The 227,706-nt window shown below is 37.0% G+C and overlaps 8 protein-coding genes and 3 long non-coding RNA genes across 12 annotated transcripts; all 11 read right to left on the bottom strand.

Annotated features, from left to right (window-relative positions):
- Window positions 1-19,787: 19,787 nt before the first annotated feature.
- On the bottom strand, window positions 19,788-34,503 carry LOC139122818 (uncharacterized). The gene is made up of 16 exons (XM_070688581.1): window positions 34,335-34,503; window positions 33,614-33,780; window positions 32,920-33,034; window positions 32,107-32,243; window positions 31,231-31,401; window positions 30,652-30,757; window positions 29,927-30,238; window positions 29,266-29,430; window positions 28,095-28,359; window positions 27,810-27,944; window positions 27,338-27,418; window positions 26,776-26,960; window positions 26,303-26,412; window positions 25,158-25,317; window positions 24,378-24,514; window positions 19,788-23,769 (listed from the first exon to the last, which is right to left on the bottom strand). Exons 1-16 carry the CDS (start codon window positions 34,500-34,502, stop codon window positions 21,588-21,590), a joined length of 4,596 nt encoding a protein of 1,531 aa, XP_070544682.1. The 5' UTR covers window position 34,503; the 3' UTR covers window positions 19,788-21,587.
- A 368-nt stretch (window positions 34,504-34,871) lies between these two features.
- LOC139123364 (cadherin-23-like) lies at window positions 34,872-46,959 on the bottom strand. The gene is made up of 20 exons (XM_070689514.1): window positions 46,951-46,959; window positions 46,286-46,522; window positions 45,816-45,891; window positions 45,250-45,594; window positions 44,501-44,761; window positions 43,991-44,230; window positions 41,918-42,231; window positions 41,326-41,439; window positions 40,386-40,578; window positions 39,932-40,203; window positions 39,198-39,368; window positions 38,892-39,005; window positions 38,527-38,656; window positions 37,922-38,158; window positions 37,609-37,668; window positions 37,308-37,408; window positions 36,848-37,012; window positions 35,923-36,081; window positions 35,247-35,411; window positions 34,872-34,943 (listed from the first exon to the last, which is right to left on the bottom strand). The coding sequence occupies exons 1-20, from the start codon at window positions 46,957-46,959 to the stop codon at window positions 34,872-34,874; spliced, it is 3,435 nt and encodes a 1,144-aa protein (XP_070545615.1).
- Window positions 46,960-46,996: 37 nt separating this feature from the next.
- Window positions 46,997-49,225, bottom strand: LOC139122817 (uncharacterized). The gene is made up of 4 exons (XR_011549537.1): window positions 49,076-49,225; window positions 48,166-48,330; window positions 47,661-47,728; window positions 46,997-47,220 (listed from the first exon to the last, which is right to left on the bottom strand). It is a non-coding gene; the product is annotated as an uncharacterized lncRNA (long non-coding RNA).
- A 521-nt stretch (window positions 49,226-49,746) lies between these two features.
- LOC139123362 (mucin-2-like) lies at window positions 49,747-51,777 on the bottom strand. Its single transcript, XM_070689513.1, has one exon. It carries the CDS (start codon window positions 51,775-51,777, stop codon window positions 49,747-49,749), a length of 2,031 nt encoding a protein of 676 aa, XP_070545614.1.
- Window positions 51,778-60,140: 8,363 nt separating this feature from the next.
- On the bottom strand, window positions 60,141-61,743 carry LOC139122363 (uncharacterized). Its single transcript, XR_011549433.1, has 3 exons — window positions 61,633-61,743; window positions 61,090-61,165; window positions 60,141-60,251 (listed from the first exon to the last, which is right to left on the bottom strand). It is a non-coding gene; the product is annotated as an uncharacterized lncRNA (long non-coding RNA).
- A 6,600-nt stretch (window positions 61,744-68,343) lies between these two features.
- On the bottom strand, window positions 68,344-76,735 carry LOC139123188 (uncharacterized). The gene is made up of 3 exons (XR_011549617.1): window positions 76,645-76,735; window positions 70,450-70,595; window positions 68,344-68,423 (listed from the first exon to the last, which is right to left on the bottom strand). It is a non-coding gene; the product is annotated as an uncharacterized lncRNA (long non-coding RNA).
- Window positions 76,736-79,686: 2,951 nt separating this feature from the next.
- On the bottom strand, window positions 79,687-142,406 carry LOC139122813 (cadherin-related family member 1-like). The gene is made up of 14 exons (XM_070688576.1): window positions 142,326-142,406; window positions 139,068-139,151; window positions 138,544-138,651; window positions 137,515-137,660; window positions 136,023-136,076; window positions 135,396-135,485; window positions 134,978-135,073; window positions 134,613-134,735; window positions 134,349-134,480; window positions 84,800-84,875; window positions 84,132-84,256; window positions 83,705-83,899; window positions 80,984-81,148; window positions 79,687-80,157 (listed from the first exon to the last, which is right to left on the bottom strand). The coding sequence occupies exons 2-14, from the start codon at window positions 139,108-139,110 to the stop codon at window positions 79,966-79,968; spliced, it is 1,545 nt and encodes a 514-aa protein (XP_070544677.1). The 5' UTR covers window positions 139,111-139,151; window positions 142,326-142,406; the 3' UTR covers window positions 79,687-79,965.
- Window positions 142,407-143,907: 1,501 nt separating this feature from the next.
- On the bottom strand, window positions 143,908-170,099 carry LOC139122816 (cadherin-related family member 1-like). The gene is made up of 14 exons (XM_070688580.1): window positions 170,007-170,099; window positions 164,989-165,069; window positions 164,466-164,573; window positions 163,074-163,219; window positions 156,099-156,152; window positions 151,948-152,037; window positions 151,294-151,389; window positions 150,928-151,050; window positions 150,665-150,796; window positions 150,480-150,555; window positions 149,802-149,926; window positions 149,375-149,569; window positions 146,582-146,746; window positions 143,908-145,257 (listed from the first exon to the last, which is right to left on the bottom strand). The coding sequence occupies exons 2-14, from the start codon at window positions 165,029-165,031 to the stop codon at window positions 145,156-145,158; spliced, it is 1,455 nt and encodes a 484-aa protein (XP_070544681.1). The 5' UTR covers window positions 165,032-165,069; window positions 170,007-170,099; the 3' UTR covers window positions 143,908-145,155.
- Window positions 170,100-171,460: 1,361 nt separating this feature from the next.
- On the bottom strand, window positions 171,461-184,724 carry LOC139122815 (cadherin-related family member 1-like). Its single transcript, XM_070688579.1, has 14 exons — window positions 184,596-184,724; window positions 182,063-182,143; window positions 181,578-181,685; window positions 180,223-180,368; window positions 179,361-179,414; window positions 177,812-177,901; window positions 176,237-176,332; window positions 175,873-175,995; window positions 175,610-175,741; window positions 175,427-175,502; window positions 174,760-174,884; window positions 174,333-174,527; window positions 172,536-172,700; window positions 171,461-171,767 (listed from the first exon to the last, which is right to left on the bottom strand). The coding sequence occupies exons 2-14, from the start codon at window positions 182,103-182,105 to the stop codon at window positions 171,645-171,647; spliced, it is 1,476 nt and encodes a 491-aa protein (XP_070544680.1). The 5' UTR covers window positions 182,106-182,143; window positions 184,596-184,724; the 3' UTR covers window positions 171,461-171,644.
- A 3,325-nt stretch (window positions 184,725-188,049) lies between these two features.
- LOC139122814 (cadherin-related family member 1-like) lies at window positions 188,050-199,080 on the bottom strand. Of its 2 annotated transcripts, none has more exons than XM_070688577.1 (14): window positions 198,984-199,080; window positions 196,954-197,045; window positions 196,582-196,686; window positions 195,885-196,030; window positions 195,531-195,584; window positions 194,040-194,135; window positions 193,646-193,741; window positions 193,033-193,155; window positions 190,943-191,074; window positions 190,765-190,840; window positions 190,375-190,499; window positions 189,535-189,729; window positions 188,579-188,743; window positions 188,050-188,271 (listed from the first exon to the last, which is right to left on the bottom strand). In XM_070688577.1, the coding sequence occupies exons 2-14, from the start codon at window positions 196,997-196,999 to the stop codon at window positions 188,149-188,151; spliced, it is 1,482 nt and encodes a 493-aa protein (XP_070544678.1). In that variant the 5' UTR covers window positions 197,000-197,045; window positions 198,984-199,080; the 3' UTR covers window positions 188,050-188,148. The 2 variants fall into 2 exon arrangements, with proteins under 2 accessions (XP_070544678.1, XP_070544679.1); XM_070688578.1 differs by lacking the exon at window positions 198,984-199,080 and adding an exon at window positions 197,451-197,605.
- Window positions 199,081-199,842: 762 nt separating this feature from the next.
- Window positions 199,843-227,073, bottom strand: LOC139123361 (MAM and LDL-receptor class A domain-containing protein 1-like). Its single transcript, XM_070689512.1, has 10 exons — window positions 227,037-227,073; window positions 222,255-222,407; window positions 220,575-220,831; window positions 219,853-220,084; window positions 219,616-219,727; window positions 218,802-218,955; window positions 218,094-218,145; window positions 217,495-217,638; window positions 200,412-200,505; window positions 199,843-199,975 (listed from the first exon to the last, which is right to left on the bottom strand). The coding sequence occupies exons 1-10, from the start codon at window positions 227,071-227,073 to the stop codon at window positions 199,843-199,845; spliced, it is 1,368 nt and encodes a 455-aa protein (XP_070545613.1).
- Between the last annotated feature and the right edge of the window lie 633 nt (window positions 227,074-227,706).

The following is a 227,706-nucleotide window of genomic DNA, read 5'->3' as shown; positions in this document are numbered from 1 at the left end:
GATTAGTGGGAACAAACATTCTGTACGAACTAAGAATGTCTCATAGGAACCTCGAAAAGAGTCACTGGTTACTTCTAATTAGTGATAAACGCTTACTGTGTCCATTGACCTTCGCTCTCACCGAATATATTCAGCGAGGTATCTATAGTTTCAATTTGTAGTTTACTCTTTGCAAAAATGCATTTACATATTCTTCAGAGGATGTTATAGGTAATAGCTTGAAGAATTTTTTCAAATACTGTTAGCTAAGTGATATTGTGTCGTATTGTAGTGAGGACTGTAAGATACTTACGATGACATCGATATCAAATCTGTAGAAACCCGTTCTTTCAAAATCTAGGTAACCGCTCGTCACAACTTCGGCATAGTATGCAAACGAGTCTCGGTAATGATTCAAATTGAAAAGTCCTTTACTTTCCTGATGTTGCAAAAAAGACAACAGATAACGGATAACAGATAACAGGCGAAGAACAAATTTATTAACATTACTGATCCTTTCCAAATATAAATAAAGTGATGCAGTTTTGTGTCCTCGAACTCTGTAACGCACACCATCAATCTGACGTAATGAAATCCACAAAAAAGATTTAAGCGAAGCAAGAAGACCCCACATTCCTACATCCCCTTATTCATGGTAGTTAATTCATCGTATATTTAACTGTGTTCAGGATGGGTCTAGTAGGTAGTTGATGTGACTTTGCTTACTCACTCAACGAAGCATTGTAAGTAAGCCCTGTGTCAGTAAGAGTGTACGAAATTTGGCAAAACTGTTTGGCACGGTCAGTGAGTCGTCAATGAGACCATTGATGATGGATGTACATGAGACCGAGGTTGAAATTTTCACATGCAATTTTTCTTTGTTTACGAAAAAAATGCCAATCACGTATGCTACTTAGTTTAATTAGTTTAACCTTTTCAATGTAGTCTGAGTGTTGGCCATGTCAGTTTGAGGTGCAATCGTTTTAGCGGTAGAGTAAGTCTAGTTCGATCGTCCATTGCTGTTCTTTGCTGTGCTGTTTATACAGGCCCGCAACTTGGACCAAAAACAAGGCAAATATACAACAAAACTCACCTCGTTATGATGTATTGAGAAATTTAACTGACCCCATTCACCGCTGTCCTCATCATACGCTGAAATTTCGAGTACTTTTGTCCCTATTGGCACATTCTGAATCAGAGAAAGAAAGATTAGGAGGAAGAAAGTAGGAAAGAAAGAAGGAAAGTTATTGGCTGAATGCAGTATTTGCTCGTATTTCAATCAATAATATCAACTGCTGCTAATGTGACCTAGACCCATTTAAAACCAATTCGAATGAACATTCGACCATCTGTGAACCAAAACTAAGATATAAAAAGGGCTTTATTTTCACAATTGAGTGACCTGGACGTTATTTAACTGTACAGTCTCTTCCTCTATATCTTTTCAATGTTTCGCAGGAGATCTTCTCTATGTAATGATTACGTACACATTCGCATTAAATAATTTACAAAGGCCACTTTCTAACATACATTTCGTCTATACGCCGTCTTACACATTCTGATTTGAAAGAGAGCAATTATTGAAATTTATGTTTTGTACTATTATTATTTCTGATTTTTCACAATTACAATAACTTATTTGTTGCTCACCTCACAAATGCGTGCTGTGCCTGGAGGCCTTTGGAATTCAGGGGGGTCATTGGCATCTATTACGTATATGGTTATCGGTTCCAACACCTCAGGACAAAAACAAATAGTGTTGACAGTCATCTTACAAATTTTGTACATCCATAAATCAGCAGGCTAGCTAGATTGAATCCCACTTATCTATTAGAATGTTTATTTATTGGCTTCGGAAACTTTGGGTTTCGTAATTGTCACTAAATGACAATGCAGAGAGCACTATGTCCACGAGGTCTGCAAAATAATGTTATATGCGTGTAAAGATGACCTGATTGCTGTTGTCATTTACTAGTAATTGAACCTGGTAAATTACTTATTTACCTCAAATAATACTGATTATTGGACCAGTTTGGATATCTTATCAAGTTAAGGTGAAGGTGCATGTTGCCAACAGAGTTTTTTTCAAGGATTATTCTCATTTCAGATGACAAGAAAATCCCCTCATACTATATTTTTCAGACAGCAGAGAATCTTAAGTTTTATTATGGTAGCAGTAGTTTACTAGAAGAATGAAGGGGTGTATGTTGTTTGCAAAAACTTCAATTTGTTTGAATGATAAAATTTATTTAAGTCAAACTTTAAACTATTTTCTGAAAGGGACTATTTCACTTAAAACAGGATAAAAGCAGGAAAAAAACGAATATTTTATTTTGCATTATCTCTCCTCATTCTAAAATGGCATGGGTTCAAAGACTAATACCCAAAAAAGTGATCAAAAACATGATTAGCAAACATAAAATGCCTCTTATTAAAGTGTAAGAATTTTATTGCCAAACAAAATAGTCATTTTTTAATATTGAATTTTAAGAACATAATGTGAAAATTTAAGCACATTTGACCCAGCTAAAGTGGAATTAAATTCTTTGGAAATCTTGAAAGTGAGAAAAAAAGCCGGGGTATCGAATGGATTGCATACATTTGCATAAATTATACTTCTGTAACATGCGGTTTACGACTGCTTGACAAGTTAAATGATGTGGACCCAACCAATATTTTAATCTTTGATTGACAAATTAACTAAAGTTACATGCATATTGCAAAAAAGGTGATTTTTGAGCAAAATCCAATATGTTGGGTGTAGCGCCCCCTTATATCAGTTGTCGTTTTAGAAAGCACTAGGAAACTTACAGGATCATTAAAGTGATCATTAAAATCCATGTGATGCTTATGTTCGGTAAAATCTGTTGGATAAAATAAAAAATGCGATAATATAAAGTACAATAAGATCACAAAGACAGCTTTTTTTACGGCAATGAGTACTGGGACCGATTTTACTGATATGACCATGGTTTTGAAGGATTATAGCGTCATCGTCAAAACTCATGTGCAACTCATATATATATATATATATATATATATATATATATATATATATATATATATATATATATATATATATATATATATATATATATGTAACCCCGTTATGAAGTAAGTCACGTGATTTGATCTTCCATCCCATCTGACAGTTAAGTAATCAGAGGAATTCCTTGATTGCCGTTATCTCCCACGATGCACTGCAAGCAGACAGATACTGCCTGGAGTGGTGTGGTTGTGCGGGCAGAGACTCGGTCTAAGGGAATTAGTTCTTCTTGCCAGTAACCAAACGACGTGGTGTGGTCTTTTTGCATGGCTTATGAACTTCTAGGTAGGTTTTCACATTTGTTGCAATACTGGATTTGTTACGTGTTTTCATGGTGTATTTTTTGAAGTTTGAGACCACACCCTTTGTGAGGCAGATTGGAGAGGCCATGTGCTTTCCCAATTGACTGTGAGCTATTCTGAATCTCAAGCTTCCACAGTAATAGATTGATTTGTTTTGTAGTTTTGTACTCTTTGTTTTGATTCCTGAATACCAATAGTTCAACAGAAAATGAACTTGTTCACCTTGACATAAAGTGACTAGAATGGCATTGCCATGCCATGGATTAAGATCCAGTTGATATCACGATCTGCTGACTCAAAGAGCTTATGTAACTTGTAAGTGCTCTTCTCTTTTGCATGGCTTATGAACTTCTAGTTTCCGACATACCAACCCATTGACGAAAGCGTTGGACTGTTAATGAGTTAATCCCAAAGGAGAACTGTCTGGAGGACGTTTTGTGTGAATCAGTTTCCCACCCGAACTGGAAGAGGTTACATCACGGAATTCGTAACCGTAGCAACAGGATCGACGTGGACTCTGAACCCTGAACAATTCTGGAGAGTGTCTATTGAGTGAACACTGTAATTGATATGAACTTGGATAGGGGCGTGTCCAGAGTTTCTGCATGTTTAAACAGTATTGCCGGCTAATCATTGTAGACTTTTTATCATCATTAGTGTGTAGTGAAATAAACCTCAACGTTAAACTGCAACGCAAATTGTACGATAATCATTCTTTCCTTTGTTTGTTGATTGTGTAATATGAACTTGGGTCGGGTTTAATTGACTGGCTAAATTTAAAGTCAGTTTGAATGAGGAGCATGTCTGGGATGGTGGAAGAGTGAGTTATTATCGTACAGTTTGTTGCAGCTTGTTTTCACATTAATGTCTTGGAACTGGAGATTTTTAAAAAGATGGGAAGGACCAACCACGTCGTCAGTCGTCACATCACCAGCAGGATGGGTGATACCACTCATGGAACAGGTGTGTCAATGCCTTGTTTGACTGTTAGTTTTATATAGTGTAGATGGAGGGAGTATTGGGATGAAGAGAATAACTGCAATGGAGGATCACATATGACATGTGATTCCTGAGGGGAACCGGGTAATTAAACTGACCTTAAATTTAGGCAGTCCATTAAACCGACCTAAGTTCATATACACAATCAACAAACCAGGAAAGAATGATTATCGTACAATTTGCGTTGCAGTTTATATTGGGGTTTATTTCACTACACACTAATGATGATAAAAAGTCTACAATGATTAGCCGGCAATACTGTTTAAACATACAGAAACTCTAGACACGCCCCTATCCAAGTTCATATCAATTACAGTGTTCACTCAATAGACACTCTCCAGAATTGTTCAGGGTTCAGAGTCCACGTCGATCCTGTTGCTACGGTTACGAATTCCGTGATGTAACCTCTTCCAGTTCGGGTGGGAAACTGATTCACACAAAACGTCCTCCAGACAGTTCTCCTTTGGGATTAACTCATTAGCAGTCCAAACGCTTCCGTCAATGGGTTGGTATGTCGGGAAACTAGAAGTTCATAAGCCATGCAAAAAGAGAAGAGCACTTACAAGTTACATAAGCTCTTTGAGTCAGCAGATCGTGATATCAACTGGATCTTAATCCATGGCATGGCAATGCAATTCTAGTCACTTTATGTCAAGGTGAACAAGTTCATTTTCTGTTGAACTAGTACAAAACTACTAAACAAATCAATCTATTACTGTGGAAGCTTGAGATTCAGAATGGCTCACAGTCCAATTGGGAAAGCACATGGCCCTCAAACTACTTCTCACAATGGGTGTGGTCTCAAACTTCAAAAAATACACCATGAAAACACGTTACAAATCCAGTATTGCAACAAATGTGAAAACCTACCTAGAAGTTCATAAGCCATGCAAAAAGACCAACCACGTCGTCTTGGTTACTGGCAAGAAGAACTAATTCCCATAGACCGAGTCTCTGCCAGCACAACCACACCACTCCACGCAGTATCTGTCTGCTCGCAGTGCATTGTGGGAGATAACGGCAATCAAGGAATTCCATCTGATTACTTAACTGTCAGATGGGATGGAAGATAAAATCACGTGTGACTTACTTCGTAACCGGGGTTACACATATATATTCGCTGAGTCTATATGAAGGTCCGTTTGTTGGTTACGCCCGTTAACTTCAGACTGAATTTTGGATATCCCAGAAGGCGCTCAAGTGTACGAACATTTCTGCAAATGTCCATAGATTCAGTGAATGCGATTCTAATATAAACTATTGAGGTGGAATGGAAATATAAACCTTTTGGCGACCGGGGAAGTCTCATTGCCTTTAATATGGACATGTCATCTCTAATACTTTTAGGCTAGGATCTGTACCACTACGAAGGAATAAAAATATGGTTCCATGTTTGTATCTTATTATACGATAAATTGCATGTTTCATTCGTCGGGCAGGGAAAATGATTGACGTCCTAAAAGTTGGTTTTACAAGCGATGAATGTCGCCCGCGCACTATGCGCCAATCTGCAGCACCGTGAACAGTAATCATTCACTGGACTCGTTGAAAATATTCACAACGGTTAACCCGACATCCGCCATATGATATTGATGACTATGAAGATATAAATATTAAAGTAAATTAAATTTGTTTAAAAAAAATGCGTCATCACGTTGTTTGAAGATCGGAGCTGACTTAGTTCCGGTACAACAAAATTGATGACATGCACAGTTGAGTTGACTTGGTATAGAACGACGCGAGTGTGATAAGACAAACTTGGCTTGTTCATTTGATAAGATGAAATAAAACAACATAACCAGAAATACAAAATATCAGTGTGATGACTCAAGTTTTCCCAACTTACCTCAAATCAAAGTTTCCACTAAGGTGAACGTCCGCGTAAGTGCAGCTTTGATCAAAGATGCCGAGTTCGAAACTATGTTCGCACGATGGAGTTATGTCGACATATACACAGTCATCGTCAGGATCGTCAAAGAGCAAACGATAGTCATAAACATGATAGATGTCTAGAAGATTCAAAAGTAGACATAAAGTAAATAAAACGTAAGACTTCGGTAGATTAATGCACTAAGACGACCAGCTTTGTGAAGAATAAAGCAGAAAAAGTGAAAGAAAAGCTTCAGTGACTCAGGAAGTCTGGTCACATTTCATTTTTTATCAAATATAGATACTGAATGCAAGAGCAGAAGATTATCCTCAAATGCCGATTAACAGAAATGTTATCATGCCGAGATTTGCGAATTTCCATAAAGTAGCGGAATGTCATTTACATACTATTCGTCCATTGTAGCATCGTTGCTTGAGTTAGTTTTGTAGTTTTGCCTTGAAGAAATTTAGTTAAAGTTTTTATGTAATAACACAACACTTCACGTGCCTTCTGAAAATCTTTCACCATCCATGTTATAGTATCTTGACGTGTTACCTATTTGCCGGAAATACGGTGGCAGGTTCGCTCCGACTATTAAAATATAAATATTTTAATTCATACATATGACGGGTTTTAAAAAGCAATAGTTACAGGCAACAGTTCCATAGATAAGAATGTAACATTGGTTGAGTTATAGGACATGGGAAAACATTTAAGTGAAGTCATTATATTCGAATAAAATATGACAAGTGTTCAAAGGTACAAAAAACAACTTCCAGACATTTATGTCTCGAACATCAAAGAATTGATAGGACAGGCACCGTTGAGTTAGATGTCGAATCATCTGTAGTCATTATCTTTAGTTCATATCAGATATTTAACACTTGACACAGAATTAAGAGGCAATTATCAGTATCACCTGTTCCTGTTTGATATGAGGATGAATGATGTCATTTGTGTTGGGCCAGATATAGAACGAAAGGCATGGGTACTTGATAGTAATTATATTTCACTCTTGTCGTAATACTCAGGAATAGATTACTTTTTTACAAGAGCACGCAATCCTCACTTTGAAAAACTCCTAAGTGGAGAACTGTGCACTACATTTCAATAATGGCGCCGCAATATGACACCACATGTCACTTAACTAATAGAGAAGCTGTAAATGAAATAAAAAACACACCAAAAATCTTGTTATCCAATCCGGTCAGATCTAAGTAGACCATGATCACCAATACCGAAGTCACAGTCGTGTGGTTGCAGTATTTCGCCATGACCGCTCGTTGAAATCTCGGAACGGGAAGAGAAACTCCAGAAACACCTCAACCAGCTGTAAAGATAAGAACAGCTTTTATCTCTCTTAGACTTCTAAAAATATCCATCGCTAGTTATCAAATAAAAAACTGAACTGAAGAAAGAATAGTTATAATATACAGTGGATTTCAACTAGGCACCGCAACTCAGCGTATGAGACGGACGCATTTCACGTACAAAACAAACGGTAAGCTTGGGTATCACGACACATTTCAAAGCCACCGACACCTTGATTAATTACAGTAAACCAGCATGGGACAGCCGCTCTGTCTAGACTGAGAGATACATCTGACCTACAATGTAACTGTTTTTACGGTTTCGGCTGCAAGCTAAAATGAATTGAAATATCGCATATGTTGCTGCTAAGACAAGTCGAAATACCAGATATTTTGCTGCACAAACACCTCACATTGCAAAACGAATAAACAAAATACATACCTCTTATCATACTTTTTTAATATTTATTTTATGAACACGAATAAAGTGAAATAGTGGTGACCATGAGTAAATGGAGTAACATGTACTTCGACTTCCGCTTTGGAATCGGTGAAATAAAGTCAACATATCTTTAGTCGACGAAAAAAACCAAAGCCGCTTACAGATGACGACTTTGTCTGTATTTCGCACGAGAAAATCTACTGTGCACTACTTCACGGAAAGAAGTTTAGAATACGAAATCAACGGATAATTGAACAAGGTAACCCTGATGTAAGGTCGCAAAACGAGAAAGCAGTTGAAATATATTTCGAAGCAAATTTTTCTTTCTCAAATTTCTGATATGTTGTAGTCTACTAAAAGTTAAAAGAAAAACAAGAACAGCAAAATATTGCATTGCCTTACGGAATGAATATTTGGACAATTACTCGCCATTACTATTGAAATGGAGGAGGTGGAGATGGCGGGCGCGATGGTTGTTCAGTCGGCAAAGGAGGCTGAGTGTTAATGTCATCACATGCCGGATGAGAAAATGGATACGAGTGTAAGGTTGATTCAGAGCCATACTATAGTATCGCCCATAATTCGCCACGTACGCATAGGGATGCATTTGTGCGAACATACATGTAGACTGGTGGTAAGGCAATACATTCTGTTCATAGTACATGCTAGGTTGATAGTACGGCCGGGTCTGTCGTGAAACATTGCAAAGTTGCACGCTCTCTACTGAATGGAGTTGCGTCGTTTTTTACCAAACCCTTGTTTACATTCGCTGCGGTAATGACATCTGTGCCAGCACATGTTCAATTGGTGTACCGGGTGATTTTGACGTCTGCTAGCTTGGAAAAGTATTCCTTGCGATTCAAGTAATTTCTGTACACTGTTAGTGTGCTTTGGTCGTTTTTTCTCCTGTCTGCTTGCGGCTGCCTGGATTATCTCTGGCCAAACTTCGCGTATAGTCTCGATGTTTTCTGGAATTTTACCATTGTGAATACGCACGAAGAATGTATTTACGATCACTTGTCCATGTTGTCTGATACGACCATTGAGGAGATATTTATCTGGATTGTTGTTGATAAGAAATGGCCGAACTTTACTTTCGAACGAGTTACATATGAGTTAGCTGTGGGTCCATAGCTGTGGTGTTTTCAGACGGGATTCCCGCCTTTTACGGGCTGGTTTTTGACTTTTACGATAACCCCGCCACCACAGCGATGGGAAACTGCGTAGAATAGCGTCCACCTTACGCCCGACAGCACCCTTGTCGCAACTTTGTTCGGCGATATTTCGAAAAATTTCCATCCAAATTACAAATTGCCGACACTCATCGACAACTTGGTTATTAGGGACTCACCACGACCAGAAATCCATTTAAAATTCACTGAAATATCACCTTTTTCCTAGCTTTAACCGACATGACTTACCGGAGACCGCCATTTTGCTATCGTAAAACTGTTGACCAACCAGTTCGAAATAGACGTAAGGGGAGAACCTTTGATTTTTGGGGGGGTATGGAGGAAATGGGTATGGGAGCAAATTTTTTTTTCCTGTCACAGTGACAGCAATTTTTTTTTCTACTGTCAGAGCTGCATCATTTTTTTTTTTCAAATTGAGTAGCAATGCAATTTTTTTTTTTTTTTTCTTTGTCATCAAGTTTGTGATGCGTTGTATATAAGGGAGCCGTCATTATTTACGCCTGAAACTCAGAAATTTCAGTGACACCCCCCCCCGTCACCATGATGAATTTGAGTAACTCCCCTCTCTAACTCTGAAATTTTGACTGATCCCTTCCCACTTAGAAAAGTTAAATACAAATACATGTATTTGTAAAATTTACAAAATACAGCAATTTAACAGTAAAGACCTTTCAAATCCTGATGTACTCTGCTAGACTATCATCAGTTATCTCATGATGGTTCAAAAAAGGTGAACCCGTCAAATGAAATTGCAAGTCACAATAAAATAAAGATATAGAAGCTCACGCAGTATCTAACCATATAGTATATTGTTTAATTTGGATGGGTATTATGACAAGGTTTTCACTAGGATATCTGACCGGGCAGAATTTTAAAGTATAGGGAGAGAACACGTGAGAAGCTTAGGGGGAAAGTGTCACAGGGGCTTTCCCCTATCTTGCATGGAAAGTTTAAGATATTGATGTGTGCAATGGTGCAGTCTGGTGCGATCTGAGAGGTGTTTTTTAATTTTTTTACTAAGTGAAACTGTTAGAACACCCCAAGGGGGAGAGCACAAGAGGGGGTTTCCCCCTCTCGTATTGGAAATTTTGGGAAATTGATGTGTTTAATGGTGCAATCTGAGAGGAGTTTCAGGTTATTTTGCATTTGGTAAAACTGTTTGAAAATGACATTGAACACTGCAATATTTTTTTACATTTTATGCATGATCAGTGTTTGTGTCACAATATTCAACAACCAAACAATGACAATACAATTTGTGAAAAACAGTTCTGTTTGCCAGAGACTTAAGATAAATAAATACACAGGAACGGAAAATTTGTGACCTTCTTGTGTCATTTCTCCAGCTGCCACTTCTAATGAAAAGCATGAATATGGTATGTTTAACTGTCAAAATGGTCATTGAACTGAGGTAAATGAAAACATGTTTCTGTGATAATAAAGGATGAATTCACAACAGTTCAGTTTTGTCCTAGATCCTGTGAAAATTTTGAGAAATTGATGTGCGCCACGGTGCAGTGTAGTGCAATCCGATAGGTATTTTAAATTTGTCTTTTACCAGTAACACTGTTAGAAGAGCCAAGGGGGGGGAGAGCACGAGAGGGGGTGCCCCCCTCTCGCATTGAAAATTTTGAGAAATGGATGTGTGCAATGGTGCAATCTGAGATGTGTTTCAATTTATTTCGCCAAAATAAATTGAGTAACCCGTCCCCCTTCTTCCTCTCCACATTTTGAGTAACGCCCCCTGAAGTTTTCAATGTTTTTAGTGACCCTCTCCCTTGTATTTCATTACATTTGTTGTTCCTCAATTTTTCATTGTCAACTTGTACATCTTCCTAATATATTTATATTGAGAGAATACTATATTGATTTTAACACTAGTTTATTGACTCCTGTCTTGTGTTTTAAAATTTTCACAATTTACAGAAGTCAAAAAGTCCCCTTTAGATAGTGCCTATGCCATCGAGATATTGCAACAGAAATCCTGAAATATGATTTCTTGGGTCAGGAAAGGGAAGGAAAACATTGAGTGCACTGAGGTGTAAGTAGACCTATGTAGTGCATGCTTATATCATAAGTGCTGGGAAAAAAACATAAGAATTGCTTGTGGTAAAAACATTTGCGCCGCCTATGGCGGCGCGCCGGCAAAGAATACATGAGAATAGGGTTTCCAAATTTTGCTAATTTCTGGTGCATTGTGACAATTTTTTTTTCACTTCTGTCTGTTATGACAATTTTTTTTCTCAGGCCATGGCAGGATCAATTTTTTTTTCTTCTATCTCACCTGGCGACAAATTTTTTTTTCTCAAAATCCTCCATACCCCCCCCGAAATCAAATGGTGTTCCCTAAGCTTATTCGGGCCCAGCGTGTTTCATTCCTTTCAAGGTTAAAGTTGCGTATTAACGTTTCATTCCACAGAGTTGAGAGCAGAAGCAAACGTAGCCCGTTGAATTATGGTCACTTTAATCATGTTCAAAAAATAAACGTTTTGAAGTATGTTACGGTGTGTGTGTTTTGTGCAATTTCTGTAATTTTGAGGTGCATTGCAGCAAAATGTGAGGCCTTATGTTTTTACAGTTTCAGCTAAGAGTTTTCTCAATAGAAACTAATAGTTTCTATTGAAAAAACTCTTAGCTGAAACTGTAAAAACAGTTACATTGTAGGTCAGATGTATCTCTCAGTCTAGACAGAGCGGCTGTCCCATGCTGGTTTACCGTAATTAATCAAGGTGTCGGTGGCTTTGAAATGTGTCGTGATACAAAGTTTACCGTTTGTTTTGTACGTGAAATGCGTCCGTCTCATACGCTGAGTTGCGGTGCCTAGTTGAAATCCACTGTAGATAAAATATATGTTTTCACACTGAACTTCTGTGTATTTACTTCAGTGTCACGCACTAGATCGTTCTTTTGCAGTGATAACTCGAGGTTATGGTGACTATCGACGGTTTTAAACGGGCTCGGTCACCACCGGCCGTCATTCTGTAACAAGCGTGACCTATAGATGACCTCTATTTCAAGCAATATCCCGCCATATTCATATCTGTCAAATATCAACTCATTTCTGTACTGCGTCATCAAAAAACACTTTGCATTTCGAAGAAAACAAACCCATTTCTCCTTATAAAGCCATTTTCAAGAATAATAGAACCCCACTCCCTATAATGAACTGAGGTGTAATGTCCTACCACTGGCAGAATTGAGAAATTTCTGTAACGAGTGTAAAGGCAGACTTTCCCCTACGAGTGTAAGACATTTCATCTCAGTCTTACAGGGTGTGGAGTACGATTTGTCAGTAATGGCTTTCTTTGATTTATATCATTCCCTTTCTAAAAGCCGTCCACATCAAATCACATTTGCGCTATACGTAACGTGTTTATACTAAGATGAAAGTTGTATTCTCAGTGCTCTATTGCAGCACACAGTGTTGATAGTTTGGCGATGTATTAGTAAAATAATCACATGGCATCGAGCTTTGGTCAATCTTCATACATATTTGTTACAATGTCATCTCCCGCACTACAGTTACGGTTTAAGTATGCGACGGCCCTATATTACGCGCGGATTGGGTGAGGAGATAGCCAAGGACCAATGAGCATTTGTTTTACGAAAATATATTTCGCTGGCGAGACAATACACAGTGTAAGAACTGGGGAAATGTGTGTATAGTTTAAAGATAATGTCCCAGTTGGAATAGGAAGCGAATTGTCGTAATATTTTCCCAGCACAAATGAAATATTTTCCTATTTATCCCACGATACTTTTCTATATGCGCTTGAAAGAAAAAAAATTGTTCTGGGCATAATGCCAAAAACGGTGCGATACTTTATGTTTCAATCGGCGACGTATATATCGTCAAGTGAAGCACCAACCGCCACCGTGGCGTGAAATGCATCATGCGACCGGTAATGTAACTATTTTCAACAGTTATACAGGGTTGCGTTTAAGATAGAAAGAAAGCATCAATGTCAGTCACTTGAACATGTAACATACACAATTTACTAATTTAGAGTAGAGAGGTCTAGTTACACGTAATTACGCTTTCGTCTGATGGCGCGCGGTGGCGTACGTCTATCTCCTCTAGCTTATACCTCTTTCTATCCTCGAATGAAATCGGCCTATTTTCTTTGATACAGTTATTGATGAAATTTGAAGAAATTTTGTCGCGGTGTCGGATAAAAAGTGAAATGGGACTGCAACATTTCGTTCATGTCGTAAAATCATACCGAGTACTTCTCGTACTAGAAACACTCCACGTAATTTATGACAACGTGTAAAAGTGTCGTTTGACGTTCCGAATGTCTATGCTACACGTACGGGACGCCTGGTTGTCACGTGACAAACACGCTACTCGTACGGATGCGACGTAATTACTAGAGATGTATAGGAGTGACGTGATGACTCTCAGTGTTAGTCGTCTGTGTGTGTTAATGACTAACGGACAGAAGAAAGGACAAAAAAAAGAATAAAAAATAATATAAATTACAGCACGATTAACGTGATTTTACATACCAGACAAGAGATAAGAAATGAACGCACATTTATTGACGTGAGCCATTGTTATGGTATTTACGGTAATTCCAATATAAACCTGGAAGTCATTTCAAATTGCATATCGATGTTTTCTATATAAAAATACACATATTGCTGGGCAAACAGGGGAAGTTACTGTCACTTAACGTCACCATATCAGGTAATTGTCCGTCCATGGGTCTCACGGTATACTATGACAGCGGTAAAAGCTGATAAGACAAGGCTCATTACAATCTTATCACAATTAATATACTCAGCGAAAACGCTTCCGTTTTTAAATCATTTTAGATGCCTTCCATCGATCAAAGTATTCCCAGTTTCAAGTGACAGCAGGCATCAGAAATGGAGTAATACTGAAGATAATATATTCAGTATTACTCCATTTCTGATTAAAAAAGATATTAACATTTAGGTCGATATGAGAACGATGTGTTTTGGGCGGTAGGGTATATAAGCCCAGAAAAATTTGCGAAAATCTCTTTCAAACGTGAAACACAAAACCATTGTCTATTTGCGACCATCATCACAACCCCCAAAGGTAAAATAGTCCATATGTATTGTGACCGCGCCAGAACAGCGAACTTGGAAACCTACAGCATCGTCGCTGCGGAAGTGCACTCATACAGTTGGCATTCCACTGCAGTGTTCCCTAGCAGACCTGGGTTCTATTATTTACTTTATGAAACCAGAAATCAGGAACAGAAACAGGAATCAATAACCAGGCAATAATTGTCTTTTCCTGATGTGAAACTCATACCCTATTCACATAGGAACCTTGTAAACATAGCAATCAGGTACCAAATATTTCTGCTACAAACAATTTCTCATCGGAAGGTAAACAGAGTACAACATTTTAGTAATAGCCCAATAGATTAGAATTTCACCTCGATATAACCTGGAACTTGACAATTCTTCCTTTACAGTGCGTATCACTTCAGTTTCGCTTCTCCCCATTTGTTTTAACAAACAATAATTTTTTTCCTACGAATTCATCGGCGAGTTAATTTGCAGAGTGAGAATAACGGCATGTTTTGACCTCTGCGAACCTAAAGCTACTGCAACTGTTGTTGAAACTGTCAGGCAAGGCAGGTGACATCGCGAAAGGATCGAATTGTGTCCGAAAACAGATAGGCAGTAGGATTATTATTTGTACTATTCTCTGGTACTGTTTTAATAAGTGATTTCACCCCACCCCTCGTGAAAATAGAAGGCTAAACACTACGGTGGTTAATTACGACGTCAAACCCATCATGAAATGTCTTCTTACCACATGTACCCGTTTTCAGCTTTTATAAATTGAAATGTTGTCGCAGAATTAAATCATGCTGATGCTTTATAAGATGGAATGTTAAAACCATGATTAATTAAATATACTTTTCTATCAATAAAACAAATTAAACATTGACTCTTTAACATAATGGATCATATCAGGGAAACTGAACTGGAATATATTATCTTTTTTTGTAATACTAAAATTGTGTTGTAAAACCATTTAAAACAGCTTGTCCTGTGTAACAAGGTATTCCGCCATCCTTTGTAGAAGTTTGTGAGCATTTTAAATCGATGGAGAGCCGTTGAAACACGTGATCTTTACCGATGTCCAAGTACAAAAGTAGAATCGGAAACTACGTTTTGATAATTGAAATAGCATGCAATATATAGCTATTATAGTTACAGGGTTCCAAAGAGTGACCGAGAAGTGATCTGAAGAGCAGACAAAGCAGATTTTGCAATGGTCCTTTCAATTCCTCTTTTCGATTATAAGCACCTGTACAGTAGAACTGCTATCAGTAGAAAAACTTATAAAAGTCTATTTGACTTGTTATCCCATATAAAGCCGGAGCCTGATCGCCTGTAGAGAAATTGTCACATTAACTATTGAACTTCTTGCTACTAAATTTTGCCGAAAATATGAACACAATTTCAAATATTTGTAAAATTTTTAAAGCTTATTAGAAAGCTATTATTGAGACATTTTCCTGTGAGCGTTTTTAACGTTGATTATCTGTGAAGTAAAGAATGAACTTAGTAGCCCAAAGTTGTATGTTAAGTGTCTTTGAAATACTTTCTGGTTGAATTGCTTGACGGCATTAAGGTAGATCGCGCCTCGGGGACAGATATTCGGACTGCCAAACTTTTACGATTCTTTTCTGATCTACCACTTGTGGGGGCTCATTTTGAAGCTCTTGAAGAAAGAAAAAGTTTCACAGCTACGTTTTTCAACAATCGAACATTTTATTTTTTCTCCATGGAGTTAACACAGGGATGGCGGCCATTTTAAATGTTGGGTGATTGGTTTCTCTAATTTTAAACTTTGCACGATGATCACTGATTTTTATTCTCGATTTTGAAAGAGAACGGTCGAAAAATTCCTTAAGGAAAGTTTGAGCAGAAATTTAAGTCTATCACTTTCGAGGCGCATACCACCTTAATAAGTTATATAAATAATGCTCAATATCAGGCTCAATTTTGTTCTGCAGTGATTATGCTGCGAGGGGTAGCGAGGGATAGCGGAAATGCGCAGAGTACTCCTAAGAATTTTAAACTAACATGGAACTTTTTTCAGTTGAAAGTTGATGGACTTTAGGTTTAGTTTTACATAGATCTAGTAGTGAGACTTAGAAAAATGACCAATTATGCGGCATAAAAGCGCTCTTTGCCAAATCTAATAGTCTAATAAAATAATCGAAATATCCTTTACTCTCGCTGTGTGAATATACCATAAAGATCGACTAACAATAACGACTTTAATCATAAACCGTCGTGTAATGCAGCTTCCATGATGTATCATTGAATTTGAGAGACGCGTATCGCACATCAATATGGAAATAGGTAGCTTGATAAAAGTTCAGGGGTGGAAGTTTTTCTAAAAATCTGTTCTTATAAAATTTAGCCTGAAGATAACAAGACAGCGAAGGCTATTTGATTATTACAAGGAGGAAAATTTACTCAAAGTGTTTCGCTACCTTCAACTATTGTCGCTATCTAAAAACTAATTTGCAAGTAAAAATCGAGTCTAATTTTGAGCACTTGAAAGACATATTGCTAACTGTCAAAATGACGACAGTGTCAAAATAAGTTGTAGCCACTACAAGTGTCCAGATTTTATCCTAGTAAACGTTTTTAAGCAGTAATTTGAAATAACATTCAGTCTATGCAAGCATTGGAATAGTAGTATAGTGAACGAATGTTGCAGTCATAGTGTAATGATGCACTGAAAATACGTACGCCTTCATAAGTGAAACATAGGAGTATTGCCATCATAATAATAAATAAACAAAGACTTAAGACTTAAGAACTCAGGTCGATCATTTTTTCAATATCTAAAAGGCAATTACTAAAATCACTGGCTTTATGAATGACAGACACAACTGTGTTTCATCTCATTTATATTCACCGAAAATCCAAGAACAACACTTTTACTATTCTAATAACAAGAATTTACATTTAATCATGTGTAACTGAAGATAACTATAGCGTTTGCCGTTTTTACGCCAAATTGACGTTCTTTCTGCTCAATCTAAGGTACCCAAGTTTTACCACATGTAGAAGTATTATTCAAATACATCCTCAGAGTGTGTTGCATTCCTCCTGTGTATCTTGGAGGATTTAAATTGAATTTTGTTACAAACAAAAAGCACCTGGGTTACGTTTTAAATAATGTTTTCAGAGATGATGAGGACCTGTGACATTGAGCGCCAAATGAGAACATTTTACTTTATGTAGCAGCTTACATGCTCTTGAGAAAATTTTCTCTGTGTACTTTTAATGTCAAGTGCGTTCATTTCGAGTTAAATACTCTGTAAATGTTATGAGAAAATTGAAGGTCGCTTACAATAATGCTCCTCGTCTCTTACTGGGGTACGAGAAACGATTTAGTGCCAGTTCCATGTTCGCATCAAACAGAATTGATGACTTCGATGCTTTGCTTAGAAAGCAAATTTATGGTTTAAGACAGCGACTAATGAAATGTAGCAGCACAATTATGCGACAAATGTGTGAGTCTCTGTGTTTCACATCTGAGATCATGAAATTATGGAACAACTTTTTTTTTTGTTTAATGATGACAAATGTATTCATTTCATCCATCATTTTCTCATATAGTAACTTCTTTTTAAGCAATTTTTGGTAATGATAATATGGACGGCAAAGTCCGAAATAAAGGCTTAATAATAAATAATAATATGAGGGAAAGTAAATTTCTGCGAAATGAATCGGATTTCCTTTCGTAAAATATGAAATTTTGAAACTTTTCATCGCAATTATGCGACAATGTCTGTGTCGCGTTATTCATCTAGCGCAGATGATGAGTTCGTAAGACGGAAAGATATTTGTCACTTTATCTTATATTTAACGATGATGGATGGTTGATACTGCTATTTCAGTGCAAACGGCGTCCGGAAGAGCGACGGTCTATCGTCATAATATTGTCAAAATTCAAAAGGAGCCTGAAACTGAATCTCAGCTGATTAAACTTTCTTTGCCTTCACTTCTTCTTTTCGGATAGGCAACTCTTCAGTGGGGCAGTTATCACAAGAAGATGTTGTGTTCATAGATTCCATAAGTTTTCTCCCCATTTGGCGCCAAATTTCATGATCGTTAATGCAAAAGGTTTCTATTCACTTAAACGAGAACGTGAACGTGAAGTAGTGTGTCGATTAAAACGCCCTTGAAAGACTGTAGATATTTACAGGGTCGGATGGCTTAGCTTTGAGCAAAGGTGTGATTTTACGTGATCACAGAGACCAAATGTACAGAGTGACAAATTAGTAACGCAGTCGTATGCCATATGCAAGTTTCCTCAACGTTGGGCTACAAAACAAAACCGAGCTCTTATACAAGTGATTAAGTGATAAGTGTCTTTGGCTGACATTGGACCCCAAAGAAATGACCTTAAATATTTGCCCACCCCACACATCCCTTACATCTTGCAAACCAACACTACTGTCTTCTAAATAAGCTTATCTGAAAACGTATTTGATTTCGCACACCGTATCTCTATATCTTTCTCTGCTGTTTATCTCAATGTATTCCTGACCCCATTCTTTATCGAAATATTTGATAGATCTGTCCCCCTCAACGCTATCTTTAGCTGCACATGTTTGCTCATTGTGAACGATTAGAAGATAAAATACACGGCATTTTGAATTCCATACGGAAGCCTGGTACTCACCTCAGAGTTTCGACAGAAATGTTGATCTAGTAACCTTGCTCACGGTAGCTTGGTCTTCGTCCGCAGACTAAGGTGGAATGGAAATAAATATATACTCCCGAAAATCTAAATAAATCTGTCGTTAAACCATAAAGCAGGAGTCAACAGAACCTGATGTTTTCATTTGTCAAAACGTATCACATGCACAACTATGACAGGTGGGCTGGCTATTGCATTGGTGACGGTTTATTGCTTCGTCGAAACTCTCTCCCCGTGATGTGGAAGTGAGAAATGTTGAAATACTTTTATGACGTTTCAGGTAGAAGTAACCATTCAGTTCGATGTTTTCAATGTCTTGCAAGTTGTACAATACACCGGTACACCCGGAAGTGGCATATTTGTAATAAACTCTGTATGATCGAAACCACAATGAAGTGAGCGGGTAAACAACCCTGAATTCTCGGAATTCGCAGAAAAAATACGAGGCGTAGATACAGTGTTTATCAAACACCAAGCTATGTCGGTCGACGAGCGTTTACATCAGGTTTCAGTGTTTCTGATGCGGTTCATTGCAGACATAAATTGTGCTGTACAACCGTGGTCTAAAAACAATATTAGTTCAAAGCTTGTGCAACCAAGAATGGTCTGAAAAAAAAGAAATTGTGCATTGTATAGAAAATAAAGTGAAGTACATATCTGGAACTTCTTTTTCAGTCACATATCGCCCCTTACCGTGCACATCAGCAACATTCCTATACCTCACATTATTGGCCGGACCGTGCAGCAATAAAATCGCGAACGTGAGGACACTTCCCATAAGTACATGTAGCTTTGTGAACGTCATTAGCACATTTAGATAACATTCCATTTGAAAATTACAAACTGATTTGTAAAACCTTGTTAAGTAACTTGTACCGACTTATCAATGTAAGAAATGTAGCGGAACAAATGCCATTCAATATGGTTTTCATATTAACATAAATTTATTCTGCGATGGAATCAAATATAGCTGAAAAGCAGCTATTTTACATGACATTTTTATTTGCATATCGTTTTGTATTACTCTGATATGTCACTTAACATACCATGACTTGCAGTTTGTATCTGAACTTTTACAAATTTTGTGATTTATGTCTCATTGTCTTTGATTTCTGTTAGCTTAAGTCACAGAAATTCACCGCTGAATAATTGAGATTTAATCTCGTTAACAATCAGGAAGAGTAAAGTGAGTTATCAAAACATTACGTCAACTTTCGTTGTATCCATATATTCAATATGTTAATCTATAGTTACCATAGAGAAGTCACATGATTGTACTTTGTTGTCTTCTTCTTACCGTGAAAGGAGTATTTCATATGTGCGATCTAGAACTTTAAGGCAAAAACCTCCAGCTGTAAATGTTATATATTGACGATTGAAACAATTTTCTGAATACTATGACGAGTTTGAAAATACTTTTTAACTATTTTGCAATTGTTTTTGTACAGAAACGGGCATATTATCATTCTTCGGGTGTCTTTAAAGTGATGCAATATAAAATAAGGAAAAAGTAAGAAAAAGCTTGTAAATTCCCTTCCGTTTAAAGAAATAACCAAGAAATAACAAAGGATGATATTGTTTTTTGTACTATATTGATAGCAAAATCAACAAGACTACCTGTTCAAAGTCAGCTTGTATACTTTACTACGTCTGACTATTCAAATCCGTCATTTTATGTTAAATTACACAAGATAGTGTATTTTACATAGACAGAATTGTCCGTTTACTCTTACAAAAGTGTTTTATAATTCACAGTGTGCGGTTCCATTTCGCCACAATTGTCAACTGTCAAGAAGGACAACGTTGGAATGGGTTCATTTGACATCCAGTTCGTAATACTATGTACATTTAATGAAACATTCTTGTTAACTGGATTGCTAAGTAATGTAACTTAAAGCGATAAGACAGGTTCATTTTGTATGCAGCCGTAGTATTGACATCGAAATCGTTGACATGAGAAATCGAGTTTTGGTTCCTACCTTATAAAAGAAATTCGAGGAACAAGTGGGACGTATCTGCTATCTGTACGAGTTAGGCAGCCGGAAAGTGGCATGACGAGTCGGATATTGTAAGTTAAATGACAGAGGTAGAAGATACCATTACGAAGATGATGTTACACAGGGCGTCCTACTGCATTGAAAAAATGCAATCGCACACCATCTTTAATCTACAATAACTTTGTTTTTTTTGCCGTTTAGATTATAAAACATCCTTCCTGCATGTTTGAAATACTTGTCCTATCCACGCGTATATTGAATATGGTAAATAATTTTACTAGATTATTGAACAACACTTTCCAAACGTTAGGATGTAGCCTACTCTTTTATTGGCATGGGTGAGTAAGAGCCGTCGATCTGGAGTTTGAATTCCCATAGAAAGATAAATAAATTGCCAGGGGGCAATGTTCAATGCTTGGATAGATATATAGCATTCATCCAGGGATTATTTTTCCCTGATATGACATTATTTAGCTTTTTAAATACCACGACTAAAAAAGTTGGGCGACCATCTGCGGCGTTGCCATTCTGTATTTTACATTCGAAACATTTGAACTGTAAATATTAATCCGATGAATAGTCCGCGCAGTTTTTTTTTAATTTTATTATTATTATTATTATCATCTGTTTATCATCGAATTGAATCCAGCCAATGTCAGGGACTCCTAAAGCAGAATGAAAGCATGTACGTGTTTTGAAGGTTGTTATGCAGAAGGAATGTTTCAACTTTAAGCCATAAACTCGCTATTCTCTCCCATTACAAAGTATCTTTCTTCGTCATCTGCTTCTGTGTCACAACTGTCAGTATCACTTGTCACATAGTCATTCTCTCTTATCTTTCTTAAGTGATCCTGTTGTAGCAACATTTTTTCCATAGTCCCTTGTTCTCCATACGGTGCTCTTGCATCGGACCTTTCAAGTAAATCATAATCATCTGTTTCTTCCTCTGATGTCTCGATTTCTTCTGTTTCTGTCATTCCCAGATAGTTCTCAGTTCCCATGTAACTTTCAGTCACCCCATCTGTCCCCGTTGCATGTATCATCCCATCGTCTTCTTCGTCGAAGATCAACAAGTCAGTACTTCTTGACAGCTTTGAATACTCATTGTCTCTGTTATATTCCCTGTGTCCAGGAGTTGCTACTTGTTGTTCCATGTCTCGACGATCTTTTCCAAGAGACGAATAGTATTGAGATTCTGGCTCGGTAGAATTTCTATCTGAGGGGTTGGTTTCGATGTACCGTCCGCTTTCTTGTTCAAATGGCATGTAGTCTTGACTTCTTGATGGTATGACATCATTTGTCCCGGGAGCCCTGTAGTCTAATTGTGCTGATTGGCCACCTGTCGGGTATGTATCCATGTAGCCATCATCTCCCGGTACAACGTGTCTATCTTGCTCATTTGTCCCGGGAGCCCTGTAGTCTAATTGTGCTGATTGGCCACCTGTCGGGTATGTATCCATGTAGCCATCATCTCCCGGTACAACGTGTCTATCTTGCTCATTTGTCCCGGGAGCCCTGTAGTCTAATTGTGCTGATTGTCCACCTGTCGGGTATGTATCCATGTAGCCATCATCTCCCGGTACAACGTGTCTATCTTGCTCATTTGTCCCGGGAGCCCTGTAGTCTAATTGTGCTGATTGGCCACCTGTCGGGTATGTATCCATGTAGCCATCATCTCCCGGTACAACGTGTCTATCTTGCTCATCTGATTCAAATTTTGCCATTTGCTGTCTTCCAAGAGGCATGTAGCTGTGACTGGTAGATGATGTTGGTTGGTCAAGCTCCGGAAATGTGTCCATGTAACCATCTGCCCCTCCTTGGAACACATGAGAATTTGCTTCCATTTGTACCTTATGCTCCCTTCCCAAAGTCATTTGCTCTCCTTCAAGAGCCATGTACCTTTGGTTGTCTGATGTGGGTGCATGACCACCTGTTGGGAATGTTTCCATGTAACCATCAGCCACTCCTTGTAACATGTGTGCTTCTTGTTGCCCTTTTGCCCCGTGCATTTCATTTCCTCCAAGTGCCATGTAGCTATGAGTGCCTGGTGATGTCACGTCTTCATTTGCGTGGAGTGTATCCATATATCCGTCAGTCATCCTTCGTGACAAGTGTCGTTTTTGTCCTATGCTCACAACATGTGCATCCCTTGATTGTAGCTTTGTGTACCGATCACCCGCTGCCTTAGTACCTGTTTGCTCCAGTCCGTACTTCACATCCGATGTACCAGTTTCGTGGCTGTCTTTAGCTCCTGTCATCATGTAGCCATCTCGTGGAAGCGTTCTCATATATGTATTTCCTCTACCTGGTAGAACATATCTAGCGTCGACCCGTACTGATGTAAATTCATCGGCACCCACTTTTGTCATGTAGCCATCATCGCCTACACTTGACATGCATTTGTCTGTGCGTCCTGATGCCGTGTATTTGCTGTTTCTCCCTGTTATTGCGGCCCTTTTCTTCGCTTCGATGTCGATAAATCCACCTGGGTCAGTCATCGCCAACTTTGTGTACTCACCACCAAACTCGGTATGCTGAAATTCGCTGTTGAAATTGCCATGATCGTCATGCATCAGTAACGTCTCACACTCCATGTTGGCATCAAAGCTGTTTGATGCATTAGCTTGTCTGACTTTCAGGTATGAAGCTTGTTCCTCCAAAGGCATCTCTTTCATCTCGATCCACTCATCGCCAGATGAAAATTCATCCTCGTCGGATGAAAAATCATCATCCTCATCCCTTTGTCGATTAGGGATCAGTTGAAGGTAGGACTTTGTAAAGATGTCGTCACTTGCAGGGTCATCCAAGTGTTCATCATTTAGCAAGATTTCATCCAGGTCTTCAACTAACTCGGCAAATGTTGGACGATACTCTGGGCTGGTACACCAGCAGCGTCGCATAACATTGTACCTGATAAAACATGGCAAATAAACGAGTAGATTACAATTTTTCATATGCTTTCCCATATACTCGAGATATTGAAGGTGCTCTAATTCGAGATCTTTGATATGGAACAGTGATGACAAAATATGACAAAATATGGATAACTGATTTCTTATTAAATATTAAGCTATGTTTTCCTGACCAAGGGCCTGACATTGCATTGGTCAAACTACAGAACTTTAGGTAAAGCAAAACAAACTTCCATCTGTCAGCTTTAGAGTGTTTTACCAATTGTGTTTTTACAGACATAACTCGTGATGGAAACCTGATCACGACTTAAATGAGCAGCATCTGGATATATAGCATATATATGAGTCAAATATTTCGGAAAGTGTACAAAATACAAAGGGCACATATAAACAAGTGACGAATGGCTCGGATTCCCTTGTGAAAGAGCACTACTGTAGAAGGAAGTCAATGCAATGTTGCGGCAAGTAAGAAAAGTATAATTTAATGGTTACTCGAAACGCTCCATTCTTTATCCTTGGCTTTTAGACACAAACATTTGGCACGACTGCCGTGGGGTAAAGCCACAACAGTTGCCTATTCATAATGTGATGGGATTTTTCACTTACAATTTTGTCGATAAATATCTTGGCATTGGAAGCCTGTTTCCTCTCTTAAGATGCCTCATGAGGTCTAGATTGTCAATGCCAGCATATGGCGTTGCTCCTCGCGTCATCACTTCCCATAGCAGAACTCCAAAAGACCACTGAAAACAACAACTATATCGTTACTACTTTCATCAAAAGTTGATTCTCACAATCCAAACTTAACCAGTATGGAGAAGAAATATTCCGATGTTGTATTCTGTACCTTCGCCTGGTCGTCGAGTGTTATGGCACGCAGCTTGTCAACTGCTTCAAATTAATGTTGGTACGGAAGTCGAAATGGTGCTGAAAAATTTTGCTCTACCAAACCAGCATAATATTACCTTCTGTATATTTGTCAAAGTTACAGGCCATATAATCAAGTCAATTCTCAATTGGATATTCTAACTCACAATGCACAGCATCTAGTCACCGAGCGGAGACATCTAAGTGAAAACGGTTCGGCTGAATCCCTATCCTAACACCCTGATCCTGCTGACTGCGACTTTTCCAAACGCTTAAGAGTTCACGAACCACTCGCACTTACATACTTGTTACTTTAAATCGCACAAAAACTTAAATCAAAGCAATGAATATATCACTAAACTGGGCTTCAAATAGGCTCAAGGACAATTCTGTCAACCAGGAGTGCTATCCACCCAAGGTAGAAAATCGGGTAAAGTCTTTATAGGATTTGGACTCAAACCTACAGCACATAGTCAGTATGCTTATCATTTCGAAAGATGAAATCACATTAACACTTACAACATCGCTCTTGGCGTCGAAGTGTTGGGTAGTCAAGCACTCTGGTGCCATCCACTTGACTGGAAGAGCTCGTTTATTTTCGCTCACGTAATATTCTTTCTCGTAAATGTCTCGAGATAAACCGAAATCTGCGACTTTAACCACCATTTGACCATCGACCCTGTGGATGGGGAGGAATAAAACCAAAGGTTAAAGAAGTATTCAGAATACATTTTATGAAATAGCGCCGTGTTATCAATGCAACGATTCACAGGCATACTACAAAAAAAACAGGAAAAACAAAAAACAAAATACACTTTGCTAATCTTCCGGATGCGAGCTTGTACTCGTATTTAGAAGTTATATAGAACTGCTACTAAATTGAATGCATTATTCTGATGTTATTGATTAATACTCGGCTGGTGCTACACTGTGGTACAATTAATCACTATCATAGGGTTATATGTTTACATGTATTCACAAGTAAGGCTGAATGTGCCTTTTGACGGGTATTCAGACTCGCAAATTTTTACAATACCATTTTGCTTTACCACTTTCAGAAACTCATTTTGAAGCTCACAATGTAAGTTATCACTGGCTTATTTTTGTGAATATTTAAAATTTATTTTTTTCCTCACAGAGTTAACACAGGATTACCCCTGATTGTTATTCTTGGTTTTGAAAGAGAATGGTTTAAGGTAGTATGTGTCTCGAAAGTGAAAGACTTAAACGTTTGCTCAATCTTTCCTTAAGGAATCTTTCAACCATTCTCTTTCAAATCATGAATAAAAATCGGGGGTCACCGTAAAAATTTCGGTACTAGAGAAACAAATAACCCAAAATTTACCTATATCTAAAATTCAAAATGGCCGCCATCCCTGTGTTAACTCTATGGAGAAAAAATAAATTTCCGAATTTTGAAAAACTAAGCCGGTGAAAAGTTTTCTTACACCAAGAGCTTTAAATGAGCCCCCACCCCAACAAGTGGTATATCAGAAAAGAATTGTAAAAGTTTGAGAGTCCGCATATCTGTCCCAGAGGCGCGTTCTACCTTAAAGTTACAAGACATGAACTCTCTTAAAGGTACCCAGTGTGTGGCATTGTCCTATGATTGAATGAAAATCGTGTGGGAATGTGGTACAGTGTTAACTCTAAGGTCAACTCACATGCAATTTCTCGCAGCTAGATCTCTGTGAACGAACTTCTTCCCGCCAAGGTAGTCCATTCCCCGAGCAACTTGTAGTCCGAAGTCAATGAGTACGGCTTGCTTGAAATGCTGAGAGAAAATTAAATATATGAAACGTATAAGATAGGTTTTAATATTTAGTGTTATCTGGTAACTTCATCACCAGAACCAAAGAGATTTCGGTATGATTTGAAACCAGGTTTAGAATTTTGCTATGAAATCGCCTTTACAATTGGCCTTGTAAATATCACAATATTAAATGTCATCAACTTCTCCTGAAGTCAGTCAAGCTTTCATGCTGTACGACTTTGTTATCCAGGTCACTAACATTTGCGGAATATATGGCTTGTTTACAACTTGTATATGAGTGTACCAACGAGAGACAACCAATAACTGAGAAAGGGAACATCCCAAAGACTACGAGTAAATATGAATGCTACTTCAGATACTTACGTGTTCTGTATTTAAAATGTATGTTCTCAAATCACCATTTGCCATATAAGGGATAATAATATAAGGGCTGCCATGAATGTCGATGTAGATACCAATTAAAGTGAGAACATTATGGTGCTGAAAATCCTTCATTATGGTGCCCTCTAACAGGAAGTCGTTGATATCGCTCTGGGATGGTGAATATTCTGTTTATCGTAAAAAAGAAATGATGTATAATGCCGTTATGGTTTTTCATGTAAATATTTGTATCTAGTCGGTCTTGGTACTTTGGAATCATGTCAACATCACAATTATTCGAAAGAGACGAGACAAACAAATCGTTTCCGAGTATATCCCATTCGTCAACATCTAATGTCCCATCACTTTGATGAAAAAACTCTCACAAAACCATAACTTCCATAAGCAGTCATTGCATGCAAATGTGCATTATTGTTAACTTGTCTGATGTAGGGATGAATTTCCTTCTTATAACAGATTTTTAACTAATTTTACCAGCACATTTGGATCCGATAAGCGGACAGTGGATATCCTACAACGCTGGAAACAAAGTATCAATCCTTACTTTGCAATACTTTAACGGCAACCCCAGTCGTACAGCCACTTTTGTCGGTTAGGTCACCAAGATATACCTTCCCAAAATGTCCTGAAAGTGGGAGAACACAGATTGCATACCTCATTCGCAAAACAAATAAATGTTGTGCAACATGTTATAAAATAAATTGCTGCACGATTCCACTATTTTAATATAATAATGCCAATTTCGTCAACACTTCGTGTTTATGTTTGATGAAATATCATGCTGACTGTTGAACTCACGAGTTGCTAGAGTACTGTCAGATGTCGTTAATGTGAAAGAACAAGACGTCATTATTTTGTTGCGTTGTCTTCACTTACCATCTTCTCTTGTCCCTTATATTTCTGTTTCTTGTTGTAATTATTTACTTCTCAACTCATCTGACTCAGAGCTGGAATTGATTGTTGGTCACTAAAGTGTGTAATTTCTTTCACAAAACTTAAAAGTATACAGATCATACCTGATCCCAATTCTTTGCCAACCGTCATCTTCATGCCGCTAGTTTCGTGGTCGATCAGTACACTTTCTACGTCCCCTTTCATTTCTTCATGCAACGAATCTAACAACATTCTTCGTGCACTTTCGCCACTCTCAACTACTCGACAAAAATCCAAAATTGAACGTTGTAAACAAATAAATACTGACGAAACTTCAATGTTCAGTTGAGACACTTATTTGGTTGCAACACTTTCCTTTACATTATACGGCTACTGAGTAAGGTTTACAAAGTGTATGAAGAGTTTACCTGATTGATACAGATAGTTATTCCTAAACTCTTCGCTGTCTTCCTCTCTCCCGAAAACCAAGAAGGTCTCGACTGCTCTATTCTTCCTCGCTCTCTCCTCGTCCAATCGCCTTTTATAGCGATAAATACTGACCATCACCAGTACGGCTATTAGGACGGTGCCTAGGCAGGCTGTTACGATAACTACGACCATGATCCACCAAGCTAGTTCATTAAAGACATATTTGACGTGCCCGATGAATTCTGTTCTTGTATCACTGATAATCTGCATATAGAATTCATCGAAATATATTTACTGACAGTTACATATCGGTTTTCCAAGATTTACTATCGAGTTTAGTGTGTGTTTTATGATGAATGCAAGAAAGCCTTATTTGCCACATGCTTATTAAGCTATTACACTACTATTTGTGGAAATCAGATAAGATGCTTATATTTCTAAATGAGAAAGAGATGCTACAGCCAAGGCTTCCTTCGATGGGTTAAACTAGTTAATTATTCAAGAAACATCGTAATAATTATGTATCTTTACGCTTGTCAATACTCTCTTCTAGAGTGGTATGAAATGATAAAAGCTTTTTTCATTCGTTTGGCACAAGGTATCTTTGTGTCTGAAAAAAAAACATTTACACTTGTTTTAAGATGGACTACATCATCTTTAAGCAACAGTTTTAGTTTTGTCTTTAGGATCTTATTAAATATTAGAAAACCTGAATGATATAAGCAGATCAATGAATATTAATACTACCATTGATGCTACTATATTTAAAACAACACGAGTACATAACAAGAACATAATAATAATGACATTAATGTTAATACCAGACGTTCAAAGAAAAATGATAGTTGATGCATTATTTGGTGACACTTTGTCCGTAAATATTTCTAACACAGAAAAGAGTTACACGTTAAAATATTTAACATAAACAAAGGTAACAATTCAAACAAAAATCCGATTGCAAATTTATTACTGGGTTCCACTACTCTACCAAATTGCTTGTCAAAGCAATATTATCTGTGTTCGATAAAGTAAGCTATATTATGCTCGGTGTCCGAATATTTTCCCTATGCTCTGTTTGTTACATTTCGTTTTCTGCCATCGGATAATTTCATCGCCAGTAAACTTCAATAATGTAACTGTAAACAATAAGTTCACACTGTATATACATACAACGATAATCTCCGGGTAATCGCTTGTCCTGTTGAGCGAAGGTGGCTGAGTTCGTGGCGCTCTGCAGATCAGTTCATCGTAAAATAGGGAGATGACGTAACAGTTGTCATGACCAACTAGCACGGTGAGGTCCACGATAGTGTTTCCACAACTGAGTCGTTGGCCCTGTAGCAAAATACACCACAACTTACAATGTTTGTTAAATAGGGACTTCTGGTATTGAAAACATCACCCGAACACTTAGGTCGATGGACTACGCCTTGCAATTGAAATGCTTGAATTTTTGCTCAAACTTCCTCGACGAAACTTTCAACCATAATCTCTTCACAAAAGAAGAAGAAAAATCAGGGGTCACCGCGCAAAGTTTTGTAACAGAGAAACAAATTACAAGTATTTGCAATTCAAAATGGCCATCTCCAACGTGCCAATTCCATTGCGGAAAAATGAATTTTCAATTTTCACAAATCTAGGAGAGTAGCGACTTTACTTACTCAAAGTGCTTCAAAATGAATCCCAACAAGCGACAGACAAGGAAAGAATTGTAAAAATTTGAGAGTTTGAATATCTGTCCCCAATGAGCATTCTACCTTTAAAAAGTTTCTACTCGTTACTTTTAATGAATAGATTTAGGTTTAAAACAAATAAGACGTAAGTTTCTGACCGTGATGGTCAAATATTCTGATTCGTCTGGGTTGTGAATCCGTAGTCCTGTATTTGTGTCATATTCTGGATTTAGCGTGATGTTCATTTGGCTGTACTCCGGTAACGTTGAACTCAGATTGGTCCACGTTTCCACACCATCCATTATAAAACCGATATAGAAGTGGATCTCGTTTCCGTAGGGATCACGAACGATTATGGAATCTTCGCAGCTTTGACCTGTCTCCCGTCTCTGCCGATGATATTCCGTGTATTCAACAGGAATCTCCGCAGACGGGCATGTCATATGTGTTTCATTATGTACGGTGCAATTCTGTGAAACATGAAGACAATTTTCAAAACTGATTAGTCTAAAAAAGGCTTGACATGAACACTCGCTCGCTGAGAGGTAACTGCCAACATTTAATGCAACTATTTGTGTCCTAATGCTTTTCCATCGTTTCCGTCCATCAAATGGCATTTTTTTAAAAATTGGCATCTTCTGACCTACTGATTAATATTTGTCATAGGTTTAATGCATACCAGTATGCCACGACCTCCTAAATAAGGATTTTATGCATGTAACACTGAGTTATCGAAATTTAAATATTCAAATATGAATAAAATGCAATGATCCTGGCATAATCGTGCAGCATGTCGGTACGTGGCAAGGCCGAGTGTATACTTAAAAAACAGTTCATGGTTCACGGTTCATAGAACTGTATTTGAAGAAAAAGTGAAACTCACAGTAATCAGTATTTCGTAGATGGTCGCACTGACAACCGTTGTCGTCATTTGCGGTTCTGCTATCGTGTGTAAATTTGTTCCCGTGATAACTTGAGTGCTGCCACCTCTAATGAAACAACAAATTTAAAATGTCATAACAGTTATTGTTGTTGTTCTTGATGTTGATGATGGTGATAATGATTGTGGTGACAATGTCATCTTCCATGGATGCCTTCAATAACAATATTCATATAAATGAGCACGTGAACGAGCCATTATGAATCTTTCTTTGTTACTTTGCTGGTGTTTGCATGTGCAAGCTTCCCGGACTCAATGTCTTCAACACTGTCTGTCATCACAAATGGATTGAACACCATGATAGCATGAACGAGTTGCCAAAGAGCTAAGTGTTCACAAGGTCATTTAAGTGTTGAATATATATATATATATATATATATATATATATATATATATATATATATATATATATATATATATATATATATATATATATATATATATATATATATATATTATATATATAAAACTTTGGTGCATATACGATGTGTACGGAAATGTAATACTGGGATAATTTCTTACTCAACGGTGGCCCTAAGCGGTTCAACCACCTCTATTACGGGGTCGTCCATGTACTCAAATTCGTCTTCACTGTACCGTACCGCTTGGTCGAATTCAACTTTCAGAACCGAAGTAAATAATTTTTCGGCGCGGACATTAGTACATACAATCGCTTCGTCGGTTATCCTCTCCCTACAACAAATATAGTTTTAGAGAGATATGATTTATCATTTTATCAAGCGTGAAAAATATATTTTGGTTAAGAATATTCAACTAGTACTCTCTTTAATAGCATGCACCTCGCAATCAAACGACTAATCTTTAGCAATCAGGGATAAAAGTCAGGAGTCATGGAGTAAAATTAGGTAGAGATACTAAAGACCTAATATGTCCTGACAGTTGAAAATTTAAAAAATGACAGCATCCTTGTGTCAGCTCTGTGGGGAAAATTAAATTTCAGGGTTTTTTTTGTCAAAAACTAAGCCGGTGAAAACTTTATTTGTTCCTTGACTTTCATATAAGCTCTACAAGTGGTAGACCAAAACAGTATTGGGAAAGTTTGAGAATCTGAATATGTGTGTGAATTCTCAAAGTATAACATGATGTAAATATCTACATTATCAGTGGAATTCGTGAACTGAGCAGTGTGCAATATACAAGGAGCTCAAAAGATCATGTTGCACCGAGACATAATATTCGTGTTTACCTACACATGACAGACACGGAATTGACTTGGCATCATTACCCGCAAAAGGCTTCAAGTCGTCGGAGATCCTTAAAGATAATTATTCGTTTTCTTCCATATATATGCTTGAGGTACTTTTATTTCAAGAATTACGTAGTGTGTGTATATGAACAAAACTACAATTACTGACATAGATATAAGTGGGCAATCACCTTTCTACTTCACATGGCAAATGGTCGATGTGTACATCAATGACACTACCGGCATCAAGGTCCTTTCCCTCGATAGTAATTGTAGTTCCACCAGACTGGGGTCCAATCTTTGGCTCAAAGTCAGTAATTGTTGGATCCTACATAAAAGGTATTTAAAGATTAACTATCATTATACTTGAACCTATAGACATCAGTAGCATACACTTATGGTTATCTAAGCGTAGATTAAAATATTGATGCAAACGAAACTCTCATTTGGTACTAGAAACGTAATATTGATTGCAAACGACGTTTTCCAATTACCATGGTGTTATTGGTCGACTAACGGATATAACAAATTAAGCTACCTCGGTGGATCTGGAAGATACCTGCCGCTGGCATGTAGTTTTATCGTGATCGTGACTATCAAGTCTAATGTGATTTGCCCTCTCTTCAAAATGATCGTCTCTTGACAAGAAAAAATATCCAATAGATATTGATTTAACCCTTTGGGTGCTGTAATTTTTCCCACCAAAATTTCTGTGCAATATTTTACCAATTTTTCTGAATTTTTCTGTAATTTTTGTTGTTGATAATTTTGGATTAAATGGACATCACATTTCATTAGCTACAGTTTTTCACCAAAATTTTGGCAACAATCAGAAGAAGAAATTGACTGGAGCGCGCACATTTTATGAAGGTAACAAAATTGACATTGACGCTCAAAGGGTTAATGAGAGGCTAGATGGCCATGGCTGTATATTAAACACAGGATGAAATAGAATAAAAAAGATGAGTTGCAATCATTGTAAATCAGAGTAATGAGTAACCCACCTTGTAGTAGAAGTCGGTCGCTGACAGAAGAAAACGGTCACCAACTTCAGTCATTGTATCGACTCTAACGACACCAGATCTTGTTGAATCTATCCTTAGTGTTACGCACTGTATCCTGCACAAAAATAGAGATCTATACAAATGCCTTGGCTAAAACATCGTCAGACAAGAAGAAAGTCGATTGAATCGCCTATAATTATTGTCTACTTGTTGATATGAGCAGAAATAAGCATTGCTGGAAGTCTTTGATGAAAGTCTTGCACCAGCGACTTTATTGATTGCATTATATACATGTAATACAGTCTTATTTCTCCAATTTTTATTATTGCTGCGTTTTCCTAATTTTCCTACACCTGTTTTCGACAGTTTCTTCTAATTTAAAGATCCCGTCCCCCTTAATTAACAGAAACGATGATTTAGGCTTAGTTACTTAAATTTCAAGAAGTGCTATCCCGAATAGTTGTTCCGACCCTTTTTCATATTTTGTTTCGAAAACGCCTCAAAATAATCCATAAACAGTCCAACATGGCAGTGTGTCTAAGTCTTTTACCTCATCAGTTACCGTGTTTCTGTTGTTTTACGTCAATAGTAAACAATATATTTCTTGCTATAAAATACCAGTGTTGAAAATATATTCCGCGTAAAATAATTAGGTTCTAGCATGTGACTACAATCTTTTCCTGTTTAATCCTACCATATTGTGCCATTCGTAGACATATCGACCCATTCGCTGCAAGGAACTCCTGCCAGGGTTATGTTCAGCACTGTGATATTTTCGAAGTCTGAGCAGTTTTTCACGCAGTCGTCGAATGAAACGTCAACTGTTGTGTTTCCCTCGATGGGTGATGAACTAGGCATGATCTGGGATAACAAGTAAGACATTACGGCAACTTGCAAGTATATGCACGTCGAGAGAAATCATTTGGTCATGGATTTTTTGTTTCTTTCGTCGATGCCATCCTTTTATGTCCACCAGTTTAATTTATAAGACCGTCAAATTAAAATCCTTCGGACGGGGAGAGCCTAGTTACTCGCAACAATATGTTTTGTGCCGACGAGAGTAAACGCGATACCAGGAGTGTTACAATAGAGAACATCAACGGCCTTACCATAGAGCAAACTTTAGAAAATATTTTGTTTATTTTTCTGTATTTCTATCTACAACTTGACATTATGTGATCTTATAGTTTTTATCATACCATCAATACCGTTTTCGTTATTCTTGTAAGCAGAGTCTAAAACCCTGGTTCAGAAAGACAATTTTATTTTTGCATGATAGTGGCAGAACTTCGACGTCGACTGTAGTACTAATGGTTGCGTCGGCATCCGTTGAGGCTCAGGGGTATAACACAAAGTGAGAAGAACTCTAGCATTATTTCTGTTAATATGGTAATGAGATTGAATGGTATACTTACAAACATATCGACGGTGATTATGGTGTCTATGACGTATACAGTTACGTTGGCATATCCTATCAGACCGCCGCCGTCGGTGGCAGTCGCAACAAGATCGTAGACTTCCTTGGTTTCCCATTCGAAGTGCGCATCTTCAGCAACTGTCATAGTACCAAATTGTGGATCCATGTCAAAACTGAATATCAACGAATAGGGAAATATATTAAAAATAGTTTATCTCCGGCATACACATAAGTCAATGTTCATGTTTTGTGGTCAACGTACGCAACTTTTACAAATTAAATTGACTTGCGATCATAAATTCGACCGTATGGTGCATTACGGTTATCGAAACAAACTGGAACCAAAGGGCTGCTTGATTCAATGCGCAATATCTAATGATTTAACTGTACGGCACAATACAGTGCCCTGTCAGGTCCAAAATTGAGACTCTGACTTTTTTAGATATAGCCACATTTCAACATAATTATCAAAGTCATGATTACTTTCATTTTCAAGAGACTAACATTAAACAGTATATTTTAAGTTGTAGAACACCTACTTTTCTGACCCTTCTCCCATGAGGCCGTACGTTATCGTGCCATATTCCCCGGAATCCAAGTCAGAGGCCTGTAGCAAAACGAAGACAATTATTTTATTCTGATTCAAAGAAACGGTAATGAAGGCTCTTACCCGATGTGTTCCATATCACATTATGCAAGCTCCAAGCCTGGAGCTTTTTTCCCATGATTCAAATTATATGGGCAACTTCCTGTACTATTTTAATCGGATTTTCTAAAGAATTGCGCGTTATAAATGGCGAAAATAGCTTTCCGGGATAAGTGACCACAAAGCTAACACATATGTAAAAATCATCATTGGTGAACTTCCCCTTTAATGAACTGAGCTCATTTTGACTTTGTGCAAACTCACCGTTACCAAGAGCACAAAATCTCCCTCTTGCGCATGCTCAACGACGTCGCCAACATATTCGGTTTGGTTGAATATTGGACAATTGTCATTTAAATCCTCTAATAATATAGTCAGCTTGCAGTTATCCAAAAAGTTTTCCTCCGTGCGAATTTCTTCTGCAAGAAGCTGGGACAAAAGGAATACCAAATGTGAGAGATATCAACAGCAATAGAACTCATAGAACAGGCAGAATACTTCCGCGTCGGTTCACTTTTCATATGAATAAAAGTTAGTTTTCTGAACAAGTATGCGTTAACAGATTTTATAAATTTTGTTCACATGATCCAATGTTCAAGTGAAATTTGTGAAGGATGTTGTAATTTCATCCTGACTGCTTCTTTATTGTGAAGCCAAAATTCTTTTTTTCTTGTAGAGTTAAACGTGGAAATGATAACTATATTTGATTTATAACATCGTTAGGGCGTTCTCACTTCATCATGTCTCTTGTGCTTAATTCACGATTGTGTAAAAGAAGAGTTTAAAACTTCTTCGAGAAAAAAATTAACAAACGTTTAGCCTTTTAGTTTTTGGATATGTACACATTGCCGAGGCACGTACTTGCAGGATAACTCGCCATCACTGTAATAACGTTAACGTATTTTGCTGTTTGGCTTTAACGACGAATGGCCTCACTTACCTCAATAAAGAAATAATGTCTCTCTTCGTAATCAAGGTAGGTTGAATTCAGGACCCTGAGAATGATTAAACTTGCAACATTCTTCACGACTTCCGGTAACGCCTCGAAAACGTATCCACCTTGCTCCAAGACCGTCAGTGAAAAGGTGCCATTTTCCAGCTACGTACATTGGAATTTATTAATAAGTTGAAGTTGAACTAATACGTCACGATAACATGAAGTCTCTCAATAACAACTTCTGACGCGCATTATTGCAAAATTTACGAATAACTTTACAGCAATTTCTAGTGATTTTTACTGAATGTATTTAATTTGCCTAACATTCGAAGAGGGTAGAATATTGATAGAAGCTGACAGGCGGTAGTCTGTAGTTGGTCGATTTGTTCGTTTTATGAATTCACAAGACTATACCGCATTTGCATCGTTAAAATTATGGACATTACTTAAGGACTGTGTCAGCTGACTAGCTGCATATTGCATTGTACTTTAAATAACCTACAATCACTCGACATTCCCTGTTCTGTAAACTTTTTCTTTGGTTACAAACTGTTATTTCGGTAATTCTAAAATTAGAATCAGATAAAGTGTCAATAATACTGTATAATCAGACATAATTCAAAGATCATTTTGATATAAAAATTGTGAGTGGTGATTAACGTGCGCAATTATTCCGTGGAGAATGCATAAAAGTACCATCTCGCGGAAATCTTTGTTATCCAACTCTCTCAAAATCGTCAATCTGAAAAATTTGGTCAGTCACTGTGTCTAAAATTAATGATACTGGTCTGTGACAGTGTCGGTAACACAAATTACCGTCAAACGAAAACATTTTTCATAAGTATTAGCCTCTCGAACTATATTATATAATGTCAAGCAGTGTGGTGAGAAAGAACAACATGCGCAAACGTGTACACCAAACACTCACATCATCCGGGTCCTCGGCGATTAGGTTGTCGACTGGAAAATCACTTCCCTCTGGTGAATTCTCTGGTATGAGTACAGTTCCCGCCGAATCAATTTCTGCTGCTTCTTGTGATACCGCTCGTATGCGTATATTGTGTTTGGCAGCATTGCTGTCATAGCTACCCTCCTGAGAAAAGTACAATAGGACATTGACTGAGAGATATATAAAAAGTTTACTCGCAAAACTGTAATCAAAGGCGTGGTCTTCAGGACGTCGCGAAAATGATTACAAAGCTTTATACGAGCATGCATTTGACCATAAGGTCTACATATTATTCGGCAACTCATGTATTTCAAATCAGACAACTTAGCCGACTTATTCATATCATCTACTCAAATTTCTGTTTGATTGTTATTGTCGTTCGACATGTTCATAACTTCGAGTGTATGACAGATATTGGCAAAAAAACTTCGAAACTGACCATCATGAAAAGCGTCGGGTGGCTCGTGTGCCCCTCTTCATCGACTTTGGACAAGAAATACACGTCATTCCAGTTTTGCAGTCCGCCAGCATGGAACATATCTGAGAAGAATAGTAACGGTATGTCAAATAGTGTGTTAGGTTGCAAAAGGAATATTCAAATAAATTTAAGATACTAGCAGCATTACTTCAGTGGAGATGGTTGCATAAATTGTGCTAGTTAAAATAACAAAAGATCTTGCAGTTTCTCGTGAGTTTGAACAGTCCTGAGACGTGTGACGGACAAAGGTATATTTGTTTACCTTGGTTTATGTCAATATCCCGTCTTCTTCTCGACGCCTCAGGTCGTGTTTGTGACGATTCTATAAAATTGAAAACACATTTTCAGAAAGAATGGAGCATATTCAAACCCACTTTAGTTTTTTTTATTAATCAAGATGAACCCTTTACTGTAACAGTTCTTAAGGCTTTACTTACTCCTCTATTCTGTGAAAAATCCCTCGTGAATAGACCGAGTTTTATTACCTTAAAGTATACACCAAAATTTATAATCACTCACGCTCACAAATTGGCACTACACACATTTTTCAGACCATACAGCACATGCGCACTTACCATTGTAGCAGAAACTAGGTGGGCTATCGTTTATGTCATCGATGTAAACCTTCACCAAATTCAAACTTGTATCATCAAAATCAAAATCAGTCCCGCCTGCTGGATCAGTCCAGTCTTCATCGTCATCCGCTTTCACTATCAATTCATAAAGATGTATTTCTTCTCGATCAAGGTGGTCCTTAACGGTCAGCTCTCTAGTGTACTTGTCCAAGTTAAATTGGTCATCATCGTCCCCTCCTGTGTGAAATAAGAGGTGTTTATGATGCTACTAGCTGCATATTAAAGGTATACAGTCACCTGTAATCTAAATATGCCCATATATGGCCAAAGGGGCGTTACTTGGCATTCAAAATGCCCATGTGAGGGCGCTGGTTTTAAAAAGCGGCCACCCTCTTAAAATCTGTGATTCGTTAGATTTTCTTTTCCCATTGTAACTGTTGCAAAATTAGAACAGGTGACTGTATACCTTTAAATATCAGGTATCGCTATATATACCATCAATATTCTCAATTTTTTCTTTAGTTTATAAAACACTCAAATTTAAGAATTCTGAAGTCAAATGAACTTGTGATTTTTATGTCATCTGAAGGCGGGCCGAAGCTTACCGATAAGAAAGTAGTAGTTTACAGCGTTTGATCCGATGTCAGCGTCTGATGCTTCGGTCACCGTTCCGACGAGTGTTCCAAATTCTGCCTCTTCGCTGACGTGAAAGACGTCACTCTGCGGTGACCCGTCCTATCGGCGAATAAAGCAGATTTGACGTGAATGCGAAAGAATTCCATTGCAAAGAAAGTTCTCTATGACGAAAACCTTACTCTAGGTCTGACGGAATCATAACTACTGTACTATACATGGTGATTTATGCATTTGAGCAACGCCTCTTCATGATGTCAACGGGATAGCTGATAAAAGTGTGGATAAGATCCATTCATCTTCGTCAATTTACTACTGAATTTAAAGTGTGTCTTACCTCATTCCGAGGAAAAACGGGCGGGTTGTCGTTGATGTCATCGACCAGGACAGTGATCAACAACTCCGTAGACATCTGCATCGGTGTTCCGTTGTCATGGGCAATCACAGAAAACTATGGAGACGAGATAAGTCAGAAATGAGATTTAACACTTGGAGGCATAATGAGTTTAAAGTTTGATAGTTTCGTACTCTTCAAAATACATACAACTGCCAATGTTAATGCCAGTTTTCATGCAAAAAAATCACGATTCACCTCAAAATTCATTTCGTATGATTCAGCACACGAAAAAAGTTTAACACTTGCCATGTATGACGGAATAACTTCTCTGTCGGTCACGTGACTGATAGTAACATTGCCCGAATTAGGATCTATATCAAAGTAATCTCTACTCTGACTCAGCAGGTAATTCACCCGTGCATTTTCACCTAGGTCGTCATCTGTTGCATGAACTTGACAAATGAAGCCAGTGTAATCCTTTAAGAAATAAAAAGAGAGAAAGATAAATATTTTGTGTCAATGTGTCAGTTAGTCAGATCATGCCTGTCCAGCAAATTTTAACCACTACATAATTTCCGTTTTCACAAAAAAGACATCTCCAAACAACGCTACCTCGGCGCGATCTATTGATTCATTAGAGTTCTTTACCATAGGGCAAGCAATATAAAAGAAAAATAATCCATAGGATATCGTTCTGTTCTCGTACTACTGTTGAGCTATTTGCAATTAAGGTACTTAGCGCCTTAAAAATGAAAGACTTATGACTCAAACTTTTGCTGAAACTTTCAACCATTCTCTTTCAAAATCAAGAGTAAAGTCGGGGGTCACCCTGCAAAGTTTGGTACTAGAGAAACAAATTAGAAAATAGGATTTATTTACTGATGTCTGAAATTCAATATTGCTGCTATCGCTGTGTTATCTCTTTGATGGAAATTAAATGTTTACAAATGGTAGCAACTGGCTCGTTACACCGCCGTAATAGCACTGGCAAGGAGAGTTTAAGCTCTTCAAGTATTCCAGACGATTTTACTCTTTCCTACCTCCGTTATGTTAACATACTGACTGAAATTCGAGGATATAGGCTGCTCGACACCATCAGCATCAACAACATATTGGAACTCTGGAGCATTGACGTTCGTATCTTGTACTGTCACAATCAGCGGCACACTAGACGATAGCGAAGGCGTTCCTTGATCGGTGGCTATGAGCTCCAAGAAGTATACGCCCTGTCGATCGAGTAGTGTTGCACTGCTAACGTACACTTCTCCAGTATTTTTCGTTTCGTGTTCAACTGTAGTTATTGAAAATAATTCTGAAAAAAAGAGTAGGAAACTATATAAAATACGGTACATCATGAACAGGTCTCTACCTCTTTACCAAAGCTCCGAACGTTTATCTTTTGACGTTTTGGCAGAAATGACCATGTTCGAAGGTGAAAAAATATGTGCTCACACTGAGATTACCCCTTACAATGTCTTTTGGCGAATTTCTTACCATCACCGCTCTCGGTATCGTTTCTCTCGCCAATACTGTACTCAACAAAACCATTTTCATCAGCGTCAGGGTCTTCAGCAGTAACTATGGCGATGACCTTTCCAGTGGGTTCATCCTCCCTCACCTCAATGCTATAATTGGATTCTGTAAACATTGGTGTGTTGTCATTTACATCGAGGACCGATATGTGTAGCTACAGAAAACAAAATCATAAGGAGCAGAAAGAGGTTTACCAATCGGAAAAAGGTTTACAACCTCCACTTGTTATGGATGCAGCATTGAATTGAAAACGCAATCTGATTGGCTCCTGCAAAGCGATATTTCAAGGTGATCTTCCATAGCAGTTGGAAAATATAATGAAGCGACGCCGACTATCAATTAACGAGAACAAAACAAAGAAACGGAGATCAAAACAAAACGAGAACAAGAAAAACATCAAAGGTGGAAAAGTCGCCATCTCTATTCTCATTTTAATCAGATTGTAACACACTAATCATTTCAAATTTACCTCGAGGGTCACATCAATTAATTACTGATGATTTTCCCCATCAAAATTTTAGTGCAACATGTTACCAATTTATATAATTTTTTCTGTAATTATTTGGACTAGTTTTGACCAAATGGACATCACATTTCATCTACAGTTTTTAAACAAAATTTTGGCAAAATTCTGAAAAAAATGAGCGGGCTACCATATATTTTATAAAGGCAACAAAAATTGATTTAATCCACCAAAGGGTAATGACATTCTGAGCTTGTCGAATGATCAAATAGATTCATGTAAGAGTAAATGCACAATTTACTCTGCGAAAGACTGTTAGGCGATTTTTACAGCCTAATGCATAATGGACGAGCAATTCTCATTGTTATATTTTTATGGTGCATGATTTAATTTTCGAAAAGAATTGCGCAGAAAATGGTTAATGATGTTTCGACTTACCGAGCTAAAGGTTCTGAGCTGTGGTACATCACCCGGGTTGTCTTCAGCTTGAATCGTCAAATCATATTCGGCCGTGTATTCACGGTCTAATGCTGCGATCAAATGAACGGCGCCCTACATACCACGCGAAGAAAGAGACAGACGAAGAGAGAGAGACACTTAAACGGAGATTTAGTCAGTTCAAAAGATGGACACACAAATGAGCACACACACAGACTGGCAAAGAGATCTACATTAGTATTACTGATTAAACGTGAACCGTTCTATGCAGCCATGCGAAATAAATATGACTGATAAACGTAGACATCTTTCTTTTGCAATACATTTCTAACTGCTTTTACCAAAACTGATAACATGAAAACTTTGAAGCAGTGAATCAGATCATAAATCGCCGTTTGCATGATTTCGGTTTTGTATGCTCTGTCATTTTTATTTCTTTTTCAACTTTCTGTAGTCAACATTCTGAATAGTGATACTCTCGCAGTCTGACGTACGTTCTCGCATGGAGAACTTCCGTTTTTCCGCCATGTGCAAAGTGCGTGCTCTCAAAGTTCACAGGTTCTTTTCATAAATAGAGTAATATGATCCCTACCGTGTGGTTATTGATTGTAAACCTTCCTTCCGAATTGCCCGCTATTATACTATACTCAATCTCAGCATTGTTTCCATCATCAATGTCTTCAGCAGATACGGTGTACAACGAGGAACCTATTGTAGCGTCCTCATAGACGGAAAGATCGTTTGGCAAGTTCAAAAATTCGGGTTCATTATCATTGATATCAACCAGTCGGAAGACGACCGGTATGTCATTATGCAATGCTGGAAACCCTTTGTCCTCTGCTCGAACAGTGATGTTGAACTGATCAGACTCTTCTCTGTCCAAAGTGCCGTAAAATTTTATGTCACCTGTAATGAGAATTAATATTCATAACAGAAAGCTTGAAATCTTATGGCATTGGGCCCTTTTCAATATAAACAAGGTAAAGCAATACGCAAAGCATGCGACAAAACCGGTGAAGATTTACACTCTTGTTTCTCTTATAATAACGTTACCGACAATTTATCATTAAAACAATACCTATCACAGAGACGAGCAGAACACTTCATGCATTTCTGATAATGCAAAGACAAGTGTTATATATCAATGACAGGTGTCATATTGATATTGCATTGACAGGTGTCATATCATCAATAAATCAATTATTACAGGTGTCATATTTGTTCCGCATTGACAGCTGTCATATTATAGGAATAACGGACGACGCGCTGACCATAACGTTTATTTATGGGCAAGGGCGAGAGGAAAGCCAAAAATTAACGGGCGAGGCTTGCCTGCGCCCATAAATAAACGTTAATGGTCATCGCGGAGTCTGTTATTTCAATTATATTATCAACGAACCCCGAAAAACCGTCAAAATTTACGAAAATTTCCCGTTCGAACGACAACGGGGCCCCAGACACTGTCAGTGAGTAGTGCGCGCGCTGCAAAAATTTTGCAAATCCGGAGATTTTTTTGAAAAAAGCGTCTAAACTTGGCCCACAAGGCTCCATTTTATTTTGTAGTTGATTATGATCTTTGTACAAATCACAATTTTCGTTTTAGCTGTAAAGTTAGTATGTTTACCATATTATTCATATTCACGGGCATGAAAACAAACCATTACTGTGTAGTTGTGGTCAGTCACGTGGTTCAGCTCCACCAATGAAAATGCGACGGACAGAGCATGGTAATACAATGTTCGTTCGGGAAAGGTGTGATGGGGAGCGGAAATATTAACATTAGGTGATGTTGCTCTACCTACTGTGACAGCGCAAGATTGAACAGAAGCTATAACATCTTCTTGTCATAAGATTGATACTCATCATTAAAAAAACGATACCGGAGAATTATGGATGATTTAAGCTTATTTGCTTATTTGTAATTGAAGGCATTCAAGACAATGTTGAAAGTTCGTGATGTTGCCAGTACAGTTGACAGACTTGCTTTTGTTTAAATCATTATTATTGCCTTATAGCAGTTGAGACTCTCGGCAATGCTTTGTGCAATAAAACAGAGTCAGCGATGCTAATAGTGATAGGCTAAAACACATTTTACCAGGCCCCAGGGTCAATATTGATACATGATACCGAAGCAAGAATAAAAATCAGGGGTCATCGTGCAAAATTTGGTACTAGAGAGACAAATTACCTAAGATTCCCCGATATTTGAAATTCAAAATGGCCGCCATCCTAGTTTTAACACAATGGGGGAAAATAAAATTCTCGCTTTTCGAAAAACTAAGACGGCAAAATCTTTTCTTTCATCAAGAGCTTTAAAATGAGTTGCCACAAGTGGTAGATCAGAAGAGAATTGATAAAATTTGAAAGCCCGAATATCTGCCCCCGAGGCGCTTTCTACCTTACAGCAAAGCCTACGGTCTTACACGCTTGAGCGAGAACGAAGCACGGGTGTTTGATGTAAATATATCATTTTATCGACCTGAGCATCTGGAATTTGATTCCACACGGAACTTATATTCGCTTCAGTTGGGCTATATCAAACACTTTGATAACTGTAAAAGAAAATTTCGATTTAAAATCGGAAAGTAATCTACCATTTGATATAAATTTAAACATGTGTAGTGAGTTGGTCCTACTATGATAGTCAAAATCAAACTCGCCATACCTGTATGTCTGTCTATTTCTATGCCCTGCGGGTTAAATGGGTCCGTCAAGACGCTGAATTCGAAGTCTCCGTTTGTGCCCTTGTCGGGGTCGGATGCTTTGACGCAAGAGTAGGTTTGAATTTCTGGGTATTCCTCAAGTATTTCGGCATAGTAAACGTCACCTCCAAAATCACAAAAATCTGAATCTTTGAAGACTGGTGTGTTGTCGTTGACGTCCATAACTTTGATGCGTAGCACAGCTGTAATGCATTGAAGAGAGTGGCACCATTACAGACTGGTGATGATGTTGGAGTCATCCTTGTCTGATTTAAGCAAGCTATTCCAGAAACCTGATATCATCAAGCTGGTATACTAGACTAGTATTTACTCTTTCGAAAGCAATTTATTTTCGCATTCGGTATAAAAAATTAACCATGAGCAATGAAAAAGTCATCTTTAGAATATTTAGAATATTTCACTTCAAAACAATTAATTTACATAAAAGTATCATAAAGTGATTTGAGCATTACCTTGGTCCGTGCTTGAATCATTGCTTGTCATAGATGAAACAGTGACGTAAACATTAAAAAACTCGACCTCTTCTCTGTCCAGAGGCTCGTTCAAGTGAACATCCCCGGTTAACCCATCTATTGTAAACTGATCGGTGAAATCACTTGAATCTGTAACATTTTCATCGCGTTCATTGAACGCATGCACGCCAACTATGTCGTAGATGAAATTACCAGTAAGGGTTGTACCCATTGTAGTTATGTAGTAACCTGGTGGCGCATCTGTATTAAGGCATTAAGAAGAAATTCGGAAAATTATGAATCTAATACCTTTTATCCAATGCAAGATGCAAGGTACATGAATATTCAACATGACAAGGAATCATTAGCATAAAATTTTAATACCGAAACAATGCTTATCCATAAAATTTGCATAAATGACTATTAATCCATCTCGTATCTTGCACTAATAAGAGCCTTTTAAGTAAATTTGAAGACTTCCAGGGCAAACGAATGAATTTTATGTAAATGTACAGCAAAATTCTGTGAGTTGAAAGATTTGCATTTCATTATGCGGTGAGTAGTTTATACATGTTTTGCCATCTATTGTGGTGCGTTTTGTCCATATATTTTTGCATCCTTATTTTCAATAAAAGAATTTGATCACATATGTACGTGAATCCACGAATAACTGCAGATTACAGATGGATAATATTGCAATTTCTGCTTATATATTTTTATAATTTTTTGGGAAACCAAACGAAACTTACCTTCAGTGATGATTTCAAAGACATCCTGCGCGCGAAATTCCGGTGGTTTATCCAATGTACTACGCACGTGTACGATCACCGTACAGTGGCTGTCAAGTCTTGGATTACCACGATCCGAGGCACGTAATGTCATGTTGTAGAAATTTCCATAAAGCTCCACGTCCATGTTGTCGACGTTCAACGCAATTGTAATATTACTATAGCTGTTGTTGTGTTTGCCGTATGTCGGGGATAAGCTGAACTTGTCATTCCCACCACTGACAATACTGTAATCTACACAGCTATCGTATCGAAATGGGCCGTATGGTGAATCATCGTCGAAGGCTGCTACAGTGATGACATAGTCTAAAAAGACAGTCATATATGGTTGTGCTCAATGAAGTGAACTCTGCAGTTCTCAATCGGTCAATCCATCAAACAATCAATTAATCAGCCTAACATACACACAAGATATATGCATAGATGCAAAGATACAAAGATATACAGATACATACATACATACATACATACATACATACATACTGGTATAAATGCAAAAAAATCAGTACATCTCATATTTTACGTACCTCCTCCTTTGAAGTCGTCAGAAATCTCTGCAGAGTACTCAGATTGTAGGAAGTATGGATCGTTGTCATTGACTCCCTGGAAGATAAAAATTAGGCCTTCTTAAACGTGTAATTTCCCGGAAAATTCAAAGAAAATGACAGTTTTGTAGAGAATGATCCTAAGCAGGTGTCGGCGAATCTAATATTTCATTGAGAAGCTAACTTGGATACTGCTTTACATCAAAAGAGACCATCTGCGATGAAATGCCCGCGTACTATACCGAGACTTGAAAGCGCTTTTGACAACAATATCGGCCGTACGAAGTATTTGCGCTGTTTATTTTTACCGAATCATACCTTTATTAATCAACGTAATGTTCATGTAAATCAAACTTGCCTTTTCTCTGGTTTACTTTATGTTTGACTAAGAATAAAAAGTAAGCTTAATAAGGAAATTACAAGTAAATCTCTGCAAGGAAGTACAGTTTTACCTGTACATAAACGTATACTGGTGTTGTACTGTTCAAAGGAGGGTGTCCGTAGTCTTTTGCCATGACGGTCAACTCGTATTTTCCTCCGTAAGACGGATGTAGGGTGTCGTAATCTAATGGACTAGTAACATCGATCACTCCCATCATACTGTCTATTTCGAACGCATCAACCCATGGAAATACATCAATAATCGAGTAGTGTATCTGTCCATTGCTGCCATCATCAACATCAGACGCCTGGCAAGATAAATGCAGGTAGTAAGAATAATTAACAGCGAGCTACGAACAAACTTAGGGACAGAATATATACAAAATAGGTGAACAATTCACTCTACGAGTCACTTTTTTATAGTCGTACGTGGCATTATATTGAAAAATTTTTTATAGAAATTACTTCACTTCACTGCCCTAGGTTTACAGTGACATTGACTTTCCCTAGATGATGAGTAGGTCATCAAATCTGTCAAACTGGATACAGAAATAATGTTATCACAAAATCATCATCACCATCACTACCAAAATTACTTAGGGTCGTATTTTATATGGTCTTCGAATCTTTTAATTAGTCATATTCACCGTTCAATTTTAGAATCAATTGTAAACAGCTGGTCCGTTCCAAAGCTTAAGGACATTCGACTTGGTTTTATAGATTCAAGTGATTTTACCTCAAACATTGTGAAATTGCAAAACTTACTTCGACCACGACAACTGTGACGTCGACTTCATTTTCCGGGACAAAGCCTTCATATTCCTCAGCCGTGAATGTCGGACTATTGTCATTGATATCATCTAAGTATATAGCTAATTCTGCGATCCCTGTTCTTCCGCCTCCATCAGTTGCTGCTACCGTCACTGTATGCAAATCCGTTGTTTCCCGATCCAAGTTGTAACTGTTATACACAGTCACATTTCCAGTCCATGGATCAATTGCAAGCCTTAAAGACGTAAAGGCAAACACGAAAGTGACAAATGTTTTGAATTAGATTCTTTTTACTGCAAATGCAGACACATTTATCACAGAGGCGTGTTTAACTTGTCAGCTGTTATATTTTAACGTTAAAACCATATAAATTGAGGAATTCTCTGTCAGCAAATTGTGATCACCATATATGTATGAAAGATGCAAAAACAGTTCTTGATCTCTCACACCATTCCTTGAATATTCAGGCGCTGATGTAATGAGTGTGTGGACTTAGATAAGATTTATTTATTACGAAAGCACAAACATAACTAAAATAGATTCGTTTCTGTGTAAGTTTAAAACACGATAGAGTACCTTATGTTCGAGGTTCGCTGAGATATTGACATTTGTTGGCAATGTCCGATTCAAGATATATAAAGATTGCTTGAAAAAAAACATAATTTTGAAACTCACAAGTTATGAGGATCTCCTGTCAGTGAATATGTCACTTCACCGTAGTCACCAGAATCTATGTCAGTTGCCTGTAAGTATAAGTTAAAATAAGACATTGAAATCATAGATACATACATGCATACATAGATACATACATAGGTGTATACATACATAGATGCATGCATAGATAGATAGATAGATAGATAGATAGATAGATAGATAGATAGATAGATAGATAGATAGATAGATAGAAAGACAGATGACAGATAGATGATAGATGACAATAGATAGATAAATAGATAGATAGATAGATAGATAGACAGACAGACAAATAGATTGACAGATATATAGGTAGGTAGGTAGGTAGGTAGGTACATACGTACATACATACATACATACATACATACATACATACATACATACATACATACATACATACATACATACATACATACATACATACATACATACATACATACATACATACATACATACATACATACATGTGTAAAAAATCTTTTCTTACATTTAACGTTATAATGCTCGTTCCATTCGGCGAATGCTCTTCCAAACTTGCCTCATAATAATCATAGTCAAATGTCGGCGAGTTATCATTCACGTCGATCAAATGTACGTTTACATAAGCAGTGTTGTTAAACTCCTCGTAAGTATCCGTCTCCTTGGCTAGAATCTGACAGAGGAATTGAATACGTGTTACTAATGACCCTACTCAATCTGCAACGCAGCAAGATTATGCTGAGAAGTTTTAAGATTCCCGACTGTCGGTGCAATTGACAGACCGAGTGCATTATCCGTTTCTTGGTTTGCTTTGCACGTAACAATTATTTTAATGGTATAGCGCTTCAAGTCCACACCGTTGTGCAGTTCCCTCCGCAGATTAACAGCATGGGGTATAGGTATATACCGGGCTAATGTACTGCCTATTGGAATACATTGACAAACTGATTGGCGGAAACTCACTGCTGTTATTGAATTTCTAAACAGCCAATGAAGTAGCGGATAGCCATAGTTTCAGACTCCTTAAGTTGCTGTAAATAACAACAACCAACAAATGAAATATAACTAACCATTCGGTTAGTCGTTTCACTGAAATTGTCACTATTGAATAATTGTGTTGAAGACTACTATGGTATAGGGACGAGGTAACAACTGAGGAAACTTGGAACGATGCTATGATGTAGCTGGACTGACGTTTCCGTCGTTTCATGTCTTTGTGTCCCAACACCATACAGTTGTTCTTCCAAAGAAAAAACAAATCTGAATCCCTTTTTGGTTTTCCCTATTCAACGATTAGGGAAAGAACTAAGGTGTAGCAATCCATTTTATAGTATTACTACCTTCCATTTAAATATAACAAAAGATCATAACGCTAAGAAGTGATATGAGACTATCAGTTGATCATCTCGCATACTTACCCATAAGTCGAAATCTTGTCTTCGTTCGTAATCAAGTAGGGTTGGATTGGTTACTTTGATGATAACGGATGTCCTTTTTATCGCAAACTGTGGAGTTACCTCGAAAGCAAATCTAGCTTCGTCGTCGCCAATAATGCTCAGTTCAAATCGAGCATTATCTTCCTGAATCATGAAAAACAGATGTTTTATTTAATATATATATATATATATATATATATATATATATATATATATATATAATATATATATATATATATATATTATATATATTCGAAACGCTTGACTAAGGCATTTGATTCATTCATGATTGCATTCATCAAAAATCCTTCTATGGGTGGGACGGAGGGGAGCTAGGCCGAAAACGATGAAATGTGTAGATTTTTCTGATTTACTTCTTTTTCAAATGCAGCAAATTCTTCAAATATCATTCGAAATTAAGACTTATATGAACGGTCACTTCACATCGAATAGAACAAAGTGATTTGAATCTTAAAATGCTTGTCAAGAATCTTGGTAGGAGGATTCTACGGGAATCGCTGAACTATATATTGGCTTCCCACGACAATGATGCAGTGAAATATATGTAACAAGGTGTGATAGAAAATTCATATTTAAATAGTTTAGTTCTGAAGGCGAGTTTGACATATTACGCTATTTTGTCTAATGTTATCTTACAAACTCACCAGATCCAAATCGGTCACTGTTATGTCAGTCACATCGACGACAGCGTTGATTGGTGCATTTTCACGAATATAACCAACATACCAGTAGCTTGAGAATTCGGGATATTCATCATTGACATCCAAAACTGTAACACCAACCGAAGTGTTCGATTGCATCCCTTCGACCATTTGTTGTCTCTCCGTAGTTGTCTCCCACGTAATCGGTCTCTGAGTAGTATTTGCTTTCGTAGTTTGTCTAAAATGTGGCGTCGTCATTGGTCTCTGAGAGGAATGTGTTTCATTGTGTTTTCTATCCGTAGTAACTTTCAACGTTGGCGTCGGTCTCTTTGTGGCGTTTGCTGTTGTAGATTCTCTATCCGTAATTACTTTAATCGTTGGCGTCGGTCGCTGTGTGTTATTTGCTTTCGTAGTGTCTCTGTCCGTAGTTTCTTCATACATTGGCGATGTCGTCGGTCTCTCCGTAGAATATACTTTCGTAGTGTCTCTGGCAGTAGTCACAATAAATGGTGGAGTTGTCGTCAGTCTTTTCGTGGAATGCACTTCCGTAGAATCTCTATTCGTAGTTTCTTCGTACACTGGCGATGTCGTCGGTCTCTCCGTGGAATGTGCTTTCGTAGTGTCTCTAACAGTAGTCACAATGAACGGAGGAGTTGTCGTCAGTCTCTTCGTGGAATGTACTTCCGTAGAATTTCTATCCGTAGTTTCTTCGTAATGTGGCGTTGTTGTAGTGTCTCTATCCGTAGTTTCCTCATAATGTGGCGTTGTTGTAGTGTCTCTGTCCGTAGTTTCCTCATAATGTGGCGTTGTTGTAGTGTCTCTGTCCGTAGTTTCTTCATACATTGGCGTTGTCGTAGTGTCTCTATCTGTCGTTTCCTCATAATGTGGCGTTGTTGTAGTGTCTCTATCTGTCGTTACCTCATAATGTGGCGTTGTTGTAGTGTCTCTATCCGTAGTTCTTTCATAATGTTGCGTTGTTGTAGTGTCTCTATCTGTCGTTTCTTCATAATGTGGCGTTGTTGTAGTGTCTCTATCCGTAGTTCTTTCATAATGTGGCGTTGTTGTAGTGTCTCTATCTGTCGTTTCTTCATAATTTGACGTTGTCGTAGTGTCTCTATCTGTCGTTTCCTCATAATGTGGCGTTGTTGTAGTGTCTCTGTCCGTAGTTTCTTCATAATGTGGCGTTGTTGTAGTGTCTCTATCCGTAGTTTCCTCATAATGTGGCGTTGTTGTAGTGTCTCTATCCGTAGTTTCCTCATGATGTGGCGTTGATGTAGTGTCTCTGTCCGTAGTTTCTTCATACATTGGCGATGTCGTCGGTCTCTCCGTAGAATATACTTTCGTAGTGTCTCTGGCAGTAGTCACAATAAATGGTGGAGTTGTCGTCAGTCTTTTCGTGGAATGCACTTCCGTAGAATCTCTATTCGTAGTTTCTTCGTACACTGGCGATGTCGTCGGTCTCTCCGTGGAATGTGCTTTCGTAGTGTCTCTAACAGTAGTCACAATGAACGGAGGAGTTGTCGTCAGTCTCTTCGTGGAATGTACTTCCGTAGAATCTCTATTCGTAGTTTCTTCATACAGTGGCGATGTCGTCGGTCTGTCCGTGGAATGTGCTTTCGTAGTGTCTCTAACAGTACTCACTATGAACGGGGGAGTTGTCGTCGGTCTCTTCGTGGAATGTATTTCCGTAGAATTTCTATCCGTAGTTTCTTCGTACATTGATGTTGTCGTAGTGTCTATATCTGTCGTTTCTTCATAATGTGGTGTTGCTGTAGTGTCTCTATCTGTCGTTTCCTCATAATGTGGCGTTGTTGTAGTGTCTCTATCTGTCGTTTCTTCATAATGTGGTGTTGCTGTAGTGTCTCTATCTGTCGTTTCCTCATAATGTGGCGTTGTCGTAGTGTCCCTACCCGTAGTTTCTTCATGATACGTCGTCGGTCTATCCGATGTATGTGATTCTGTAGCGTTACTAATCAGTGTTGAACTCGGAGTCACAGCTATGATGCTTTCGATATTCACCATTGAATCACATGAGTCATCTGTTGTATTTGTTGTAACTTCCTTTGCCTACAATGTCGTATATATATATATATATATATATATATATATATATATATATAAATATATATATATATATATATATATATATATATATATATATATATATATATGGCAGCCAATTACTTTCCATTGAACTTTTAATCTCAACACGCTAGACTTTAGTCACTGAAATTTTCGCTGGCAGCACTACAACCTTCGTCAGCAGAATAACCCAATCTAAATGTCGTGACCTTTCAGATATGTGACAAAAGTACCAAAAGTTAATGACCCGATTTTGATGTCACGTGTCCAAAAGGTCATGACATTGAGATCGGGTTATTCTGCAGACGAAGGTTATATTGCTGTATCCGAAAATTTCAGTGCCTAAAATCCAGCGGTTTGAGATCAAAAGTTCAATTGACAATTATTTATATATATATATATATATATATATATATATATATATATATATATATATATATATATATATATATATATATATATATATATCTCGAAGTATACAGATGTCCTCGTGGGAAATTACAGTGCTCAATGCAAAAGCAGAGCGTTATAAATAAACAGATTACTTCAAGTACAAAGTAATCAATAGATTTCATTACTTTGTACTTGAAGTAATCTGTTTATTTATAGATAGATAGATAGATAGATAGATAGATAGATAGATAGATAGATAGATAGATGTGTGTAAGTGTCTGTGTGTCTGTGTGTGTGTGTGTGTGTCTGTCTGTCTGTCTGTGTGTGCAGTGGCTTGGTGTTCATTCAGGCAATAAATAGTGCTCAATGCGTTTCCTCCGGGCATGGGTATTGCTAGGCATGGAACTTGTTGTGGTTACTCTACAGTCTGTTCTAGTCTAGTCGGAAGGTAGGGTTCCCATGCACCCCATGGATGTATTTTTTTAACCTACATTTTTGTAATCCTTAGGGTCTATATTTAATGAATTTTGATGTTCCAAAATCAAATCGTGTCCCATGGGGTTCATTTGGCGCCATCTTTGCCGCCATCTTGGCCGCCATCTTGGATTTCAAAATGGGGTAGGGGTCACGTATCTACCGCTCGACGGAAACAGAAACAATAAAATACTATAAACGTTACATTTTTAGAAAGCTAAGATCATGGCCTTTTCATTGATATATAACTTAATAGGGATTAATTAATATTCGAACGTCGATTAGACTTTATAATCGGCCATTGGCCGTAAATCGTAAAATTTGCTAAATTTCACACCCAATAATTAAGTTCCCGTTCCTCCAAACAATTTTTCATAAGGTATTTATATATTTTTTGGAAGAACTCAGTGCAATAAACAAGAAAAACAAGATAAAAGATGTGTCTTGAGATTTAGTGGGTGCATGAGCTTGTTTTCTTATTACGCGGTATGCCACATATCCGTGTGTAACATAAGGGGTAGGGGTAATGTTTCCCTTTCTGTTTCGAATCATGAATGATGAAACCATAAAAATGTTACATTTTTTGAAAGTGCTGCATCAGATCTTTCTAAAAATATATAGATTTATGGGGGAAAATTGCATATTTAAAAGTTACAAAGCTTAAACCTTTCGGTTTGTGTCGATTTTAAGTGATTTTTTAAGAACGAAATTACAACATATGGGGTAGGGGTAATGTTTCCCTTTCTGCCTCGAACATGAATTACGAAACCATATAATATTACACTGTTTCAAAGCTCTGAAATGGGCCTTTCCAAACATGTATAGTTTTATTGGGAAAAGTCCATATTTTAAAGTTACAAAGCTTATGCCTTTCAGCTTGTGTCAATTTTAAGTGATTTTTTAAGAACGAAATTACAACATATGGGGTAGGGGTAATGTTTCCCTTTCTGCCTTGAACCATGAATTATGAAACCATATAAATGTTATACTGTTTGAAAGCTCTGAAATGGCCTTTCCAAACATGTATAGTTTCATTGGGAAAAGTCCATATTTTGTAGTTACAAAGCTTAAACCTTTCAGTTTGTGTCAATTTTTAGTCATTTTTAAGAACGAAATTACAACATATGGGGTAGGGGTAATGTTTCCCTTTCTGCCTCGAACCATGAATTACGAAACCATATAAATATTACACTGTTTCAAAGCTCTGAAATGGGCCTTTCCAAACATGTATAGTTTCATTGGGAAAAGTCCATATTTTAAAGTTACAAAGCTTATGCCTTTCAGCTTGTGTCAATTTTAAGTGATTTTTTAAGAACGAAATTACAACATATGGGGTAGGGGTAATGTTTCCCGTTCTGCCTTGAACCATGAATTATGAAACCATATAAATGTTATACTGTTTGAAAGCTCTGAAATGGGCCTTTCCAAACATGTATAGTTTCATTGGGAAAAGTCCATATTTGTAGTTACAAAGCTTAACCTTTCAGTTTGTGTCAATTTTAGTCATTTTAAGAACGAAATTACAACATATGGGGTAGGGGTAATGTTTCCCTTTCTGCCTCGAATTATGAATTATGAAACCATATAAATGTTATACTGTTTGAAAGCTCTGAAATGGGCCTTTCCAAACATGTATAGTTTAATTGGGAAAAGTCCATATTTTAAAGTTACAAAGCTTATGCCTTTCAGTTTGTGTCATTTTAAGTGATTTTTTGAACAAAATTATAATATAAAGGTTGGGGTAATGTTTCCCGTTCTGCCTTGAACCATGAATTGTGAAACCATATAAATGTTATACTGTTTGAAAGCTCTGAAATGGGCCTTTCCAAACATGTATAGTTTCATTGGGGAAAGTTGCATATTTGAAAGTTACAAAGCTTACGCCGTGCAGTTTGTGTCAATTTTAAGTGATTTTTTGAACAATATGCACAAAACAGTTAGTCCGTTGGCCAGGTATCGAAATCATCCTCTCTAAGGCATTTACCCACTATGATTTTCTGTTAGCTAGTATTCTCAGCTGTCATAATCTGCTTATTTTCCATTTAACTGATGGTGTGTGAGAGTGTAACGACTTGTTTGTGAAGGGCTGTCACGCCCTCAGTAGTAAAATAGGAATGGGTTAGGGGTAACATATTTACCGCTAGTCGGAAACAAAAACAAAAAAGTACCATAAGCAATACATTCTTAGAAAGCTCAGATAATCCCCTTACCATTGGTATACAACTAAATGGGGATAATCGATATTCAAACATCGATTAGATTTTATATCGGACATGAAATGTAAATTGTAAAATTTGCTTAATTTCAAACCCAATAATTAAGTTCATGTTCCTCCAAACAATTTTTACAAGGTATTTATATATCATTTGAAAGAACTTAATGCAATAGAGAAGTAAAAAACATTAAAAGAGTGTATCTTCTTGAGACTTATGGGTGCGTCGATTGTTTACCTAATATATGGTATGCCGTACATCCCTCTATAATATACATTTAAGGGATAGGGGTATGGGTAATGTTTCCTCTCCTACCAACGCAGCGAATAAGGAAGCCACATAAATATCATATCTCTTAAACACTATAACGCAGTTGTTTTTCCAACAAGATATGGCTTGATGGGGTAAACTCAAAAATTATGCAGTGACAATGCCTAAACTCAAAAGTTTGTGTTACTTTACTGACATTTACTTGTTAAAAGGAACATAGAAAAATACTCTATAGGCATTAAATAGCACTAAAAAGCTAAAATGGTGGTTAATAAAAGACGTTTTACTTATTTCAATAACTCAAATTAGGGAAAGAAAGTTAACAGCTATAATATGTCAAAAATTATATATTCCAAACCCACAAACACTAAATTGGATGTCATAGTCGTCATGCAAAGTTGATATGACAGCAGCAACAATCAATCCCTTTTCTTTAATTGTATCGCGAGAGATATATAAGCAATAAAGCACCACTTTGAAAGGATACCACACGGTTTCGACCGGTAAACAACATATACGCACGAACTTCAGTCGTGTGTATAAGGAGTGAAATGGTCAAAACAGAGCTCGAGTGGTGTACCCAACTTATAGGGGTTGTTTATCGCTATATTATATCAGTATATTGAAACTTGTGATGAAAATACAAACAATGTGAAAGAAACCCACTTTGGAGATAGGAATGGTCAACTTTACAGTATATCGTAAATACATGCACAGTCGAGTGACCGTCTGGGCAAATCAGAGCTCACTATTAATAGTGTTACTTTTTAATACCACACGGGAACACGAGAGAATCTTTTATCGCTGAAAACCATCACCATTAATCCACAATATAGCTTCTCCATAATAAGATAAGATGGATCGACAACACTTTACCTTCCTTACCAGAAAACAAGAGATCATAACCAATTTTTCGAAATTATTTTACAACGCAGAACACTATATACTCACAATGAGGATTACATTTTCGACTAGGTACTAAAATTCAATAGCAAAATAATTCTGGAACTAAAACCCGAAAAGCCAATGTCACAGAACGCATTCAAATTACGCAACTAAATAGTAAACAGAAGGCGAACAAACACTCTCTACACAAAGCAATAAGAAGGCGAGACAAACCTCAGAAAATGACTAAAAGGCTTATATTCCCATTGACACCTCAATGTTTAAAATGCCTTGTGAGTGAATCTATCATTAGTTTCTTATCATGGATGACATTTAACCAATGTTAGACCCTGACGTCTTTGAAGCAAAGACCCTACAAACGGACGTTTTAGGGTCAATGCTTGAAGATACCATTCCCACCAGCATGATCGAATCAGAGAGACTAGATTGATCTAACTTTCGAGTTAGATCAGCCACCAGCAGCTGAGAAAAAAAAGTCAACATAATCATCAGAGTCAAGCGAGCTAGACAACGGCTTCACACATTATACTCCACAGAGAGGACATTCTTACACAATTCAAAAAAAGCGTTCAAAAGCTTCGTTAAAGGCATTGTTCGCGATCCCAGGGACGGGCATGGCTGGTTGCGTGGCAAATGCAAAATGTTAGTCATGCTGAATCAAGGTGTAATCAAGTAATAGCTTATTTATAGATTGGGAAAATCCTAATCCTGATAGTAATGATGGAATATAAACTTTGTTAAAAGTTGAGAAAATTTGCCACTTCTTTGATTTGTATGTTTACATTCCATGTTGTACTAGCCTGTACTATAAATGAACAGTCAATACATCCGGCAAGTATTCTGTGCTGTTCTTTTATAGTTAGGTCCCCGCAATCCGAGATAAGTCTTTCTATAGTGTCAACCATTCTCTTCGATTACTGTAATCTACTCCAATAAATTCCCATTTAACTCATTTGTATGATTACAGGGAAGCCTAAGCCTATCTCTTACAATCTAAGATTTGAGATATTTGACAACAATATGTATGCAATTTTCATATTTTTCATAGGCCTAAATACACACAGAAGAAAGTCATACTCAATGTTTTGTCCAATTGAAAGTCAAATTTTCACCGAAACAAGTAGAGGTGGCCATCTGTAAGCCAAACGAGAATTAATATTAGCAAAGATGGATATTAATTAAGCCTTTCCCATTTCCGATCCCAGTTACTCATACAACGGGGTATAAGCGAAAGCCAAGAGTATCGAATGTGTTGAAACCTAAGTGGCCCCTATTCAGTACCACGTAGCCTACAGGTACACCTTAAAGAATACTTACCAGGCAAAATACCGAGTGTTGAATTCCTTCAAAAGTGGCAACACCTGGAAAGACACTGCGGCAACCAATTTATCACCCTGATCTCTAACTATTTACCTCTACACCCAATAAAGCACCGGGACTCAATACAGTTGTACATCACAACTTAAGAGAGCGATCGAAGACACTCGCTTCACAGAACGCAGGATGGAAGGCTGCAAAGACGATTCTTCAAATAGGCAAAAAAGAGGCTAAAAACAACACAAACATTCATAGCAACGACGACAGGTCGGTTTTCTTCCTATACTACGGTACAAAACCAAACCAAAGGGTCTTTCAAAGGCCACCGCACTTCCCTTAAAGCCCGGCTCGAAATGGACTGGGATCATGATTAGTGCCAAGTTTGGTTGGGCGTTTTGGGGCATGGCTCTGCATAATGAGTCTGTTGGTAACGGTTGCGATCGTTCGCATTATCTGCGGATCTGTTTGCTCTCAGATCACGCTCAGGCTCGGACTAATATAGATACGTACAGCCTTCGTTTCAAGGTTCGTTTCAGTCATGCCATGGCAAATACTCGAAATAAAAAGAAAGGAAAACTATCAACTTAATCAAACAAGAGTTTGCTTGAATGAATTTACCGAAGTTTCAGGCCATATCAACGTTCGTTATGTGAATGATTCAGCTGCTGACCGCCATGTACATACGGAATATTGGCGCCATCTAAAGTCGAATAATTATCAAAAAAGTAAAAAGCTTATATCTGGGCTTTCTAAGAATGTATTGTTTATGGTACTTTTTTGTTTTTGTTTCCGACTAGCGGTAAATATGTTACCCCTAACCCATTCCTATTTTACTACTGAGGGCGTGACAGCCCTTCACAAACAAGTCGTTACACTCTCACACACCATCAGTTCAATGGAAAATAAGCAGATTATGACAGCTGAGAATACTAGCTAACAGAAAATCATAGTAGGTAAAATGCCTTAGAGGGGATGATTTCGATACCTGGCCAACGGACTAACTGTTTTGTGCATATTGTTCAAAAAATCACTTAAAATTGACACAAACTGCACGGCTTAAGCTTTGTAACTTTCAAATATGCAATTTTCCCCAATAAAACTATACATGTTTGGAAAGGCCCGTTTCAGAGCTTTCAAACAGTATAACATTTATATGGTTTCATAATTCATGGTTCAAGGCAGAACGGGAAACATTACCCCTACCCCTTATATTATAATTTTGTTCAAAAATCACTTAAAATTGACACAAACTGAAAGGCTTAAGCTTTGTAACTTTCAAATATGCAACTTTCCCCAATAAAACTATACATGTTTGGAAAGGTCCGTTTCAGAGCTTTCAAACAGTATAACATTTATATGGTTTCATAATTCATGGTTCAAGGCAGAACGGGAAACATTACCCCTACCCCTTATATTATAATTTTGTTTAAAAAATCACTTAAAATTGACACAAACTGAAAGGATAAGCTTTGTAACTTTAAAATATGGACTTTTCCCAATAAAACTATACATGTTTGGAAAGGCCAATTTCAGAGCTTTAAACAGTATAACATTTATATGGTTTCATAATTCATGGCTCGAGGCAGAAAGGGAAACATTACCCCTACCCCATATGTTGTAATTTCGTCCTTAAAAAATCACTTAAAATTTACACAAACTGAAAGGCATAAGCTTTGTAACTTTAAAATATGGGCTTTTCCCAATAAAACTATACATTTTTGGAAAGGCCCATTTCAGAGCTTTCAAACAGTGTAACATTTATATGGTTTCGTAATTCATGGCTCGAGGCAGAAAGGGAAACATTACCCCTACCCCATATGTTGTAATTTCGTTCTTAAAAAATCACTTAAAATCGACACAAACCGAAAGGTTTAAGCTTTGTAACTTTTAAATATGCAATTTTTCCCCATAAATCTATATATTTTTAGAAAGGTCTGATGCAGCACTTTCAAAAAATGTAACATTTTTATGGTTTCATCATTCATGATTCGAAACAGAAAGGGAAACATTACCCCTACCCCTTATGTTACACACGGATATGTGGCATACCGCGTAATAAGAAAACAAGCTCATGCAACCACTAAATCTCAAGACACATACTTTTAATCTTGTTTTTCTTGTTTATTGCACTGAGTTCTTCCAAAAAATATATAAATACCTTATGAAAAATTGTTTGGAGGAACGGGAACTTAATTATTGGGTGTGAAATTTAGCAAATTTTACGATTTACGGCCAATGGCCGTTATAAAGTCTAATCGACGTTCGAATATTAATTAATCCCTATTAAGTTATATATCAATGAAAAGGCCATGATCTTGGCTTTCTAAAAATGTAACGTTTATAGTATTTTATTGTTTCTGTTTCCGTCGAGCGGTAGATACGTGACCCCTACCCCATCGTTGAAATCCAAGATGGCGGCCAAGATGGCGGCAAAGATGGCGCCAAATGAACCCTATGGGACACGATTGATTTTGGGAACATCAAAATTCATTAAATATAGACCCTAAGGATTACAAAAATGTAGGTTAAAAAATACATCCATGGGGTGCATGGGAACCCTACCTTCCGACCCTACAGTCTGTTCCCTGCACTTGGCGATCATCAGGATGTTGGCGGGTTTTGCTACATATAGGGTCAGGTGTATATGCGAACTGGTCGGAACATACATCCTTCCATCACTCATCCTAAGCTATGTGCGTGGATATGAGTATTATTGTCAACTTACCATGATTATAATATTGAAAATATCGCTTTCTAACGCTTCCCGGTCAATTTCTTTAACAGTATATATGATTCCTTGTCCAGGGTAAATGCTATCAACCCAAAACGAGGAATTGGAATCTGCGAATGTAAACCAAGTTTTTCCTTTCATTTACTAAAATATCTTCAGGTGATATCAGCAACACCAAAAGAGTTTAATTGCAAAATAGCGTGTGATATCTCTAAGGGTGATAAAAATGACTAGGCTTACTGTAACTTCCGTTTAAACGTGGCAAGCTCCAACAATACTCTTCGACACCCTAAAATCAATCGCTCTTTATGAGTCAATCTTGATTGATAATTCAGTATTATTCATCAATGTGTTTATTTAATTTTTGGCTGAACTCCACCGAAACCCTTTCTGGCCTAAACCTCCTTAAATAGGGGTAGCTATTTTAAGTTACAAGAAAGTCAGGCCAGAAAGGGTCTGGGAATAGAGGAGGTTTTATCGTTGTTGTATTGAAAGTAATGCACATCAATTAAAGGCGAATTTTGAATTTCCCCTCAAACATCAAATTCTTCTGCTGTATGCTCAAACACAAACAGTTAACGTTTACGAGCAATTTAGAATTTTGAAACCAATTTTAAGCGTTAATTTTAAGCTTGAAATTTCGGGTGTTCTTCGAAGTGACTGCACAATAGGCAACACTGGAATGTTCGAGTTTTAAAATATTAAACTCTGCAGACACAATAAAATGATGTCAACCTGTAAAAAAACAATTGATAGGGTTGCACAGTTTGAGGTGTGTCCGTTCGAGGTCCATTCTGCGCCGACAGCCGATTACCTTGTATGTTATTCTTTGTTCCTCAAACCTCGCGTTTGCGAGTGAAGAAGTTATGGACACAAGACAACACAAGTAAGATTCGTATACTTTACTGGGCGTAGAATGTGAGAGGTATTAGAGTTAAATAGGCTTACCTTCAATGGAGAATATCACTACGTCATTTACACCTCTGTCACCGTCAATTGCATGCACCTCAAGAACAGATGTATTCTGAATACGTAAAATAACCCAAGTTACAAACATCGAAAAAAATATACTAAGATTTAGATTTAAAGGACGTTCAATGTCGTCAGGACAGTGCTTAGGTGACCACGTAATATATATATATATATATATATATATATATATTATATATATAATATTATATATATATATATATATATATATATACACTTTTCATTCATCAATGTATTATATATATATATATATATATATATATATATATATATATATATATATATATATATTATATATATATATATATATGGAAGCAAAAAGATGGAAGATGAAAATAAACAGAATATCCAAATTTGTGACGGTTTTTGAGGGTGGTTTACGATGCGTCTCGGTAAATTGTCTCGTTAAAACAATAGCATGAGCCTACCTCACGATACTACTTTCAGTCACTCTAATAACATACCAATACATTACGTTTTGAACATCTTCAAGTCACTTACCGCTGGGAGGTTTTCTTGTACAGAGTCAACATATGGTTGATACAGAAAAATTGGTGGCATATCGCGAGCATCTTTAACATGTATATATACTGTTGAACTGGTCATCAAACCTCCATAATCCTGTACGAGCAAGTTTGAAAAGGTTGTGATTCAAACAGGGCGTTCTGAATGTCACCTCCAACTTAATCCTTGTCTCTTCAGACTGAGTTTTCTAAGGTAAAATGATGATAGAAGGTACATGCCCCCTAGTACTTGCTCTATCGCCTGGATACCTTTTACATTACATATTCATGTGGATGATTTTGAGATGTATTTTTGGTTGAGAATTGTGCCTAAACATGTAGAATGTGATTTCAAATTTATCGACCACACCTATCAAGAGGCTGTATAATACTTACGGTGACAACCACGTCAAAGCTATGGGTTTGTCTTGTTTCGTAATCAAGCGGGCCCCACGTGATTACCTCTCCATATGAATCATAAGAAACAATATCGAAGATTTCTTCAGTTTCCTGTCATAAAAATAGAGATAAAATATTTTGATTTTGGTCGACATACTTAGATTGATTTCCCACGCCTCTACAACATAATACGGTAATGAGTTTCTGTCACCTGGGTCAACAGATTTTGTATTAGTAAATTCTGCTCGAAGTCGTTCAGCGGCTGACCCTCGAATCCCCAGCTTTATCTTATCTTTTGCTGTAGCCACACGTGCTACTTCCATTAACAATGAAGAATAAGTACCGTCTTTACATTGAGGTCACTCAACATTATATAAATATTGAATGGCCATGAGGCTAATAGCATTAATTTGTTGCCAGAGGGTCTGACAGTCGCCCCAAAATAGTCTGATTCAAGAGGTTGTCGAGACTGTTTTTGGAGACTCTCGGGCCATGGACATGCTATTTCCTAAATATGGCGAGTCAATATGTGTTTTTGTAACACACCCATCCAATTTTCTCGCCGAAAATCGAGAAGTTTCTCAACAATCACACTCGTCGCCATCTTTTTTAACCCGTTCTAGAATGTGGGTATGCATAGACGCACTTTCAAATTCAACAGTTGTTCCAAACTGTTAATCCATTTTCAATTTACCTTTAACAACTTACCTTTAGCAAAAGACACAATTTTGTTCCGAGACAAACACTGTAGGTAGCGAATGTTTACTGTAATAGTTGACATATTAGTGAGGCGGAAAATTGTTAAATCTGATGGAAAATTGGCGCGGAAATTGTAGCTGCCACAACAGGGTAAGGATTATAAGGGTCTGCGTACAGCTGGTGGAGTTCTGGTCGCGAATATGATCAGGTACTAGGCAATTAATTAATGATGTCTATGATTGGATTACAGAAAAGCATGCCGATTTGTCGATGCTGGAAGCTAATCAATGTATCAAGTACAATATCAAAAGAAACTTCTTCTCGAATCACCAAAATAGCACAAGGTTACCTCTTAATGTGCCTTTGTCGTTTCATAGAGGACATCTTTATTAATGCTTCTAGGGTCAGTGGCAAACCTTATTCGCGAGATGAGCGCAGCCAGTGGTAGGACGGAGCAGAAAACTAAACTGCCACGGAGAGCGATAAAACAAAATGAACATTCGCCTAGATCGTTACACAACAAACTTACCTCGTCATAATGTTGCAATGAGTAATCGAAGCGACCCCATTCCCCGGAGTCGACATCAGATGCCTTCACAATAAATATGCTTGTTCCGATTGGCACATTCTAATAAATGTAAGCGTATTTAGATAAATTAGTGAATAATAAACAAATGGACGAACGTACCTACCTACCTACCTACGTACATACGATCGCACGCACGCAAGCACGCACGCACGCACGCATGTACGTACGTATGTATGTATGTATGTATGTATGTATGTATCTATGTATCTATGTATCTATCTATCTATCTATCTATCTGTCTATCTGTCTATCTATCTATCTATGTAATTACAATATTTTTTGTAACTTAGACTACCCTCTTAAAATAACATTTCATCATAATAATTATAATAATAATAATAACAATAATATAATAATAATAATAATAATAATAATAAACTAAACTAAACTACTACTACTACTACTACTACTACTACTACTACTACTACTACTACTACTACTACTACTACTACTACTGATAATTAATATAAGTATTATATAGAAATAATAACGTGAATAATAATAGGTTCAATTTCCGTGAAAATTTCACCATAAGTGTATTTTGGGTCGAAAAGACCAAATATGATATCGATTTCACTGCCCCATGTTTCCATGGTAACCATTTTAGGGGTTGAAAATTTCAGTTTTTCTAATATCCCATGAAAAGTTACTTTGATTGATATGAAAATTATCCAGTGGGGGAGTTCGGGTCAGAGAACAGAAAAACCAAACTTATCTTAATGTTTCGAGTTACCATGGTAACTATTTTGGGATTGAAAATGTTACTTTTTCCCTAATTCCTATTAAAGAACTATTGATTGATGTAAAAAATCATAATAAGGGTTTTTCTTGTTAGCACACCAAAAAAAATCACACTCATTTTAATGTGATATGTTTCCGTGGTAACCATTTAAGAGTAAAAATTACCAGTTTTTCAAAGATTCCACCTAAAATCCAGTAACCAACAGAATATGTTATATCAAAGGGATATTTTGGGTTAGAAAGACCAAATATCCAGTGTAAAAATCCAGTAATCAACAGAAATATTATACCAAAGGGTTATATTGGGTTAGAAAGACAAAACATGATATCCATTTTTACTGCCCTGTGTTTCCATAGTAACCTATTTGCGTTTTAAAATTTCAAAATTTTTCCAAATTCCATTAAAAGTAATCCCAGTTACTATGCGAATGCTCTCCTAAGTGTATTTATCACAGCATGAACTCCATGTTCATTTTTGTTTCATGTTGCCATGGTAACCATTTAGGTAACCACAGGTTTTTTATTTAAAGCCATGCATATTTTAGATCAGGGGTATCTTTTTTCGTTAACCAGACAAGAAAAGGCTATATTTTTACGAGATTCTGCCCATAAGTGAATTTTCTAGTCTTTTGATGTGTATACTTGCACACCTTTAATACCTAAGGAAACAGGTATAATGGACGACAGTGGGACTCAAAAGTTTTTTACCTATTAACCAACCCGTTTCACTCTCAGAGTTGTATGCAAATTTTAAAAGTCGCCATGACAACCTGACAACAACATGGCCTTTTCAGCACTGAGACATACTGTAGCAGGGCTAAAAATTGGCCATGGCCCTTATGCCAGGAGGAGGCATAATTTCTGTGTCATTGTGATTGATACATTATTATCAAAATGCAACGAGAATGCGTTTTTATTGGCCATCGTTTCCTGTGCCTGTCATTCAAGTACGTCAGTTCAGATATTTAAACTCTGTCGCAAAGTTCCACGCACGGCCGGTCGTCTTCGTAATTTCCAGAACAAAGTCACATTATGTGCCCAGCTGGGTTTGACTGCATTTATCTACCTCGTCCCAAAGTGACGGACGGATCTTTCAACCTTTCAGCTTGGTGAAAAACGCATTTATTGATTCGCCAAAGGCCTGTGGATTCGCTTATTTTTGCACAAGTGCTACACGGACATAGGAAAAAGTTCGACTCATCCTAGCCCTCTCGATTGTTGAATACAATCACGGTCCATGATCAGAGTTCTCGAATCAAAAACTGAAGCCGTGCTCGAATACAAATGTCTTCTCATTAAATTACATCATTACAAGAGTTAGCATTCCAAATCTGTCACCCAGTTGTTTTCAAAGTTTGAAGAAGGGCGGCATTTCCATCTGAATGATTGAACGACGTGAAACACAAAATTCCATCGCATATTATCCGGCAATATGTACACTGTACAGTAGAAATACTGTATCAGCTCCAGGTACGTATAACTATAAGCTTATACTCCACAAAATGGCCACAGGCGGCGTGAACTTTCTGAAAGGATTTCCTAAATGTCCTACTTGTTACCTTAGAGACTCACATGTGATGTCCTGAAAAGTATTCTCTGCAGTAATTCCAGTTTCTGTCAACATGCAAAGCTGAACGACATGATTATAGCACGAGACGTAGTGTACAGACTACACATTCACTCGCACGTTCACTCAATTGCGCATGCTCATATTGGCAGACTACACTGGCAAAAGAGTGCGCATGCGTAAAGTTATATTTGTAGCACAGATCTCGCGGAAACTCATGCCTTTGCTCTATTTCCATCCCAAAACTTCCTTGATTGCTTACATTTACTAGTAATGCACATGAACAAAATAAAACCAACAACGTCAGCATAGGGAGAGGGTTTATGGTTTTCGCCACAACTACAAATGCCACGCTGAAGATACGTTTACAAGGCCAATTACACTGGCATAGACTCTCCACAGTCGCTGTGCCTTGTTTTGTGCATGCCCACGACTGCCACGATGGGCCTGCATTCGAAGGCTACGCTGTGCAGCTCAGCAGCTGTGAGCATGCGCTGCCAGACACAGCGACTGTCAGTTTTTGCAAGTATATGAATATTCATAAGGGTAGTGATGTCAAAAGGAACACCTAACTGGGCGGAGAGAATATACGTACGACAATTAGAAGTCACCCCTATTGACAAAATTAAAATAAACAACACCTCTTTTTCAGAATTCCCACAGCTTCAATGAACTGTTATTAGATTTCTATATAATACTTATAGCCCCTAAACTTGTAATTGTAATAATTATAATATTATAATAATAATAATAAGATAGCAGCATGTAGGTAGTAGTGTATGTGTATTTAATAACAATTAACGAGCGGGTTGAAATGAGAGGTTTCATAAATTTTGAGCAGATTGCCTCGAGTGCAACATTCGCTTTACACCAAACTTACATCATAATAGAAAATGATCTCATGTTTTGTACAACCATAATGATGACTTTTGACATTATTCTTCTTACGGGTGTACAATATCTTTTTTATTTAGCAATGACACCTGTCATAAAAGTAGACAATAATCATATCCTGAGACAACCTAAATCTTAAAGTTTGTAATGGAGGAGTTTTTATGTCCGAAAGTTCGCCATAAGCTTAGGCAGTGCGATCTCCTTGTGTGCGTAAGCATGACAAAAACAGACGTCGTAGGATATGGCATAACGTACAAACACGTAAATTATTTATACTCTTTAAAAAACCTTGTATATGTATACAGTTCATAAATAATTGTATGTAACTTTCTGATTATTTCCCTTTGCTGTTATATGAAATTCTGTTGAAACACAACAAGTCTTCGCGATGTACCTCACAAACGTCCATAGCATCTGGAATCTTCACAAAATTGGGAGGTTCGTTGGAGTCCGACACATATATTGTTACCGGGTCATACACCTGCGAACAAAATGCCGACGCAAGGTTACGAAAATTTATAAAAAGTCCTAAGTCGAAAAAAATCAAACATGCTTTTCAATGAATTCGTGGATTTATCATTTGGCGTCTTGAAAAAAACTTAATGTAAATACGCCTGGACGACAAGTAAGTAACTAAGTAATTTCATGCCCATTGAAAGATATATGTTTGACGCGTTTCACAAATAGGCTTTAAAATGATAAAAGCTTACCGTTTCATTAAAGTCTGAGAGTATCCAAGTTAGTTGGACGATTGATGAAGTCTGTATTAGAGTCAGAATAAAATAAAAGTATGGCGAGACAAATAAAATTATATGTGTTGAGGTACAATAAAACAAACGAAAAAATAACTTTTGTGAAAATTTCATACTCACTTCGTAATCAAGCTTTCTTTTAAGTAGAACTTCTGCATGATTACAGGATTGGTCGTCGATGTAAAAGTATTCTTCACATGAAATACTAAAATCAATACAGTCACCGTCAGGGTCGTAGGCTAACAAAATGTAGGTAAAATCTTTATATTCGTCGTCTGGTGATTAAAGGAAAAATACAAAACCAGTGAAACAAAAATTATGGTTGACCAAAGTTAAGGAAATCCTCGCGATAGAACGGTAAAGTTAAGCTCTTGGAAAACTATGTTTGTGAGCAACAGAAGCACCAATCCTATCTCTATCAACTTAGATCAATATTCTCATAACTGGAGACAGAGATACCGAGCGATAAGATCACGAATTTATCATTGGAAATGATGGTAAAATCTTAGACGTGTTGGAGTCAGTTAGATTAACAATACTACCCTGGAAAGTGATCTTGATAAGTGTCATTTCTTCACTTAAAATTACATTATCTTAATGTCACGGCACTTCGCTCAGTGCTATAGAATAGAAGTAATTAGATGTTGTCATTGTTTGGTATGTATTTTTTTTGACAATACCTCTCTGTCGATTTAACATAATGCTTCCCCTCAAAAGTTATTTATATGACATGTTATTTATATGACATGTTATTATAACCTGTATATTTGTTTTTGATTTTTATCCCATACATAATCAGATAAGATACTTTGCTGACCGATGGCTTGTTGATTTGTGTGCAAAACTGAGAAAACACACTTGGTTGACGGTATCATTTATATGACAACGCTCTTCCCTGGACCCTGACAAATAAATCGAGCGGAAAATGAAAATACTCCTTTACATTGTGTTATTTAACTATTTTTAAACCATTTGGAAGGATAGGTTTCAGGAAGATTTGAGGACGCTAAACAAATATTTTTTTTAAGGTAGCCTTATCAGAAAGACAAGCACAGACTTACAGCTTCCCTCGAAAATCTCTTCGCCGTCCATATTGTAGTAACTGCTATTATCTTTTGGTACGAAATAAGGTGGTTGGTTGGCTTCCGCTATGTGGAGATAAATGTTTATATAGGGATGTTAGCAGTTGTCACAACTTTGCCTTCAGTTAGGAGTAAAACATCTTTTGATTTGTTATTTTAGACAACAATGACATAATAACTATGCCCTCTAGATCTATGTCAGTTTGTGAATGTAATTTACAGTCAATGAAGAAGTCAATCCCAAATCTCACAACATGAATACCAAATGATTCCGGGGAAACCACCTACGATTATTCCTGATATTGAATACATAAAGGTCTAAGAGTGGCCTTGTAATATTTAATAATTATTACAGAGATACTTAAACGCACAGTTTTCCTCACAAAACAATCATTTGCAGCTAAACCAGCATTTGGTATGTTACCATGCGACAAAATGTGCAAGTATCTACGATTACAACACGATGCGTCACGTCATGTCACGTCACCAGCTGTGTTTGAACCTGAAATCAAAAAATACCGTCAAGGACAGTGTGCTCACATTTGGTTTGAAATGTGTCCATTTGAGAAATATTTAAACCAGGAAAAACAAGAATGTCAAAAGCAAATAAGGTCTCCAACTTAGGTACTGGAGTTCATCTTTAGGAACATGCATATCAACTTCTATAGCAATGGGACAAGCAGATCCTAAATACATAAGCAAATGTCAACAACAAAAAATAGACAGAGAAGGCTTGATAAAAAGAAAAGGTGGGAGCGGGTAAAAAAATGTACAAGGGATCTGGTAAAAAAGTAATGCTACCTCATCAATCTTCTAGACCCTAGCCCCTCCTGAATATCAAATGTTCCATCCCTTGGTATTACATAACGCCAGATGACAGGAAATGTATTTAAAACCTTGGGGAGTTTTACTTAATTGGATGAGTGTTATCATTCTAATGTAAACAGCACTTAAGTTAGTTACAGATAGTGAAATGCCTCCCACTGTGGGCGGTGATTACGACATCTGGAATTATCCTGGATCCAAATTTGTCATCAGTTCTTGTATGTCTTACATAGAAAAGTTGCAAAATTGGTCCGCAATGAAAAAATTCACCTCAACTTTGTTTTCTGGATCAAAATTTCCTACAAATTGATACCAAATATGATAAAAATTATGTTCACAGCCTTCAAACTGTCTCACAACATATCCTGGGTTGGTGTAGGTCATTTAAGGTCACAAACTGAGAAAATTACCTAAAATATACAAATTTCGGGTTTCCCAACACTTTGTCTAATAACATCCCCCGGGACTTTATACCAAATTACAAAGCTATCAAACAAGTAATTTTGAGAACAAGTTTTCTTGACCAAAAATGACAATATTGTCTTAAAAATACAAATTTGTATATTTCAGGACAATTTCCACATATCTAACTATTGTCATCTCTGTACGTCTGTATACCACATATAAAAGCTGTCTGTCCAGGGGTTTTAAAAAGAAAATACTTTTTAAGATTTTTTGACCAAAAATGACAAAATCGCTCCAAAATAGTATTTTCCCAATTTTGTCATAATTTCAACAAATTAGAAGAGTAACACCCTCGCAAAGATCCAACCCAAATTTGAGAGCCATTGGGCTGGCGGTTTCAGAGAAGAAGAATTTTTACTGAAAATGACAAAAATCACCAAAAAATTCAGCAAAAATACAAATTAATGATATCTTCACAATATTTGTAAAACTGTATAAGGTTCACCTAAGGTACTTACACACAAATTTTCAGAGCAATCAAAAGAGCAGTTCTTGAGTTATTAATTCTTGACCATTTTCACATTTTGTAAGCTCATTTGCATAATTTTGGCAATGCAGACTTCATTTGAACAAAATCCCATCTATAACCCAGGATGCATCAACACACCAATACCAAGCTGAAACTTGCAGCGGTTTGCATGTTTTTGATGTTGACGGACATACTGTACATACATACATACATACATACATACATACATACATACATACATACATACATACACACATACATACAGACGCCATCGACTTCAGCTTATACGATAAACTCACATTGGTATAACCAAATGTGAGCTAAAAAACGAACCGAAAATGTTGTTGTCCAATCCACCTGACGTCAAATAGGCCACGACTACCATCACGAAAGATGCCGCGTTGTGTAGGCAGTATTTCGCCATAACCGCTTGTTGAAATCGTTGAAGGAGAACAGAAACCCCAGCGACAGCTTATCTTCTGTGGAGATAAGAACAGCTTTTATAGCAGGTGAAGTTGTAAAAATATTCACCGTATCATCTCATTTCTAAGGAAGAATGGGGAATCAAAAGCACATGTTGTTGATATCAATGACATAAGTGTTGACAGGTAATATTCCCACATATTTAATTTTTCGACGTTAAGAGAGTGTGTCACAACTCGGCCGGGGATTGCATGGCGGGAATATTGTAATATAGAAAAATAATGATCAACAAATTTGATTAACAGAAGCATTTGGTGAAAAGAGGAAAACACAGAGACATATAATATATTTGAATTGGTTTGATACCTGTAATGTATACACAACATGAACTTAAATATGATAGTAAGGATTATTATTACACATGTACGTATTGTCGTAATCCATGTTGCACGTGAAAAAATAAAACCCGTATTTATATTTTTACAAGCTGATATGCAAATTAGCAACAACAAAACAAAACAAACAGCAATCACTGTTTCTTTATTATATAAAGGTGATCTCTGGCATTTGTGTCCTCCTTTTTGCACTCGAGACCATGGAGTTCTGTCATATTACTGAAAGAGTCCACTTTTTGTAGTCTGTGAAGTTATTATGCAACCAAGCGATCTAAGACTCACAAGCGACAGATGGGGCTGCGTTTTACCTGTAATGGAAGTGAAGCGTAGAAATTGCGTTGTAACAGAGATTGAAGTGTTCAAGTAATTCAAATTTATGGAAGATACAATTTTAATGGACGAATAAAAGCTCTTGACATAGCTCCTACCATTTACAAAAGAGTTACATTAGATTCAACGTAAAGCTTTTACCAGTGACATTCACATTCACCGAACTATTCTTATAAGATATGCCATACATAAATTGTTTGAATACAGAAAATTAAGATGTCGATACAATGTCTGCAACACGATGATAATCAATAATAATTTGCATCCATGGAGCACTCCAAAATCATTTACTCATGCCCTTTGTTCCGAACAAATACAGCTTCCTTAAGACAAGGGGGGAGATTTTAACCCTGTACCCTTCAGATATCTCCTAACCCTGTCCTTAACGCCAGCACTAACCGGCGAAAAGGACCCGCCCGGGAGGTAAATATCCGGGGGATGGGGGTAACCATAGACCCTCGAGAAAAACTTCTACGGTCTACGGCGTAACCGTCCCCGAAACCCTCCTTGTTTGGTGAACTTATCGAAAATCTTACTGAGCAATTTTATGAAAAGTGAACGAGATTTAAATCATAAATATAGGGAAATGAAGATTTTAATAATGTCTTAAACACAATCGGCAAACAAAATCTTTCATAGATATTAATCATACATCTGCAATCAGAAACAAAATAGATTTTTGCTGACGTTAAAAGCCCTACAGAACGCCTGTTCCGTTCTTTTGACCGTTTCTAGGCGCGGTGACTATTACGGGTGCCACATCGCATTCTCTATCGGCTGGTTCCGAGAAACCCATTGGATGACTGCCAGGAGCTATCTCGCGCTCTCGTACATGCAGTTGCAAAGGATTTTGAAAACGAGTCTCGAGCCGCGCTAGCGCGCCATAATGGCAGTGGAAATCGGGAGAATTGCTGTAATATTACATGAAAATGGTCAATAATTGGCCCATTTAATGTCCCGGTTACTGATAGGAGATATACAACAATAGTGTTTTCCAGAACCGGAGACTAGGTACTCAGGCTTTAGCGCCTCGCCATTTCACTTCATATCGGGCGATACGCAGCGCTTATGTCTCCGATCACACGTTGCAGGTTTGTTGATGGTAGTCTTATTGCGTCGTACTTCTAAGGTGTCTTTTGCCTGCCATATGAGAAACTTAATTAGTTGTTAAAAATCCTAGTTGTCCGTTCGTCGCAAATGTTTGAAAAGCGCTCTGTAACCACATATTGGTAAGCACTTAACACGATTGGAACTAATTTTGGATAATTGGAACTTCATATTTTTCAAATTTCTCAATAGTGTTAGGTGCAATGTAGCTGAATGTTGCAATATAACAAATTACTCATAAAAACAAGTTTATAACTTAAAAGGAAAGCAGATGAGCTTACATTTGCAGATTACACTGAAATCAGTTCACCATCCAATTATCCCGAATAAGTTCCAATCATGTTACTTTGACATGTTGCATTTGATTTCTAACCATCTTATTGAAGAAAAAGATGCAAATAGATAAAATCATCTATCCGTGTTTAACCGTGTTGACTGGGATAATACAGTTTCTGCTAACTGAAAAACAGTACGACCGTAAGATAAAATGCGCCCCTAACGAACAATTTTAACTTTTACTCAATCTTCCCAAAGACTTTTCAAGATAAGAGCTATTTTTGAGAGGGCGATATTTTGAAAAAATACCAAAAACCATTGTGCTTTTGTTTATATCGTGAATTTCGACAACTGCTGTACGAGGCATCAAAACACTGTTACATGTTAAGTATTCTGACGATACTTTAGGGTTACTTTTAACATTTCTGGTATATTTCGTCAAAGCAGTGTTACTCAAAAATTCATCTCCCACAATAAACCTCTCATATCGCGTCCAAAACTCCAGTCTCTTGGTAGAATCACATTTATTAACTCAGAAGCGAAGCGCGATTGAACCTATCTGAAAATGTTTCCTAAAATGAATTCTTCATACCCGAAACTACCAAAGTTCCAATTGGCAACAACTTAAAAAACGGATGCGTATGTGAAGCTAATTATAGGAACTGCCTTTTTCGGTCGAGCATAAGAAATTTGGGCCCAGGTCTATTATGTCTGCAAACTTTGCGTTATCTCTAGTTTTTAAATATAGAAAATTGTTAACAGAAAAATTCTTTACTTGATTGAATGCATCGAGCACAGTTTCACAACATGAGAATTTCAACAAGTACGTCAACATATTGTTTCTGTTCCCAATTTTAAATGTTCTCGGGTATTGTGTATAGAAGCCCGGACAAACACATACTCGAACGTCAGAAAATGGCAGAGTTCCAGGTGTACTTCAGTAGCAAAGGCGTTGTCGTTTTGTGTTCATACAGGCAAGATCAAGACATGGTTATGATGACATTTCTGCCTTTCATTCAAAGACATGTTCATTATATTTATGCCCTGAAAAGCATTGGAACTTGAATGTTGGTTATTAGTGTCCCAAAAAGTCGATAAAGAAACACTGGAATGTCTGAGCACTTCAGATCTAGAATCACTTCCGTCCCCGTGCTTTATGGCTTGTGTCACGAATTGTGACCATCGTCAAGTATTGTACACAGTGGACCATCATAGTTTGAAAACTGTATAAATCGACCTTTGATGTCCTTTGTGTACCATCCAACGTCAGTTTTTTAAATCGACATATTTCGATGATATCACGAGATTTTACGTCAACCGAAATTGCACATCAAACAGGCGGGTCCAATTACCTCGTGTAAAATCATACCATCACAAGTAAAATATGAATTTACTTTAATGTACTATCTACCAGAGAAAAGGCTTGTGACATCATCCACTGTAGTGAAAGAGTAGCCTGTTATAAAAAGTGTTCACGGTTATGTGAGTGTATTTCAGATTAGGTATGGCTATCATTTTTAGCAAGGTGTGGTTTCAATATCCTGGTGTAAATATTTTACAAACACTTATCTTAAATCTGAAACTAGCAAAGATCTCTGTCAACAACAAAAAAACCTGCGGCGGAATATAGAATCAATTTAAAGATTTTTCAAGTTAATTTTTAAACATTTGGTTCGAAATGCTTTTTAATGAAATTGGCTATCTTTTTTTAAATTGATCGGAAGTTTGTTGATTATTGATCTTTAATTGATCAAGTGCAGACTTTAAGGTAAACTTATATGACGTTTGCATCATACGAAGTTAATTGGTGTTTCGGTTTTTTTATTATTAAACAGTTTCACAAATATGGAATATAGCAGTCGGGCTTACAGTTGAATACTTAAACTAGAAAGGATTTGTTAGCACAGTCTATGCCATGGGTGCACTGTCGCTGTGATGGTGCTGTGATTCTGTATTTCTTGCCTCTGACGCAGACGAGACCAATTATTAGCTTCGTGAACAAATCGTAATTTTTTCGTGTCAACACAATGTTGATATCGCAACTGTTTTTAACATTTGAATCATTTGAACCATATTATCGCGAAAAAATACTTTGCTATCGATATCTCAGAACAAAAATAGTGAGGGCTGCTACAAAATTTTCCGACAACGCCCATTTGAGTCGTAAGCTTAATGCAACAGACAGCACAGCACGATGAGATGACGGACAGAATATATGTGATATTTATAAAGCTCCGCCACCGATCAAAATTGGAACTTAAGTTGATTTCTTAAATATCAAAACACGAGATTTTTCTATAGAGCTCTTGTTTTATTCCATCTATATTCGCTGAAGTTCATAAAAAAATTGAGCTTAACTCGTTTTTTTGTCAGTAATTCTTAACCTTTTCAGTGTACCTTTGTCTTATAATATTGATAAGGTAACTTTGACATCAAGTAACGCGCAAAGCGTCAGCGCAGAAATATTGCAAAACCATAGTCTTGCTTTCTTTATAATCAATCCCGACTGAAAATGATTTTTTATTACAAAAAAATTGCACACCTGTTAAGCCTCATGTTTTGACAACAATATAAAAATTGAATCATTAACTAAATTTCAATACAAAATTCAACTTAGGTTGAATCAGCATTTGTACTAACGACTAATCTGAGATTTCAGGAATGTAACAAAGCGGCATAATTATTATTACATGGAGGTAAACTCAACAATGTTTGAAAAGATCTGTGTTATCGAATTCGAAGAAGCGCCTTTCAAATGGATTGTTTTGCTGGGCAGATTAAACATCCAGCTCTACAAAGATCAGATGACAACGGAAGATATTGTTTTTTGTGGAGCAACTTGAAACAAATTCGGTTGGATGAAAGAGCTTTATCTATCATTCAAGGAGGTTTGTACATCAATTCAGGCGATTTCAGTTCTGTTTTTATATTTTCAATCATCTTTTATCAGTGGACGTATCACTGTGGATTATTTACTCAGACAATGGAATAGTCTGGTTCTCGTTTTTTGTTGATAGCACAGTCGTATATATGGTGACATCTAACCAGCCGTTTCTATGAAATTGTCATGAGTTTTTTAACATGTTGATGTGCCACTGTAAAATACATTACATGTAAAAAGCTGTAGCGGAAAGCGACAGCTGTTCGCAACTGTCCTCCCTTCCTGCCCCCTCCTACTTTGATTTTCCCCATAACAAAACTTCTTAATATACTTTCCTCCTACAGCGTAACTTGCCATATGCTATCTCCCACTAGAAAACCCCTACAAACAACCAAATTCAACTCCTTGTCCGTCCACTGGACGCCATTCCAGGTTCCCACATGGTGAAAGAATATAATTTCCCCGACTGAAAGTGATAACGAGTATGCGCTTGGGCTTCTTCTTTATCGGCTGTTATAAGAAATACCCTCGCTAAGATCAGAAATTGCTTGAGAGCAAGTATTTCGTGGACAGATTTCATGGCTGCTGCTATAATATTATACGTGCCTGAGAACTAGAAACAAATGCTCGAATTTTTAAATATAATTTTTTCTCGGAGGATACAAATACTTCAGGCGAAATGAAAGACGCACCTATACGCTTGAACAATTATTGCACATGGCGTGATCGCAGGGGCTAGCCCTCTAATAAGCAAATTTCGTCGATACCATTATGGAAGTTCAACGTCGAAGATGGCTGCAAGAACTGGGCTCCGATGCCACTTTTTATTGAGTTCGCGCTTCCTCAGAACCCGATATAGAAAACCTGTCTTCTCTCATATCATGCGTAACCCATGCCCCTGTCTGTTTATAGTATATCTCTGCCTCGCAGTACACTTGTCGGTCTTTACCTTAATATGTGTCTTGATTTGTCTGTTTCTGCAAATATTCAACCCAAAAGAAATATATACAAATCACGATGTCAAACTCTTTCTAAAATCTAAATCACTATTATCTTCTCCCTATTCCTTTGTCTAAAACAATGTCGTATGAATTCATATGAAAAACGAGCACTCACCTTGAGGTTTCGGCAGAAAACGCTAATCTACTGACTCTCCTTCACACTGTCATGGTCATCGAGGGCAGGTTGAGCTAGAAGTGACTCATTCTCGACACTGGATAATAGAACTAAAACTGACGTTTAAGCCGTGAATACGGATGGAGAAGGAGTCAACAAACTGGTTTTTCATTTGTCGAAGATTGTCACGTGCACAACACTGTCAACAGTGAGATGTAGTCTTTGCATATCACCGGGGCAATGTTGACGTTTTCGACTGAATAAACTTCAACCGGTGCGGAAGTGGCAGTTTACTTTATGTCGAAACTAAAATGATGTATTCTGATAAGATCCTGGATCCGTGAAATTCCAACGTAAAACAGGCGCAAAGCATGTCAGTTACCGAAACGACGTATTAAGGGCTTGAAACGTACAGGCAAGGTCTGCAAAACCACACGCATTTAATAAAGATTTTATCAAGTACCTTATGCACGCCGTAATTACCCGCATATCTATATTTTCATTTAAATTTCATGGCTCTAGGGTTTAAAATACAAGATAACCAAACTTTATCATTTCAGAGCCCGGAACAACAAAATTCGTAACTAGCGTAACTCATGGTGTGAAAGAAATTGATTTCTCGTTGACTTTAAGAACTTAATATTGCTACGGCTTTCAGTAATATTGTATATTATATATATATATATATATATATATATATATATATATATATATACACACACACACACACACACACACACACACACACACACACACACAAACACACACACACACACACACACCAAAACTTGTTTGTATCTTCTCAGCGGGGTAAAGTGCTCGATGCAGGGATGCAGAGCAATATTATATTAATGATGAGAACACTAAAAGTACGTTTGGTACCTATTACTCGAGTTTTACGTATTCCCGCGACTCTCAGATAGGTAGATTTTATTGTCTGAAATTTGCTTCAAGTGCTTACAAGATATAATTATCAAGTTGGGTCAAATCATTTATTGTGGCTGGTCGAATTGAAATTTTAAAAATAACATTTGTTTTCGTGTCGGCACTTAGACTTACTCAGAAAACAAGCGTTCTGAGTTGTTCTCCCAATTTTTCACGATGCCATTATTATTTTGCGTCCAAATATGCTATGTTGACACAAACGAAACATTGATTCAAAGAAATGAGGAAGTCGACGTAGACTTGAAAACGGCTTATATTTTACATTATATGTCAAACGTATCACAGCATTCTAAACGAATGGCATTGAGAGTAATAGCTGTGGTACTGTTGAAGTTCTCGTATCGTTGGTGCCTGTCCTGCTAGGATATGTGCGTGGAGAGGATGAATACGGTTAATAGGACAATCGTACACACGTGATTTAAAATTATGTGTTATGAAATGAAATCCATCCGAATAAATAGCATTATATTTGGTTTGCAAGAATTTTCGTTAATTTCTGGTGGGCTATTTCAGCATTTCACGATATTTTACGAGATTGTGCACGGCAATGATGCAAAGTTTGTTGTAACACGACAAAGTGTGCATCATCGCTTTCAACGTGGAAACCCATCGGCCATAGGATATCAAAATCTCTCGTTATGTCATAATATATGAAAATTCAGTTTACTCAGCAATCAACACATTTATAACACTAAAAAACTGATTCGCAAGATCTATTCGTATGCTAAGAAAATAGAAAAGGGTAGTGGTTTGAAAAAGTGACGTCAGAGTGTATTTTTAAAGTGAATTTACCATGGAAATATTTTCTGAAAAATGCCCTGTCATATGACCATGTGCAGAGTGTCCTCGACTGCTTTCAAACATTTTTTAACGTGATTGATTAGGGACGAGCTTCTAAAATAAGAGCCATATTATGTATCCCGATAACGTAGAATAATAATGATTACTCATGGAAATAAAAGTGTTAATTACAATGTCACTCGGTATTTTAAAAACGTTTTTGCCTCGGTTTGAAAAAAACAGTCATCACTATGACATGGCTTTGGAGAACTCGCCCTGTCGGTTCCTTAGCTAGCAGGATAGCAGAGATCAACCAAAGTACAGACTTGCAGATGATTAATACGAATTTTTATTTCCTTGATAACTCTTCATATAGATATGTCCGTTCATAATAATAAAAAGGCCAGTCTTTCGACATTACGATTAAATTGTATGAAACCTTAGTATAATTTCAATAGAAGATTATACCTTAAAATTACCCTAAGCTTAAGATAAAATAATACATCTGCGGTGATAAATTCAAAACAATTATTGAAGTGATCATACGAGATTACATTTACATATCACAATTCGTGATGGTATTGTGATGTTGGCTAATCAAGTAACGTCTCAGAACATTGCCGTTAAATATCACAATAAGATGAAAACAGGCTTGTAAAACAATTTGTCTTCGCGTTTATGCAAATCAGCTTGAAGCTGATATTCTTGTGTTTTTATTATGAATTCGCATTTGATGATTCGTCAACGATATGCTGTCAACGACCGCCTGGTTATATGAAAGTTTACGTAAGATTTTGAGAAAGGATGAGTTAGCATTTGTAACACTGACATTTTGCCACCAAGCACGTTCGAATGTATGGTAATTTCCAAAAACAGACTTATGGGCGCAGCATCGGTTCACTGGCATTACCCAACATCGTTGACATTACATTTCACAATCTTAAAAAAATAAGTCATGGAACTTCCAAAATACATTTCTGTAAACGTGTTTAGAGAAACTACGTTAGCACAGAAGGAATGGTTCTATTTTGTTACAAACATATGTGAATTACACAAAACGTTCAAATTTATTCAGAAATATCGCCTACACAATACCGTACTTTGACATTGTTATTTTTAAGGTAAAAGATACACAAATTGGGAGTACACTGACTTTCTAGTAGGAAGTGCGCAATCAGTGGCAACTTCGCAAATTTCAAATATCTATCAAGAAACTAATACAACTCAGAAAAGCCTGCATCTATATATATATATATATATATATATATATATATATATATATATATATATATATACATATACATACAGTGTGTCTGAGTCTGTGTGTCTGTGTCTGTGTCTGTGTGTAAACATGACTATTATCTGATTAAACAGGGCAATACCAATCACAACCAAACACGGATGGTACAGATTCTAATACGATACTTCTCACATTTCGTTCAGAAGAACCAATTGATTCACGTTCAATGATTCGTTTATACATACAAATAACCGGGATAATATACTTAATAAAGATTCACATATTCAGAGTTTCACAATCCTCTTCAAATCGACCATAAATTAACCAAATTTGTACACAAAAGGTCCGAGAGAGTATCACCCGACAAAATCCCACAACAGTGCCAAACACATAAAAACAAAAACTTCAAAGCAAACTGAAGGATTCACACGCGAATTACCGCTGACACAGCGTGGATCTTGAGAGGGTCGTTCTACTTTATCAACGTTGACGGTTACGTCTGCAGTGCTCTTGAACTTCTCATCGGTAGAGGTTTCTTCTGCCAAGATCTGTGGAAAGAAGAATCAACGTCCAAATTATACGTATTATTCCAAATTTTTCATTTGTAATGGAATACGTCATCCAAATAAATAAATACACTACTCGATATGATTTGCGAGCTTAGTCACTGTCACTGAACCTTCCAAATGAATGGCATGAATTTATGCATTAATTGGTTTTCCAATGTAACAGAGTAGTTCACCACTTGTTCGCTCCGAGTCTGCTCGGGGTTCGCTGAACCTTACATCAAACCGTGCCTGCAGGTTAACTGTACTATTAAACTGAACAAATTGCAGATTTTTTTAGATCAGCTCAGTGCAAAGAGTTTTACGTATGCCTCCAGCGTGCTTGTTGCCGTTCCATATCACAATGAATGCACAGTGCAACTCCTTGTTGATTAGTGCATTTAACAAATTAATTCAAACTTTCTGGTGGTGAGTTCCTGTTGAATCGATAACTGCATCGGAAGTTGATCATGAAGTCTAAGTTGGTCATGTTTTATTGCGGTGTCATAACAACGTATTACCGCGTGTCTCACTATTCCAGATTTGGTCAATAAAATTGTCCTATTCCACTGATCAATATGACACAATGATGTCAGAGAATGCATGGCTTTTATGTCCAAATGTTCAATATTTTTAGCCGGCTATACCGTATCGCGGTTCATCTGTAACGCAAGTTATTCAATATCGGTAAGTACCTGATTCTGTGGGTGAAAATAATTTTAACGCCTAACCTAAGCTTGTAATCAACAAAATAGGCAGAATAGTATACACACCATACAACATACAAGTGTACATATAAAATGCGTTCTATCACATTCAATAAACTAACCTTGAAGTGAAAGCTTTGGTGTTTTGAATAGTCCAACAACAACTCATTTCGCACCCTTATAACCACATACGCTTTATTGAGAGCAGTTTCAGGTGAGAGATAAAATGCTTGATCAGCAATGCCACCCTCTTCAAGTATTTGAATTCGGAAGCGACCATTATCAAACTGAAACAGAATCCAGCAAACAGTACATGTATTCTTTGATACTCTGGACGTATGAAAGAATTTAATTGCAGCTTTTAAAGTCCATCAACAGAACTGCGGTCCGTACTGATTATTTCACTATTACTAATATTTATTATGTTTGTGAATCTGCTATCAGAACTATTTGCCTATACTTCCACAATACATGGTAAATATTGGCAAGGAGCAATTTTGGTAAATTATAGAACCAACTTATCGAAAACGTCATAACGTTTCACTTTGAAATTATAAGGTAGAAGGCTTCCCATATGTAGGATATAATGTTACCAAATTCCATTTATTTCTATGCAGAAATGCAAGAACATGCCATTGCAGTATTGTCATTAGTTATGACGTGCACACAAGACTTGATACGAGAAGCAATTTCAAAACATGGATTCAAAGAGTGGTATCACATGTTACATTTATGTAAATGGTATTGTTATTCCTATTGCTACAAAAGGAACCGTGGAAAAGCTGACACAGCCATTAATTCTCAGCGCTTTCATCATTATGTATTTGCCTTGCTTTATAATCAACCCCCTTCTTTCCCTCACAATCTGAAGGTAGTGTGTAAATGGCCGTTTTAGATCTTCCTTTTAGGAAAATGGCAACTTTTTGGACACGTCTTTAATCAGCTCCCAACATGTTTGAAGGCTGACACTTGTCATTTTCTATGTGAGCTGCATGTAAGGCTTTATTTATACTTATATCAAAACGTTAGATACAACATAGTTTTCCTCATCATATTTCTTGTCAAATTTATCGCCAATTGTCCCTTAGAAAACAAATGTCGTCTGCGGGATTCCTCAGGGTGATAGTTGCTGTTTAAATATCCACAGTTCGGCATTTTTCAATCGAAGTGAAAGTACAGAGGGATACTTTAGGTTTTTTATATTTTATATTCATTTTTGATATATAAGATATATGAAATACATAACTAGTGGTTTGCCATGTCAATTTCACCATTGTACAAATTTATTTATGCTCTTGTTTTACTGAAAGTATATGACGCATTTGTACATGTTTGTAGAAACAATTTGCACATCCCACATTTATATATTATAGCCCAAACATGGGACTATGTGCCCGAGGGTAGATGACCATTTGCCCGACGTAAGGAGGGCAAATGGTCTCCTGCCCCGAGGGTACATAGTCCCTTGTTTGGGCTATAATGTTTTTATTACATGTCTCTCTTACTCAGTTTGCACCAAAAATATTTACGTTTATTGGCAAATTATAGTCAAACGCTTTATTTTCATTTTAGACGATAAACGGTTAAAAATAGAACGATTTTCATCATCGAATGGCGCATTGATATATTTAAACTACTGTTATGCGGTTTATCAATATTTTTATGCGAAATTTTCCAAAAACTGGACTTTCTATGCAAACATGAAATTTCAAGACTTTAACATCCAAAAGTTTTCAAGTTGAAAATAGTTCCGGTTCACGTTCAGTCCAGTGATGACGATGCGGCCTGCGACGTCATCGGCGAGTTACCATTGAATCCTATGGAGCGCGCGACGTTCGATATACGAGGCATGTAATAATATGTATTATCTGACCTTGTTCGTGTACCCCATATAAACAAAAGGTTCGGATTCCTTCAACAAATGAAACGAGAACAATATGATGTCGCCGATTCGCACTGGAACGTCTCTGGTCAGTCAGACTCGAGTGTTAAAGGAATGGAAATTTAGAGGGGTTTTAGCTATTTTTTGCTCACTTTTCTATCAAAAATCAGAATCAAAGTACAATGCCACATCATTGACTCTGTCTAAAGGCTGACTTAAACCACAATTTACGAAGGCAGGCGTTTTCGTGACATATTTCCTGGCAAAAATGGCACCACCACTCCCATAAACCCTCAGTGCTCTCAACGTGGAATTGATGTATCTGGAAAGGAACTGTTATCATACAATATATTCCAAAGTACTTGGGGTTTTGTCCTGCGTAGAATAACGATACTAAAGGTATGTCATCAGGCTATAAATTGTTGTTTTCTTGAGATCTTCAAATTCACCCGCCGTCATGACATGACTAAAGAAGGATATTAACATGCAGCGGTGGTGCTGCAATGCAGCACCATGACGAAAAATGAAACTGTTAGAACTGTACGCTATTTTGGCGTAGTTATGATCCCACAGATATTAAACTTATAACATTTTCTATCTGCAATCCGTAGCTCAATGTCACTGTTTTTTTCATTTTACCCGAGTGAGGTAAAAAAACATGCCTACACAGTTGACCTAGGTCTGTGCGCGTGAGGACGAGAAAACACACTGACCTCCGTCAAGTCGCTGATTCCTACAGTCTCGCAATATCTGAACTCACACTTTCATTAGATGTAAGCAAATCAACTTGGATTTCGTTACAATCAAAACTTCCGCTACACCGACTCTGCACGGAAGTAACATAAATGTTTGTCGTACTGTGTGAACACCAATATAAACCATAAACATAAAAAAATAAATGTTTGTGTATAAAAAGAGGACAAACGCGCAAAGGATGATCTATGCCCCTTAAAGTACCAACCTCATCGGGATCGTCAATTTGTATCTCAATATTTCCAACTACTGAATGCTGCGGTGATTGTTCCATGACATCTCCAAAATAGTGCTCCTTCTCGAATACTGGCGGCATATCATTGACATCGTCGATCATGACAGCAACTGTTGTTGAACTGGTGGTGGCGTTTAGGGTCTGGTTGTAAAAGTCAATTTCCTTCGCCTAAAAGGAAAAGAATTACAACATTTGACAAGAAAATATAGCTTTTAAAAGGGATATTAGAAATATTTTACTGGTGAAAATGTCTAACTTTACACGGAGCATACATACTCTTTTCCAAACAATCCTATATTTTCCCGAGTTTCTAGTTCGTAGGAAACTTGTTAAGGAGAATCAATTTTACTCTCCTGATTGGACGGTGTATCTATCAATGTAGAGAAAAGGTATAACTTACTACAACAGTGAAGACAATTGGAAATTCATCTTCTGTCATTGTCTCTCTGTCGAACACCACACTTGTGCGAATTATCCCCTTCGAGTAAAAACTTTGAACTGTTTCGACCCAGAAGTCCGTGCTGTCTGTGAAAGGGCATGAAGTTATTGTTTAGACAGCCACTAAGATAATTAGTTCTACGTGCTTGTTGTCAGTTACATTAAACCGTATGTGAAGAAAACTCCAGAGAATTCCAGATGTTTGTGAAATAGCATCACAACTGTGCAATTTCGCCCACTACTAAACTTGTGCTGTTTCTGTAAAACCATCACGCACTCGGAAAATATCAAAACTTTAAGAGAATTTAGAAAGAATCTCAAACAAGTTTATTGAGATACCTGACTCATGGAAACATTGTTTCACACACAATGGAGAAAATAAATGGGTTTTACAGAAGAAAGTGCTAATAGTATAAAATGTCTTAACTAAACGCAAGTACGTGACTTACTTTATCTAAAACATGGTCTGCCTACTATGTGTATAACAGAAATGTAAGTTTTAGAGTGTTGCCATAATGAAAAATACTGTCAAAGTACCAATTTTTACAGTAGAGAGATATTATATGCATTTAACCTTCAGATATACTCGAAACAGGCAAAGAAAAGGAATTAATTATTTTGAAATCTTACCAGGAATCATAAACTCGATGTCTTGACGGTTAGCTGTATCACCATCAAACGCTTCGACTTCAAGCACGATACTACCCTATCAGTAATAGGTCAAATGTTAAAGGTCAATACATGTTACTTCCAAATGAATAGCAAGAACTCATTCACTAAGTTGGTTTTCTCAGGTAAAATATAAAATAGCTCACCACTGGTTTGTTTTCCTCCAGGTTTGCAGAATATGGATGGAAAGTGAAACGAGGTGGCGTGTCTTGAACGTCAAGAACTGCAACTGTGACAGTGGCGGAACTAGAGTGTTGCATTGGGTCTGTACCACGGTCCTGCACAATGAAATAAAGTGAAACAGAAACAACCATCGTATTAGGGGAGGATTGAACTCTCAGTGATGTTTAAAGTTACATTTCGCGACAGCATTCCGCATAATAAACAACTGTAGGAAAAAACATACCGTTGCCACGACGACTGGTTTATAACCATTCTCTGTTTCAAAGTCCAGAGTACTATTAAGGATGAGGTATGCTTTTTCAGGATCGAGTGGATCGGTTTCCAAAATGAACAGGCCTTCCGGAAACTAGGAAAGCAAAATTATAGACGTTATTTTTAATAATGGAAATCTACAATTTTTATTGCAAACAAGTTTTCTATTGTAATCTATCAAGTTGAACAATTCGGTCATTATTACACACATAACAAGTGATGAAGATGTAACAATCATTAAAGTGTTATTAATTTCTTGTACACGAAATTTTCCTTTATTTCTTTCAACATCTTGTACTAAAAGGGGATAGAAGATTGCTATTCTCACCGAGGTTTCATCGAGATGAAAGTCGAATTGACCATTCTGACCGGAATCGGCGTCGGTGGCACTGACAGTCTGCACAGTCGTACCAATAGTTTCGTCCTGAAAGCAGGGTGATATCGTAAATATCACCTTTCTTAAGATGCCGCAGAATGTGCATACGTTTTTTACATACGTCTTTACATACGCAAATACATGAATACTTTCAAGATGTACGATATGGAGTTAGATAGACGATAGAGTACCACGTTTCGAGATAATCGATATATTTAGACCATTTCATGTGACAGAAAATCTCTTGGATTCTGCTGACTGGAGCATAATTGTTTGTCAGCAGTCAGACGTTAATATATCCCTGCTTCTGGATGTAAGACATTCATATTCTAACATTGAAGACGTTACTGCTGTACGTGATGTAGCACATAACAAAGTATATCAGTATGTCATGGAAGTCTAGGCGTATGAGTGTCATTCTAACAAACACTTTCAAAACACCATCGAATTGTGTTTACTGAACTAGTAATATCAGTATGGACGGCAATAACTAGTAATATCAATCCTTACCTCTGGCACTTCTGTCGAATATGGAGTTCCGACAAATTGTGGTGCGTTGTCATTCACATCTGTGATGTATATTACGATTGGTTCATAGACCTGACGGAGAACAGATTCAGAATGCATTATGTATGTCATAAATACTTTCAGCATTACAGTACGAGAAAATAAATTTTAAGAAAATAGCTATTGATTTTCAAAAGTGGAATCTAATCCATCATATTGCATATTAATTTTACCGGAATCTAAATTTACATTATTCGTTTTGTTCTACAGCTAATTCTAACCGTAGCACCACCAGATGGTTGTGGATGTAGAACGGAAGTCAACACGGTTGATAATTAGCCGTCAAATGTGAGAATGGAATGATATAGGTGACGAATCTCTGAAGCTGTGTTCCTCATCCGTGATCATTTCGACTAATTAATGCTGCAGAATATATATTGCAAAACAATAAACAATTATTATATTACAACTTAAATTGTCATACCTCATTAAAGGTAAATGTGGATAGTTTCCGAAGGGAAACAACAACAACAACAACAACAACAACAACAACAGCAACAACAACAACAACAACAACAACAACAAACGGTTGACCTCAATGTTGTCAGAGATTGCAATTAGCTCATTTACTCATTGTAGAAACATATTGACGTCACATTATAATCGAAAATGAAGCTCTGAAACCGGAAGACGACTTTCTTTAATACAACAGTGCCCAGAACAGCGAGCGTCATCACACTTTGAAGAAGGAACAGTGTTATACAAGTGTGAGGATGTCTTGTATACACTGCATTGGTATAGCTTTGTAACATCGTGAAGGCAACTGGATTATAGTGTTAAAATCAAAGCAATTTTTTAAAACTTCTGCTAGGCGCCAAGCTATCTTGACAATCATGGGATAATTTCAACCTCATCCTGAGTGCTTCTTTTGGCAACAAGGTTTTGAATGCTAGGTAATTAGCGCTGCAGGAACCCCGATAGAATTTCTGTGATTTTTTTATTGTAGTTATGATCCGAGGGGTTCCGCGGTGAAATTGACTAAGGTACCACTCTCGACAAAACTCTGAAGAAGCATTGATCCAAACAAAAACACAATTCGTCTTAATTTTTTTTGTGGTAAAGCAACAGAGACGGTGAGCGGTTTTTAAAATTTAGTCCCAATAATTTTATGACAATGAATCCTGAGTAAATATACTAAATTAATTTATGCCCTGTATAATGAACAAAAACACAGTCAACGATGAATTCTTTGACCAAAAGAGATACTATCTGCATTTTTCCGGTATTTTAATCCACGAATTAAAAATACCTGAAAAATTAAAGGTTGAATGGCAGGGTACAAGAAGACGACTATTTCTTCTGTTAAACAACATCTTACAAAAGTTATTTCCACAAGTAAATGTGTGTGCGGGTTTCCCTTCTTTAAATTTTCCAAATGTTAGCGCTTCAATACACGTTGCTTAAAAACGTAATACTTACAATGTCATTGACTCCATCGTGTAATGTCCATGTGACGTAATGATATGTTGCTGTCTGAAGGGTGAAGGTCGATTTCGGTAAGCAAAGTGTCTTGCATATGTAAAAGATGTCATTTTATAACGGAACACTCAAGAATATTTCTAGTCAAACAATTACAATGTACATGTATTCTAACATTATATACTGAGTATCATGGTTAAAAGATTCTATAATTTTTCGACGATCAAGGAGAGGTTGTAAAATCGTAGCAGACCAGATAAGATTACGTATGGCCGTTTAAAATAATAGAGAGACAAGTGTAGTAATGTCACCAGAACCATTAAAGACGATAAATACAGAGTCTGGAATGAAACTAATGAACTGTTTCATGCACTGGTTTATGAGCGTAAACACGCCGATATATTAAAGTGCTGTTCGGCAAAAATTGTCTATGTGGTGATCAGTACAGTGGCATTTCAAAATCTAAAACGATTACCAGAAGTGTGAAGTTAGAAAGGACAACATGCCAGATGAGAGTCATCGGCCATTATTAACATACTTGAATTTCACCCCCGTAAAGTGTCATTACACAGAAGATATTGACATGGTTAAATTGAAACAGCAGCCAGTATTAGTAGTACAATAGGAGATCCGTCGTTCGAGGGCGCACCTTACCTTTATTCTGCGCAACAAGCGTCTGAGGTCAGAAGCATCCATTAGGGGCCATGGATAATTAAAACAAGCTCACGGTAAACGAAACTAATTGCGTTTGGCCTCAACCCCCTCCCCTCCCCAAACGAAACTTTGGAAGTGAGGAAATCAAACCAAGTCTCATTCTGTATCTGCAACAATCGGTAATTACGTCGCTATGAAATCACGCATATGCTACCGAACCCCCCCCCCCCCGCATACTGCCTCTAAAATCAATCTCTGTTCAGCGCCAACTCAACTGTGACGCAACCAATAGAATGAAATGAAACAGTGTATCCAAACTGATTGTTATGTAATTTTACTCGTGCACTGATTCACATGTATGGACAAAGAATGCTGGTGTAGCGCCAGTGCCGTACTGGCCTGATACACGCCAAACAATATAGTGCTATATTTTCGATGCATAAAAACGTGTAGAGAGATAACTTGAGGTGCGATTTGTGCGCACTGTAATCGAAAAACAGCTAAACCCCCTCCCCTAAACACAGAAGTTACGTTTACCGTTTATCCACTGTTCCTTAAGCCACGTCTCATAAACTCTAATTCAACACTTGAGTTGCGGGGCATCTGATAAGAAGAGGTAATTGCACTCACAATTCTTTCAATAAATATTGCAAAATCAAAGAGGAATATGCGAATGTTATAAGTCTTACTTCATAATCAAGCTCCTGTATAAGTTTAACTTGTGCATGAGTGTCATTCTGATCTCTGATGCCAAAGAAATCAGACCCAGTGGTAATACCAAAAGTTATGGGTCGTCGTCAGATCTTCTGCGATGAGAATGTACACAGTTTCTCCTGCAAACAAAAAAAAACGTAATAAATTTGTAAATATAGAGCAAGGTACAGAGTATGTATGTATGTATGTATGTATGTATGTATGTATGTATGTATGTATGTATGTATGTATGTATGCCCATGCCCATGTACATACATTCAGAGATGCCTAATATAAAATACTTATTTATCACATTTATGCATACTTCAGAGAAATGTCGCCACCAAAACAAATATTATTTATCAAATTTTAACACCACCTACAAATAGAATGGTACGCCCCGATCATACATATATAAGACTGTCAAGCTAAGAATCCTTTCACTACTTCTTCTGTCTGATGATTGCAGGATGCATGAAACTTAAGTAACATATATCATTACTTGTACTTGAAGTAATTTTGGGTTATTATACAAACACACACACACACATACACACACACACACACACACACATACAAACACACACACACACACACACGCACGCACACACACACACACACCACACACACACACACACACACACACACACACACACACACATATATATATATATATATATATATATATATATATATATCTTCTGTCATCTAATTGTAGGATGCATGATGAATGATATGAATGATATAGTAATAATAAGTGCTTGAAGTAATTTGTATGTGTAATAGTATATTATGACAGTCTAAGTATAAACATACATGTAAATACTTATGCATGAATAGATAGATAGATAGATAGATAGATAGATAGATAGATAGATAGATAGATAGATAGATAGATAGATACAATGATAAATAGATATATAATTGTACAGATATCGATGTAGAGGCATTTATAAATCAAAGGAATGAGTGTGGGTTGTCCAGATGGAAAAAATCATGAAATATGGTGACGGACGAATGTGAAAAACATGGAAAACATAGAAAATTGACGGAGATATGCCAGTGGCGAGGGTTAAGTAATGATCAGTGCTGCCAATTTCGCTACAGTATGTCATCTGTTGTGTGATATATGCATGCGCATGTCGTTAATGAATTAAGATTCCTGCAGTTTCTATCTACACGTGTAACTTACCGACAGGAAAATTTTCCGGAATGCGAATGCTGTCCATCTTGTAATACCCTTGAGGGCTTACACCAAGAATTTCTACGAAATATGGTGGAAGATTGCCCTGGACGGCCACTTCATTTAGAGTTAAGCATGCAGCCGAAGGTATTAAAATAAGTAAATATCAATTACTTTAGTTATCTTTCCACTAAACGAAACGAAAATATGATAAAAAAATGAATAGACATAATATTGTAGGTTCCGTAATGTAAAACCCGTTCATAATGAGTAGAAGATGAATCTTGCGCTGCTATTATGACAAATGGTGACAGCTCCCTCGTATATGGAATGTAGGACTGATTAGTCTTTATTCTGATATGGCGCAGATATATTGTACATTGTAATCCCCATGTTACGAGATATGTATGGGCAAAAAACATAACATTATGAACAATATAATTTCAGTGGTTTTACCAATAAGTTTGGTATTATATCGTAAACCGGTAGCTATACTTGAGAGAACAAGAAGCTTGAACTTGCCTAGTGCACTTGATAGAATGATGATCAACGTTAACAAAATCATGACGAGTCTGTATGGGATCTTAACAAGTAGGGAGACACTTCCTGAATATTTAAAAGAAAAATAAATCTACAATGGAGCAACTTACTTGAAAATGACGTAAATGCATACATAGTTAGAACTGTAACATCGTATGTAATATAGCATGTATAAATAAAGGTGTATGGAAAATTACCACGGAATGTGAACAATTACTGAGTCGATATTCTTGGGAACAAATACATGACTTAGATTTAGCAAATGACCAAAATTTACCTATTTTCAAATTATAACTTGCTACTATAGCAGATGTTAACTCTATGAGGTCACATTTAATTTTTGATTTTCAAATAAAAAACGAAGACTTCTCTTGCTTCCGATTGTTCTATTTGTGTTCAAGATCTCTCGGAACTATGAACAACCCCATCTGGCACCGAACGTACTCCTCATTTGCATATTGTTTTTTCCGCACCAGGACGTACTGACTAGCATACAGTTTGTAGCTGTGGAAACGGGGTTGATTTCTTGATGACCCACATACACGTAGCCTACCCTGCCACAGAATGCTAAGTTTCCACACCTAACAGTTTTGTGGCACCGAATATGTTCATTGCACATGGTATTTTTCCGCATCGTACAGTTTTATCGCACCAGAACGGGCAACTTATTCGATTAGCAAAGCCTAAATTTTAGTCGTAACGGAATATTCTCAACGGAGCTGCATACTCGATAGTCTACAATGTTGTCGCACCGACAATTTCGTCGCAACGGAATATACGCGACCTGTCGCAATTTATATTTTTTCCGCAACGTACATGCTTCATTTTCAGCTTTGTCGCACCAGTAAGTGAGCTTATGGATTTTTCGTGTCCGGTTCACATTGCCGGCGTCCACATTTTAGCAGGTAGAAATTTTGCAATGAGAGCTATAGTGCGGGAACGTGAGCATGAAGTGTCGGCTTCTTTTACTTATCTTGGTTAGCAATGAGCAGTGTTATGTAGGTCATTTCCCCCACACTCATCATGACCTGAGTTCAATTAGTCTAGAACATTCTCAAGGTCACTGCCCTTAATGACCTCACAACCTTGAATTTAATTGGTCATGTTCAGAATGTTCTGGAAATTTAATTAGTTGTGTAAGAGAGAGAATTTTAGAACAGTAATTAGCATGTCAATAAAAGTTCTAGATTGTTCTTATATGCCCTTATGTAAGCACATGGGTATAAAAAGGGACGTGTACAGCTTCCAGTCAGACTTTTTGGATCGTGTCTCTTGTGTGTTACTACACGTGTTTGGAAACTCCTGAAGTAGTCATTCCTCTCAAGACTTTTCAAGACCTTCACTGCCAACGCTGGATTTATACTGTGGACTTTGTGCAACTTCAAGCCTGCAAGCCAAAGGACTGTTCATTCATCCGACAGACTGTTACAACTCTGAGACTGGAGCTTTGCCGTCCCAGCTGAGATAAGTAGTCTGTACACTTTTAAAACTTGTACTCCATCCCTGACCTGGCAATTAGTTTTATTTTCGTAATAAATTTTGTTTAAACGGAATCTGCTGAGTTCACCCTTTTGTTCGTTTTCTCTGCACGTAACAGCAGGTAGAGATTTGCGTCCGCATGGTTTGGTTTTTTCCTCATTCACAGTGCGGCATTCGCCGCTAGTGTTGTAGTTCAACATCACACTAAGTGCGCCATAGATTGTTATCGCCGCGGCCTCTTTTCATAGAAGGTCAAGTTGCAAAGTGTTAGCAATGTTGGAACTGAATGGTGTTTTGTGGCCACGTAAAACATGGTTTGAGTTGCTTTGTCACATTTGATGTTGAGAGCGCCGATAAGGTTTCGGGAGGGGGAATCTATGAAAGGTTGTAAAAAAATTTGAGTACCAACTAGCACATCCGATAAATTTTCAAATCCCCCTTATCATTAAGGAAAATTTTGAAGTACCCCAACCGAACCTACTGAATTGTGTTTCCAACGGATATGAAATGGTTCAAATTCCAAGGTATGTCTCATAGGTTGACACTCCGCAAATTTTGCAAGAAGCCTGTTCGCACTGCAAAGTGCATAAACATGGTGCAATAACAGTATCTTGAGGAAGCATTATTACTGTGATACAGCTACTATGTTGAGTAAAGTAAGAGACTGAACAGAAATAACAGGGTAGGGCCGGTGTTTATAAGAGGATGTGTCGCTATTTTTCGCAAAAGCATTTTTAAGGGTCATGTAGTTTGACGCATGCTTTTGGGGGAAGGTTATCACGTTTTGCGCAACTAGCGCAACTGTAAGAAGGCAAGATGTGACCGATACAGTGATTCACTCGATAATATATACATAAAACATTGGAATCTATTGGGCAAACTATTAACAATTTTCCCAACGAATCAAGCTATATCTTTACATTTATATATGTTTGATAATTTTATTTAACGTAGCTTGCGGGTAACGCGAATATTCGTACTGCGCATCGTATCTGCGCACGCGTACGAACGTTCTTTCCGCGAGCGTTCTTTCCGGAAGTGGTCTTTTTGTCGCGATATAGCATACAATTAATACTTTGCGGTGCGACTTTCAAATCTGGTTTGTCAAAACAGTTCACACCAAGATTGCAAACTCTGTGTAACAGGCCCGTTTTAAGTGTGACAAATGTGGGATTATTTGCAGTATTTAAGTGAAGTGTAGCATTTTTTGTATTAAAAATGCCCATATCTTAAAAAATTGTGCGGTGACCCCCATTTTTTTCGTTTGATTCGAAATCTATATATTGTTGGGCTTAATTTACGAGAGTTTAAAGAAAACGTAGATTTCAGATCATGACATTTGTAATGAAAATATCAAAATTTGGCCAAACTTTGCTCTTTTTATAAAAGCACTATTCATGGAAACGTTGCTATATTTTCTGATATTTTCAAAAGTAGACCACAAAACTAATATATTACAATACGGGGACTTGTGTTGTATAAAATCTGTCAAATTGTTTTTACTTTATTTCAGTTTTATTATTCAATAACACTAGTTAATCGAATAATACAACATTTTAACCAATTTCAGCTAAATGTTTTCGCGGGACAATATAGAGGGCGCCATATCTCCAAAATTTGCATGGGAACCATATTTTTTTATTTTACTATTTAACATATCTACCCAAGCTTGACATCTGTACAAAGTTTCAGAAAAATCCTGATTTCAGTTTTTCTTACCAGCAAGCCACCTTAAACACACTTTGCTTGAAGTCAGAGGTAAAAATACATGTATGAACAAATAATTTGATATTTTGGATTGAATTAAAATTTTTTATTCATTGTACATTGTAGTATATGTGTAAACTATGGAAATTGTTTTCCAATATTAACCTTGCAACATCTGATTAGACTAGTGTCATAATCTTCCAAATTGGCGCACAGAATAGTAATATTTCACGCTCAAAATACATTAGCGTTCTGGGACGCGAATGATCAAGCTGACGTTTCTTTGTTTGGACTCTAACAATGTTGGCGCCACGAAATACCAGCACAGTATCGACAACATAATCTCGCTCATTTACACATTTGAAAGAATTACCCAGTAACTAATTTTTCTCATGAAGGTATTCTGCGTACTACCCCCATGTTCTATTGTGTTTCAACCAATCGTAATATTGAGCCGTTGTTATCATTTTAATTTATTCATGGCGTTGGTTTGAAACAAAGAATTGTAGCAAGCCACGCACGGGCATGTGATAATTTCTACTTTTGTAATCTTTTCTAATGTCGGTAAATCAAAGTATTGTCTTATTATATTCTTTATGGCGTCGGCATCCGACATAGCCAAGATACTGTATAAATAGACACACTAACTCAGAGGAAAAAGGAGAACTGGAGGACCGATAACCACGGTCACTCTCTTGTGGAGTGACCGAGACAGGACATTCACTCAGAAACTAGAACTTTGAACGAAACGAGAACTTGGACCGAAACTAGGAACTGGGACTCAGACAGACTCATGTATCAGCGGCTGGGCCAAGAGGCCTAGTCATGGTTCCGTATTCAATAAATAAGTTCCAGTTATACATCGGCACTCGTCGTCAGATCCAGCTTCTTTCCTTTATGTTACGACACTAGGGTGGTTACAAGTGCATATTTGTAAGATAATTTTGATTTTGAAATTTCACTGGAATTTTGAATTGATTCACTATACATCGTATTCTGAGGAAACTATAAATATTTTTTTACAATACGAATCAAGCTAAATCTGTGTATTGACAGACTTTGATTTTGACGAGCGATTGGGAAACACGTGTTACTGTTATATATATTACATGTTACTGTTATATATGTTACTGCATACGCTGAAGTTTGACAGATGATTGATATTAATGAACTGTTCGTGCTGAACCTATGACTGATGATCATCGTCATTTCATACATCTCCCATTTACTAACAGGGAATCGATGCCATTAATATCAGCAATATACTTCACAACAAAAAGGTTACATCAACTATACCTGTATACTTTAAGAACCAGTCTGTACCTATTCTGTCATATCAATACACCAAGACAATATCCAATAAAATATTCAATTACAATAAGGCATTGCATTCCTTCAAACACCAGCGTCCTGTGACTGCTCTACATCTCCCTTCAAATACACTCCAGTTGGCCATGTCATCACTGGTGATCTGAACTTGGTTGAACATCATCACCTTCGTAAGATATTATCTTGTGGACCCAAGTTCAGAGAACCTCACAGGATCAACTGGAACCATAATTTTAAGATCGTTATGGACTCTGTTGAAGAATATGCCAGGAAATTGGCTAAAAGGGAGGATGTAGAGTTGGACACACTGTCAGAATGGGTCAAATCTGTGAGGAAAATAGTTCGTGGCCGTATTGGTCGACTAAGATCACATGTTTGCAGAAGACCCTATTCTGTATTTAAAGATCCTGATGCTGTTAAGTGTTTGAATGATATCCATGACAAATATGTTGTCGTTCCTGCTGATAAAGCTGCCAAGAACACTGTATTTGTTTGTAAGAAGTATTATTTTGAATGTCTTATAGACGAAATTGGTGTAACTAAGACCTCCACCAACTCCACTTACAGACAATCAATGTTCAGCAAATCTGAAATTTTGGCAAACCATAAGTCATTCATGGATAATTTTAATGTTACAATAAAGGATGACCATAATAAGTTGCCTAGCTTATACTGGATACCAAAGCTCCACAAAACACCTTACAAAGCTAGGTTATCGAAGGATCTTCAAAATGTTGAACTACAGAGTTATCGAAGATACTGACTTCTGTTCTTTGTACTGTTAAACGGGGACTTCAAGCATACTGTGATGTTGTCTTTTCTCGGAGTGGTGTAAATCAAATGTGGATATTAAAAAATTCGAAGGAACTCTTGGAAAATTTGAAATCAAGATCTGTTTCAAAATTACATCTACTAAAACTTTCGATTTTTCCACATTGTATACCACAATACCACATGATAAATTGAAAGAACGCTTGAAAAACATCATCAACCAAGCATTTTTTTTCTTTTAAAAACAGTTTTAGATTATTGTTTTTTTTTTTTTTTTTTTTTTTTTTTTTTTTGTTTTTTTTTTTTTTTTTCACGCCGTTACAAATATGTGTATCTAGGGTATAATTCTACATATTTTGTTAAAAATACAACTAACGCTAAAGTGTTTTATAACGAGAAAGACATTATCAGTATGCTTGATTTCCTCATCGACAACATATTTGTAGAATTTGGAGGGCACATTTTCCAACAGTGTATAGGAATTCCCATGGGCACTAACTGTGCTCCCTTGCTTGCAGACTTATTTCTGTTCTCATATGAGCCAGAATTTATCCAGAACTTAATTAAACAGAAGAAGGTCTCTGTAGCTCGAACTTTCAATCTAACATATAGATACATAGACGATGTTATTTCTATGAATAACTCTGAATTCAGTAAATATCTCGCTATGATTTATCCTCCAGAATTGGAGATTAAAGAAACTACAGAAACGGCCTTTTCTGCTTCATATCTGGACATTTTACTTGAATTTGACTCTAAAGGTCACCTTTCTACTAGGCTATATGACAAGAGAGATGATTTTGACTTTAGTATCATCAATTTTCCACACCTCATCAGTAATATTCCACTCTCACCAGCTTATGGGGTATACATTTTCCAGCTTATTCGATATGCTAGAGCATGCAGTTCATATGGTGATTTTGTAGAGAGACATGGCCATCTCTCTTACAAACTATTAAATCAAGGTTACACCAGAGCAAGACTTGTCTCTACATTCAAACGCTTTTTTGGCAGGTATCGCAAGCTGGTAGATAAATACGATATCTCTCTTCGACAAATGATCACTGATGGCATCGGTGACATTGGGCCTTAGTTAGTGACCACTACCTATCTGACTTATAGATTGATATATGGCGGGTGCCACATGTGGGGCAGGATGCGCTTACTATTTTCGAAACACCTGACATCACTTCTTGATCTTCTGGCCAGAGGTCCATATATTTCTTTCATGAACATGACTTTGTTTATGTACCGCCTATTTACTGTCTGTTCTGTGCTGTTTTGTGTCTTTGTTTACAACTATTGTCTTCCGAATTCCGACCTACTGTCATTGGATTATGGATTGGTATGATTGCGATTATTTTACAGTGAATTTCAAAATAGCTTGGAATTACAACGTGCTAGGGTGATAAAGGTTACTGGCTTTAGAAAATAACGCCAACAGAATCCATTGCAAAATAATCGCAATCATACCAATCCATAATCCAATAACACTAGGTCAAAATTTGTAAGACAATAGTTGTAAACATAGACACAAAACAGCACAGAACAGACAGTAAACAGACGGTACAAACAAAGTCAAATCCATGAAAGAAAGATATATGGACCTCTGGCCAAAAGACCAAGAAGTGATGTCAGGTGTTTCGAAAATAGTAAGCGCATCCTGCCCCACATGTGGCACCCGCCATATATCAATCTGTAAGTCAGATAGGTAGTGGTCACTAACTAAGGCCCAATGTCACCAATGTCCTTAGATGGATTTTGCAACAATTTAAGTCAATACGAAGTCCACTGTTATCACTTACAGAACACGTTGAGTGTAGGAAACACCAATCGTTATACTGACCTGTACACACTGTAACGACAAAAACTTATTGTTAGCGTTCTGTGCAGTTTCATCGACGGAAAATGTGATAATTAGAGGTTATTACCCGATATCGCCTGTTCCTGTGTCGTATCAGCATGAGTGTCATTTGTGCTGCGTCAGACACGAGACGAAGTCGAGTGTCTGACGTAGCACAAATGACACTAATGCTGATACGACACAAGGAAGAGGCGATATTGGGTAATAACCGATTTATCTATACCCATGCCCATAATTTTAGGGAATTTTTACAAATAGAACGAAAAACCTTCAATTTTGAGGCTTTACTTTATTACGCCTTGCGCATAAATATCAGAATGTTTATGTGAACAGGCTTCATTCATAAAGTATACGACGAAGATGTCAACATCACGCGCGACATCGCTGCAAGTCGTCCATATCTCAATGAAACCCAAGAAGAAAGACACCGGGATACAAAAATCGTCATACAGAAGGAACATTTTAAGGTGCAATATGCTATTACAACTGTAACCGATCAAAAACTGCTCAGCTTTAAATCTATCCTGATTTCGATCGTCGTACGCGGCACGGAGCTCGCGCGGAGAGGACGCCATTTTGTTAGTTTACCCTTAGAGTTGCCATGTCAACAGTCGTCGCGCGCGCGACATCGCTGTCACGCCACGCGCTCACTACCTGTTCGGTTGCCCGGCGGTGGCAGTCCCCGGGTTGGTGGGTACCCATGCTTGTTACCCAAGTTTGAAAAGTACCCCCTTTCCTAGAATATTTCTGAGAAAAACACCCCCTCTTTGTGGCAATCTGGGAGAAATTAGCTGTAAAAAACATACCCTTATTTTCGAAATCTAGGAGGTTAGTATGTTGACTTCCAGGTTGACCCTGGAGGTTGACTTTCTTTACACGTACATACATCACAATTTTTGTCCTCACCTGATTTTAGTCACATTCATACACAATCATCTTCCTTATCAGTTTGGATCTGGGCATGTATACGTCATATGTACATACAAACGTACGGTACTGTTTTTCATTTTCTTTGTGAGTGAGACTAGACCAGATTTAGTGTCCTAGGGAGGTTATGAAAGGACTGCCCCTAATCTCGGAGGTAACTCTGAAAAAGTACCCTTTTTTCTCGATTTCACGGACCTAGGATCTCCGAGATGACTGAAGAAAAACACCCCCTTTTCCGTGAATTTGGTAACGCGCATGGGTACCCACCAACCGGGGGCTGCCACCACCGGGTTCGGTGGAGACCGTGCACAGTGCCGGCGCCGTGCGAACGGCAGAATGTTTGCTAGAGCTTGACCAAAAAAATACCATGGGAAAAAATTTCAAGACTCAACGTGATATTTCCCTATTTTGCAACCAGAAATACCCGTGTTCCTCGAAGCCCTTCAAGTTTTTACGTCGGCGACATAGGCGGGGAGCGGCAGCCATTTTGTTGTTTACGTTGTTTACCAACAAACTGCTAATGTAGTTCGGGAAAACTCTAAAACTGATGACGTTCATCGTGCATATCTCGACGTTTACCGTGAAATATCACGGCTGATATTTTACGGTGAACGTCACTAGGATGTAGCAATATGGGCATGGGTATATGATAAAGGCAATATAAGAATGTTCAAACAGTAAGTGTACGTATGAGTTTTTCAATGGGAGCGCGGCAACACTAACAATGTTGACCCTGGCATAGTGAACGTCGTATTTTGGTTATATTGTTACAAAATCTATCGAAGGAGAACGTTTATAATAAATGAACGTCCTTTTCTGTCGCAAGAAAAGTTTTTCTTATAACTCAAGCACTCTGTAATTCCAAGCTATTTTGAACAAGTGCATGTGTGGGCAAGAAAATGTTATTTTGGAATTTCACTGAAATGTTGAATCACTATACATTGTAGTCTATGAGGAAACTACGAATAATTTTGTTTAAAGTACAAAACTAACTTAATCTGTACTAAATCTGAGATTTGTTTGATTTTTTTATTTCTAACGTTCAATAATAGAAGTACTTAATGATAATAAACGAATTTGTCGACCAGACAAAATGTTACCCGGTCCATGCTTTGAAGCAATCTCCGCGTAAATATCACTACCGTCAAATCTATGAATTCACCATTAAATTATTTCTGCGGTGTTAATGTCCTGGCAAGTGGACATTTCCAACTTGAAATATTTTTTCTAGTAAAAAGTGATCGGGTTTTCACATTTAACAGACTATATATTCTTCCTATTCGTTCTGTACAATGAAAGGGAGATACCATTGGATCGTCTGATATGTAGGGTTTGAAAATGCCTATTACGTTTATTTCAAGCTTAGAACGACGTTTTGAAACTTACAAAAGTATCGTCAGCGTAAGCTATGTAGCCACGTAGTAGGTATACATTTATTGTAGTGTCTGATCGTGTAAAACTTCCCTTCTAGAGTTAGTTCCAGGCTGCTTGCCTGCGTTAAAGGTTGTTCAAAGAGCTACGCGTACCGGTCTTAGGTTATTTGATGAGAGCAACTAGATAACACAAATAAATTATTAACGTTCTTATCGTAACTTACGAACTCATTAAGCACACCACCCACATCCGAATCATCATCGACGCATGCATATTAAGCATTAAGCTGGATCCTAGGTCCCGCCGCAGCGGCCTTTAAGAGGTTTAGAGTTGAGAAAAGAAGGGAAAATAATGTTTTAGCTCAACTTACTCCATATCTGTGGGCATATAAATATCAGAACAGAGTAATTTAATCAAATACGGCAGACTGTTGTATTGATGGTGAGTTATCGCGAAATTGAAACAATATAGTGTACTGTAACCGAATGTCGCGTGTATAGATCGTGGGGTTAACGAGATGGCGCAGTGCCTTTATGTAACTGCATACGCTCGAGAAAAGCCAAGCGACTAGTAGACAAGTCTGTGTTTCCCAATCGCTCGTCAAACAGGCTGATTCAAAAATCACTACTTCAATAAAACCATAACATATGAAATATCAACTTATTATATGGAGTATAAAAGGTAAATAACACATAAATATCAATAAACTTACATAGACAATCTTCCTGAGTAAAGCTCACGTCGTGGTCTGCTGCAGTGAGACATACAGGTCTAATTGATAATCATGTGATCTTGTTTCCGATAACGTGTGACAATAGGTGATTTACTGATTGAAACATCCGTGTAAATAAACTTCAAGCGCTTAGATTAAATCCAAAATAGCAAGCATTCCTAGCAACACAAAAACGGGGAAACGCAAAAAAATCAACTGAAAGAATTTCCGCCTGTTATTTTAACGAGTTTAAAAATTCAGTTGAAAAAATGTATTCTATTTTTAACCGATCGAAAGACTACGGCAATCGAATTCAAGAATGTAGCGGGCTCTCTCTCTCTCTCTCTCTCTCTCTCTCTCTCTCTCTCTCTCTCTCTCTCTCTCCTCATTTAACATTTTCACAACTATGGAATGTGGAACCTAGGCTAGGCAAGGAAATTGGAAATTAAAGCAATCCATAACTCTTTTCCCGGATAGAAAACTTTCAATTCAATTTCCGCCCACTAGCTTTCCTCCCTTCCAGTTTCTTGCGAGGAACTAAATCTCCACTTTGTTGATTGTCCACCTGTATTTGTTCTCCCTATCAGAAAATCCCCCGAAATCCCCAGAAGGCAATAGTATTCTACTCCTCGTCCACCCGCACGACAGTTTCCAATTTTCCCATTCGGCGGGAAAAATGTACTTTTCCTCGCTTGTTGACGATAAAAATTTGTCTTGTAGCCTTTCGCTGTCCACTGATACGAGGGAAAAAATGTTCATCCGCTTGCGAAAAATCCCCTTTCGGATACTTTTCTGCTGTTACAGATCTGCCACCTGCTCCAGTGTATTTCGCGATTCTCAGAACAAAAACATCACGATGGTTGAATCTGTTTTTCTTAGTGGAGTTTACTCCCAACGAGTACAAATGCTTCCAACGAAACGAAAGTTGCTTCTTGGTATGTAACGATTAATTAATATTGCACAATCGACAAATTGGTAAATGTCGCTGATACCATCGATTGAAAATGGCCTCTATTAGTACGTTAACTCTATGAAAATCAAATTTTCGATGTTTCGGCGGAAGCATTATTTGCTCAAAGAACTTCAAAATAACCAACACAATTGACAGAGAGAAGTATTCTAAACATTTAAGAGCCCGAATACCTTTCTCCGAGGCATTCCCTGTTAACACGTTTTATCATCCACTGACCCTAGGATGTAAGACGGTGAATTTAAATTTCCTGGGATCTTGAAAAGTAGTCCAAGAACTCACCTCAAAGTTTTGGTAGAAACGCTGATAAATCGATTCTAGTCCATGGCTTGCTCGACCATCGCTGGCAGGTTAAGGAAGAAGAAGAGTGATTTGCTTCACGGAGAATCAAGATAAATATGACGTTTAAGTTTGAAAAGGTTTTCATTTGTCATTGATTATCACGTGCACGATGACGACGTACGTGCCCTATCCAGACGATATTATCGTAACACTATCAAATCAATTTATTCGACTGAATAAACTTTTAACATGAAAGTGTTAGAACAGAATGTCTTGGATAATAACCGAGCGGCGTCAAATACGCTTACTGCTTTTAAGGTGAGGTGGAAGTTTGGTATGTTGCAACTATCGCTCTCAAAATCGCACTACCTATATGTCATGGTTACGACATTAAAATCATGAATATGTATTAATACTAAATCACTTGCTCAGATTTTGTCTTCAACGTTTGTTGATAAAAATATCGTCGAATGTTTTCCAACAACTCATTTTAAGCAGTTCATGGGTGGTTTGGATGTTGACATCATAATCTTGTCATCGGATTTTCCGGTTTTCCTTTGAACAGAAGGAAAGGAGCATGAAGCTCAAAGAACATTAGTTCTTAGTCAAGCGCGTATTTAAATTATCCACGATACCTAAAAGTAGCAGGTTAGGAATATCGCATTTGTCATGGTATCTCTCATAACGAGCCCAGAAACCTCGAAACTTTGCAAATCCGTGACTGCAGCCACCACTAGGCATTGCCTATCTGATGTTCCCAATGTCTGGATGTCCGTTTAATGCAGGTCGTGACCCAATGGTTCCAAAGTCCTAGATAACCAACCGTATTAGTCCAAACTGAGGCTGGTCTCTTTCATTGAAAGTATTATGATCAACATCATGAAAAATATTCACCCTAGATTAAGTGCAAGGCCATTAATGTAATTAGCTGAAACAAAAATACTAAATTTCTTCGACTGCTGCCATTGTATTACCACTGTATGTAACAAGGAATTGGCTGAAAAAAAAAAACTTTTTAATGACTGTCAATAATGTTTTATCATAGTATCTTCAATGTACATAGCAAGTTTCTTCAACTTTGGTCAAGTTAATCCAGCTATACATCCTTTATTAGGAAAGTTCATTAAATATGCAAATTTGATATTTGCTGAAGTAAACTTGCCTTATGACTTTCAATAATGTTATATCATAGTATTTTCCATGTACATACCAAATTTCGTCAATAATGATTCAGTCAATTCAGATATATCCCTAATTAGCAAAGTTCATTAAATATGCAAATTAGCAGTTAAACTTCGTGTCACAATTTCATGTCTTCCATGGCGGATAGATCCTTAGTAGCAAATCTCTACACAACGTATATAATTTTGCTAATGCCATTCCTCCACTTCCCTTGGTATACATGGTGTTTGCCATATACCATGATGGTTTTGCAATCCTTTCTAGAGGGTATACATTATTTTGAACTACAGCTCGCACTATGTAACAGTAGACCCATTTCATTTAGGGCAACTACGATAATTGGCACAAAGTATCCATGTTTGGGTAACACTACTTTAGCCCATGACACTGTGCATTAATGTGTTAATCTCTTACCGTTAGAAACAACATCGTACCATCGATTTGTGATATCAACTTTTTCATTTTCCTTTATGGCAAAAACAAACTAATTTTTTTCCTTTGTGACTCAAAACAAACTAAAAATGTCGCCCTCACTTTCATACTTTCACGCTTTTCATGGGCGCCCTCGATAATTTTTTGCGCGTCCTGTGAAGACCTTGTGCGTTAATGACGCAGACGTGTTCTAGATTCACACCGATGATGAATATCTGTGAGATTCAATTTTTCTTCATAATTTATCGTAATAACTAGGAAGTGAAATTGACTGATTATGCATTGCAGTTACTCTTTCGGGGAAGATTATCAAAAAGATCAGTTTTCCTTTCCAATAATCATTATTACTACACTTGTCTGCTCCACCACAGCAGCTGTACTGAGTGGCGGATATCCTGTCGCCATGTCTAGGTGCATCAATTATTGAACGTTTTGATTATGATTATAATTATTATGTGAGTCTGCGTTACATTAATGGTTAATTGGAGTGCATATCTATTAATTTATAAGTATTTAAATATATTTCTTTTTATGAAAACATGGGAAAACTTACAATACGTGTTTGAAGAGTTGCATTTGACAATTTTCACCTCATTATATTGTAAAACGAGGTGATGTTAACGTTTTTATTTAACATTATTGTAATAAGAAAAGCCAGCACTGTCCTTGGCGAAGAAGAGTAACAAACAGGCTGCAGTCGAGATATTAAGATTACATTGGCCGTAGAAAAATTAGCATATAACAACGGCGAAATAATGTGACACGAAATTTGGGGGTTAGGGCAAGTTTATTGTCACTTCAGCGATGTCCATGTTACCCATCCTTCTCGATCGACGGTCACTCCGCTGTTCTGAATAATTGATAGTGTAAGTGAATTAAGCTTATATGATAATACGAACTTTGATGCTGACAGATAACTGTAAGAAAATTGATAAATGAATGCCGTTCAGATTGAAATGCAAACGACAGAAAGTATTGATTTAGCTACCTCACCAGATCTTGGCTAGATTGAGGCTACATGAACGTCACAATCAAAGCGGCCACATCGACGCATTCTTTCGTTGCTAACATGGAACAACGTACACGTACGCGTAGTAAGCTCGCCGCGACCTTTGCTCTGTCGTCTCACGTAATGATTATATAGAAACAAGGGTGAGCAAATAATTTCTGAATGATCAGTATTTACTGATAATGTGAGTCGAATTCATCTGCAAAAACGATGTATGAAATTTGAAATGACATTTTATCAAACATCAAGTTATGAAAATGACAGAAATGTAAAGAATATTTGCTATATCACTGAGAAAATATATACCGCTGATCCTGACTATGAGCGCTACAAGTTTCCGTTGTGCGGTAGCGACATTGGACGTTCGAACGTCGCAAAATAGGTCTGCTTATGCCGCTCTGTTGTTTCGTCATGCGCAGAAGAAAGGACATACTTATTAAAGTTTTTTTTCACTCTGTAGTAAACACCTTCAAGTAAAATATTTCAAAGAATAATATTTTCTCAAGTTTTGTTTCAATTTTTGGTGAAAACCTTTCAATAGAACCCAAAGATATTTTCAACTGTGCATCTCTTATTTTGTGGTAGCCATCAACTCGTGCATCGTACCCTTAAAAATATTTTTAACTGTGAACTAAAGACGTGCCGCACTTTGTCATGTGCTATTGATGTTGAGTGTATGAAAGTAACCGTATATCCAAACTCGACAATCCCGATGTGCTCATGATTACATTTATCATAAATAGGTATAAGCATACTGTGCATATAATAAGTCTATGTAAGAATGATAAAATTGTCAGACTGCTCCCCTGATTCCATACCAAAAGTATCCTGCTAGGTCATTTACGTTCAAGATTATCAGTCGTTATCGGTTCATTTTAATGGAGCAGGGGAAAAAATCATTTCGCGGGGAGTTTTTTCGTAATTTAACCCCTCAGTTCATATCCTTCACTTGTGTTTCACATTTGATTTCATGCTGGAAATAGTATTCTGCCATTGATCTGTCTCGGAAGTGCAATGTGCTTATTAAAAGGGCGTTCAACCAGGTTGTCTTTGGAGTCGACCGAGTTCAGATGAAATTTGTAAAATTTAGGATGAGATAATTTGATTATCATTCGCTACATATACACACTATACTTGCCATTTGTTCAGTATCGTCAATTTGAAGAACTTAAATTTGTGCTGTACTGTTTTCATTGGACTTTGCTAATAAACTTGGCTGTGTAGACATGCTCCACACATTGGGTACCTTAGGGAGTCCGTGGTCGCAGAGTTAGCTATCTTGTAGGTTGTGCACGAAAGACAGCTGTACTGGTGCTAAGGAGCCATTTCCTGGTTACTTATTGACAGAATGAGATACACTTGCATACTGCTGATAGCACAGTCCTACACACGGTATGAAACCTTGATATCCGACGATTCTTAAGACAGAACTGAAAGGTATGTTGATATATTGGTCATATCATAGCAATTCACCATCCTGTGTGCAACGTACACCCTAGATGGTAAACATATTCTGTTCAAGGAGAATGAGTGCTCAAAATCATTTCACATGAGTAACTGTCTCATGTTTCGCTATTGTGTTTTGTTCTCTTTCGTGTTGTGAAACCCGTTTATAGAAGGCGAAAATGTGGGATAGGCGCTTTTGATTGAAGTGTTCGTCACAGTGCCGATGTACAGTTGTATAAAAGATACGTTGTTCTTGTAAGCTGTCAGTAATTCAGAAAGATGATCCCGTCATATTAACGAATCACCTTCTTTCATCACATCCCACACAATTCATTTTACGTATAAGTATTGATGTCACATTTCGCTCATCTAGTCCATGTTATGGCCATTTTTTGTGAACCTGAACCTTAACATAACGTATCAATTTGGAGATTAAAATCTTCATAGTGAACATGACACCAATATAAAAAAACTGACCCGGGCATACTTCTTAAGGCAACGAACAAAGAAAACACAAAAATAGAGTAAACTAAGAAGAATGATATGTTGATGTTCGATCATTGAATCTAGAAGTGATATTGAATGTGTTAATAATTAGCTTTTACTTCCGTCATAATTCTACATGTCGAAAAATTATATGTGAGCGTCCTACCATAAAACCAACAAAATGCCCCTAATGAGTTGATGACATTTGCCACGATAGCTGTAATGTCAACCATAGGAAAATGATAAATGAACATCTGGTCATAAAACCAAGAAGGGCTTTTACGCTTGTCAGTTAAAAAAATTAGAATTATTGTGTCAATGACGTACTGATTGCTAGATTCTGTTTGCATATTTAACGAGTTTTTGAAAGCAGGGTCATATTTTACAATGAACGAAATTATATTGATCATTGTTCAGAGGTAATTTGGGATAATTAAGTCAACCTATATGCGTTCATGCGTTTTGGGACATTGTAATCATTTAATTATTCATTTGATTAATAACTTTTGTATAGCTTCACTGATCATTTGTAAATTCAGTAAAGTCAGCAGCTGTATTACAAACAGACAAAGGCTTCTCCCAAACACACTCTCATGTATCCGACTCGACTTTCATCGAATTTGACGGCCTGCTTATTTGGTATTTAATTTTTGTTGACTGACAAAAGTCATGTGTAGCAAAGCTATGGCAACGAAATGGAAAACTTTCCTTAAAATCACTTGTCGTGAATGCTGTCGTATAATACTTTTGCTTCAATGAAAAGTACTTAATTTTTACACAAATAAGAAGTGGTACTTGCCAACTTTTTTCATTACCAAACGAAAGACACCATGCGGAAATTTTGAACGTTTTGTGAAGAAGGCGCATTGCAGTATACAACCAACACATGCTGTCACTGCTACAGGGACATAATAATCTTGTTTCTATCTCTATTTCAATCTAATATGATATCCTTTTTAAATTGATCGTCTTTATCTTTCCATGCTTGAAACGATTTTCGATGGCGTCAAATGAAAGAGTCCGGTGTTCGCAAAAATATAGGATTACCGTATGAAATCCCGCAACACCTACTGTAACAAACGTGCACAGCGGCCATTATTCTTGCACAAAGGTTGCACATATGATCACCAAAGAGTTAACACCATGTTTTATGAATTTACATGTTATTTGTCGCATCATCTTATTAGACATTTTAGTTTTCTGCACACTTACATATAGATCAACATACCTACTATGCAACATAGTTCACGAACTTATTCACTTAATCATCAAGGCAACAACAACCTACCGATCATAAAACTGTATCAAGTACATAGTCAGTGGCAGTTAGATTTTTTATCTCCAAAATGCATGAAATGCAGCAGAGAAAAACTACTCAGTAAACACTACTTACAATATTTATTTGGAAATTCCTCAATGTCAGAACGCGCTATCAGCAAAAAGCAACTTTAGTATGTGCAGTGTGACAACACCCACGCAGTCTTGTTTGTACCATACTTTCACTCAAACACCCAGTAAAGATCGTAGACTCTCAAGTACGCTTACATCAATTGTAAGCAAATACTTAGAGCCGATACAGTGTCGAAGATGAATTCACAACAGCAAGACCAACTACCAGTGCCTCAGGTGGTGGACGGCCCTCAACAACAACCGTCTACATGCATGTACCTGTACCTGCTGGTTCTTTGGTACCAAACTTCGCTCACAACGCATCCTATGGCCTTGGAATTTACCAGATAGTTTTAGGTACAATATTGATTCTTCTTGGGATCGTAAACATTTTCGCCGATGGTTACCTATCATTTGTTGGCAGTCCAATATGGTGTGGAATGTTTGTGAGTATAGAACATCTTCATTATCCCACACGACCTTACACACCTTACACAACTGTATTTATCCCTTGTCCGTAGTATTCTTGATTATTCATCCCAGTCATGGGCTGTCACGATTAAGCAATCAATGCTTCATCTTGAAGGTGTCCAAAGGAGAGCCACAAAATACATTCTTGGATATCCCCAGGAGATGGATTACAAAGAGCGTATGATTAAATTGAATTTGCTCCCATTGAGCTACAGGAGAGAATTAAATGACTGTATCTTTTTAGCTAAATGTTTTACTGGTATGTATGACTTAAATTTAAGCCAGTTTGTCACATTTAAATCTCCTGATGACACTTCCATGAAGATGCCACTTTTTAAAACTGAATGTTTTCGTTACTCGTTTTTTAACAGAGCTTTTTACTCGAGTAGTGTTATGCCCTTTCATGGCAAATCTTCAACAAATGTTAGGTCATACAAGTCTATTTTATTAAAACATTACACGGGTTCGTTAAACAATAATTTTTATCCTCCTGATAACACTTGTACTTGGATGGGAAAGTGCCACTGTAAAAATTGCCGTCTCTGTTTTTCTCTGTTTTGTTTTGTTCTGGTTTGAATTTTTTTGTATTTTTATGATTGTTTTATTCTGCGTTTGTCTTTTCTGTTTTTAATTTTGTATGCGTAACTTGTTAAATGTGTGCTTTTGTGGAGGGTTGCTTTATATAGGTGTTAGTCACCTGTGCGACTCATCCTGACTTTATGTCAAAGCTGAATAAATAAAAAAAAACTATTTTCTCAGGCATTTAGAACACAAATTCAAAATTATCTAGTTGTAAAATACAGAAGTTTCCTATAAAACAAATACTACAATATTTTAATAAAGCTTTCAGCTACAATTACAGTCCTTTACCAAGAAGTTACTTTATTTCGATGTTCAAAAACATGGAATTTACCAGTTCAACATAAAACACTACAACTACACATAAATATATATATGTCAAATTATAGCATTTAATTGAATAAGCAAATATCACTTGTTAAGATTTCAGAGATGAGAATAAAAGCTATGTGGCAAATCGTTCAGGGGCATGGTACGCAATTATTAAGTCCCTTATATTTATTATTATCTTAAGCATCATGATTGACCTTGCACAGCAATCCATTAATTTGTGGAGTTTTGTGTTTGTGCTATTAACTTTTAGATTATTGCAACAGGATCCCTTGGCATAGTAGCTTCACGGCGTAGAGTCAAGGAGATGGTATGTATGCGAATTTCTGTGATATTGGGTTTGTTAGAAGAAGTATTCCGTTGTTGACTTGTCCTTTCTGAATACCAATCAAAATGTGAATTGCAAAGAGTAAGCCTGATCTCCTCAAAATAATGTCGAATTCCTCAGAAATAATAACAATAAAGAAGTAGTTACGTTAGCAACTAGTGGAAAGGGCCAGTGTAGCACAGTGTTAAATTATTGTTTGCACTATACTTCCAATTTAAGGACTTAATTTCGTTGTTTTACTAACTTGTGTGTTTTTTGTGATAATGCGAAAGTGTTTTATTGTAAAATGGGATTTAAAATACTATAAAAGAGGATAATACGTCGAGACGTTGGTCAGGAATACACAAGCGCATATGATATGATTTTCGTAGAGAACCTATATTTCAGGGTGAAGTTAAAAGTGTAACTAATGTTGGGGTGTATTTATAAATTATATTTTCTTATATGGCGTTAATTGGAAAGAAAGTTCAACCAGTCTCCATGATTAACGAGAGCTTTCATTCTCTCTGCCGAGCAGATCATCGCTACACTCTCGTGTTGTATTATAGCAGCGAGTCTTACTGGTGGCCTTGTTTTACCTTTGTCACTGACTATGGCAGTCCTTGAAGGGCAATATAAAGTATGTATGATTTACAATACAATGTTCAATATACTCATTCAAACATTTTCACTTAGTTCAAACGCCAAAAGAGTAAAGAAACTGCTTCAGAAGTTCAAGGTTTTAAAACTATTTTAGTTGTTAATATCAACCATAATTTCTCGTTCTACTCCCCAGAGCATGTTGATGTACACAGGATTAATCTTGTTATCTCAGCCTGTGCATGTGTAAACTGCGTTGTTATTGTTGATAATTGAATTCTAGTCCGGACTAGAATTAAAATGTAAACTGTAACAATGCATTTTACACTTAGCCGTGTAGATGCTATGTTGACAAGCTAAAATGTGGATGTTTCAACATTCTTTTGGGAGTAGAATAAAAACTAAAAATGTACATACGAAATATAAATAGTAAATAACTAATCAAAAGGCAGCAGTGTGTGTATGTGTATGTGTATATGTGTGAGTGACATGTATGATTGCAATGTATTCGCATTTTAATTAAATCGCTGAATTCCTGTGTAACTATTTTATTCAAATAACAAATAGAACACACGTGTCAAATAAGGTCAATCGACAGTCTCGATTTAGTTTCACAATAAAGGCTACGCTATTCCTTATAATTTTTGTGAAGGTTGCAGCGTGCACTATTGATACTTTCACGACCTTAGTATCATTTGCCGAGTGTGTCATCGCCATAATCCATTCTGTGGTTTGCTGCCGGGCTGTCTGTTGCGGACAACAGCAAATGATACCGTGAGTGTGCAAACAAAATTGTTTTAGATGATGAAGTGTGCTGTCTTAAGGTAGTTTAGGCCTAAAAATTAAAGACATAAACTTTTTTCCTCAAACTTGCCGTAAGCAAACTTTAAATCATTTCTTTCTATAATATAGCATGAAAAAGGGGCAGTGAAGATTATGCGAATTTTGGTACTACAGAATCAAATTAACCGACATTTACGGATATGCGAATTTTGGTACTACAGAATCAAATTAACCGACATTTACGGATATTTGAAATAGTAAATGGCCACAATTACTGACTGTCTTATTTCTTTTGGGAGAAACGAAATTCCCGATTTTCATAAAACTAAGGCGGTGTAAAATTTACTTGTTCCATATGCCTTAAACTGAGCACCCACGATTGGTATTTTATGAACGTTTGGCATTATTGAATGTAGATTTAAAACTGTTAGTAACATCGTTCATTACACATTTTAAAGGCATGTTATCTCTATGGCTGCTACCATGCCAACATAGAGTATGTGAAATCAGAAATATAGCATAACTTCAGGGGGGAATGGTATGTTAAAGAATATTTTAAGGCAATCAATGTTTGTTTTCGGCTCCAAAAGAACAAGTGTAACCATTCGTATTTTAACGACTAAAATAAAGCTTAAGCTCTGTCTGTCTGTCTGTCTGTCTGTCTGTTTGTCTGTTTGTCTGTCTGTCTGTCTTTATCTCTATCTCTGTCTCTGTCTCTCTCATATGCCAATTAGATTTACTACCGTGTTCAAGGACACACAGATGACTCGATACAACCAATGGCCAGCTCTATTGGAGCTCAAAGAACAAGGTTCATGATGCCACAAGGTGTACCTTCAACAGACCAAAGTGCAGTTGAAGATAAGAGAATAATAGAATCTCACGCCCAAAAGGACCTTTGATCAGGTTTCTCGCACTCGCTGGGGATAGTTTGTCTCACACACGCCTACGGATCGTGTTTTACAAAATATCTCCAATGAATGTGAGAAATCTGATCCCAGGTCTTTTGTGTATGAGGTTCTTTTTTCACATGACCACAAAATGCATTAAATTCACATTGGAAACATTCAATGTTTAACAGTATTAGTGACTATCCTACTTAGTGGCCATCTAGTATTCCGTGTCCATGGCGAGTTCCACTGCCAGCACTTCAACTTCTGCTACGGACGAGGTGCCATACAGAAAAACTGGCTATATGTTCCAAGAGGCCTGTGTTCACCATTAATTTTCGAAATTCGGCCGTCGTTTGTGAGTCTGTCACTAACGTCGCACAACATCATCCAAAATCGTGACAACGTTGTAGTCTGCCACTGTACTCTGACCTGTTTACTCTGTAGTTCCGGTCCGTGTGTTACTCATCGTGTCATTGGATAATATTTTGTGCGGGAAATGAGAGGCTCGTGTAAATATATTGCAGAGTGTGGGAAGATTTCTGAGTGAAGGATCGATTTTCCCACACCGTCGATCCCACAATCCAAGTGGCCAGGAAAGTGAGAGACTATGCCATGTCAAATGGATGTATTGCATGAAACTCATATCATCTTTATCTAATATTGAATAGCTAGAATATATCTGACTACATTGTCATTTAACTCTGTACAAACTTAAATATTTACATCTGCGCCTTGTCTAATCGTATTTAAGACAATCCGTTCATCCTAGTCAGCAATTCTTCTTTCATATTGCATGGTCAATCAGCTTATGGTTTTGAAATGGCATGTGTAATGTCAAAACGATTGTCATCGAATTCGGACGTCTTAATGTCGGCAATCTTTTTACCAATTCCTCTATGATGTTAAAAAGCAATCAATTTGTAAAATTTCAGCAATGATTTGAAATTTTCGTGGATTTTGTACAAATCATTCATGAGAATAATCACTCATTTCATTGTGGTCGTAATGCTAATTAATTTCACGCGTCGTGCAATCTTAAGACAGATCTACCTTTTCCTTTTCCCCTCTTCTCTCATTTATATGGTTTGGACGTTTAGGACTTACACCACAGTACGGTTTCGGATGGTGTTAAGATTCGATAATAACATTTGTTTTGATTTCGACATTTGAGTCTACCTCAGGGAATTTATATGCCAACTTGGATGTGCCTGGTCAATTATTGCCTGCAAGCCCGCATATAAGCAAATGATGCAAACTTATTATGTTTAAAGGCTTTAAACATCAATGCTGATAAATTTATGCTGGGGAATAAACATAATGAGTTGGTCTAAAAATTCGTCACCACAACAAACATTGTTATTCACCTGCGTCTCTAACGTATGGAGGTATCAAAAGACTTGGAGTCAAATAACATTGATGCGTTTGTGTGTTTGCATATTATGTGTTTGTTTGTTTGTCACTTTGTTTTTCTTGCATGTGTTTTTTTAATAGTTTGCTCCATTGTTCATCTGTTCGTTTGTGCCCTTACAGGCTACCATGGACCCCCACCAGAGCAATACCAATCGTACAACCCACAGGGCACTATCCACAGGGTCTGAACATCTCTCAAGCACAAATGACGTATTCAGGGCAACTGCCAAACGTAGACTCAAAATCGAGTCACTAATCAACACGTCAGCAGAATACTTGCAAACGAAAGAAGTCGATGCTGTTTGCTAAGCCGATGAAAATGTATGTTACGCGCCGTAAAAGAGCATTGCAGCGGAATATATTGCCTTTCTTTCGCACATACACATTTCCTGTTTCCAACAGTTTTGGTGTCTGTTGTCAGACCCTGCTCTTTTCAAAATCATTTGCATTAATACGCACGTAAATAATAATGCCATTTTATTTGGCCTCTAAATATAAGCAATAGATACATCAAATGAGGATGTTTAGATGGCTTAAGGTAGTATCCGTATAGACTTAAACTTTTGCTCAAGCTTACTTTAAGGGAACTTTAAAACCCCTATCTTTCGAATCAAGAAAAAATCGAGAGATAAAATGCAAAATTTGATACACATCTATGTTTAAGTGATTTGTTGAAAGTTGACCTCACAAAAAACTCACGTTGCATTGTGATAATAGTTTGGCTGCCTAGCCATGACATTTGGTGTTCTGAATCTGTTGCATTTTACGAAATGCCTCAGATCTCTTTTGAAATACATTTCTCCGTCTCATTTGACTATAATCTTACTGTCATTTCATGATGTTGAAAGTATCTTGGCAGCTGTCTAGACAAATACTGTCATAAAGAAACAATTAGTGTTTTCGGTATAGGATAGTAAATACCGAGGTTATCTAATTGTTTAGGCTAGTATTGCCTTCGGTTATGTCTTAGAGCGATTTACCTTCTTGTAAGATCTTGGATCTTTTTATTCGTTTTATTTTGTTATATTTTGTATGATTGTTAGTTAGGGTTGTAGTTTTTTATCCTGAGAATCAGGCGTCCTTAGATGTTTTTGTTTGTCCACTAACCAGTAACAGTGGACACCAGTAATGTGTAATCACCCGTGTTTAGGATCCTTATGTGATCCTATACTCTTACCCTTTCTGTGGTATGAGATTATTCAAAATGCAACTTTTCCCACAATTCGTAATATGAAAATGCAACGTTTTGCTGAGAAGTGATTTCTTTGAAATACAGAGCAGAATTCACTTGGATTGATTAGTGTGAGGTAAATACTGGTTGTTTGATCTTTTCTGCAAATTACAAAAAGCAACAAGTGTTACGATTGTAATTTTTAGGTAAAAGTCGTACACGATATATGTATAATTTTGGTTAATTTCATGACGAACATTCCACTAGGGGGGTGGTAATACCAACAATTTACAGTCGGGTAAAACGTGGAGGGTCTTTCTTTTATTAACTGAAGTATCATTGCCGAGTGTTTCTTAAATTAACTAAAGTATCATTGCCAATGTGTTAATTAACATACAATGCAGCTACCGGTCGGTCAACTAAAAACTCGAAAACTGGCAACAACTTTACTTTTCATTAGTACGGACAAAAGATGTTTTCTGACATTGACCATGATACTGGTACTCGAATGGACACTTTAGCTAAGACAATAAAGTGACACCAATATGGCTCGTCAATTTGGTCAACACTTAACTTTGGAATGAAACAATAGCTAATGCATGTATAATCAAATTCTGGCTCCTCAAATCTTATCCATGTAACTATAGTAGCTACTATTTTTAGAAGAATTGCAAGAATATTATAAATATTAGAAAGCGTCGGTTTGTCTACCGAGTCAGCAGAATAATTATGCATATCTTTAAACTTTCTACCCATCAAGTATTTGGAATGTCAGTTCTAGTCCAATCAAGTACTTATACTTTTTAGCCAATGTGCGATTACTTCCTCTCAAGTTTAGGTACGCCATTTAATTGTCTATTTAATGAGAAGTTTTGATGTGTAAGAGCAAACTTTTCGTTGGTCCCACCTGACGACTTATCAATAAACTTTATCCACTTCAACCTTACGATGTCTCTGCTTAGTAGCATCCTGTTATACCTCTCACCGAGCTAATCCCCTGACTCAGGTTGCCGACCGTAAAGAAATTGTGGCAACATGTGGTGGAGAAACTGTCCGGGCATCTACACAAACGTCGTCCGTAATCGTATGTCAACAAGAAGTGGGAGAAGATGTCAAGCAACCAAAGGCCTAATTCGAATGCCTAAGGTCAAGTCGCCATTTTTAGGAGCAACGTTACGGCAAAATCATCAAGAATGATAAAAAAAATATTTAAGGCTCAACCATCTGGGAGAAATTACAAAAACGAGAGACTGTGGGAATTTTAGGGTCCTGAATGATAATTTAATCGATAATAATGTTATTTCAGTACCTATCCATCAATGAAAGGTGTATGGGTTGATTGACATAGCGACACATGTACGAGTTGCCGTAGGCGTTATTCAATTTAGTTCCTCAATTACATAAAACGAAACTTCAGAAATCGGAGGTGTATAAAATTTTAACAGCAGGGAATAAAAACAATGTAATTGAGGTGTTGGAAGTGCCAGCACTTATTGCTTATAAACATGTAAAGTTACGCATTTATATTTTCAAAGGGCTGCAAACACATTTAATATTGGGTATGGATTTCTTGAAATGATATCAAGCAGCAGTGATTGATTTAAGATCTCGAAAAATAAGACAGCGAGGTGAAGTAACTTTAAGAGTAGCTAAGGATAAAACAGTGCCTCCGAAATGCAAAATTATTGCTCCAGTTAGAGTGCCTTTTGATTATCCATGCAGAATTGTTCACTGTACAAGTCAAAGGAAATCAGAGTAACGCCTGGTATTATGGTAGCAAGGGTTCAGTACATTCTAATCGTAGAACAATACTTATAAGAATGGCTAATACCTTAGATTCTGAAGCTAAAATTTCGGCGAAGTACAACTATAGGTGCATTTTCTCTGCTATCGAACATTGCCATATTTTGAATCTATATGAATTATCGGATACTCAAGTTCCAAATGACAGTCCCAAAATTGACAGGAAAACTATTTGATTGAACAACTAAAACCCAACTAACTTGATTTAAATAACAAAGAAAGGAGTCAATTACAACAAATATTGTTACAACACATGCTGATGCCATTGTGGATTCTTCAGGGCAATTAGATCACTGTGATTTATTAAAAACATAATTAAATTAAAAGAAGGAGTGCTTTCATTCCGTAGAGCAGTGTATTGGGTAAGGCCCGAAATGAAGGAAGAAATAAAGAGACAAGTTAATGATTTACAGCGATAAGGTGTAACAGGGCCTTCTGTATCATACTTTGCTAGTCCAGTGGTTCTTGTCTAAAAACCTGATAGATATTGTCAGTTTTTGCACGGACTTCAGATTTTAAACAACATAACAGAGACAGATTCATTTCCATGACCACGAACAGATGAGTCCTTGGAAATGCTGGGTTAGAATAAACCGCAGTATTTTTCAACACTTGACTTATAATCAGTAAGTTCACACCGCCTGTGGCCATTTTGTGGAGTAAGTTATAAGCTTACGTAACTGCAGCGTATTTCTACTGTAGGCTACATATTGCCGGAACACATGGGAATTTTGCGTGTCACGTCGTTCAAGCATTCAGATGGAAATGCTGCTCTTCTCCAAACTTTGAACAAAAACAGGGTGACAGACTTTGGAATGCTATCTCTTGTATAACAATGATGTTATTTAATGAGAAGATATTTGTATTCGAGCACGGCTACAGTTTTTGATTCGAGAACTCTCATCATGGACCGTGGTTGTATTCAACAATCGAGAGGGCTAGGGTGAGTGGAACTTTTTCCTATGTCCATGTAGCACTTGTGCAAACATAAGCGAATCCACAGGCCTTTGGCGAATCAATAAATACGTTTTTCACCAAGCTGAAAGGTTGAAAGATGCGTCCGTCACTTTGGGACGAGCTAGATAAATGCAGTCAAACCCAGCTGGGCACAGAAATTTGCCATAATATGACTTTGTTCTGGAAATTACGAAGACGACCGGCCGTGCGGTGGAACTTTGCAACAAAGTTGCAATATCTGAACTGACGTACTTGAATGAGAGGCACAGGAAACGACGGCCAATACAAACGCATTCTCGTTGCATTTTGATAATACTGTATCAATCACAAAGACACAGAAATTATGCCTCCTCCGGACAGAAGGGCCATGGCCTATTTTTAGCCCTGCTACAGTATGTATTGGTGCTGAAAAGGCCATGTTGTTGTCAGGTTGTCATGGCGACTTTTAAAATTTGCATACAAAACTTTTGAGTCCCACTGTCGTCCGTTATACCTGCTTCTTTGGGTATTAAATGTGTGCAAGCATATACATCAAAAGACTAGAAAATTCACTTCATGAGCAGAATCTTGTAAAATAGCCTTTTCTTGTCTGGTTAATGAAAAGAGATACCCCTGATCTAAAATATGCATGGGCTACAAGCCACTGTCACTGGGCTGCCAACTTCAGAAAATGGTAGCCCAAGTGGACTACCAGGGAAAAAAGTTAAATTCGAGCCCTGGGCAGTATTAAACATGAAACATTTAACTTGTAGTATTTCCCCCTTGTCTTGGCCTGCTGGGTTTAAAAAATGTTTAAAGGTATACAGGCACCATGTTCAAATTTAGCCGTTGCTACCATGGAAAGGGGAGATCTAGCTAATCATAGAGTCTATGGGGTCACACCAGGTCACACAAAAAATAATGCACCACTGCATGGTCATAATTTAATTTAGTTAAACAATCAAAATAATTTGTCTTCATTATTCTTTCTGGAATGAGGCAAAGAAATCAAAATAAATTATTATAAAATGAACATTAATACATCATTAATTATAAATCTATAAAATAAATAAATAAGTACCAGTGATTTATGTTTTAAATACAAAAACTGCGCTACTGTTACTGTTTGTGATAAATAATGATACATTGGGTGATAAGGGGAATTTGGTTCATAAAATTAATTTGAGATACTAGTACAATTAATTTTAGCACATAAAATTAATTTGAAGGCATAAACTTAATTCGATGAATGCATAGTAAGTTAGTACTATACTATATAACACTTATTTGGGATGAATGCGTGAAACAAAATTTAAAAAGCTAGAAAAATTATTTCTGGTCGATAAAAAATTAATTCTAACACACTAAAATTGACAGAAAACATAATTTTGACCAGAATGGCCCCAATATACATTATCTTTACTATTCATCCTAGAATGAAGGCAAAGAAATTACAATTATTATTATAGAACAAATGTTAAAAGTTGTTACTTAGAAATCCATAAAATAAATAAAAAACAGTGAATTATGTTTTAACATAGACCCTCTCGAGGGTCTATAGTTTTCAATAAAAAAACTGTGGTTACCAAAATGGTTACCATGGCAACATGAAACAAAAATGAACATGGAGTTCATGCTTTGATAAATACACTTAGGAGAGCAGTTGCATAGTAACTGGGATTACTTTTAATGGAATTTGGAAAAAAATTGAAATTTTAAAACGCAAATAGGTTACTATGGAAACACAGGGCAGTAAAAATGGATATCATATTTTGTCTTTCTACCCAAAAATAACCCTTTGGTATAATATTTCTGTTGATTACTGGATTTTTACACTGGATATTTGGTCTTTCCAACCCAAAATATCCCTATGATATAACACATTCTGTTAATTACTGGATTTTAGGTGGAATCTTTAAAAAACTGGTAATTTTTACTCCTGAATGGTTGCCATGGAAACATCTCACATTAAAATGAGTGTGATTTTTTTTAGTGTGCTAACCAGAAAAACCCTTATTATCAATTTTTTACATCAATCAATAGTTTTTTAATAGGAATTAGGGAAAAGTAATCCGAGAATAGTTACCATGGCAACTGGGAACATTAAAATAAGTTTTTGTGTTCTCTGACTTGAACACCCCCGCTAGATAATTTTCATATCAATCAAAGTAACTTTTCATTGGATATTAGAAAAACTGAAATATTCAACCCCTAAAATGGTTACCATGAAAACATGGGGCAGTGAAATCGATATCATATTTGGTCTTTTCGACCCAAAATACCCTTATGGTGAAATTTTCATGGAAATTGAACCTATTATTATTCGCGTTATTATTTCTATATAATACTTACATTGATTATTTAAGCAATAATGCACCCCCTCCCGGCCCATAATGGACGAAAGCAAACTTTGCACGACATAATGTACGAGGCGAAGCCGAGTACATTATGGAGTGCAAAGTTTGCTTGAGTCCATTATGGGCCGGGAGGGTGTGCATTATTGCTATTATTTTATAGTTTTGGCAATGCCAGTGAATTTGTAGTTGTAGAAAACAAATAAAAAAGGAAATTTAAACTGAGTTTGAAGCCAGTGAGCGTCCTGACTCTGCACACATCACATGCACTCCACACTGCACTGCACTGAACACGCACGTTCAGCACAAAAAATGACCAACACTTTCACGGTTCAATTTTGAATTGAAAAACGATGTATTTTCGAAGGAAATGAAAAGGAACTGCATCCCTACCGTCTATATCAAACTTGAAACATCACCTTTAAATATCATGCCATTCAAAAAGCCGACACGGTGAAATGCCAGAGATGAAGAAAACGGAATGTTCATGCATCGACATCAGCATGATCAGCGAGCTGCATGCTGTGGTATCAGCTGATCAATACGATCATTATTATGTCGCTAGTAGTACAGCATTCATTGCAAACGATATCAACAGAGTTCAACATTGTTATTCTAATGTTTATATTTCAATAATAATGGTGTCTATAAATTTAATTTTCGATGGCTTCTTGAGAAGAGCTATTTTATTTCGGCGAACGAGAAAACTTGACGTAAACGGGTGCTTGAAAGGTACAGTTGACAAACATACTGGAGGGTTTCCGTATCGTCGCGATATCGAGAACAAGGCAAGGTAAAACCACAGACAAGGAGAAAAAAACGATGAATGAAAGTTGTCTCCGATTACAGTCAGTGCATCAGAATTAGGTGCCCGAGATGTTAGATCAACGGAGAGTCCACGGTCGTCATGATTGTTGGTAGTAGCTGACCTTGGACCGAGACTTTGAATGGCTCCGTAGTAATTTCCGTAGACACTTCCGGTCAAGGTTGGTGACAGCAAGCTGCCGTTGTTGGCCCGTTTACGGCTGGTTCGAGTAGCCTTTCACGCTTGCATAGTTTACATGCATACATAATATGTCATGTGTCAAACCCAGTATCGTCTAGGAGTTTGCAAACGTACTGAGTTCTGTTTCACCATACGGCAACGAAGCAAAGCATGTTGTAACAAACGTAGTAGTACACAACCAGCGTATCGGACAGGGACTGCATGCTGAGCGCCAGCCAGACAGACGGCAAGTGCGTGCGCAAGGACTCAAAAAAATGTGATAAATCGTACAGTAAGACATTATTATCAATATTGTGCACCATTATCAAGATTTATAGTTTTGTGTATTACATGGTTTATCCGATACTTTCCCTCCTTTGAAATGCGCAGTCCTTTTTTCGTTTTCAAAAGAAAAACTTGCTCGCTGTGGGGCCGCAATGCTGAATAATGGAATACATTATCAGTAATATTGTATGGATATGACGTCACAAAATTCACTGGTATTGACAAAGCTATAATATAATATTATATAAAGTTCGTAGTGAAGGAAAATACCCATATTTTCTACGAGTGAGCAGTACTTGACTTACGTACATTTTCTCTATATATTGGACAATGTTACCATCGAGCCATCCAACTCACGAAGGAAAGACATTGAAATATCATAAGACTGCTGGTGACAACGCTAAATGATGAGTGTAAATATTAGATCTGTCATAACGAAAATGATCTTTACGTTAATATAAGCGAAATTACCCATGTTGCTTTGAGTTCCTTTTGTTCTTATATAATCAGGGATATCTTTAATCTAGACTAATTGTAGTGAGACAGGGATACACATCAAAAAGCCTTGTTAGGAATTTCAAAAAGTTCTACGGTCAATATGACGACATTGTGGCCAAATACGACACCTCGGTCACTCAAATGATTAGCGCAGCATCCCGGGTTTGACCGATTACAGTGATTCATATACAGTATCATATCGTACGGTAATTAGACAATTTTGGGACGGGTAGAGATTTTGCATCCATTCTGACGGACGTAGCATGCTTGCAGGGTAGGTTTACCAATTCCGGACACCTGGTAACAACACTAACCATTAGTGGTTCAGGATGGTCCTACTTAAATTTGTAAATAACAGATGTCCCATGGACCTGGAAATGTATTACCTTAAATGGAAATGATTATTGGACAAGTTTAATGTTATATTCTGACATAGGAATGCTTAATTTGGTTTAAAGTGACAGGTTAGGAATATCGCAACCGTAATGGCATCTCTCAGAACGAGCCCTGAAACCTCGTAACTTTGAAAAACATCCGTGACTTCTGAGTCACCATAAGTCAGTTGAAATGCGTGCACTGCATATCTGATGTTCCGCATATCTGGATGACCCTTTAATGCAGATCGTGGCCCTATAGTTCCAAAGTCCTAGATAACAAAACTGCATCACCTGACGGCCTGATACCCAACCGAGGCTGGTGTCTTTGAGTGTTGCTTACACCAAGTAACACTCATAGCAATTACTGAGCAGCTCATTTTATCCCTGGCTGCACTGAAGGGTGATCAAATGACTCTCACTCACCCACTCACCCACTCACCCACCCACTCACTCACTCACTCACTCACTCACTCACTCACTCTCTAACTTACTCTCTCTGTCTCTGTCTCTGTCTCAGCCTCTCTCGCCGACAAAAATAAAACGGTCAACAATTTCTACATAAATGAACAACATACACTAATATCAAATAGTTCAATGGACGTTATTGCACTTTACATCCAAATACACCGTGATAAGGAAAAATCAGTACAAAAAAAACTTAACTGCTGTTTGATAAAACCCATCACTTTTGTACATCTTAATGTAGGGGACTACCAAGGGATAGCGCAGTATCAGCCAGTTTCATTAGTTTGCAAATAGAAAAGCAAGAAAACATCCTTTCAATATTATCATTTTCTTGAAACTTTCACAGCAGACTTGGAATAAAGTTATTTTGTAAATTATATTCAAAAAGTTGTGTCACCAAATTACATTTTAAGATAAAATGCCAAGGCTAACCTACAAAAAATACTGACTTGGAAGTTTTTCTTACAGCTTTTGATAAACATATCGTAGTATAACTTTATCGATTTGTGAGGAACACCCATTTTCTTCATGCAATCTAACAGTCATTTGTAACAAATTTTTCAAATTCTACACTGCAGGAGTTCGCGCGTAAAACGACCTTCCGGTTTTGTTGGCAATAGTAGTGCATTAATGCTAGAAAATGTTCACTTTTTATATCCAAAAACTTTCATTTACTTTCATGAGCTGTAATAAAATGACAAGAATGCCCGAAATATTTAAAGACGCTGTGGAGAGCATCGCAAGGCAAAGACACCCCGTTTATTACACGAATCACTGTTAAATTTTATACTACCTTAGTTTAATTGTAATAAAATATACATTTAGATTATCCTGCTTCTTAGATTCTTAAGATATTATCCAATCGTAAAATTCAAAACAATTCTTTCAGTGATTATGTTAGTTAACATTTTCATATCACATTTAAGAAGGTTGTAAATGGCATTTTGGCAAATATCACTATTCTTCTGAAAATGATCTCAAATGGCTTATTATATTGGCGTAAATTCAAACAAACTAAAATTTGTCACACAAACACACAACACACACACACACACACACATCACCACCACCACCACCACCACCACCAAAGCTAGTTTTGTATCTTCTCAGAGGGTTAAAGTGCTCGACGCAGGGATGCAGAGCAATATTAAATTAATAATGAGAACACATAAAGTACGTTTGATATCTATTACTCGAGTTTTACGTATTCCCGCGATCGTCAGATAGGTAGATTTAAATGTCTGAAATTTGCTTACAAGATATAATTATCAAGTAGGGTCAAACCATTTATTGTGGCGGGTTGAATGGAAATTTAAAAATAACATTTGTTTTCGTGTCGGCACTTGGAGACTTACTCAGAAAACAAGCGTTCTGAGTTGTTCTCCCATTTTTTCACGATGCGATTATTATTTTGCGTCCAAATATGCTATGTTGACACAAACGAAACATTGAAGAAATAAGGAAGTCGACTTAGACTTGAAAACAGCTTATATTTTGCATTATATGTCAAACGTATCACGGCATGCTAAACGAATGGCATTGAGAGTGATGGCTGTGGTACTGTTAAAGTTCTCGTATCGTTAGTGCCGCTCCTGTTCGATATGTGCCTGGAGAGGATGAATACGGTGAAGAGGACAATCGTACACACGTATTTTTGTAAATGATGTGTAATGAAATGAAATCCATCTGAATAAATAGCATAATATTTGTTTCGCAAGATTTTTTCGTCAATTTCTGGTGGGCCGTTTCTGCATTTCACGATATTTTACAAGACTGTGCACGGCAATGATGCATAGTTTGTTGTACAAGACAAAGTGTGCATCATCGACTTTCAAAGTGGAAACCCATCGGCACATAGGATACCGAAATCTCGCGTTATGTCATGATGTATGAACAATCAGTTTACTCAGCAATCAACACATTTATAACACTAAAAAATTGATTCGCAAGATCTATTCGTATGCTAAGAAAATAGATAAGGGTAGTGGTTTGAAAAAGTGACGTCAGAGTGTATTTTTTAAAGTGAATTTACCTTGGAAATATTTTCTGAAAAATGCCCTGTCATATGACCATGTGTATATGACCATGTGCAGAGTGTCCTCGACTGCTTTCAAACACTTTTTTAACTTGATTGATTAGGGACGAGCCTCTAAAATAAGAGCCATATTATCCATCCCGATAACGTATGATAATAATGATTATTCATGGAAAATAAAAGTTTTAATTACAATGTCACTCGGTATATTAAGAATGTTTCGCCTCAGTTTGAAAAAAACAGGCATCACTATGACATGGCTTTGGAGAACTCGCCCTGTCGGTTCCTTAGCTAGCAGGATAGCAGAGATCAACAAAAGTACAGACTTGCAGATGATTATTTCTTTGATAACTCTTCATATAGATATGCCCGTTTATAATAATAAAAACCATCGTACAATCGTGTTAAATATATTCAGAAATATCGCCTACACAATACCGTACTTTGACATTGTTATTTTTCAAGGTAAAAGATACACAAATTGAGAGTACACTGACTTTCTAATGGGAAGTGCGCAATCAATGGCAACTTCGCAAATTTCCGATATCTATCAAGAAACTAATACAACTCAGAAAAGGCTGCATACATATATATATATATTATATATATATATATATATATATATATATATATATATATATATATATATATATATATATATATATATATATATATATCAGGAGACCTGATGATTGCTTAGCGCATGAAACAGCCTGTAGAGTGACAACTACAAGTTCCTAGATTCTCAGTATATATATATATATATATATATATATATATATATATATATATATATATATATATATATATATATACGTGTGTGTCTGAGTCTGTGTCTGTGTCTAGTGAGTAAAGATGACTATTATCTGATTAAACAGGGCAATACCAATCACAACCAAACACGGATGGTACAGATTCTAATACGATACTTCTTACATTTCGTCAGAAGAACCAATTGATTCACGTTCAATGATGCGGTTTATACATACAAATAACCGGGATAATATACTTAATAAAGATTCACATATTCAGAGTTTCACAATCCTCTTCAAATCGACCACAAATTAACCAAATTTGTACACAAAAGGTCCGAGAGAGTATCACCCGACAAAATCCCACAACAGTGCCAAACACATAAAAACAAAAACTTCAAAGCAAACTGAAGGATTCACACGCGAATTACCGCTGACACAGCGTGGATCTTGAGAGGGTCGTTCTACTTTATCAACGTTGACGGTTACGTCTGTAGTGCTCTTGAACTTCTCATCGGTAGAGGTTTCTTCTGCCAAGATCTGTGGAAAGAAGAATCAACGTCCAAATTATACGTATTATTCCAAAATTTTTGATTTGTAATGGAATACGTCATCCAAATAAATAAATACACTACTCGATATGATTTGCGAGCTTTAGTCACTGTCACTGAACCTTCCAAATGAATGGCATGAATTTATTCATTAATTGGTTTTCTAATGTAACAGAGTAGTTCACCACTTGTTCGTTCCGAGTCTGCTCGGGGTTCGCTGAACCTTACATCAAACCGTGCCTGCAGGTAAACTGTACTATTAAACTGAACAAATTGCAGATTTTTTCAGATAAGCTCAGTGCAAAAGAGTTTTACGCATGCCTCCAGCGTGCTTGATGCCACATGTAACAAATTAATTCAAACTTTCTGGTGAGTTCCTGTTGAATCGATAACTGCACTGACGACTCCGTTTTCGGAAGTTGATCAGGAAGTTCGTCTAGTCGAAGTTGGTCATGTTTTATTGCGGTGTCATAACAACGTATTACCGCGTGTCTCACTACTCCAGATTTGGTCAATAAAATTGTCCTATTCCATCGATCAATATGACACAATGATGTCAGAGAATACATGGCTTTTATGACTAAATGTTCAATATTTTAGCCGGCTATACCGTTATCATGGTTCATCTGTAGACGCAAGTTATTCAATATCGGTAAGTACCTGATTGTGTTTGTGAAAATAATTTTAACGCCTAACCTAAGCTTGTAATCAACAAAATAGGCAGAATACTTCAATCACCATACAACATACAATTTTACATATAAAATGCGTTCTAACACATTCAATAAACTAACCTTGAAGTGAAAGCTTTGGTGTTTTGAATAGTCCAACAACAACTCATTTCGCACCCTTATGACCACATATGCTTTATTGAGAGCAGTTTCGGGTGAGAGATAAAATGCTTGATCAGCAATGCCACCCTCTTCAAGTATTTGAATTCGGAAGCGACCATTATCAAACTGAAACAGAATCCAGCAAACACAGTATTGTACATGTATTCTTTGATACTCTGGACGTATGAAGACATTTAATTGTAGCTTTTAAAGTCCATCAACAGAACTGCGGTCCGTACTGATTATTTCACTGTTACTAATATTTATTATGTTTGTGAATCTGCTATCAGAACTATTTGCCTATACTTCCACAATACATGGTAAATATTGGCAAGGGAGCAATTTTGGTAAATTAGAGAACCAACTTATCGAAAACGTCATACCGTTTCACTTTGAAATTATAAGGTAGAAGGCTTCCCATATGTAGGATATAATGTTACCAAATTCCATTTATTTCCATGCAGAAATGCAAGAACATGCCATTGCAGTATTGTCATTAGTTATGACGTGCACACAAGACTTGATACGGGAAGCAATTTCAAAACATGGATTCAAAGAGTGGTATCACATGTTACATTTATGTAAATGGTATTGTTATTCCTATTGCTACAAAAGGAACCGTGGAAAAGCTGACACAGCCATTAATTCTCAGCGCTTTCATCATTATGTATTTGCCTTGCTTTATAATCAACCCCCTTCTTTCCCTCACAATCTGAAGGTAGTGTGTAAATGGCCGTTTTAGATCTTCAAGTTATAGGCTGGCAGGATAATGGCAACTTTTTGGACACGTCCTTAATCAGTTGCCAACATGTTTGAAGGCTGATACTTGTCATTTTCTATCTGAGCTGCATGTAAGCTGTATTTATACTTGTATCAAAACGTTAGATACAACATAGTTTTCCTCATCATATTTCTTGTCAAATTTATCGCCAATTGTCCCTCAGGAAACAAATGTCGTCTGCGGGATTCCTCAGGATGATAGTTGCTGTTTAAATATCCACAGTTCGGCATTTGTCAATTGAAGTGAAAGTACAGAGGGATACTTTAGGTTTTTTATATTTTATATTCATTTTTGATATATAAGATATATGAAATACATAACTAGTGGTTTGCCATGTCAATTTCACCATTGTACAAATTTATTTATGCTCTTGTTTTACTGAAAGTATATGACGCATTTGTACATGTTTGTAGAAACAATTTGCACATCCCACATTTATATATTATAGCCCAAACATGGGACTATGTGCCCGAGGGTAGATGACCATTTGCCCGACGTAAGGAGGGCAAATGGTCTCCTGCCCCGAGGGTACATAGTCCCTTGTTTGGGCTATAATGTTTTTATTACATGCCTCTCTTACTCAGTTTGCACCAAAATATTTACGTTTATTGGCAAATTATAGTCAAATGCTTTATTTTCATTTTAGACGAAAAATGGTTAAAAATAGAACGATTTTCATCATCGAATGGTGCATTGATATATTTAAACTGCTATTATGCGGTTTATCAATATTTTTATGCGAAATTTTCCAAAAACCGGACTTTCTGTGCAAAAACATGAAATTTCAAGACTTTAACATCCAAAAGTTTTCAATTTGAAAATAGTTCCGGTTCACTTTCAGTCCAGTGATGACGATGCGGCCCGCGACGTCATCGGCGAGTTACCATTGAATCCTATGGAGCGCGCGACGTTCGATATACGAGGCATGTAATAATATGTATTATCTGACCTTGTTCGTGTACCCCATATAAACAAAAGGTTCGGATTCCTTCAACAAATGAAAAGGGAACAATATGATGTCGCCAATTCGCACTGGAACGTCTCTGGTCAGCCAGGCTCGACTGTTAAAGGAATGGAAATTTAGAGGGGTTTTAGCAAATTTTTTGCTCACTTTTCTATCAAAAATCAGGATCAAAGTACAATGCTAACAGCATTGACTCTGTCTAAAGGCTGACTTAAACCACAATTTACGAAAGGCAGGCGTTTTCGTGACATATTTCTTGGCAAAAATGGCACCACCTCTCTCATAAACCCTCAGTGCTCTATATGTGGAATTGATGTATCTGGAAAAGGAACTGTTCTCATACAATATATTCCAAAGTACTTAGGGTTTTGTCCTGCGTAGAATAACGATACTAAAGGTATGTCATCAGGCTATAAATTGTTGTTTTCTTCAGATCTTCAAATTCAACCGCCGTCATGACATGACAAAAGAAGGATATTTACATGCAGCGGTGGTGCAGCAATGCAGCACCATGACGAAAAATGAAACTGTTAGAACTGTAGATATTTTTAGGCGTAGTTATGATCCTACAGATATTAAACTCTTAACATTTTCTGCAATCCGTAGCTCAATGTCACTGTTTTTTCATTTTACCCGAGTGAGGTAAAAAAACATGCCTACACAGTTGACTTAGATCTGTGCGCGTGAGGACGAGAAAAACACACTGACCTCCGTCAAGTCGCTGATTCCTACAGTCGCAATATCTCAACTCACACTTTCATTAGATGTAAGCAAATCAACTGGGATTTCGTTATAATCAAAACTTCCGCTACACAGACTCTGCACGGAAGTAACATAAATGTTTGTCGTATACTGTGTGAACACCAATGAAAACCACAAACATAGAAAATAAATGTTTGTGTTCAAAAAGGGGAGAAATGCGCAAAGGATGATCTATGCCCTTTAAAGTACAAACCTCATCGGGATCGTCAATTTGTATCTCAATATTTTCAACTACTGAATGCTGCGGTGATTGTTCCATCACTTCTCCAAAATAGTGCTCCTTCTCGAACGCTGGCGGCATATCATTGACATCGTCGATCATGACAGCAACTGTTGTTGAACTTGTGGTGGCGTTTAGGGTCTGGTTGTAAAAGTCAATTTCCTTCGCCTAAAAGGAAAAGAATTACAACATTTGACAAGAAAATATAGTTTTTTAAAGGGATATTAGAAATATTTTACTGGTGAAAATGTCTAATTTTACACGGGGCATACATACTCTTTTCCAAACAATCCTATATTTTCCTGAGTTTCTACACTGTAAAAATAGCGGACGCTAGACGCGTCTTTACGCGTTCAAAATGTACATGTCGGTGTTCAAATTTGAACGGCTAGTTTTCATATTGTTAACACTAGTGTTCATAATATTAACAATGATGTTCTAAACCTGAACACTATGTGTTAACAACGACCTCCTTCAAGTGTTCAAAAACTCAGCATCTCAAAAATTGTACAATTCTGTTAAACAATTAACAGTCTTTTGTGTTTTTTTTCTTTACAATGGCTATATTAAATTTACTATTGCTTCACTGTCCGGCAAACGTACACGGATTTTGGTGTAACGAATTTCACACTGAGTGAAAAATATTTCCGGCCTACAATTGCTGAAAGCATGTTTTTTCTAAAAAAGGAAGTATACAAAATAATTGTACACATTTATTAGGGTTAAAAGTTTAAAAATTAGAAAAGAAAATCAGAAAACCACCATGAACGTTTTAATTTTAACATCGGCGTGCAAGAGGCGTTCTACTTCTAAACACTTGGTGTTCAAGTTTGGTGTCTTTTCCTATCCCATGATGCATCAAAACGGAAGTTGCGACATTTTTCTTGTAAGCACACCCTGAAGTCGTGATCGTGCGGAAGCAAGACCAGAAAGGGCAAGTTTCCTCTCCAAAATAGTAAAAGGTATTAGATTTTGAAGCATCTATATTATCGTCCTTTGAAATTAATTGTATTGTACCTTGAAATAGCTTAACTACGTGAAGAAACCTTTTTTCTTTCAGTGGCTGCTATACCAACAACTAGCTGTGACTACGCAGTGGTACTTTTGGCCATGGCCTATCGATCGATCTCACTCGGGTCAAGGGTCATCGCAACATAACTGTAGCGATAACCCTTGACCTGAGCGCGATCGATACGCCTTGCATAGTACCGCTGCGTAATCACAGCTAACACATGTCTTTTAGTAGACACAATCGCATGTAAAACATCAATTAAACATTGTAGAGTATGCAATGTATTGTTTCAGCATATGAGAGTGTGGCTTTTTTATTTTAATCTGTTGATGACAAGAAGCAGCAAATATTTTGTAACAGTCATTGAAGAGAGGCACTGTATATTGAAAGTCTCCCCTTTCCTTAACCTAATCAGCTCAGCCCCTTCTCTTTCATTTAAAGTTTCATCTCGCCATATTACCTATTGTTGCATTTTTTGCAGGATGTAAAAAGTTGGATTTAACTGAAAATCGAAGAGTTTTTATAGAAGCTGGTGGTACAGATGAGTGTACAGGTAAGAAGATGTGTGTACAGGTAGCTGTCTCGAAACAAGCTTGAGAACATTCATCTCTAATGTAGATTTAAACTTCCAAGGGTCAGTAACTGAATTTTGATAAGTTTCTGTATTTTTGTTCTGAATTAATCTAAGCTTTGGTATTATGCTATGATCAACTTAATGTTGCCGGAGAATAAGCTTTCACAGACGTGTAGTCTCCCTTATCAAATTAAAGCTGAAAGCGACAGACCGTTCAGAGTAAAAATGTCCGCTCTGAATTACTGATTTTTCTGAAATTTTCACTCTGAATTTTCTGTCACTTTCTGCTTCAATTTTTCATCCCCCTTGCATCTGATGAAGGAGACTTCACGTCTTTGAAAGCTTATGCCCTTGTTACATTTAGTTGATCATAGCCTGCTACCAAACCGTAAATTATTTTGTATTGTAGCTCAACACGTCTCTAGTACTTATCAACTGGTTTTTAGCTTTGCTGTCAGCTAAATAGGTGGATGTGTAGCATTGTCCTCAAATTTGTACATCCAAAGGTTTTTCTTCAAAACAGCCTGTACGAATCCTTTAATATTTGGATTACAGGTCCCAAGGGATTACCCTAATCAGATATGTTCAAATTATGATGAAATATGCAAATTTATATTTTTGAAGCTAATTTTGCTAAAAATCTTCTTCTCTTTTACTGACGTCTTCAATATTTTGTAAACATGTCCCTAAAAATGACCTTAGTCAAATTTGTTATAGTTGTGATGAAATATTCAAATTTTTATATTTCATGGCAATTTTTGTCATTTTTGGTCAAAAATCTTTGAAAAATCTTTTTCAAAACTGCTAATCGAACAGCTTTGATATTTAGGACATAGATCTCTACTGATAGTCTTTTTCAGATTGTTCAAATTATGCAGAAATTTGCAACTTTGTATTTTTAGGACATTAAAGACATTTCGGACATTTTTAAGACATTAGGGATTACCAGAATGTGATATATTCAAGTTATGATGAAATGTACATTTTTTTCATTTTAAGGGTGATTTTTACCATTTTTGGAAAAAAATTGTATAAAAATTAATAGAAGGGTACACCAGACTTTGAAAGGTCTTTACGAATATGTTTTGAATTTCTGAGACGTATATTTTTGAAATGTCACCGATTTATTTCAGGGTTTATTTAAAGATATTACAACCTACAAACCTTTTGTTTATGAAGGACTTTGTTGGACAAGGAAATAGGTTTCACCCTGCCAAGGACTCACTTTCCCCACTTTCTGCATGTTGTGCCTCACAGTGACACATTGACAACTTGACATGTTGTGTTTACTTTAGTGTGGACAACTATATACCATGTGCACCAGAGAAGCCTTGACTAACTCTTTTTTTCTTCAAAATTTACAATTGTCTATACAAGAGGAAATGTCTTTAAGAAACCATCTTACAAAAATGGAGTATGCATTTCATACATATACGTCTTTTCAAGACAATAAGTATGCCAAATTTGAGCTTTTTCAAATGATTTTTGTACATTTTAAGCAAGTATGAACATAAAACGTAATCCACAATATGGTGATTTTTATTGCTTATGTTTTGATAGGAGGGTGTTAACACTGTTGGTGTTTTCCTCTGACAAACTTTACATACAAAGTTGCGATGTTTATTTGCCCATTTTACAGTAAATTATTGTATTTTACTCTAGAAATGTTTCGTGTATTTTTAGAATAAAATAATTTTACTGGATATCAATGGTCTGTAATGTTATTTGAAGGCTTGAACACCCCGTGAATGCCCAAAATTAAAGGTGTTCAACAAGCGCGCATCATGTGTTCTAGCCTTTAACACACTTATCGTTGAACGGCGTCCATGCGTTCAAAAAGTGTTACAACCCTTTGAACGCGTAAAAGCGTTCAATTTTTTGAACACATTTCCTGTGCAACGTGTGTTCAGATATGGAACACTATGGTGTTCAATATAATGTCTGATGAACACGTAGCGTTCAAAATCTGCACACGTCTATTCAAAATTTGAACGTTGGTTGAACACGTAGTGTTAAATTTCTGAACGTCTAGAGGCGTTCAAAAAGTGTTACAAAAAGGCGTTTAATTGGTGTTCTATCCCTTAACACTTAACTTTACAGTGTAGTTCGTGGGAAACTTGTTAAGGAGAATCAATTTTACTCTCCTGATTGGACGGTGTATCTATCAATGTAGAGAAAAGGTATAACTTACTACAACAGTGAAGACAATTGGAAATTCATCTTCTGCCATTGCCTCTCTGTCGAACACCACACTTGTGCGAATTATCCCCTTCGAGTAAAAACTTTGAACTGTTTCGACCCAGAAGTCCGTGCTGTCTGTGGGAGGGCATGAAGTTATTGTTTAGACAACCACTAAGATATATGCAAAATTAATTCTGCGTGCTTGTTGTCAGTTACATTAAACCGTATGTGAAGAAAACTCCAGAGAATTCCAGATGTTTGTGGAAATAGCATCACAACTGTGCAATTTCGCCAACTACTAAACAAGTGCTGTTTCTGTAAAACCATCACGCACTCGGAAAATATCAAAACTTTTAGAGAATTTAGAAAGAATCTCAAACAAGTTTATTGCCATACCTGACTCATAAAAAAACATTGTTTCACACACAATGGAGAAAATAAATGGGTTTAACAGAAGAAAATGCTAAAAGTATAAAATGACTTAACTAAACGTGAGTACCGTGACTTACTTCACCTACAACATGGCCTGCCTACTATGTGTATAACAGAAAAGTAAGTTTTAGTGTGTTGCAACAATGAAAATATTATTAAAGTACCAATTTATTACAGTAGAGAGATATTACATGCATTTAACCATCAGAATATAATCGAAACAGGCAAAGACAATGGAATTAATTATTATGAAAACTTACCAGGAATCATAAACTCGATGTCTTGACGATTAGCTGTATCACCATCAACCGCTTCGACTTCCAGCACGATTGTATTCTATTAATAACAGGTCAAACGTTAAAGGTCAATAAAGGTTATTATTACATGCCTCGTATATCGAACGTCGCGCGCTCCATAGGATTCAATGGTAACTCGTCGATGACGTCGCGGGCCGCATAGTCATCATTGGACTGAAAGTGAACCGGAACTATTTTCAACTTGACAACTTTTTGATGTATAAATGTCGAAATTCCATGTTTTGCACAGGAAATCCAGTTTTGGAAAATTTTGCAGAAAAAAATTGATAAACCGCATAACAGTAGTTTAACTATATCATTGCGCCATTTGATGATGAAAATCGTTCCATTTTTAACGGATTTTCTTCTAAGATGGAAATAAAGCATTGGATTATCATTTGCCAATAAATTTAAATATTTCGAGTGAAAACTGTAAGAGAGGCATGTAATAAAAATATTATAGCCCAAACATGGGATTATGTACCCTCGGGGCAGGAGACAATTTGCCCTCCTTACGTCGGGCAAATGGTCACCTGCCCTCGGGCACATAGTCCCATGTTTGGGCTATAATATATACTTCCAAATGAATAGCAAGAACTCATTCACTAAGTTGGTTTTCTCAGGTAAAATATAAAATAGCTCACCACTGGTTTGTTTTCCTCCAGGTTTGCGGAATATGGATGGAAAGTGAAACGAGGTGGCGTGTCTTGAACGTCAAGAACTGCAACTGTGACAGTGGCGGAACTAGAGTGTTGCATTGGGTCTGTACCACGGTCCTGCACAATGAAATAAAGTGAAACAGAAATAACCATCGCATTAGGAGGAGGAATGAACTCTCAGTAATGTTCAAAGTTACATTTTGCGTCAGCACATTCCGCATGGTAAACAACAGTAGGAAAAAAACATACCGTTGCCACGACGACTGGTTTATAACCATTCTCTGTTTCAAAGTCCAGAGGACTATTAAGGATGAGGTATGCCTTTTCATAATCAAGTGGATCGGTTTCCAAAATGAACAGGCCTTCTGGAAACTAGAAAAGCAAAATTATAGACGTTATTTTAATAATGGAAATCTAAAATTTTAAACATACACTATTCAAACAAGTTTTTTATTGTAATTTATCAGGTTGAACAATTCGGTCATTATTACACACATCACAAGTGATGAAGATGTGGCAATCAATCAAGTGTTATTAATTTCTTGTACACAAAATTTTCGTTTATTTCTTTCAACATCTTGTACTAGAAAGAGATAGAAGATTGACATTCTCACCGAGGTTTCATCGAGATGAAAATCAAATTGACCATTCTGACCGGAATCGGCGTCGGTGGCACTGACAGTCTGCACAGTCGTACCGATAGTTTCGTCCTGAAAGCAGGGTGATATCGCAAATATCACTTTTCTGCTGTTACAGATCTGCTTGGACTCCGCTGACTGGAGTATACGTGTTTGTCAGCGATCAGACGACAATAATCACGTAGACACGTTTGTAACACTGCTTAAAGATGAAAGTATTTACATCGTCACGGGTGTCATAACTTGTAGCGCAGTACAAAATAATAAGCCAACGATTTCAGAGTCTCCAATCAATTATAGACGTATGTAGGAATATATTAAGTCGACCACACAGGCATTCAAACGTGTAGCGTTTGAATGTCTAACTAAACCGAAAGCGCTGATCAATCCATACCTCGGGCACTTCTGTTGAATATGGAGTTCCGATAAATTCTGGCGCATTGTCGTTCACATCTATGACATATAATGTTACATGTTCAGCGACCTGACGGGAAATAGGTTTAGAAGTTAATATGTATTTCAAGAACACTTTCAGCATTAAAGTAAGCGAAAGTTGATTTAAAATACAATAGACTGATTTTTGTCAAAGAGTGGAATTGAAGCAATCATTTTGCATATAAATTTCACCGAATTTTACATTATTCGTATAGTTCTACAGCTAACCCTAAATGTAAAACCACCGCATTTTAGTAAAGTGAAGGATTTGGTGTCGGACGGAAGTCAACACGGTAGATATTTACCTGTTAAACGGTAAACAGAAACGATGCACACATCGGCTGTCGATTAAAAGCATATATTTTGGTTTTCGTATTAAAAATTTGGTTTCATTTATTGATTCAGACAAATGTGCCATGGTAATTATCCCATATCGGAGCACAACTATTCAGACAGTAAACCTTATGTTACAAAACAGCTGACGTAAGTTGTTTCCTACACTAAAATGTATATTGGTTTAAAATCTTATAAACTTGAGAAGGTTTAGCGCTCGAACGGGCTAATCTTTGAAAAAAGTAATACTTACAATGTCATTAAATCCGTCGGACAATGTGAAAATGATGTCATGACTTGTTGCTGTCTTAAAGGTAAAGATTAAATTACGTAAGAAAAGTATCTTGCATACACGTAAAAATGTTGAATGGAATTGTCTTTACGGAACACTCATGAATAATCCAAGTAAAACGTTAACAAAGTAGACGTTTTAAACGTTGTAAATGTTTTAAGCATGCATATTAAGCATGAATATTCTTGGGAATAACGAATAATTTTTTGAATAATCAGGGGTAGTAAAATTGCTGAAGGGTAAATAAGACAAACCATGTTATTTATGATCGATTAAAAATATTGAACAGGCAAGCGCGATTATGTCACAAGAAATAATAAAGATGATTGATACACACTCGAGAACGAAACTGTGGAACCGTTTTACTTACAGGTTTTTGAATGTAAACACACCGATATATTTAAAATATTAGTTGCAAGGTGCTATTCCGTAAAATTATCTACACGATGATCATTCAAGTTGTATTTCAAAATCTAAAATGGTTAACAGAATGTAGGAATTCAAAAAATGGCACATCAAATGGAAGTCATCGTTCGTATGGAATCACCGTGGAATCACTCTTTTTGAATAACATAACTATATCGATACGACAGTGTGGCATTGCAATTTACCGAAGAATACCGAAGGATTCAAAGCGCGCGTTGGTTGCTATCGCTGGCAACGTTCCAAACGCGCACTTTTCGCACAATTGTCGACTCCTGGTATTTTGAAAATGCTCAAAATCTTTCTACTCTCCTAATTGTAAACCAATTTAGCTGACTTTCGGTAGGATTATTGAAGTCATACATGAGAATACAGATAAACATGCGTTTCTGAAAATTCCGAACCGTTTATAAGATATCGCCGTGAAACCCTTCAAAATTTCACAAAATGACACAGTAGATATTTTCCTGCTCAAAAAATTAATATTTTGTACTTGAACAGATACCTAATCCATGCTGGGGCTGTAAACAGGTATCTCATGTGTTACATTCTGAAATTTTGGAAAATTTGGTGCAAATTTGTAGGAGCTGAAACGTTTTAAAGTAGAGCTGTGAAAATTTGTATATGTGTGACATCACTGACCAATCGCGTACAAACCTGAGTCTTTTGGAATCGTATGATTCTGTAAATCTTTATTATGCAAAGAAAACCCTGAAAACTTTGCATTTTGATTGATTTTGGAAATTACCCTTAGCAACCGTTGCTTAGCAATTTGAATCCTTCGGTATCGCTTTAAGCAGTCACCTAGAAGATCTGTCTTTCGACCGGCACCTTAACTGTATTCTTCGTGAGAAACGTGAGTTCGATGACAGCTCTTCAATCCTGACTTAGGATTTGAGTTGCCCGTGATGGACGAGAAGAGATAAGATGAATTTACAATTCTTTCAATACATCATGGTATATAAAAAGAGATATAAAAGACGAATAGCCTGTCCATCGGTTAAAGCGAACGTTGACAGTAAGGTCTTACTTCATAATCAAGCTCCTGTATAAGTTTCACTTGTGCGTGGGTGCCATTCTGATCGCTGACGTCAAAAAAATCAGACCCAGTGGTTATACCAAAAGTTATGGGGTTGTCATCTGGATCCTCTCCGATGAGAAAGAACATAGTTTCGCCTGCAAAAAAAATAGAGAAAGGTACATTATATGTATGTATGTACGTAAGTAGGTATGTATGTACGTACGTACGCACGCACGCACGCATGCATGTATGTACCTCCTTAATTATAATTTTAATTTATCTATACACTCATGCCCCCATGTACATACATAATTCACACAGTTATTCATACTTCACAAATACATTTATTACTGTATATATATATATATATATATATATATATATATATATATATATATATATATATATATATATATGTGTGTGTGTGTGTGTGTGTGTGTGTGCGTGTGTGTGTGTGTGTGTGTGTGTGTGTGTGTACTGACAATCTAATTATAAACATGTATGCAGATACATATGAATATATGATATCTCATATATCATATAGATAGATAGATAGATAGATAGATAGATAGATAGATAGATAGATAGACAGACAGATAGACAGATAGATAGATAGATAGATAGATAGATAGATAGATAGATAGATTAATTGATGATTGATTGATTAATTGATTGATTGATTGATTGATTGATTGATTGATTGATTGATTGATTAATTGATTGATTTATTAATTGATTGATTGATTGGTGGACGGATTGATTGGTGGATGGAAGGATGCATGGATGGATTGATAGATAGATAATTTTGTACATGTGCAGAGGCATTTACGAATCAGTTGAATGAGTGTGGGCTGACCAGATGGAGAAAATCATGAAATGTAGCGATGGACGAATGTAAAAATGGTTGGAAAACATAGGAATTTGATGAAGACGTGCCAGTACTAGTATTGCCGATATAATATGTCGTCTGTTGTGTGATATCTGCATGCCGTTCATGAATTAAGATTCTTGCAGTATTGAGCTGCACGTGTAACTTACCGACAGGAAAATCTTCCCGGAAGCACAGCGCTACCATGTTGTAGCACTTTGGAGGGTTTGTATCAGGATATATTGTGCATGTTGGTGGAAGATTGCCCTGGACGGCCACTTCATTTAGAGTAAATGCAGCCGAAGATATTAAAATTAGTAAATATCAATTACTCAAAATTAAACTTTGTATAAAACGAAATGAAAATGTGAAAAGAAACCTAATGAAATGGTCTTATTATAAAATTTATAGTATTCGTAGAATAAAAAGCAGTTTGTAAAGCGTAGAAGAGGAATCTTGCGCTGTTAATATGATAATGGTGACAGCTATTTCGTATATAGGATGCAGAACTGATTAGATCTTTTATTCTGGTATGGCACAGATATATTGTACATTGTAATCCCTTTCTTACAAAATGTATATGGGCAAAAACATAATATTACGAACAGTATAAATTCAGTGGTTTTGCCAAATAAGTTTAGGATTATATCGTAAACCGATAGCTTTACTTGAGAGAACTAAGAGCTTAACTTGCCTAGTGCACTTGATAAAATGATGATCAACGTAAACAAAATCATGATGAGTCTGTATGGGACCTTAACAAGACGAGAGATACTTCCTGAAATATTAAAAGAAAGATAAGTGCACCATGGAGTAACTTACTTGCAAAGTGAGGTAAATGCATACACAGGTACAACTTTAACTTGATATTTTTTGGAACAAATACATGACGCAGATTTGGCTAAATTTCCCATTTTGAAATTATAACTGGTTGCTATAGCAGATGTTAACTCTATGAGGTCACATTTAATTTAGATTTTCAAATAAACAAGAGGGCAAAGACTTCACTTGCTTCTGATGCTTCTGAATATCAGAACTCTCGGAAATATGAACTACCCCCATGGTAGCAGTTTGTCGCCGCACCGAACATACTCCTCATCTGCATATTGTTTTTTCTCACCAGGACGTACTGACTAGCATACAGTTTTTTCGAACCAAATATGCTCATTGAAAATGTTATTTTTCCGCATCGCACCAGAACGGGCAACTTATTCGATTAGCAAAGCCAACATTTTAGACGCAACGGAATATTCTCAACGCAGCTGCATACTCGATCAGTCTACCATGTTGTCGCGCCGAGGAACAGTTTCGTCGGAACGGAATATACGCGACCTGTCGCAATTTATATTTTTTCCGCAACGTTCAGACTTCATTTTCAGTTTCGTCGCACCACTAAGTGAGCTTATTGATTTTTCGCGTCCTCTTCACATTACCAGCGTCCAAATTTGGGCAACGAGCGGGTAGAGATTTCGCATCCACGAGAGACGATAATATTTCGCAATGAGAGCTGTAGTGCACGAACGTGAGCATTGAGTTTCCTCGTTTGTATTTTTACCATTGTTAGTAATAAGCAGGTAGACATTTTGCGTACGCGCGAAGTTTGGTTTTTTCCTCATTCACAGTTAGGCATTCGCCGCCATTGTTATAGTTCAACATGACACTACGTGCCCCATAGATTGTTACCGCCTCGGCCTCTTTTCAAAGTCAAGTTCCATAGTGTTAGCAATTTTGACGCTGGATGTTTTATAGCCATGTAAAACATAGTTTGAGCTGCTGCTGTCGCATTTGATGTTGACAGCGCCGCTAAGGGCGCATTCACATACATTGGGGGCGGGGGCGGGGAGAATCTTTAAAAGGTTGTAAAACAATTTTGAGTACCCCTAGCACACCAAATAGATTTTCAAATTCCCTCATCACTAAGGAAAATTTTGGAAGTACCCCCTCCCCCCAACCAAACCGACTGAAATTGTGTTTCCGACGGATATGAAGATGGTTCTAATTCCAAGGTATGTCTGCAAAGTGCATGAAACGTGGTGCAATAACAATATCTTGAGGAAGCATTATCACTGTGATACAGCTACTCTGTTGAGTAAAGTAAGGGACTTGATAGAAATAACAGGGGGTAGGGCCGGAGTTTGTTAGGGTGTGTCACTATTTTTCGAAAAGCATTTTTAAGGGTCATGAAGTTTTACGTATGCCTTCGGAGGAAGATCATCACTTTTTGCGCAACTATCGCAACTACAAGAAGGCAAGATGTGACCGATACAGTGCTTCACTCGAAAATATACATAAAACATTGGATTATATGGGGCAAACTATTAACAATTTACTCCATTAAACAAAGCTATATCTGTACATTTATATATGTTTGATAATTTCTCTAAACACACTTTGCTTGAAGTGGGAGGTAAAAGTACATGTGTAAACAAAACATTTCATTTTTGGATTCCATTAAAGATTTTATTCACAGTACATTGTAGTCTATGAGTAAACTATGAACATTGTTTACCAATATAACACTTGCAACATATATATGCATTTATAGACGTTTGATAATTGATATCAATGAACTTGATTGGAACTAGGGTGGTTACAAGTGCATATGTGTACAAGAAGTTTGATTTTGGAATTTCACTGGAATTTTGAATTGATTCACTATACATTGTAGTCTATGAGGAAACTATAAACATTTTTTACAATACAAATCTAGCTAAATCTGTGTATTTATAGACGTTCGATGATTGATATTAGTGAACTTAATCAGCCTGTTACAAGTGAATGTGTGTGCAAGAAAATGTTATTTGGGAATTTCACTGAAAATGTTTATGCACTACACATTGTCGTCTATGAGGAAACTTCGAATATGTTTTTTTACAATACAAAACTAACGAAGTCTTTGCTAAATCAGCGATTTGTTCGACTTTTTTATTTGCAACTTTCAGCAATAGAACTATTGAATGAAAATGGACTTTTTCGACGACTTTTTCTACCTCACAAAATGTCACCCCGCATGCTGTGAAGCAGTCTCCACATAACATGTCTCCCATAAATGTCATTACCGTCAAATCTATGAATTCACTCATTAAATTATTTCGGCGGTGTTAATATCCTGGCAAGTTGCCATTTTCAACTTGTAATATTTTTTCGGGTAAGAAGTGATCGGGTATCACATGAGTATGATTTGGAAATGCCCATGACGTTTCATTTCAAACTAAGAAAGCCGTTTTGAAATTTACAAAGGTATTGTCAGCGTCAGCTATGTAATCACGTAGCAGGTATATGTATACATTCATTGTAGTGTCTGATCGTGTAAAACTGCCCTTCTAGAGTTAGATCATCGAAGTTCCAGGCTGCTTGCCTGCGCTCAAGGTTGTTCAAAGAGCTACGCGTACCGGTCTGAGGTTATTTGATGAGGGCAACTAGATAACACAAATAAATTATTAACGTTCTTATCGTAACTTACGAACTCATTAAGCACACCACCCACATCCGAATCATCATCGACGCATGCATATTAAGCATTAAGCTGGATCCTATGTCCCGCCGCAGCGGTCTTTAAGAGGTTTAAAGTTGAGAAAAGAAGGGAAAATAATGTTTTTGCTACACTTACTCCATGTCTGTGGGCATATAAATATCGAAACAGAGTAATTGAATCAACTAGGGCAGACTGTTGTATTGATGGTGAGTTATCGCGAAATTGAAACAATATAGTGTACTGTAACCGAATGTCGCGTGTATAGATCATGGGGTTAACGAGATGGCGCAGTGCCTATATGTTACTGCATACGCTCGAGAAAAGCCAAGCGACTGGTGGACAAGTCTGTGTTTCCCAATCGCTCGTCAAACAGGCTGATTCAAAAACCACTACTTCAATAAAACCATAACATATGAAATATCAACTAATTATATGGAGTATAAAAGGTAAATAACACATAAATATCAATTAACTTACATAGACAATCTTCCTGAGTAAAGCTCACGACGTGGTCTGCTGCAGTGGGACATAAAGGTCTCATTGGTAATCATGTGATCTTGTTTCCGATAACGTGTGACAATCGTGTAAGCAGGTGATTTACTGATTGAAACATCCGTGTAAATAAACTTCAAGCGCTTATCTGAAATCCGCAACAGCAATCATTCGTAACAACACAAAAACGCGGAAACGCAAAAAAAGCAATTGAAAGAATTTCCGCCTTTTATTTTGATGAGTTTAAAAATTTGATTGAAAATATTCATTCAATTTTTAACCGATCGAAAGACTATGGCAATTGAATTTAGGAATGTCTTCATCGTTGTAGCGGGCTCTCCCATTTAATATTTTTACAAAGATTGAAACATATACAGGTGTAGGGTAACTGTGCACTCATTCTGCGTTGGAGTATTCCTAGAACCAACAATTATATTCTCATTTATATTTGGCACAGGTAATCGCGGAAAATTGTACGTTATTTTTTCGCTTCTCGCAGTACAAAATACATCTGCGATTAAAGTATTCTTTAACCTGTCTTTTGACATAGACTTAAGTGAGTAATTTACATTACCGCCCAAAAAGCAAATTTTATCGGTATCTCGACAATGTATAGAATTTTCAAATTGACCACGTTATTGATAGTTTCTCAGAAAACAAAGCCGAGGGCTCTTATAAGCATTTTCGACCATCATATTTGAGCAAATACCATTGTGTGAGTTATTTGTCTAAAGTAGTACAAAGATTCGATGTGATAACAGATAGTAAATATGTTGCATTTCTAAAGCGTCGCATTCATATCAGCTACAAGTAACTGACCCATTAAAACTTGGAAACTCGGACGTGATCGGGCCAATGCGTATACTTACAAAAGATTTCCTTATTTTTCTCTGGATGAAAGATTAACATTATGCCAATCCGACACATTTTTTGAAATGTTTGATTTTATATATTTTGAAGACAAGTATTAGACCACCTGCCTATTTATGGAGCCATACCCCTCTAATTAAATCTTCAAACAAGAATAATTGTACTTTTCGAGAAGATTCTGAACCATTTCTGAACCATACAGTTATCTAAAGATTTCAATTTTCACTTTTTGGGGAAACACTATCGTCACCGGTTTCTGTTTTTGCGAGCAGCACTTGTGGCAAGCAGCGCTGGTAGCAACTTATGTGAAACACGATGTATTTCAATAAAATTCAAGCGTTCTTAATCACTCAACCAATCTATGTGTGTGTGTGTCTGTCTATCTGTCTTTCTCTCTCTCTCTCTCTCTCTCTCTCTCTCTCTCTCTCTCTTTCTCTCTCTCTCTCTCTCTCTCTCTCTCTCTCTCTCTCTCTCTCTCTCTCGCTCTCTCTCTCTCTCCATTTTCTACAGACATGAACAACATACAATGATACCAAATAGTTTTATGGTCGTTATTGCACTTCATATCAAGGAAAGAAAACAAAGGACTGTTCTGAACAATTCATGCTCAGCTTGGCAATATGTCAATGCTGGGGTACCACAAGGTACAAAACTCGGCCCTATCCTTTTCATTTTGATGATTAATGACATCCAGGTCCCCATTGTAAACTCTCACTTTATTTTCATGGACGATACGACAATATCTGAACATTTTCACTGCAACGATGTCAGCAAGTCTTGTTTACAAGCAGATCTTGATAGAATTTATGAGTGGTCCTCCAACAACAACAATATGAGTTTAAACCCGAAAAAGTGCAAAGAAATGAGATTGTGTTTTTCAAAGTCTGATGTGCATCTACCTCCTCTTGTAATTGGTCAATCGACCTTAGAAATTGTAAATGTTTATAAACGCTTAGGTCTTAATGTAAGCCATAATTTAAAATGGGATTCACATGTCAATGAAATAGTAAGGAAAGTTTCGAAACGCCTTCACATCATGAGAGTCTTGAACAGATATGGTGCCAGCAACGAGGATCTAAAGCTTATTTATATATCTTTAGTTCGCTCATGCCTCGAATTCTCCAGTGTTGTTTGGCAAGGTGGGCTGTCAGACAAATTGAGGTCGACATTGGAAAGTGTTCAAAAGAGGGCTCTCCGTATAATCTACCCATTCCATTCATATAACCAGGCTCTTGAGTTAGTTAACATTGACACTCTTGACACCAGGCGTAACAATATTTGCAAGTTGTTTGCATCATCGATTCTAGAGGACAATCACAGACTTCACCATCTTGTTCCATCTCCAAACCATCACAAGTATTCTATGCGATTCAATGGGAAAGTTTCTTTCAAATGTAGGACAAAACGTATGGATAACAGTCCTGTGGTGTATAGCATCAGACTGGTGGAGTAATTTTGTTTTAATTTGTGGTTGTTTTTGTTTGTTTTTTTTATTCTGAGTTTGTCCCCCCCCTTTTGTATAGTGGTTTATTTGTTCATGTATGTCTGAGTCTATTAGTTATTTTAGCTGCAGCTTTTTGCGATCCATCTTCCCTGTTGCATTTTCACGACTTTTATGACTTTTGTTGTAGTAAGGCTTTGTTTTTATTCTGTTTTCCTTTATTTTAACATGCTTTTATGTTCATTGATTCTGTGAACTCAAATAATTTGACCGATTTTAATGACGGTCACCATAATGTTTTAATAAACCATTATTATTATTATTATTATTATTATTACAAATACAATTATATAACAGAGAAAGACCAATACAAAGAAATTAACACTTTGTAAGAAATTCCACTACTATTCTTGATAGCTTAAACTACACAATGCAATATTCCTGTACACATTAGAATTGTTATCTCTTCGAAATGAGATGATTTCATAGTGCTGTGAACAGCTTTTAGAGCTTCAGTGTATCAACGCATGGAAACTGAATAACGTTGATGGTCACATCCGTTTTACTGTTGAACTTTTCAGCGGTATGTGTTTCTTCTGCCAGGATCTGTTGAGAGGAAAGTTCGGTTTGGTTACGATGCAAAATACTATGAAGTGTGTTGTTCTGGTACCGGTATATATTTATTGCATAGCTTTACCTGGACACTCCTTAAATTTATTTGAAGGGACATATGAACAATTTGTCGGTCTGTGAACCTTACACCCGACCTTGTTGCGGTTATGCAGACTAACTGAACCAATGGGAGAAACAAGCCAACGGCAAAAGTGTTCTGCGCATGCCTCGAGCGTGTCTGTCTCAATTTCACGTCTACCTGAATGCACCGTCAAAAGCATTAACACATTGTTAAAGGGCCATTATTTGTAACTTTTGACCATTTTTTACCTCGGAAAGTTCTATGTTGGAGGCTCATATTTGTTGCAAAATGTTGTTTTACGAAGAAACAAACATGATTAGTGATGTTATAGCCACATAAAACTGCTAATTTTTGTTCAAACGTGTTGCCCTTCCGAGCTCATTTGTTGACGTCTGGCATGCTCAGCGTGCTGGGATCAAAACAACATTGCGTCGAGGATTGCCAGACATCTGGCTACGCAACGTGCTCGGACAATGGACTACGACGTAAGTGCCGGGCATAAGTAATGAATATTTATTTTGAAATTGCTGTAAATGGCTCGCGCAGGTGCAGAAAAATGCCTACGTTGCAATCCGCGTGTCAACAGAGTTTGTATTTCTGTCCGGACAAAAATTGAAATTTTCGTTGTAAAATCACATGTTATTTAGTTGTAGGGCACGTAATGTTTCCGAATAATATGCGATTCTCTGTTATTTGACAGGCTATTCAACATGAGCCAGTGATCATTTCGATCAAAACTAACGGAAAAATCGCCAGAAGATACAGCTAATGGAACTTTAAGTGCTTGTAACAAACTTATACTAGAGTTTCAGCTGAGTTCTGTTAAGTCGTCACAACATCGGCGACTCCATTTTCTGAAGTTGATCGTGAAGTTCGTCCAGTCGGAAGTTGATCATCTTTCAATGCGTTGTTTCTGTGTCATAACAACGTATTACCATGTGTCCCACTATTCCAGATTCCGTCGATAAAATTGCCCTATTTCATTGATCAATATGACTGAATGATGTCAGAGAATACATGGTCTTCTATGTCTAAATATTCAATATTTTAGCCGCTAACTTGGTATCGGGGTTTATCTGACTGAAAAGGCAGGTTATTGAATATCGGCATGAGCATGATTGTGTTTGTGAATATAATTTTACTGCCTACCCTAAGCTTTTAAACAACAAAATATGCAGAATAGTACAGACACCATACAACATACAAAATGCGTTCTGCTATATTCAATAAACTAACCTTGAAGTGAAAGCTTTGGTGCTTTGAATAGTCCAACAACAACTCATTTCGCACCCTTATGACCACATTTGCTTTATTGAGAGCAGTTTCGGGTGAGAGATAAAATGCTTGATCAGCAACGCCACTCTCTTCAAGTATTTGAATTCGGAAGCGACCATTATCAAACTGAAACAGAATGCAGCAAAGACAATAATATTATACATGTTTTCTTTAATACTCTGGACGTATGAACACATTTAATTTCAGCTTTTAAAGTCCATCAGCAGAAATGCGGCCCGTACCGATTATTTCGCTGTTACTAATATTTATTATGTTTTTAACGTAAATAGCAAATAATGGCTATTAGAACTTTTTGCCTATACTTCCACAATACATGGTAATTATTGGCAAGGGAGCAATTATTGTAAATTGGAGAACCAACTTGTCGAAAACATAAGAACGTTTAATTTTGACATGTATAGGTAGGCGACGTCACATGTGTAGTACATAATTCCTTTGATTTGCATGCAGAAATGCAAGAACATGTCATTGCAACATTTTCATTTGTTCAAACTTTTACAAAAGACTTGATACGAGAAGCCATTTGAATACATGGATACCAAAGGCGGTATCACCATGTTATATTAATTTTCAAAACAAAATGGATTGATTATTCCCATTTCTACTAAAGAAACCGAAGAAAAAAAGCTTACACAGCCATAATTCTTAGAGCTTTTATCATTATTTATTTGCTTCACTTCATCAGCAACCCCCTTCTTTTTCTCATGATCAAAAAGAAGCATGTGGATGGCCGTTTTAGATTTATAGGCGGACGGTAAAATGACAACTTCTTTGTCTTAATCAGCCGACAGGCTTATCATTTACAATGCTTGCTACATGTAAGCTTCATTTATATTTCTATCAAATAAATTGAAGATACAACATAGTTTTTCCTTATCATATTTTTGTCAGATTTAAAGGGAGGGAAATTTCGAGGGGTTTTAGCTAATTCTTGCGCACTTCTGTATCAGAAATCAGGGTCAAAGTACAGTGCCAACAGCATTAACTCAGTCTAAAGGATGACTTCAACCACAAGTTACGAAAGGCAGGCATTTTCGAGACAATTTTCTTGGCAAAAATGGTGCTCTCGCTCTAATCAGCCCTAAGTTCTCTCAACGTGGAACTGTTCAGGGAAAAGAATTCTTCTCACACAATATATTCCGAAGTACTTAGGGCTTTGGCCTAAGTAGAATAACGATAATTAAGGTATATTATTACACCTCACTCATTCAGCGTGCACTGCCATTGGTTAAACACGACTCACGTGACATGTAAAAGAACGTGATGATGCCCTCTGCGAACGTGATGATGCCCTCTGCGAACTTGATGATGCCCTCTGCATTTGATATTACATGGATGACGTCATTTTACTTACTGCGCATCCTTTCTGCGCTTAACAAATTGTCGTTCGCTTGTACTTGCTACTATCGCTGCGAAACGTCATGCAGAGCTGTCACCGGCACAGTTAGACGATATTTTGATGCAAGTAAACAGCTTACGAACGAAAATGGCAACAAGGAATGCAATTTCTGTGTTCAGCGACTATGCAAGCAACAAATTTGGATACGCGACCGAGGAGATCGGCAAACTTTCAGCGGCAACCCTAGACTTGGCACTGACAACATTTTACGCTGAGGTCCGGACTCATGCAGAAAGGCGAACTGTACTCGAAGAAGTTTGTTCGGTGTAATAAAAATAATAACACATGAGAGCTAGGGCAAGATCACGATTTTTTGCCTGCCCTCGGGCTGGTGGTCATGATCGAAATATTGATGATGCCCTCGCCTACGGCTCGGGCATCATCAATATTTCGATCATGACCACCATCCCTTGGGCAGTCAATAAATCGTGATCTTGCCCTCGCTCTCATGTGTTATTATTTAACTATTGCCTATAAATTGTTTTGTTAAGATCGCCAGATGCAACTGCTATGAAAGCCCATAAGGGACATTTTTATGAGAAAACAAATAATTATTATCTCGTGCGCACGAGATACTATCTTGTGCGCACGTGAAAGTATCTGGTGCGCACTAGATAGTATCTCGTGCGCACCGGATACTATCTCGTGCGCACCAGATAGTATTACGTGCGCACTAAATACTATCTCGTGGTCACAAGAAACTATCTCGTGCTTACAAGATACTATCACGTGGCAACGAGAAATTATCTTGTGCGCACGAAATACTATATGGTGCGCACGAGATATTATCTCATGTGCACGAGAAATATCGTTTTTCTTCTTTCAAAAGTGTCCCTTATAGTCTTTCATAAACTGCAGACATGAAATGACAAAAGGATGTTTACATGTAGCGGTCGTGCTGCAATACAGCAAGATGACGAAAAATTAAACTGTCAGAACTGTACTCTGTCTTTGGGCGTATTTATACAACATTTCCTGCAATGCATATCTCAATGTCACTGTTTTTCATTTTAACCAAGCGAACGTGAAAACATGCCTACACGGTTGACCAAGATCTGTGCCCTCCAGGACGAGAAAATTACACTGACCTCCGTCAAGTCGCTGATTTCTACAGTCGCAATATCTCAACTCACACTTTCTTAAGATGTAAGCAGATCAACTTGGGTTTCGTTACAATCAAAACTTCCGCCACACCGACTCTGCACGGAAGTAACATAAATTTTTGTTGCACTGTGTGAACACCTAAGAAAACCATTAACATAAAAAAATAAATGTTTGTGTATAAAAAGAGGACAAACGCGCAAAGGATGATCTATGCCCCTTAAAGTACCAACCTCATCGGGATCGTCAATTTGTATCTCAATATTTCCAACAACTGAATGCTGCGGTGATTGTTCCATCACTTCTCCAAAATAGTGCTCCTTCTCGAACACTGGCGGCATATCATTGACATCGTCGATCATGACAGCAACTGTTGTTGAACTGGTGGTGGCGTTTAGGGTCTGGTTGTAAAAGTCAATTTCCTTCGCCTAAAAGGAAAAGAATTGAAACATTTGACTAGAGAATATAGTTTTAAAAGGGATGCTAGAAATGCCTTTACTGGTGAAAATGTCTAACTTTACACGGAGCATACATACTCTTTTCCAAACAATTCTATATTTTCCTGAGTTTCTAGTTCGTAGGAAACTTGTTAAGGAGAATCAATTTTACTCTCCTGATTGGACGGTGTATCTATCAATGTAGAGAAAAGGTATAACTTACTACAACAGTGAAGACAATTGGAAATTCATCTTCTGCCATTGTCTCTCTGTCGAACACCACACTTGAGCGAATTATCCCCTTCGAGTAAAAACTTTGAACTGTTTCGACCCAGAAGTCCGTGCTGTCTGTGAAAGGGCATGAAGTTACTGTTTAGACAACCACTAAAATATATGCAAAATTAATTCTGCGTGCTTATTGTCAGTTACATTAAACCGTAAGTGAAGAAAACTCCAGAGAATTCCAGATGTTTGTGAATAGCATCACAACTGTGCAATTTCGCCAACTACTGAACAAGTGCTGCTTCTGTAAAACCATCACGCACTCGGAAAATATCAAAACTTTTGGAGAATTTAGAAAGAATCTCCAACAAGTTTATTGCCATACCTGACTCATGGAAGCATTGTTTCTCACACAATGGAGAAAATAAATGGGTTTTACAGAAGAAAATGCTACAAGTATAAATTGTCTTAACTAAACGTTAGTACCGTGACTTACTTCATCTACAACATGGTCTGCCTACTATGTGTATAACAGAAAAGTAAGTTTTAGTGTGTTGCAACAATGAAAATATTATTAAAGTACCAATTTATTACAGTAGAGAGATATATCATGCATTCAACCATCAGAATATAATCGAAACAGGCAAAGACAATGGAATTAATTATTTTGAAATCTTACCAGGAATCATGAACTCGATGTCTTGACGATTAGCTGTATCACCATCAACCGCTTCGACTTCCAGCACGATTGTATTCTATTAATAACAGGTCAAACGTTAAAGGTCAATAAATGTTACTTCCAAATGAATAGCAAGAACTCATTCAATAAGTTGGTTTACTCAGGTAAAATATAAAATAGCTCACCACTGGTTTGTTTTCCTCCAGGTTTGCGGAATATGGATGGAAAGTGAAACGAGGTGGCGTGTCTTGAACGTCAAGAACTGCAACTGTGACAGTGGCGGAACTAGAGTGTTGCATTGGGTCTGTACCACGGTCCTGCACGATAATATAAAGCGAAACATAAATAACTATCGCATTAGGAGGAGGAATGAACTCTCAGTAATGTTCAAAGTTACATTTTGCGGCAGCACATTCCGCATGGTAAAGAACTGTAGGAAAAAACATACCGTTGCCACGACGACTGGTTTATAACCATTCTCTGTTTCGAAGTCCAGAGTACTATTAAGGATGAGGTATGCCTTTTCATAATCAAGTGGATCGGTTTCCAAAATGAACAGGCCTTCTGGAAACTAGAAAGCAAAATTATAGACGTTATTTTTAATAATGGAAATCTACAATTTGAAACATACACTATTGCAAACAAGTTTTCTATTGTAATCTATCAGGTTGAACAATTCGGTCATCATTACACACATAACAAGTGATGAAGATATAACAATCAGTTAAGTGTTATTAATTTCTTGTACACGAAATTTTCTTTTATTTCTTTCAATATCTTGTACTGGAAGGGGATAGAAGATTGTCATTCTCACCGAGGTTTCATCTATATGAAAATCAAATTGACCATTCGGACCTGAATCGGCGTCGGTGGCACTGACAGTCTGCACAGTCGTTCCTATAGTTTCGTCCTGAAAGCAGAATGATCTCGTAAATATCACCTTTCTTGAGATGCCGCAGAATGTGCATACGTCATTACATATGCAAATACATGAATACTTTCAAGATGGACGATATGGAGTTAGATAGACGATAGATTACCACGTTTCGAGACAATCGATATATTTAGACCATGCGCTTACATTTCATGCAAATAAAGGATAAGATTTCATACAGTTTACTTTATTTGCATTAGGCTATTGCATTTCATGTGACAGAAAATCTCTTGGATTCTGCTGACTGGAGCATACTTGTTCGTCAGCAGTTAGACGTAAATATAGCCATGCTTGAAGATGTAAGACATTAACGTTCTCACATAGAAGACGTTACTGCTATACGTGATGTAGCACATAGCAAAATATATTAGTATGTCATGGAAGTCTAGGCGTATGAGTGTCATATAAAAAAAAATTCAAAACCACCGTTCAATTGTATTTACTTTACTTGTAATATCAAGAGTTGCCACCTGGGCATTCAGTCGTATAGTGTTTGAATGTCCAAATAAGCCAAAGGCGATGCTCAAGCCATACCTCGGGCACTTCTGTCGAATACGGAGTTCCGACAAATTGTGGTGCATTGTCATTCACATCTGTGATGTATATTATGACGTCTTCCTCGACCTGACGGAAAACAGATTCAGCATGCATTATGTATATTAAGAATACTTTCAGTCTTAAAATACGAGAAAATAAATTTAAAGCAAAAAGATATTGATTTTCAAAAGTGGAATCTTAGCCATCATTTTGCATTTTAATTTTACCGGAATCTAAATTTCCATTAACCGTCTTGTTCTTATATATAATCCCATGGTATTTTTCTCTGTTTGACGTCATTGTATATGAGTGTTTTTTGCGGAGTCGTACAACTTCGAGCCGAAGGCGAGAAGTTGTGCAGCTCCGCGAAAAACACGACAGGTTTGATTCCGAGCAAGAATTTACGGAAATGTTTGTATGATGAAGGAAATTTATCGCTGTTAGTCGAATGACTTTATGCTTGTGCCTGTATGTCGCTTTCCCGAAGATTATACTGTACACATTTATTCAGTTAAACTTCCGTTGAGGTGCAGATTTCAGGTTTATCGCCAACCGGGATCCCTGGGCCGGGATCGCCAGGTACGACGTCCACATTGAGCCTTACGAGGCGACTCGACTGGATCGGCGGTATCCCTATTCGATTCTCGGGAACAGCTATAGTTTTAGCGACTCGAAATTTCGCTGGACATGCCTTCTATATTTCCATGTGTGGATTTATCAGGTCACCTTTTTTGAAAAAGTGTCATGAGAGCACGGCATCGATCACGACAAATCGGTCTATGTTCATGGCGCGACCCGCATGTATGAACGGTATCGGTACCATGCAAGAAAAAAGTTCCGGTTGATGACGTACATCAGGGGTAATTCGGAATTCTTATCCGTCCTGTTCTACGTCACAAAGGTGGGAATTCGGGCCAGTTCATGTGATAATACTGCTAATTCTAACCATAGCACCACCAGGTTGTAATAGTAAATCGATGGTTTGGACGTAGAACGGAAGTCAACACAGTTGATAATTAGCCGTCAAATGTGAGAATGGAATGCTGCAGGTCACGAATCTTTGAAGCTGACTTTTCAGTGTGTTCCTCATTCGTGATCATTTCCACTACATAATGTTACAGAATATATATTGCAAAAAAAAAAACAAACAAAACAAACAAACAAAACAAACAAACAAAACCCAACAATTATATTACAACTTAAATTGTTTATACTTAAAGGTAAATGTGGATAGTTTACCGAGGGAAACAACAACAGCAGCAGCAGCAGCAACAACAACAACAACAACAACAACAACAACAACAACAACAACAACAACAACAGCTTATTTCATCAAAATATTGTCATCAAACTTTAATTTCTTTATGTACTTTGAGAACATGCTAACAGTTTCAACATATCTAGAAACGATTGATATTTATGCTGTCAGAGATTGCAATTTACTAGTTTACTCATTGTAGAAAGTGTGTGCAAACTTGACTTTGTGACGTCACATTATAATCGAGAATGAAGCTCTGAAACCGGAAGACGACTTTCTTTAATACAAAAGTGCTGGCCAGAACAGCGAGCGTAATCACACACTTTGAAGAAGGAACAATGTAATACAAGTGTGAGGATGTCTTGTGTACACTGCATTGGTATAGCTTTTGTAACATCTTGCAAGCAACTGGATTATAGTGTTAAAATCAAAGCAATTTTTTTGAATTTCTGCTAGGCGCCAAGCTATTTTGATAATTATGGGATAATTTCACCCTCATCCCGAGAGCTTCTTTTTGGTAATAAGGTTTTGAATGCTAGGTAAGTGCTGTGGGTACGCCGATAGAATTTCTCTGATTTTTTTATTGTAATTATGATCCGAGGGGTTCCGCGGTGAATTTACTAAGGCACCACTCTTTAAAAACTCTGAAGAAGCATTGATCCAAGCAAAAACACAATGTGCCTTAAATTTGTTTGTGGTAAAACAACAGAGACGGTGAGCGCTTTTTAAGACTAAATCCTAATAACTTTATGACAATGAATGCTGAGTAAATATACTTAAGGGACGGACCATTAGATCTTGGGAGGGGTTGGTCAAAAACAGAAAAAAAAAAATTTCAGAGCAGAAAGTTAGGGGAAAAACTAGTTTGCAAAATAAAAAAAATAAATAAGGAGACAAATGCGTAAAAAAGATCTGCAAAAGTCTTTAAAATCTTGAATTTTTTTAGATTTTACCGACAGGAAGCAACCTTCTGTATTTTTAGTAGATCCTCCAGGTACATTTTTAATTTTAATTTATACATTTAGAGTGACTGTATCCCTTATACTGGAAGTTGTGATTATCTTATCTTTTCAGGACTTTTGTATTCTGATCACTTGAAAATTATAAAATTAGAGAGCCTGTTTTCTACTTGTTTCCTGCGTACAAACCAAGCAGGTACACTAGGTAAAACATTGAAACTATGGTATGGTTGTCAAGACATAAAGTTGTATTTGCCTTTTAAGATCAAGGTAAACAGATGCAGGCCACATCAGATTCATTTTTTTCATGGCATTTTATTGCAATGATGAATGCAAGAATGGGTGAACAAGTAGAAACACGTCAATAATAATAAAACAACATACCAAGTCATTATGCATTATTTTGCTTGTAAAAAGGCATTTTCAATTCTTTTTTCTCAAAAAACAGCCTCAAAAACAACAGCAACACATTTTTTAACATTCAACAATACACTACGTAGAGTGCCATCTATCCAACAAGTCCAAACACAAAAACAAACAAAAGGGTTGAACTTTGAAAGTTTCTCGATATCAAATACTGAATAAATCTGAATGAATAGTCGTTTGTGTGTTTGTGTGACAATTATCCGAAGAATTTTTCCACCACAAGAAAGAGCATGATTTAAACAAATCTTAAGGGACTTATGTAGCAAATTTCAAAGAAATTGGACAAGCCCTTTCAGATAATACAGATTTTTTGACCATGAATGGCATAAATTACCCTAAAAAGACAAATATTGAAATTTCACCACATCTATACACCTCCAATCAATTTGGACATGCTGCTACAGAGAAATAGATGTTTTGATCAAAAAAGGGCAACAATTGCTCTAAAACCACAAATATGCAAATTTCACTATATTTTGCAAACAGCTTCTCAGCTTGTCAAAATAAATTGTAAATCATGAGATATGCATGATGTTTGGTGGGGTGAATGTAGGCATTTCATCACGCAGTAGAAAGGGAAGTCAGGAAACCAAAATAGTCAATATTCAAAACTAGTCAATATTCAAAACTATAGGAAGCTACTGAGGAGCAAGAAGACCATGTTTCAGAGGAAGATGTGTAATCTGAAAAAAATGCTCCCGAGTGCTATCAAATAACACCCTTTTAATCTTTATTTTTCAAAAACTCCAACGGCAGGAGGGGGGACACCCACCTGTTGACCTCCCCCCCCCGCAAAAATACTCCACAAGTGCCACCAAATAACACCATTTTAATCTCTATTTTTCAAAAGCTCCAACGGCAGGAGTGGGGACACCCACCTGTTGACCTCCCCCCCCCGCAAAAATACTCCACAAGTGCCACCAAATAACACTATTTTAATCTCTATTTTTCAAAAGCTCCAATGGCAGGGGGGAACACCCCCTCCTGACCGCCCCCCCCCCTGACCTCTTGCGCGGCCGCTTGTGGTGCTTTGCACCACATCTTTGCCCTCTTTATCCTCAGACAGCGACGAACTAAAAAAAATATAAATCTGAAAATTTACTCTTAAAAAAAAAAATTTGCACAGCTAATCTCAATTTGAAATTTTTTTTTTTTTGAAATTTACAATAGTAAAAAATAAATTTTCACAATTTCATTGTGACCACCCCCCTCCCAAGATCAAATGGTCCATCCCTAAATTAATTTATGCCCTGTATAATCAACAAAACCTTGACCAAAAGAGATACTATCTGCATTTTTTTCCGGTATTTTTAATCCATGGATAAAAATACCGGAAAAATCAAAGGTTGAATAGTGGGTACAAGAAGACGACTATTTCTTCTGTTAAACAACAACTTAAAAAAAGTTGTTTTTACAAGTAAATGTGTGTACGGGTTATCTTTCTTTACATGTAAATTTTCCAAATGTTAGCGTTTCAATACACGTGGCTTAAAAGTAGTACTTACAATGTTATTGACTCCATCGTGTAATGTCCATGTGATGTCATGGCTGGTTGCTGTCTGAAGGGTAAAGGTCGATTTCGGTAAGCAAAGTGCCTTGCATATGTAAAAGATGTCATGTTGTAGAATAGCATTTTTATTAATGGAACGTTAACTCTCAAGAATATTTCTAGTCTAACATTTACAATGTAAATGTATTCTAAGATTATATACTGAGTATGCATGTTCTTAACGTCCTGGTGAAAAGAACGTATAATTTTTCAATAATCAAGGAGAGGTAGTACAATCGTAGAAGACCAGATAAGACAAACCAAGTTACGTATGGCCGTTTAAAATAATAGAGAGACAAGTGTAGTAATGTCACCAGAAACATTAAAGACGATAAATACAGAGTCTGGAATGAAACTAATGAACTGTTTCATGCACTGGTCTATGAGCGTAAACACGCCGATATATTAAAGTGCTGTTCGGCAAAAAGTGTCTATGTGGTGATCAGTACAGTGGCATTTCAAAATTTAAAACGATTACCAGAAGTGTGAAGTAGAAACGACAACATGCCAGATGAGAATTATCCGCCGTAATTGACATACTTGAATTTCACCCCGTCAGATGTCATTACACAGAAGATATTGACATGGTTGAATTGAAACAGCAGCCAGTATTATAGGCGAGCGGCAGGCTCACCTATTTTTCACACTTAATGTACCCACCTTACATACGGTCACATCATACATCATTTGAAAGATTATTATCTCTACTTCAAGAAAATTGACGATGTTGAGCTGCTAAGTAGGGCCATAATCCCCTAATTTGTATAATTAACACTGGTACCCCATTTGCATAACTGTGATATAAATTTAGGGAATTCATTGTTAACTACTCTAAACATACTTTTAAACTATCGAGTGATATATCAAATGAAAAGTATTTGCATGTAGAATACGAAATGGATATCCTAAAAGCTAGTATAATGAATTTGACTGAAATATATTCATATTTATATTGAAAAAAATATTTTCCCCTTTTGAATAAAAATATTTTGAAAGTTTTAACACATATAGCCACATCATACAGCCACATCATACACCATTTGAAAGCTTATTATCTCTACTTGAAGAAAATGCACAGTATTTAGCTGTCAAGTAGGGCCTTAACCCTTAATTAGATAAATCACATGGATACCCAATTTGCATAATTGCGACATAATATTAGAAATTTATTATTAACTACTCTAAACATACTTTAAAACTATCGAGTGATATATCAAATGAAAGGTATTTGCATTTACAATACTAAAATAATATCCAAAAACATATCATAATTCATGTCCCTGAAATATCTTCATATTTATAATGTAAAAATATTTTCCCTTTTTGAATAACAATATTCTAAAATTTTTAGCACATAAAGCTAAATCATACAGCCACATCATACGTCATTTGAAAGCATACTATGCTACTTCAAGAATATTGATAATATTGAGCTGTCACATTCAGCCATGGCCCTTAATTAGCATAATTTGCACGGGTACCAAATCTGCATTTATGCGATATAAAATAAGAAATTTATTAACTACTCTGAACATACATTAAACTATCGAGTGATATATAAAATGAAAGGTACTTGCATGTAGAATAGAAAATGGATATCCAAAAAGATATTAAAATGATTTTACTAAAATCTTTTCGTATTAATGTAGAAAAATATATTTTTCCTTTTGAGTAATGATTTTTAATAAATGTAACACATGGAGCCGCATCGTACAACCATATAAAACTTAATTTGAAAGCCTACTATCTCTGCTTCACGAAAATTGACGATATGCAGCTGGCAAATAGGGCCGTAATTCTGTAATTTGCATAATGTACACGTGTACCTAATTTGCATAAATCTGATGTAAAATTACAAAAATCCATTGTCAAGTACTCTAAACTTACTTTTAAACTATCGAGTGAGATATCAAATAAAAGGCATTTGCATCTAGAATAGAACTTTGAACTCCAAACGTGTATTTAAAGTATTCTTATTGAAAATTCATATTTAAATCGTAAATATCTTGACTCATTTTTAATATTCATAAAATTGTTTAGTAAATACGAATAATGCCCACATTATGGAGATAAAGATATGAATTTGTTTTGCAATTGATTTTCGTTTATTTAGGATATGGAGACTGGAACCTTTCCCTGTCTAATTCCCATAAAGCTGAACAAAAAGGACATATAAAACCAACTGTAACTAATTCTTGATAATTGAATCTTCAGATTTTTCAAATTTTCTCAGGCGTGTTTGGTGCCCTATAGCTGAGTGTTGAAATATTACAAATTGCTCTTAAAAACAAGTAAAAAGAAAAGCAGATGACCTTAAATTTGCAAATTAAACCGACATTACTTCACCATCCAATTATTCCAAATAAGTTCCAATCTTGTTATAAATAGATGTGTGTTGAATAGCTCTTTTGTATTATTGATGTCATTTTAGTTTGAATTCCTCTAGAAATCTTGTTTTGACAGATAATCTCTTGCTACCACATCTGTGTTACATCGACTGTTTAAGTTAAGTTATGTGGAATATGTAAACGGAAGTCACCAAATTTCATTTTATCGTATTTATTGTTATGGAATAAAGGGAAAGCAACTCAACACATCGTTCATACAAATTTTCGTTGTTCGCGTTTTGTGTATGATATTGTGTACATTGTCAGTGTACATAATGTTTGGCTGTTTTTTATAAAGTGTTGATTAGCCATGGCTATTATTCCAGTCAACAGTAAGATATTAAGACCACTTTCAAGTCCACAAAATGACGCTCATCAGGAAATAAGTTCGTAGGCCGCCAAATTATAAGTGGATGATGCAGTCTAACCTTTCACAGATGAGAATTCACTGACCATTTTCTCAAACAAATAGGGAAGACATAAACAACATACATCAAAGATATAACAGATTTTACACGGAAAATTGAGACCAAAAAAGTTCCGGCCGACATTGGTAACACTAGACATTGTGTCAATTTACACTAATACACCGCACAATGAAGCAATGGAATCTGCAGAGCATAAAATCAGGAAAGATCATCAACTGATTACATAATCAAACCACCAATAACGAAATACATGATAGCTATGCTGAAAATGATCTTGAAAAACAACACATTTCAATTCAACAATACAATTTTACCGTCAGATATTTTGGTGCAGTATGGGATCTCCAGCTTCACCAGCAATTCCTGACATTACATTTTACGAGACAAAATGAGAATAATTAAGCAACACACAGAACAAATATCGCTCTGACTGAGATTCAGAGACGATGTATGAGTTTTATTGTAACTCAACACGGGCTTAATGAATTCATGTCAAACATAAAAAATGCATGCTACTTTCACATTTTCGAAAGCTCTTCTCAATAAATCATATCGTTAGACCTAATTATCTATAAAGGTCATCGGTACATCAAAGAGAACATTCTAAACTTGAGAACACACTCAAAACCAACAGATACATTCCAATTCATGCAACCAAACGGCAACATTCAAGAGCCTTGTTAAAAGCGAAACATTGCGATACATTAGAAAAATCATGCAACAACAAGACAATACAAAATACAAGATATTTTCGAGATAAAAGTAATGAAATGCGACAAAACGATTTAAATCATGTTAAATTATTACTAACTTTGTAACAATCGGATGACATTTAAATGTTTTTAAATTTTCATTGAATTACTTTCGAAACCTTGAAATCCTAAAAAGTAAAAGGGAACCAAAACATTGTCAGGTCCCCTATATGCAGATCAAAAACTTTCACGTGCCCCACTACAATTTCCCAAAATTTTCGAATCTGCCCTGAATTCCTCAGGCTCCGCCCCTCACCGTTATTTCTGAGCGTAACCTAATTACATACATAAGAAACAGAATAATAAGCGTTACAATTATGCAAACTTCACAAAACCTACAACAGCCCGATCTCCGATTCAAATGAGTATACACAAATACAGCCTGACCGGACAGTAGACATTCTAGCTTCCCTACTTGAACAAACTGAACTTCAGTGGAACAACTTGATTGGTAACACGTACAATCATTCAATCAGTGCACACGTTTCACCAAAAGAAAATGGATTTTTAGAGACTGATGAAGACAACTCTTGTTCTCGAATGGTAGCATCAAAGGATCGTAGTGTCACATTAGTCTTGCCACCCTATAGGGCAGGGCACGTAGATAAGGGGCACGTCTCGCCATGGCAAATCAACACTTTACATAAAACAGCCAAACGTAACATACACTTACAATATAAACAGGATTTACTGTCAATGAATTACACTGTATCGCAATGAATGATTTGGATCATGAATCATGCCATTACTTTGATTGTTGCTTACTCTGACACGTTGTTTCGACTACAGAGCTACTTTTCGACAACTACATTCATGTGGATCTTTCTTTGTTTGTATTGTACTTAATAGTTATTGGTGATATTTTCCTAACACATCTTTACGAAATAATGTTGACATTCAAATCATTTACCATATATATTAAAATAAATATATATATATATATATATATATATATATATATATATATATATATATCAAATCATTTACCATATATGTTTAAATATATATATATATATATATATATAAAAGAAAATATTGGTATTCTTCAGTGACATTAAATCGTTTCCTTATGCTGTAAATGGCTATATTATACTCCAAACAAAAGGTATGTTTGAAGAAACAGCCTCTGACCTATAAAACCTAGACATCGGTATTAGATAATATTGTAACAAGTAGAGGTGTTCATATGTTCTAAAACATACAGTCGACAAAAAAGTAATCATTTTCAGAACTAATTTCAGCTGTTTGCTCTCCATGTTCTATGCACTGATTTCATATCATAATGCTTGTGGTTGGATTGATACTTTTGTTATTTTTTTTAAAATACCGTTACTCAAAAGGGGAAATATTTATTTCAATAGAAATAAAAAATATTTCAGTGAAATCGATTTCAATATCTCTCTGGATATTCATTTTGTAGACTACATGCAACTACCTTTCAGTTTAAATGTATGTTTAGAGAAGTTAACTATAAATTTATAATATAAAATGCAAATTGGGTATGCGTGTTAATTATGTAAATGAGGGGGTTATGGCCCAATTTGGTAGCTCCACATCGTCAATTTTTCTTAAAGTAGAGATAATAAGCTTTCAAAAGACGTATGATGTGGCTGTATGTAAGGTGGGTACATTTAACTCCTAAAATAAGGCCCTATTTGTAGATTTGCCGCTCGCCTATTAGTACAATAAGAGATCCGTCGTTCGAGGGCGCACCCTATCTTCATTCTGCGGAACAAGCGTGTGAGGTCAGAAGCACCATTAGGGGCCGTGGATAATTAAAACATGCGCACTGTAAACGAAACTGCATTTGGCATAAACCCTTCCCCCTCCCCTAAACGAAAGTTTGGAAGTGCGAAAATCCAACCAAGCCTCATTCTGTATCTGCATACAAACAATTGGTAATTACGTCACTATGAAATCATGTATACGCTACCGACCCCACCTTCCCTCCCAGCAAACTGCCTCTTATATCAATCTCTGTTCAGCGCCAACTCAACACTGACGAAACCAAGAAATGAAACAGTGTATCCAAACTGATTGTTACGTTATTTTACTCGTGCACTGATTCACACATGTATGTCAAAAGAATGCTGGTGTACAGTGTTTCATCCAGGATGGCATTAACAGGGGGGAATTTCCCCCTTTACCAGAAAATTTAGGGGGGATTTCACCAGTTCATGTGTTCTACTTGTATCTCTAAGGTGTGACTGGCAGTGACTGTGAGGGGCCTGGTCCCCCCCCCCTTGACAAATTACCAGGGGGTGCCAACATGTCACCAGAGGGGGAATCCCCCCATCCCCCTCTCTAGATGAAACACTGGGTGTAGCACAAGTGCCGTACTGGCCTGTAGACTAAAAGATTCCGTCGCTTGCGGGCGCTCCGGCGCACTGCGACCTACGACCCTTTACAAAGGGTCGTAGGTCTCAGTGCGCCGGAGCGCCCACACGCGACGGAATCTTTCAGTCTATACTGGCCTGGTACACGCCAAACAATATAGTGCGATATTTTGCGATGCATAAGGGACCGAGGATAATTAAAACACGCGCACGGTAAACGAAACTTCTGTGTTTAGGGGGAGGGGGTTTGGCTGTATTTCGCATGCGCAAAAGTCGCACTACAAGTTTTCCTATCGCAACATCTCGCTACACGGTTTTTTGTATCGCAAAATATCGCTACATTGTTTGGCGTGTACCAGGCCAGTACGCAACGGCGCTACACCAACATTGACAACTTTCCATGTGAATCAGTGCATGAGAACGTAACAATCATTTTTGAATACCGTTTCATTTTATTCTGTTGGTTGCGTCATTGTTGAGTTGGAGCTGAACAGAGATTGATTTTAGAGGGGGTATGCGGGAGGGGGCGGTCGGTAGCATATGCGTGATTACATAGCCACGTAATCACCATTTATTGGTGGTACACGCCAAAACAATATAGCAATTAGTTTCGTTTACAGTGGCATACAGAATGAGGCTAGGTTGGATTTTCGCACTTCCAAACTTTCGTTTAGGGAGGGGAGGGGGGTTGAGGACAAACACACTTAGTTTCGTTTACCGTGCGCATGTTTTAATTATCCACGGCCCCTAAAAATGTGTAGAGAGATGTTGCGATTTTGAAACTTGTGGTGCGATTTTCAAGTGCGCACGGTAATCGAAATACAGCCAAACCCCTTCCCCCTAAACACAGAAGTTACGTTTACCATGCGCGTGTTTTAATTATCCATGGTTCCTTAAGCCGCGGCTCATAAACTCTAATTTAACACTTGAGTTGCTGGGCATCGGATAAGAAGAAATAATTGCACTCATAATTTTTTCAATAAATAGTTCAAAATCAAAGAGGAATATGCGAATGTTTCAAGTCATACTTCATAATCAAGCTCCTGTATAAGTTTAACATTTGCGTGGGTGTCATTCTGATCACTGACGTCAAAGAAATCAGACCCAGTGGTGATACCAAAAGTTATGGGGTCGCCGTCAGGATCTTGTGCGATGAGAATGTACATAGTTTCTCCTGCAAACACAAATACCGGGGTATAAATTTGTAAATATAGAGAAAGATACAGTATGTATGTATGTATGTATGTATGTATGTATGTATGTATGTATGTATGTATGTATGTACGTACGTATGTATGTATGTATGTATGAGAATGTACAGTTTCTCCTGCAAACACAAATACCGTGGTATAAATTTGTAAATATAGAGAAAGATACAGTATGTATGTATGTATGTATGTATGTATGTATGTATGTATGTATGTATGTATGTATGTATGTATGTATGTATGTATGTATGTATGTATGTATGTATGTATGTATGTATGTACGTGTACGTACATACGTACGTACGTACGTATGTATGTATGTATGTTATGTATGTATGTATGTATGTATGTATGTACGTACGTATGTATGTATGTATGTATGAGAATGTACAGTTTCTCCTGCAAACACAAATACCGTGGTATAAATTTGTAAATATAGAGAAAGATACAGTATGTATGTATGTATGTATGTATGTATGTATGTATGTATGTATGTATGTATGTATGTATGTATGTATGTATGTATGTATGTATGTGGGTGGATGGATTGATGGATGGGTGGGTGAGTAGATAGGTAAGTAGGTATGGATGTACAGATTGATATATATAATAGATAGATAGACTGATCGATTGATCGATAAATATGCACATTTGTACATACATTTGTGAATCGATGGATTAATGTGATAATGGCTGGCCAAATGGAAGAATCATCTAGTAGACTAATTTACGACGCACATATTGTTGAAAATAGAAATATTTGGTAGTGCTTTGCCAGTAGACTTGGTTCAAGTCTGTGATTGTGAATGTTTGAGTGGAGTGAACGCAATGATTTGTATTTTGCTTTCATGTGAAACGGGCGCGTGAGTGGACGCGATGAGTAGGGTGAACGCGATGAGTTGAGTGAACGCTTTACAGCTCACTACTGCGCAGCCTCAAACGTGACGCATTCAATCGCTGGGAAAACCTGGCGTGAGCTGCCAAATTCCGGATAGGTTTGTACGAAATAGGAGAGGCACAAGAGAAACTATTATAAATGATTTTATTTTTTAAAAATTCACCGACTTGAACCAAGTCTACTTTGCCAGGTGCAAGGGTAAATTAATGATCAGTAGGCTTACTGCAGTATATCGCGACACTATTTGTTCTGTTGTCTGGTACATTCAAATCACTAATTCAGATTCTTGCAGTTTGACCTGCCATGTCACTTACCGACAGGAAAATCTTCCCTGTACCGTTCCTTGTCCATGTTGTAGTACTTTTGAGGGCTTGTACCAGGAATAGGTGAGAATTGTGGTGGAAGATTGCCCTGGACGGCCACTTCGTTTTAGCAATTGTAGAAAACGCAGTCGAAGATAAAAGTAAGTAAACACATACGTAATGTTAGACTTCCAATTGAACAATATGAAAATATGACGTGAAATCAAACCGCGCAATCTGACCATAGATAGTCTTAATACTGCAGGGTACATAGAATACAAGAAAAATATTCATCAACTTGAGAAGAGGATCTTGCACTGTAATACAATGAATGGTGTCACCAGATGCACAGAACAGGCATGCTGTAAGGATGTAAAAATTGATCTGTTATTCTTATGTCGCTCAGATACTCTGGATCATAATCTCTTTGTTACGAAATGTGCATATGCATAACCATAAATATTCCATGAAATTGCAATTTCAGTGGCTTTATATCATAAACCAGTAGCTTTAGTTGAAGGAAGCCTGAACTTGCCTAGTGCACTGGACAGAATTGTGCATAACGTAAACAAAGTCATGATGAGTCTGTATAGGATCTCAAGTAGGAAGACACTTCCTGAAATATTAAAAGAAGTATAATTAAACGTTAGGCAACCTGAAATGCCAAGCGACGTAAAATGTACACACAGTTGTTATGCCGTGTGCGTCGTATGCAATATCATACTATAAACAACTGTAACCACTAACTACTCAAAGTATTATTAACGTTTGAAAAGATTCGACAGGCAGTCTTATATTATCAGTGCCATTCCACCATAAGCTACACTCCCCTTTTCTCAAAAAGAAAGAAATACAAAAGAATGAAAATCTGTAAAAACAGGGTTACCATTGGAAACAAAATTAGGGATGCCTAATCAATCGTCTGCCACTGTACTTTGACCCTCTTACTTTGTAGTTCCGATCCATGTGCTAGTCATCGTGCCATTGGATAACAGTTTGAAATGGAACGAAAGGCTGTTCATCATCCAATCAGAGCACGTGTAATATCTACTCTGAGGGACGATTTCTGAGAGTGTGGGATCGATTTTTCCAACACCGTCGATTCCACACTCACAGTAGCCAGGAATGTGAGAAATATACAGGTATGTCATACCAGGCGCCAAATGTAAATAATTATTTTACACATTAGAAGAACATATTCATACGAAAAGGGTGTATTTGCATGCATTTATCAATAAAATAAACTACTATAGCATAAGTATAAATAAATCAATACAGACATAAGTAAATACATATATGAGTGAAAAAACATACATATATGTGAACCAATTCACACAAGACATGAAGACAGACACATACATACATACGTGCATACGTACGTGCATACATACATACATACGTACGTGCATACATACATACATACATACATACATACATACACACACACACATACATACATACATACATACATACATACATACATACATACATACATACATACATACATACATACATACATACATACATACATACATACATACATACATACATACATACATACATACATACATGCACTCACGCACGCACATACATACGTGCATACGTACGTGCATACGTGCATACGTACGTGCATACATACATACATACATACATACATACATACATACATACATACATACATACATACATACATACATACATACATACATACATACATACATGCATGCATGCATGCACTCACGCACGCACACACGCACACACATACATACATACATACATACATACATACATACATACATACATACATACATACATACATACATACATACATACATACATACATACATACATACATACATACATACATACAGGATCGAAAAGTTTACATGAGGGGAACGAAGTACGCATGCGTATATCCAGTCGCACACACACACACTCACACACACACACACACACTGCTACTCGGAAAAGTTTACATGAGGGGGAACGAAATACGCATGCGTATATCTACTCGCACACACACACACTGCTCTGAAAAGTTTACATGAGGGGGAACGAAGTACGCATGCGTATATCCACTCGCACACACACACTTACACACACACACACACACACACACACACACAACAAACACAACACACACATTGCTACTCTCTCTGAGATACACACACTGACGCGACGATCTGCAGGCCCGGAAGTGCCACACCGGGGAGCTCACTCCTAACTCGGACTCTACGTACCTCGCGGCGTCGAAGGCTAGTGACGATGACAAAGATGTGCGACACTTTTTCTCTTTCTTGCCTTTGTGTCGTGAGTCGGGTTCGTACAGGGCTTTACACAGTGGTAAAGTGGTAGCCGGCCTGAGTAATACTACACTGCTTAGAGGCCCCGTAAGGGTTTCTGACTTAATGGTACCTGCCATGCCGGCGAAGTTCTGCTGGGGTTAACGGCCCAACCCAGGCCAATAAAACACTAGGAGTCGTGTATTACAGCTCTCTGCCATTCGGCTTATATTCTTTAATGGTTAAATACAGCATTCAACAGGAACTACAGCAACAGCTTACTGGAACTAAAGCAACAGCTTTACTGCTAAACTCTCTGCTCTCTAAACTCTCTGCTTACTTTACTCAGGATCGTACGTAGCTCCACTCAGCAGGGAATGAATGTCTGGAATGCCAAGTATGCCCACTGGAACTAGACAGCAACGGAGTACGGAGAACTGGAATTTTCAAACTAATATTAAGAGCCACTGTGTATTTTCTAATAAACTCATTTTCACGCCTACGACATTTTAGTGCCTGATGTACAAGGCAGTGGTATTTTTTACGAATTTTCATTAGTTCTACGCGTGAATTTTTTGATCGAAAAATTGATGCTTTGTAAAGTTTGGTCAAACATCAAATGTGTTCACTTTTCCCCGGACGTTTTTTGATGAAAGTCATATGGTCAACCCGGTCAATGTAGTATCATTCGACTCTTAATGGTACGAAATGTGTCAAACTGTCATCCGACCCCTATCGACCCCTAGCGTTTTCACGTAATGGGGGCTTTCTTTCTGCCTACTTTAGTGATTTTCTAAAATGTGGACGCCTTATGTAAACATAGCCAGGCCGTCAGGCCTGCAGTTGAGGACCGGGGCAGCAGGTCACCTCGACCCCTGTCCGTTTCGACCCAAGTAATTCACACCCTCTTGTCGTTGTTTGTGGTCAAATCAATCCCGGTGCCTTAGTCACTTCGACCTCAGTCAGTTTTCATGTTACATGTACCTGACAACGTTTTACTGAGTACATTATGCAACTTGTTTCTGTGAGAAAAACTGCTGGCTTCGCTACAACAATCCACGGGGTAGCTGTGATATCGCAGCGGTACTTGTGGCGTGTCGAACGCGCTCGGGTCATTGGTTTGGGGTCATCGCCACAGTCCCTGTGGCGATGACCCCAATGACTCGATCGCGTTCGCCACGAGTACCGCTGCGATATCACAGCTATCCACGGGGCTGTGAACACTCTGATACTTGTGGGAGGCCTGGGGTACCCCGGCCCCATTGTCATTTACTGACTGGGGAACGTGTCTCACTGAAGTACGGATGGATAAAGCATGTCATTTACTGATTTTTGGAAATAAAGCATTCGTCATTATCGCAATTGCTTGCCATATGCGGCAAGATTGGATGAGCGAGGCCGGTCCGCTCGCCTTGGTGTCTTGACGCCAAATGAGCCTATTTCCGGTTTAGGCGTTGGGCTTACAGCAATGCATTATAGGATATCTTCCAGGGCGGCGTGGATCAGTGTGTGTGTGTGTGTGCGAGTAGATATACGCATGCGTATTTCGTTCCCCCTCATGTAAACTTTTCCGAGTAGCAGTGTGTGTGTGTGCGAGTGGATATACGCATGCGTACTTCGTTCCCCTCATGTAAACTTTTCGATCCTGTATGTGTGTATATGTATGTATGTATATATGTATGTATGTATGTATGTATATGTATGTATGTATGTATGTATGTATGTATGTATGTATGTATGTATGTATGTATGTATGTATGTATGTATATGAGTGTGTGGGTTTGTGTGTATGTGCGTGCGTGCGTGCGTGCATGAGTGCATATGGGCTATGTATGTATGTATGTATGTATGTGCGTGCGTGCGTGCATGAGTGCATATGGGCTTGTGTATGTATGTATGTATGTATGTATGTATGTATGTATGTATGTATGTATGTATGTATGTATGTATGTATGTATGTATGCACGTACGTATGTATGTATGTATGTATGCACGTACGTATGCACGTATGTATGTATATGTCTGTCTTCATAGGTCTTGTGTGAATTGGTTCACATATATGTATGTTTTTTCACTCATATATGTATTTACTTATGTCTGTATTGATTTTTTATACTTATGCTATAGTAGTTTTTTATTGATAAATGCATGCAAATACACCCTTTTCGTATGAATATGTTCTTCTAATGTGTAAAATAATTATTTTACATTTGGCGCCTGGTAATGTCAGGCCTCTGGAAACATTGTTGTTATTTTGTGTTGAGAAGAAGTGACGCAGAGTCCTTACATGAATAATTGTAAAACACCTATTTCCTGGTCATGAGGGCTATAGCGCCCGTCTATTACCCCGAGGGGCCGTGTGGTACCAGAAACACATCGCTATTCCCCGAGGCCGTGCATCTGGTGCCACCGTTATTTCGGCGGTGTAAATATCCTTGCATGTTGACATTTTCAACTTGTAATATTTTTCGGGTAAGAAGTGATCGGGTATCTTATGAGTATGATTTGGAAATGCCCATGACGTTTCATTTCAAACTAAGAAAGCCGTTTTGAAATTTGCAAAAGTATTGTCAGCGTCAGCTATGTAATCACGTAGCAGGTATATGTATACATTCATTGTAGTGTCTGATCGTGTAAAACTGCCCTTCTAGAGTTAGATCACCGAAGTTCCAGGCTGCTTACCTGCGCTCAAGGCTGTTCAAAGAGCTACGCGTACCGGTCTGAGGTTATTTGATGAGAGCAACAAGATAACACAAATAAATTATTAACGTTCTTATCGTAACTTACGAACTCATTAAGCACAGCCACACCCGAGTTATCATCGACGCAAATCGAGCGTTAAGCTCGATCATACGTCCCGCCGCAGCGGTCTTTGAGAGGTTTAAAGTAACGAGAAAAGAAGGGAAAATAATGTTTTTGCTACACTTACTCCATGTCTGTGGGCATATAAATATCAGAACAGAGTAATTGAATCAACTACGGCAGACTGTTGTATTGATGGTGAGTTATCGCGAAATTGAAACAATATAGTGTACTGTAACCGAATGTCGCGTGTATAGATCGTGGGGTTAACGAGATGGCGCAGTGCCTATATGTTACTGCATACGCTCGAGAAAAGCCAAGCGACTGGTGGACAAGTCTGTGTTTCCCAATCGCTCGTCAAACAGGCTGATTCAAAAACCACTACTTCAATTAAACCATAACATATGAAATATCAACTTCTTATATGGAGTATAAAAGGTAAGTAACACATAAATATCAATTAACTTACATAGACAATCTTCCTGAGTAAAGCTCACGACGTGGTCTGCTGCAGTGGGACATACAGGTCTAATTGATAATCATGTGATCTTGTTTCCGATAACGTGTGACAATCGTGTAAGCAGGTGATTTACTGATTGAAACATCCGTGTAAATAAACTTCAAGCGCTTATCTGAAATCCGCAACAGCAATCATTCGTAACAACACAAAAACGCGGAAACGCAAAAAGGCAATTGAAAGAATTTCCGCCTTTTATTTTGATGAGTTTAAAAATTTGATTGAAAATATTCATTCCATTTTTAACCGATCGAAAGACTATGGCCATTGAATTTAGGAATGTCTTTATCGTTGTAGCGGGCTCTCCCATTTAATATTTTTACAAAGATTGAAACATATACAGGTGTACTTCCGTGGTAACTGTGCACTCATTCTACGTTGGAGTATTCCTAGAACAAACAATCATATTCTCATTTATATTTGGCACATGTAATCACGGAAAATTGTACGTTATTTTTTCGCTTCTCGCAGTACAAAATACATTTGCGATTAAAATATTCTTTAACCTATGTTTTGACATAGACTTAAGTGAGTAATTTACATTCTCGCCCAAAAAGCAAATTTTATCGGTATCTCGACAGTGTATAGAATTTTCAAATTGACCACGTTATTGATAGTTTCTCAGAAAACAAAGTTGAGGGCTCTTATAAGCATTTTCGACCATCATATTTGAGCTAATACCATTGTGTGAGTTATATGTCCAAAGTAGTACAAAGATTCGATGTGATAACAGATAGTAAATATGTGGCATTTCTAAAGCGTCGAATTCATATCAGCTACAAGGAACTGACCATTAAAACTTGGAAACTCGGACGTGATCGGGCCAATGCGTATACTAACAAAAGATTTCTTATTTTTCTCTGGATGGAAGATTAACATTATGCCAATCCGACACATTTTTGAAATGTTTGATTTTATATATTTTGAAGACAATTATTAGACCACCTGCCTATTTATGGAGCCATACCCCTCTAATTAAATCTTCTAACAAGAATAATTGTACTTTTCGAGAAGGTTCTGAACCATTTCTGAATCATACACTTATCGAAAGATTTCAATTTTCACTTTTTGGGGAAACACTATCGTCACCGGTTTCTGTTTTTGCGAGCAGCACTTGTGGCAAGCAGCGCTGGTAGCAACTTATGTGAAACACGATGTATTTCAATAAAATTCAAGCGTTCTTAATCACTCAACCAATCTATGTGTGTGTCTGTGTCTATCTGTCTGTCTATCTGTATGTCTGTCTCTGTCTGTCTGTCTGTCTGTTTGTCTGTCTGCCCCCTTCTCTCTCTCTCTCTCTCTCTCTCTCTCTCTCTCTCTCTCTCTCTCTCTCTCTCTCTCTCTCTCTCTCTCTCTCTCTCTCTCTCTCTCTCTCTCCATTTTCTACAGACACGAACAACATACAATTATACCAAATAGTATTATGGTCGTTATTGCAATTCATATCCAAATACAATATAACAGAGAAAGACCAATACAAAGAAATTAACACTTTGTAAGAAATTCCACTGCTATTCTTGATAGCTTAAACTACACAATGCAATATTCATGTTCACATTAGAATTGATATCTCTTCGAAATGAGATGATTTCACAGAGTTGTGAACAGCTTGTAGAGCTTCAGTGTATCAACGCACGGAAACTGAATAACGTTGATGGTTACATCTGTCTTACTGTTGAAGTTTTCAGCGGTATGTGTTTCTTCTGCCTGGATCTGTTGAGAGGAAAGTTCGGTTTGGTTACGATGCAAAATACTATGAAGTGTGTTGTTCTGGTACCGGTATATATTTCAATTGAATAGCTTTACCTGGACACTCCTTAAATTCATTTGAAGGGACATATGAACAATTTGTCGGTCTGTGAACCTTACACCCGACCTTGTTGCGGTTATGCAGACTAACTGAACCAAGGGGAGAAACAAGCCCACGGCAAAAGTGTTCTGCGCATGCCTCGAGCGTGTCTGTCTCAATTTCACGTCTACCTGAATGCACCGTCAAACGCATTAACACATTGTTAAGTGCCTGTAACAAACTTATTCTAGAGTTTCAGCTGAGTTCTGTTAAGTCGTCACAACATCGGCGACTCCATTTTTGGAAGTTTATCGTGAAGTTCGTCCAGTTGGAAGTTGATCATCTTTCAATGCGGTGTTTCTGTGTCATAACAACGTATTACCGTGTGTCCCACTATTCCAGATTCCGTCGATAAAATTGTCCTATTTGATCAATATGACTAAATGATGTCAGAGAATACATGGTCTTTTATGTCTAAATGTTCAATATTTTAGCCGGCTAAACTGGTATCTGGGTTCATCCGACTGAAAAGGCAGGTTATTGAATATCGGCATGAGCCTGATTGTGTTTGTGAAAATAATTTTACCGCCAGACCTAAGCTTGTAAACAACAAAATAGGCAGAATAGTACACACACCATACAACATACAATTTTACATATAAAATGCGTGCTACCACATTCAATAAACTAACCTTGAAGTGAAAGCTTTGGTGTTTCGAATAGTCCAACAACAACTCATTTCGCACCCTTATGACCACATATGCTTTATTGAGAGCAGTTTCAGGTGAGAGATAAAATGCTTGATCAGCAACGCCACCCTCTTCAAGGAGTTGGATTCGGAAGCGACCATTATCAAACTGAAACAGAATTCAGTAAACACAGTACTATAGTACTACATGTATTCTTTGATACTCTGGACGTATGAAGACATTTAATTTCAGCTTTTAAAGTCCATCAGCAGAACTGCGGCCCGTACCGATTATTTCACTGTTACTAATATTTATTATGTTTTTGAAAGTAAATAGCAAATAGCTGCTATTAGAACTATTTGCCTATACTTCCACAATACATGGTAAATATTGCAAGGGAGCAATTTTGGTAAACTAGAGAACCAACTTATGGAAAACGTCATAACGTGTCACTTTGAAATTATAAGGTAGAAGAAGGCTTCCCATATGTAGGATATAATGTTACCAAAGTCCATTTATTTCCGTGCAGAAATGCAAGAACATGCCATTGCAGTATTGTCATTAGTAATGACGTGCACAAATGACTTGATACGAGAAGAAATTTTAAAATATGGATTTGAAAGATGGTCTCACCATGTTATATTTCGGAAGAAAAATGGATTGATTACTCTTATTTCTACAAAAGAAACCGTGAAATAAAGCTTACACAGCCATTATTCTTAGAGCATTTATCATTGTGTATTTGCTTTGTTTTATCAGCAACTCCCTTCTTTTTCTTACGATCTAAAAGTAGCATGTAAATGGCCATTTTAGAATTTATAGGCTGACGGCAAAATGGCAACTTCTTTGTCTTAATCAGCCGACAGGCTTATCATTTACAATGCGAGCTACATGTAAGACTCTATGTATATTTATATCAAAACGTAAGATACAACGTAGTTTTCCTTATCATATTTCTTGTCAATTTTAAAGGGAGGGAAATTTCGAGGGGTTTTAGCTAATTCTTGCGCGCTTAAGTATCCGAAATCATGGTCAAAGTACTATACCAATAGCATTAACTCTGTCTAAAGGCTGACTTCAACCACAATTTACGAAAGGCAGGCATTGTCGAGCCAATTTCTTGGCAAAAATGGTACCCTCGCTCTCATCAGCCCTCAGTGCTCTCAACGTGAAATTGTTGTATCAGGAGAAGGAATTCTTCTCACACAATATATACTGAAGTACTTAGGGCCTTGGCCTAAGTAGAATAACGAATTGTTTTCCTGAGATCGCCAGATGAAACTGCCGATATGGAACGACAAAAGGATGTTTACATGGTAACATGCACCGGTCGTGCTGCAATGCAGCAAGATGACGAAAAATTAAACTGTCAGAACTATACTCTGTCTTTGGGCGTAATTGTGATCCTACAGATTTTAAATATATATCATTTCCCGCAATGCATAGCTCAATGTCACTGTTTTATTCATTTTATCCAAACGAATATGAAAAAATGCCTACACGGTTGACCAAGATCTGTGCGCACGAGGACGAGAAAATCACACTGACCTCCGTCAAGTCGCTGATTTCTACAGTCACAATATCTCAACTCACACTTTCTTAAGATGTAAGCAGATCAACTTGGATTTCATTATAAATCAAAACTTCCGTTACACCGATTCTGTACGGAAGTAACATAGGCCTAAACGTTTGTCGTACTTTGTGAACACCAATATAAACCAGAAATATAAAAAATAAATGTTTGTGTACAAAAAGGGGACAAACGCGCAAAGGATGATCTATGCCCCTCTAAGTACAAACCTCATCGGGATCGTCAATTTGTATCTCAATATTTTCAACTACTGAATGCTGCGGTGATTGTTCCATCACTTCTCCAAAATAGTGCTCCTTCTCGAATACTGGCGGCATATCATTGACATCGTCGATCATGACAGCAACTGTTGTTGAACTTGTGGTGGCGTTTAGGGTCTGGTTGTAAAAGTCAATTTCCTTCGCCTAAAAGGAAAAGAATTGAAACATTTGACAAGAGAATATAGTTTTAAAAGGGATGCTAGAAATGCCTTTACTGGTGAAAATGTCTAACTTTACACGGAGCATACATGCTCTTTTACAAACAATCCTATATTTTCCTGAGTTTCTAGTTCGTAGGAAACTTGTTAAGGAGAATCAATTTTACTCTCCTGATTGGACGGTGTATCTATCAATGTAGAGAAAAGGTATAACTTACTACAACAGTGAAGACGATTGGAAATTCATCTTCTGCCATTGCCTCTCTGTCGAACACCGCACTTGTGCGAATTATCCCCTTTGAGTAAAAACTTTGAACTGTTTCGACCCAGAAGTCCGTGCTGTCTGTGAAAGGGCATGAAGTTGTTTAGACAACCACTAAAATATATGCATAATTATTGTCAGTTACATCAAACCATATGTGAAGAAAACTCCAGAGAATTCCAGATATTTGTGGAAATAGCATCGCAACTGTGCAGTTTCGCCAACCACAGAACATGTGCTGTACGTTTTTGTTAAGCCATCATGCACTCGGAAAATAGCAAAACTTTTAGAGAATTTAAAAAGAATCTCAAACAAGTTAATTGCCATACCTGACTCATAGAAAGAATGTTTCACACACAATGGAGAAAATAAATGGGTTTTACAGAAGAAAGAGCTAAAAGTATGAAATGACTTAACTAAACGTGAGTACCGTGATTTACTTCATCTACAACATGGTCTGCCTACTATGTGTATAACAGAAAAGTAAGTTTTAGAGTGTTACCATAATGAAAATACTTTCAAAGTACTAATTTCTTACAGTACAGAGATATTACATGCATTCAACCTTCAGAATATACTAGCAATAGGCAAAGAAAATGGAATTTATTATTTTGAAATCTTACCAGGAATAATGAACTCGATGTCTTGACGGTTAGCTGTATCACCATCAACGGCTTCGACTTCAAGCACGATACTACCCTATCAGTAATAGGTCAAATGTTAAAGGTCAATAAATGTTACTGCCAATGAATAGCAAGAACTCATTCACTAAGTTGTTTTCTCAGGTAAAAGATAAAATAGCTCACCACTGGTTTGTTTTCCTCCAGGTTTGCGGAATATGGATGGAAAGTGAAACGAGGTGGCGTGTCTTGAGCGTCAAGAACTGTAACTGTGACAGTGGCGGAACTAGTGTGTTGCATTGGGTCTGTACCACGGTCCTGTACAATGAAATTAAGTGAAAGAGAAACAATCATCGCATTAGGAGGGGGAGTGAACTCTCAGTAATGTTCAAAGTTACATTTTGCGTCAGCACATTCCGCATGGTAAACAACAGTAGGAAAAAACATACCGTTGCCACGACGACTGGTTTATAACCATTCTCTGTTTCGAAGTCCAGAGTACTATTAAGGATGAGGTATGCCTTTTCATAATCAAGTGGATCGGTTTCCAAAATGAACAGGCCTTCTGGAAACTAGGAAAGCAAAATAGACGTTATTTTTAATAATGGAAATCTACAATTTTAAACATACACTATTGCAAACAAGATCTCTATCGTAATCTATCAGGTTGAACAATTCGGTCATTATTACACACATAACAAGTGATGTAGATGTAACAATCAATCAAGTGTTATTAATTTCTTGCACACGAAATTTTCCTTTATTTCTTTCAACATCTTGTACTAAAAGGGGATAGAAGATTGCTATTCTCACCGAGGTTTCATCGAGATGAAAGTCGAACTGACCATTCTGACCGGAATCGGCGTCGGTGGCGCTGACAGTCTGCACAGTCGTACCGAAAGTTTCGTCCTGAAAGCAGTGCATACGTCTTTACAAATGCAAATACATGAATACTTTCAAGATGGACGATATGGAGTTATTTTTCAAGACGATAGAGTACCACATTTTGAAACAATCGATATATTTAGACCATGTGCCTACATTTCATGCAAAAAACGGATAAGTTTTCATACAGTTTACTTTACTTGCATTATTGCCTTCATTTCATTTCATGTGACAGAAAATATCTTGGATTCTGCTAATTAGAGGTTATTACCCAATATCGCCTGTTCCTGTGTCGTATCAGCATGAGTGTCATTTGTGCTGCGTCAGACACGAGACGAAGTCGAGTGTCTGACGCAACACAAATGACACGAATGCTGATTCGTCAAAAGGAACAGGCGATATTGGGTAATAACCGATTTATCATATACCCATGCCCATATTTTTACTAATACAACGAAAAACCTTAAATTTTGAGGCTTTACTTTATTACGCCTTGCGTATAAAATATCAGAATGTTTATGTGAACAGGCTTCATTCATAAAGTATACGACGAAGTAAACATCACGCGCGACATCGCTGCAAGATGTCCATATCTCAATGAAACCCAAGCAGAAAGACACCGGGATACAAAAATCGTAATACAGGAGGAACCTTTAAAGGTGCAATATGCTATTACAACTGTAATCGATCAAAAACTGTCCTCGCTTTAAATCTATCCTGATTTCGATCGTCGTACGGCACGGAGCTCGCGCGGAGAGGGGACGCCATTTTGTTTATTTACCCTTAGAGTTGCCATGTCAACAGTCGTCGCGCGTGCGACATCCCTGTCACGCCACGCGCTCACTACCTGTTCGGGGGAGACCATGCACAGTGCCGGCGCCGTACGAACGGCAGAATGTTTGCTAGAACTTGACCCCCAAAATACCATGGGAAAACATTTCAAGACTCAACATGTTATTTCCATATTTTGCAACCAGAAATACCCGTGTTCCTCGAAGCCCTTCAAGTTTTTACGTCGGCGACATAGGCGGGGAGCGGCAGCCATTTTGTTGTTTACGTTGTTTACCAACAAACTGCTCATGTAGTTCGGGAAAACTCTAAAACTGATGACGTTCATCGTGCATATCTCGACGTTTACCGTGAAATATCACGGCTGATATTTTACGGTGAACGTCACTAGGATGTAGCAATATGGGCATGGGTATATGATAACTGGAGCATAGGCCTACTTGTTCGTCAGCAGTCAGACGTAAATATAGCCATGCTTGAAGATGTAAGACAATAATATTCTCACATTTAATATGTAATACGTTATGTAGCACATAACAAAGTATATTAGTATGTTATGGTAGTCTAGGCGTATGAGTGTCATATAAAAAAAGTTTCAAAACCACCATTCAATTGTATTTACTTTACTAGTAATATCAAGAGTTGGCCACCTAGGCATTCAGTCGTGAACTGTTTGAATGTCCAAATAAGCCAAAAGCGCCTCTCAATCCTTACCTCGGGCACTTCTGTGGAATACGGAGTTCCGACAAATTGTGGTGCATTGTCATTCACATCTGTGATGTATATTACGATTGGTTCATTGACCTGGCGGAAAGGAATTTAGAATGCATTATGTATGTCAAGAACGCTTTCACCTTAAAGTACGAGAAAATAGTTTTATTAAAAGTATTATTTTCAAAATTTTCATCATATTTGCATATTAATTTTACCGGAATCTAAATTTACATTATTCACTTTATTCTACAGCTAATTGTAACCATAGCCCCCCAAATTTTCGTTAAATAGGTGGTTTGGATGTAAAGCGGAAGTCAACACAGTTGATAATAAGCCGTAAAATGTGAGAATGGAATGATATAGGTGATGAATCTTTGAAGCTGTGTTCCTCCCGTGATCATTTCCACAAATTAATGCTGTAGAATATACATATTGCAAAAAAAAATAAAAATAAAAATAAAAACAATTATATTGCAACTTTAATTATTCATACCTCATTAAAGGTAAATGTAGATAGTTTCGGAAGGGAAACAGCAGCAGCAGCAACAGCAACAACAACAACGAACAGTTTATTTCATCAAAATACTGTAATAAAACTTGGAATGTCTTCATGTAGTTTGAGAGCATGTTAGTAGTTTCAACAAATCTAGAAACGGTTGACCTTTATGCTGTCAGAGATTTCAATGAACTGATTTACGTATTGTAGAAAGTGTGTGCAAAGACATATTGACGTCACATTATAATCAAAAATGAAGCTCTGAAACCGAAAGATGACTTTTTAAAGCAAAAGAGCCCAGAACAGCGAGCGTCATCACACTTTGAAGAAGGAACGGTGTTATACAATATTGAGGATGTCTTGTGTAGACTGCATTGGTAGAGCTTTTGTAACATTTTGCAAGCAACTGGATTATAGTGGTAAAATCAAAGCATTTTGTTCGGAAATTTCTGATAGGTGTCAAGCCATTACAACAATTATGGGATAATTTTACCCTCATCATGAAGGGCGTCTTTTTGGTAATAAGGTTTTGGATGCGGGAAGCCCGATACTATTTCTGTGGTTTTTCTAATTGGGGAACCGCGGTGAAATTTACTATGTTACCACCCTCGACAAAACTCTGAAGAAGCATTGATCCAAACAAAAAGACAATGTGTCTGGATTTTTTGTGTGACAAAGCTCAAAGCAACAGAGACGGTGCAAGGTGAGTGGTTTTTAAGACTTAATCCTAATAATTTTATGACAATCAATGCTGGAGTCAATATACTTAAATTAATTTATGCCCTTTATAATGAACAAAAAAAGAGTCAACGATGAATTCCTTGACCAAAAGAGATAGTACCCGCATTTTTCCCCGGTATTTTTAATCCATGGATAAAAATACCTGAAAAATCAAAGGTTGAATAGCTGGGCACAAGAAGACGACTATTTCTTCTGTTAAACAACATCTTACAAAAGTTGTTTCCACAAGTAAATGTGTGTGCGGGTTTCCCTTCTTTAAATTTTCAACATTTTAGCGCTTCAATACACGTGGCTTAAAAAAGTAATACTTACAATGTCATTGACTCCATCGTGTAATGTCCAAATGATGTTATGACTCGTTGCTGTCTGAAGAGTAAAGGTCGATTTTGGTAAGCAAAGTGTCTTGCATATGTAAAAGATGTCATGTTGTAGAATAGCATTTTTATTACTGGAACTCTCAAGAATATTTCTAGTCTAGCCTTTATAATATAAATATATTCTAAGATTATATACTGAGTATGCATGTTCTTAACATCCGGGTGAAAAGAACGTATAATTTTTCAATAATCAAGGAGAGGTAGTACAATCGTAGAAGACCAGATAAGACAAACCAAGTTACGTATGGCCGTTTAAAATAATAGAGAGACAAGTGTAGTAATGTCACCAGAAACATTAAAGACGATAAATACAGAGTCTGGAATGAAACTAATGAACTGTTTCATGCACTGGTCTATGAGCGTAAACACGCCGATATAGTAAAGTGCTGTTCGGCAAATATTGTCCCTAGTGATCAGTACAGTGGCATTTCAAAATCTAAAACGATTACCAGAAGTGTGAAGTTAGAAAGGACAACATGCCAGATGAGAGTCACCGGCCGTAATTAACATACTTAAATTTCACCCCCGTAAAATACCATTACACAGAAGATATTGACATGGTTAAATTGAAACAGCTGCCAGTACAATAGGAGGTCCGTCGTTCGATGGCGCAACTTACCTTTACTCTGCGCAAGAAGCGTGAGGGTAGAAGCACCCCTAAGTCGCTAGCCGTGGCTCATAAACTCTAATTCAACACTTGAGTTGCGGGGCATCGGATAAGAAGAAATAATTGCACTCACAATTCTTTCAATAAATAGTGAAAAATCAAGGAGGAATGTGCGAATGTTATGTCTTACTTCATAATCAAGCTCGTGTATGAGTTTAACATTTGCGTGGGTGTCATTCTGATCGCTGACGTCAAAGAATTCAGACCCAGTGGTAATACCAAAAGTTATGGGGTCGCCGTCGGGATCTTCTGCGATGAGAATGTACATAGTTTCTCCTGAAAAAAAATATCGTGGTATAAATTTGTAAATATAGAGAAAGGTACAGTGTATGTATGTATGTGTGTATGTATGTATGTATGTATGTATGTATGTATGTATGTATGTATGTATGTATGTATGTATGTATGTATGTATGTATGTATTATGTATCTATGTTTGTGTGTGTTTGCACAGACAAATATAGACAGACTTGTAACGCGGCATGCCTTTTGTTCCATGGTCGTCTCGGTAGACTATTGGCTTTTCATATTAAAATGAGCTTCAAAGGTGTTAAACTTTTTGGAGGCTTTGTTTGTGGTTGATAATTGCACGAGATTATGCGAAAAATACGACTAGATGGCATCGTACTGCCAGTCGCATAGCAACCATACTTACTTTGTGAGCTCTCAGGCCAGAAACACTGCTTCACGCCACAGTCCCTCTATCCACGCCAATCAAAACATAACAAGTTAGCAGTTTCATAAACATGTCCTTCCTTGACGCACGTATAAAAGACGGTATGACTGACCGTAAACCAATGAGTAAAACCAGACAGTATCGATAAAAGACTTTCAAATTTGGTTCAAACACACTCATTATATATTCATAAAAATATGAGAGGAATTTTTAAAACGGTAAAACTCACTTTCCTAAAGCTCAAAACACCCCTTTTCGCCAGCATGTCAATTCCGCTCAGCACCACACGACAACAACAACACAAACTTTGCCGAACATACTTGCGCTTAACAATTACGGAAGGATGCATGGTCGGCACTCTTCGGAAAAGAGAGGCGAGAGCAACCTGAGGCGAGGCGGATGGGTTACGTAACCGCTTCACGCCTTAAACAATACCCGTTACAAGTCTGTCAATGTTTGTCTGCGGTGTAGGTGAGTAGATAGGTAGGTAGGTAGGGATGTACAGATTGATATATAATAGATAAATACACTTTCGGTTTGATAGATAATTATCCACATCTGTACATACATTTGTGAATCGATGGATTAATGTGATAATGGCTGGCCAAATGGAAAAATTATCAAGTAGACTAATTAACGACGCACATATTGTTGAAAAACAGAACATTTGGTCGTGATCTGCCAGGTGCAAGGGTTAAGTAATGATCAGTAGGTTTACTGCCATATATCGCGACACTATTTGTTCTGTTGTCTGGTACATTCAAATCACGAATTCAGATTCTTGCAGTTTGACCTGCCATGTCACTTACCGACAGGGAAATCTTCCCGGTACCGTTCTTTGTCCATGTTGTAGTACTTTTGAGGGCTTGTACCAGGAATTGGTGAGAATTGTGGTTGAAGATTGCCCTGGACGGCCACTTCGTTTCAGCAATGGTAGAAAAACGCAGTCGAAGATAAAAGTAAGTAAACACATACTTAATATTAGACTTAGCGGTCTTACCATAGATAGTCTTAATACTGCAGGGTACATAGAATACAAGAATAATAATTCATCAACTTGAGAAAAGGATCTTGCACTGTAATACAATGAGTGGTGTCACCAGATGCACAGAACAGGCATGCTGTAAGGATGTAAAACTTGATCTGTTATTCTTATGTCGCTCAGATACTCTGGATCATAATCTCTTTGTTACGAAATGTGCATATGCATAACCATAAATATTCCATGAAATTGCAATTTCAGTGGATTTATATCATAAACCAGTAGCTTTAGTTGAAGGAAGCCTGAACTTGCCTAGTGCACTGGACAGAATGATGCATAACGTAAACAAAGTCATGATGAGTCTGTATAGGATCTCAAGTAGGAAGACACTTCCTGAAATATTAAAAGAAGTATAATTAAACGTTAGGCAACCTGAAATGCCAAGCGACGTAAAATGTACACACAGTTGTTATGCCGTGTGCGTCGTATGCAATATCATACTATAAACAACTGTAACCACTAACTACTCAAAGTATTATTAACGTTTGAAAAGATTCGTCTTATATTATCAGTGCCATTCCACCACAAGCTACACTCCCTTTTCTCAAAAAGAAAGTAATACAAAGGAATGGGATGCCTAATCAATCGTCTGCCACTGTACTTTGACCCTCTCACTTTGTAGTTCTGATCCATGTGCTAGTCATCGTGCCATTGGATAACATTTTGAAATGGAACGAAAGGCTGTTCATCATCCAATCAGAGCACGTGTAATATCTACTCTGAGGGACGATTTCTGAGAGTGTGGGATCGATTTTTCCAACACCGTCGATTCCACACTCACAGTAGCCAGGAATGTGAGAAATATACAGGTATGTCAGGCCTCTGGAAACATTGTTGGTATTTTGTGTTGAGAAGAAGTGACGCAGAGTCCTTAAATGAATAATTGTAAAACACCTATTGCCTGGTCATGAGGGCTATAGCGCCCGTCTATTACCCCGAGGGGCCGTGTGTTACCAGAAACACATCGCTATTCCCCGAGGCCGTAGGCCGAGGGGTATAATCGATGTGTTTCTGGTAACACATGACCACGAGGGGTAATAAACGAGCGCTATAGCCCGAATAAAGACCAGGCTATAGGTGTTTTATAACACACCACAAGCTCATGTATATTGGTATATAGTTTTTTGGGTGTTTTGATATTTTCCACCGCAACAATTCATTGTGACAAGTTTACTGGGGCGATATTTCCGCAACCGTTTCAGTTGTACGTGGTACCACTTTCTTTCGAAAAATATTCTAAGCATACCTAGCGACATCCTTAGTTGTACTTTAATCTTTTCCGTCGATGGGCTGTTCAAGTTCCTACGAAGACGTATCTATTTTCTCGTCACGTGACGTATTCTGGCGAATCGCGACACAGAATGAGCATGTGGCGTGTTATAAACTCAGATAACATCAATGTACAATGTAATCAATATCAAGTGCAACCTTTGTAGGTCGAATTTTGCAGCTTGTTAGACACTGATCCGCAATCTATTTACCATAGATTTACCGACTCCATTGCATGTTTCATGTCAGAACTAGATAAAAAGTTTAATTTGTGGACATTTTTGGCAACATAGCAGATTTTACAAATAGTGAAGTACAGACGAAATACCATCCTGAGAGAGTATTTTTTTCTCTTGAAGTACAAATCGTAAATATCGTAATTTGTTGTCACAGTACCTAGAAGCTATGCTACTGTGTTACCTTATGTATCATCGACATTTCTCTGACAAAAAAAACGCCACGAGAACTTTTTTAATCTGCGAGCAATTTGTTGACCGAAATTCATGGGAACAAATGCAATAGTCCCGGCTGCACCGTATCTCCACATCATAGACATTATTGCATTCAAGATATGTTGATAAAGATAATTTAAATTTTGAAAAAGAAACGTTTTACTTTCCACCTGGCGTTTTCACAGGTCTGGTTGGTTTTATTCAAATGATCACACTCAGTCTGGTGAATTTATGTTGTTTAAATACGATTTCAACTGTAAAGTGTGCGTATGAACGCGTGATGTCGATAAAATGATCTACTTTTTTGGAAATAATGTGAATACTTGACATTTTCAGAATGTCTTGCAATTGCAGACAACATTATTTGTGTTTTGGTTGCAATTTCACTTCTAATTACTAAATCAAGTCGGAAAGCTTCAGGGTTATCTGTTTGAAGTCAAGGCATGTTTTCATCTTTACATACAATACATTCATTTTTTTCATCTCGAGTTTTGCCATAATAATTGTAGTGACTATGACTATTGAGATATTCGAGGAACATTTCAATGTACAATTTCGAAATAATTCAGGCTTTTAACGTGTTGAAAATAAATTGATCGATATTTATTGTTTCATAGCTCCAAGATACGTCAATTGATCTTCAAGGCATCTTAAACTTCTAACAAATGCTTGGTTCGGAACTTATTAGTCTTTCTAATTTAACACCACGGAAGGTTACTCATTATTCTGCTTAAGAGGGTTTACTTACCAAACTAATGGCAGCCTTGCAAGAACAACGCACTTTGTACATAAAAATCCTTATGCTAAGAAATTAGCTTTAATCTAAACTAAATTCAGTTTTCAAGAAACAACACTGTACAGTGCACACTTGTCTGTCTACAATTTCGAATCTAGGTATTTCAACATGGTTTGAGGGGTAGGGCAGGAGGTTCTGGTCAGCAAAACAGAACAAAAATACCAGTCAATGTGAAGAGCTAGAGCTTAAGAAGCTTCAATTGCAAAGACTAGATTTCACAAAGTTTCACAGAAGCCATCATCTCAATTATCGTCCTTCAGTAACCTACCTTTCAACAAATCCTCTCGTATTGGAATACAGCCTTAGAGTGCTGGCGGTATCTACACACTGTCCGCAATATGTAAGCATATGCCGCAGTGTTTAGATTTGAATATTTGACAGCCATATCAATCACCTACGTTCAGGGTAAACCACTGGTGTTGGCAGACAGAGAGATAAAGTAACGGAGGCAGACGCGCGGCCGCCAGGGGCGTTGCGACAGTTTACATTTAAGGTAGTATGCGCCTCGAAAGTGAATGACTTAAACTTTTGACTTCATAAACCTTAATTGGTTTGAAGTCATTAAACCTCTTTGCTCAAACTTTCCTGAATGAAACTTCCCATCATTCTCTTACCAAATCAACAATTAAAATAGGGGGTCACCGTGCAAAGTTTGGAAATAGTGAAACAAATCACGCAACATTATACGATATTTTAAATTCAAAATGGCAGTCACTCCTTTGTTAACTCTATAAGGAAATGTTTACTTTTGAATTTTTGAAAAACTAAGCCGATGACAATTTTTCTTTCTCCAAGAGCTTTAAAATGAACACCCACAAGTGGTAGATCAGAAAAGAATTGTAAAAGTTTGAGAGTCCGAATATCTGTCCCCGAGGCGCGTTCTACTGTACCTTAAATCAAGATTTTATTACGTGACACGTTTCCATATAATAGCACACATTTTGCATGTTCTCATTATGGCAGTATGGCTGTTTGCTTCTGTCTAAATACAAGCGATAATGGTTCCAGATCTTTGTACAATGCTCCTCCGATATGCGATTCCACATACATGACAGGTAATGATCATCTTGAGAAGTCGATTTGTTCCCAATACTTATGAAAATTAGGAGACAGCTGGGTGATCTAGGTGACTATCGACCGAGCCAGGCTACTGGAGGTCGACGGCAGTAAAAAAATTTAGTTCAGGATGTGCGGATGCTTGTTATCTCGGCAGCATATCATTTCGTCAAAACTGTGCTTTGATACCGATCTAGGCCTCTCAGCGCACCAGAAAAGTTATGAGAAGAGTGGCACCAAATCATGACAGCATCGTATCGTTTCGTTATCACTAAACTGCACCGCACTGTAGCGTTTACATACCGATGATATTACGCACACGATTTTCATTTTAATAGCGAAAGCAGAAGAACATTTTAAGTGGCTTTTATTGTCGATGACTGGTGTTTAATCATTTCATATTCTGCAGCGGAATGTATGTTCTTCATCTTTTTGCAACGCGTAAAAGTAAATTCATGTTTTAGTTTCGCCAGGTTTTCTTCTCTGATCCGAAAAATACAACTGTTGAATCACCATTTTTAGCTCACGTGTGTAAACACGTGGGCTATTGTCATAGCGATGTCTGTCTGTCTGTCCGTGTGTGTGTGTGTGTGTGTTAGTGTGTGTGTGTGTGTCTGTCTGTCTGTCTGTTTACACGATAACTCAAAAACGCCTGAACGGATTCAAGTCAGATTTGGTACACAGGTACCATATGCTACTTGCAAGAACTGATTAGATTTTGGTTAGTGTGGCTTGCATATTAATGAAGTTATGCAATATCGTTTTTTTTTCCGTACAATGGTTTCCCTATGGAGACGGTAATGACAGTGTAGACATATATCAAAAAATACTGCACAAAATTTCATGAAACTTTTCACAGATGACAATCTCAGAACATTATGATGATGCTGTGAGTGTCATGTCAATTACCTTCTCATTTGCATATTTAATGAACTTTTGTTATTAGTGAGATAACTCTGAAATTACTGCACCAAACTTGATGATACTTGCAACAAATATTGATCTGATATATATCTAATTATACTTAGAAGCATTGGGCAGTGTCAATTTAATAAATAGGTCATTTGCATATTTTATGAAGTTTTGTAATTAGTCATATTACTCCGATATAACTTCACCAAATGTGATGAAATCTGCTGCAGATACTGATCCGACTGATATCTAACTGTAGTGTAAAGCATTAAGTAGTGTAAAATTAATTAAGGGTTCATTTGCATATTTAATGAACTTTGTAATTAGATATATAATTCTGAAATTACGGCACCCAAGTCTTTGAAATTTGGTACAGATATTGTTTTGATAAATATCTAATTGTACTGAGAAGCATTTGGCAGTGTCAAGTTAACAAATAGGTCATTTGCATATTTTATGAAGTTTTGTAATTAGTGATATAACTCCAAAATAACTGCACCAAATGTGATGAAATCTGTTGCAGATACTGATCCGACAGATATCTAATTGTGGCGTAGAGCATTTACTTGTGTGAAGTTAATTAAGGGTTTATTTGCATATTTAATGAACTTTGTTATTAGTGAGATAACTCTGAAATTACTACACCAAACTTAATGATACTTGCAATAAATATTGATCTGATATATATCTAATTATATTTAGAAGCATTGGGCAGTGTCAAGTTAATAAATAGATCATTTGCATATTTTATGAAGTTTTGTAATTAGTCATATAACTCCGATATAACTTCACCAAATGTGATGAAATCTGCTGCAGATACTGATCTGACTGATATCTAATTGTAGTGTAAAGCATTAAGAAGTGTGAAATTAATTAAGGGTTCATTTGCATATTTAGTGAACTTTGTAATTAGATATATAATTCTGAAATTACGGCACCCAAGTCTTTGAAATTTGGTACAGATACTGTTTTGATAAATATCTAATTGTACTGAGAAGCATTTGGCAGTGTCAAGTTAACAAATAGGTCATTTGCATATTTTATGAAGTTTTGTAATGAGTGACATAACTCCAAAATAACTGCCACCAAATGTGATGAAATCTGTTGCAGATACTGATCCGACAGATATCTAATTGTGGTGTAGAGCAATTACTTGAGTGAAGTTAATTAAGGGTTTATTTGCATATTTAATGAACTTTGTAATTAGTGATATTACTCCAAAATTACAGCGTTAAATTTGATGAAACTTGCTACAGATGTTGATCTGATGGATATCTAATTGTCCCATGAAGCATTGAGCAGTGTCAAGTTAATTAACAGCTCATTTGCATATTAAATAAAGTTTTGTAATTAGTGATTAAAATCTGAGAGTACTGTGCGATGTTGAAAAAACCTGCTTCATTTAGTGATAACATATATCTTATTGTTCTGTGAAGCGTACTACTATTAATGAACCTGTTGTAAAACACGTGAGCATATTCAGTTCATATCTGGTTTATATATCATTAGTTGTTATTAACATAAAAAATTCTTGTGCAAAATAGCGGCAAAAATGTGACATTTGTATTGTAGGATACTTATCGCCACATACCCTAAATTTTTAGTTAACACCCCTCTAGTAGATACATTAGAAAGCCGCCATGTTGTCATGGTATTATCTCCCTTTCAATGTCGAAAGTTATCTCCCTTTCAATGTTCAAGTACATTTTTGCCATGGAGTAAAAATAAACAAATCAGAAATTGAGAAAGGCAACCGTGTTTCTATTTATATTTATTAAATCACATCTTAGCTTAAACGCACTAGATTTTGTTCAACAAGCGATAAGAGGAGGATTTAATGGCGTTCGTGTAATTTACAATGTTGAAAATAATTTATGCAGTTTGTAAGTACTAATGCATGGGAATGGAATCACGTCGATCGTTACGTCTGCTGTACTGTTGAACTTTTCAGTTGTATGTGTTTCTTCCGCATAGATCTGAGGAGGAATAAAACTTAATATCATTGGCTCTGATTATTATCAATATTTTGTAATGCATAGAATATGTGATAGAAATACTATGGCTCTTGGAAAGGATATGCATGCCTAAATATATCTGTAAGAACTCAATATTGTCTCTTCAAAATCATAGCATTGCAGACCTACTTTTATTTTCCACATTTTCACTTCGCACCTCTCTCTCTCTCTCTCTCTCTCTCTCTCTCTCTCTCTCTCTCTCTCAACATTACTCTTCTGCTACATAGGGAATATTCATGACATTTTATTAAATGCTAAAAATACAAACCTTGAAGTGAAAACTGGGGTATTTTGAAATGTCCAAGAACAGCTCATTCTGCACCCTTATGACAACATAGGCTTTATTGAGAGCAGTCACTGGCGTAACGTAAAATGCCAGCTCAGCTTCACACTCGTCCCCTACGAGCTGAATTTGGAATCGTCCATTGTCAAACTGTAATAAGTATTGAAGGAGCATTAGGAAATGTACGTGCATTTATTTATACATTCATTTAAGACAGCATGCTAAAGTATGACTGTTTCACGACTCTGGGTTATGAAGTTTTTACAGACAGAAAACCGTTTGTTCTTGGATGTCAAGTTCCATGTGTCTGCTACAGATGAGGATCTTACATGCATCAATAGTTCGGAACATCAAAGCCGACAGTGAAGAGAAGTGGACACAAGAGGCGTTTCAAATTAATCACATGTAACTTAGGGAGTTGTCGAGGTAAGAGCCATGGAGAGAGTAATACATGCTAGAAACCGGCGGTCTGTCAGGGACTCGGGGGCACTCACCCCCGTTTTTGGCACGCTAGAGTCCGTTTGCTTTTTTCGCTGTCAAAAGTCTACACTGGCAGAAAAATGAGGACTAAAACCGCGGGATATATGTGTGCATATACTCTTCCTCTAGTAGTGACTCCCTCCGAACCCATTCTGAGCCCTAGAAATCCTGTTAGGTTCTTACCCTAAGGTTTGTCTCCACTATCCTCGTGTCTATTTTATCCGCAAGGTAGTGGAGGTACAGAGACCGTTTTCATTAACTTTTTGTGAGTCAACAAATGATATATTTGTCGGCTAAACAAAAATGCCAAGATCTCTTTACTTTTGAAACTTCTGAGACACTGTCACTTGGAGCTTTTATACCTTCAGTAAAAGAATTCATACAAAAGGAACCGCATGGTCGAGCTGTACAGTGAACCATAACTGTTTGTATGTCCTGTATAAATGTTGAATTGTACATACCTCGTCGGGATCCTCAATTTGTATGTCAATATTCGCGATCACTGAATGTTTTGGTGATTGTTCCCCTATTTCTCCGAAGTAATGGTCCTTCTCGAACGCTGGCGGCATATCATTGACATCGTCTATCATGACAGCAACTGTCGTGGAGCTAGTGGTTGCGTTCAATGTTTGGTTGTAAAAGTCAATTTCCTGTGCCTATGAAACAATAGATGTGACCCTTTTAGCTTATGTTGGCTGATTACAAAAAATATAAAAATAATGTCATTGTCTTCCTAATTGCCTCTGCTTGAGGGTCAATTGATGGACAAGAAATTTGATGATAAAAAGCAGTGTTCTTGTTTACTTTTTTAGGTACATCGTACAGAAATACTCACTGATTTTGCAGAAATACTCATTGATTTTAAGCGGTTCGGTCTACTTTGTGTAAATTTAAACAAGTTTAGTCCCCAAAACACGTAGGAAGATTATTAAGATAGAGGCAGCGCAGAGCTCTAAAGCAAAGGACTTTATAGTGTATATAAAGAAAATGTGTTGCTGACCATAAAACTTCTCATTCAGATTCTTCTGTACAGAAAGGAATAATACACAATCTTGCCATTGTACCTGAAATCTGGCATCACTTCTTGAATATTCTTTACAAAATGACTTTTAATTCCATCATTCCTAGTCTTTTGTGAAAGTTTCAAAGAAATGGCAGTATTCCAAAGATGATTTTTGTGTATCTGTACGTGCTAACCATAGGAACTGGGCGATACTGCACTACCATGTGTAGTCCCCTACTATAAAGGTGTTTTTCTATAAACTCTACCGTTTTCGTGAAGACAAAAAGCTTATACATACTATAACGGTGAAAACTATCGGGAATTCATCTTCAGTCATCGACTCTCTGTCAAACATCACCTTCGTCCGTATTATTCCCCTTGAAGGTGATCCATGAACCGTCTCGATCCAGAAGTCAGTGTTGTCTGTAAGACAAAAAATTTACATTACGGCACAATTCAGACAGTAGTGGAAAGGAACAAACATGTCATTATGCTATTATGCGGCAGCATTATATATTCTTTCAACAATTGCATGATCGTGTCAAATCACCGATCATTTCATGCGTGTTATTTAGAAAATTGGCGTTCCCTGAACTTAGAAGGGTAAAAATAAGACCATGACTTTAAATTCAGGTAAAAAGATGTGTTTATAAAATTACCTCATTTTCCATTTCAGGGAATTACCTACCAGGTATTATGAATTCTATATCTTGAGGTGTGGCTATATCTCCATCAACAGCCTGGACTTCAAGAGCGGTTGTATTCTACAAAATCCAATGTGAAAAGCTTTACTGAGAAAGTCTGCCCTTCAGATTCCTAAAACTCATATTTATTTCGAGATATTACAACAACCTTGTATAGCTCACCTCTGGTTTATTTTCTTTCAGTTTCGCGGAATATGAATGGAAAATAAATCTAGGTGGCGTATCTTGAACATCACCAACAGTGACTGTCACAGTTGCTGAACTTGACAGTGGTCCTGGATCCACACCAAGGTCCTACATCGTCAGTGAGTGATAAACAAATAAACGAAAAAAATTAAAAGAAACGAAAATAAATAAGTAAATAATATCAATAAAAAGCACAGCTATATAAATATCAATTAGTATTTCCGAAATTGATATTTACAACAGAGATGAAATGTGTACGGTATAAATACATAGCATTAATATATATATATATATATATATATATATATATATATATATAACACATTTAAACATAATTATATAAACATATATGCATATATGTATTTATAATATATACATATTTACTTACACATTTTTATTCACATATAAATTTTATGTATTCTATGACATAATATATTATAACAAACTCACAACAATATGAAGGAGAACAATACATGATTTTATTATTTTTGATTATATCACAGAGAAACACCCCATAGACAGAGTGGCAACACTTGCGTGCCTTTTGTTCCATGGTCGTCTCGGTAGACTATTGGCTTTTCATATTAAAATGAGCTTCAAAGGTGTTAAACTTTTTAGGCTTTGTTTGTGATTGATAATTACACGAGATTATGCGAGAAATACGACGAGATGGCATCGTACTGCCAGTCGCGTAGCAACCATAGTTACTTTGTGAGCTCTCAGGTCAGAAACACTGCTTCACGCCAATCAAAACATAACACGCCAGCAGTTTCATAAACATGTCCTTCCTTGACGCACGTGTAAAAGAGGGTATGACTGACCGTAAACCATTGAGTAAAACCAGACAGTATCGATAAAAGACTTTCAAATTTGGTTTAAGGTGAAGTACTACGAATTACGTCAAAATTAAGTTGTGGTGTCATTTCTTGAAACTTTGCACAAATATTCTTTGAAGTTGTGTAAGTGCAAAAATGAAATAAAAAATGGGGGTCACCACGCTTGTTTCCATGGAAACGGACGTTAAAATGGCGCCGTTAGAAATAAATAAAAATGATATAAAATGACTTAAACTAAAGAAAGCAATTATAAAACGCTTAGCGAATGAGTTAATTTTAATAAATACCAAGACTTAAGATTCATATCTATCGAATGTATAGTTTTCATGATGTTTGTGAAGAAATTTTAACATAAGTATCGATTACAAAATGACGATATCGAAATTATATCACTACATAATTTTCGAACTTTCTTCCTGTCGCTTTGAATGGTGTCATTTTGACCAAACTTGGCGAATAAACTCCTGACATAATACCATTTAGTTTAAACTTTTAATAAAAGGGTGTCACCACGCTACTTTTTACAATATCTCCAGGTGAATGGGTAATTTGCGCCATGTAAATGGGAGAGAAATGCTAATTTTTCGCTCATATTGAATAAAAACCAGCTTCCTAGGGGGTCAAAATATGACAAGGTTATAGGTCACATGTATTTCTAAGACACTGGGTCAAAAAATTGGGTAAAAGCGCAATTTCAACAATGACAGGTAATGTTAAATACATGCGGCTACACAAATAACCCATTTGCGGCAGGCTGGAGTTTAATCTGCGCAGAAACGTTCTAAAGCGTGTGCGCGTCCGAATTCGTCGCCCTTTACCTTAAATACACTCATTATATATTCATAAAAATATGAGAGGAATTTTTAAAACGGTAAAACTCACTTTCCTGAAGCTCAAAACACTCCCATTTTCGCCAGCACGTCAATTCTGCTCAGCACCACACGAAAACAACAACACAAACTTTGCCGAACATACTTTCGCTTAACAATTGGCGAAAATCCGAAAATTACCGAAGGATTCATGGTCGGCACTCTTCGGAAAAGAGAGGCGAGAGCAACCTGAGGCGAGGCGAACATGGATGGGTTACGTAACCGCTTCACGCCTTAAACAATACCCGTTGCCACTCTATCTATCTTTCTCTATGATTATATAGATAGCATTGTTAATGAACTTACTAGCATGAAATGCAATAAAAATACTAAATGCCACATAACCATGAAAAAGACATACCGTTGCCACGACGACAGGTTTATATCCTTTCTCAGTTTCAAAGTCAAGGGTACTATTAAGAATGAGGTATGCTATCGTACTATTATTTGGGTCGGTCATCAAATCAAACATTCCTTGTGAATCCTGGAAAGGGAATTCGAGTTTCGTTCAATATCTTAGGTCTAATGTTTCCTCATTTAGTCGGGGACAGTTCCGGAAGAGAAAAGCAAGCAAGCAAGCAAGTCAAGTGGATATTCGTAAACACAGACAACTTTTGCTGGGTTTGATTTAGTTGAAATAGCCGAGAAGTGTCCACGTTTAAGCAGTCTTCATATTGTCAGACTTTATCACCCACTTAAAAGACTCATGAGCCCAATGCTGTTACACTCTCGTTGGATAATACCGAGGTCCACATGCAATAATTTTATCATCATATTGCAAGGCAACTGAATCTATGTTTTCGGCTATTCTTTAATGATAGCAAAAAAAAGATAAGATACTAACTTGTTGTCTATTAATTAAGGTAGTAATAAAGTATAGACTGTTTTATGAACACTTCGTCCATTAAACGGTATTTGAAAGTTTCATTGTCTACATTTCGTCACAAAAAAGACAGTAATTATCACCCCCTTACTTCAGTCTCCTCGAGATGGAAAACAAAATGACCACTCTGGCCAGAATCAGAATCAGTCGCTGATACCGTCTGTACTGTAGTACCGACAGTCTCATCCTGAAAACGAATTAATGAACATTGTGTTAATAAGTGCATCCATATTACGTACATTTGTATTCTTAAATACATGCTCATTTTGTAGAGATATGTACTATTGCACAATCAATGCAACTGGCATCAATATGCTGTAACAGTTCAAGCTTGTTTTATCTCTACATCTGCACATTTACGTTTTGTTAACGTCGTTTCAACGTTGAAAGGTATGTAAAATTTGCACATTGAAATCCTCCGACGGATCGGTCTTACTTTTTCGGATCATGGTCGGATAGCATGACATATTAAAATACACCCGTACCTCCGGGACGAACGTTGAATATGGAGTACCGATAAATTCCGGTGCATTTTCATTAACTTCCCCTGTAGTGACATATACAATAACATCTTCTTCAACCTATTCATGAAAAGATTTAAAACATCTGCTTCAAGGATTGTTCATCCACAAATGAACACATACAGGTCTGGAGCTTGCCTTGGTATTTCAGTGCATCACTTTTGCCACATGAGAGATATTGGAGCCCAGCTTTCTTCTTTCTGTGCCATAGCGTTTTAGGATTTTTTAAAAACTTTAATATATTGACGGTGCAGACCTCTAAGAAGAATCTTTGCATAAAAAATGCAGAGACTGATATTGGCATGGAAATGTTATTGAGTTACTTGTCTTTCATGTAACTTACCAAAAGATGACAATGACAATGAATTAGAAAACAGACAATGTGAAGTGAACATACAGTCATTTGGTGTCGGGATACGATGATATGAAAAGCACATCTGATATCACTTGGCCAACTTGCAAATTACTTGAAAGATACCAGAGAACGATATATTAAGGTAGTATGCACCTCGAAATTGAAAGACTTAAACTTTTGCTCTAACTTTCCTTAAGGAATCTTTAAACCATTCTCTTTCAAAGTCAAGAATAAAAACAATGGGTCACCAAGCAAATTTTGGTACTAGAGAAACAAATTACCCAAGATTTACCGATATTAGAAATTCAAAATGGCCGCCATCCCTGTGTTAACTCTATGGAGAAAAATAAAAAAATTCGAATTTCGAAAAACTAAGCCGGTGAAAATTTTCTTTTACCAAGAGCTTTAAAATGAACCCCCACATGTGGTATATCAGAAGAGAATTGTAAAAGTTAGAGAGTCTGAATGTCTGTCCCCAAGGTGCATTCTACCTTAAATAAGAGAGATACAGATTCGACGGGAAAAAAACACCTTCACAAGTTACTAGAAGGTTGGTGGTACGGTTTAAAATAGTAATCTTGAAGGTTGATTTAACATCAGTTTATTTGTGACCACTAGATCTATCAAATCTATCTTACTCTCAGGAGATAAATTTTATCTTGAAAAGATTCCCATTTGACTTAGCGTGGTTTTCATTTTCGGAATAACAATGACTTTGCCCTTTGTGCGAACATTTTAGCAACGTCATTTGGCATGCAAACACCAGCAACAAAGTGTAGGCGATGTACACAAAGTTGACAAACCCGATCGGATATCCAATTTTATGACTGCGATTAGTGTTATTGAAAACTGACTGACGGTTAGTCTAGGGTTGATATGCGCCATTGGTAAATTTTCTAATAATAGGTAAATAACTCTGAACGCCTTTCTCTCCATTCTATGCAAAGGCTTTATACGCAAGGTACTTGACATCTTCGTAGTTTTCAAGGTGGAAACAAAGTGAAATCTAGACGCAGTCACCATGTTTATACGCATAAGTCACGAAGTCTTCCATGGCTAAATCCTATGAAATGAATACGCAAAGTTAAAAGTATACTCACTGGTGTATTCAAGCCATCGTTTAAAAACCACGTGACGTGGTGGCTTGCGGCTGTCTGGCAATAAAGTTAAATGTCATTAAAATTCTTGTCAACGCTGTATCATATTTATGTACAAAATGATCCATGAACGAGTTGAATACGGCAGCTATGGAACCACATACTCAGTAATGTGTATCAAAGAATCGCTTGTTGCAAAAAGTAATATGCAAAATATATTGGTGATACAGCGATGATATTTCACAGAGTCACAACATGCTGGAACGTTAACATTGCTCTTGTATGCTGTTTCCTATTACATTCAGAAACTTAGTAGGTTCATGTACTTGAGGGAAAAAAACTCGCTTTAAACCTTACCTCATAGTCAAGTTCCCTTTTAAGAAATACCGCTGCATGAGTGTCATTCTGATTGCAAACGTCGAAGAAAGTTGAACCAGCGCTTAAACTGAAGGTCACGGGGTCACCGTCAGGATCTTCAGCTATGAGGGTGTACATACGATCACCTGTAAATGATGATGATATGATTACGTCACCGTATCTAATATTTGTAAGCGTCAATTGATGAAAACTTTAAGTTGTACGTTCGTGCCCTTTGTATTTGTATGTTCATTTGCACTTATAAATATTCATTCACACACTGAATGTATGTATGTATGTATGTATATATGTATGTATATGTATGTATGTATGTATGTATGTATGTATCTATCTATCTATCTATCTATCTATCTATCTATCTATCTATCTATCTATCTATGTATCTAAATCTATCTATCTATCAATCTATCTATCTATCTATCTATCTATCTATCATCTATCTATCTATCTATCCCTATCTGCTATATATCTATCTATCTGTAATCTATCTATGTATTTATCTATGTATCTATGTGTGTATCTAGCTACGTATATATCTATGTATGTATGCTGATATCAAACTTTATAAGCTTTTCAACTTGAAATTGTAATTGACAGAGCCAACAGTTCACAATTCTTCGAGCGCAGCTCCCTGTATCATAGACCATGCCATTCAAAAAGTTGTTTCATGACTCACCGACTGGGAAATCTTCTGGAAACTGCTCCTCGTCCATGTTGTAGTACTTCTGAGGGTTTGTATCTGGTATCTGGGCGAACCGAGGTGGCAAGTTACCCTCTACGTCTTCATGTTGTACATAGTAGAAGATATAGATACCGTGATTGAATGATGAAATAAGTAAGTAACCATGCATAATAAAATGAGCAAACTTAATAACCAAAAAAGTAACCACTTTCACTTGTTAGGTTGACCATGGCTGGCTCTCCTTCATAGCGAATTCTGGTATATTTAAATAGAGACCGATGTAACAGTTCTGTGAAAATACTGTTTTCATGATTTCATATCGAGCCTCCGTACATGTAAGCTGTTTTATGTGAAATTTACACTTACCTATCGTATATTCCAGCACAATTAGCAACAAAATAAGAAATTTCATGATGATTTTTGTTGGCCTGAAGCTCTCTCAAGCTCGGAAATGTTTTCTGAAAGATGATCATTATAATATTAAGTATGTTTCTACCTATCATCCGTGATGACATACTTTTGTATCGTGGTATATTCGGTATATTTTGTGACAGTGTTTATGTCGCCCTTGCATGTTTGTTCGTAGAAAACTTACTAAAAAGAAATGTTTTTGTTTCCCATCCTCTAGCTCATTTCATTACAGGCAGGGGATGGTGGAATCGGGGCGAGGTGGATGAACTTTTACAAAATGGTTACGGAGACGGGTCAATTTGTACAATATACATTTTGAAAAGGGGGTTAATACCACCATGGAAATCACGCTACTTTGAAGGCTAGAATGAATGGCAGACACGTCCATCATGCTATAACATAAAACCACTTTGACAGGTGGCAAGCAGATTACACAGTTTATCGTAACTTACATCTAGTTTTTAGTATTCTTGGTCTATGTATCATCTTCAGTTCTTGTTCGACTCCCAACAGCAGGACGAAATGCCAAGATTTTAGCTTCCCAACAAATGTAATGTGTGTGCATGTAACATCGTTATTGTCCAAAAGTGCATTCAAGTTCAGACTTGAATGATCAACAATTACAATGCACGTGCCACACTAACATATGGAGGCTATGTTTACCATCAATACGCTGAATATTTTAGAATTTTTTTTAGGGGGGGAGGGGGACTAGAACAAGAAAGTGGAGTTAACTGCGCAGAGGAAAACTCTGAAAAAAAGTTATAGATAATGTTCACGGTGCAAAGTTATGTGGTTGTGCCCGTAAATTCCAGCGCAACATCTTGGTGGCACACCATGATTAAATAAGGCCTATAATCATTTAATTTAATGAATGGAATCACATCAATAAGTTTGACCGGGGTCACATTTTACAATTGATGTATTGCGGAGGGTTGGGTCATATTTATACTTTGAGGGGGGTGGTCACTTGTACATTTCTTTCTTTTCTTAAATTCCACTGCCAACCTCCCTCGTAAATAATGACAGCTCCCTAAATGGTTCGATGACTGCTGCGTTCTCACGAAAACATTCTGTTTTGCTATTGTTATCAGATGGCGAGTTGTCCTGGGGCAAGGACGTGGTATACGACGTCAAATACATGTCAGTTTTGAGCATTCGGGTTTTCTTATTTTTTTAAGTGTATGGAGATCTGAATTCTATTCTCTGATCAGAAAAGTGATCAACCTTTCTCGACCTCAGTAAATGACGTCCTTGTTCAGTGTACGGATCACATTTTGGCAAATTAGGTTCTCGAGATGAAAGGGCGCCCTGACCTTAACTCAGAGCTTCTGTCGTAATTCAAAAGGGATTATCTTAAAGCTTGCTCGAGTAAAGTATATGTCAAAATCCTGACCAAACTTTCATTGTTGGGGAATCTATTACTTAAAAGGACATCGTCAGTTTGTGCATATGCATCACTATATTTTGGCCATTCGCTCCTGTTAAACTGTATCTCAATGTTTTTCAGTAAACGTCAGTTGTTCATAAAGTCCCTGATAAATGGACATTTGACGGATTATCGATAACTTGGTGTAAACAATGAAATGTAAAGTCCTTATTACCATCTGACGTTTTCGCACATGTTGATTGACATGGAAAACGAAAATGGAGCGGCCGCCATCGTTTCCATTAATTGCCTCACCAAACCTACATATTTCAAAATCAGGTTTACTGTTCATCTGAAAAAAAACTCCCCTTCTTCCTTATATCTCTGTAATATTTAGTTTACTTGACTAAAAATAGTGACACGCCTCGGCAATTTAGAGAAACAGTTGTATAGTATACTCGTTTCCACTATTTCAACACTGGCGACTTAGGTCTACATATCAGAAGCTAACTTTTAAAGTGAAAATTTCCTGATGGAACAGCTCTCAATGTTACATATCAGGCTGATAATATTAGTTAAAATGCTTACATCAACTATATAACTCTTTCTAACCTACCTTAGTATATATCCTGTAACCCAAACTTCAGGTCATCATTAATGTCCACCGACATGCGATATAAACATGTATGTTACAATCTTTTCCCCGCCCTCTGTTTAATGGATAACTACTCTTTTTATATCAGATACGGTTCGCCGTTGGTTATGAATTATTAATGGTGCGAGTTTGACATGGAATAACGGCAGATTGACACGGTCTGTGAGAACTTTTCAAAAAGTGCGATCCATGCTACATCGTCGCACCGGTATATAAAGTAACGTAAACATTGGTTTTGAACAACGTCTTCGCAGATACTGATAACAGACTACAGATACCCCCTTCGGCAGTGTGTGTGTTGTAATGGAAGGCGCATAATCGATGCAACCTTTGTTCATTTTTAAAAATCAACCCATGTAAATGGTCCTCATTCGTGGCATGTATACGACAAAGGTTGACGAATCATACATGGTGATCTTACAACAGGATCTTCTGATTTTTGTTTGCAAAGTTCTGTCAGGCCTTTAAGGGGTGTTGGATTAACCACTTTTGAAAGGTAATCTTTCTGATCTATCGCTTGTTGGGATTCATTTTAAAGCTCTGGGTGTAAGAAACATTAAAACCATCTTCGTTTTTGAAAATCGACAAGTTCATTTTTCTCCATAATGTTAACACAGGGATGGCGGCCATTTTGAATTTCAAATATCGATAAATCTTGAGCGATTTGATTTCTCTAGTACCAAATTTGCACGATAATCCCCGATTTTTATTCTTGATTTTGAAACAGAATGGTTGAAAGCTTTGTTTGCGCAAAAATTTAAGTCTTTCGCTTTCGAGGCGCATAGTACCTTAATAATACATAGACTGTTAACACTGTGTGTTACCTGTCAGGGTGTGTTTCCCTTGCTTTCAATGTATTTGTTGGCCCTATGAGCTCCCTCCAGTATGATATCGCACTCTCCCTGGCTAACACTATTGCCACTATGGGACCACTGCTCATGTACGCAACAAGACTTGAATTGAATTGAATCAAACAATGTGATTGATCTCCACTCTGTGGAAAGTAATATTCTTTTTATAATTAAATAAGGATTTGCCCATGGCTTGTTAGAATATCAAACAGCTTTCAAAAACAACCCTGCAATGTATCAATCTACTTTAAAATGCATAGAAATTATCTGACTGTTGTTTTCATCCATCAAATATTTACACAATCATTTCTTCTTTGAAGATCCTGACCTTTTTGTATGAAATTTTTGCTTAATTTTCTTCTCGTGTACTGAGAAATAGCCCTTTACAGTATTTCTGTCTGCTACAGATATATTGAGTTTCCGTGAGTTTGCTGCCGAGCATTCATGTGCAAATATATCGTGGGTAGCAGTATTATTTTGACGGAAACATTTGGATCACATTAATAGCATAATAAGGGCGTTTCCTTTCATGGGGTACCCCAAAACGCCTTCACTCGGCCGGGTACTCGCCTCTGCTTCTTTGAGAGGGACAATGTTCCTGACGCTGTTACTCCACTTATCACTGTACTCATCTGTAGAGTTATGAAACGGTTATTTTTCATGTATCTTTCACACGTTAATCTCATGTTAAAGAAGAATTTCTGCATGTCGACAAACTCTAACTCGGGTATTACTTTGCATGCGAACTATGGATAACCAAAGTACTCTGCATGACAGTGAACTGACTAATCTCAAACATATTTCCAGCGACATTGAGTAACATATTGGCAGCTAAAACCGATTTCTCACAAATCTTTCAAATCAAAAATTCAAGTTAGGCAAGCATTTCTCAGATTACAAGTGACTGTATGTCGGGAAAAATCAATGATATGCTTAAATATAAGCTAAATCTGCAAAGCAAGTATATTTATTTGAATTTAGAGAGAAAAATGCGAAAATTTGGCTATTTTTGCAACTTTTTGACGGCTCCGGCGGACCTTTTCTCGTGGGTACCCCAAAACGCCCTCACTCGGCCGAGTACTCGCTTGTGCTTCCTTGAGAGGGACAACATTTTCTGACTCGAATACCTCACCTCACACCACTCATCCGTAGGAGTATTAAACGGTTTTAATCAGGTATCTGTCACAATGTCATGTAAATCTTAAGTTAAACAAAAGGATTTCTGCATGTCGGAAAACTCATACTCATCGCTTGCGATCTATGACTAACCAAAGTACTTCTCATGACAGTGCACTAACTATCAAATCGCTATCAAGTTTCCACTGACACTGAATAACATATTGGATGTTAGGACTGATCACTCACGAACCCTTCATATCTGAAGTTCAAGTTTAGCAAGCATGTCTCACGTTACAATTCAGTGATTGTATGTCAAGAAAAGTCAATTATATGCTTGAATATAAGCTACATTTGCAGAGGAAGTATATTTATTTGAATTTCGAGAGAAAATCGAGAAAATTCGGCTATTTTGCGAACTTTCTTCCGATGATGATTTGGTAATATCTTGGATGAGTAGAAGCAGCATTTCACATCTATACTAGGTTCTGTTACAATAGATAACCCAGTAACTAACCGATAACGTAGCAAACACTATAACGTAATAAACATTTGCCGATAACGTATCAAATCAACCAATAATATAGTAACGAACCGATAACGTAGTAATTTTTGCTAACCGATAACGTATCAACAATTTTACCGATATCTTATCAAATCAACTGATAACGAATTGGATCAAGTGATTCGTGGGAATAGATTCATGGGGGTAGAGCTATCTTCGTTCGATCGATCAATCCATTGATCAATCGATAGAGCGACCGATTGATTGATCGATGCATTGTTCTATCAATCGATCGATGTTTCTATCGATTGAATGATTGCATGAATCGATCGATTGATAGAACGATCTATATATATATATATATATATATATATATATATATATATATATATCATTAATAAATGGAGATCAACTGAATGTAAACATGCATGTATGTATGTATGTATGTATGTATGTATGTATGTATGTATGTATGTATGTATGTATGTATATATATATATATATATATATATATATATATATGTATGTATGTATGTACATATATATATATATATATATATATATATATATATATATATATATATATATATATATATATATATATCATTAATAAATGGAGACCAACTGAATGTAAACATGCATGCATGCATGCATGCATGTATGTATGTATGTATGTATGTATGTATGTATGTATGTATGTATGTATGTATGTATGTATGTATGTATGTATGTATGTTGTGCTTGTGAAAGAAGATAACTCGTCACCATAGTGTTCATATTTAAAGAGAAAATTGATCAGAGGTAGTCAAGAATGGTATTCAGGACAGAAAATAAAATGAACGTGACTTACAGGCACCTCATTCATTGAATATAGTGGATTGATAGCCAATTCATCTAGATACTGATCGATGACATAATCCAGCCTCGTCTCTATGTTTATGGCAGTATTATTGGTGGTAAAGCAAGTTTCTATAGGCTGTAGTGATATTATTATCGGCAAACCATCATTCAGTAAGTTTTTGAAAACCATTTGCCTACTTAAAATGCAATTTCTTTAAAAGTTCTTTTAGAAAAGTTATTCGTAATTTCATTACCACAGCTCGCGCAATGGACCACCAAGGCCGGTCACAAGTCGCTTACTGATATGCACCCGTCACTTTAGTAGAATAAGAATTTTCTCCATAGCTATGTGGTCGCCGCCATTGCAATCACAAACGCTTGTGAGTGCGTCATCAAACGTCAAGGACCTAGCTTGAACATGTTTTATTTCATCAATATTTGCAAGCGATGAAGTTTTAAAATTACTCATATTGAAGTTTCTAAATAAATTAAAAGTAATCAATATTTGCTTTTGGGTTAAATATAACATCGTTCGATAGCAAAAAGATTTTCAAAGTTCGCAACTCTACTTTATTTTTAGTGTTTTCAATCATAGACAATTATGGGCGTATGCCCTAGAACAGTTAACAGTGTGAATCAAGCTACATATAACATAAGATCAAGCAATTTACATAATAATTCATCCGTCTAGCACCGAACAAAGTGGCTGACAGATATACTTCTCTTACAGGAACACCGCTCTTTATTTCATCGATTGGATCTGAATGGTCCCGCTTTGTAAATTTTGCTAGGAATAGAAATAAGAAGGCAACCATCCAGCTGATTCGGATGCCGGAGATACCAAGTCGTCTTTTGTCTTACAGGTATTTACTATAAAGAGGGAAAAGGTTCCTGGGGATGTTATCAACCTTTTTCAGCATTAAGTAACGATAACAATAAAGTCTTAATAATTATTTGAAGAAAATATTTGAGTGATTAAAATTTAAAATTTCTAAGTGGTATTTCATTTTCCATCCTGTCAATAATGCAAAAGTACTTCAGTATTGTAATTTTTTTTTACCAATAAAACGGCATCAGCCTGCCTGATAATCTGTACGACACACAAATGTTCAATCCTGCATGTTTGCAGATTGTAGCTGTGAAGGACGATATTTATTTCATGTTAACTTTATTTTTGAAATAAAGTCTCTGGTCGTTGATGTTTGGGGAAATATACACATAAATGCTGAATGATTTTAATTTCATTTTTGTGATCTTTTCATTCAGGTGACCTTAATTTACTAAAATCAAGAAAGTGTTGTACATAAACTTGTCAAGAATAATTCACGGCAATGCATCAACGCCCTGTTATCATTCACAAAAAGTTAAAATCTTTGAAGCTGGTAATTGCTGCTATTAGTTCACCAAGTAAAGACTGCACTTCTTACATAAACATGGCCGCAATCAAACACTTTGACGTCTATCGTCGTTGTATGTTTTCTCCAAACATTTATAATAAACTATTGAGGCAATTGTTCTTCCAATTTCATATCGTCTGTGTCGTCCGTTTTTTGCCAAAATACAACGACATCCTGCAGCGCAGTCAGGTATTTAGACCTGAAATGTAAAATAATATTATTTGCTAAAATTTATTGACGACACTGTCAAGTAACAAATACAGACCAAAAAGATTCTGTGATATACAACGCAAATCATTTATACACTTAAAAGGCCACCGCAACTGACTAGATCTAGTAACCTTAAAAGCTAGACTCTTAAACGTTGAATAGATTATAAGTAAATACACTGCAAGATCCAAGTTGCAAACTTTAATACATCAACGAAACCTGAATGTACAAATTTTACACAACGTTTTAGTATAGGTAATTGTACGGGTTCGAGTGGGTTTACTATAGGTAAACGGACGAGTAGGAGGCGGTTTACGGAATTTAACGGTACAGTTTGCCTGTAAAACTCCGAGCCCGCAGGGCCGAGGAGTTTTATGGCAAACTGTACCGTTAAATTCCGTAAACCGCCGACTACGAGTTCGCTTACAGTGTTATACCACGACTTTGCCGAGTTTTAGAGCCTTGTTTGCACGCCGGATGTTTTTATTTGTAATTTTAGTGCAGTGCAAGTTGAAACTTTGGCAGGAAAACATTGACGCGTTTTGACACCTTGTTGAACGAAAGTATAAAAAATAACCATGATTGGATAAACAAGTTGACATGTGTTGCTACTGTAGTGTGATGACGTGTTGAGCACCTGGTTTGATTTGAATTGTATGAATTATGTTTGATTGATTGGTTGGTTGAATGAAGTGAAAAGGTGTTTGCAGATCGACGTTAGAGTCACGCTTTGCTCATTTGAGTCGAAAACTTTGAGCAGCATACACGCAATTGTCGAGTCGCTCTACGTATTTCGATATGGCGGATGAAGTACAAATGAAAGTTGTATCTGGTGCACTTCAACTACCAAAGCAAAGATGGAAAAGAAAAGTCCCCCTGTCACGCCAGTGCTAACGGCCACAATCGGAAGACCAAGCTACACAGCCACGTCAGAGAAAGGCGCAACAGAAACTGCAAGTACAAAAAAACTATGTCTAGATCCACAATGACTGTGGTACTGCGTGTGTGTTTGCCTGTAGCTAGATTTAACTTTGCCAAAGGCGACTGAAATCTCCACATTCAGTGTTTGACAACTGAATTTGAAGTCTTAAATTTCAGATTCGAATGATCGTGATAACAATAACCTTAACACAGAAGTGATATTTGCAATCAATACCGTTATTTCACGGTGACCTGTAATTGATTTTGAGATGTACAGTCGTGCAAAATTAATTCAGTCCGGTGATTCTTTTAAAGTGTCTTTACTCTGTACTTGATGGTGAAATAAATTTCTTCTAGTTAATGTCTCGCATTTGTTTTGTTTTTTACTCGTCGCCACGTGACTTTCTTTTGTTTAAAAAGTGTCCATTTTACAAGTTCTTTTGTTTAAAAGTGTCCGATTTACTAGTAAACCGGACAGTTTTTAACAAAAGAACTGTCCGATTTACTAGTAAATCGGACACTTTTAAACAAAAGAGCTTGTAAATCGGACACTTTTTAAACAAAAGAAAGCCAGGTGGTATATAATAAAATATTCGGTTATGGAAATTAGAGAGCATGGTTAGAACAATGGGCACGAGGCGGAGAGTGGTATAACAATTCTAAACCTCACGGCTTTAGCTGGCATGATGCGGCCTCGTGCGGTTTACAACTTGCCAGCTAAAGCCGTGAGGTTTAGAATTGTAAACACACGAGAACCTGTACAATTACCTACTTATACCATGAAAAAAGAGGAAATTTGAAAAATATCATGACCTAGTTGTGCGGTGCTATCAGAATGATCAATTTGCATTGCGCCTTAAAACACCTGGTGTCATTAGGGATTGAAATTCTGACACAATAGATAGTTTAATACAGCTTTCTCATTGGCTAACAAACTGACTGCACTGATCCAGGTGCACATCAATTGGCCACGTGGTATGATGCATGTGCATGTCACTGTGTATCGGCCACGCCACCAGTGTGGACGCATACTTTTATATCTCCGACACAATGTAATCAAGCGAAGTGGGACGGTTTTGCTCGCAGTTTGATAACGCTATACCACTGGATGACAGAGAGGATTTTACCTAACGGCAAACCACAGGGTACACGGGCTTGTTGTTTATTTGTGTCTGTTTGTTTGTGTGTATGTTTGTGTTTGTTTATTTGTTATTTTTAATAAAATAACAGCGAAAAGCTGTTTTGTTAATATTTGTCAATAAAGAGCAGTTATTTGTTTGTTTATTTATTTATTTGTTTGTTTGTTTGTTTGTTTGTTGATACGTATTTCCGATGGTTAGGGTTAGGGTTAGGCTTAAGTTAGGGTTAGGGTTAGAGTTAGGGTTAGGCTTAAGTTAGGGTTAGGGTTAGGGTTAGGCTTATTCACTCCCTCTATATATTGAGACAAGGGGAGCAACTGGGATTCCAACATCTGTATTTTCAAGTCAAGAAAAACACACCAAATAAATGCCGGACAATTGAAATATTGGGTTTGTGGTAGCATCATGTCCTGTACTTACCACACCTATCCTTTAATTCGATGGAACGGGCAAAAATCGGCGATATTTAGCATCTTTCTCCTTTGATTCGTACAGTTTGTACGGCAAAATGTAAGTGTCACACTTTGGCGGGTTAGTACGTCAGTGAAATTCAAATCTGACCAATCAGATAGCTTGTTAGCCCTGCCTTGGCCCGAACTGGAGACGTTACCGTGTGGGGCTCGAACCAGGATGATTTTACTTTGGCGCATTTTGCCATGTTCATTTTCCCTTTACGAATCGTCGACAACTTTGTATGCCGCAACATTCACTTTGGTCTTATGAGAAGAAGGTTCCACTAGAGTACTTCAACTATACATCTGTGCGAAACGCACTCATTTCCAATCAGTTCGTGAGATATACGAGCCTAAATGGAAAAAAAACATGAGCGTAAACCCGGAAGTAAACAAATACAGAGAGACCGTCGCCACGCCACGGTTGAATTTCCGCGGCTGGAAAAGTTGTTCTTGGTATTGGTTCAATTCTAATAGTTTTCTAGCTATCGAAAGTAAACTACGGGCAGTAACCTTCCAACTACGAACAATACTGTACTCGTCCGAGTATACTGTAAGCCCCCGGTTCGGCAACACTGAACGGTGGTAAAAACTGTGGAGGGGCTCGAGCATCCCATTTTTTTCTGCCACGGTCGCTTAACTTATGCTAATTTTATGCACGATTTTTTCAACTCCTCTGGATGTGTCTATCGCTTTCCAAATCAACTTTATCCAAAGGTATTGATTACACAATCTCTGAATACAGAAGTGACATTTTGGTAAAATTTCAGCGTCGAAAAAAACCCTAAACTTGAAACAAAGACGTCATGTACATGTATGCTGCTGATCTGAGTGTATGTGAACTGGCATGGCATGCATATTGCCTACACGGAAAGGCAACTCAATATTCCTGTATCAAACCGTATACATCTTGTGAAAACAACAACATAGCAGTGATTGTAATAGTCAGCAGGAAAAAAAGCTTCACAAATGAAAGGATAATTGCTTCAAACAAAAGCAACTGCATGTTCACATGAAAACAGACATCGTGGCCGTCAATGAAAATAAACCATGGCAGACGTGTGTGAGACTATTCTATTTAGGCGACGGGGTGAGCAGGGTCAAAGAACAAAGAAAGTACTGGAAAAACGTGTCATTTTCCTTACGTTGCTGTCAAGGGAACTCGAGTTTCCCATTGTTTTTACATCTTTTAATGGTTAAAGTATGATCCGTTGTCATGAACAGTATGATCCGTTGTCATGAACAGTGAATCAACGACTTTTTTAGTCATAGGCACGACTGCATCTTGCTGTGGTATAGTCGCTTGAGAACTGGCGTTCGCGTATACTGCTGTGAGTCTAACAAGCTGCCTGATTGGTCCGATTTGAATTTCTCTGACGTACTAACCCGCCAAAGTGTGACACTTACGTTTTGCCGTACAAACTGTACGAATCAAAGGAGGAAGATGCTAAATATCGCCGATTTTTGCCCTTTCCATCGAATTAAAGGATAGGTGTGGTAAGTACAGGACATGATGCTACCACAAACCCAATTTTTCAATTGTCCGGCATTTATTTGGTGTGTTTTTCTTGACTTGAAAATACAGATGTTGGAATCCCAGTTGCTCCCCTTGTCTCAATATATAGAGGGAGTGAATAAGCCTAACCCTAACCCTAACCCTAACTTAAGCCTAACCCTAACTCTAACCCTAACCCTAACTTAAGCCTAACCCTAACCCTAACCATCGGAAATACGTATCAACAAACAAACAAACAAACAAATAAATAAATAAATAAACAAACAAATAAACAAACTGCTCTTTATTGACAAATATTAACAAAACAGCTTTTCGCTGTTATTTTATTAAAAATAACAAATAAACAAACACAAACATACACACAAACAAACAGACACAAATAAACAACAAGCCCGTGTACCCTGTGGGCAAACATGAAAGTGAAAGATTTCCTGTTGCCATGAACAGTGCACAATTGACTGAAATACAAGGATCTCGCGTACTTCAAAATACACGCAAGCCTACCGGATCAGGCGTGTCAGTGTCGGATGCATGGGGACGTGCCCGAAGCGAGAAACTTAAAACAACTCCAGTTAAAAGCAGCGAAATATTCATTTGTGGATGTGTGGAATATCTGGATATCATACCGGCCATTTGGGCAGGTTAGTTTCAATTATTTTCTTACATTTTCCCGGCGTGACAGTTATCGTTATTGTTTCTTCCATCGTGTTTTTGAAAGGCCAGTTTAATGTAACATGATAATATTTGAAACGTTCGATGCAAGGTGTCTATCCCGCCCGCTGAGTGTTGTCCTTTGAACGGAGTTTCAAGTGTGGGATTCCATTACTTTCCGCTCAAATGTCATTCCTTTTCGACGGCAATATTTTTCAATTATTATTTTCATTAATTTCAGGTTGCTGAAGCAACTTCTTTGTATGAATAAGGGCTTCGATGAACAACTATTTAAAGAATGCACTGGTCATCGTCCTGATGAAGAATTTCGCAAGTACACTGCGTTTCAGCAATTTCCTGCAGAAAACCGTGTCTAACGCTTTACAATCCCCACAACTTGTGATAAAAGTTGATGTAAAAGTTGAAGAGTACCATTCTCCGTGCTGCTCGTCAGATACCACTACGTTTAATGACCTCGTACACAAGTTCATCTGGCCATATTTTCATTCAAAATCAACACGGTGATAAGTTGTCATTGAAATGTAATTTCGCTAGTTCATTAAAAGTTGCCATGTGTACAAACTGCCAGATGTTTGATTTTCGTTTGTATGTATATAGATAAGTAAACCTTTACGCGTACATTGATATGGAAAGTAGTAAACCTTACGTTTGTATTCATATGATAATGAAGTCTATTCATTAAACTGTAAGGTTTACTAATTTCCATATCAACGAACCGTAATGGTTTACTTATTTGCATAAGAACAATTGGTGTTACGATAATAAACGTACGGTGAGAACAATGTGTCACATGACCATGAGTGGTATAATACGATATAAACCAACACTTCTAACACATTAAGTTTTCAGATAGTGTTAATTTAGCTTCGCTACACTTCGCAACACTTGTTCTCATTTGCATACAACTTTGCACCTCGCTTATCGCAATAGATGTACGAATATTGGATAAAACCCGAGTACGAGGGCTCTTCTGGTATGTGAACTCCCATCCTGAGAAAACATTGTCTCATCAGCCATTGGCTTCGACATTTTATCATAGGGGAGGACTTTCTACCAGAAGAGCCAGAAAGTATGGGGTTTATCGGACTGAAAAAGTGTAACCCGAAACCGACATCTTTTTCGTATGGGTTGTTTTGCCTAGACTATCTCGTCCGTCAATGTAACATTTTTAACACATAAATAAAACTTTGATTTTTAAAGTTACCTACAAGTGCAATGGAACATGCCATAGAAGCCCAAGGGCATCTTGTTATGTGTTTGTGCCTAAGCATTTTGTTTAGTTTTTCATTAAACTTTGAATAAATATCTCAAAATTACATTGAGCGAAAGACCAGTTTTAGAGCATTGTTGTAATTTAGGCCCTTGCAGCAATGAAGTTAGGGGAGGCTGTAATTAACCGAAATCCGCTACATGCGCTCCGATCCACTGAAATAGATTCAAATTCATATCATGTATACATAGCAACATCTTCGACGCACTGTATCAATGTATTCCCGGAAAGAGAGAGAGAGAGCATGTGAAATACAGTACTTAACGTGATCAAGCACACAAAACAGTTATCATATTTATACGCAACTACGTACGATTTTTTTTCAAGGCATAAAAAACTTTAACTAAAGGAGCCTTCAGTAATTACAGGGGGATGGGCCGGGGGAATTTCGCGCACACCTGTACCGTAAAATGTGACCCTCCCCGATCCTCCTGTCTAAACTGTGACCCTCCCCTTGTCCGACATTCTAAAACTTGACCCCCCCCCCCCAATCACTGCGGTATTCTCCCCAGGAATAACTGAAACAGTATTAGCCAATTTACATAACAATTGGTTCAATTGTTATGTTAGGGACAAATTAAAGAGGGGAGGGCTGGTGTTTTTGGGGGGACAGTCACAATTTATCATGCGAGAATTTTTGAAGAGATATAGTATTTCATACATTTGAGGGAGGGTCACAATATTTTGTGCAACTATAAGAAGGCAAGATGTGGCTGATTTAGTGCGTCATCCAAAAATATCAAATCATAATACGTGGAGTCTATCAGGCAAATTATTGACAATATCCCCCCAACAAAACATACTATATCTGTATATTATATATGTTTGATAATGTATTTAAATGTACTTTGCTTGAATAGGGAAGTAAAATGTGCATTTGTATACAAGAAATTGATTTCTGAATTTTATTTAAACAGTTTGTTCACTATCCATGGTGTCTATGATGAAACTATGAATAGTTTTTCCAATACAAAAATAGGTAAATATTTACATTTGTGAACTCTTGATTATTGATATTAATGTTCTTGATTAGACTAGAGTGGTTACAAGTGTATGGTTGTGTAAGAAATTTGATTTTGGAATTTCACTGAAATGTCGATTCACTATGCATGGTGGTCTATAATGAAACTATGAATATTTTTTTCCTCTACAAAACTAGGTAAATCGGTGCATGTATGTGCGTTTGATTATTTATATTAATGTTTTTGATTGAACTAAAGTGGTTATAAGTCCATGTTTGTGCAAGAAATTTGATTTTGGAATTTCACTAAAATGTTGATTCACTATGCATGGCGGTCTATGATGAAACTATGAATATTTTTTTTCCAATACAAAACTAGGTAAATCTGTGCATTTATGTGTGCTTGATTATTTATATTAATGTTTTTGATTAAACTAGAGTGGTTATAAGTCTATGGTTGTGCAAGGAATTTTTATTTGGAATTTCACTCAAATGTTGATTTACTGTACATGGTAGTCTATGAGAGAACTATGCACAATTTTTTCCAATATAAAATTGACAATATCTTTGCATTTACGTACATTTGATAATTGATATATACTTTTCCACCTGTTGCATATGTTTTTGTCTCTTGTTTTTTATAAGTCTTAACTGTTCAAGGTGTTTAATGTAGGATATCACTGCATCTTCTTTGCTTGTGGAACTTGTGGATAATGTATGTATGTATGTATGTATGTATGTATGTATGTATGTATGTATGTATGTATGTATGTATGTATGTATGTATGTATGTATGTATGTATGTATGTATGGATGGATGCATGGATGGATGGATGGATGCATGCATGCATGCATGCATGCATGCATGGATGCATGGATGGATGCATGCATGGATGGATGCATGGATGGATGCATGCATGGATGGATGGATGCATGGATGGATGGATGGATGCATGCATGCATGCATGCATGCATGCATGGATGCATGCATGGATGCATGCATGCATGGATGCATGGATGCATGGATGCATGCATGGATGCATGGATGCATGCATGGATGCATGGATGGATGGATGCATGGATGCATGCATGCATGGATGGATGCATGGATGCATGCATGCATGGATGGATGCATGGATGCATGCATGGATGGATGGATGCATGCATGCATGCATGCATGCATGGATGCATGGATGGATGCATGCATGCATGCATGCATGCATGCATGGATGGATGCATGGATGGATGGATGGATGGATGGATGGATGGATGGATGGATGGATGGATGGATGCATGGATGCATGTATGCATGTATGGATGCATGTATGTATGTATGTATGTATGTATGTATGTATGTATGTATGTATGTATGTATGTATGTATGTATGTATGTATGTATGTATGTATGTATGTATTTTGTTGGTGATTTCCTATTCAGGAACAAATCACACGGACAATCAAAGTTTTAGCCATAAAATCAGCTTCTGTCAAAAGTGATCTTCCCCCCCCCCCAAGATAGGCTTATAAAAAGTGACCCTCCCCCTTGAACTGTTTTTCTAAAAAGTGACCCTCCCCCCCCCCACTTCCCCCGGCCCACCCACCCCCTGTAATTACTGAAGGCTCCCTAAGAAAAACTAAGCAATTCTGATGAAGTGAATTTCAATTATAGCTGTGGAGAATACTAAGAAAAGTCTGATGATGAATTTTAGCGCTTAGTGTTATGACATAGATCTTCAATTGACGACAGTGTCTTCTTCAACTTACCTGGAAATTGGCATTCTCCGTTCATTTACAAGATTCCGTCCAGCGCAATGTCTCCATGGTAACTGCTTCCACATTGAGCTTCGAAGATGAGCTTTGTGAAAGCAATTTTAGCAAAACGGTCAATCAATTTTACAAACATCACCTATAGGCTAAATTGTCAAATACTGGTATGTAAGCGTTGAAACCATTTAGAACAGTTGTCATGTAAATGTGCGCTGCTTGCTACGAACTTCAATGCAGGGAATAATCGACATAGTAAGGAGAACGGATTGATTTATCTACTTTAAGAAATGCAAGGGGCGGAATAATTACTGGCCAGCGTATAACTCACCAGGAAATACTTTATTAGTATATACAATACATATACAAAGTGTCACGGGAGACATTGTTATAAAAACTCACGATTTAATTCTTTGAGTGCTGTAATTGTTCCCACCAAAATTTTAATGAAACATTTTTACCAATTTTCATGAATTTTTCTTTATTTTTTTGATAATTTTGGACCAAATGGACATCACATTTCATTGGCTACAGTTTGTTATGAAAATTTTGACAAAAATCTGAAAAAAATTGACTGGAGCATATTTTCTAAAGGTGACAAAAGTTGATTTTGGCGCTCAAAGGGTTAATAGTGTTCCAGTGTCAGGGCAAAATTCTAAGCAGCATAATTTTGATACCTGAAAGTCGTCTGCTGACGAAAATGAAACACTGCCCTCTCTTAGCCAAATACGAAGTCGTGATGTCGTATCCTTTACTTTGGTATAAACTTTTAGTTTGTTTACGTGAGTGCCGTACATGTGGTACCAGAATGTGACACACGATTGGGTCGATGCGGGTATGACTTCACTCCAGAGCTGGGCTTTATCACCCACAGTCTGGTCCTCACTTTCAATGTAAATATACCAACCATTTCCTTCAGTAACACGCAAACAGAACGCAAATCGTCGATGAAATATTTAATGTCGAAAATCAAATATTTTATTAAGGCACCAAATACTTAATTGCCCTGACTTACAGTGTACATATGCTAAATAAAGAATTATATTATATCATGCTACCATGCGCCATTCTGATTGGACGAGAGCTCATTCCACCGATGCTAAAATACTGTTTTAGCACTGATAGCAGTGGTAAAACGGGCCCCTAAACCAGCATTTTCGAAAATTTCCCACTCGCTGCATTTGAACGTACCTATCTAAACCATAGACCCTCGCGAAAAACCGAAACGGTCCGCTTTGTTTCAAAGAAAGAATACCGAATTTTGATACACAGATAAAGTGTGGGTCTGTAACTCACCTCTTGGTGAAAATAAGTTGGGATCGATGATAAAATACATCTCTGAAGCAGCACATTTGAGTGTGATGTAAGTGAACGCATTGAGGCGACAGCGCACCGTGCACTTTTCTTGATATTGCGGGAATCGAGACGTGATATATCCTACCGCTCTTTAAAAATGAAGCTAGTATTCGTTCACACACTAATAAATTGACACTTCCTCACAGTAACAGTATGTCAGATATTCTTTGAGTCATTCCACGGTAAAGTGCAACCACTTTTGTGACAATAAGGTCAAAAATTAAATTTATTAATCTGAATCTAAAAGTTGAGTGGGTGGACAGTACTACAGGTGTGTCATCTAAAAATATTTTTTTTAAGATAAATAATTTCTTTGTTTAAGAAGGAGGGCAAATTGTCGCGGCAACAGTAACGCGTGTAACATGGACAGACATGACATTGTATTGTATTTGATCACATGTATCCCATTATCATCCCTGTGCCAAGTTTGAAAGAAACCCATTAGTCTACAAGAACTAGAAACACACTTCAGAAGATGTTTTAATCTTAATATTATCAGAAGAGGAGGATATCTGATGCAACGTTATGGCAACTGGCAACGTAAGTAACATATAGAGACACTGGATTGGCTTTATACACAAATTGTGTGTGTTCCATTCTGAATAAATGTACTTGATTGATTTATATATGTATATGTCATGACGAAGTTAAATACCTCAGAATTATGATGTGAATTGTTATAAATTGGCTCTGTGGATAACCATATAGACAACAGAGGGAAGACCCCTGTATTGTCTATGGGATAACGTATGTAACATTGGACAGACATCATCAGTTCTGTCCAATTCGTTCATAAACGATATGGGCATCTAAGGTGCATCAATAGTTGTAAAGAAAGCTTTCAGTAACTTTCTGATACAGATAGAATTGTCACACTAAAAAACAAATTAACATTATTCTATCCAGTATTTAATTAAACTACAATTACTTCCACGCGTGTAACACCGGTAACGCGTGTAACAAAGAGGACACACATCCTGCCATTCAGGTGCTCTCTGTAATGGTGGCCATCGGTTTATATTCAATTGCGCCATAAAACATGAACTTTAGGGCACCCTCAAATGACAAAATTTCAGCAATGTATACCAAAAGAATTTTTTTTAAATCTTGATTTTGGAAATGAGTTAACACGTGTAACATGTGGACACACGCCTTCCAGAAATATTTTTAACTGCAAGAGAACCCAAGCTTCAATAAAGACAGAATAAAGAATGTTACATAGTGGAAGATTTCATTGTTAGTCAAATGTATGAGTGGTTTGTTGCAGCTTACAGCCTTCACTATATTTATTGTTCTCATATTATCAATTCGCATAGAGTTGGACAGACATTGTTACACGCGTTAGCAATATTTTTGGGCATAATATTTGGCCCTTTCCCTAGTGCTTTTTTTCTAAGAATAAATTTAGTTCGTAATTGCTTATAATACATTACTACTTTGCATTTGAAATCAATTCAAATGGTATAAATATTGTAAATATCCCTTCCTAATGTTACAGGGGTACAAAATGTCACAAAATGGTGAGCAATAGAGGCCATATTTACAAAGATAAAAATCTATAATTTTTGTTGAGCTGGACATACAGCTTTAATATTATTTTTATATATGTTCATATGTAGTACTTACTAAAAATAATATCATTCTGTGTGAATGCTGTTATCATTGAAAAAGCTAGAGCTCCAAAATTGGGAATGTCAAATGTTGCGCTTTACTGTGGAAAGACTCCTTACGAAAGTTTAGGCTGTAACAGACCGGGTGTCCTAACGATGTTGACCAAGAAGTTCAAAATAACAATGGGACGACTCCTGGCGACTGCGACAAAATTTGACATCAAATGCCACGAACAATATCAGCGTCCAGCTCTCGCTGCATCGGGCAACACACACTGTACATCATCACAATTGCAGTCATCGTACGTCTGGATTATTTCAAAACTGCATGTTTTCTGGTACGTCCGAATTATCCATCAAAAATACATCCTGTAACTTCACTGTACCACCTCTGAATGTCGCGACGGTCGATGTATACCGTATACGCGTAAGCGGTACAGAATGAGACAAATCTATTTTTAGTATGCAAAAAAACCCAGGACTATTGTTCATATTTAAATTTACGAAAAAATTGTTACTTTTTATTTTGATTTGAACTCTTGACCTGTTTTCTGTGTCTGCAGCAGGTATTTTAATGATAGTCTTCGCTTTGCATGCGAAGAAAATGCAATGTTGATGAACGTATGCGTATTTATCGTACGATACTGTGTGCGTGTACGTAGTCCCAACATAAAAATGCTCGGTCTTGGGCGCAGAATTTCCGACGATCGATCTCTCACACGTCCATTTTCTGCATTTTGGGCTTAAAGTGATGAAAATACTCAAATAAGACAACAAAGACACACAAGTTGATATAATATAATAGCAATAACCCCCTTCGCAGTCGGGTATACACTCGATTTTGGTACAATTCGCTCCATATAGCACTCGCCTATCGGCTCGTGCTATATGTCGCGCATTGTACCAAAATCTCGTGTATACCCTCCTGCGGCGTGGGTTATTGCTTAATAAAGAAATACTATTCTATTTGATGAGGGGTAAATAAATGCGCTATAGTAATGCAGTAAAACAATCAGGGGTTTATGTTTGTGCAAGATGACATCTCACTGCATATGCACTTTTCCCTCCGCCGTACGTTGTTAAAGAACGTAGATCCCGGTATTTTGTGAAAAACCTTAATCATCTCTAGTAGGAGAATTTTATTAGCAAAGTTGAACAAATAGTTTCAGCAGAATATCCTGTGCGCAAAATGCATTAAAGGAGAATGCGTCTAGACCGTCAACTGAGTGGCCGATACAGAAAAAAATTCTAAACCGTGATGGCCATGAGAAATCATAGTTCAGCAGTCTGAAAGGTCAAGGAACTTTAAGTAGTACCAAATTGAACTGCACTTGAATATTTTGAATATTGATACCAATATTCACAGTTCGATGAAACTTCCCAGGTTACAAACGCAGGTGTATCACATTGTTGACTCAAGGAAACATCAAGATATTGAACGATGATCAAGTCACTGCGGCCAGGCCGAGATGAAGAGAGATGAAAATCCGGCTATGTCTCAAAAAGGAATCGTGAAGTCAACAATTTTATGAACAATAATCGAACTTGTGTATGCAGTGTACGACTGAGCATCGCAATCAGTCGACTTTGCATTCTCAAGGCATGCTATCGCAGTACAGATAAATTTTGCTTGCAGCGGTGATGGTAAAATCATGACGTATCATGTCATTGTTTGATGATGAGGAATAATATGACGAAGTATTAATTGCAGTATGAATTATGCCTTGTCGGCCCAGGGAAAAATAGAAAGAAATAAGAGAAAATATTGGTACAAGTATATGATTTCCGGTACAATATTAATGTGTAAAACAAAATAATTTGACACGCCCATTGCAGGACACAAGAATGAAGCGCCAGCATGCGATCGCTATGTTTTATCCTCAACATTTTACCTGTTCTTTTAGTTTGGTCGATGACAGGGCCATGTCCACCGTTGCTCTTAGCTTGTATAGGTTTCCAATCAAAATGGTCGGTTTTAGACTGAGTCCAGGAACACAGGGAGCCTGATTCAAAGTCGCAATCACACTGAGTTGATACTGGAATGTAGTCAAAGAAGAATGATAATTTGTTATCTACCTAATGTAGATACATGAATTTTCAGTAACTTTGACCGACCACCGTAACAGGTGGTGAGTGATAGAATGCATTTGGTGACTTAAAATAACGACGGTATTGATCGAGACTATTAAAGACATTATTATTTGGCAATAAAGTGAGTATCTCTGCTTTTAACTTATGAAAGGAATAGAGAATCTCATGCCATTCCACTCAAGATTTTAGGCCAGTCTGTTGCGGGAGATTTCAAAGCCGATCTATACCATAAACAGTCGATATCAAAATATAATACAGCACATAAATATATGTAGGCTACAAAACTGGCTTTTATGAGCCACTTTTCACTTATCCACGAAGACAGCATAAATTTGGTTTCTGTACATTTCATAGGTTGTTATTGTGTCTATTCGAAAATACCATATTAGTTGTAGCATACCATGTGGGGGCGCTGTAGGCCTACTCTGTGTATCAACAGGTGGGTAGGCAGACTGCGGTAATATATCGCACCAGCCAATGGTAAATGTTACATAATCGATCATTACAACACCGTCTCTGTCATTTCCCGTTACAACTTCTATAACTATCTGAGAGAGAGAGAGAGAGAGAGAGAGAGAGAGAGAGAGAGAGACTCTAGTAAAGTCAGAAGACTACCGAGACACTGATGCCCGTCGTGAAGCTCCCGCACCAAAAGACAGGCCAGAGATAATTTCTGATCCGTTCATCTACTTTTCTTCAGCTGACGTGATCAAAATCGACAATGCCTTATATAAACTAAGTTAAAGTAGATGTAAAAATATAAAATCATGTCCTTTGGAACAGTTAGAATGGCGTCGAATTCTTAAAACCTGGATGAATATCCCTCGTCATGGTCAGCAAATATGATAGTATTCAGTAAATAAATGCAATACAGTTGAAGTACGGTAGTTATACAGAAGCGTTACATTGCATTGAATCAAGTTCCATCATAGACCCTCGAGAAAAGCCTCGGGGTCTATGGTTCCATTGACTTTCAATCTTGGCACAATATTGAGTTATGTATAGAGATAACACAATTTGCAAAACTTCAGCATATTATATCATGCAAGGAACTAAATCTTTCAAAGCGATACTTCACAAAAAGGAAACAAGACAGAATGTCACCTACTTTATAGTCAACTTCGCTAACGACAGGTACGAACCCTCTCTGCCAATCGTTCGTTGAACTCCGAGTCAAACTCCAGTATGGCTGTTCAAATGGAAATGTTGATCCATAATCGACGTAGATAGTTATTGTTCCCGTTGAACCAACTGTGTAGTACCTGTAATGCAGTGAAATATTCAAGGAAAATTGCCAATCAATGTGGAAATTTAATCCTCAGTTGTAAAAGTCGAGATTGAAACTTGTACTCAACTTACACGGCACTATCTTTAACGGTCTACACGTGATCAAAAATGAAAGATTTCAACGTTCCATTAAAATGAAAATCAGGAGTCACAGTGAAAACTTTCTTAGCAGAGGAACAAATTACCCAATATTGACTGATGCTTAAATTTGAAATTCAAAGTAGATGCTAGCATGGCATCCCTTTGTTTTAACATTCGACAAGAGCAAACATAGAAAAAAAAGAAGTCTTTAACAACACATGTGTGACAGATAGTAGGCAAGAATATCACTACTGTAAAAGCATCATGGGTAATTTCTAAGTAAGAGGACACAATTGAATCTTTCAATGAAATAATTCTGCTGACATGACATTTCCAATAAAGAGACAAACTTCCTGACTGCTAAGGTGACGATTTAGCAACCGTACGTTCTGCCGAAAACATACTCTACAGTATTGTAGGCCCATTTGCTATAAAATAAATTTGAACTATTAACATTTTAATTTTAGGCAATTTTATTCTGATTGTGTTAAAAACTATATCGTGCACATTTTTTGTAATAGTCTTAATCGAACTGAGGACAGCAGATTACTTACCAGAACTGTAGACACCTGCCGTTGACATCTGTTGAGCTGAACTGTTGACTTATCAACCGTGATTTCCTGTCACTTCCGGTGGAAGACTGCAAAGCCAGATAAACAAAATAACCTACGCGAAAAAGAAGAAAAAAGACGTGCTAGGTAACGTGGAAATAAATGATGACAATTCAATTTGAATACTTTAGTAGACATTACTCAATGTAAACAGTACAGTAAATGAAAACAGTACATTACCATTTTCAGACGATAAAGTATGATCCTTTTTCGGTCCAACAGTTATATCGCCCGCCTTTTGTCTTGACCAGTCAAAGTCATTTCCAGCATCGTTTGTCCATGAACACATATCAAGGTCAAAATCACAAACACCAATTTCTTCACAAGAACCACTGACTATAGTGATGTCATCCAATGCAACGTCACCTTCGAACACGTTGATAGCTATGCCATGGTATACCTCAAATTCAATCTGGAAATAAATGACATACGACAATTTTAACCTGGCCAGACCAGATATGTCAAAGCGAGCGTTCAAGAAAAAAATAACTTCTAGTTCACAAATTACTAAATTTATTTCCTTTGAAATATTTAAAATTACTTTTTTATCTATATACACTTATGATAGAATGTGCCTCAGGGACAGATATGCCGACACTCTGGTTTTTACAAAACTTTTCCTAGTCTACTATTCTTGTAGATTCATTTTGAAGTTTGTGAAGTAATTGAAGATTTTATGGTTTTATTTTCGTGAATATTTAATTTTCCTTATAGAGTTAACATAGCATCAGCCGTTAATTTGAATTTCAAATGCCGCTAGTTTGTTTCTCAATACCAAATTTACACTTAAACCCTGATTTTGAATCTTGATCAAGAAAAGATAATGGTTTAACGTTTCCTTGAGGAAAGATTTGGCAACAATTGAGTATTTCAGTTTCCAGGTACGTACCACCGTAACCCACCGTGTAGGATTCCTTGGAGATGATGTTAGCTTGGCCAAGAATCCATCCATCTCCTTGGTCGAACCATCGTTTCCAGATAGTAGCTGAGGTTCCAGTTTTCCCGTCTACAACAGTTATCGTCAGGAACCCACAATGTTGTCCATACATGTAGTACCAGGATTTCAAACAGCTGTCGATTGTTGCGCTGATTTTTTCGGTAAACATGGTGGTTTTCCCGCCGTTGCCTAGGAGAACAGCGTTAACAAAGGCATAGTACCCTACAGATATAAGCAATTAGACGGTTAAAATGGTTAAACAGGCAATATAGTTATCACAATACACTCTGAGCGTTTATTTTCCAACTTGAACTCAAATATGTCACAAAAGGTATACAGTCACCTGTAATCTAAATATGCCCATATATGGTCAAAATATATTGGTATTCAAAATGCCCATGTGAGGGCGTTGTTTTTAAAAAGCGGTCACCCGCTTAAAATCTGTGATTGGTTAGATTTTCTCTTTCCATGGAAACTGTGGAAAAATTGGAACAGGTGAAAGTATACTTTTAACGCACGAAACTCTCGTGATACTTCAACTTTCTTGCTATGTCTGGATAAAAATGATTACATATGCACTGTTCGGCACATCTCACCTTGAATGTCCTTCCCACAAAAAGTATTCATCTGCTTGATAAAAGCTGCAAATTGCACGCCTTTATGTGCGAATTGAAGATGCAAAATGGTTGTACTTCTTTCATGCAATTTTCCTGATTGAAAAATTACTCTCAGTATCAAGCTGTTGAAACGAATATACAAACTAAAAAGTCACGTTTGGACTTCTTTGCTGACGGTAGACAATGTTTAACGTGAGTGCACATGGTTGTGTCCAACCTCTAGGTGTAGGATTTACATATTTTAAAATAATAAGATGTGTATAATCGACCAACATGTGTGACAGAATTGTTCTCTCCTGAATAACATTTATGGAATAACACATTAAGAACGAACTTATTGGTAACGAGTGACTTTCACGTTGTGGCTCACACAGGAACATTTGGAGATAAGAGGGATTAATTTGCTTCACTAAAAATAGTTATTTCTGTGCAGAATGTGTAACACTATAAGTGATATAGTACGCCGCCAAGTGTACTTTCAGAACAGCGCCCTCGGTGCCCGATTTATTACAATGCCTCAAGACTGAAAGTTTCGATCGTGTACAGATATTCCTCCAACTACGACTCTACACTGCAGTATGTGTTTAATAAGTCGTGGTTATGGTCGGACTACCCATACAAGACGAAAACTTTACTATACTCAGAAGGATCTGAAAGAAACCAATAAAATTCTTTTGCGCCGGATCACCGCCACAAATACACGTTTTCGCTGTCTTAGTAAGTGGCTTTGTCTAGGGCACAGACGCGACACATGAACCGGAAATAGATACGTTAGGGAGTCTGGATAGGCTGAAACCTCAGCCCCAGCAAACTAAGTAGTAGACCATCGATTGGCAGTGCGAGTCGATAAGTATATCATAAAAAAACTGTATATGTCGAACTGAAGCATCGAGGAATTCCCCTCACAGGCGATATTCTGATTGGATCCGATTTAACAGCCCATCATTCCAGGTACGAATTATGCAGCCTGATTCGTTATTTAAAAATCGAGGCATTCTAACGTTTGCATCTGACAGTTTTGATTTTACCTTGATTGTTAGATTTGGTGTGATCAGTAGATGGACCTGTATTCGGCGTTGGTGTACTACCCTGATTCCGAACCCACTTCACTGGGTTGCCCTCTTTGTTTGACAGACCACACATGCCGGTCTCAAAGTCACAGCTATATCCATCTCCACTTTCTGTAAAAATACAAAAGAAACGACAAACGATGATAAAGAACTTACTAAGACGAGAGAAATTTTGATTTAACTACGCTATAACCTTCTAAGCTTGCTAAAGTGGGGATAAGAATGACAATTATATATCCACGCCGATATCTCTCCATCCTTGTGAAGTTTCAAGTAAGATATTATCCATGATATTTTACGGTAAACGTCGAGATATGCACGATAAACGTCATCAGTTTTGGAGTATTCCCAAACTACATTTGCAATGTGACAGTAAACAAAGTAAATCAAAATGGCTGCCAATCTCCGCTTACGATGTGATCTTGCCAGAATAAATCGAAGTAAAACTTAAGTTGCCCACGCGGTAATAGTCGAAATAAGTAACATTAAATGGGAGAATGGGTTTCAATAACAAAGTGTGTCATTAGAAAAACTCGTCATGGAAAAGAAAATTTGTGTGAGTATAGGATAAAATTTCATGAAAAGAGATATGAATAAAAAGTGACATATGTTGAATAGTGTCACAAGATTAAATGTAACATTAGTTTTCATAAATGGTCTGAGCAAAATTCACCAGGAAAGTATTTTGTTGCTGAAGTACTACGGAAATACTTCTGAAATATGGGAAAAATATTTTTGTATATGGTTTTGGTTGTATGTCATTATTATGCTTTATGTTTTTATTTCAGTAAATGCATTAACAGAGATTCAGTTGTATACAATAACTTTATTTCACTTTATTTGTGTTTGTGAATGTGTTCTTTGATTTGCATTAATCTTCACGTAATAGTAATCCTCCCAGTGGAAATCTGTGAAGAGAAAAAAATGAGGTGCAATGATATTAGTACAGTGCATTCTGAGTGTTAATCAAAGTAAGAAAATGTGTTCATTAACGTTTGCTTTTATTGTACAATGCAAATGCGTTATGCTTACAATTATGCTAATAATCTTTTAGGTATTTCATACATTTCCACTTGGATACATGACCTACTTAAAAAAAGAATCAATATACATAAATGTGACCTAATTATGATGTCACAATGAAACTGGAGGTATGACTTAATATAGTGTAGATAGAAACAATACATAGTAAAACCAGAACACATTCAGCTGACTCATATTTTATCTGTTGAAACATAGTGTCAATGACACTTGACTTATTCAATGTGGCAGGCACAGTGAGTACTACCCGTGGGAACATGCATACCAAGTTTCAGAGCAATCCGAAGAGCGATTTCAGAGACAATGATTTTTGACCCAAAAAGGGAAAAATGCCCAAAAATACAACTATCAAAATTTCACCAGAATTTGAACAAATTTAAAAAGTCACCATAAATAACCTGCATACCAAGTTCAACCAAATCCAGAGTGTGGTTACAGAGTTTTAGCAATTTGCTGCATTTTCGTTTTATCACCTCAAATTGCATATTTTTGACATTCTCATGGTCATTTAAACAAACGGACATATCCATCCCTGGGTGCACCTGTAAACCAAATACTAAGATGCTAGGTGTTGCAGTTTTGGAGTTTTGGATGTACACGGAAACAATTCATCATATACCGCAGTAACATACATACATATATACACACATACATACATACATTCATACATACATTCATACATATGTACACACATACAGATGCTGTTGCACTACCATATAAGCTCTCTTTGGTATAAATACATATACCAAATGTGAGCTAAAAAATAAGGAATGTCATTAAATATACAAATTAGTATATTACAACAATATCACACACATTAATGAACCTTTCAAATGTATACACATAGTACATTTAAATATGTTCAATCAGTATTATAGGTTGGTTAAAATCTGTGAGTTCATATTGATATATGGACTTATTACAGAATTTTTTAAATGTGCTAATAATTAGAATTTCAGAGTTATCAAACTTTCATAGTAACAAAACCTAAATATGATCTGTGTATCTGAGTGGGCTGGTTCAATTATGCATATTGAGAACTGATATATCGCATGATTACAAATGTTCATGACATGCAAATGACCAAATGTTCAGCACATCTAGAGCTATGTATGACCACCATACATCAGGAGACTGATGAAATCTAGAGCAATTAATTTTGATGAAATGTCCTTGTATATTATTCATTGAATATGTGAATTTATGATCTGTAACTCAGTCACCAATTTTTCAATATAAATAAAACAAATCTAAGTGCTTCATATTTATATCAAATTTGGTATCACAATTCCTAAGATATCACCCACTGCACAAATTTATTCATTATAAAAAGCAGTCTAATGCTACCAAAATGTCATCAAATCATTTGACATGCTGTCTACCAAGCGGTATGTCATCTTGATTACAACGTTTCAAGATACAACTGGGAAAAATCATGCTTCACACAGACGGAATTACACATAGATACTGTACAAGTGGACAATATACTGGATACTGCATTGGCCAACATCCAACAATATCCCACAAAATGTGTGGTAAAATAAATGTGGCTGCTTGACATGAATAGATTCTCTTAGATGTATCTTGAAAATCACTTTGTAAAAAAATTTGTCATCAGAATAACAATTGTTCATATCTAACATTTATGATAACTTTTCAATAAAACTGACAACAAAGAAACTAGACATGAAAGCAAAAAATCAAAAGAGCTACAGTAAGTATAGCTTTCATTATCCCTGCATTATCAAACATCAAATACTGAATTACCTGAATCAATATATACAGTCCAGAGGATACTGAAATTTCACCAACATTTTAATTTATGCTATGAACGCTTAATTTACACGAAACCGTTTGCAAAATCGTTCCCCGTAGGCATCCGGCCCGACAACAAACTATAAACGTTCTGGGTGATTCCGTAGTTTACATAACATTAACTTGAATTAATGATACATGCATAATGAATTTGAAAAGCTGTACAATTTGCTAAGCTCTGTGATTTGGCCGTAGAGACAATCGGAGATTGGCCTACCGCTTAGCTTCCTGCAGACAAGGCTTCGACCTCCAGCACGGCGAGGGAGTCGAGTCGAGAACCGTCAATTTGCACCAAAATAATGTGATCGATCAAACATGAAATGGACTTAAGAAAATTCATGATCATTGGTTCTGACAAACGGACACACGGCAGTGTTTGATTTTTATTTTCTGACTGTCAACAACCTGATCTCTTCAAAAGAATACACGGGGAACGATTTTGCTGTGGGCCCCTCAGTTCAAGTAGTTGCGTCGCGCCGGAGTGACACCGTGGACGTCAAAAAAATGTTTTTTCACTTTCATGCTCCAAAGATAGCGGTTCAGCAGAATGGTCGTTAGGTTATATGAAATGAATGATAGCTCATAAATGTATCATGTCCACGTGTGTATGTTTTCAAAACAACCAACTCCAAACATACTGCACAGTGCAGCAGTTGTGCCACAAACGTATCATGAGCGGTTTTAGTCGCGGGAATAATAATACCTTAAAAAGTCAAAATGAGTCATTGAATATGGAACTTTGTGAATATACTGACTTTAACAATAGACATGGTGAGCCCAACTGTACAAGTGCACAGTACTTTGTAGGGAGGTTAATGCAGATTAGAATAGAATATGATGATGGTGTATTTGGATGCGTGCACGCGTTGAACTTGAGTAGAAGAAATTGCACTGCTAAAATACAGTACTGCCAAGAGGAATAAATATCGCCGAATTTGTTTGTGTAACTGACGTTATCCCCACGGCCGGGCCACGGGGAATATGAACAGATGAAGGCAGTTGGTTCCATTAAACTTTAAAGCCATTTCGTCGATCATGGATGTAAAGAAGATACACCGCGTAGAAAATTATTTTATCCATGCATACATCGTGAAAAAGCATGAAGTATTGATAGAACGAACTTAAATTGCTGTATTGATTCCGATTACTGCATGATTATGATTACTTGTACACAACGATTGGATACTGAGTAGGTGTCATGAGTTTACGAACCATTACCACTGCCAGACAAAGGTGTCGGACAAGGGCACAGCCATATTTGTTTACCGTAAACATTGAAGGTTTAGGTCATGTGATCGCATGATGTAATCCGTTCAGATCAGTTGATGCATGTACACGGTACAGTAACCGGTTCAAGAACTAGTAATTCTATGACACGAATCTACGTGTTTTCCTGTTCCTCAAAAGATATTAGCAAACGGTTTCGTGTAAATTAAGCGTTCATAGCATAAATTAAAATGTTGGTGAAATTTCAGTATCCTCAGGTAAGACTTATATATTGATTCAGGTAATTCAGTATTTAATGTTTCATAATGCAGGGATAATGAAAGCTATACTTACTGTAGCTCTTTTGATTTTTTGCTTTCATGTCAAGTTTCTTTGTTGTCAGTTTTATTGAAAAGTTATCATAAATGTTAGATGTGAACAATTGTTATTGTGATGACAAATTTTTTTACAAAGTGATTTTTAAGATACATCTAAGAGAATCTGTTCATGTCAAGCAGCAACATTTATTTTACCACACAGTTTGTGGGATATTGTTGGATGTTGGCCAATGCAGTATCCAGTATTGTCCATTTGTACAGTATCTATGTGTAATTCGGTCTGTGTGAAGCATAATTTTTCCCAATTGTATCTTATAACTTTGTAATCAAGATGACATACCGCTTGGTAGACAGCATGTCAAATGATCTGATGACATTTTGGTAGCAGTAGACTGGTTTTTATAATGAATAAATTTGTGCAGTGGGTGATATCTTAGGAATTGTGATACCAAATTTGATATAAATATGAAGCACTTAGATTTGTTTTATTTATATTGAAAAAATTGGTAACTGAGTTACAGATCATAAATTCACATATTCAATGAATAATACACAAGGACATTTTATCAAAATTAATTGCTCTAGATTTCATCAGTCTCCTGATGTATGGTAGTCATACATAGCTCTAGATGTGCTGAACATTTGGTCATTTGCATGTCATGAACATTTGTAATCATGCCATATATCAGTATTCAATATGCATAATTGAACCAGTCCACTCAGATTCACAGATCATATTTAGGTTTTGTTACTATGAAAGTTTGATAACTCTGAAATTCTAATTATTAGAACATTTAAAAATATTCTGTAATAAGTCCATATATCAATATGAACTCACAGATTTTAACCAACCTATAATACTGATTGAACATTTTTAAATGTACTATGTGTATACATTTGAAAGGTTCATGAATGTGTGTGATATTGTAATAGTATACTAATTTGCATATTTAATGACATTCCTTATTTTTTAGCTCACATTTGGTATATGTACTATTTATACGAAAGAG

This window comes from Ptychodera flava, chromosome 22, assembly GCF_041260155.1.
Source record: "Ptychodera flava strain L36383 chromosome 22, AS_Pfla_20210202, whole genome shotgun sequence".
Taxonomy (NCBI): Eukaryota; Metazoa; Hemichordata; class Enteropneusta; family Ptychoderidae; genus Ptychodera; species Ptychodera flava.
This window is presented reverse-complemented; position numbering and strand designations above follow the sequence as displayed.

Excerpts from the sequence above, each read along its gene's own strand:
- LOC139122818 (XM_070688581.1), bottom strand. The coding sequence starts at position 34,502 with ATGGATCCACAATTTGGTACTATGACAGTTGCTGAAGATGCGCACTTC. Across the intron at positions 30,239-30,651 it reads TCTACGAAATACTGATTACT|AATTGCACCGTACATAATGA; the intron begins GTGAGTTTCACT and ends CATGTTTCACAG. Across the intron at positions 26,961-27,337 it reads TGCCGTTAAAGTATTGCAAA|AATATTCACCATCCCAGAGC; the intron begins GTAAGGATTGAT and ends TACGATAAACAG.
- LOC139123364 (XM_070689514.1), bottom strand. Across the intron at positions 41,440-41,917 it reads TTACAATCAATAACCACACG|GGCGCCGTTCATTTGATCGC; the intron begins GTAGGGATCATA and ends CGTGGTATGTAG. Across the intron at positions 38,657-38,891 it reads CCGTTTTTCCTCGGAATGAG|GACGGGTCACCGCAGAGTGA; the intron begins GTAAGACACACT and ends ATTCGCCGATAG.
- LOC139123362 (XM_070689513.1), bottom strand. The coding sequence starts at position 51,777 with ATGGTGAATATCGAAAGCATCATAGCTGTGACTCCGAGTTCAACACTG.
- LOC139122813 (XM_070688576.1), bottom strand. The coding sequence starts at position 139,110 with ATGATTTTGTTTACGTTGATCATCATTTTATCAAGTGCACTAG. Across the intron at positions 135,074-135,395 it reads ATTCAACAGAAGTGCCCGAG|GACGAAACTATCGGTACGAC; the intron begins GTATGGATTGAT and ends CCCTGCTTTCAG. Across the intron at positions 84,876-134,348 it reads TGGAGGAAAACAAACCAGTG|GGTAGTATCGTGCTTGAAGT; the intron begins GTGAGCTATTTT and ends TATTACTGATAG.
- LOC139122816 (XM_070688580.1), bottom strand. The coding sequence starts at position 165,031 with ATGACTTTGTTTACGTTATGCACAATTCTGTCCAGTGCACTAG. Across the intron at positions 163,220-164,465 it reads CAGGGAAGATTTTCCTGTCG|GAGAAACTATGTACATTCTC; the intron begins GTAAGTGACATG and ends TTGTGTTTGCAG. Across the intron at positions 151,390-151,947 it reads ATTCGACAGAAGTGCCCGAG|GACGAAACTATAGGAACGAC; the intron begins GTATGGCTTGAG and ends TTCTGCTTTCAG.
- LOC139122815 (XM_070688579.1), bottom strand. The coding sequence starts at position 182,105 with ATGACTTTGTTTACGTTATGCATCATTCTGTCCAGTGCACTAG. Across the intron at positions 179,415-180,222 it reads TACACGAGCTTGATTATGAA|ACAGCAACGAGTCATAACAT; the intron begins GTAAGACATAAC and ends TTTACTCTTCAG. Across the intron at positions 176,333-177,811 it reads ATTCCACAGAAGTGCCCGAG|GACGAAACTTTCGGTACGAC; the intron begins GTAAGGATTGAG and ends CACTGCTTTCAG.
- LOC139122814 (XM_070688577.1), bottom strand. The coding sequence starts at position 196,999 with ATGAAATTTCTTATTTTGTTGCTAATTGTGCTGGAATATACGATAG. Across the intron at positions 195,585-195,884 it reads AAAGGGAACTTGACTATGAG|ACAGCCGCAAGCCACCACGT; the intron begins GTAAGGTTTAAA and ends CTTTATTGCCAG. Across the intron at positions 188,272-188,578 it reads ACCCCAGTTTTCACTTCAAG|ATCTATGCGGAAGAAACACA; the intron begins GTTTGTATTTTT and ends ATTCCTCCTCAG.
- LOC139123361 (XM_070689512.1), bottom strand. The coding sequence starts at position 227,073 with ATGTCATCAGATCATTTGACATGCTGTCTACCAAGCG. Across the intron at positions 218,956-219,615 it reads GGCAGGTGTCTACAGTTCTG|GTACTACACAGTTGGTTCAA; the intron begins GTAAGTAATCTG and ends ACTGCATTACAG. Across the intron at positions 199,976-200,411 it reads CCGAGTGAAGGCGTTTTGGG|TCTTGTTGCGTACATGAGCA; the intron begins GTACCCCATGAA and ends ATTCAATTCAAG.